The 252513-nt window shown below is 35.9% G+C and overlaps 2 protein-coding genes across 7 annotated transcripts; both read right to left on the reverse strand.

Annotated features, from left to right (window-relative positions):
- Positions 1 to 24406: 24406 nt before the first annotated feature.
- LOC137238899 (uncharacterized) lies at positions 24407 to 208325 on the reverse strand. 5 transcript variants are annotated; one of them, XM_067763924.1, is made up of 5 exons: positions 208158 to 208325; positions 29103 to 29445; positions 28712 to 28888; positions 28401 to 28515; positions 24407 to 24790 (listed from the first exon to the last, which is right to left on the reverse strand). In XM_067763924.1, exons 2-5 carry the CDS (start codon positions 29203 to 29205, stop codon positions 24631 to 24633), a joined length of 555 nt encoding a protein of 184 aa, XP_067620025.1. In that variant the 5' UTR covers positions 29206 to 29445; positions 208158 to 208325; the 3' UTR covers positions 24407 to 24630. The 5 variants fall into 5 exon arrangements, with proteins under 5 accessions (XP_067620025.1, XP_067620029.1, XP_067620028.1 ...); XM_067763928.1 differs by lacking the exon at positions 208158 to 208325 and adding an exon at positions 176944 to 177074; XM_067763927.1 differs by lacking the exon at positions 208158 to 208325 and adding an exon at positions 95254 to 95281.
- Positions 208326 to 212006: 3681 nt separating this feature from the next.
- On the reverse strand, positions 212007 to 228572 carry LOC137249810 (glucose dehydrogenase [FAD, quinone]). Of its 2 annotated transcripts, XM_067781752.1 has the most exons (6): positions 228436 to 228572; positions 219666 to 219974; positions 216860 to 217797; positions 216666 to 216799; positions 216458 to 216610; positions 212007 to 212718 (listed from the first exon to the last, which is right to left on the reverse strand). In XM_067781752.1, exons 2-6 carry the CDS (start codon positions 219932 to 219934, stop codon positions 212365 to 212367), a joined length of 1848 nt encoding a protein of 615 aa, XP_067637853.1. In that variant the 5' UTR covers positions 219935 to 219974; positions 228436 to 228572; the 3' UTR covers positions 212007 to 212364. The 2 variants fall into 2 exon arrangements, with proteins under 2 accessions (XP_067637853.1, XP_067637863.1); XM_067781762.1 differs by lacking the exon at positions 219666 to 219974 and having other exon boundaries at positions 228436 to 228521.
- Positions 228573 to 252513: the final 23941 nt, after the last annotated feature.

Genomic DNA, 252513 nt, shown 5'->3' on the forward strand with positions numbered 1-252513 from the left:
ATCATATTTGATAGCTGCCGTCAGCAAGGAATCGGAGTATGGCGCATAATTTGAAAATACGAACGCGTATGCGGAAATGATCCTTAATTTTGTTTAGTACTGAGTAAAATGCTCCCTTTCAAATCTGCAAAATAACTTCATATGAAACTCATTATTTGTTTGTCACTTAAAAATTGTCTTACTTGGTGCTTGGTGGTTCCAAGGGATTGGAATGATCACGCGAATGTTTTCCGTATTCGCGAAATGTCAATCACCAACATTTTTGTCATTATAAAATAGATTTCATATAATATTAATAAAAAAAAACACATTTGAAAATGCTTAAATTGCTGCCACAAATTGATCAGCTGTTTATTTATCTGTCAAATCATCACTTTCTGAAGTTGGCAACTCAATTCAATTTCAACTGAAATAAGTTGTAATTCGTAATACCAAACAGGAGTTGAGTTGTCTTAAAGTTGAGTTGTTTTAATTACAACCCAACTAAGTTGAGTTGTAAACGGTAATAGGGGCATTGGTTTTGAGACAAGGCGGGGATCCTCGATAGTATAGTGATTAGTATCCCCGCCTTGTCTCAAAGCCAAATTTGACAAGGGATGACGGAAAATCGTTCCAATATACATCACTATTTTGGAAACTTACAGTCGGCTAAAGATACAACAACAATACTTACAGTCTGCCTAGGCTCGACATTATAATTTTCTTGCATGACACCTCCAAATGTATGTTGCTTTTGTAGCAGTGCTTCGTGCGACCAATCACAAGTTGTCATCAATGTCCTCTAACGGAAGTCCAAGGAAACTTGCTGTTCCAACAGGGGTGTACCATAATGAGAGGGGTGTTAGAGGTGTTGGTTCCACATTACAATTGAAGAGATGGTTGGTGTCATTTGGGGACACATTACAAGCAGGACATACATTTTGTATATGGGGGTTGATTATGGATAGGTAAGAGTTTAACCTGTTACTGTATCCAGATCGAAGTTGAACTAGAGAGGCGCACGTTTCCCAAGGGAGAGGGCGTTCCTCCTCCGCTAGTTCTGGGTATTTTTCTTTGAGTACCGGATTTGGCGGGCAACTCCTGGCTTAGAGGCCCGACGCCTTCTTGTGGATATCATTGAGGACATGCTTGTGCTTTTGTGCTACATACGGCTGTGTTCTCAGGTGCCGTATTTCCTTAAATTGCTTACGGAGATGACCCCTTAAGCGCCAAATGTGTCTTTGCTTTCTCCGCAGATCAGCTCTTAAGGATTCGGTTGCTGTAAAAGATGAAGGCTTTGGAAAGTGTCGTCGACTGAACCCGACTCTCGCAGGCCCAATATGTATACGCATTCATTCATTGTCGCAACATATATCGCTGTAAAACAGCGATTATGGGAGAGTTACGGATGTTGCCAATCCTTCTATGGAAATGAAATTGGTATACTATGGTACTAGACCCACTGACGTGGTCGCACTGTGTTTGACTCCTAGATGCTTTGACGTATCTGGTTTAAAAAACACGATTGGAGTTTGAGACCATTTGCAATGAATCATTCAATTTTGAAATAAAGCTTTTCGTTCCAGAAGCTCACCATTAACCATACACTGAACTCAACTGTCAAAGCAATGGGCAGATTTCTTTTTACTGACATAATTGTAAATAGCATTGCCACCAAGGGAAGCATGCGAAGCAAGACAAATGATGTGCACCATATCCGACCAACTCACACTTCAAAATATTTTTCAGCGCATTCAACCTTGTCTCCTTGTTGTTGGCAACGAACAAAACTCGAGTAAATTAACCGCGACCATTCCGATGTACATATATTTATTCATAATAGCTATCAAGCCCTCTTGGACTGCGTCGTTGCAGTTGGAGCTTTCCACCTGAACTACCCGGATTCATGTTGTTGTTGTTGTAGCAATAAGGTTACTCCCCGAAGGCTTTGGGGAGTGTTCGATGTGATGGTCCTTTGCCGGATACACATCCGGTACGCTCCGGTAACACAGCGCACCATTAAGGTGCTAGCCCGATCATCTCGGGAACGATTTATATGGCCACATTAAACCTTCAGGCCATGTCTGATTAAGGAGTGTTTCACAGCACCTTTCCAAATTTTTGGAAAGGTTCTAGTATCGACGACAACAACATTCAGATGGTAAAGGAGGCTACAGCTTTTATTATAATAAGTACTGCTACAACAACATAATAGTAAGAGCCAAAATATACACACAGATACATACCTACCTCTATATTTCATTTCTAAACATGGAATATGCAACCAACCAGTATATACTCACAGCACTTAATCATACAAATTAAATAAATTAATCACTTTTAATTCGTAACGAATTATTCAAATTTTTCACAAGTTTTAGCACAAGGAAGCGGATGTTAAAGGAAAACTGTTAGTATTTAGTTATTCCCATAACGGAATACAAATATCAGGGTTGCATGTGCAATAAAATATAATAATAAAAAGCTCAGTACTCCAACATAGAGAACACCTGGGTTTGAATTTCAAAATAAAAATTTCAAACTTTACTTTAGATTTCCTGCATTTATTTTTGAAAATGTTTATTTGTCTGTTGCTGCTCTGTAAAAGGTTTCGCAGCATAACCATAGCGAGATGAATGACACCTTATTTTGACAGTACCTGTTAACGTACCCTTCAAAAAACGCGAGTACTCTATAAATAATGTAAGGAATACTCCTTTGGGAGTATAGGACTGCTCCAAATCTAATCTGTATTCATACAAAAAATGTGCTCCAATTAACATTGGGATGTCCTAGGAGAGGAGGAGTTGATCTCACTCTCGCTTTGTTTGTGAGTAATCCATAGAGTACATACGTTATAGTACTTTCCAAAGTACTTTCACTGTAGTACTCCATGGAGCACCCACAGAGGATCATATGCCAAAGTACTAAAGAGGAATTGTGTCGGAAAGAATTATCGAAGTGAATTCAATTTAAAATGAAAGTAAATGAAGAGGGGCAATACAACTTTTATACTTTATACTACGAATATTCTTATGTTATTTAGCATTTGCGTGAATAAAGAAACTAATATAATATGTATACATGAAACCAGTGCGCTGTTGCATTTTATCAGAGTTGTCAAAGTAAAATTCTATTATTAGTTATTTGCATGCAATATTTTACTTTTGGCAACTCTGTTCGATGGTCATCGTGTCGTGATCACTGTCGTTAAAAAACGAGCAATGATCGGCTGATGGTGGTCCGCAAACGCATTGCAAAGGAGTATTGTTAGAGTACTCCAACATGAAGAAAATGGAACACGTAACCCAACAATTTTTACAGGGTATGGTGTGATGGTAGCGTGCTCCGCCTACCACACCGAAGACCCTGGGTTCACACCCCGGGCAAAGCAACATAAAAATTTTAGAAACAAGCTTTTTCAATTAGAAGACATATTTTCTAAGCGGGGTCGCCCCTCGGCAGTGTCTGGCAAGCGCTCCGATTGTATTTGTGCCATGAAAAGCTCTCAGTGAAAACTCATCTGCCTTGCATATGCCGTTCGGAGTCGGCATAAAACATGTAGGTCCCGTCCGGCCAATTTGTAGGGAAAAATCAAGAGGAGCACGACGCAAATTGGAAGAGAAGCTCGGCCTTAGATCTCTTCGGAGGTTATCGCGCCTTACATTTATTTTTTTTTTATAAGACAAAAGCCATCACCCCGTCGCAAAGATCCTGAGCCAGATAAACGATTTTGCACGTAAATGCAACAACAACGATTTGAGCCAGATAAATCCAGAAAGTTCAATTTGTGAGCCAGATAATTTGTTAATTACTTGTCTTTAGTTTGGCAACGCTGCCTTTAATAAACCTATCTTTTCAAAAATAGATGTCGCTGCTTAGCTTTTCATCGCATGAGTTAAATGAAAAACAGCGGCGACATCTGCTTCTCAAGTCTCTTAATGATCCAGAGCATTCCCGTGAGAATTGAGCGTGAGTCAGAGCTGTAAAACTCACTGGAAGACGGCAAAAGAATAATTGAGAATTCTCATTCTTTTGCTTGCATACTACCATTTGGGTCTGAGCATCTGCATGAACTCGCACAATATGTGCTAACCGAGGTATCCTCTGGCTATTGATTCGTTGAACTATGCCAATGTCTGCGTAATGCCCATACAGCTTATCGTGCTTACTTCCTATTGACACGAATTCATGAGAAACGAATCTGCCCTTACCTACGAAATACAGATATCGACAAAGCAAGGGACAAATCTAATCCGCTTCTTGTTCATCCTTCCAGCTTCAGCAAAGGGAGCTTGCATATACTTACCCTTTTTTAATTCATTTGCAAAATGCCTGTTTATGATTCCTGTAATTACGCCTGGTTTTTGGGTTGGGCGAGCTTCAATTGACTGTCATTAGCCCTGAAATGCCGCGATACCACATCACAATTCGTGAATAAGCCAATGGCAATAACTTCAAATTAATGATAGGTAGGTTGAACTGGCCGGTCCATGAGGACCTTACATAGACTGATTGAGTCCGTAGTGTTACCAGAAATTTGTTTTAACGACCAAATTGAAAAACCCTATCAAAAACCAGGACCTATGTTATAAAATAACTCCGTCCTCTTGGCAAATACTAGAAGTTCCTAGGACTTAAGCCACTTGCTGCTTCTAGATCTGACAGCTGTATCACTCCTAATAGCTGGAGTCTTAGCCTGGCAAGTGCAGGGCACGAGCACAGAACGTGCTCGATCGTTTCCTCCTCCAACCCGCACTTCCTACACCTGCTATCACTGACCAAGCCTAATTTAAAGGCATGTGACGCCAGAAGGCAGTGTCCAGTCAGAATACCCGTCATGAGTCTACAGTCCTCTCTTTTTAATGATAGAAGCAACTGTGTTAGTCTAAGGTTGTAAGACCTACACATAATCTTCGACACTTTACAGCCCCGCGCTTGAACCCACGCCTTTTCTGCTTGGTGGATCATGTGCACCTCTCGCCTTCGCTTAATCTCGCCCAATCTAATTGGGACGTCTACGGAGCAAGCTTCAAGGGATGCGCCCTTTTTAGCTAATTCGTCCGCTTTTTCATTCCCATCTATTCCCATATGCCCTGGGACCCAATATAGATGTATGCTTCTCCCTGTCCCGATTCTCTCCAGAGACTGCTTACACTCTAACACGCATTTAGATGCTGTGCTATGCGAGATTATTGCCTTAATTGCTGCTTGACTGTCAATATAAAAGTTAACACGGTTGCAGCTTAAGCTATTCTCTTCCAGGGTTTCTACTGCTTTGGTTACGGCTAATATTTCCGCTTGGAAAACGCTACAGTAATCCGGCAGCCTGTAGGATCTGCTTAATTCCGGATCAGCGCAGTATACCGCAGACCCTACTCCTTCCACTATTTTGGAACCATCGGTGTACACATGTATCGCCTCGTCCGCCATTTGCGCACCCTTGCGCCAACCGTCCACCTCTATTGTGGCCTTGAGATCTCCCTCAAAGTGCAGGTAGGGAATCATGTAGTCTGTTCGTCTTGTGACTGAGGACGCTATACTACTATGGCCATATGGTCGGCGCTCAAGCTGCCCCGAAGCATCGAGCCTGGTTGCGGTCGTTAACGCTTTGTTCTTTGCTACCATGTCTACAGGTGGAATGTGCAGAATGGCATACAGTGCAGCCGTCGGGGTTGTTTTCAGGGCTCCCGTAATGCAAAGCATCGATAGTCTGCATACCCCCTCTAATTTTTTGAGGTATGTTGTTTTTTGTGTGGCTTTCCACCAAACAAGAACTCCATAGTATAGAATAGGGCTTACAATCGCTGTAAAAACCCAATGAGAAAGAGAGGGCGATAGGCCCCACGTACACCCCAGCATTCTTTTACATGCATAGAGTGCCGTTGAGGCCTTCTTGACCCTCTCCTCCACGTTGAGCTTCCATGACAGCTTACTGTCTAGGATGATTCCTAGATATTTTGTGCAAGGTTTCTCCTGTAAGGTCACCGCTCCTAACTTAGGCCTGGTCCAATTTGGGACCTTGTACCTCTTTGTAAACAAGACCATATCCGTCTTCTCCGCATTGACTTTCAGCCCGACATTAGATGCCCAGGTATGAATATCCCGAAGCGCCCGATCCATCAAAGAACTAATCGTTGGAAGGCATTTTCCACTTATGACAATTGCAACGTCATCTGCGTAAGCCGTAAGTTTTACGGGTCCCTCATCGAATTGCCTGAGCAGTTGGTTGATGACCAGTGTCCACAGCAGAGGTGATAGCACCCCTCCCTGCGGCGTGCCCCTGTCCACTAATTTCGTGGCCTCGTACAATCCCCATTGTGATGTAATCTTTCTGCAATTTAACATGCAGCCGATCCATCTGATTAAGGCAGGATGTACTTTAATGTAATTAAGACCATCCATAATCGCCCATTTTGCAACATTATTGAAAGCCCCGGCAATGTCCAAGAAGACTCCTAGAGCATACTCCTTATATTCCAAGGATTTCTCTATGCTTATTACCACCCTATGCAATGCGGTGTCTACCGACTTGCCTTTGGTGTACGCATGCTGTGTTGTGGAGAGCAGCTTTTCATCCACGTTGGACTTTATGTACACATCTATCAGCCTCTCAAAGGTTTTGAGCAGAAATGATGTTAAGCTAATGGGTCTATAGTCTTTGGGATACACGTGACCGATCTTCCCCGCCTTCGGTAGAAAATCTACACGAGCAGTTCTCCAAGAGTGCGGTACATGATTCAGTCTTATGCACCCATCGAATATTATTTTAAGCCATTCCACGACCGCCCTACTTGAGACTTGTAGCATGGCCGGGAATATACCATCTGGGCCCGGCGATTTAAACTTAGAAAACGTCTTCACTGCCCACTCGATCTTGGTATCGGTCACCAAGCCCGGCACCACTAGCTCCGTGATCGAAGTGTGAGTGATGTCTGCTGGTTCTTCTAAACCGTCTCCCGATGGGAAATGTGTATCGAGAAGCACCTCAAGGGATTCCTCACTATCACGTGACCATTCCCCGTTCTCTTTCTTTATTAGTCCCTGGACTATGTTTCCCTTTGCTAGGACTTTTTTCAACCGTGCTGTTTCACTGGAGCACTCTATGTCCGTACAGAAACTTTTCCATGAGTTTCTCTTCGCCCTGGTAATTTCACGCTTGTAGATCCTCAGTAGATCCCTGTACTCGTCCCGACACGCTTCGCTTTCCGCGGTCTTTGCGAGTTTAAACATTTCTTTTACCTGTCTTCTTAGAAGACTCAGCTCATTGCTCCACCATGGCGGCTTTGCTTTTCCTCTGAATCTTCTTAGAGGACAAGCTTTGTTATACGCAGCCATAAGCGTCCTTGTTAGGAATTCATTCGACTCCTCCAGTTCCTCTACATTAGCAACCTCTTTGGGTTGTCCCAGTTTCGTTTCTACATGTTTCTGGAATTTAGTCCAATTCGTTGCCCTAGGGTTTCTAAAGGTTCCTCCCTTCTCTACCCTCTTTAGTGGGATGCTGAAGCTTATATACGCATGGTCGGAGAAGGATGGTCTATCGAGAACCATCCAATCATACCTTGATATATCACGCTCGGAGCTCAATGTAATATCCAGAACATTGCTGGATGTTGGACCAATGTATGTAGGAACATTTCCCCTGTTGGCTATCTGCAAATTGGTTTGCAGGATGTAACAAAATAGAGATTCGCCTCTCTCGTTCGTATCTGCTCCTCCCCACGAATTGTGGTGCGCATTTGCATCTGCGCCTATGACCAACCGCCCTTTGCGCCCTTCCTCCTGTACTAGCCTTTTGCACTCTATCGGTGGAACCTCCGCAGCATGGGCCATGTAGCAGGACGCCAGGATAAATGCCTGCTTATTCTTTTGCTCAACGGCCACCGCTACGAGATCCTCGGTGGTGTAATTAGGCAGCATATATGAATGCAGCTGTTTCCTTACCATTACTACAGCTCGCACCCGTCCTTCCGTTTGTGCGTAGTAAACGCAAAACCCGCGCGCGCTAAGTCCAGAAACCATTCCTCCCGATGAGAGCCACGGCTCCTGGATCAGCGCCACGTCAAACGAACCCTCCTCAAGGGTTAGGAGGAGTTCGCTCGACGCCACTTTACTGTGTTGGAGGTTTATCTGTAGGACTCGCAGCACCATTGGGCTGTTTGTCCCCCTCCAGCACCTTCGTCTTGACGTCGTCGTCCTCCTCTTGCCCTTTTGGTTTAGAGTATTCGAGGCCCCCTTCAGCCCCTCGTGAATGTTGTGCCGTGTGTTCCTCTGTGCGAGTCACAGCACCATTTAGCGGTTGGTCCTCTTCTAGCACGTTCGTGGTGACGTCGGGGACCTCCACCTGTCTTTTTTCCCTTAGGCTTCTGAGGTCCTTTTCGACTTCGCCCACTTCCAGCGTGTTAGGATTTTTATCCTCGGGACTTCTTTTCCTGAGTCGCATGTAAATTTTGCCAGTGCCAAAGGACATTTTGCCAAGCTGCGTGTACAAAATATCCTCCGCCTGCTTGTTTATTTGGAAGATGTAGAACTGACCATCCTCGGTAGGCCGAGATACAGTAAGTACCTTCCAATCCTGTGTCGGTATGTTCGGATTCTGATTCTGCAGAAGTCGCAGTGTATCCTCCGACTTCATCACGCATGGTATCCATACCTTAACTTTTGGTACCGTGGGGATCTGCGCTTTATCCACCACCTCAAACCGCGCGTTCGTGCCTTGCCTTTGGAGGTTTGGAACGACTTCCTCCAGCCAACGCAAGCTCGCGATGTTGTCGCACGCTATCATCTTCACACCATTATACCATCCCCCCGAATCAAAGGTTGGAAGGGGCTTACTTGGTTGTTCCCGCATCATCTTAAGCATTAAGCTAATAAGCTCCCTTTCTACAGATCTCCACCTTTCAGTAGTCATTTGTCCGAACGGACTGCTACGATCAACCAGCGCCACAGTCAGTGACTGCTTTGCCACATCACTCATCTTCTCGGGAAAAGCAGGAGTCTTAGTGTTATCTCCCTTTGGAACCTCCGAGAACATCGGAGTCTTCGCGTTAACTCCCTTTAGCGCCTCCGAGAAAGCCGGAGTCTTAGCGTTATCTCCCTTTGGCTTATCTCCTACTTCCGTAGTTGGAACTTCCCTCTGACTGGCAGCTTTCAAGGTAGTTGCTACCTCGCTATTGGAACCCATCTGTCTTACAGCTTTGGGCCTACTTGTCTTGTCTATGCGACTGCCCTGCCTCGCGGCTCTAGGACTGGGTCCTTTCTGCCTCTTGAAAGCAGGCTTGTCGCCTTCTGCCGAACGTTGCCTCTTCATTCTGCCACTCGACGCTTCTTCCTCCTCGTACTGGTTGCAGAACCGAGGGTTTCTCGCAGCAAACCTTTTGAACTGCCTTCGACCTACTTCTACCGCTTCATGGGCCCATTCCAAGCGCTCGATCTCCACTTCTGTTGGGTCGACCACTGCTCCCAAGCGTTGTACAATTCTTAGTGCTGCACGGTACTGCGAGAGAGCTCTTTTACTTCCTCTGCTCCGTACCCTTCTCCACTCTTCTACTCCGTTTTCATTTGTGTGCTTCTCCAACATGGAGTTCATTGAATCAGCACTACTCTCGCTCCCCGAGTCCGACGCATCGCTTAATTCGTATTTGTCGTCCTTGGATTGCGACTCAGTCCTCCTCTTTACATCCTCCTTATTACATTCAGGTAATGAGTTGTTCATCTTGGTCGTACGACCACCTGCCCGACAAGGCGGGCTCAGGGGTCCAGTATTATATACGGGGAAAGAACCGTCCGCCACAGCAGCGCCCCTTACTGCGGTAAGGCCATAAATACTTCCCGAAATGGCCCGGTATCGGGAAGGCTCCGTTCGAATACAGCCGAATTTATCCCCTGGCTGCAAATCGTCCAATAGGCACGGTCCGCATAACACCCTGGATTAGGGGGTTAATGATAAATATTTAAAAGATAGCGAGTAAATCCCATCCCAGGGTTAATATACCTAAGTTCCAAGAGGATATCGTATTTTCTCATAAAAAGGCTACCGACTACTATTAACCATGTATGACTACAACATCTACCATTTAATATGATTCACCCCACAATATGAAGTCAACCCAGTGCTGAGGAAAACGTCCCGCAGAGACCAGAACCAACATTGCGACATCTAGAGTGAAAGATTAAAAGAATGAAAACTACGTTCGTTGCCCATTCCAATAATGCCTTACCAAACCCGATGTAACCGTTGCTAAACAGAGATCTTACGAGGGCTGCCCTCTTTTAATCTGACCTTTAAGCTTCACAGTCATTGCCGTTAGTCCGTAATCACTTGACTACCTTATCAGTACTCTCTTCAATTTTCCTCACGGGATTTCGCATATCTTATTCTGTGTTTAAGAAAAATGTGCCCTATTCCGAAGACATAAATTAAGAGCCGCTTTCTCATGCGAATCCCAAAATCTATAGTACAAATTTCGTTACCAAAAATTTTTTTATTGAACAAAAAGGCATTCAGGTTTACTTGAGAAAATGGCCGTTAGTTGAAAAACTGAACTGTATGAAAATGCTCAGTAACAGAACAGCACAGCACAGTACAAACAAAATTGTTCAGCTGTGTTGCGCTCTCATTGTTGACATTTCCGTAGTTTATAACAGCAACAAAATCAAAAATAAAATACTTAAATTTTCACAGCATTGTAACGGCTTATTTAACGTGCTATTGCTTGCTATGCTGGTGTCATCTTTGATGCTGGTAGTTTCTCGAACACTGAGAAAACAATGTAGTTTGAGCTTTTATATTATTATTGTATTTCTGCCATGAAAATCTTCTCAGCAAAAATTCATCTTCCTAGCGGATGCCGTTCGGAGTCGGCATTTAACAATTGATATATTGCGTCGCAGTGAAAATTTCAAAACACAGCAATTCGACGAAAGCGTCTATGCAAATCAGCCTAAACTTGTTTTTACGGCTAACTATTGAGCTTATACCATTTATTGAAAATTTTATTGAAAATGCATCCCTGAGATTTGCATTCCGTTATATATTATTCTTCGCATAATCCGCTTCCTTGGGCTAAGATTTGTGCATGGTTCAAGTATATACAGGTTGGCTCATCTGTAAAGCAACAAAATATGTCTGTTCAAATTGTCAAAATCTGTGTATTGGTGTTGGTGCGAATGGTATGGAATGGAAACATAAAACTTAGCAGTTTTTGTATGTGTAAGTAAAATGTTGCTAATGTGTTGGTTCCATTTTGAGTTTGCCATCTCCTTTTGACAATCCTTTCGACCATGCAATGACATAAATAAAATCAGCTAATGAGATGAGCCAACCTGTACATAATTGAACCATGGATTTGTGAATATTTTAAATATTTCAATGCGTATTCACAGGAAATCAATTAATTTAAAGAGTTGTGTTGGTGATTAATTGGGAATTTTGGTGAATTGGAAACGTGTGTTTGTATGTGTGCATAAGGTCCAGTTTTTCAGTGCGGGTGTAAATTACCATTTAAGTTGAATAGTTAAGTTTACAATGATAAGCTCTAGTCATTTTTAGTAGCAGTTTAAACTACCAAAGAAAAACTGTTCCTAAGTGATAGTTATAAGACTGTTATGGATATGACCAGTACTTTGACGGATTCAACTCGGCACCCTCCGGTGTTAGCACATCTGGTGCTAGGCTAGCTGCACCGGGAACGATTTTAGCGACTTCTCGAATCTGAGGGTCTTTGGATATTAGTTTTCTCCAACGAAAATCCGCAAATTAGGTATATACAGTGTACTCTCTCTGCACAAACCATTCGTAACACAATTTATCAATATTAAGGCCTTTGGGCAAAGAGGATAAATACAATAAGAGCCGTCACTCGTTATTTTGTGGCGAGTATCTCGCTAGAAATTGAAAAAATTGATGCCGAATGTTTTCTGAGAGGGACATTTTTAATTGTCTCGCATTTATCCATGCCGTGTAGGCCCCTTGTGCAAATGTGATCTTTGGAAAGAGAACTAAATAAATTAATTAAATACAGTCGACAAATAAACACAAATACCCCACGAAAATGTATAGAAGACATTTATAAACATCTCGCCAAGAAAAAAAAAGCGACTACTTCTCAGTATACATCGAATAAATGCCAAAAAAATAACGAGTGACGGCTCTTATTGTATTTATCATCTTTGCTTTGGGCTTCAGCAGACTCTTTTTTCTCCCCGGGTTGACGTCAGTGTCCCACAAACTTAAAATTTGATCTTTGTTTTTGATAATGCTGGCAGCTTGCGCTTTGCTGATCTTACATTTCTTTGCCAACTCTCGTACACTTAGTTTTTCTTACTTATGAATTTCAATGACATTAACTTTGTCTTTATTACTCAACCCTACTTTAGGCATTGCGATTCACGTACGTACACACACAATAAGATACTAACTACGTGAATGCAATAGGTACATACATTTTTGTTTTTTACTGTATTGAAAACAGGTTCTTCGTATTTAGGGGATTCCCCTACATCCATGCACGCATTAGTGAATAAGCAACAGCCAAGGCGAATCTATACCAGGTGGTGGCAAAGCGAATTAAATCAATTCGCCGTGCAGATGAATGTCAAGTCAAAAGAAAATTTTCATAGATTCCGATTAACTGACATTTTGTTGTACAGGGCTTTGTATGGAAAATTATCAAGAAGAAGCAATCAGCTGATGGGTTAACACCACCTGTAATGAATTCGCCTTGGCAACAGCTGTGCGAATATGGTAAAGAGTAAATGAATGAAAAGTGTTGTAAGCTGTCCGGTTATGGGAAATTAAAAAGCCCTTTGGGGTAAAAAGCAAGTGTCCGTGTCCCGTTATGGGAGGGTTGTCCGCTCAAAAGGGGAAAACTTAAAAAATGCTTAAGGCTTTTTTTGGTACTGAAAAAATTGTCCGTTTATGAGAGGTGTCCGCTTAAGAGAGGTGTCCTTTAGGAGAGAGTACACTGTAGTTGACTACTGTGAAGTAAAACAAAATTAAAGTGACACCGCCCTCATAAAGAGTTCGTGGTTTCCAGAAACGCTTGACCTACATAAATGAAAAATATGTGCGCTATATCGATGTTAGCTTCATTGAACCTTACCGCCTATGCGACTTCGGCTGTTGTATAAAAAGTCGCAGCAGCTATCCCTAACTCACGCCAAACGGGAAGCACCCGTCAAGTCGTAGAGGTCCCACTCTCCCTCTGCTTCCAAACACGGGTGCCTATAGAAAGCTTTAAACTTCGGATAATCTTACTTTATTCGAATAGCCTGACCTCGACTTGGTTTTTCATTCATTGCACTATGTTACTATATGCGTAAACCTCATCCAGCTCGTCATTAAACCTCTTTATATACTCGCCGTCGGTATCACAGATAGGATCGCATATTTTGCACAAAACTTCCCTCAGGACAATACATCTTGTGGAGAACTTTTCCCTCGAAAACTCTAAGGATCATCACATTGCCTCTAGACACCGTTGATAATATCGAGTCATACATCAGGATAGGTATTATGAGAGATTTATAGAGTGTGGTTGTTATATGTCAACTTTTCAATTGCCTACTAAGTCCAAAGTAACACTTGATGGCAGCAGTTTTTCTCCGTTTGATTTCTAAGCTGACATTGTTTTCGCTGTTACTGCTGGATCCCAAATAAACGAAGTCCTTCACAGTCTCGCAAGTGCGCCGATTCTTTCTTTGATAACAGCAATTACTTTGACTTGCACTCATTTACCGTATTTAATATGTTTATCTAATACAGAGAACTCAGGGCACGCTTTCCAAGGTCAATGTTATTAATATCATCAACATATGCCAGCAATTGTATTTTACAATAGACTAGAAGACCCGGCAGACGTTGTCCTGCCCTAAATTTGGCCTATCTGCATACATTTTAATAAGCTTTTCCGTCTGACTCTGCCCTCCCCCCCTCTTCACTTTTTCCTAATCCTTTTATTCACTCCTCCCTCCGTCTTTTTCGCTTCATCTATCTCCACCTTCGTCTCATTCTATCTCTTTCTCAATCTCATCCTCCTTCTCTCTTTTCTCTTCTCTCAATTTCTTCTCATTCTTCTGCATCCCTTATTGCCTGTCCTAGAGGGTGGTATGTATTTTATTCCAGTCCCAGTCCCAATCCCACTCCGAGTCTCAGTCCCAGTCCCACTCCGAGTCTCAGTCACAGTCCTAGTCCTAATCCCAGTCCCAGTCCGTCTCTGGATAATATATTACTCTGTACCAAAGTACTCATCAACAGCTTTCATTTGATATACATATTGTATAAACACTGTCTAGGCATTCACTGGCCAACGTTTTGGCCTATATCTCGAGACCTTGTACCTGTAGTAACCACCGCGTGAAATTTACGCAACTTGTGTGAAAGTTTGAACAAAATCGACTGACGCATCTCTTCAAACACCGGCGACCAACTAACACACATTTTAGCCTTTCTTTTTATATATATAGATTTTTTATTTTCACACTTCACTATAATAATAAAACGAAATGCAAATTTTCGTTGCTTTTGAAATTCGGCTTAAAAGTTGCACATGGAACAACTAAAGACTAAATCGTGGGCCCCCTCAGAAACACCACCTCAAACTACACAAGGGGTGCAAAACAAATTCAAAATCGGTTCAGTAGTTTAGGAGTCCATTGGCCTCAAACCTGTGACACGTATTTTTTATATATTAAGAAGAAGAAGGAGAAGATTCTACCATCACGGTTTAATTCTGTTGCTAGAATAATCTTCTCCAAAATTTGCTTCAAGTAATCACCAGAAGCTGGTGGTGTTGCTTAACGTAATTTGGTGGAGCCTTATTAACTTTGCCTGACGCTTAAATTCAGACAGCAGCATACAAGCATCTTCTTTCCACGCTGTCAAAGGCTGTTGGGTTATTTTCTGAGGAAAATCGATAAGAGCAACGGACTTGCTGTGCCAGGATGATTGCGAGGTCTTAAGGTCCTCATGGTCATATTTAAGTAGGAATGGAACTAGTGTCCTCCTCAACGTAAACAAATATGCAGTGAGAGCTCCTATGAGTAACATCACAGTTTTTTTAAGCTATTTAATCTTTGTTCCGCCACTGACCATACTAACAAACTCGCTCTTAAGAAGCTGTCAGTATGAGGAGGAAGAGGAGTGGATTTATTACTTTCTCTACCGATGTCCAGGACAGCAAACAAGATGGCTCGGATTTTTGGGGATATGGTTTTTCGACAGTCTGCCAGGGGTTGGGATGGTGGATCTTTCGCTCTTGCTTAAGTTCACCAGAGAAAGCAAGTGGTTCGTTGAGCACTACTGGTAAGTAATCGGTGTGGACGATTGTGCCGCCACCATGCCGTCAATGAAGGCATTCAAAATGAACGAAAATATGTTCGATTGGAAGTTTGGGCAGTTCGCATGCACGTCCTCTTCAGTAAAAAAAAGGTATTCAAAATGCGTTTTTAGATTAAGTTTAATATTTTTTGGTTGATTATAAATTTTATATCCACACAATTGCCAAGACTAAAAGAAAAACTATCACCTCACCCAGGTTCACTTCCTCATGGAACCTCCGACATATAGTCCTTTCATAAATACCTTAAATAAAAGATTTCCACACAAGTTTATTAAATATTTAATTGTAATTCAATTTAGGGTTTCTTTTATTTGATTTTATTAAAATTTTAAAGAGCTAACTTTTATTTTATTTTTGTTGTTGGCATGTTAGTAAAAGGTCATACAAATGTTTCTTTATTAATGCAAGTAATAATATTGTTGTTGTTCTTGTTATTTTCAGCATACCTAAGTTTTGTATATGTGTATATTTTTTTTTTATTTGATTGATAAATTTGATCATGAGCTTTGCACATTTGATGTGTGTGTTGTTGTTTTTTGTGTATAAATTTGTTAACGTTGATATATTCAGTTTTTTGGATGCATAAAATTTTTTATTAATATTAAAATTTGTTATTAGCCTATTTAAATAAATTTATGCTTCTTTTTGAATCTGTTGTATGAAATGAATTTAAAAGTGTTTATGTGCGGGGATATTAACGAAGGGTCGCTTCGTTGATGACTCTTACTCGTAAAAAATTTTGATTTAATAATCAAAAATACGAAATATTTTATAATTTTATTAGAGCAACTCAAACTTGCCTATAGTGGTCGAATTTAAATTTATAAAAAATAAAATTAGCTAAAAAAATGTATCATTCTCATGAAGAGCCGGGTTTCCACTATGAGCAATGTGATGGTTGGGGACCTGCAGAAAGAAACACTTACAATCTGGGGCTGAGTCTAGACAGTAGCTGACCCGCTAGAAACATATCTGAAAAGTCTGCAAAAGAGCTACGCATACTAGGACGAATCTGTGTAGATTAATGGCAAACACAGGAGGTCCGATTCCTTGTCCAAGCAAGCTGCTTGCGTTAGCCTCAGACTTTATACTCTTATACAATGGAATGAAACACAGGAAGCACCGAACCACAGAAGTACGCTACGAATCGCCTTAGCTTATCGCACGATCAGCAAGAAGTTGTCTTGGAGGTCGACATGGGCATGGTAACTTCGCTGAATACGGAAAACGACTAGATAGGAACGTAGACGAAAGTGTCCATCAAAACTAAGATTAGGAATCTTGGAGGGAACTCCCCATGTAGGAAATATAATCCTATAGTTTGTATCAAAGACTGTAATAGGACACATTTAGTTCGTTTTTGCTATGATATAGGACTCTTAAGCAATGAGCAGAATAGTGAGGGCGGCTAATTTACGCTGTTTACAGAGGTCCTACTTTTGTAGCAAAAGCATATCACGTTTAACGCCTGGGTAGAGCAGAACATAAGTTGCCCCTCAATCACATCGTTGAACTTTAGGCAGCATGTTATTAAGTAGTTAGCCTCGACCGCTTTCCACCTTGTACATCGTTAGCTCGTTTGACTCTATGCTCTGTGCTCCACAACATAGGAGTTTTTTTTTTTTAGATAAATTAAAGCAGTTTTTATTTGTAAATGGGTTAGAACATTTAGTTTGTGTATACTCAAAAAGGCTTCTTCTTTTTCCCCATTAGGAGCTTTAAATATGTAAAAAAGCTTAAATTTAAAATTTTGTAGTCCAAATTCAATGCAACCGTTATTTTACAAAATTAATATTCAAATAAGAAAGTTATGATTTTTTTGAATGGAGCTGGATGCACTGAGCTCAAGGCTAAAAAAACCCAAGTTTGCCACTTGTTGGTGTTTGGATGGTCTTGCAATTTGTCGATAGATGGTTTTGCAAAGGTATCGACGATATATACCGAATATGAGAGGTAAATAACTGATCGGTCGATAAGATAGAATGAAGGGTATATGAGCGGCGCACTCGCAATCAGTTTGATTTTAACACGTTGCGTGTATAATTAGTTGTGAAGTTTTACTATGTAGCATTGTAGTGATGAGCATCATTTTTTTTTTTTTCAGAATATCTTTAGTATTTATTTGACAATTCTATCAACGAAACGATAAAAGGAAATCGTCGAGGATTCTTAAAATTAGCTCTAAATTCAAAAAAGTTTTGTTCTGGTCTTAAGCGAACTTTTGGTAGTCCCCCTTTATTTATGAACGAAACCATAGTGTTGTTTTGTATATTTAAATAATTTTAGTTATTATGTATAATTAAACAAATAAATGCATGCAAGTATTAATAAAATTACAAAAAATCTGTAAATTTGAACGTGAATGAAATTTCTGAATGGGAATTTGCTTAAATATATATTTTTGTTGCTTTGCTGTTTCTGCGTGCCTTTATATTATTTTATATATTACAATTCGTTTTAAAATAGAAAATACTAATATTGCTATATATTTGAGTTGTAGCTAAGGCCGCTTAGCTTATTTTTATAAAATTATCCTTTTTGTGTGTGATTAGGAAACCATTAAAGCTCAATCGTTTGAAGCGCTTTTTTTCTATAATTACAAATTTGTTTTTTATAAAGCTGAATTATATTTAGTATGGCTGTATGTGTGTGCGAATGCGGTAAGTTTTTTTATTTGAGTTTAGCGTGAATTTGCAATAAATTTTTTCCCGTTTTCTTCATAGCATATCAAGCTTTTTATAGCGTTTCTTTATTTTACTTAAATCGGTATGTTTGGTTTTGTCAAAAAAGCTAAGCTTAATTTTTAATAACAGAATGTTTGAATTGATTTCTTGTATAGTCTACGACTTATGCTATTTTAATTGCTACACCTTCTATAAATTACGCAGCAAACCCTTGTATATTTTTTGTGGTGTGAATTTTTTCAAGTTTTTTTTTTTTTTTTTTAATTTGCACAGTTTTATGTTTTACAAAATCACTTGAAAAATATTTAGTGGTTAATTTACAGGAATTTTGGTTTAAACGAATGAGACTACATTTCGCTTAAATTTTAATATAATATTTGAAATTAGACATGCCTATTCCGATTCAAAACTAATTAAAAAAAGTTTTGAAAAAAAAATATCGCAATTTTTATTGTACACAGATGTAGTTCAAATTTTAAATTTGTTGGAAAAACGCAAACAAAGCTTTATTTTTCATACAGCTTCATTACAAAAATGAAATTCAAAGACCACAGGTCCCACCGTTTTTGCTCCTAGAAGTATTTTATGTATGTGAACAGAATATCACCAACCGTCCATTTTAGGGTATCAATAAAATTTCGAAAAAGGCAAATTTTGATTTACATCAGTTTACAATAAAACGTGCGATATCGTCTCTAGGCTTCTTTAAGGGCTATGGCCATAGTGGCACTAAAAAAAAGGATTCCAACATTTTTTAGGGTTTTTTAGCTTCACTTGTAAGTTTGTGTGTATGTAGCTCTCTTTTATATCAAATTAAAAAGAAAAATTACGTTTACGCTCCGGTATCCGTCTTTTCCGTAGTATCTTTGCATGTAATTGCTTGGTTTTCATAAAATAGGCGTGCTTATTTTCCTTAAGCTGAGTTTTCCTGTCATAAAAGTAAATTTGTTTAATTTCTTTTCCACGAAAATAGTTCAGGGCTCGTAAAATCATCAATAAACTCTTTTGCCCCGATGAACATATATTTAAAAAATTCATCATTTCAGAAACTGCTGGACATTAGCATTCTACAAGTTTGATTTGTAAACATTTCTGCTCACGATATGGGCGAGTTCAGATTGTAAGCGTTAGGTAAGTGCAAACGAAGTGTGTAGGATTGGTATGCTGTATGGGAGAATACAGAATATAATGAAAAAAAAAAAAAAAAAAAATTAACCTCATGTTACAGTCTTCAATTCTAAATTTTGAGCTTGGCTACCTGGCGCTATGCAAAATGCGTCTACGTATTTGTAGATCATGAGTTCCCATTTGGACTAAATATAGTGAAAAATACTTTGTGAAAGTGACCAACGAACTCACGAGCTGATAGAAACCAACAGGGCGATATCACTTTCTCAAAAGAAAAGGCCATAAACTACACTGTAGCGTAAAGTGAGAACAATACACCTGGTAGAGTGGACAGTACATAAAGGCAAGGCTAGGCAAAGAAAAAAGGAAACGGAAAGGGCAAAAAGAGAAAAGTTATAAATTTATTGTCGAAAAGCTATTGACTTTTAATCAAATAATGTGCGATATGCTATCGAAAAGTTCTCGCTTATTTATCGAAATTTCTTCGAAATATTATCGAAAATTTATCGATATGCTACAAAATTTTATCGACAGGTTGTAGATTTTTTATCGGAAAAAAATCTATTATATTTCGATAATTTATTGATTTTTTCTATTTAATAGTCATCAGTTTGATATCGGAAAGTAATCGATTTGTTATGAAAAACGTATCGATTTGATATCGAACAGAGAGAGAGCCATTGGGTTTCTAAAGCAAAGCTTTTAATTTTTCTATTTAATAGTCATCGGTTTGATATCGGAAAGTAATCGATATGTTATGAAAAAGTTATCGATTTGATATCAAATAGTTATCGATTCCTTATCGGAGAGTAAGCAATTCGTTTTGGGCGTGTTTTTAATTTGTTTTCGTTCGAGACGAAGAAATGCTTTGCTATGGTATAATGCCAATATGATCTCGAGAACAATCATGTTTTTAACTAGAATTAGTATCAAAATTATGCTGATAAAGTCGAAAATATATACTATTAACAACTGCGAAATGGTCGCTAAATGGCATTTAAATGATCCGCAAATTGATCTCGTGAACAATAATAAAATTGTTGCCAAAATAGTCCCGCGGTAATCCCAAAATTATTTTAAAACAATTTCGATTGAAAGGTTTCGGTAATAGACCAAACATCCTCCCGAAGCAAAAAAATCTTGAAATTATACCAAAAACGATCCGGGAGATAAAGTACCTATTAGCCTGATTGAATTGAACGGACCCTGAAAGCTATAAAAGTTCACAATTTATTCAAAAATGGCTCGTAAATATCCTGAATTATCGGAAGATAGTGCCAGAATGATATCGAATATATGTACCAAAGCAGGTATAAAGGAATTGGCAACGAAATGTCAAAAGTTAGAGACAAACTATGCAGCAAGCAGCGGGCATTTCAAATGACTGTTTCGATAGAAGTATCTGCTCTAACACTAGGGTGAACGCAGGTGGTCTCGTTTTCTAAGTTCAGCGCCCGAAAAGCTAGCTCAAGAAAACGTGAAATTCAGAAACATGCCCTTGTAACCCTCGCCATGTGCAATTTTTTATTTTTTTTTAATATCAATAACAAAAAAAGTTTGTTTGTTTTGATTCATACTAATTTTGAAATTTCGAAATTTCAAATAAAAACAAGAATTATGCAACAGTAAATTATAATATGGCTACCCTAACTAAAGACGGTTTTTCAAAGTCTTATCTAAAGAATTATTTTCAATATTACTAAGTATGTATGCACTGTGTTTATACGACAAGAAGTGAATAGTCTAAAGGATTTTCAATGAGAAAAATAGAAATTTTCGATTTATTCATTAAAAAAAATGCTCCTTTGGTTTTCTCAAATATATGCTTCTAAAAGCCAGATAATGAAAAAGACTTTAAACCGGAATAAACCTGAATAACCTGAATAAACAAAACTACACATTGCTTAAAACAAGCCAATAAGACATTGTATACTTTACGATCGTACCAATAGTAACTCACTATTAATTAGCTTTAAACAAGTTGGGTGTTAAACTAGTTGTAAAGTAGTCCCCTAAATTCTAGTTATCATGTCATGCAGGAGTAACCACTTCTTACTTTTTTCGACCTCCTCCAGTTAGTTATTTTCAAAGAAGATCAAATAATAATGCGCTTTTTTTAATTTTTTTTATTTGATTCTAGTTAATCGTAAAGTTGTAGCTAGCTTTTTTTCCTGCAGGGAATCAACTGATACTATACTTTGAATACACACTATTAAGGAGAATTAATGCTCGATATCACATGTTGTTGACGCCATCGTAAAATAAGTTATATCGAATAATAATTTAATAACGCTAACTAAACTAATTCGTTTATAAGCTTAATCTAATATTCGAATAATTTTTTTAGTATTTATGATATTCATTGTACAAGACTTGATAAATTTTTCAAATTTCAATTCATTAGCTTAAGATACTTATAAAATATGAGCAGAGCTGAATACGAGGAATTATATTACAATTTATTATATTACAATAGAAAATCACTACAAAACTTGTTAAGTAAAGAACAATAAAATGACAGTTTTGTTTCGCTTCGCAGAATGTACTTAAAAATTAAATAAATTAAATTTAAATTAAGTTAAAATTAAATTAAATATATTATATGTTTTCTCTTGGAAAACAATGTATTATTTAAAATAAACTACGTTATTATGAATAGAGCTGGGGGATAATTGCATTTGTTAACGAATTCAGCTAACATTATGTTTACTTTAATTGTATTTGGTTTTCTTTTTTTAATTAAAAATTATGCAATATTTAATTTAAGGTTTTGCAACTACATTTACGTTAATTGAAATTAGGTTTTTTTTTTTTAATTCTGAATACAGCATTTGTGGCTCAAAAGATCATAATTGCCGTAATCATAATTTAAGGAATGTCCAAATTACCATTACCGCACACGTAATCATCCTGTACTCTGTATCGCCGTGCTCAGTATGTAATGGAATTAAAATAGAAAAACTACAGCCTTTTCAAGTTTACTTCAGAAATCAACAAATGTTCTTCAAAATATTCAGTTGTACTTCAGAGGCTGTAAAATGCAGAAAGCTAACTGTAATTCAGAAAAGGTGGAATTGAATTTGAATTTGAAACAATCAAATGTAGTCCAGAAATCCGAAACTATTTTTCAAAATAAACAATTGTACTTCAGAAACGGCAAATTGTTCTTTAAAAATCGGGAATTGTGTTTCATAATGAATGTTGATCTGATCCTGAGGCACTATTTAATATTTTTGAAATTCCATTCAAGATTTTGAAGTACAATTAAGGGGTTTTGAATTAAAACTGAAATATTTGACTTTGTTTGAAGTACTTTTTTGCTCTATAGTGGTCTCATTTAAGCTTTATGAATGACGTCTGAATATTTAGAAATATATTTGTGTTTTTTAAAATACATTTGGCAACGCTCAACTTTCTCTGAAATAGATTTATGTTTTTCTGGAATACATTTGAGTAATATCATATCAATTTGCTTTTCTCTGAGATGAACTCAAATGTTTCTGAAATAAAATTATTCTGAATAAAATTTTTAATTGCCCCAAGATGTCTGAAATACTTCTGCAACATGTTTTTTCTGAAATTCTTTTGACATTCTTTCCAGCCAGCATTTTTTGAAAATTTTGATCAACAAATATTTAAATATCATACCCCAAGATGATTAAAAACGTTCAAATTTAAAAGCATTTTCTGTTCGAAAATGAACGTATCGTCGAGAGAAAAATGTACCATAAATGTGATTATTCTTGATTCCTATTTCGAATCGCTTTTTATTCATATTTGATATCATTGTAAAATTGAGCTTTAATAGTTTTAGAGTAATATTTGACTGCTTTTCACAGTCATTTGCTGATCATATTCGTGAATATATTTCAATCGTTTTGGTTGAGATTTTTGATTCATTTTTGAATGCCATTATAATGCATTTATTTTTCATATCTCACTCAAATACATAATAATATTTTTCATCAGGGGAAGAAAGCATGCGAAAGTGAGCTATTCGAACCACAGCTAACTCGCAAACAAACTTGACCGATATACACCTGTGACTAAAACATCCAACATCAACATTATCGTCTGCATCCTAAACTATGGACACGATACGCGATTTTGAAGCCGTATCCAGGTATGTCAAGATAGCTTCACTTACCTGGGGTTCAAATAGCTCACAACCTATGTATTGTCCAATCATTATGTGTTTTCTGGGAAGCGGAAGGGGAGAAATGGTTGGGGAAATCTTCGTTCACGAGCAGCATTACATTATTTTTGTCTTGCAGAATATCTTTTGCATAAATAATAAAATTTTTATATATTTTTTCTTAGCTTCATGATTGAAAAAATATGTGTATTTGAAAAAAATAAAATTTTTAGCGAAAAGTAAAATTTCAACAAGTATAAAATTCATTATTCAGTCAACAAATATATTCATAAAAGATTCATAAAGCTGAATGAAAAATGGTTATAAATTTTTGATCACCTAAAGTAAACACATTTGATTCAAATATGATTCCAAAATGTGATTGAAAAACTGTATTCAGTTTTTGATCATCATAGGTAAGCATATTTGATTATTCTTTTTGTTGGTTTTTATAAAATATTAAAATTTAGTCAATAAAGGACTCCAAAAATGATTCCAAAAAGTGATCGAAAAATGCTTTTTAGTTTTTCATCATCAAAAGTATTCATATTTGATTATTTCTTTTGTTCAATTGTATGATAGCTCATTGTTTAGTCAGAAAGAGTAATAAAATTGTATTGATATGTAGGGAAATTCAAAATTGAATCACCTAAATGCTGATTGGGTTTGAAATACATTTTGCATTTCCTTAAATAAACTTGAAGTTTTCTGACTTGAAATTGAGGCTTTCTGAACTAAAATATAGGTGTCCTTAAATTTCTGAAACAATTTTTCTCACTAAAAAGATTTTATGCTTTCTGAATTCCATATGGATCATCTGAAATTCATTTGACTTCTGAAATACATTTACCATTTTCTGAAAAGCATTTCTTCTTTTCTTAAAAACAGTTGAAGAGGTGTAGATTTGTTATCACTTAAAATACCGCATTGTTAAAAAACACTTATTTATAAAGTATTAATTAGGATTCAGCTCTTCATATGACTAATAGTAAGATTCGATGAAAATTTACGTTAGTTATGTGCCTGTGCTTATGTTTCCCAAAATATGCTTACAGTTATTCGACAATTAATGATAGTAGTATATAAGTACTTATTTACATAGATAATTTGTTTTGACGTTTGTAGTAGATACGTGTATTGTATAGTTGAACAATATCGCTTAAGCCCATTTTGTAAATTCATATTTTTTTTTGCCTTTGTTGCAAGCCAATATTCCGAAACGTTTGCTTACTTCCTTAGCTTACCACCCGCTGCTTAGTTGTCACTATCGCTACGCTGCATCAAAATGCTTATCCGTAACTTTAACTCGTTCACTTAATCACCTTTGCTGCTACTGCACTCAATCGCCACCCCACTGCTGCTGCTACCTAATCAAAACGAATAGCTGCTCTTGTAACGCAATGAATGTCAATAACGCTAAGCTGCAATGTAGCCATAATGTTTGTGTGCTCCTTTTATAGTTGGTCACCGCATGGTTGCATGCATCCGCATCGTTACAACTTTGTAGGCAGCCATGCACGTATCTGTAAAATTGAATAGAGGGGAGAAGTTATACATACACACGTAAAACAGTGTAAACATGTAAGAATGCATAGGTTAATAGCTTGCAACTCAATCAACATTTCTGATACTATCATCAACAATACTGCATAGTGTACAGTGGGCCATAGGGTATGAATGCGTTGCAAAATTTGTTAGCTCAAATGTAAATAGCAACAAAAGAGTTAATGACGATTATCTCCACTTCTACAGGAACGCATTTCTTTATTAGTTTCAAAAAAAAAAAAAAATGTTTTTTACATGGGTTAAAATTTAACTAAATTCTTTATTTTTCCTTACATTTTGTGATTTTTGTTATGTTTGCCCATAATAACTTTTGTATGCTTATTATTTTCGAATTTTGACGGTATCTGACATTTAAAATTTTTTGGTTGCTCAAAATTTTCTATTTTAATTTATTTTATTTTATTTTATTTGAATTTATTATATTTTATATTAAATTATATTATTTTATTTAGTTTAATTCAATTCAATTTTATTTTGTTTTATTTAAGTTTTTCTATTTAATTTAATTTATTTCATTTTATTTTATTTTTTAAATTTATCTTATTTTTTTTTATTGAATTTAATTAAGTTGTTTTTATACTTTATTTTATTTTATTTTATTTTATTTTATTTTTTTTTATTTTATTCTATATTATTTTATCTTATTTTATATAATTATATTATAATTTACTTTTTTTTTATGTTACCTTTTTATTTTTATTTAAGTTTATTTTATTTTATTTATTGCATTTTATTTTATTTTACTTTATCTTTATTTTATTTTATTTTATTTTATTTTATTTTATCTTATTTTATTTTATTTTATTTTACTTCATTTTATTTTATATTATTTTATTTTATTTTATTTCATCTAGTTTACATTTAATTTAATTAAATTTTGTTTAATTAAATTTAATTTAAATTTATATTATTTAATTTTTTATTTTATTTTATTCTATTTTATTGTATGTTTCTTATAATTATACTCAGCTGAGCAGAGCTCACAGAGTATATTAACTTTTTTCGCATAACGGTAATCCGTAACGGCATAAACTAATCGAGATAGATATAGACTTCTATATATCAAAATGATCTGGGTGAAAAAAGAAATTCATTTAGCCATGTCCGTCCGTCCGTCCGTCCGTCCTTCTGTAAACACGATAACTTGAGTAAATTTTGAGATATCTTGATGAAATTTGGTATGTACGTTCCTGGGCGCTCATCTCAGATCGCTATTTAAAATGAACGAATGAACGGACTACAACCACGCCCACTTTTTCGATATCGATAATTTCGAAAAACCGAAAAAGTGCGATAATTCATTACCAAAGACGGCTAAAGCGATGAAACTTGGTACGTGCGTTGACGTGATGACGCAAAACAAAAAATTAGTAAATTTTTGCACAATGGGCGTGGCACCGCCCACTTTTAAAAGAAGGTAATTTAAAAGTTTCGCAAGCTGTAATTTCGCAGTCGTTGAAGATATCATGATGAAATTTGGCAGGCACGTTGCTCCTATTACTATATGTGCGCTAAATAAAAATTAGAAAAAATCGGAGAAGGACCACGCCCACTTTTAAAAAAGATTTTTTTAAAGTCAAATTTTAACAAAAAATTTAAAATCTTTACAGTATGTAAGTAAATTATGCCAACATTCAACTCCAGTAAATATATGCTGCAACCAAATACAAAAATAAAACAAAATTTCAAAATGGGCGTGGCTCCGCCCTTTTTCATTAAATTCGTCTAGAATACTTTTAAGGCCATAAGTCGAACTAAAATTTACTAATCCTTGTGAAATTTGGTAGGGACATAGATTTTATGACGATAACTGTTTTCTGCGAAAATGGGCCAAATCGGTTGAAGCCACGCCCAGTTTTTATACACAGTCGGCCGTCTGTCCTTCCGCTCGGCCGTTAACACGATAACTTAAGCAAACATCGATATATCTTAACTAAACTTAGTTCACGCACTTATCTGAACTCACTTTATCTTGCTATAAAATATGGCCGAAATCTGACTATGACCACGCCCACTTTTGCGATATCGAAAATTACGAAAAATGAAAAAAATGACATAATTCTGACCATATATCAAAAAAGAGATGAAACATGGTAATCTGATTGGTTTATTGACACAAAATGTAACTTTAGAAAAAACTTTGTAAAATGGGTGTGACACCTACCATATCAAGTAGAAGAAAATGAAAAAGTTCTGCAGGGCGAAATCAAAAGCCCTTGGAATCTTGGCAGGAATACTGTTCGTGGTATTACATATATAAATAAATTAGCGATACCCGACAGATGATGTTCGGGGTAACCCTGATCCACATTTCGGTCGATATCTCGAAAACGCCTTCACATATACAACTAAGGGCTACTCCCTATTAAAACTCTCATTAATACCTTTAATTTGGTACCCATATCGTACAAACACATTATAAAGTCACCCCTAGTCCACCTTTATGGCATTATCTCGAAAAGTGTCCACCTATAGAACTAAGGTCCACTGCCTTTTAAATACGCAGTAACACCTTTCATTTTATACCCATATCGTCCGAACACATTCTAGGGTCACCCCTTGTCCACCCCTATTGCGATATCTCGCAAAGGCGTTCACATATAGAACTAAGGCTCACTCCCTTTTAAAATGCTCATTAACACCTTTCATTTCATTCCCATATCGTACAAACACATTCTAGAGTTATCCATGATCCACCTTTTTGGTGATATCCCGAAATGGCGTCCACCTATAGAACTCCCTTTTAAAATACTCTTTAATACCTTCCATTTGAAACCAATGTCATACAAACACATTCCAGGGTTACCCTAGGTTCATTTTTCTAAATGGTTATTTTCCCTTATTTTGTCTCCAAAGCTCTCAGCTGAGTATGTATTGTTCGATTACACCCGAACTTAGCCTTCCTTACTTGTTTTTTTTTTTTTAATATTAACCCTAAGAAATATTTTGTATGTTATTAATAATGTTTGGTGAGCTGTCACCATCCCTTATAAATTTTTCTTGTTACTTTATTACCAATTTTTAGACTTTTTTTAATATTTAACTTTTTTTTGAAATTTTTATAGTTAGTAAAACCTTCCCTGTCCCTGACTTCATTACCAATTTGAACTTTTTATTTTTAATTTGGGTTACATTACTAAAACTGTTTAATCTTTTTTATAATAACTGTGAAGTTTCGCGAACCCTTAGCATTTTTTTACTCAATTTAAAATTTTTTTTATTCTGTGCCTTATTGCTCTTCTATTTATTAATTATTAAAACTTATTAATTATTATTATTTAGATTGGGTTAATTTTTTCGCTCCTTGGAATTAATTTTGCGTTATAGCTCCACATCAGCATTTTTTATACATGCGCCCTCCAAATAATAATTTTAATTTATTTCACCCGTCAAAAGTAATTTTTTATAGCTTTACTACTTCAAAAAGCCCTTTCTTCAATTTTTTGTGCAAAGCGCTTCGGTTCCCGAAATATTGAATTTTTGTACAAATTTCTTTAAAATACCCCACCGTGCACCACATGATATTAAACTACTAAGCAAATGCTTCCAACACACATGCATACATACCTATTATCATAGTAGAATTTGCCACAATGTGACATCCGTATGATTTCCGTGTCCGTTGTAAGTGTACCGCTATCCAAAGCACAACCTCGCACTGTTATCGATTCACCAGTGTCATCTGCATAAGCAACCCATGTCACCAAGTGAGCAAGGACAAAGTTCATTCAGCACGTTTCAGTGCATATGTAAGTGCAGCCACAAAAAGGTAAAACATATCAAACTTGTATCAACTAAATGCTTAAGTCGTCTATCTAACATCATCTACATATCTGCATAAGTTACAACAAAACATATTTACAATTCAGCTGACCTACCATAAATCCCAGAAATTTTGATGCAGGCCGTTGCCGGAAATAGGCCATCACGTCCCTTCCGTCCACCCATACACGGTGATTCCATCATGGCTGTTGAAAAGTTGTTGTGAAAAGGATCGTCGCAAGCTTTGTTAGCTCCATTGAATGAGACGCATTTGAAGCAATCAATACAGTTAACTGTGCATAAGTGGAGAAAAGAGAAAGAGAGGTTGAAAGAACACAAAAAAGAACGTTAGACGATAAAAACGGGTAGATATAAAAGCGCAACAAACAACGGTCCATTAGTGCTGTTAGGACTTAGTAGAACCAGTTGTGCCGCTGATAGCCATATAGCATGCAAAGTTAAAGGCTTAGGCACTAGTTTGTTGTTGTATTTGGCGTTCCTTCTTACCTAGTTGTATGTTATGTGTTGAAAGCAGAAGGACGACGATGACATATGATATGATTTGCTTATTCCAGTTTACTCGTCGCAGTACTTCGCTTAAAGGCGGCATGTTTTGTTGTTCATCAGGTGCGGAAGCACCCCGCTCTGCTTTTCGGTTGTCAGCACTTTTTTTTTTTTTTTGCTTACTTAGGTCTTTCTATGAGTATGAGTACACTACTAAATGCAATTCAATCTGGCTTAAAGCTGCTTTCAATTTGTTTTTCATTGTCCTTGTTGTTTTTGTTGTTATTTAGAGTACTCTTTGGCCAATTTAAGAACGTTGTTGATGGTGTACACTGCTGTTGATGAACTGTAAAATCGAAGAATGCATATTTGAGTCAGCATTTTTGCTAATTTTTTTATTTTGAAATTAAGTAAATTGTTTTTTTTTTCGGCAAATAAATTAGCCACATCAAATGGCTTATAGTTTCCGCCCAACCCCTTCAAAGGTATGAGCACGGTAAAAGATGTTACATAAAATATTTTCATCTCGAATGGATTGGTTAAGTTAAAATGTGTTTAAATAGGGTTAGGCTAGTTTGAACTGCTCGAACCGTGAGGACCTCACATAAACTGAATGAGGTCATAGCGTTTCCAGAAGTTTGCTAAACGACCAAACTGAAAAATCCTATCAAAAATCAGGACGTATAAATCTTCCTACCTCGAATATTTCTAGGGATCGCTGACACTCTAACCAGGACTAACCTTTAGCCTCAATTTCTACATGTAAATAACCACTCCGCTAAAGAACACATCTACCGCCAATGACCATCCCCGAAAGAGCAGCCACTGCTTAAACCGTTCTCCATAACCCCTCCGTCATCATCGACAATTTCATTTCTCTAACACAGCTACTGGTACGCGCTCCGTCGCTTAACTGCCACTGCTGGTCGCCTCGTTGTTGTGGATGTTGTCATCCGTACTAATAAGCTAAGGCATCTTGCTCTTTCACTCTATACTCTCTTGATACGAAAAGATGCTGTCTTCTAGCACTTCAACCCGTGTCCGTGTGTTTATTCCATTTCACATATAAATAGCATATTTTTATTTAGTGATTAGTTGTGGGATGTACTTCACTTGATCCTGACTCAATATATTTGTATTAAGGAAGCTATAATTCACTCTAAAGTGTTGACTCTGAGGCTCACGGCCCACAAGACTTTGGCGAGTTCACCATTGCTCCGGTTTTGAGCTATAGAGAGGAGACCGATATCATGTGCAAATATCTCTGCTCACAGTATAGGGGAATCAGGAAGTGAAGTCAATTCTATTCAAGATAAGTCAAGTCAAGACAAAACAAGTCACGTCAAGTCAAGTCAAGTCATGTCAAGTCGAGTAAAGTCAAGTCAAATCAAGTCAAGTCAAGTCAAGCCAAGTCAAGTCAAGTCAAGTCCACTCAAATATTTTAATTAATTTTGAACGAAATCCGTCATTAAATACTTATACTGCGCGGAGTATAAGAAGCGTCTGAGTCGCATATGACTCTCCGTTTAAATACACGTATCTCACGACAATACTAGTCGAGTGGTGTACATATATGAATACACATCAAACTTCACGATATGAGGCTTTAATTTATTTATTACTTAGTTTTGCTTTACTGTCTGGCACCTGTTCACATAAGAAAGTTGCAAATCAGCTAAAATGTACCATTATCTTATATATATTCTCTGTTGCGATATTTCCATTCACAAAAAAAGAACTAATAATAAATTTTTTTTTTTTTTTTAATTCATTCTTTAAGAGCATCGGTAGCAACAAAATTAACTTAAAAAATTTGCATAGTGTTTAAATCCAGCATCTTCGTGGCCAATTATCTAAATAATTCAATGCCTTATAAGGACTCATACTCAAGAATGCATCTGCACAGATAAAATAACAAAATCCATATGCTGGTACTCAAGAAGCTATAAAGTATTTTTTTATTCACAGAACGTGCGCTTATTAAGTTTAATGTAGTAGACAATTTTTGGCAAATAAAATTAACAAAAGAATTGTGAAGTTGTTTGTTTGTAGGAATGCGAAAAATGCTTGAAATGAAAATGGAAAGTGTAGAAAGAAAACAGCACGAAGTAACTTAATGATAGCAGCCGCCGTGGTATGGTAGTAGCATACTCCGCTTGCCACACCGAAGGTCCCGGGTTCAAGTCAAAAGAAAAGCAATTCGGGACTATCTGCAGGCACTCTTCGGTAATAATTTTGATAGCCTTATTAATTCGGGGTCATTTCGTTGTTATATAATGATAAATACAAGATTCTCTCTGGAGAATATTACGAAATAATTTCGGTATTGCTTCGGAAATGTTTCGGAATAATTTCTTGACTACATATAACCGCATCATATCGTGTATGATATTTTGCAATAATTTCAGAAGCATTTTGAAGCTATTTCCGGATAATTTCGGAGTTATTTTCATGTTCATTTTAGGCGTTTTTTCGTATAATTTTAGACTCGAAACTATTTCCGGATAATTTCGGGACTATCTCAGGAACATCGATCCGCATCTATTTCAATTAGTTTTGAGATTATCTCAGGATAAAGTGGGGACTATCTTCGGAAGATTTCGTAAGCAATTTTGAATAATTTGTAGATTGTTTCCAGACAAAATCTTTTAAAGACTAGTTCGGGATAACTTCGAAATTTGGGCTCTCTTCGGTTAATTTCGAACCTGTATCGGGACAGATTTCGATTTGTTTCGGGATAGTTTTTGGATGGTTTAAGACTTAGTTGGAATCTTTTCCGTATCATTTCGGAAGAATTTAAGGAACATTTCGGGATTGCTTTCGAAATCAATACGCGCCTATTTCAGAAATTATCTTGGGTTGAATTTGAGACTTTTTTCAAAACATTTTATTAATCTTCTTGAAAATTTTAGCAATCCAGAATATTTTGGGATCTTTTCAAGTTTTTCATTACAGTCGGAATAACTTCGAATCACTTTGGGCTGTGTTTGGATCATATCGAGACTATTTCCGTATAGCTTCCGATTCATTTTGAGAGAATTTTTGTGCAATGAAAGACCCCGACGTAACTACTTCCGCATCATTTCGGAACCATTTAATGAACACTTCGGGGTTGCTTTCGAGATCGATTCAAGTCGATTTCAGTTAGTTTTGAGACTATCTGCTGTGTTTGGATTATATCGAGACTATTACGGAAGCGTTTCGAGATTGATTTATTGATTATTTCGATATTAATTATTGTTTGTGTTCGAGATCAGATTTGTCTTAGACCATTTCAAGAGTATTTCGAAATTATTTTGTGTCGCTTTGAAAGTTCGGTTAGGTTAAACTGGCCAGTTAATAAACACATAACATAGATTTAATGTGTAGATAGTGTTGCCTTGTATGTTGCTTAGTCCAATTATGTACCAGCACAAATTTTATATAATAACTATCTCCTTTTGCCAAATATTAAAACTTTCAAGGACCAAACATTTAAGCTATTTGTAGATCCGACCAAATTGTCGCTCTTAAAGGCCAGAACCATAATCACGCGAGTCCAGGACACGAGCACCAAACGTGCTCCTGTTTGATAGAAATTTGATGTTATTTCGAGAGGACTTGGATTGCTTTAAGAATCATTTCGGCACTGTATAAGTCAAAATTTTTCAATTCTTTCGGTACTGCTTTCATACTGTATCTGGATCATTTCAGTACTATCTCCGAAAAATTTTGTTTTCATTCACTCACTCAGAATCTTCAGTGTGGTAGGCGGAGCACGCTACCACCACGTCACGGTGGCTGCCTAGTAGTAATGGATGGAATAGCTCTGGTAAGCATAAAATATATTCTATCAAACTTGAGTGACTCCAGATTAGCAATGCAAAATATTTGAATTTAAATTCAATCTCTTTCCATCATCGACATATGTATATTTATTATGTTAATTTAAACAGACTGACAGTCGTTTATTTTGTCTATTATATAAGTACTCTAAAAGCAGCTCATGCATTTTACTTACATACATACTTATAAATATAAATATGTCCATTTTAATTGCAGATAAAATTTTTCAGATTAAATGCTTGAATCGAAAGCAATTACTTTTTATAAACAAAGCATGAAATATTGAAAAGCTTTAAAGTTCTTTATCATCCTGCTGCTATAATAATAAATCGTGAACTCAGCAAAAAGCAGAAGTGAAGTAAAAAATAAGCGCATAAAAGTTTGTGCTACATTTATCAGCGGATTTTTCGTAGCTGTGATTTTTTGTGATAAAATGAATCGACGGTTGCTAGATTAATGAGATTGCCTGTCACGTTATTATGTCCGCCATGCGCCATAAAATTAGTAGGCATTAATTATAATACCGCTGTAGCTCTTTTTGCTCAAGTTGTTTTAAATTGAAATATTTAGTTTGTAAGTACATAAAGCAGCGAACAAATAATTACACTGGATCACAAATTCCAACTTTTTTTTCTGCACCAGAGACGCCATTATGAAATTCATATGTAAAATCAACTCCTGATTCCGAAAATCAAGGTTATTTTTAATTCTATGGTAACGTTTTTGAAATATTTACGAATTACCGTTATTTAAAAAAAAAAAAAAAATTGGGTCCACTTAATCATATATATCTCAAGAACTAATTGAGCAATTCCAAAATGGTTTAAAGTTTTTAAAAGGTATTAAAATTTGCTATACATACTGCGCATACAACACTTTTTTCAGGGCCCTGCAGATTCAAAGATAACGAACAATAATTACGGATTTTTAAAATTTTTTTTTTGTAAAAATATAAAAAAATTTGTATTTTTCGAGGAAGCATCTCGAAACTTTTTATTTTTTGCAGATTTTTTTTGTTTTCTCTCTAAGCTCTGTTTTATTACAAAAAAATAAGCTTTCAATCAACAAAAGCGATGGACTAATAAAAAAGTTATAAGCATTCATGTAAATATTCCCATTTAATACCTAAGTACCCTACTGGTACATATATGTTAGTATTCGTATATCAGTGAGTTAGCGAATATTAGTATGTACCAGTTTTGGAATTGCTCAATTCGTTCTTGAGATATATATGATTAAGTGGACCCAATTCTTTATTTTTTTGAAGTAACGGTAATTCGTAAATATCTCAAAAACGTTACCATAGAATTAAAAATAACGTTGATTTTCAGAATCAGGGGTTGATTTTACATATGAATTTCATAATTGCGTCCCTGGTGCATTTCGGCTGTAAACCTGTGTTATTAGTCACATATTTTTTTGAAATTTCGTCACTGAATAATTCTTTTTTACTTTCAATATTTTAAGAAACATTTTAGTAATGTTTTAGAGGAAGTTCGAAAATTCGGGAAAATTGTACGAAAACTTCGAACTTTTTATTTGTATTTCTATGAACTTCTCTGGGTGCAGTTTTGTAGCCCAACCAATTATAGTCTCACGTATTACAAGTTAGAGATCTGCCAAAATTTTCACTGATTTTTGAGAATTTTTTTCCGTAGGCTGTTTCAGATTTTCCTCCATATAAAAACAGATGTTTCACACTTATTATGGAGGAAAATCTCAAAAACGCATTGGAAAAAAATATTCAAAATTCAATGCGAACTTCAAGAAAATTATAACTTTGTTGTACATAAGTTGATTTGGCTATAAAACTGCATATTCAAAAAAATTTAGAAAATTCAATATGTTCTAATAATATTCGAATATTTTCGAATATGTTTATGAGATTGGCTTGAACAGTTTCAGTTACAAAGTGCACAGGAGTTTTTTTCTAAAATATCGAAATTAAAAGTTATAAGAGCTAAAATGACGAAATTCCATAAAATTGCCATTAGTGTTTTTCTGTTCGCTACTGTACATAATTTTTTATGCAGGCATTTTTAAAAAACAAAAATAATAATAAAATCTTCGTCTTCACTATGGCCTTCTCCGGATTTAGCCTATAGCAGTATTTGTGTGCCAACCTACTTAGTTTTTTCATCGTTCTTTTCACGATTTAACCTTCATTCGAAAAGATCGAATATTCAGCTTTTTCAAGTTTCATTTGTTTTGAAAAAGCTTTATTTTACTCGAAGATTTGAGAAGGGTTTGATTTGCGAAAAGTTTCATTTAATAAAAAAATGTTTAATTTGATTTAAGAATAGTTTCATTTTATATGAAAAAGTTTCATTTGACTTGAAAATGCTATATGAAAATTGCCCGCGTTCGAGATAAACCGTAAGTGTCAATTCTAATCTTCAAAACTGGCAAATGGAAATTCATTAAAGCAGCTTTAAAAATTAAATCAAATGACGATATTGTGAGGAATATTAGGATATCTGTCCATCATTATGCTGCTACTAAATAAATGCACAACAACAATGAAAGCAAGCAGCCATACATATATACATATAAACATCAAAGCAAGCAGCCACACATACGTGTAAACAGCGAAGGTAACAGCAAAGGGAATACATGTATGCAGCAGATAAGAGCAGAATTTGTGCTCACATAAACACACGCATACAACTAGAAGATAAAGCGTGAATATCAGACACATACATACAGTAGAAATAAATAAGTAGCTGTTCGCTGAAAGACATTTGGACAAATATGCGAACGACAACAGAGAGTATAAAAGCGGCGCAAGCTAAGAAACAATCAATCAGTTTGATTTTAACACGCTTTTAATGAAGTAGGCGAGTATTGTAATTGAGAAGTACAGCTACAACAGTAGAACTGGAAATAAAAGACATATTGCTATTCTGAACATTTGAGTTTTTTATTCGAAAGTTCAGAATCAGGAATTTCACCAAAAACTCGTTACAATATTTTTATTTTAAACACTGTTATTTGGTTCATCAGTAAGAAGGAAAATAGTAAAGTCTGTACGCTTTTAAAACAAACTTCCCTTATGGCGGATGCTATAAAATCGAAAATAAATAACGCTGGGGTGTGTGTATTTCGGTTATATGTTGTCCCCATTATCACTGGCGTTATAATTTGTCGAATTTTTGTTTGCTTCAATGTCTGCGCTTTTTAAAGGAAATCGGGTGTAAGAATGAAGGAGTGTCTGATGACACGACAGTTTTGGTTACATTTATGACAAGAAGCAGGTGTCAGTTTGTAAAATGACAACTCGGTGAGGCCAAACCAATTTACACATACATACATACCTTCATAATTACTTCCATCTACTAAATAAGCTTTATTTGTAATTATCTAAAAAGAACTTAGCTTTAAATTTAATTAATAATCACTCGTTTTAATTAACACGCTTATGAACACATTGTACCGCAAGGCAGACAGGCATAAGGTCATGCGTAAGCACAAGCAACAGCTGTACGCAGTACATATGTATATATATGTATATGTGTGCGTTTCAGTACTACTACATAAATCATCCATCTATAAGAGATAAAGCTAGGATGGTTGATATGCTTGCAGTTGAAATGACACAATAAAAAACCGAAAGACTCATTAGTTAAAACGTTTTTCTCTATGAAAGGAGAATGGAAAGAATGTAATAAATGAGAAAATCCGGTGGAAATTTTAAAGTGAGTAAGAGCAAAGGAAAATGCATTCACGCATACTAGAGGCTCATGTATGTGCATGAATGTGTATCGGTGTGATATTTACAAATTAAATTAGTTATATGATGGCCATACGGCGCTTATGTATATTCATAATTCGCTCCCTCGTTAAGGTTCCGAATAACGTAAATTTAAAAAAAAATGTTTAAACTTCTGCGAAAACACGAGGAAAGGCCTTGCCCCCCAGCACATTTTCCTCTTTAACCGCAGTCACAGGGACGACAGGAGCTTTTATATATATTCAAATCACCGGGGATGTATAGCATTTATGCGATATTTTTATAGCAGGAACAAAAACATATCCCACATTTGACGAATATTATGAAGGACATTCTATGGCTACCCTAGCTGGAAACGAAAGACTATTAATTAAGGCCATTGTGGCTCATTTTAATACCACGAGAGAGCCCTCTTTTACTCACTATAGTAAATGGTTCATACACTCATGAAGCTAAACCAGCGCGTTTTCCTTATTTAGCGCAGAATTTCGTATATATTTTTCAGATTCTGTAACCGGTCTTCGTCAACAGGGTGGGACAATAGCATATACAATACTCTACACTTTGTATTTCCTCCTTATCCCTTCAGCTGTGGCAGAAGTCATTTGTTTTCAGGTCCATATGAGCACCATGGACGCCTATAACACAGTGATCTGTTAGAAGACCCACTAATGGGCTAATAGTGAGGCGATTTATAAATATAAAAGATTGTGATCCCTTTTCGTCCAACTTGGGGCAGATATGCCTGGACATCCGACATGTTGGTTCTATGGCCCACCTCATATTAGCTTGTTCCGTGAACTGGGATCGCAGCCAGTATTTGCAAGTATCAAAAGGAGGATTCTACTAGCCAACGGAGGTAATTAATTGCAAGCTGGTGCCCTCCCTTGCTAGCTCATCAGCTGAAAGAACTTGGCAAAGTTTTTCTTTCTTTTAGTTACTAAATTCATAGAAGTTTCTTCTTTAAATATAGAAGAAAAAAAATCTGCAACTTTTCTTATGTTTACCCATGTAAATTTATGGAGATACTCAAACTTAATTATCAATAAAATTGTCACTAAAAACTCTTGAAAAGTTATAACCCGAACCGCAACACATCAATGGATTTCCTGTTGTGAGGCAAACAAAATGTAGTAAAAGCTCATAGCTCGCTATTAAGGAGCAGCTCAATTATTTTTATTTTTACTCGAGCCGATTGCGTGTTTTCATTTCCTTTTCATTTTAATATTTTTCCTTTTAATTTCATTACGATTTTATAGCACATTCTTGTGTCCAATGAATTTTTCGTTGCTTGATGACTTGTTGCTTGTGTGCCAGCGCCACATAAAAAAGCTTTAGCTTATCGCCACCCATTTTAATGTTTGCTAACATATACACGAGTATGAATGTACGGACAAAATTATGTGAGTTGAACCTTTTCCTTTTTTTTTGCAATGCTTTCCATTTTTGTATGAATGTGCCTTAAATAATAGTTGGATTTCATTTAAACGTGCTTGAAGGTTTGAAAGTTTTGTTTGCTTTACAAACGGTGAGGAAACCGAGCAGGAATTAAAATTGAATTTTTAATGCAGTATGCTTTTAACTAGAATCCGATTGAGATTTTGCAGGATCTTAACTGCCATTACATTTTTTCGTTTTCCTTGTGAGTTCACTTTAAAGTTGTTATTAGAAAATCAATATTAGTCAAGGTAAAAAGGGAGGTACGATGATGGAAAGTAAGAAGGAGGGACTTTTCTAACAAAAGTCGCCATACGATGTATCAATTTGTATTCTGGAATTTTTTTCTTAAATGAAGCAGTACATAAAAAGATAATAATAACAAGAAAGAGGATATTTTTTTAAACAAAAACAAAGTCTTGATGATTTGAATAATAAGTCAATTTGAAAATTGAATGTCGTGGCAACACAATTTTTTAATTGGCGCCCGAGCAAACACATTCTTAAACAAACTTTTGTGCAACTTGATTATAATTTCAACCGATTAAGCTTCTATATATATAAAATTCAAATTATGTATGTATCTATGTATGTAGCTTTGAGTCCTAAACGGATCGACCAATGCCAACCAAATTTGTAACATCCAGTAGAGACCATCCATTCTAGGGGTATTCATGCTAGAACACTGATTTAAAAAAATATGGGATGGGGTAGAGGGGGGCGTGGCACGTCCGACACAAGTGGACTATTTCATATAGCGTATCTCTTGATAATAATGGTAGAATAATGAACCAGTAAAATGTGGAATTGAGGAAAATTAGATGTGACACCTTCCTTACAAATGGGGGTTTTTAGAACTATGACTGCCGTACAAACTGTGATTATTTTAACAATTAAAGTTTAAATGCAGAGTTGGGTTTGGCTGTTATGCCTTTTGGACGTTTAGTAATCCATTGGGCTTTGTAATCTTTAGGATCGGTATTTTTCGATGCCCCGAAAAAAAAATTTCTCTTATTTTAGCTGATGTAAGAGCAAAAAAGATACGCTTTTGTGCGGTGAACGTTCAGCTCACTCCGCATTTAAATTTCCACTGTCTCTGCAAACATCTGATATGCAATATAAGCAAACAGTCAAGCCAAAGTGAGGTTCTAAAGATATGTAAGATGATCATGTGGAATGAGAGCACCATGGCTCATAAACAGTAGCTGGAGGCCTTAGACCGAACCCTTAAGGACTTGAGGTGTAATTATCATCACATGCGTGGTACTTTCCCCTTTCTTGCTGGAGATTGCCAACAAATGCTGCAGTTATTGCGAAAGGAACGCACGCAAATGAAATGAATATGTGCTTACGTACAAAAATGAAATATTTTTACAAATATGAGAGCGCATTTGTGCGGAGACTTAACAGCACAAGAGTTTGCTAAACAACTTCCTGAAATCGATAATAGCAAAATTCCTATATATTTATAACCAGGTTTCATTTCTTTTCCTTCGAATGTTTGCTAATTTATGACATCCAACGAAGTTAGTGTATTTCCAAATATTGAATCCAATTATAAAAACTATAAATGGCTTCGAGAAAGGGCAATTTTGGCACCTAAAAATGAGTATGTTGATATCATTGATACCAAAGTCCAAGAAAGACTACCCGAGAACGAGACTAGGGTACCAAGCTGTCTTTGGAGCCATCACGAATTCCTCCTCATCGATTGATCCATAAAAAAGGATCCATAATAGTTATGCTTCGTAATTTGGGTCCTCTGCATTCACGTAGAAGTTTATTATCACAAAACTTTTTCGATTGCCATTGATGCTATTAAATTTTTCAGGACATTTCGAAAACACCAATGCTTAATGCCAAGGATTCCAGTGATATCGACAGATGTGCCTTTCCATTTTAAACGCTTCCAATTTCCCTTTCTTATCAATAAAGCTCAAGAACAGTTATTAGCTGTAGTAGGAGTCAATCTTACCAACATATGATTCATCCATTGCAAATTATATGTAGCCTACTCTAGAGTGCGCTCATTAAAAAATCTTTTTATTTATATTACAAATAATATTACAACAAATATCATATAAATTCTTTCTAATTGCTGTTTTTATGTACGGATCCTTTTTGCGCTCTTATTTCGAATACAAATCTATAAATAAAGTTTTGACTTTAAAGATGGAGATTCGGGCTATTAGCGGGCTTTGGGCAATTTCGGTTGTAGTGCTTTTGTTTAGCTATATTTTATTAAAATAATTTGTTAAAAATAAACGATTGTGAGCACACATAGAAATCTATTTGTACTATGGCACTATTGTGAATATTTGCACTGCATTACCGGCAGTTACTATTGTACGCTAGATGGAAGCGCAAGCTGTAAATTTTAGTTGATTGACGGCAGTTCCTATTATACGCTAGATGGCATAAGATAATAGAGCAGCTGATTTCTGTTGATATTTGATAAGAGACTTTTATATTGTTTGCGCAAGATGCGCACGGGTCGGCTCGTCGTACGTTATATGGTTTTCAGCAATACCTGAACTTTCGAATACACTACATTAAAAGAAGTTTAAACTTTGTTTTATTTATTTTGTGTAGTTTTATAGAAGCGGTGGCTAAAACCTACGGGCATAAGCTATATGTAATAGTCATGAGATATGACGCTGCATTTAGTAAGATAAGGTTGAACTAGCTGGTCAAGAAACCTCATTAGTGGCCAAGAAACTTGATATGCTCCAAGCATTATGTAATGACGCCGTGGGAAGTGTTTAGGTTAGAACCTAAATATGTATATCTATTATACACGCCCCCGACATAATTTTCGTGCTTTCTGTTCTATTTCAACCACTGAGAAAGAAAGTCGCTGCTGCTGCCACGTCACATCACATCACACATCAAAGGTAAAATATTGTACCATCTTTGCATACAAATAAACTAATTATTGTCATTATTATTAATATCCTATTTGCCTTTTAATTTATTTTTTATATATACATATATATTCCCCGTGCTACCACGCACCGTGCGAGAATATAAAGGAAGAATAAAGGAATGACTGACGAAAATGGGGCTGGAGATAGCTAGCAATAAGCAGAAATGGTTTTGGTGAGCTCAAAGTGGACTGTGGATGAGTTAGTCCTAGCCATAGGAGATTATCAAATAAATTCAAAGCCTTTCTTGAAATATCTTGTAGTAAATATTGACTCAAAAATAACTTTTAAGGAGCACTTCAGGGCGGTGGGAGAGAAAGTTTCTAGAGATAGTGGAACCCTAACGCGAATAATGCCCAACAGCGGGGGCTCAGTCGAAGCTACCCAACGTAACCAGCTCGATAGAATTATATACAGCACCAGTATGGCACAAATCTAAAATAGTCCACCTAAAAGAATATGACGACGCTATTCATGTTTTATCCAGGAAAATCCCAGTAGATCTACTCTCAGGTGAAATGGCCGATCTGTATGGCATTTGGAATCAGCCGACCATTTGAAGATGCTTAGAAAAGCGCAAGGTCATGGACAATAGTTAGGTGGCAAGAACGGTGGGAAGAATCGAGAAAAGGGCGCTGAAACTTCGTGCTAGCTCGGAATAGAGTGGAATGGTACGAACGAAAACTCGGCGAACTAAATTACCACCTTTCACATATATTGAGCGGGCACGGCGGCTTCAAGGTACATCTACGAATTGGAAAGCGCAAAACAAGCAATGTTTCACTGCCCTCGTTTTCACGGCGGTCAGACTCTCTGTACACAGAGTTTTTGGAGAGTAGCCATCCATAAGGAATTTGGCTATCAAACGAAAGGTGTTAATGGGTATTTTAAAAGGAAGTGATCCTTAGTTCCATAGGTGGACGACGATACGAGATATCGCCATAAAGGTGGACCAGGGGTGACCCTAGAATTTGTTTGTACGATATGGGTATCAAATGAAAGGGGTTAATGAGCATTTTAAAAGGGAGTGGGCCTTAGTTCTATAGGTGAACGCCTTTTCGAGATATCGCCATAAAGGTGGACCAGGGGTGACCCTAGAATGCGTTTGTACAATATGGGCATCAAAAGAAAGGTGTTAATGAGTATTTCAAAAGGGCGTGGGGTTTAGTTCTACAGGTTAACGCCTTTTCGAGATATCGCCATAAAGATGGACCAGGGGTGACTCTAGAATGTATTTGTACGATATGGGTATCAAATTAAAGGTATTAATGAGGGTTTTAAAAGGGAGTGGTGGTAGTTGTATAGGTGGTCGCCTTTTCGAGATATCGGCATAAAGGTGGACCAGGGTGACTCTAGAATGCGTTTGTGCAATATGGGTATCAAACGAAAAGTATTAATGAGTATTTTAAAAGGGAGTGGGCCTTAGATCTATAGGTGATCGCCTTTTCGAGATATCGGCATAAAGGTGGACCAGGGTGACTCCAGAATGTGTTTGTACGATATGGGTATCAAACGAAAGGTTTTAATGAGTATTTTAAAAGGGCGTTGTGGTAGTTGTGTATGTGAAGGCGTTTTCCAGATATCGACCAAAATGTGGACCAGGGTGACCCAGAACATCATCTGTTGGATACCGCTAATTTATTTATAGATATAATACCACGAACAGTATTCCTGTCAAGATTTCAAGGGTTTTTTATTTCTCCCTGCAGAACTTTTTCATTTCATTCTACTGGTAGGTGGCACACCTATTTTACAAAGTTTTTTTCTAAAGTTATATTTTGCGTCAATAAACTAATCCAAATAACATGTTTCATCCCTTTTTTCGTATTTGGTATAGAATTATGGCATTTTTTACGTTTTTCGCAATTTTCGATATCGAAAAAGTGGGCGTGGTCATAGTCCGATTTCGGCCATTTTTTATCCCAATACAAAGTGAGTTCAGGTAAGTTCGTGAACTGAGCTTAGTAAAGATATATCGATTTTTGCTTAAGTTATCGTGTTAACGGCCGAGCGGAAGGACAAACGATCGACTGTGTATAAAAACTGGGCGTGGCTTCAACCGATTTCGCCCTTTTTCACAGAAATAAGTTATCGTCCCAGAATCTAAGCCCCTACCAAATTTCACAAGGTTCATTGGTAAATTTTTGTTCGACTTATGGCATTAAAAGTATCCTAGACAAATATAATGAAAAAGGGCGGAGCCACGCCCATTTTGAAATTTTCTTTTATTTTTGCATTTTGCTGCACTTTATCATTACTGGAGTTGAATTTTGACATAATTTACTTATATACTGTAAAGATATTAAATTTTTTGTTAAAATTTGCCTTTAAAAACAATTTTTTTTTAAAAGTGGGTGTGGTCGTTCTCCGATTTTGCTATTTTTTTAATTCTATTTTTTTTCTATTCTGCGTCATAAGTTCAACTCACCTACCAAGTTTCATCGCTTTATTCGTCTTTGGTAATGAATTATCGCACTTTTTCGGTTTTTCGAAATTTTCGATATCGAAAAAGTGGGCGTGGTTATAGTCCGATATTGTTCATTTTAAACCGCGATCTGAGAGGTGTGCTCAGGAACCCACATACCAAATTTACTCAAGTTATCGTGTTAACGGACGGACGGACGGACATGGCTCAATCAAATTTTTTTTCGATCCTGATGATTTTGATATATGGAAGTCTATATCTATCTCGATTCCTTTATACCTGTACAACCAACCGTTTTCCAATCAAAGTTAATATACTCTGTGAGCTCTGCTCAACTGAGTATAAAAACGTGTTAAATATAATTTTTTTAATGCCATCATTCAATTTTATCTATTATAAAAAGCAAAAAATTACACATATACAAAAATACAAGTTCATCAAATGTATCTGTTTATAGTTGTTAACGAATTATTTTATTACTTTTTTTTATCACAGCACTGACAAAATTTGGTTTGCGTCAAAAGTAGCACATGCAATCTTCTACACACCACCTGAATAGTTTAAATAAGCTGCATTTACATACAAACAAATATTGCAGCAAAGAATGAGTACCATCAAAGTGACCTCCATGTATACACGTATATTTGCATGTATGTGTACGTGAATGTGTATGTGTATGCGTAATGACATTTTTAAGACCAGGTTTGCCACTTTGTTACAATTTAACCAAAAAATTGGTATGTTTTGATTTGTATGTTTTGGATGTCACAGGAGCGACATCGTCGGGGTCAGGTGATTTGAGTGGAAATATTTACCAGGAATCGCAAATAACAGTACCCGCAACTGATATTTTCAATTTAAACCATTATTTAATGACCACTATTTAAATAATGTTAAGTACAGTTGCTGCTGCTTTCAGTTTCTCACAGAGTACAACCGCGCTGCATGCAAAGTTAAGGGATTGGTCCGTGAAAGCGAATAACTCTTATCGACAAGTTATCGGTTTTTTATCCACTCGTTATCGGCGTGCTATAAATTTTCTATCGATAACAAACTTTACCGATGAGTTATCGATTCATTATCGAAAAGCATCGATTTCTCATCAAAAATTTATGGGTTCATTGCAGACCTCTTATCGACTCAAATAACAAAACGTTAACTTTTCAATAACAATCCAATAATTTTTCGATAGCAAATCTATTATTTTCGGTAAACCGACAACTTTTTTATAACAAAATGATAACTTTTGGATAACGAGTTGATATTTTTTTCGATACCTATCGGCGGTGTCTGGCAAGCGCTCCGATTGTATTTCTGCCATGAAAAGCTCTCAATGAAAACTTATCTGCCTTGCAGATGCCGTTCGGAGTCTGCATAAAACATGTGGGTCCTGTCCAGCCAATTTGTAGGGAAAACCAAGAGGAGCACGACGCAAATTGGAAGAGAAGCTCGGCCTTCTATCTTCGGAGGTTATCGCGTCTTACATTTATTTTTATTTATTTAATCGACAAAATTTCGACTACCAATCCATATCTTTTTCGTTTTTTTTTTGATAAGAATCGATAAATTTTCGGCAACATATCGATAGTTAAAAGATAGATTTTCGACAATAAATCGATAACAGTTTTTATCGATGATAAATCCGATAAGTTTGCGTATTCATTCATAAATTTTTCCGAGCGCTGCTAAAATGATTCCTAGGTAGTACCAAAAAAACTCCGAAATTATTTGGAAAAGGCTTCGAAATGATTCGAAGACACTTCCTTAATGATTCCGAAATGTTACCAATATTACCATAAAAAGTCGCTAAAATTTTCCAAGTGATCCATAAATGATCCACAAATGGCCCCAATGACCCGAAAAAAATTACGATTGGGACGTGGTGTGATTTTTCTTTTTAAATTTTTGAGAAATAACAATTATTTGCAAACCTTTATAAAAAAAAAAAAAATAAGTGCAAGGTGCATAAACTCCGCAGAGAGTTTAGGCCGAGCTTCTCTTCCAATTTGTGTCGTGCTCCTTTTAATTTTTCCAACAAATTGGCTGGACCGGGCCTACTTCCTTTATGCCGACTCCGAACAGCATCTGAAACTTATTACTTTTCACTGAAAAGCTTTTTATGGCAGAAATATACTTTGAACGTTTGCAAATCACTGCCGAGGCAAGAACCCGCTTATAAAAGCTTGTTTGTAATTGAACACACTTTTTTCTAAATTTTCGATGTTGCTTTGACCGGGAGTTGAACCGACGCCAGAGCACGCTACCACCACACCTCGGCGGCATAGCTTGATAGGAATACACTTTTTTTATATTTTTCGTTCCAAAAAAACTCGGCATGGCAACCGTATTTGATAGTGCTTGCTTTACCCTTATATGGTCTTAAGAGTGTGTGTATTGTAGCTTTATGTACATCTACATTTCATACTTCGACTGGGTTTTATTTTTAAAGCCAAACCGCCACAAATACAGTCGCTTTACGAAAAACTAAAAAATATGAAAGCTCTTCAGTTTGTAAACAACTTATTATACTCAGCTGAGCAGAGCTCAAAGAGTATATTAACTTTGTTCGCATAATGGTAATCCGTAACGGCATAAACTAATCGAGATATATATAGACTTCTATATATCAAAATGATCTGGGCGAAAAAAATAAATTTATTTAGCCATGTCCGTCCGTCCATCCGTCTGTAATCACGATAACTTGAGTAAATTTCGAGGTATCTTGATGAAATTTGGCATGTAGGTTCCTGGGCACTCATCTCAGATCGCTGTTTAAAAGAACGAAATCGGACTATAACCACGCCCACCTTTTCGAAATCGAAAATTTCGAAAAACACAAAAAGTGCGATAATTCATTACCAAAGACGGACGGACGGGCGATGAAACCTAGTAGGTGGGTTGACCTTATGACGTAGAATAGAAAATTAGTAAAATTTTGGACAATGGGCGTGGCACCGCCCACTTTTGAAAGAAGGTTATTTGAAAGTTTTGCAAACCGTAATTTAGCAGGCTTTGAAGATATCATGATGAAATTTGGCAAGAGCGTTGCCCCTATTTCTATATGTGTGCTAAACAAAAATTAGGAAAATCGGATGACGAACACGCCCACTTAAAAAATTTTTTTTACGTCAAATTATAACAAAAAATTGAATATCTTTACTGTATATAAGTAAATTATGTCAACATTCAACTACAGTAATGATATGGTGCAACAAAATCCAAAAATAAAATAAAATTTCAAAATGGGCGTAACTCCGCAATTTTTCATTTAATTTGTCTAGAATACTTTTAATGCCATAAGTGCAACAAAAATTTACCAATCCTTATGAAATTTGGTAGGGGCATAGATTCTATGACGGTAACTGTTTTCTGTGAAAATGGGCGAAATCGGTCGAAGCCACGCCCAGTTTTTATATACAGTCGACCGTCTGTTCTTCCGCTCGGCCGCTAACACGATAACTTGAGCAAAAATCGATATATGTTTACTGAAATTAGTTCACGTACTTACCTGAACTCACTTTATCTTGGCATAAAAAAGGGCCGAAATCCGACTATGACCACGCCCACATTTTCGATATCGAAAATTACGAAAAATGAAAAAAAAATGCCAAAATTCTATACCAAATATGAAAAAAGGGATGAAACATTGTAATTGGATTGGTTTATTGACGGAAAATATAACTTTAGAAAAAACTTTTTAAAATGGGTATGACACCTTCCATATTAAGTACAATAAAATGAAAAAGTTCTACAGGGCGAAATCAAAAGCCTTTGGAATCTTGGCAGGAATACTTTTCGTGGTATTACATATATAAATAAATTAGCGGTACCCGACAGATGATGTTCTGGGTCACCCTGGTCCACATTTTGGTCGATATCTCGAAAACGCCTTCACATATATAGCTATGGGCCACTCCCTTTTAAAACCCCCATTAATACCTTTAATTTGATAACCATATCGTACAAACACATTCTAGAGTCATCCATGGTCCACCTTTTTGGTGATATCCCGAAATGGCGTCCACCTATAGAACTATGGCCCACTCCTTTTTAAAATACTCTTTAATACCTTCTATTTGATACCCATGTCATACAAAAACATTCCAGGGCTACTCAAGGTTCATTTTCTTATATGGTGATTTTCCCTTATTTTGTCTCCAAAGCTCTCAGCTGAGTATGTAATGTTCGGTTACACCCGAACTTAGCCTTCCTTACTTGCTTTTCTTTCATAACTATGTAGGTACTGGTATCATAATTATTATACTTGCTGTCAGTCGGATATTCATAGAAAAAAATTTCAGCACACACTTCACTTACGTGTTGCAGTATATGTATGTATATATGTATGTGTACACACAAACGTGCACATGTGTATGTTACCCCTTTGTGGTTTGTTTTGTTTCTCTTCATATGTATAAATGTTCACTGAGCTGTGCTAAACTAATTATAGCATTGGTGCATGTTTTCCATTCGTTATTTTTATACTTTCATATCATACGCGTTTTTCATCAGAAGCAGCACGTGTGTGGAGAGTACGAAATGTTGCATCAACCTAAATTTTGCCACAGACAGTTTTACCCTGCAGTCAAGCCAACTAGATGTTTACTAGATGAATACTAGTTTGTCAAAAATCCCAACTAGTACGAATTCTGTAATTTTTTCATATTAGCAACTGGTATTTTTAACATGGCGATGTCATACGAAATATCAATTGCCCGTCTCTGCATCAGCATCATACCAATTGACAAACTAGTCATTATATACACCAACATCGTGCCAGATGCCATATTAGTCAGCATACTCATCAGGCTCATACCAATTAACATACTAGTCAGCCTTTGCGCCAGCATTATACGAGATGGCATACTAGTTATTATATACATCCATATCATACCAACTGACATACTAGTTAGTGTGTTCAACATCAACATAACAGTTGGCATACTACTCAGTCTGTGCATCATTGTAATAACAGTTGGCATACTATTTGATATTTGCATCAGCATCCTACTAGTTAATACACTAGTCCTAGTTGGGTTGAAAAATTATTTGAAAATTGATAAATTAGCTCAATTTCATTTTATTAATTATATTTCATATATATAAAAATTACGTATATTAGACTGGGTCGATTTATCAACCGATATCGCGCCATTGATTTTTAAAACAGTTTTTTGCAAAAAAAAAAATATATATTTTTTGGGTTTTGTGGAGTGTTTTGGTCGAAAAATTTACCCTTTCGCCATTATTTTTTTCGCAGGCTCGAAAATTATTTTTTTGGGTATGCGTAGTTGAACTTTTTTATCTTGAGCCTAAATCCTATCGAAAAATCGATGGCGCGACATTGGTTAACTTTCGTCCATACAAATCGACCCAAGTTAATATACATACATATATCACTTTAAAATTTATCACTTCAATACATTATACTTTGGAATAAATTTTGATAAAAATACGTACATATATATAAAACCTAAAAAGTAACGGAATAACACATGCCGATTTTGTGATCGATCAGCGGAGCCTTCGGACCATATCCTGTGACGCAATCTCAAGACACAGTGCTAAGTGATAAGTGATATGCACTTTACTTTACGGAAGTCATGCTGTTGGCTGAATACCGTAGAATTTCATTTAATTGAGGGAATCGCAACGGCTTCAAATGTTTTCGTTACTGACCAGAGGCATAATATCGTTAGGTACTGGCTGGGTTTCCGGTCTTTGGTAGTGGTTATATCCTTGCCATTCTCCGTTATTCTGGAATGGCAAAGGCTTTTAACGCCAAGTAGAAAAAATGTGCTAGGCTGCTGATGCCCTCATGGCCAAGGTGTTTTGGCATCGGCATAGGTTATCCGTCTGGGACTATTGATATGGAAGGCTTGGCGTTTTCGATATCTTCTTTAACCTCTGTTGAGGTAAAGGTGAGGGTCGACTCGTCATGCTTGTGTTTATGTGCCCGTTGATTTGGACGATACCTAGCATTGTCAATTGAATTATGGATTTTAAACTGGCACTCGCGCATTTCCTCGAGTCCGACAGACGAAATTCTAGTCGAATAAATTATTCAAATACTAACTACTATGAATAACACCACAAAATCATAGTCAATGAACCATTCTAAAACATACTAGTATGATGAACGCCACAAAATTCTAGTCAAATAACTACTCATACACTAACTAGTATGAATATCCCCACAAAATTCTAGTCAATGAACTAGAATGTTTGCTGACTACTTTGGCTTTAGACTGCAGGGTAGTTATGTTTGAATGTGTGTGTATACATGTGTGTGTATGCATTTTCATTCGTAGGATTTCTTTAAATCATTGCATAGCCAAAGGCAGTTGTTGGAGGTTACTCGGTTAGTTGCTTTTCGTGTTATTTATAAAAAAGTTGTAAATATCTTTAAATGAAGCTACTTCTTTCAATGATTTTGAATTTTTTTCTTATGTTAATGTTAACAGGGCTGTGCATTTTAGAAATTATTTAATTAAGTGAAAATAAACCAATTCAAAACAATAATGAACAAAAAATACTAGACGACGTTTTGCTATGTATAAGATTAAAGCATCTACGGTGACCGCCGTGGTGCTGTATTAACGTGTTCCGCACCGAGGGCCCTGGGTTAAACTCCCGGCAAAGTAACATCAAAAAAAAAAGTGTTTTCATATTATGTATGTTTGTTTAATGGTGTGTTCAAATTATACTTATATTTAAGAATTCATGAGCTTAACACCGGCTTATAATAATTGAATTTTCAATTATTATGTTTTCTAAGAGAAACTGAAAAGAAGAAACATTTACTGGCATATTGCGTTGGACCCATTTCGAAAACCGCCAACGTAATCATCATCAGGCAATTTTGTAATGTTATCAAAGGTTTCACCGGGATTCGAACCGTGAATCACATGGTGAAACTACAGCAGCCTTTAACCACTAGGCCATCCTGCTGGTATTTGTTTTCATGCTTAATTCAGTTTTTCTTATTTCTACACTAACAACACAATTGAGACATTTTGTCTCTATATTGATTTGTGTGCCGGTTCGAATCCCGGTGAAACCTTTGATAACATTACAAAATTGCTTGATGATGATTACGTTGGCGCTTTTCGAAATGGGTCCATCGCAATATGCCAGTAAATGTTTCTTTCTTTTCAGTTTCTCTTAGAAAACATAATAATTGAAAATTCAATTATTATATGCCGGTGTTAAGCTCATGAATTCTTAAATAAAAGTGTTTTCAATAGCAGTCGGCATAAAACATACAGGACCTGTTCCGCCAATTTAACGGGGAACATAAAAGAAGCACGACGGAATTGAAAGAGAAGCTCGGCCTAAATCTCCTCCGAGGTAAATCGCGCAAAGTATTTTTCTTTTTTCAGACAAAATCATCTGGAGTCTTTAGAGCAAACCGATCGACCTCCTGGTCCGATTTTCCGGTCTCAAGTCTCAAAGTAGCATATGTCTGCCATAGAATAACATGGGGGTTATTTCTTTGATAGCGATTCAAATAAAAAATATCTTTAATTTAATTATTAAATTTTTCTGGACTACTTATAAATATGACAGGTACTTTCTTAAAGATCGTACCAAATACACCCAAACACATGTGTACCACAAAAAAGACGGCTATCGCTAAGTAAACATAATATTTTTTTTATTATTTGGGAGACAAAAATTTACACATACATTCCCACAAACATACAAGTAAGGGACACTCTAATTTGCGCTATGCAAATTAACGAAATATACGGAAGTAAGGAATGATCGGCTCCTGTTTTAGTTGCCAAAAAAGTAGGGTTTGAAATAATGCAAAAGATCAGAAAAGTTAATCATGACTTAACTTTTTAGAGCGGTACGTGGACGATCGATAGACTTTCTCGAGAGTTGCTTTTCGCGCGATTCTACTGCATATATCAACACAAATCGTGATTTTGAGTTATGATGCCATTGATCTAAGTGAGTGGAATACATACTTTCATCTATAAGAAATGAGCACTTTTTACTTTCGGATCCGGGTGCTTTTAAGGATTGGTTATTATTTAGGATAGTAGTATATTTAAAGAACCGAGTACTTTTTTGAACCGGGTACTTTTTCAGAACCGAATACTTTTGTAGATCCTGTTAGGTAATTTTTATAAACAAGAACTATTTCAGAACCGGGGCGTTTTTCGGATCTGACCAATTTTTTTTTAGAAACGAGATTCTCTTCAAATCCGGGTACTTTTTCAAAGCACGCTCTTTTTCGGGACAGGATACGTTTTTATAACCGGGCACTTTTTGAGAAGCGGTCGCTTGTTCAGGTCCGGGTATTTTTTCGGGTGCATGTACTACTGTTAGGTAATTTTTGTAACCAAGTACGTTTTCAGAAACGGGGGGCCTTTTTTTGGATCTGGCAAATTTTTTTTAGAAATGGATACTTTTTCGGAAACGGGTGCTTTTTCACAAGCGGGTACTTTTTCGGAACCGGGTGCTTTGTGAGAACCGCACTTTTTAAAAACCAAGCCCTTTTTCAGATCTAAGTACCTACAAATGGGCACATTCTCAAAACCGGGTAGTTTTTAGAACATGGTACTTTTTGGTAGCTATGTTCGAGGGCACAAAGAAACATACTAACAAGGACCCAATTCACAAACATACAAGTCTTGCAATAGATAAGTTGACCTGTATTACAAGACTTGTAAGTCTTATGAAACGGACTCCAGTAATAAGCTTTTGTCCAAAGGGGAGCTACTACATATACACAAACAAACATACAAGTGAAGCTAACTAAAGCGTGTTAATCAAATAAAATGAAATGAAATATGATAGGTCTTTACTCGGAATCTTTGCAACGTTTCGTGCACAAGACTTATTTGTTGCTTCTGAGCTTTCCTTTATATTAGATTTGGTTGAATTTTACAAGCTAATTCAAACGTATGCGACGTCAAAAGGCATTGGCCAGGAAATGCGTTCATTATGGTATTTCTGTCACCCCTTCATGGTGATAAGAGTAACTCTAATGTCGTAAGACCAGCACATAATACTTTCGACAACCACGTCTATTAATACAGCTTCCCCCTGTCCCTATCTTTCCTTTCCACTACTTTGGTCACAACTACTACTTTTGCCTGAAATATACTACCGTTATCTGATGTCACCCTTTCTATAAGTCAGAGTCACAGGTTACGTATGCAACGCTTCGTCTGACCATTAAAACAATCTTGCACCAACCTTCCAGCTCAAGAGGGTCTCTTAGATTCTCATCAAATCGTAGCCGAGTGGCTTAGTAGTATTTTCGTCCAATATCAAAAGTAGATCACGTTATATTAATTTGGCCGCACGGTATGGCCTCTTGGTGTTTTGGGGGCACACACCTCACTCACGAACACAGAGCTGACACGAAAAATTGCTGTGTAGAATTATTCCTTCAACTGCATACTATGCTTTCTCCTAAGTCTTAGTTTGAAGCCCCAGTGAGATTTACCTGTCAACAACACAATAGACAAAATAAATAGACAAACAAAATAGACAAAATCCTTATAGACTATAGAATCTAAGAAAGTATTACATACAGCTTAATTTTAATTAAAATTTGCAGCTTAAAAAGCGGAATTCAAAATTATCAAAAAATCGGCTCTTGGAAGCGAAAAATCAAGAGAGACTTTTTTACTTAGTATATTGAACTCAGAAGTAGCGCGATTAACAGGAGCATAACTAGCATAATTAGTTCTGAAGTTATTTCCATAGAAACGAAAAAAATTCCAAAGAAGTCGTTGAGGAACATTAAAGCGAATCCTTTCCAACAGATCAGGACAGTCAACAACCCTTTTAATCACATTGTATACAAAAGTTAAACAGAGTATAGATCGCCGACTCTCAAGTGACTTGAGCCCTTAGAGCATAAGCCGAGAAGAATAGGAGGGCATGGGTTCTGAAAAGTTTAATGGACGAAGAGCATACTTTAGAAAAATTTTCTCTATCCTCTCGATTCTATTTATGGCTAACTGAGTACAAGGCCTCCAAATAAATACAGCATATTCAATTTGCGACCTAATAAACGAGGTGTATAAAAGTTTGTTTGTTAAGTATCAGAAAATTTGGAGGTATTACGCCTAACGACACCAAACATGGAGTAAGATTTAGAAGTTACATAATTAATATGACTATTAAACGAAAACTTACTATCAAAGAGGACACCAAAGCCTTTAATCTCGCTGGCGCACTGAAGTTCGCAAACAGAAATAGTATACCTTGTGCGCAAGACGGAAGTTGACTAAGGGTAGGTCATATGGAAATATTTAGATGGATTAAGAGAAAGACGTTAGCTCAGACCTCACTGATATAATTTTTTGATATATGCAACTTTAGAGCATCATCAGGTGTTTTGATTATTGAGAATATCTTTAAGTCATCTGCATATAACAAACACTTACAAAATGGAAAACAGCTACTAATGTCATTAATAAATAAAATGAAAAATAGTGGTCCTAATATACTTCCCTGAGGAACACCAGAGGTTGCCACAAAGGAACTAGAGGATACACCATCAAAAGTGACCACACACACTGTCGATTAGATAGATAAGAACTAATCCATAGGAGAAAAGAGGAATGGAATCCAAAACAACTTAACTTTTTAATTAAGGCACTATGAGAAACTCTGTCAAAAGCTTTAGAAAAATCTGTATAGATACAGTCTACCTAAAAACCACCACAAAATGGCGCAATGAGTATTCACTAAAACCGCAAGGTTGGAAATTGTAGATCTGTCAGCGACAAAGCCATGCTGGTACGGAGATATCAGGGATTTAACTGCAAAACTTAGGTTTGCCCTGACGGCATGCTCGAAAATTTTAGAAATGGTGAACAGCTGGTCTGTAGTTACGGACATCATTTTTATTGTCACTTTTAAAAACGGGCGTAACAGAAGTAACCTTCCAATCATCAATGAAAGTACCAGACGATAGGGACTTGTTGAATATCAATTTCAAAGGAAAAACTAAGGAAGGGCAATTGTTTATCAAGACCGGGGAAAATCCGTCAACATCTGTCTGATATGATGGTTTAAGCTCCGAAATCGCTGCACTAATATCCTCAGATGATAATAAAAGAGACCCGAAGTTTAGAGCAGAGTTTGGGCTGATCGAAGGATCAGGGTACTGACAACAATCATCCGGTGAAAAATTGGACTTAAAGAACTCAGCAAATAAGTTGGCTGAATCGCTTGGAGTTTGCGCTGTGGTACCATCAAGGTAAACGCCAGTGGGAATACTGGAGCAACGTTTTTTCGACTTTATATAATTCCAAAAAGTTTTGGCATTAGAAAAGTGAAAGCAGTGTGTAACTCTCAAAAAATCTTCGTGTGGTTATGAACAAGCTTATTACCATTCATTTAAGTAAAAATACACATTCATAATCATCAAACTTTTAACTTTTAACTTTATTTATATTCAAATTGGTAAGAATTGTATATCAACATAAATCTACATAGGTACATATATTTCAACAAAGAGCATCAACTAAATCACCTATTTTTATTTTCTATTTCATCATTTGCTTTCTTCATAAAAATATTGCTACCTCAGAATGTGGAAGTTGCAAGTAAACTGACGCTCTCAATTATAATATTGTTGCATATTCATATGAGATATCGCACATTCTTTCGAATGGAGTCATCAGCATTTTCTCAAACCCTTCAACTTTATAGATATGCACCAATTTCTTGCACTTGCCTCTCTTTAAGGAAAGTCCAAATTCAAGTGTCAATACGAATACAGTCTGAGACTCTTCACCCACTCTAGCCATCGTACGGAAGTGATATGCTCGCCCAACATAGCAAGGATGCTAAGCTCGTCTCCCATGTTAAACAACAAGAACATATTTTAGAAAACTTTCTTACTTACTAACCTAATTAACCATTAGCCGCTTAGCTTAAACGATTATGGCCGTCCAAAAGGCGCAAGAGTCGCTTCTTCGGTGGATTAACTGGCGACAATTGGTCACATCAAGGGAGTTCAAATATTTTTTCACCCGGGTTTTCCAGCCGAGTGGGGCCGCCTTCTTCCTCTGTTTCCATGGGCGGGCGATAAAAAAACTTCCTTGTGAATGAGGACAAAATGAGGTACCTGCTGTCATCGAGCAAAGAGTCAGCGCATATGCGCCTTGGCAACCACGCTACTGTTGGCAACCATAATTTCGAAATAGTAAAAGACTTCATTTATTTGGGAACCACCATCAACACTAGCAACAACATCAGCACTGAAATCCAGCGAAGAATCAATCTTGCCAATAAATGCTACTTTGGACTAGGTAGGCAATTTAAAAGTAAAGTCCTCTCTCGGCGAACGAAAATCATACTCTACAAGTCACTTATCGTACCCGTACTGCTATATGGGGCAGAAGCATGGACCATGACAACAGCAGATGAAGCGGCTTTGGGAGTGTTCGAGAGAAAAGTTCTTCGAAAGATTTATGGACCTCTACGCGTTGGCGATGGCGAGTACCGAAGAAGATTTAATGATGAGCTGTACGAGCTATACGCAGACATCAATATAGTTCAGCGAATTAAAACGCAGCGGTTGCGCTGGCTAGGCCATGTTATGCGAATGAAAGATGATGCTCCGGCCAAGAAAGTGTTTCTATCGGAACCCGCCTATGGAAGCAGAGGTAGAGGACGGCCCCCACTCCGTTGGAAGGACCAGTTGGAAAACGATTTAAACTCCCTTGGTGTGACCAATTGGCGCCGGTTGGGGGAGCGAAGGAGCGACTGGCGCGCCTTGTTGGACGGCCATAATTGTTTAGACGGTTAAGCGCCAATTAAGTAAGTAAGTAAGTAGGCGGAGCGTCATCTTTCATTAGTTATTATTATTATAACATAGCCTAGCCAGCGTATCCGCTGTCTTTTAATGCGCTGGACTATATTGATGTCTGTGCATAGCTCATACAGCTCATCATAAGAAGAAAGTCATTTCCCATTTCGAAATTGTGGCTGCCAACAGTGGCGCGCTCGCCAAGGCGCAAATGCACCGACTCCTTACTCGATGGCGTCAGGTACTTCGTTTTGTCCCATATCACCATTAAAGTAATCATCTTCGCTTCTTTTTTCAGTTTGAAGTAAACAGAGCTTACGGCGCGGCGCGTGTTTTCAGGCCGCTGATATCAATTTCGTCAGCTTACGCTAGTAACTGCACGCTTTTATAGAAAATTGTTTCAGAGTGGTTAGGTTCTATTTTAGAAAATAGTAGCATATTAGCTAAATAAATTTAAGAATTAATATTTTACTAAATATTGGCACGACCCGGCCCACAAGTTCTATGCCGACTTCACTCAGAGAAAAAACTCTTTCTAAAACGAACGAAACGCGTACAAAGCTAAGAACATTCGGTGCCAACGTCTGCTAAGTACTTTTTTTCCTTAACTCGTAACCAATGGGCTTGTTTTAAGAAGAGCATTTCCAAGCGCACCGTTCGTATATTGTGATCAGTGTGGTATTGATGTGTGGACCTGCTGTGCTCATTTCAAGCACTATATGTGACCCGGCCTATGAAAAGGTGGCTTATGACTCAAAAAAAAAAAAACCACTAAGAAACTGAAGAAATGCATTATTTATCTTTAACAGCTATTTCTCGCAATTTCTTTTTTGAGTCATAAGCCACGTTTTCATATGTCGGGTCACATATGTGCCTGATTTAAGATTCTTCGTCCTCACGCTTCGAGAACGATTTTTGGTCGATTTAAAATTTTCGTTCTCAAGAGAACGGTTTGTGCTTGATCATTGCTGGAAGTGGGTAGATAATTTTTTTTAGTAGGTATCTATTTTATTATTAAAACCTAAAATCCAAAAGTTTATGAAAAATGCACAATATGCATTTTTTTTTATATACATATCTCTCTTATTGAGAAATTATTCTGATTTGATGGTGTAATCTGCATATATACTTAAAACAATTCATAACATAGTGCAAACGAATTGTACCGTTAAGAACATTGTTCTCATTTGTAGCACATTTGTTCATATTTAAAAACCAGTCATTCTCTTTTCAAGAAAATTATGTTAGCTCAAGCACAATGTTGTTGTTTTAGGAACTGGTCGTTCGTTTTTAACGAACAAAAAAGTAAGAATATGAAAGCCTAAATTGAGTTCGGGTCCTGGATTTTAAAACAGCGTTTTTCTTTGAGTGTTTGAACAGCAGCTGCAAGGCAGATAAATTTCTGTTTTTCCTTTTAAAAATAAATACGGAGTATTTGCCAAATTACTCTCGCTTTGAAAAAATGTTTGTAAAGTATTTTTAAGTTACTTTTTCCGGTGTTGTATTGTAGATGTTGTCCTGCTAGGACGCCAGTAGTTATCGTGGTATAGAGGTGGTGCTATTCACCTTACGACTACGACTAATAACCTAGAGGTGACATAAAGAGTGAACATATCTGAGGCACGAGTATTTTTCAATATTCATAAAAAGTTGTGTGCGTGCTATAAATTCTTATTTAAAGATACTCAACTTTCCACAAAAAGAAAAAAAAGACATTTGCGCAATGTTCCAAAAATTGCAATTCGCCAAAGCGAAGTAAAAAGAGCTGTGATGCAAATTAAGCCTAATAATATTTACACGTATTACAACATTCATTTCAACTTTTTACAACCACAAAAACTAGCAGAGCGCCAAATTCTTCAACAAGTTTTCTTACAAAAACTTTTTTGCAATTGTAATTTTGTCAGTTTTTGTTTTTGTAACAATAAAATCCATTGTTAAGTTGGCGCCTATAATTTGGTTGGTTTCGTTGCTTTCTTTCTCTCTGCATTTACTCCGTTGTAACTGACAAACTTTATTAAACTGAAAACTATTTTTTTTGCTTTTTGTTTTGTTTTTGTTTTGCTGTGCTCATATTACCATTTCAATTCATTTATTTGAAGTTGTGGTAAAAAGTTTTTACGTGCTTGAAGACACAGAAGTTTCTTAAAAATTTTAGTAACATAAAAGCTCGCCATATTAATCACAAGCCACTTTTCAAAATATCCAATCTCATTTATGAAAGTTATAAGATTTTCAGTAAAGCCGAAGACAGTCATTTCCTTAATTCTTTTTTAGAGCTTTGGTAACTGTGAAATTCAAATTAGCATATTTAATGATGCTGTCCTTCATTTTCTAGTGATTTTGTTTATTTTTCTAATTTTTGCTTTATTTAAAGAAAAGTGAAAATTGCGCTGCAGCACTCCGAGTCATCTATATATATAAAAATCACGTATCACTATGTTTGTTCCCGATGGACTCCTAAACTACTGAACCGGGTTTGAATCTATTTTGCACCCCCTATGTGGTTCACCCTAACTTGGAATATAGGATAGGTTATATCTCAGTTTATATTCGTAATATTATTTTATTGCAATTTTTTTTAAATGTTTGTACGTAATAATAAAATGTTACGTATACGCAGCGGCACTCGTATTTTGAGGTGGTGCGGATATACTTCCGTGTAATTGCTTGGTGTTTAATTAAGCAACCTGCTTATCAATAAAAAATATTAGAGCGAATGATATCAAGTATAGCACATCACCAGGCCCGTCGAGAAAGGGGGGGGGGGGGGGGGGAGGGGATTACCGTCGGACCCGGGGTTCCTAAGGGGGCCCGCGATTTAGAAGTACTAAGACATTTTTTTTAATTCAGGAGAGTCTTTAGTTGTAGAGTAATATATTATACCGCTGGGTGACTAGGGTCTCGAGATATAGGCCAAAACGTGGACCCCGATACCCCTAGAATAAGTAATAAGGATATCAAATGAAAACTGTTGCTGAGAGCTCTAAAGTAATTTTCATTGTAATATTCGATTTAGTCGCATCAACGTGGCAAAACTGATAAATATGCATGCGAAGCCGAAATAGAGACATGAATTAATAATACCCACATACCTATTTACATACGTCCTATTCGATTTGCCTGAAACTTGGTATATAAGTTTAACTATATTAGTGTTTACCATCCTTTTTTCCAACCAGAGACGGACTGGGACTGGGATTAGGACTAGGACTGGGACTGGGACTCAGAGTGGCACTGGGACTGACACAAAAGAGATAGACTGAGAGAGAGATAGGATGAGACGAAGATGGAGATAGATGAAGCGAAGGAGGGAGGAGTGAATAAAAGGATTAGGAAAAAGTGAAGAGGGGATGGCAGAGTTAGACGGAAAACCCTTTTTATGTATGCAGGTAGGCCAAATTTAGGGCAGAACAACGTCTTCCGGGTCTGCTAGTTAACGATAAAATGAAGTGAAATGAAATGTTTACCTGTCAAATGTTAACAAAATGTAGCAAGTGAACATAATTTACTCGTTCGTATTTGGCATTAGCTGTGAGGCGAAACATTTGAACAAATGGCATGACGCACTGACATATTGATGTGGTTCTTGGAAATTTGTATGTTACTTAAATTGTGTGTAAACAATATAATACTAGGGAATTGTGATCACTGCAATTAAATTCGTTTCGGAATGGTGATGCGTTGATGCGGTTGGTGATACATGGCGTATACGTAACAAATACTAAACCTTATTTGACCCACATAGCAAATGTTATGAGTCTGGGTCGAATAGAAACAGAGTTATGAAGGTTTAAAATCATTTTCTTACGATAATTTTCCGACAGAGTGGATAATTGATGCATATTGAAAGGATTTGCTTTCATACTTTGTTAAAATTTCCTTCAAAAAATTGTCCCCTGATATGATCATTAGGACGATCCCGAACATGTAGCGAAGTCCAGAAATTATCGGAACATAATCCTCAAATATTCCAAAGATCACGAAATGCTACGAAATTCGCGAAACAATCTCGACATAATCCCGAAATAATAACCGCCCTCACATAGACTGAATGTGTGCATGATATTACCAGAATTTGTTTGACGACCAAACAAAGAATCCTAATCAGGTACGGGGACTTATGTTATAGAATACTTCCGTCCTCTTGCCAAATGCTAGATATTTTCGAGGACCTAGCTTTTTTTGCTGCCTAAAAATCTGGCAACTCTACCGCCACTTCTAGCTGGAGACTTGAGCTCGCGGGCGCAAGTCACGAGCGCAATATGTGCTTAACCGTTTTCCCCTGCCGACGGCATTTCCTACATCTCTAATTCGAAAACAAAGCAGAAAAATCACGTAATGTTCTGGATTTCGTATAAAAATTCAAAAATGACTCCGAAATATTTCGCAGTAAGTACTAAAAAAATCCGGGTATGTGTGGCTCCGAGACAGTGCCAAAATTGTTCCAAAAAACACCGAAATTAAATGAAGGTAATACTGAAACAGTTTCAAAATTATGCGCAATTAATTTTGAATGCTCCATTAAACAAACTTCTAAAATTTTAATAAAATGATCACCAAATAATCAAAATAGTGTTATACAGCTAAAACGATAGCAAGAAACTTGAAAATTATCCCTTTTAGTCCCGAAATGAACAAAAGTCCCAAAGTATTCTGAAATGAACCAAAAACAGCTCTCAAGCATTCCCAAAACAACGTCAAATGCGACTAAAATAGATGGCTTAAACAAACCAATCTGATTTTAAAACTGACGCATTCAGAAACTTGTTCGATTCTCTTTGAATTGCCGGGTCATATTTTGCGAAGCAAGTGTCTCACCTTTACCCTCCAGCAAGGTTGGTTAACCTATAAATGGCGTCATGAACCAACCATAGAAGATCTTATGTTATATGGCATCCATACTAATCGGTTTCGAAATCCAATAAAAACATTACTAAATGATCGCCAGATAATCCAAAAATGGTCCCGAAACTATACCAAAATGATCCAGACGTAGCCACGAAATGATAATAAAAAGTCTTCCAAAATGTAGCTGGTCTCGAAGTAATGCGGATATAGCTCTAAAACAATGCCAAAGTTGTCTAAAAATAGTTCCAAAATGAATCGCAGATAGTGTATAAGCTGTCCCATAACTCTGCGCAAAATATATTGGAATTGTGGTTAAAACAAACTGATTCTCAAAAAAAATTTCGAAATTATCTCCAAATTATTCAGAAAGTAAGAACGAAATTGTTTCAATATGTTCGCAAACAGTACCGAAATGACGCGAAAATAATCGTAAAATGATCCTGATAACCAATGATCAAAAAGTTTAGAAATTTTAAGTGGAAACCAGTGAGAAATAGTTCTACATGTTGGTTTCAAGTCAACGTAATGAAGACTTGGTTGCATTTTTTTAAATACGCAAATAGAAATCTGCAGTTAGAAGGTAAAATTTTGCAAAATATGTAAATGTTGCGTTTTGATGTGGACCTCCGCAAATGTACTGTGCCGATTTATTCTACCAGCATACACTGGCCATACAGGTTACGTATACGCCATGTACCAGAACACACATTCCTACCTCAAATATGCATTCCAGTGCCAACCAATGCGCAACGAAATAAATTGCCTTGATCATAATTCCCTTGTGCTATTGCATTAACCACAAAAATACGTAAATTTCGCAAACAATCCATTTGAACAAACCATTTCGCCTCTCTTCCCAATAAATGGCAAAACGTATGGGGCACATTGTCTTCACTCATAAAATGCTTTTGTTAATATTTGACATTTTACTTTATTTCGGGGTAAACGCTGATGACTGCAGGCGCTGTCATACAATTTACGCTTTTCAGAAAATATTTTCAAAAAATTAAAAATTAAATAATTGTGCAAGCGTAAAATGAATGGCTGTACCATGAAATATGTTAATTTTAATTTCACAGTGCAAATGAAAAAAAAAAGAAAAAACTGTAAAAGAAAACAAATTAACGTTTATTTGAGTTTGCAACAGAATTTGGGCTAAACTTGTTTTTCTGTGAGCGATGGCATGCTTTACTGCTGACCACAAAAAAGGGTTCGTAAAATTTTATGACATTACAAGGATTTTGATGACCAACTTTTTTGTGCCAAATTCAGTTTAGCCTTACCAATGACCGCAAAAGGAGCTGTTTTATTACAAATTAGAAATTGTGGTTAAAGTGGTACACTTTACAGAAAACTCTGTCTTCTGTGGCGCTCAACGCAAAGAAAACAAAAAATGGACTGCGCATTCAGTTGCGCAATATTTAAGTCGAGTAAATAGTGCGAATAAATATTTTACTTAGAATAATAAGCGCAAATACGCTTAACTGGGTAGAAATTTATATAATTGGGAGTGATTACATATACTAAGTAAAATGATTCCTTATAATTTTCAATAGACTGCCAATGATTCCCCTACTGGACTCTCACACGGCACTTTTCGACCACAGGAAAATAACTTGTACAATACAGAATGCTACGTTGCAACCGAAGGAAAATATGCTGCCGGCCTACGTTAAAATCAAAAGCAACAAGAAGAGTGTGTGCACGCAAACGAGAGCTAGAAAGAGAACCGAGACGCCAATAGAGGTAGATAGGCGGGAGTGCGAGGAGTGGAAAACGTAAACGGTGACCTTGTAAGCGATGCCCAAATAGCACTTTGATTATGGAACACTTCTCTGCTCTCCTAAATGGAGACAGCGCAGTACCGCACAGGGATGACGAACTGGATTCCGTGGTCAATCATGATGGAATTAATATTCCCAATCCAATTATGACGAAGTCAGAATAGCAAAAACCAGGTTAAAAAAGAACAGATTGATGGATTGCCTGCAGAGCCATTCAAGTACGATGGCGGGGAGTTGCTAAAGCGCATGCGTCATCTTCATTGCAAGATATGGTCGGACGAGTGCATGCCCCATGATTGGAATCTAAGTGCACGTTGCCGGATCCCCAACAACGGGTATCCTCCAAACTGCGTCAACTATCGTGTTATCAATTTATTGGTATAACACATATCGTCCTGTCAAGCGTATAATGCGAAAATTCAAAGCCCACCGTGAATGGGTTTATCAGACCTTATCAGTGCGGCTTCAGACCTGGTAAATCTACCATAGAAGAGATTTACATACTCCACGAAAAAAGAATTGACCGTCACCTATTCGCCAAAACCGCCATGGACAGCATGAAAAGGAGCAGCCATATGCGGCTATGTCTGAATTTGGTTTCGCCGCAAAACTTGTACGACTGTGCAAAATGATATTGAGCAACACCATCAGTTCAGTCGGAATTTTGAAGAACCTTCCGAGCCGTTCGGAATTAAACGAGGTTTTATACGTGGTGACCCCTATCATGCGTTTTTTTTTTTTTTTTAATTTGATGCAAGAGAAAATTATACTACTTTGCATATGCTGATGACATTGATATCATCAGCCTGGACAGCTGCGCCTTAAGATCTGCCGACTCGAAATTGGAAAAAGAAGCGGAAAAGATGGGTTTGATGTTGAAAGGGGCAAAACGAAATTCCTGCTGTCCTTGAACAACACAGCGCATTTGCGCCTCGGTAACAACGCCACTGTTGGCAGCCATGACTTCGAAAAAGGAAAAGAATTCGATTATTTGGGAACCAGCATTAACACTTGCAACAGCATCAGCTCTCAAATCCAGTGAAGAATCACTCTTTCCAATAAATGCTACTTTGGACTAGGTAGGCAATTAAAAAGTAAAGTCCTCTCTCGGCAAGCGAGAATCATGCTCTACAAGTCACTTATCGTACCCGTCCTGCTTAATGGTGCATCAGATGCAGCGGAGAGAAAGATGCTTCCAAAGAGATACGTACCTGTAGGAGCTTTACGTAGACATCAACATATTCCTGTGAATTAAAACGCAAGGGCTGCGCTGAGTAGGCCATACTACGCGAATGGAAGAAAATGCTACGGCTAAGAAAGTATTCTTATCGAAACCAACTATGAAAGTAGAGGAGGACCGACGGATGGATGGATGTACATGGCTTGATCAAAATCTTTTTCGGTGCTAATAATTTTGATATAAGGAAGTCTATACCTATCTCGCTTATTTTAGGTCATTGCGTACTACCGTTATCTAAATAAAGCCATACATAACACCCTTGTGTACAACCACACTGGGTATAAAAAAAATCTCGCATGCCATATCAATCTAGGCCTGACGTGGCGTATACGTGACATAAACATCCAATCCATACAAATGACATAGTTCAGCGCAGCTAGTTTTACAAAATGCAAATGTGTGCGTGTCGCACCCCACAGCATTTATATTAAGTTTGTTAAATTCCATTGTTGATGTTACCATTAAAGCACCGTCACATAAGCAGTTTTTTATATACATGCCTTCGACGCAAACTTATGCCTTATGAGTAGATTGCATGAATTTTTATGGAGAACGGCGCATCGAGCGACACTGACGCCATCTGACATGAAAAAGTAGCTACTTTCAACTTTTGTTGCAAGCAAAGCATAAGATGAAAAATTCGACATTTGCTTTGGCTAAGTGTGCTTTAACAATTTGCAAGTGAATTTATTCTTCCCACACGTTGGTAACTTTTCTAACATTTTTATACTCAGCGTGCTTTGCCGACAGAGTATATTAACTTTGATTGGATAACGGTTGTTTGTACAGATATAAAGAAATCGAGATAGATATAGACTTCCATATATCAATATCATCAGTGTCGACAAAAAAATTGATTGAGCCAAGTTGATATTGAGATATCTTCACCAAACAAGAGCTTATCTGGACCCAGAATAGATTGATATTGAAAATGAGCGAAACCGGATGATAACCACGCTCACTTTTTATATATATAACATTTTGGAAAACACAAAAAACCTGATTATTTAGTAAATAATACACCTAGAATGTTGAAATTTGACGTGTGAACTGATATTGGGACTTGATAAAAATTAAAAAAAAAATTTTTTAAATGAGCGTGGCACCGCCCACTGGTCATAAAATCAATTTCACAAATATTATTAATCATAAATCAAAAATCTTTAAACCTATCGTAACAAAATTCGGCAGAGAGGTTGCCCTTACTATAGGGAGTGCTTTGAAGAAAAATTAACGCAATCATTTAAGGACCACGCCCACTTTTATATAAAAGATTTTTAAAAGGGTCATGTACTGATGAAATAAGCATATCTTTGCAAAAAAGAGCTTTGTGTCAATGGTATTTCATTTCCCAAGTGGATTTATAACAGTAAATAGGAAAAACTTTAAATTTGAAAAAATGGACGTGACACCGCCCCTTTCATGAATGAGCAATTTTCTATGTCTCGGGTGCCATAACTCCAAGAAAAATTAACGGATCGTAATTGCATTGGGTACACATATTTTCCCTATAGCAGGAAATATTTCCAGAAAAAAGGGACGAGATCGTTAATGACCACGCCCACTTTTATACAAAAGATTTTTAAAAGGGTCGTAGACGAAAATAAGTAGCTATATCTTAGCGAAAAAGAGCTTTATGTCAATAGAATTTTACTTTCTAAATTGAAGGTATAATCGAAACAGCTGTCGCCTTGTCCGTCCTGATGTCACGTTATTTAAATTTTTCCCAAATTATTAAATAAATTATTGAATTATAACATTAAATTGGAAACACCAAAATTTTTGAAAATGGGTGTGACACCGCTCCTTTTATGAACACATTTACTTGTTCACAGTTAAAATCTGTAATTTAACAAATGAATAGGACACAAAATATGTAAGTAAGTGTTTTTCTTGTATAGCGAAATTTTGTATGTGAATGTGCAAGGCGAAATAAACTTCAATTGCCTAGTCTGTATTTCCTTTATATTTAAAAACGCAACAACTTGCTTGATTGTGGCGATGTTACTGGCATGCATAAGCTTGCGTATAAAGCATCTATGTGAAAAAGTTGATTGTGCCGCGGCCATTAGTTACACTATACAATACATAGAAGCACCATTTAAAGCTGTTTACTCGAGCATACTACTAAGCATACTACGAAATTTTAGATTGTGTTATATTTTTGCTTGACTAAATTTGATTTGATATCATTTTGATATGAAAATATCAAAGCTCACTAATATTTATGCTTAAAACATGCATGAAAATAAGCTTAATAACGCAATCTTCAAATAAGCTAATTTGCATAATTGTCGCTATGTCGCTATGTCGTATTATACCAGATGTGTTATCTTTGCTTAGGCAAGCGCTCGTTTTTATTTAATGTGAGCACCCATGTAACTAAAGCAATAAATATAATGACGTTAAATACCAAAATTTAATCAGCTTTTGGCATTTTTACACCTTTAGGAAAAGATAGATTGTGTAATGGTGTTCAAACTTTAATTGGCGGCTGAAAAATTTTAAGGGATCACAGTGAACATTTGCCCTTAAGCTTGATGGATTTATGTTTTGAATTCATTTGAGTAGGGACATTTACGCAAATAGGAATATTATGCTGTTCAATATTATTGTGCATCCCTTTAAAATGAAATTAAATAATTATTGAGCCAAGTTTAAAAAAATTAAAATAAAATAAAAAATAAATGTAAGGCGCGACCTCCGAACAGATTTTAGGCCGAGCTTCTCTTCCCATTAGCATCGTGCTCCTTTTTTATTTTTTACTACAAATTGGCGGGAGAGGACCTACTTGGTTTATGCCGACTCCAAACGGCATCTGCAAGGCAGATACGTTTTCACTGAGAGCTTTTCATGACAGAAATTCACTCGGAGTGCTTGCCAAACACTGCCTAGGGGCGGCCTCGCTTAGAAAAAATTTCTTCTAAATGAAAAAACTTGTTTCTAAAAACTTGATGATGCCTAGCACCATCACATGACGACGGCCGCAATTGAGCCAAGTTTACAATATTTAAATTGAGCTTGTAAGCAAGAACATTCCTACATAACATTATATACGTGGGGCACTTGCATGCCATGAATCTTAGGAGACTCGAATTGCATGTGACGTGCGTGAGTACGAAGTACTCGTTAAGTTCGATGTGGTCAATACACGCGTGTACGTCTGGAGAACCAATGTTTTAAGTCAACTACAGCGCAAAGGTTGATGTTAACCCACAGCAGATATAAAAATAATTTTGGGGTTTTGGGAGAAGAGCTTGTGGGCCTTTTATCGGTAACAACCAATACCGACAATTGTTTTCGGCTTGTTACCCATAGCGAAGGCTTGTTATCGCCGAGTTACCAGTTTCTTATTTGTTTCCTATCGGCTTGTTTCCGACACTCCGGTAAAATACTAATAAGTCGATAAGTCCAATAAAAAAAAAAACCATAAGAAAAACTCCAATAAGAAAATGATAACTTTCCAGTAACAAGTCGATAACATGCCGATAACAAATTGGCGATACTTTGATAAAAAATCAGTACATTATCGTACACTTTTTTATAGCTTATCGATAACTTTTCTTAATATAATCGTAAAACTGTCTACAATAATAATCGATTTATTTTCGATAAAATATCGATAGCTTTTCAAAATTAAATCGATAGTATACCCATAAACAAGTAAGGTCGTGACTGTGTTGAAATTTCAAAAATTCATAAAATCTGAACAATTAGTTGTAAGGAATATACTGTGGCGGATATTAACATGACTTTGATGTTAGTAAATAATGACAACAACAGAATAAGCAAACAGCCACACTTATGTACATGTACACATTAAAGCAAGCAGCCACAGTTATGTAGAAGGCAACGAAGAATATTCCACACACGTATTCAGTAACTCGAACCGAAGAGATTGTTTCACATACACATATGTAGTCATCAAGTAAGAGCAGAAGTTGTTACTCGCACATACTAAGGCATATAGCTAAATAACCAAGTATGAGATACAACTTTTCCAGAAGGCATCCCCGTGAAAAGTCTAGACCTTAGGAGAAATATGCGAACGAGGCAACAGAGAATATAAAAGCAGCGCACGCTGAGGAAAAACTTAATCAGTTTGATTTAAACGCGCTATTAGTGAAGTATAAATGTGATTGTGAAGTACTACTCTCAAAGTAGTCTAGTTCGAGACCTTTTTGCAATACTGAATATTGGAGTTATTTATTCGTTAGTTCAGCGAGTCAAAGGTTGGCAGAAGGTGTAGAATTATCAGGAATTTCCCAAAATTCGTTACAATATAATATAATAGCGGATCCGGCAGACATTACTCTGCCCTAGCTTTGATCTACCTGCATAACTTTTAAGCAGTTTATATCTTTTACTCTCCCTTTCCCTGCTCCCCCCAATTTCCTCATCTTTTTATTCACTCTTCCCCCTTCCTTTCTCTTTGTCTGCGTCTCTTTTCCCCTCTCCGTCTTTGCCCTCAATTCTCTTCCGCTGCACTCATCCATATCTCTCCGTCTTTACCTAACTCTATTTCTTTTGCCTTCTCTCTTTGGTCGTCTTTCTATTTTTTTCTCTTTTCCATCTTCAGTTTCAGTTCCAGTTCAAGGCCCAGTTCCAGCCGCAGTCTAATTCCCAGTCTCAGTGCCTCTCCCAGTCCCAGTCACAGTCCCAGTGATAGTCCTAGTTCCAGTCCCTGTCCCAGTCGATCCCTGCTCCATTTTCAGAAAAAATTGTCCTAAATTCTAATATAGGCAAAGGGCTACCTACATACCGAATTTCAGGCAAATCGAAAATTGAACAGAATTTGTTCAAATAGATCGGTCCACTTCTTTTAAGTTGCACATGGTGTGAAAATTTGATTGAAACCGGTTAAGTAGCTTAGAAGTCCATCGCGGACAAACAACGTGACAAGAAATTTATATACATTAAGATACGACCGATCTTACAGATTTTTCAGTGCCAATGGACTCCTAAACTACTGAACCGATTTTGAATTTGTTTTACACCCCGTGTGTAGTTTTATCTAACCTGAAATATAGGATAGGCTATATCTCAGTTTATAGTAGCAATATTATTTTATTGCAAATTTTTTTATTTGTTTGTACGTAATAATAAAATGTTACGTATACGAACGGGCACACACATTTTCAGGGGTGCGGATATACTTCCGTGTAATTGGTTGGTTTTTAATTAAACAACGTGCTTATAAATAAAAAATAATATAGCGAATGATATCAAGTATAGCACATCACCAGGCCCGCCGGGGGGTTTCTGAGGGGACCCGCGATTTTGAGGTACTATAACATTTTTTTTAATTCAGGAGAGTTGCGTAAACCTCACGCGGTGGTTACTACATAGGTTTGGTTGCGATCGACGTACAGGGTCTCGAGACATAGGCCAGCACGTGGGCCAGTGAATGCCAAGACAGTGTTTATACAATATGGATATCAAATGGAAGCTGTTGATGAGTGCTTTAGTACAGAGTAATATATTATCCAGATAAGGACTGGGCCTGGCATTAGGTCTAGGACTGGGGTCTCACTCGGAGTGAGACTGGGACTGGGACTGGAATAAAATACATACCACCCTCTGGGACAGGCACTAAGGGATGCAGAAGAATGAGAAGAAATTGAGAGAAGAGAAAAGAGAGAAGGAGAAGGAGATTGAGAAAGAGATAGAATGAGACGAAGATGGAGATAGATGAAGCGTAAAAGACGGAGGGCGGAGTGAACAAAAGGATTAGGAAAAAGTGAAGAGGGGGGGGGGGGGGGGGGGAAGGGCAGAGTCAGATGGAAAAAACTAATTAAAATGTATGCAGATAGGCCAAATTTAAGGCAGAACACCGTCTGTCGGGTCTTCTAGTATTATATATATGATCGATCTTAACGATTTTTTCAGGCCGTATTTGTGAGCACTGGAAAAATTTTAAGCTTCTAGTGGTCGAAATGAAGAAGAAATTACATTTAATCTCTTATCTGAATGAGATACATTTCATATATGTATCATATTTAAGGCCTATTTTGAGAATTTTATCAGACAAAAATGGGCATGGCTAAATCAACTCAGCTCGCCATTCTGATGATTCCGGTATACTTATTAAGGACTTACAATTTTGAGATTCGTGACAAACTTGATATACAATTTCGTTTTCATGGATGGTAAAAAAAAATAAATAACACTTTGGTAACAAATCTATAAATTTTCGATAATATATCGATAAATCTTTTATAACGTATCCTTAACTTTGCGATCAATAATCTACAACTTTTTGACAGTCAATCGATAGCTTTTCGAAAAGCATTCGACAAAAAATCAATAAGTTATGTTATGCAAATCCGATAACTTTCGATTAATACTAAAACGATAACTGTGTGATAAAAAAGCTATAACTTCTTGATTTAAGATCAATAACACGCCTATACAAAAATGGTACAATCCCATAATAAATTGATAACTTTCCTCCCTATAGCAGAAATATTGCTAAACCTACGCCTATGCTTACACTCTGGATCCTCCCTACCGTAAGCAAAGATGTTTAAACATCAATAGACTTGTCATAACATAGGTAATATTAACATCCAAAGTAGCACGTAAAGTTAAAATACTAACTTCACTCGAGGGAGAGCTTCATTCTATTGAAGTTCACTACATGAAAGTTTGACTGTAAATATATGTGCATACATACGTACGTTTCACATGGTACAAACTACTTCAATTTGTAAAGGAGTTAACAGTCTTTAGAAACTATTTCGACACATTTTGCGCAAAACAAAAGTAGTTATTATACTCAATTTTGTGTAAAATCTTGTTGATACCAAATATAGTTGGAATTTCAAAAATGTAAATTTCTCAAAACATTATTTTCCGTTAACTTGGTAAGAAAAAAGTATGTTGCATTAAGCAAGTTTGCGCACAAGTAAAAGTGTAAGAAATATGTGAAAATGTAAAAATGAGTTTGTAAAAAAAAATGCAGAAAGGAAATTCTTGTTTTCCTTAACAAAAGTATGCAGCTAAGACATAAAAAGTGTAAAGAGCTAAAGTATTTAGATACAAATGTGCATGATGTTCATTGTCAGCGCAAAATTCAAAATGCACTTTGTTTAAAAACACATAACAGACAGAAAACTTTCCTGGAGTTTCAGCATTGCAGAAGTAAAGAAGACCACAATCGCTTTGTTCTGTTGTATGAGAGAAGTTTGTCCCTGGAGGTAAAGCTCCGCTCAACGTATTGCACTGGATCTATGCATTCATTCAACTATATGGTGTTGTTGCTGTCGTTGAGCTACCAGTTCGTTAACTTCGCTCCATTCACAAATTGTCATCCAAGTCTTATAACAGATATCTAAGGAAATTAGCAGTTTCAACAAGAATGGACCATAGACACACAAATTAATTGACTTTAATAAAATCCAAAGATGGATAAATCAATGAAACTTGGTGGGTGGGTTGACCTCATGACGCGAAATAGAAAACTAGTAAAATTTTGGACAATTGGCGTGGCACCGCCCACTTTTAAAAGAAGGGAATTTAAAAGTTTTGCAAGCTGTAATTTGGCAGTCGTTGAAGATATCGTAACGAAATTTGGCAGGAACATTATTATAACTATATGTGTGCTAAATAAAAACAAGTAAGGAATATTACATACTCAGCTGAGAGCTTTGGAGACAAAATAAGGGAAAATCAAAAGGGCGGAGCCACGCACATTTGGAAATTTTCTTTTATTTTTGTATTTTGCTGCACCAGCGCAACCAGTTTGTACTTCGGTGCCTACTTTCTCTCAGTTAATATAGTCTACTACTGAGAACTTTCCTGGAATTTGATTTTGTAAAATTTTTCTAGTGGGAACACTTGATTAGAAAAGCCCGATAAATACGCCACTACTCACAATTAATTCTATCAGCCTGCGCCAGGTTTACGGAATTTTTATTGAAAAATCTTAGTTTAAACCAATACAAATACGCAATTCGTTGCTAACATTTTTGTTAGCTTGAACTGAACGGTCCATGGGGACCTCACATAGAAAAATGAGTCCACAGTGTACGATAAAAAATTGGTAATACGCCGATAATAAATGCATAACTTTTCAATAAGAAATCGATATTTCTTAAACAAAAAATCTATAGTTTTTCGATTGCAAATATGTATATAACTTTTCGATAACAAATCGATAAACTCGGCAAAAAAATGTATAACCCTTCGATAGAAAACTGCGTACTGTCCATAAATTTTCGATACCTCGCCGATAACATGCCCATAACAAACCGATAACAAAGGCTTAACAAACCGGTAACTCTTTGAGTAGAAATGGATAAAACGCCCATAACTCGTCGATTACAATCCGATACATTATGTTGCTCCACTTGCTGCATGACACTTCCAAAAATTATCCTTACACCAGATTATACGGTTTTTGAAGAAAATTTTTCATAAAAATTTATTGAAATTAAATGTACACAAAATAATGAACCTGAAGTATATGTGAGTCACTTATTTAGCATAAAACCATCATATTTATAATATTTTGCTTGTCAAGTGTAATCGTGACACAAAAAATAGGACAATGTCAACATATTTCTTTTCCCATAGTGCCATATGTGTTAACACGAATCCTGCGTTACAAATATAAAATTTACTCTACCTAAAGTTGTATGTAAATACGAAATATACGGCATATATAAATTCACATGCAAATAGTTATTAGTATTTTATTTGTTATGTTTTGTTGTCATGTAGTATTCAGGCAGTTGTTATGTGGGCGATGAAAAGAGGTTAACGACAACAAGGCAAATAGGACTGTTGGCATTTTAACGCATATTCGTGTACAGAGTACTCAGTTATGGTAGATATATATTCTTATACTCAGTTGAGCAGAGCTCACAGAGTATATTAAGTTTGATTGGATAACGGTTGGTTGTACAGGTATAAAGGAATCGAGATAGATATATATCAAAATCATCAGGATCGAAAAAAATTTGATTGAGCCATGTCCGTCCGTCTGTCCGTCCATTAACACGATAACTTGAGTAAATTTTGACGTATCTTGATAAAATTTGGTATGTAGGTTCCCGCGCACTTATCTCAGATCGCTATTTAAAATGAACGATATCGGACTATAACCACGCCCACTTTTTCGATATCGAAAATTTCGAAAAACCGTAAAAGTGCGATAATTATTATCAAAGACAGATAAAGCGATGAAACTTGGTAGGTGAGTTGAACTTATGACGCAGAAAAGAAAATTAGTAAAATTTTGGACAATGGGCGTGGACCCGCCCACTTTTAAAAGAAGGTAATTTAAAAATTTTGCAAGCTGTAATTTGGCAGTCGTTGAAGATATCATGATGAAATTTGGCAGCAACGTTACTCCTATTACTATATGTACGCTTAATAAAAAATAGTAAAATCAGAGTAGGACCACGCCCACTTTTAAAATTTTTTTTTTTTTAAGTCAAATTTTAACAAAAAATTCAATATCTTTACAGTATATAAGTAAATTATGTCAACATTCGACTCCAATAATGATATTGTGCCATAAAATACAAAAATAAAAGAAAATGTCAAAATGTGCGTGGCTACACCCTTTTTCATTTAATTTGTCTAGGATACTTTTAATGCCATAATTCGAACAAAAATATACCAATCCTTGTGAAATTTGGTAGGGTCTTAGATTCTAGGTCGGTAACTGTTTTCTGTCAAAAAGGGCGAAATCGATTGAAGCCACGCCCAGTTTTTTTACACAGTCGTCCGTCTGTCCTTCCGCTCGGCCGTTAATACGATAACTTGACCAAAAATCGATATATCTTAACTAAACTCAGTTCTCGTACTTATTTGAACTCACTTTGTATTGGTGTAAAAAATGGACGAAATCCGACTATGACCACGCCCACTTTTTCGATATCGAAAGTTACGAAAAATTTAAAAAATGCCATAATTCTATACCAAATACCAAAAAAGGGATGAAACATGGTAATTGGATTGGTTTATTGACGCAAAATATAACTTTAGAAAAAAACTTTGTAAAATGGGTGTGACACCTACCATATTAAGTAGATGTAAATGAAAAATGTCTGCAGGGCAAAATCAAGGGCTTTGAATCTTGGAAGGAATACCGTTCGTAGTATTACATATATAAATAAATTAGCGGTACCCGACAGATGATGTTCTGGGTCACCCTGGACCACATTTTGGTCGATATATCGAAAACGCCTTCACATATACAACTACCACTACTCCCTTTTAAAACCCTCATTAATACCTTTAATTTGATACCCATATCGTACAAACATATTTTAGGGTCAGCCCTGGTCCACCTTTATAGCGATATCCCTAAATGGCGTTCACCTATAGAACTATTACCCACTCCCTCTTGAAATACTCTTCAATACCTTCCATTTGATACACATGTCATACAAACACATTCCAGGGTTACGCTAGGTTCATTTTCCTACATGGTGATTTTCCCTTATTTTGTCTCCATAGCTCTCAACTGGTTATGTAATGTTCGGTTACACCTGAACTTAGCTTTCCTTACTTGTTACCTATAGTTTGTGTGAATAAATATTAAAGGAATGTACTATTACTAAAGGAAAGAACGTTTACTAGATCCAGACAGAAAAGTAGGCTTAAGAAATATTTAGGCTCTTTAAGTTAAACTAATATTTGATTGGCATATTTATACTAAACATGAGGTATGATACTCCCATTAATAACATGATAGAAGCACTTAACTGGTTGAGTATAAAACAGCTTTTATTCCACCAGACTATGAAATTTGTATTTAATATCAAGCACGATAGATTACCAACATATCTCAGCGCAAGGTGCTGAACTTCCTAATCACATAAAAGTAGTAATAACTTGAATACTTTTAAAACAAATTTATTGGAGCATTCTAAGTTAAATTTTTTCTCCTTTTATTTCTCCTTTTATTTTTTACATGATATATCCGATACTGGAGCGCGAAACGGGAATGGTGATATCGGAAGCAGCAAAATACAATGGATTTGGCCCTAATGGAGAGAAAATCGGTCGCCACCTGTAACTCCAGACAGTTCCAACATCTAATTTCGCTGGAATTCAATACTTTCAGCCGATATTTAATGTTGCTGATCGGAATCACTCGCATTCCGACAGCATTAATATATCAATAAAATTATATGATGTGTAACGCAAATAACGAAAATAAGGCCAAACAAAAGTTGGAGCAGGCGGAAACACGTCCATTTCAACCTCCCATTATATTGTAACGAATAAAGTGCAATTCCACTTATTTACAACCTTCTGCTAATGTTCGAGTCACTAAACGGTTGAATAAATAACTCCAATATCCAATAATGCAAAATGGCCTTTATTAGACTACTTTCACAATAACAATTCTACTTCTCAACAGATAGGGTTCTTAAATCAAACTGATTGCCATGCCTCAGCTGGCGCTGCTTTTGTACTCTCCGGTTTCCTCGTTTGCATATTTCTGGGCGTTTCTAGAATTTACTATTTGTTTACCAGCTATAAACTCACCAGAAATATTTTACAGATGCATTATTATAGCTTCTCGCATAGCCATATGCGCGTGTATAGGTGAGTGATACTTCCATCGATGATTGCCTACTTTTGGCAGTATCTCAGATATATGCAAGTGTTTGTGCGTTTCTCTCCGCTGCATGTATGGACATAATGATTGATTTGTTTATGTGCATACAAGTTACTGCTCAGAATCGGCTTAGAGATGATAGTATCCCTTAGTGTTGCTAACATTCGTCACAATATGTTGAGCTTTGCTGACCGGAATCGTCATGCACTCCGACAGCATCATTACTAAACAAAATAGAGAGGTGATTGGATACACGTTATTTCCAATTTCCAACATCCAAATGTTTAGCTGTGTTTATCGGAGACTAATACATTCCGACAGCTTAAAATATAAATATAATTGAAAAATATAAGTTCCAAATTTTGTTGCTTTAAGCTGGGAGCACTGGAGGATTGGAAGCGTGTCCTTTCCAACCTCCCTTAAACGAGTGGCTCCCAGACTTGTCTGTTTGTCACGCTAGTAAATATGCTGATCATTCCAGCAGCATAGTCAATAGAAATAAGTGACTATAATAATAAATTTTACTTAGCAGGTTAGGTTTAGGCCTAAACAGCCGTAATAATAAATACATTTTTTTGTAAATATAATGAAATGACAAATTTGAGAAAAATTAATAATTGCAGTCCCCTAAAGAAGGGTGCAAAAAAATCACAAATTTGTCTACAAAGCTCATTGGCATTTTAACTTTTTATTTTGAAAAAACGTTAATTATCTATATGTATCTGTCACTAAAAGATAGGATAAAGAATTCTCGGTTGGAAATGATATCATGACCCCAGAACCATTCAATACAGAGCTTACTTTCAACTGTAGAGCCAACAAACTATGCCATTAGTGCTCTGTCCGCACTACAATACAAAGCGAAACTACAAAGGTTAATATACCATTTCATTTTCATGAAAGGTATAAAAAGACATTATTCAAAATCTAAACAGGAAAGACTTGAATTCCAATGCACAACCCGTTAAAATATGAGGGCAAAATTTCTGAATTTTGTGGTGCCGTCTTATGAAATTTTTTTGTTCTGGAGGCATTGCCACTTGGTGGTGAACCATACTCGATTATGGGTGTGTTTTTTTTTTTTTTTCATTTTTATCAACAATTATTCGGGTTGTGTTATGGACGAGAATCCAGGAAGAATCTCTCTTGCCAATAAATACTACTTTGGACTAGGTCGGCAATTAAATTAAAAAGCAGCGGCTGCGTTGGCTAGGCCATGTTATGCGAATGGAAGATAACGCTCTGGCCAAGAAAGTGTTTCAATCGAAACCTGTCTATGGAAGCGGAGGTAGAAGGCGACCCCCACTCCGCTGGAAGGATCAGGTGGAAGACGATGTAAACTCACTTGGTGTGACCAATTGGCGCCGGTTGGCAGAGAGAAGAAGCGACTGGCACGACTTGTTGGACAGCCATAACCGTTTAAACGGTTAAGCGCCAATTAAGTAAGTAAGTTATCGACATGGCATATACGAATTACCGATTTATTATCGAAGTGTTATAAATTTGTTCAAAATTTCGATGACAATGTTTATCTTATAGTTATCAAGAGGTTATCAATTTGATATTGAACACGTATCGCCTTTTTATCGCAAATTTATCGATTATCTTTCAAAAGTTTTCGATTAAAAACCTGATTTATTTGTTATCCAAAACTTATATATCTATAATGAAAAAGTTATCGAAAATGCATCGAATTTTTATCGAAGGGCTTTCGATTTGTGATCAGAAAGTTCTCAGTTTGCTATTGAAAAGTTATAGATTTGTTATCAAAAAGCTATCGAAAAGTTGCCGATTTAAGTTATTGATTTGCTATAGAAAAGTATAGATTTATTGGAAAAAATCCATATTTTTGCTATCGTTAAATTAATGCTCATTTTCGGCGTATTATTAATTTGCTATCGGCGTGTTTTCGGTTTGTTATGTACAACTCATGGGTTTTTATGTAGCAGATACCGATAAAATTTCAATGTAAAACCGATGGCACATCTGTAAGCCGTCGACAAAAAGCATATAGGAGACAAAGCAAGCGAATGACTTAGCGATAACAAGCCGTTAATAAACCAAATATCGTAAACTTTATCAACTTTTTATCGGGTATTAATAATTTGTTATGGGCGTGTTATCGAAAAGCTATAGATTTTTTAGAAACAGTTATCGATTTTTTATCTTAATGTTATCGACTTATTATCGGAGTATTAGTATTTCTGTTACTGAAATGCTTTCGATATGTTATCGACAGGTCGTCGGTTTGTTACTTCAAAATAAATTCAGTGACACATCTGTAACGCGTCCATAACAAGCCGACAAGAAACCAAAAAAACGCTTATAACTCGGAGATAACAAGCCAATAACATACCGATAACTGAAAGATAATAATTCGCTATTGATAATAATTTTTAATAGCTGACGGCGCCCTTCTGAAGAAGCCAAAAATTATTTGTTTCTGGAAATTTTTCCTCTATTCTGGCTTAACGTCAACACTTGGGACGAGCTATAGTTAATTAAAAAACATAAATTTTCTTTATTTTTACGCATCGAACGTCATGAGTACACGACATGGCTCTCACGCCCCGTAACATTTTTTTATCTGCGAAACCAGCCGCAATTGTTTTTTGTTTTTTTTTTTTTGAAAGTTGGCTGGTTGGTATCCAATTTTTTAAATGCCATTATTTTTGACTTGGTAGCTCCATATAAATTCTTTATAGCTCTACAGTCGTTTCCACATACTTGTTTTTTTTTTTTTTCATTGTTTGGTGAAAAAAAATTCATACTTTAATGCATGATACAAAAAATGGAAGTAGTTCCATTTAGTGTGACGTTAGCCATTTGACGTTTGCGGGGACAATGACAATTTCACCAAAAACAAGCTACCAGATTGAAAAATGTTACGAATTTTTCTAAATTTGATGGATTTCATATTAAGGAATACATCTAATTACTTTCATAGTAATTTTAGATAAAAAAGAAAAAAAAAAATGAGCCACACGCCTTGGAAATATTTTAATACGAAATATCAGCCTAAAAAAGGTTTTTAAAAAGTTTTTCGAGCTCCCGAAAATTGTTTTGGTGAAAGAAACATGGTTCGAAATATGCAAAGCAGGGAATATAGCTTTCTTAAGTGTCCGTACGTTAGCTCAGAACATTTTGACAAAACATACACGTTTGTCAATTGATTGCACAAAGGCGGTCCTTATAAATCGACACCGCAATTTCTAAAGAGTTTAGCATACTTAAACGCAATTTTTATGAAATTGAATGGTGATAAATTGGCTACAATTCCACGTTTTTTGAATTGTTAAACCATTTTTTTGGGAGAATATTACCCTGTAGCTCTGCAGGTTAGCCACTAATTATGAGAGTGTTTTTGTCCGTTGTATAAGGGGTCATCTTGGTCAGCGCCGTCAATACACATGCTGCGCCCTTTTAGAATTGAAATAGATGTGCAGACTTTGAAGGTACGCTTTTTATCAACATGCCTTCAGAAATATTTACTGTAGGGGCATCATAATAGGGCCAATGCTAGAACAGCAGCATTTTTCGTGTATTTTTATTTTTTTTTTTCTTTCTAGGGGTCAAGCAGCCATAAAATATGAGTCATTAACCAATGTATGAGTCATTATCCACTATTTTTCAATAAAATTACGTGTTTTACTGTATTCTCAAACAATATATATGCGCATAAATCGTGCTAAAGCCTATTATTATTGTCTCAAATGACCATTGTGTTTTCATCCTAAAGGAAATTTCCATCTGCACAATTTCGTCTTAAACAATTTCGTCTTAAACAGTAACGGTATGGCAACGCTTCTGGCAAAACAACAAACACTATGAAACTTCAAAAATTCCCAAATACGTCAAAAATTTTGAGTGGAACTACCTTCTTTTTTGTATCATGCTTTAACACAAATCACCTAGCCAGATTGCGCATTCACGAGTTCAAAATTGCTTCGTTCTGCGCATCTACGTCAAATTTGACTCCTTGAGCGAATGAAAGAAAGAGAGAAAAAACAAGAGCTAAAGGAAAATGACGTGTGAATTGCCCATAAAAAACAGCTGATCTTTTGTTTACATGCGCAACGCGCAATCTTCTGTGTGTGATTTGTGATGCTTTAATGGATTAAACATTAGACTGGGTCGATTTATTAACTGATATCGCGCCATCGATTTTTCGATAGGATTTGGGCTCAGGAAAAAAAGTTCCACTACGTATACCCAAAAAAATAATTTTAGAGCCTGCGAAATTTCATTTTTTTTACTTTTTTTCATTTGATTGTAAATATTCATGTATGCCCTGTCCGACCCAAAAATGTCCGCTAAAAACGTTGACGATAACAGTTTTTTGAAAACAAAGAAATATTTTTTTCATACATAAAGTAAATTTTTTAGTACGTCATGAAAAAAACCTTAAAAATCAAAGTCGAAAAAAAGTAAAAAAAAAAATGAAATTTCGCAGTCCCGAAAATTATTTTTTGGGTATGCGTAGTGGATCTTTTTTTCCTGACCCCAAATCTTATTGAAAAATCGATGGCGCGATATCGGTTAGCTTTCGTCCATACAAATCGGCCCACCCTATTAAACATTGCTTTGGCAGTTTAAGCTTTTAGAAGGCGCCCTCAAAGCTTTTAAAGAAATTATAAAGATCTTAAGACGAAAATTATGACAGATCAATTTAAAAAACTATATGTCAAATAACCAAATTACATCAAAAAAACAATCTTAACTGTATTTGCAAGGCTAAACAAAATTTTTTTATATTAAAAAAAAAATTCCGAGCACCTCTCAAATTTGGTGGCAAACTTTGCGACTTCTTTTTGCGACCTAGTCTACTGTATGTGCATTTATTTACCTATATATCTGCAGGTAAACAAAATTTTCCTTTCACACATGATATTCTGTAAACATATTAATACTTGTTTTCATTTTCTGCTCACCTTTTTGACGCATCTGTGTGCTCTGAACTGTGCAAAACTAATTATAACGCTGACGTTCTCTGTAAACATTGCAATATTCTTGAATAGATTTAAAGTATCAACGTTGGTCATATACATACATATGTGTGTGTGTGTGTACCTATTAACATACAAGTTTTTCACGTATATGAATGCTTCTTTAACTTGTACATGAGTTTCCCCGTTTGTAGTTTCTATGTAGCGTTCCACTGATTTCTGTATCAAATATATTCTAAAAGGACGAAGCTTTCGGTTGGTTCGAGATATATCATTGATTATTAGCTTGTAGTTATAATTCTTTTGAAACGATTTTTCTTTACCTTATGAGGAGCAAATATAAACCATTAATTTGGCTCAAACAAAATAACCTCCGCCCACACAAAACACGATCAGCAATATAGCCAACACATCCCGAATTACAAATAAGTCTCAGAAACGTTACCAGCGCAACAAGCTGCTGCAATACCGCACAGCAACACCGTAACCATGGCAACGAAATACACCAAGGTAGCATGGTAAATTGGCAAACTTTTTTAAAAAATACAAAATTAACACAGCGTTCAAAACATGGAACAATCTATGGCGAAAACTAAGAACTAACACTAACTCAGAGGATCCGTTTAGCAGCCACGGCATATACAAGCTCACATGCGGATGCCAGCATAGTTACATAGAATAAACAGGACGGCGAATAAGGACGAGGTTCAGAGAACATATTAGAGATTACAGCAAAAAAATACGGAATCCAAACATTATACCCGAGTCTAACTTCGCGAATCACATGGTCGAAAATAAATGTTCCCCATCAAACATCAATAAAACAGTTCTTCACATACAAGGAAAAGGCCGACGTCTCAACGTACTCGAACACAAGGAAATCTACAAACAGAAAACATTCGACGGTAGAATAATAAACGAACAGATAAACACAATTTCTGTCACAATATTCGAGCCTTTAAAACGTGTTTACAAGAAACAAAGTAATCAAACAGGTACAGCAGACAAACACACAACAACAAACAAACACAAAACAATTAACACACCAAAACAACAAACCCACAAAGAAGGTCAAAAGACTAGAATTACTGAACTTTACCTGCTTCAGTCAGCCACACAAATCGATCAGTAAAAACCACCCTCTATTCTGAATGAACACACAGCACATATACATAAATATAAACAAACATCCCTTGTGACAATACCTGCTCATATACCTACGAACTATAAATACAAGAAAAACAACAACAGATCAAAACGAAAATCGACACAGATGATGGCACAACGCCGATACCGATTTGTCTCGAAACCAATATATAGTACTTTTATTATCTAGAAAATAAATTTTCTACGTATAGGACATATATCTCCCATGATAAACCCCTATTGGGACACATAAGTCCCGCACCGCAATGTAAACGTAAATTACCGCGATCGTCATGCTACCAGATACTTACTGACCCGTTTCAACATTAAATATTCAAAAATTATTTTTCTATATAAATTCTGCAAAAGTTGGATCGAAAGGGTTAAAAGGAGCTATTATTTACATAAAATTATCATAAAAAAATAACCATAAAAAAATATATAAAACAATGGCTAAAAATTAAGTCTTGCAGACTTTGAAATTATTTTAACTAAGAAATTTTTCCGGGTGTATAACTTAATCCCGACTTACAAAATCCCGAAACACTAAATCCCGAAACACATAATCCCGACACGACCAAATCCCAACATCTCATAATCCCGACACGACCAAATCCCAACAACTCATAATCCCGACACGACCAAATCCCGACAAAAAAATCCCGACAAAAATACTGACAACATGTAACATTTTTTACATATTTTGTCAGTATTTTTGATTAAGCTGGATTCAGTTTTCACTCAGTGATAAAACGATGCCATAAAAAATACACATCTTCGGTATTATTCTATTATTTTAGGCACCCCTTTTGCGTAGGCCACCTTCGGCAATAATCCTTAGCCGATCCAATCCGGCTGCGCCATGCACAGTAATTCTGCGTAGTACACCCTCCTGCGTAGGCGGCCTTCGGCAGATCCAACACCGGCTACGCGATCCACAATATATATGCGTAGAACACTTTACTGCGTAATAATAATTTTATAACTTTCTATTATTCTTCTAACAATTTTAACTAAAATTTGTTTAATACCAACATTTTAGTAAATTTGTCTGGATTATGTGCTGTCGGGATTTTGAGTTATCGGGATATTGTGTTGTCGGGATTCCGTTATGTTTTGTCGGGATATTTATTATGTCTGGATTGTGTCTTGTCGGGATTTCTGAAAATTGTCGGGACTATGAGTTGTCGGGATTTTGAAAGTCGGGATTATGAGTTGCACCCAATTTTTCCCCATGACGATATTCTCAATAATTCTCAAAAAATATTTTCCAACCAGTGTGCAACCATATAATATTTTTATACCCAGCTGCACTTGACCACAGGGTATTATAACTTTGATTAAATAACGGTTGGTTGTACAGGTATAAAGGAATCGAGATAGATATAGACTTCCTGAGCGAAATCGGATGATAACCGATATAAAACTTTTTATATATATAACATTTCGGAAAACACAAAAAACTTGATTATTTAGTAAATAATACACCTAGAATGTTAAAATTTGACGTATGGACTGATATTGAGACTCTTGATAAAAATTAAAAAAAAAAATTTAAAATGGGCTAGGCGCCGTCCACTTGTGAAAAAATTAATTTTACAAATATTATTAATCATAAATCAAAAATTGTTAAACCTATCGTAACAAATTTCGGCAGAGAGGTTGCCTTTACCCTAAGGAATGCTTCGAAGAAGAATTTACGACATCGGCTAAGGACCACGCCCACTTTTATATAAAAGATTTTTAAAAGGGTCGTGGGTGAATAAAATAAGATATATCTTTGCAAAAAGGAGCTTTATATCAATGGTAGGATATAGGAAAAACATCAAAATTTAAAAAATGGGCGTGGAACCGCCCCTTTTATGACTAAGAAATTTTTTATGTTTCGGGAGCCATAACTCGAAGAAAAATTTGTTCAGAATAGAACCATATGTATATGGGGTATTCCACCCCATTTCGACCAATTTTGAACCCGACCACTTTAGAATTGGCTGAAAGTTTTTCTTCTTTTTCTAGCTTACGAAAGACGTTTTTCAGAATTTTTTCAAAATTTTTCACCCAACTCAAAAAAAGTTATGAATTTTTAAAAAAAGCCCGTTTTTGTTTTCAAAATGCTATAGCTCTTTCAAATATTGACCGTTTGGGATCTTTTTTTTTAAATTTGTTTTTAAATGTACTTTTCGAAAAAAATTTTAAAGTTTTTTTTTTTAATTTTTCAGTTTTTTGAGATTTTTCGAATTTCGCCATTTTTTTTTTTTTTTTTTCTCATAAAAAACTTCAATCAATTCTGCAATCATCCCCACTAATCCCGGCGTGGGCCGATTTTGTTTTATATTTTTTTTTATTTAATTGAAAAAAAAATTTCAAAAATAAAAATTTTTTTTATCAATTTTATTTATATAACAAAAAAATGTAAGACAATGATTTTTAGGTATTCTTTTCTTTATATATTATGGTAATCTATATTTAAATATTTTAATCGTAGATTACCATAATATATAAAGAAAAGAATACTTAAAAATCATTTATTTATATATTTAAATATTTTAATCGTAGATTATCATAATATATAAAGAAAAGAATACTTAAAAATCATTTTCTTACATTTTTTTGTTATATAAATAAAATTGATAAAAAAATTTTTATTTTTGAAGTTTTTTTTTTTCAATTAAATAAAAAAAAATCGGCCCACTCCGGGATTAGTGGGGATGATTGCAGCATTGATTGAAGTTTTTTATGAGAAAAAAAAAAATGGCGAAATTCGAAAAATCTCGAAAAACTGAAAAATTAAAAAAAAACCTTTAAAATTTTTTTCGAAAAGTACATTTAAAAACAAATTAAAAAAAAAAACAAAGATCCCAAACGGTAAATTTTTGAAAAATGTATAGCATTTTGAAAACAAAAACGGGGCTATTTTTAAAAATTCATAACTTTTTTTGAGTTGGATGAAAAAATTTGAAAAAATTCTGAAAAACGTCTTTCGTAAGCTACAAAAAGAAGAAAAACCTTCAGCTAAAGAGGTCGGGTTCAAAATTGGTCGAAATGGGATGGAATACCCCATATGTATTATTACGCAGCCTTTTAACACTATTAAGCACACAAAACAATCACCAACAGCATTTCAAGTTTACAGCTGGGTATGTAATGTTCGGTTTCACTCGAACTTAGACTTTTTTATTTGTTATTCATAAATCTATTAACTTTTCTAAATAAATGAACAACAATTTTCATTGAATGTACTTTAAAGACTTCATTCATTGCGATTTCTTTAAGAAGCAAAAAAGATTATTTTCCCATTAACCACTGGATTTGAATGACTTTATATGGAAGCTGCGCGTGTTGTGTTTCATAAAAGCGAATGAGATTGTAAACAAACTTGCCAATTACTGATAAACAACCTTTAAATATTTGCTTAAGGATGTCATTTTATGTCTCTGGTCGTTAAGCCAGCGCGTAGAGTGAGGAAAATTGTTCAGCGAAAATATATCTTAATGGCATATTTGTTTTGTTAAGTTGTTGGTGCTTCGTAGCAACAGGCTGGCATTTGCTTGAATAAAAAAAAAGAAATTGATTTGTGTTTGGTTGTGTTGAGTAATAAAATACAAGTGGCAAGCTTGAGATATTTTTAAGAGATTTGCACTTATTTGCTCGTTAGTTTCTAACTTAGAAAAAAACAAAAATGGATATATTAATTTGTATAAAGATTTTGGTTAAGAGATATCTGTAGGGTCACGCTGCGTGCAGGTGCGGAAAGGTAGACCGCTATTTAGAAGGAAGAAAGGTGAGGCAGAGCGGCGTGAGTGAGAAGAATTCCAGATGCTGGCTGTTCCTAATGCTCGAAAATTCTACCAAAAGAGCTGCCTGATGATGGGAGGTTTCAAGGATGGAGCAGATTCCTGCAGGACTGATAATGGCGACCTTGTAATGGACATACAGAATGTGCTTAAGTTGTGGAGGGAACACCTTGCGTCATTGTTATATAGCAAGGGAGAATACAAACGTATTACCCACATCGCAGATTATGGAAACCACGTTCCGGCACCCGACTGTAATCAAAGGATAGTGGTAATATACCGGCTAAAAAATCACAAGGCGACAGGCTATGACGGAGTACGCGCCGAGTTGTTCAAACACGGAGGCGAATATATGGTAAAAAGGATGCATCAACTCCTTTTTAAAATATTGCTGGATGAACGTATGGCTCCAGGTTGGAATTTAAGTGTGCTCTGCCCAATCCACAAGAAACACAAACCCGCAAACCGCGCCAATTACTACACAATTAGCCTGCTTAATATCACGTATAGAGTTTTATCTAGCGTACTGTGGTAAGGACTGAAGCTCATAGGCAACAAAATAATTGAGCATTTTCAGTGCAACTACAGACCTGGTAAACCTATCATCGACCAGACCTTGCTGCTATGTCTGCATAAAAGTGCCCTACAAAGTTAATAAGGTTTATCGTTGAGCAACAGAACTAGCGCAGAAAGGATTGGTAAACATTTTTCCGAGTTATTGTAAACTCAGAAAAGCGACTCCCTTTCATACAGTATCTTTAACCTAATGCTGTGGCAGCAGAACTAAACCATAATGGTACAATCTGTTATAAGAGCTTACAATTATTGGCGGATTCTGATGATTTTGTTATTATTGGGCTTAGCAAACGCGTTGTGAGTTCTGCTTCTCTGGATAAGATAAAGAAGCAAAAAAAGCTAAGTCTTGCGATAAATGAGGGCAATACGAAGTACTTGTCAAATCGCGCCCTAACAGCCATGTCACTATTGACGGAATCAAATTTGAGACTGTGCAGGGTTTCGCGAAACCCGCATTAACAACAAAAACAATGTGAGCTTAGAAATCAACCGGCAAATAGCTCTTGCCAACAAGTGCTCCTTAAGACTGAGTAGGCAATTGAAGATTAAAGTCCTCTCAAGACGAACAAAAATCACGCTCTACAAGTGGCTTATCATACTCGTCCTGTTATATGGCTCGGAATCATGTACGGTGTCGAGAGAGGATGAGATGGCTCTTCAAGTGTTGGAGATAAAAGATCTCCAGAAGATTTATGGTCTTGTCAGTGTTGCTGACGGTAAGTATAGAAGGAGGTATGATGACGACCTATATGGGCTTTACGCAGATATGACGATAGTGCAGCGAATACAAACCCAAGACTAGGTCACGCTATGAGAATGCGCGAAGAAGCGCCGTCCAATAGAATGCTAAGCTCCAATTAATGATGATGATGATGAGATAATTGTTTCTGTAGTATAGTCTAACTCTATAAGCAGTAAGTATATTGATTACTAAAACCTATTTTCAAAAAGAAAGAAGTTTCAACAAGAGCCTGGAAATTTTGTAATATTATATATATCCCGTAAGACGGAATGGTTAGATCTTCTCTATTTCTTTCACGTTTAATAATTAGGGTTTTCGCGAACATGACAGTCAATATTTTCCTAAGGCTTCAAAAAGATGTACAATATTGTGGCGAATGTTGACATCACTAAATAAATAATCACAACAACAAAAGCGGCAAGCAGCCACACTTATGTACAAGGTAACGAAGAATATTCCACAAACATAACCAGCAGCTCGAAGTGAAGAGATATCTCACATGCACATATGTAGTCATCAGTTAAGAGAAGAAATTGCTACTCACACACACACGCACATAGCGAACTAACAAAGCAGGACATACAACTATTCTAGAAGGTGAAACGTCTAGACCTTATGCGAACGAGGCAACAGAGAGTATAAAAGCAGCGCAAGCTGAGGAATCAGGATCAGTTTGATTAAGCCTAACTTTTGCGAAGTACGTGATATTGTAGAATAATTGTACTAAATAAAGACCATTTTTCAATACTGAAGTTACTTATTCGACAGTTCAGCGGTTCGAACGTAAGCAAAAGCTTTAAAATAAGCGGCATTTTCCAAAATTCGTTACAATATTTACATATTCATATACAATACAGATAAAAGTCTTTTTTCAAAAACATTGCTCTCGAGATATTATTAACATTTGCCCAGCAATCGACATAACAAAATATACAACTTTTACAACTTACAGATTTTATAATTGGACTTTTGTTAAGTTTTGAGTGGGGAGGAATTGAGCTATGTGGCCACGAAAATCCACAGACCCGAGGCATTCGGGTTGGTTCCAGAAAGTGTTTTCACCGTAGCATACCGAATTCATTTTTGCCAAATGAGTGCTTACATCCACAACATTTATTTTGGCCTATGACTAGCGTTTTCGCAATTAAAGCAACAACATTCTTGAGGAGTAAAAAGGCTGGGTACAGCTGAAAATAGCTCCGTAGTTACTTGTTTCCAAATTTTAACATGGATATCCTCTTTTTAACTGACTATTCATTTTTCAGTGATGGTGACTATTTCGTTTTATATAGTGAAGAACGAAAGGAAAGTAGAAGGAAGAGGAAAGGAGAAAAGAAAAGGAGAAGAATGGAAAGGAGAGAAAAACAAACCGCAACCGGAGGCGTGTTTTCATTTCATTATCGAAATGTTAACCGTTTGTAATTCAGATTTGTTATCGAAGTGTTTGTAAACTTGCTATTGATAGCAAGGACTGTCGATGAGTTACCGATTTTTTATCGACGCGTTATTGGTTTTTATGGTAAAGTTTTCGATATTTTATCTAAATGTTACCAAGAAGCAATCAACGAATTATCGATTTGTTAACGAAAATCAATTTTTAATAGAAAAAATATCGATTTGAAATCGAAAAATTATTTGTTTTTAAAGAAAGTTTACCGATATGTTGACAATGTTATGGATTTGTTATCGAAAAAATATTTCACTCAATTGAAAAATTCACTCATTGCATCCAAAGTACTTACTTGCACAGATCAAAGGACGAAAATCAAAGTGCTACAAACATCAACCGCACAACAATATTTTACCATATTTTGAACGTTTCAGTTATCAATTTTTTCACTTGCAGCGCTATTGAACTATACAGATGTGAATCGTTTCCTACCATTTGCTATTCTGCTAAGCCTTTATTTCATATTCAGTTTTGCATATGCAATGACATACAAAATTGCGTATTGCTGTATTTATTCATATATGTGATGAAAATATCACTTCAAGTATTGAATAAATAAAATATTTTTGATGCAGTTTCCCTTTAGTGTGTGAAAGATATGCAAAGAGTTAGGAAAAAAAAATATGATTTTTATAAGACGAATATTGACTCCGTTGGTTTAAGGACGTATTGGCATGCAAGTTTAAAATAAAGATGACTTGCTTTCAAACTTAGTACCCCTAAAGAACTTAGTAAAAAATATTTTTTTTTTTTAATTATTTCTATGCTGCGGCTCATTTACAGTTGAATTGAAGTAAAATACGCATTTAGCTGTTTAGTAGACAGTAAAAAAAAAGTTAAATAAGTAAGGAATGATAAGTTCGGGTGTAACCGAATATTACATACTCTGAGAGCTGTGGAGGCAAAATAAGCGAAAATAACCATGTAGGAAAATGAACGTAGAGTAACACTGAGATGTGTTTGTATGATATGGACATCAAATGAAAAGTGTTAATGAGTATTTAAAAGGGAGAAGCCCCAAGTTGTATATGTGAAGGCGTTTACGATATACCGACCAAAATGTGAACCAGGGTGACCCAGAACATCATCTGTTGGGTACCGCTAATTTATTTATATATGTAATACCACGAAAAGTATTCCTGCCATGATTCCAAGGGCTTTTGATTTCGCCCTGCAGAACTTTTTCATTTTCTACTACTTAATACGGTAGGTGTCACACCCATTTTACAAAGTTTTTTCTAAAGTTATATTTTGTTTCATCGCTTTTTGCTATAGAATCATGGCATTTTTTTATTTTATCGTAATTTTCGGATTTCGGCCATTTTTTACATCAAGATAAGGTGAGTTAAGTGAACTAAGTTTAGAAAAGATATATCGATTTTTTCTCAAGTTATCGTGTTTAGGGCCAAGCTGAAGGACAGACGTTCGACTGTGTATAAAAACTGGGCGTGACTTCGACCGATTTCGCCCATTTTCACAGAAAAAGTTATCGTCATAGAATCTATGCCCCTACCAAATTTCACAAGGATTGGTTAATTTTTGTTCGACGTATGGCATTAAAAGTACTCTAGACAAATTAAATAAAAAGGGCGGCGCCACGCCCATACTGTAAAGATATTAAACTTTTTGTTGAAATTTGACTTTTAAAATTTTTATTTTTTGCGTCATCCGATTTTGCAAATTTTTATTTAACACACATACAGTAATAGGAGTAACATTCCTGTCAAATTTCAACATCATATCCTCAACGACTGCCAAATTACAGCTTGAAAACTTTTAAATTACCTTCTTTCAAAAGTGGTCGGTGCCACGCCATTGTCCAAGTTTCATCGCTTTGTCCGTCTATGGTAATGAATTATCGCACTTTTTCGGTTTTTCGAAAATTTCGATATCGAAAGAGTGGGCGTGGTTATAGTCCGATTTCGTTCATTTTAAATAGCGATCTGAGATGAGTGTCCAGGAACCTGTATACAAGTTATCGTGTTTACGGACAGACGGACGGACGGAGATTGCTAAATTAATTTCTTTTTTCGCCCTGATCATTTTTATATACAGAAGTCTGTATCTATCTCGATTAGTTTATGCCGTTACGGGGTACTGCTATGCGAATAAAGTTAATATACTCTGTGAGCTCTGCTCAGCTGAGTATAAAATTGTATTAAAATGAACTTGGAAGATCTCTATTCAAATTTTGGTTTAGTAATATATGTAACTCCAAAGGATGCGGTGCTCAAATAGCTGAAACGACTTAAAGTCAAACACATTTGACGCAGCTTATTTAGCTTGGAATGCAAAGTGTTGCTAAGGTAATACATTTCTTTGACGTTTTTATGTTTTTGCAGCACACGTTTACGTTTTGCATTTGTACGTAATAATACGTTAACTTATTATATTTAATTGAGCGACACAACAACAAGACGCGTATAGTAACTTAATTATGCATATGTTTTTCCCCGCCAATTAGTTAATTATACTTATGTGAATAAATTTGCTAAGTTAAAAGTGACTTTAAGTTGACGTTGGGAGTTGCTACGTATATAGACACCTGTTTGCTCTATTATATTTTTCTCTTCATATTTAAGCTCTACAGCCAAATTCTGAATAGTGACTACTGACTACAGTTCCACGAAACCCTATCCTATGATGTAATAAACCAGACAGGTGAGGTCAATATTACAAAACGAAGTGGCGTTTAATTTAAGTGTTGTAAAACCTTTCTGAAATATGAAGTAAGATGCAGGAAAATTACCTCTACGGTGTGTGTTTCCTTTTTTGGGAGGGTTTATTTCCTTTTCTTGAGAGAAAATGGAAAAGTTTTAGTCAACGGAACTTAATGACTTCAGAGCATCACATTATCCACAATTAAGGAATATTGAAACATATTGGTGAAGTCAATGAGATGATTGGCGATCTGAAACAGTATCATGAAGTTGCAGATGAGTATCTGGGATTGACAATATACGGCCACAAAACCCAACATCTGTCTATGTCAATTAAGCGTTGAGGTAGGCTTATTGAGCAGAAAGAGGCGGCTGGTATAAAAATATATAGCGGCAGAGATTTTACAGCAAGGGTGCTTCAACAAATCAGAACTTATTGTTTTATCTGATGGCAAAAAAAAACAAATAAAAATTGGTTTCTCAGAACTTTATTTTTATAAGCTTTGGCTAACCCACGAAACGTTTAGACAAACATGAAATACTCCCAGCCGACAGACATTGCTCTGACTTATTCTATCGATACATTATTTTTTCTCACATCTGCATTTTCTAGTTTAACTTAACAGGCTCATTCAATTTCCATCTCCCTTGCATTTTTCCGTAAATCTTTCGGCTATTGCTCTTATTCAAGTCTAACACTCACCTTTACTCTCAATCTTATTTTTATTCTTAACCTTCATGTTAGCAACTTTTCCTAGTTTGTGTCAAGCCATTACCCTTATCCCTACTTTTACTTTCCTCCAACTTCCTCTACTTTTTTTGCATTTCCTATGTTTTCTCTTTTCTTTCATAGCACTGTTTCTAATGTAAAGGTGTATCGAGTTGGGCTTTTTCCGCACATTACTTTACTTAGTAAAAACAAATAATGAAGGCTAAGTTCGGAACCGAACAATACAAACTCAGCTGCCAAATTATAGCTTGCAAAACTTTTAAATTACCTTCTTTTAAAAGTGGGCGGTGCCAGGCCCATTGTCCATAATTTTACTAATTTTTTATTCTGCATGTTAAAGTCAACCCACCTACCAAGTTTCATCGCTTTATCCGTATTTTAATTAAATGAAATATCGCAGTTTTTCAGTTTTTCGAAATTTTCGATCGAAAAAGTGGGCGTGGTTATAATACGATTTCCTTCTTTTTAAAAAGCAATCTGAGATGAGTTCCCAGGAATTAACATACTAAATTTCATTAAAATACCTCAGAATTTACAAAAGTTATCGTGTTTACGGACAGACGGACGGACGGACGGACATGGCTAAATAAATTTCTTTTTTGCCCAGATCATTTTGATATCTATCTCGATTAGTTTACGCCGTTACGGGATGCCGTTATGCGAACAAAATTAATATACTCTGTGAGGTCTTCTCAGGTTAGTATAAACAAGTAAGGAAGTCTAATTTCGGGTGAAACCGAACATTACATACCCAACTGTACACTTGAAATGCTGTTGTTGTTTGTTCTGTGTGCTTAATAGTGTTACAAGGCTGCGCAATAATACATATACATATGGTTCTATTCTGAACTAATTTTTCTTTGAGTTATGGCTCCCGAAACATAAAAAATTGCTTAGTCATAAAAGAGGCTGTGCCACGCCCATTTTTTTTTTATTTGAAATTTTTCCTATTTATTGTTATAAATCCATTTGGAAAATGAAATACCATTGATATAAAGCTCTTTTTGCAAAGATATAGCTTATTTTATTCGTCGACGATCCTTTTAAAAATCTGTTATATTTCGTTAATTTTTCTTCAAAGCATTCCTTATAGTAAAGGCAAACGCTCTGCCGAATTTTGTTACGATAGGTTTAACGATTTTTGATTTAGGATTAATAATATTGCAAAATTGATTATATCACAAGTGGGCGGTACCAAGAGCATTTTAAAAAAATTTTCAAAATTTTTATCAAGAGTCTGAATATCAGTCCACATGTCAAATTTCAATATTCTAGGTGCATTACTTAAATAAGTAATCAGGTTTTTGTGTTTTCCAAAATGTTATATATATAAAAAGTGGGCGTGGTTATCATCCGATTTCGCTCGTTTTCAATGCCAATCTATTATGCGTCCAGATAAGCTGGCGTACCAAATTTGGTGAATATATCTCAATATTTACTCAAGTTATCGTGTTAACGGGCAGACGGACCGACGGACGGACTGGGCTCAATAAAGTTTTTTTTTTCGATACTGATGTTTTTGATATATGGAATTCTATATCTACCTCGATTCCTTTATACATGTACAACCAACCGTTATAAAATCAAAGTTTTAATAGCCTGTGCACAAGTACAGCTGGGTATAGAAATAGCAAAATAGTAGCTCCCTACTACTTTAAAACTCATGATCGGATTATGAGGATCGTAAAATTTTTGTTGTTGTGCTAATGACTTCACCTGTCAGGTTTTATTGCGTCATGCACTTTCCAAGGCCAAAAATTGAAATGAAAAAAGTTCTATTTGATTTGAAAGAGTAATCATTTGAGTTCAAAAACATTTTAATTGACCTGAAAATACTGTAACAAAAAATTACTCATACGACATGGTCTTCGCAAGCAAAAAAATATTTGTTTTCTGCAATAATCAGGAAGTTTTAATAAAAAAATTAAAGGAACCGATACTTTGTGGATTAAACGATTATTATAATAACCACCGGTTTCTACTCTACTCAAAAGATCTACCAGAAATTAATTTGGTTCAACCGATTTCAACACTGTTTGGCAACATTTGTTGAAAGGTATTTTACCAAAAGTCATTTTTGATGTGGCGATGAAATAATCTACAGCTTTGATTTGAAAAAGGCTTTATTTGATTTGAAAAAAGTTTCATTTGACCTGAAAATGTTATAATAAAAAACTACTCATACGCCATGGGACTCCCAAATTAAAAATTAATATTTTCCTCAATATCCAGGAAGCTTTAGACAAAATTATAAAACAAACGCCAGTTATTTTACAAAAAGTGTATTTTGGCGTGTCAATAGGTTCTCACTAGCTTTAAAAGGAGTACTAGAAAATTATTGGGCATCTGTTTACATTACTATCTTCGAAGTACTTTTGGGTGACACATGTTATTCGCGGTTCGAATCTCGGTGAAACTTTTGATAACATTACGAAATTGCATGATGATGATTACGTGGCGGTTTGCGAAATGGTACCATCGCAATATGCCAGTAAACGTTCTTTCTTTATTTTCAGTTTCCCTTAGAAAACATAATAATTGAATATTCAATTATTATAAGCCGGTGTTAAGCGCATGAATTCTTAAAAAAAAAAAAAATTAATTAATCATTTACAATTTTTCTGAAAGTTTATTAGTTACTTATCTCTCAATAAAGTCCTGATAAAAGCAAAATGAAGTGAGATATCATTGCAACTTTCAATACTTGTTTAATATGTAGGTCTAATTAAAAGCAACTGACTCTAAATTTAGTACAAACAATTGTAATGTAATGAACAGAACTTCAAACCGCGGTCCTTCTTCTTAGAAAGACCTCCTATTGATATTTATAAAAATATTATGTTCTATAGGTTAGGTTAGGTTGAACTGGCCTAGGGCGAAAGACCTCACATAGACTGAATGTGTCCATAGTGTTACCAGAATTTGTTTGACGACCAAACGGAACGACCCCAATCAGGTGCCAGGACATATATTATAGAATAACTCCGTCCTCTTGACAAATACTAGCAATTTTCTAGAACCCAGCTTAATTGCTGCCTCAAGATTTGACAACTCTGCCGCACCTAATAGCTGGAGCATTGACTTCGCGAACGCAGGGCACGAACACAGAACGTGCTCAACCGTTTCTTCCTGCAGCTCACACTTCCTGCAATTGCTATTACTGACCATGCCTAACTTTTAAGCATGTGACTCCAGAAGGCAGTGTATAGTCAGTACGCCCATCGTGAGCCTTAAGGCTTCTCTCTTCAGAGCTATGGGTGGTTATATTTTTAATGTACGCCAAATTATTTAATTGATGCCGGAATTTCTGGAAAATACTTTTCTATGCAAAGCTTGCTCGTATTTTTCCTACAACGCATTTTTCTCATAATAAATATATTTTTAATAACTAAAACCACACAGTCACATCATAATTAATTCTTTATTCACATGTAAATATGTATGAATGTATGTGTGTTTCTTTTATTCACATAAAATATTTTCGAGTTTCACGCACACACGCTCGACTTTTCGTTCTACGTACACGTAACTTGACTTCCGTTCGTTTTGAGTGCCGCCAGGTGACTGAAGAGTGTTCTCATTTAATTTAAAAAAGCAGCTGTTTCCTTTCGATTTCTTTTACATGAATTAGTTTTTGTCAAACACTAACGTGTAAACAAGGCATGCGCACTTCTGAACGCAGATTTTTTGTTTTGCAGTTATTTTTTTGAATTTGAGAGAATTGTGTTTGTCTGCGTATGTATGTGTGTGTTATTCTCACCGGAAGTAGGTGGCGGCACTCGAACGCATATTTTATTAACAGCTGAGGTTTAAAGCTTAGTAGTAATGCGATAATCCAGGGTGACCGCAGTTAGGTGAATATTTAGTTAATTGAATTGGAAACCGAAACTTCGAGGATTGCATTTTAAACTAAATAATACCATCTCCCGAATTTATAAATGGTGATTTCAAATTTGAACATCATCCTTATATATAAATGTGAGACTCTGTACGAAGTTGGAGCATCACACCTAAACACATCACCGAATAACGCGAAAATGTAAACAGTTCTATATTTAGCCCTCAGTACCGTATTAGGCTTATTAGATTTCTTTCACAACAAATGTTGTGGCCGACCTATTCTAAATGAAAAGGTGAGCAGTGCGGTTTGCTGGAAATTCGACATGTGGGTACCTCCGTGAATAGCACATTAATTGAGATGTTTCCCTTTCCTGGAAGTGGACCAGAAACCGACCTATTCTAAAAAAGTCTAATTTCTAGTGCGATTCTCTTAAGATTCGGTATAGGGGTACCTCTTTGACCTCCTTATTTCGGAGTTTAAGCCTGAAAACGTGTTATCACATAAGACACTAATAAGAAAATATATAGAAATCCCACATTACAACTGCGTGACGTAATGTCCCCTAAGCTCAGAATTTCAAGGAACTTTGAATTGCCCGTTGTTGACAGGACCCACTGGGAAACAGATAATCCTTATAATGACCCTGATTCATTGCATTGAAATCCTTAATAACATGGGAGCCAAAAACAGTTTTTTGTTAGGATGGGTACCCGGACATCAGGGACATGAAGGTAATGCATATGCGGATTACCTGGCAAAGCAGGTTGCCATAGCAGCATTCTAGAGCCCTTTTGTGGACTCACAAAAGCACACACCAGGGAAACCATAAGTAATGGGAAACAAAACAATTCAGACGTCATTGAATTGACTGCCCATGGCAAAGACAGTCCAAACTGTTTATACTTCCGGCAACGAAAATTTCAGCAAAACTCATTAATATAAGCAGGGAGGGCTTAAGAACTCTCACTGTGTACTATACAGGACACTTTGGTATATAATATCACCTAAGTAAGTCAAATCTATCCGATACTCAAATGTCGTAGCTGTGTACTGGAGGATGAAGCGTGGGTTCAAATTCTTTGCGAATACGTCGCTCTGGCATGGCAGAGTCTCTTAATCCCTATGTGATATGGAGTAAGAAGCTTGAAGTGGTACTTAGATACATCAAAAGCCTTGACATAGAAAATTAGGCTGAAATGTCATGCACAATAGATCTGAACAAAGGTCGTAGTACTTCCAGGCCTAATAATAATAATAATAATAATAATAATAATAACCTCTTTGCACAAGACAAAATGTGAAAAATTGTTTATTCCAGAGACCTATCTAAAGTCTAGTACAGAGATTTCTCTTTGACAAGCGAAATAACTGGTCTTTTCTTTCCAGCAAGAGGTTAAGGTTCTAGAAATTTATTTGTGATTTGTTTGTAGTATATTATTTAGTCGGCATTTCGAATAGCATATGTTAACCGGTATCTTAGATATAGACCAAAATACGGACCATGGTTCTATTGTGTTCACAATATGAGTAGGAACTTGGATGTGTTCGTGAGGGCTTTAATAAGGGGCGGTGATCAAGAAGACAAGAGTGATAAAAAAGAGAGTATACGAAAAGCCTAAGGTAGAAAAAGAAAAAAGGAAAACAAGAGATAGAAGTTGGAATTGGAGAGGGGGGAGAGAGAAAGAAAAGAGAGGGTGAGGGTGAGGGAGAGGAAATTAATTGGGAGTTGAAAAGTAGGAAATGAGTTTAAGTACATAAAATTTTAAGAGGTTGAAGTTTTAGTAACACAAATATCCAGTTTCCTGCATCGTTTGTTTAATGAAAACGATTTGAGATTTAGGATAAAACACCCAGTATTGAAGATTCTTAGTTCTCACCCTGTGTTAAATATGACAAGAGTTGTTTATAGGCATGAAATAACATAAGATAATTAATAATACTCCCCTATGAAATGAAAGGGTTGTACAAGTTTGCAGGCGGTTTTGCATATAATCACAAAAACATAGATACATCAGCGAACAGAAAAGTAGCAATGGCAATTTAAATACAATTTTGTGGGTTAGATTGGGTTGATGTTGTCGGTCAATAAAGATCTCACATACACCGAAAGTGTCCAACTTTTGCTAGAATTTGATGTTCGACCAAGCGTTAGAGTCCCAATCAGCCGCCACGACTTATATAGATTTATTCTATTCCTCTTTGCGTATACTAGAGGTCTTCCACTGACGAGGCCTAATTTATAAGCAAGTGACGCCAACAGCCAGAGTCCAGTTAATATGCCCATTGTGAACTTTAAGTCTTATTTCTTTAGAGAAATAAGCAAGTTTGTAAATCTAACCTCGTAGGATTTGCACATGATCATAGAAATTTTGCAGCCCCGCGCTTCTTTCCACGCCTTTCCTGCTTAATGTATCATATGCAACTCCTGTTTAATTTTGAATTCTCTCAAACGGATTGGGACACAACCCATCGATTCAGCGAGTGCTGCATTCCATTTTTACCAACTCATCGGCCTTTTCGTTACCTTTCGCCCCTTTATGACCGGGAACCCACTACAGACGTGTGGTCCGGCTTGAGCGAAGTTTTTACAATGCTTTTTGCATTTCTTTCTTGTTAAATTACTGAGTTGAATCCTTCCCTGTTTTAGTTTTGATATTATGAGAAGAAATGTCAATACATTTTGCAACTAAATTTATAAAAACTTATCTCGAAAGCGTTTTCGATAAAATTCAAAAATTCAGGAAAATTTTACGAAAATTTCTAACTTATTCTTTCAAACTTTATGAATTGTTTGTGTAAACAATTTTGTAGCCAAATTAATGTTAGGCAAGGTGCACACGAGGCTACGCATAATAGACGCGTATTAGACACTGCAGGCGAAATCTGTTCGCTTTGATGTCGAACACATGTACTTGAATGGAGAGCTGCACACGAGGCGCAAGCTGCAAGAAAGCGACAAAGCATGAAAATCATGTAGCTAAGCGTACAGCAATGTTGATAGCTGTGCGTACGTACGCTTTAAAAAAAAGGAAGAACAAGATGTTTGTTTAAATTTTTTTGTATGCAAATTTGTGTAATTAGTTAGAAAATGGAAACTAGGAATCACCCTTTTCTCTAGTCCGCGGTGGTGTAAAGTTGCCTTTCATAATTTACAAAGGCACGGGGATGCAAAAAATTTTTAGTACCTATTTTCCATTAGTTTCGGGGACGGATATACCTGAAGAAATTTAATTTCTCATTTTTTCAATAATTGTTTGCTTTTTATAGCGACGCTCGAAGGTAGCTTCGTGTGCAGATCTTGAAGAGTAGAGAAATCGTAGCTACATGTCATACCTTGTACGCGTTTACGAAGCTACGCCTCGTGTTCATTTTGCCTTAGTCTTATAAAGTACAGTTTTAGTTCAAGGCAATTTTTTCCCGGAGGGTGTTTCAGATTGTACACCATATAAAAGTGTGTTTCATACTTTGTATGGAGAAAAACTGAAACATTCTACGCAAAAAAAACCTATCAAAAATCAAAACAAATTTGGAGAGATTTATAACTTTTTCAGACTTCAGTTGATTGGGCTGCATAACGGCATTCTCAAAAAATTCAGAGAACTCCAAATAAAAAGATCGAAATTTTCAAAAATTTTCTCGAATTTTCGATTTTTTTCCGAAATATTTTTCGTTGGTTTGCTTAGCCCAGTTATAAAATTTATAAAAGTTTTTACCAAAAATATAAAAAAAAAACAATTGTTATTGACAAAGAAAAAGTCCACTGCTATTTTTCTGTTTGCTACTGTATATATCATATACTCGTGTATATATACATACATACTTACTTTGAGCTTATCAACACGTCCTAAGTTTTCATATTTATCTTAGCTTTCGACTGCATATGATTGCTGTTTTAGATATTGAACAACATTCACATATTTATTTGCTTGAGTAGCTCAAACTGCCTCAAGAGGAATTAACAACATCAAGTGCTATAAATATTTTAAGCTTAATCCTTCCACACACAAACCACAAGTGCTAATCTGAGAATTTGGTGGCTAAGAAATTGGTTTGCAGCAGCAGTTTCAAAGTCAAAGTGAAATAAATAAGAAACTGCAAAAAGACGTTTTAAGTTAGCATAAACAAGAAAATCCTTATGATTCATATGGGTTTAAAAGGTAAGTTTGGATCATTTTGGTAAATCAAGTTAGGCAAAGGTAAATGCATAAGAAGGATGTATGAATTTAATTCGCTTGGATATTAATTGAAGCTGAATGCGTAAGTGGATCCAACTACTACCGTAAGTTGCTTAATTAAGTTTAATACTAACGCAGGTGTTGCAACTGAGGATATTTAAGACTCGGTGGGTTTTAATTAAGTGAAATAGCACCTCAATAATTAATTGTTATATAAAATATATTGTAACGAATTAAGGGAAACTCCACTTATTTTACACCTTCTACTAACGTTCGTATCGCTAAATTGTTGAATACATAACTCCAATATTCTACTATGCAAAATGGCCTTTATTAGACTACTTTGAAAGTACTTCACAATAACACTTATACTTCGCAACTAATAGCGTGCTTTAATCAAACTGAGCGCGGACTACTAAGCTTCTGCTGCTTTTATACTCTCTGCACAAATATCTAAACGTTTCTTCTTCTAGAATCCTCTACCTTACCAGCCATACGCGCATGTATATGTAGTGTTTGACCATATGCGTGTGTATATGTGAGCGAAGTAGTAGCTGATTATGACATGCTTTTGTGAGTATCTCTCTGCTGCTTGTATGTATGTGTGTGCATGATGATTAATTTGTATACGTACATAAAAGTATGGCAGATTGCTTTATTGTTGTTGTGGCTTTATTTACTTAGTATCTGATTGGTGATGTGAGTATCACTTAGTGTTACTGATATTCGTCACAATATTTTGAAAGATTAGCTACGGGAAAATTTCCTTTAAGGTATCGACGTGAATACATGCAAACATTGTAAGTTTAATGAACAGAGAAACACATGATTGACAGCTCCTTAACATCAAAGCTTGACCTTCAACTACGATAGCGATTTTACCATTTATGTATTTAGAAAGGTTGGCAACATACTTTCATCCTTTTCTGCGAAAGCATTGAAATCCACTAGGCTCAAAAAAAATCGCCCCAAAACCACACTTGTTCCTTGCATAAGGGAGTCAGCGTGGAATCAAGGATTTTCCTCCCTACTTCTGCCCTTTAAAACTTATTCAGCTCCCTACGTTACAGAATCGTAGGGACATAGTAGGTGTGTTATTTTTAGTAAAACTTATTAGAGGGATGGTAAATAGCCCGTTTCTGCTTGGTGACATTTTATTTAATGGTCCCTTTAGACCATCTAGACATTTTCAACCGATTCATATAAGCACATGCAGATCGAATTTTTAAATGCACGAAGCTCTTCGTTGTCTGCGTACTGGGCCCGTATCATGTTCTAAGATCACGTATCGAAAATCAGTTTCACTTTTTCAACGATAAATATGAATCTGTCAACCTTTTGTAAAAATGATAATACATTATAAATCTATTAATTACTTGTAGCCACTATTTTACGTATTACATTAACACCATTTCAGTACTATAGCGATTTATAAAATTGAATTCTATCACGAAACGAATAACACGATACGGGCCCTGAGTTTAATAAGCACTGGAATAACATTGATACGTATGACGCACTCCCCGTAATAAAAAAAAATATATTCTGACTACCTGCATGGAATCATGAAAGGGACCGAATATGCGAAAATACTGTTGTTAACTTTTTCAGTGATTCATATAGGAAGTTAACGCTCTTTCCAATGTAACAAAACGCAGTTTTCTATCTTTTTTAGCTTTTTCACAAAGCCAAATCGGACCGCAAATACGATTTTTTAATATTGCGATCCACGCGTCATCTATCGGTGTTTTTTTCTGATTATCATTGTCATCGGGTTCTGAAATATATTCCAAGTTTCAAGCTTCTAGCTTATCGGGAAGTTACTTAAATTTTAATTACAAAATTCAGTCAAGCTACACAAAAACTTTAAACGCGTTTTTCTCGGAAACTTGTTTTCGTACAATAGGTCCTTTCATGATTCGAGGTCACATATAGATATTAATTTTTGCATATGTCAATTGCCATACCACGTTTTTGCGTTTTCTTATAGCCTAGAATAGCGATAACTTCCACACTAAAACGATTTTACACGGATCTGAGTTTTTCGCATACTACATTCTAAAAAGTTGCCCTAATGTGCCGGCATTTTTTGATTACTTCACAACAGCTGACACTTTGCCTATTTCATTCGCTACTTCAGCCAAACAGCCCTATTCTGTGCACTTGACAAATTCACCATCTTGCTTATCTGTCAAGTTTGACAATTTATCAAGTAATTGCTATTCTATGTAAACAATAAAAAGCTTTTTCGCTGACAAATTGTCAATAAGTCAAACGCTCTTGATAATTTAATTTACACGGATAAATTTAAGTTAGAATTCTGTTATTGTGTGGGATTTTAATGGGGACTCCCTAGGGGTCATTTTGGGGGGTCATTGGGGGATGGTTTTGGGGACTCCCTTGGGGTTATTTGGGGGACATTCTGGGATGCTTTTGGGGACTCCCTCGGGGTCATTTGGGGGTCATTCCGGGATGGTTTTGGGGACTCTCTCGGGGTTATCTGGTGTACATTCTGGGAGGGTTTTGGGGACTACATCGGATCGTCCCGGCGTCATTTATTGGTAGTTCCGGTATGTTTTTGGGGACTCCCTCTGGGTCATTTGGAGGACAAGCCAGGATGGTTTTGGGAACTCCCTCGGGGTCATTTGGGGGTTATTCCGGTATGGTTTTTGAGACTCTCTCGGGGTCATTTGGGGACATTCTGGGATGGTTTTGGGGACTCCCTCGGGGTAATTTGGGGGACATTCTGGGACGGTTTAGGGGACTCCCTCGAGGGCATTTGGGGGTCATTCCGGGGTGGTTTTGGGGACTCCATCGGGTCGTCCCGGCGTTATTTATTGGTAGTTCCGGGATGTTTTTGGGGACTCCCTCGGGTTCAATTAGGGTCATTCCGGGATGGTTTTAGGAACACCCTCGCGGTCATTTGGGGGTTATTCCGGGATGGTTTTGGGGACTCTCGGGGTCATTTGGGGGACATTCCGGGATGGTTTTGGGGACTCCATCGGGGTCATTTGGGGGACATTCTGGGATGGTTTTGGGGACTCCCTCGGGGTAATTTGGGGGTCATTCCAGGATGGTTTTGGGCACTCCCTCGGGGTTATCTGGTGTATATTCTGTGAGGGTTTTGGGGACTACATCGGGTCGTCCCGGCGTCATTTATTGGTAGTTCCGGGATGTTTTTGGGTACACCCTCGGGGTCATTTGGAGGACATTCCGGGATGGTTTTGGAGACTCCCTGGGGGTAATTTGAGGGACATTCCGGGATGGTTTTGGGGACTCCATCGGGTCGTCCCGGCGTCATTTAGTGGTCATACCAACCATCCCACAATGTCCCCCAAATGACCCCGAGGGAGTCCCCAAAACCATCCCGGAATGTCCCCCAAATGACCCCGAGAGAGTCCCCAAAAAGATCCCGGAACGACCCCTAAATGACCCCGGGAGGACCCGATGGAGTCCCCAAAACTATCCAGGAGTGACCCCCAAATAACCCCGAGGGAGTCTCCAAAGCCATGCCGAAATGACCCGAAAAAAACCCTCGGATAATTTTTTTCTTTTCTCATTTCGGGGTTAGCAGCATAAAATGAGACATATCGCTCCAATTGCTTATGCGTAGCACGTTCCACTTTTGATTTCCTTGAAAAAACTATGATTTTAAAATATTTGTTACAAAAAATAATGAACAATGTTTAATTCTTACGTTTATTCCATTTCGCGATTGTTGCACTAAACAGCTGATTTCTGTTTACTTTATTTAGATCACCACATTATGGTGAAAAGCACAGGTCGTAGTTTTTTAGAGTTGACACGTTATGCACAGAATAGAAATATTTGTCAACTTGATAAAAATCTTGATTACTTGTCAACTTATTGACAATTTGTCAAGTGTACAGAATAGGGCCGAAAGTCTATCCTTATCCTTGGAATAGCATAATGTTATGGTTCTCTTTAGCACCAGGGGCCTCATTTTCGGTTCTGTAAATAAATCATGTTTGTATGCGGTTCCAAAGGTTTATTACAACTTCTTTTCTGCTCATTTCTAAACTACTTTCAGCAGAAAAATTCAAATGACCTTCTCAAGCTCAATTAACAGCCAACGCTTTCCGTTTGCAAACAATATAGTAAAGTTAATATTCCGTACAGTAATCAAACCGCAAAGTAATAAACCAACTTTTATGCAGCAAAACAACAAAAATGTTACTTATAAGTACGGAAAAAACAAACAAACAAAGTAGACTTTACAACAATATATTCAAATCGGGTTAAGCCTCCCACTACATAGCTTCCCTAGATTCCAGACAGCTGAAAAATTTACCAACTTACATAAATAAGCATGTGCATGTGCAGTACGTGTTTGTGTGTGTGTACGTGTGGTGTGTGAGTGGGTGTACTGTTTGCTAAAGTTGGCTACATTCTAGCTTTTTAACTCCCAATGTGTGCGCTTTATTTGCGTGCCACAAAATTTCATTTTATGTTAGTACAATGGTATTGGAAAATTAATGCAATAAGCCCCTATGAGAAAAAATTGTTTTCTGAAACATATACATATGTATATGAACGTATATATGAATGTTTGTTTCAATATACTGAAGTGCCAAATAAATACACGTTGTACGTCCATCACATCAAACAGAATCGATTTTGAAACGGTTTTTTTGCAATTGAAAGCTTAGCTACGTGAGATGGATACTTAATATTATTTGAAAGTTTATATTTTAGTGGCGTGGAAAATTGCGAAAATATAGTAAAAACTTATTAAATTTTTGTTTACACTGCTATAAATTCAAAACGCTATAAATGGAACGATTTCAATATATCTTCTTTGCAATAAAATTTTGAAATATTCACCTCCGTTCTGCATAAAAACGTAACATGTTTTCCAAAAAATGCAGTGCGTGTGTTTGTTCGTTTTGAATATTGCGTGCAAAGTTGCTTTGAGCGGGACAGCGTCACATACTTACATACATGTTGAATTAGATCCAACGGTAAAAAAAGCCAGTATTCGCTAGCGTTATTTAACTTCGGGAGTACATTTACAGGTATTTATGGGAGTACATTTACAGGTATTTATGGATATATGTATGTATTTTCATTTAGCATAAGCTTGATATATGTCAAGTTAATGCAACATAAGTGGTCAAAAATGCGTACATCTCTTGAAAAATACTATTTTTTTAAAATTCTTAAACAAAAGTTCTGTTTTTTTGGTGTGTTTGTATGTACATGCTTACGTTTGTGCTAAGGAGATTTAAGCGGGAGTAATTGGTGCCGTATGTCGTATCGCTGTAGTCGTATCCCTAACGTAATCAGCTGTTTATCGTTACGACGTTAAACCAAAAACCAATTGGTTGGCTACGATACGGTTACGACCTTAGCACACCAATAATCGATTGCATTGATTCCCATAATATTGGTCGAATCAGCTGTTATAAGGTTACCGATACGGTTACCGATAAAGCACCAATGTCTGCAGAGTTAATCTATCTATATCTATATATGTATACTAATCTGGGTCGATTTGTATGGACGAAAGTTAACCGATATCGCGCCATCGATTTTTCGATAGGATTTGGGCTCAGGGAAAAAAGTTCCACTACGCATACCCAAAAAAATAATTTTCGAGCCTGCGAAAAAAAAATGGCGAAAGGGTAAATTTTTCGACCAAAACACTCTCCAAAACCCAAAGAAATATATTTTTTTTTTTTTTCAAAAAACTGTTATCGCCAACGTTTTTACAACAGTTTTTGAAAAAAAAAAAGTATTTTTAGGGTTTTGGGGAGTGCTTTGGTCGAAAAATTGACCCTTTCGCCATTTTTTTTTTTTTTTTTCACCGGCTTGAAAATTATTTTTTTGGGTATGCGTAGTGGAACCTTTTTTCCTGAGCACAAATCCTATCGAAAAATCGATGGCGCGATATCGGTTAATAAATCGACCCAGTCTAATGTATACATATAAAGAAGGACTTATATTTGGATTCTGCTTATAGACTCTGAAAATACTGCGCCGGTTTTACACAAATTTGCAGGGCCGCTTTCTGTGAAGTTTCTTTCCTGGAAGGGGAGCAGAGACCGATCTATTCAAAAAAATTCTATATTGACTAACATAACTTGCTACACAACGGCCAAAGTTCCTCAATCTCTTATGACGATATTGAACTAAGTGGGTTTAGCAGTAGCAGGATGAGTTTCAAGTCAATCACTCTATTATATTTTCTTAAAACCAATTAAAAAATCTGTATTATTTAAAATACATACGCCACTTGGACGAACCTCTATTGATCCTTATCTACGCGTGATATTATTCCCAGCAATTCCTTTCTGAGAACTTCGAGTCAGCGTTTTTCTAAGCACTTTACGTCAGCCATTTGCTGGGCATACAATTTCGTTTCGAGCACTTCCCCTCAGCTGATTTCTGAGCATTATATGTCAGATCATTTGCAAGCACTTCACGTTAACGCCCTACTGGAGATACATCTCTTACTCAATTCATTTCCTTTCGCTAAGGTCCACCTTTTGCTTCAGCTTGCATCTGCCCCTTTTTCACATCAGCTCCTTTCTGAGTCCTTTTGGTGTCAGTTACTCTCTGAAAACTTTGAGTCAGCTTTCTAAACACTAACCGTCCTCATTGGGAATATAGCTCTTCTATGTGCACTTCGCGGCAGATCTTTTCTGAGCCTTTTAGCATAAGATCCTTTCTGAGCCTTTTCGAGTCAGTTCTTTTCTCAGCATTTCTAGTCAGTTTCCTTCTTCCCTTCAGCACTTTATTGGGCATATATGTGGCTATTTTCTGAGCACTTCATGACATCGCCTTTCTAAGCTTTTTCGATTCAGCTCCTCTTTGGGCTTTACTGCCCTTCGAGTAAGCTTTTAAGCACTGAATGTCCTTATTGGGAATGTATCTCTTCTCTGAGGAATTTTAACTACTGGGCTTACAAGTACCTTTTGGGCCATAAATAAATAAGCATTGCAAAGATTCTGAAACATTTTCGAAGTTTCTAAAGATGTTTGGCTCCAATTTCCTAAAGGTCATCACATCCCCACCCAAAAACAAAAATTTAAACTATTGTGTTTCACTTTTGAGCATACGTTGGCGAGCTTAGAAAATTGCTGCTTTACTATTCATGGCGTTCATAAAAAATGTATGAAACAAATCTACCGACGATTGTACGCCACAACACCTGAAAAATAGAACAAATATGCAAACGGAAATCAAATTTTAAAAGCAGCGTAGGAAAAACTATAAAATTTTGTAGTGAAATCTTAGTTAGATGTTATATGTATGTATGTAAGTTGCAGTGAATTTTAAAACCTATTTTTACATTCAAGGCTAATGGAAGTATTAAATATATTGCTTCAAATTATCCTGTGTACATAATGAATATTTTAAGGTGAGCCATTGTGTTTCTATAAAAAGGAATAAAAAACTTAGAAGCTGGACGATATTATAAGGGGTTGGAACTGTTTTGAAGCAGGTGTAAAAACGCATGCAACTAATGGGTTGCTCTGTCGACTTTACTCTGAGCTGCGGTAATAAAAGATCTGCTGGTGGAGCCATGTGTCAGGGGGTGCCTAGACCACATATATACAACTAAATAGAACATCGGAGGCTATGGAAAGTTCGCAATGAAATTGACCACATGCAGTCTGACTCTGTACATATGGACTTTGGATCAGATAAGCAAATGCGGGGAGTAGATTGTTGGCGATATGCCTAAACTCGTGGGTACAATAAGGCTCGTTCCTCAAAAAAGTACCCCGTTTCAAAAAAGGAAGCGGTTTCAAAAAAGTAATCGGTTTAAATAAAGTAATCGGTTTAAATAAAGTAATCGGTTTCAAATACATAACCCATCCCAAATGCATAACCGGTTTCAAAAAAGATACGGGTAACAATAAAATTATCGTTTTCAAATACATATGTATATTACCTGTTACAAAAAAGTAATCGGTTTGAAAAAGTAAGCGGTTTCATAAAAATAATCGGTCTCAAATATACAACCGATTTCAAAAAAGTGTCCGGTTTCAAAAAATCAATCGGTTTCAAATAACTAACCCGTTTCAAAAAAGTAAGCCGTTTCAAAAAATGTATCGGTTTCCAAAAAGGGTCCGTTTCAAAAAAGGAAGCAGTTTCAAAAAATTAATTGGTTTCAAAAAAGGACCGCCTTCAAAAAGTAACCCGTTTCAAAAAAGGACCCCTTAAAAAAATTAAGCAGTTTCAAAAAATTAATCGGTTTCAAAAAAAAATCGGTTACAATAAAGTAATCGGTACAAATACATTTCCGAACTCAAATGCATAGCTTGTTTCGAACAAGTTACCGGTTTCACAAAAGTGATCGGTTTAAATACATAACCGGTTTAAACAAGGAACCGATTTCAATAAAGTAACCGGTTTCAGACAAGGAACCAGTTCCAAAAAGGTAGCCGGTTTCTAAGAAGTAAACTATTTTCAAAATTGAACCAGTTTGAAACAAGTGGCCGGTTTCAAAAATGTTATCAGTTTCAAAAAAGAACCCGGGAACCAAAATATTTACTGTTGAAAAAAACCGGTTTGAAAAAGTAAACGGTTTCATAAAGTGAACGGTTTTTTAAAAGTAACCAGTTTGAATAAAGTAACCGGTTTGAAAAAAGTTACCACTTTTAATTTATTTATTCCAAAAAAAAAGCAACCACTTCCAATCATGCAACAATAGCCATATTGTATTGTTCACGTCTTCCCTTATCCTTGATGGGCGTTAGCATGCCCAGTAATAGTAAAACGATGCTAAATGACCGAAATTAAAAAAATTTATGACGCCACAGCGCTATTCAAGAGCTTTTCGTCATTAGTCATATACATATGTTGATGAACTGGCGTAAATAATTTACACCTGAGTCTTAATACCTAAAATAGTTCAGCTCATTAACAATGAAACTAAGGTGTGTACCCAATTAGCTTGTCAGAACTGTGATAAATGATGGACATATCTGTTGTTCTATAAGAGCAATTAATTTATTCTGATGTTGTGCTCTTTAGTATATATTTTTATTTATACACAGTAGCGAGCAGAAAAATAGCAGTGAAAATGTTTTATTTTTTTCAATATTCGTTAAAAAAATTCTTCCTTTTTTATTTTCGGTATTTTAAGAAGAAAAAAAGCAATCACAAAAACGTTTTCACAAAAATTCGAAAATTCGAAAAAAGCGAAATTTCGAACTTTATAATTAAAGTTCCCTGAATTTTTGCGAGTATGCAGTTTTGTACCTCCCGAAATTCGCAACGATTTTGGCACTTTTTCCGAAGGGTGTTTTATAATTTTTTCGAGTATGCAGTTCCGTACCTCCCGAAATTCGCATCAATTTTTGGCTCTTTTTTTCCGAAGCGTGTTCCAGATTTTCTCCAAATAAAAAAGCACAAGAAATTTCGAAAATCAAAATCAATTTTGAGAGACCTATTACTTTCACTTTGTTAAACTAAAATTGATTGGGCTACGAAACTGCATGCTCAAAAAATTCAGAAAATTCCAAATAAAAACTCAAAATTTTCTTGAATTTTAGAATTTTTTCGAAAACGTTTTTGAGATAGGTTTGCAACTTCAGTTAGAAAATCCATATACGTAAATATTTTCGTAAAATAACAAAAAATAAAATAAACAAGTAAGGAAGGCAAAGTTCGGGTGTAACCGAACATTACATACTCAGTTGAGAGATATGGAGACAAAATAAGAGAAAATCACCATGAAGGAAAATGAACCTAGGGTAACCCTGGAATGTGTTCGTATAACAAGTGTATCAAATGGAAGGTATTAAAGAGTATTTTAAGAGGGAGTGGGCCATAGTTCTATACGTGGACGCCATTTAGGGATATCGCCATAAAGGTGGACCAGGGCTGACTCTAGAATTTCTTTGTACGATATGGGTATCAAATGAAAGGTGTTAATGAGTATTTTAAAAGGGAGTGGGCCTTAGTTCTATATGTGGACGCCTTTTCGAGATATTGGCATAAAGGTGGACGAGGGGTGACTCTAGAATTTGTTTGTACGATATAAGTATCAAATGAAAGTTGTTAATGAGTATTTTGAGAGGGCGTGGGCCTTAGTTCTATATGTGGACGCCCTTTCGAGATATCGGCATAAAGGTGGACGAGGGGTGACTCTAGAATTTGTTTGTACGATATGGGTATCAAACGAAAGGTGTTAATGAGTATTTTAAAAGGGCGTGGACCTTAGTTCTATAGGTGGACGTCTTTTCGAGATATCTCCATAAAGGTGGACAAGGGGTGACTCTAGAATTCGTTTGTACAATATGGGTATCAAATTAAAGGTGTTAATGAGTATTTTAAAAGGGAGTGGGCCTTAGTTAAATGGGTGGACGCCTTTTCGAGATATCGCTATAAAGGTGGACCAGGGGTGACCGCTTCCCAAGGCAGTCGGTTCTATGTACCGGAGTGACTCGGGATTTTTCCCGACCAAGGACTGTCATTTCAGTGTGACCCCATTTAATTTGTTTCGTCCCTCCCACAAATTGTCATCCTCCCAGCAGCTCCTTGCAGCAGGACTGCTACATATTCTCTTACTCCGGGAAGGTATCGAACCCAATCCGGGTCCGTCTCCTGACCCCGGTCCTGAGAAATGGTTTTGCTGCATTTGCCAGAAAAGAATCTTTTTAGGACGGTCATACTCTCTTCAGTGTGTCTCGTGCAAGGGATGGTTGCATCGGACAGGTTGTTCTGGGCTTGATCCCAAAACCCGACGTCCACGTAACTTTTATAAATCTTTTGTGGCTCCTTGCTGCTCACGCCCAAGGGCGTCCCGTAGTCTACGCCTAAGCGTATCCCCACTACCTTCCAGCAGCTTCGCTGCTCAGCAAGCCACAACAAGTACCCGCTGCTGCTCGCGCCCCACGGCGCCAACAACTCAAACAGCTGATACCACTCATAACTACTACCTTCGTAGTAGAGCTGGTAGCAATGCTGAGCATCAGCCCCTGCCCCCGTCTTCTTCTCCTCCCCTCTTTTCTGGCAGCAATCGTGCAGGTCAGGGAAACAGACTCTTAGTCCCTGCCTCCGTTTGCACCGTCTGCCAGCACAGAATATATAGGTTTGCGACATCCGCTCAATGCAGCTCCTGCCTTGGGTGGTGCCACTTTCCTAGATGTTCTGGTCTCCGCGACGGCAACCCCTCGACGGGTTTCATCGCGCCATGTTGCCAGGTCACAAATCCAAATCATCCGGGTACCCCAATGCTTGCCCAAGGGCGCCCAGTCCCAAGGCCACAACAGCAATTGCGACCTGGCCTTCCACAACCTAGGCGTAGTCACCCGTCACTTACCCCTAGAGTGGCGGCGTCACCCCTCATGCACTTCAGAATTCTGCAGTTCAACTGTAATGGACTAACTGGGAAGATTACGGAGATAGTCGATTTCATGAAGCGGCACAACATCCGCATTGCTGCGATTCAAGAGACTAAACTCACAGCAAGATCTGCATTGCAGACCTGCTCTGGTTATAATGTCCACAGGAAAGACCGCGAGAGCGGAAATGGAGGCGGCCTCGCGTTTATTATACACCACTCTGTGCAATATCATATATTTGATCCTGGCATCGACCGCAGGGACAATGTCTTAGAACGTCAAGGCCTATCTGTCCGGTCAGGCGATGCAAATCTAGAAATCATCAACATCTACATCCCTCCTGTCACCTGTTGTCCCGGTGGATACCGCCCTAATATCGAGGCCTTACTCACTGGCAACAATCGCATTATCTTAGGCGATTTCAATGCCCATCACGACCTATGGCATTCAAACTTGCGGGCGGACAGTAGGGGTGAGATGTTGGTGGATCAAAGAGACGAAACGACGTTCTGCACAATAAACGGAGACGCCCCCACACGTATGGTAGGAAGCTGTCATAGCTCGCCAGATATCTCAATCGTGAGCGCAGAACTCGTAAACTGCGTCAACTGGCAGCCGATGGTAACATTGGCATCCGACCACCTGCCCATACTTATTTCGTTCGAGCGTACCGCCGACTTCATCGTCACCGAAAAACGCACTTTCATAAACTTCAAAAAAGGGAAGTGGGAAGAATATAAATCTGCAACAGACAGCAGCTTTGCTGCCCTCCCTATCCCGACTGATGCCAGCCAAGGGGAGCGTGCCTTCCGTAAGGTCATTGAATCCGCCTCGGCACATTTCATTCCCGCAGGGAGAATTCCCGAAATCCGGCCCCACTTCCCGGCGGAGGCCGCGAGCTTAGCGAGGGAACGCGACCTTATAAGACAGCTTGATCCAGGCGACCCCCAAATAAGGGATATAAACCAACGCATCAGATTGCTTGTGGACGAACACAAGCGGGCGAAATGGGAAGAGCACCTAAGAGGTTGTAACCTCTCTACCGGTGTAGGTAAACTTTGGTCCACCGTAAAGTCCCTATCGAATCCGACTAAGCACAAAGACAAAGTTTCCATCGCCTTTGGCGATAAGGTGCTGTCGGATGCGAAAAAATGCGCGAGCGCTTTCTGCCGACAATATATAATGCATCCTACGGTCGACAAAGATATACGGAGAGCCAATAGACACGCACATAAACACAAACTCAGCGCGTCACCAATTACCATCACCGCTAGAGAGGTTGAGGACGCCATTGGTCGCGCTAAACCATCCAAAGCAGTGGGCCCAGACGGCATAGCCATGCCGATGCTTAAAAACCTAGGGATAGAGGGTTTCAAATATTTAGCGCATGTCTTCAACCTGTCTCTTTCCACCTTTGTCATACCCGAGAAATGGAAAATGGCCAAGGTGGTCCCGCTACTAAAGCCTGGGAAACCAGCTAACGTAGGCGAGTCATATCGTCCGATATCTCTCCTATCGCCAGTGGCAAAGACGCTTGAAGCCATTTTGCTCCCTTATTTCCAAGCACATTTGCAGCTAGCCCCTCATCAGCATGGCTTCAGAAAACTCCATAGCACTACCTCCGCGCTAAATGTCATTAGTACCCAGATAAATTGCGGTTTGAATCAATATCCCCACCATAGAACAGTGCTCGTAGCGTTAGACCTATCAACAGCTTTTGATACGGTCAACCATGGCTCGTTACTGCAAGACCTGGAAGGGTCTACCCTTCCCCCATGTCTTAAAAGGTGGACCGCAAATTATCTGGGTGGTCGGCAGGCATCGGTGCAATTCAGAAACGAAACATCAAAACAAAGGAGAATTAAACAAGGGGTGCCACAGGGTGGTGTCTTATCCCCGCTTTTGTTTAATTTCTACATATCTAAGCTACCTTCACCACCGGAAGGAGTCACAATCGTTTCCTACGCCGATGACTGCACGATAATGGCCACAGGCCCAGGCCCAGAGATCGATGAGCTGTGCAATAAAATAAACGGCTATCTCCCTGATCTCTCCAGTTTTTTTGCCTCGCGAAACCTGGCATTGTCACCGACTAAATCTTCCGCGACCTTATTTACAACATGGACGCCCCAAATGTCGACCATATTGAACATCCACGTCGATGGCACTACGCTACCGACTGTCCTACACCCCAAAATCTTGGGTGTGACGTTTGATCAGGATCTACATTTTGGTGCGCACGCAACCGCAATTGTTCCAAGAATTCAGAGCCGTAATAAAATCCTCAAATCCCTTGCTGGCAGTACCTGGGGAAAAGATAAAGAAACGCTCTTGACCACATACAAAGCAATTAGCCAGCCGATTACGTGCTACGCGTCACCCATATGGTCGCCAAGCCTAAAAACCACCCACTGGAAGAAACTACAGGCCTGCCAAAATACTGCTCTCAGAATCGCCACGGGCTGTCTTCTTATGTCCCCAGAACACCATCTGCATAATGAGGCGAGAATACTCCCCATCAGGGAGAGAAATGAGATGCTGACCAAACAGTTTCTCTTGAATACCCAGAAACCTGGGCATCCCAACAGACATCTGATTGACGAACCAGCACCGCCTAGGGGCCTAAGAAGTCATCTCCGTAAGCATTTTGAGGAAATACGGCACCTGAGAACCCAGCCGTATGAAGCGGAAAAACACAAGCAGGTCCTTGGTGAACTCCATAGACAGGCGTCGGACCTTTATGTCGGGAATTGCCCGGTGAATCCAGTACTTGAAGAAAAATATCCAGAACTCGCAGAAGAGGAACGCATACTCCCCAGGGAAACGCGTGTCACTCTTGCTCAACTTCGTTCTGGATACTGTAACAGGTTAAACTCTTACCTATCCAGAATCAACCCCGACATACAAAATGTATGCCCTGCTTGCAATGTGTCCCCACATGACACCAACCATCTCTTTAATTGTAATGTGGAACCAACGCCTCTAACACCCCTTTCCTTATGGTCCACCCCTGTTGAAACGGCAAGTTTCCTTGGACTCCCGTTAGAGGATATTGATGACAATTTGTGATCGGTCGCGGCTATTAGGTGGGGCGAGCATTGCTACAACAACAACAACAACAACAACCAGGGGTGACTCTAGAATTTGTTTGTAAGGTGAAAGGTGTTAATGAGTATTTTAAAAGGGAGTGGGGCTTAGTTCTATAGGTGGACGCCTTTTCGAGATATCGCCATAAAGGTGGGCCAGGGGCGACTCTAGAATTTGTTTGTACGATATGGGTATCAAATGAAAGGTACTAATGAGAATTTTAAAAGGGAGTGGGAATCAGTTCTATAGGTGGACGCCTTTTCGAGATATCGTCATAAAGGTGGACCAGGGTTGACTCTATAATGTGCTTGTACGATATGGGTATCAAATTAAAGGTTAATGCGGGTTTTAAAAGGGAGTGGTGGTAATTGTATATGCTAAGGCGTTTTCGAGATATCGACCAAAATGAGGACCAGGGTGACCCAGAACATCATCTGTCGGGTACCGCTAATTTATTTATATATGTAATACCACGAACAGTATTCCTGCCAAGATTCCAAGGGCTTTAAATTTCGCCCTGCAGAACTTTTTCATTTTCTTCTACTTAATATGGTAGGTGTCACACCCATTTTACAAAGTTTTTTCTAAAGTTATATTTTGCGTCAATAAGCCAATACAAATACCATGTTTCATCCGTTTTTTTCGTATTTGGTATAGAATTATGGCATTTTTTCATTTTTCGTAATTTTCGATATCGAAAAAGGGGACGTGGTCATAGTCGGATTTCAGCCATTTTCAGATAAGTACGTGAACTGAGTTTAGTAAAGATATATCGATTTTTGGTCAAGTTATCTTGTTAACGGCCGAGCGGAAGGACAGACGGTCGACTGTGTATAAAAACTAGGCGTGGCTTCAACCGATTTCGCCCTTTTTCACAGAACACAGTTATCGTCCTGGAATCTGTGCCTCTACCAAATTTCACACGGATTGGTAAATTTTTGTTCGACTTATGGCATTAAAAGTATACTAGACAAATTAAATGAAAATGGGCGGAAAGGGCCCATTTTGAAATCTTCTTTTATTTTTGTATTTTGTCACACCATATATTTACTGGAGTTAGATGTTGACATAATTTACTTATATACTGTAAAGATATTACATTTTTTTTTTAAATTTGACTTTAAAAAAAATTTTTTTTACGTGGACGTGGTCGTTCTCCGATTTTGCTAATTTTTATTATGCATACATATAGTAATAGGAGTAACATTCCTGCTAAATTTCATCATGATATCTTCAACAACTGCCAAATTACATTCTTTTAAAAGTGGGCGGTGCCACGCCTATTGTCCAAAATTTTACTAATTTTGTATTCTGCGTCATAAGTTCAACTCACCTGTCAGTTTCATCGCTTTATCCGTCTTTGGTAATAAATTATCGCACTTTTTCGATTTTTCGAAATTTTCGATATCGAAAAAGTGGGCGTGGTTATAGTCCGATATCGTTCATTTTAAACACAGATCTGAGATGAGTGCCCAGAAACCTACATACCAAATTTCATCAAGATACCTTAAAATTTACTCAAGTTATCGTGTTAACGGACGGACGGACGGACATGGCTCAATCAAATTTTTCTTCGATACTGATGATTTTGATATATGGAAGTCTATCTCGATTCCTTTATACTCTGTGAGCTCTGCTCAACTGAGTATAAAAACAAAGGATGAAATTTCATAAAAATGGCCACTGCTATTTTTCTGTTCGCTGTGGTAAATACAGAGTATATATGAGCATATGAAACTTTTTTATCCTACATACATAGTTGGTTGTCGAAATCTATTTTCGGCCATTCTGTGCAGTGCAAAACAAAAAAGCAATATCCTGTCACACAAGATTAATTCAAAAACAAAAGCAACAACTCAAAAAACTAAACTTGCATAGAAATTCTTGCGCCAGGAGGAATAAATCATTTTATATGAGGTCAGCTACATTAATGAAAACTTTATCCTCAACATATGCCATTCAACAAATACATACTAGATTAGCAATAATAAATCATATCGCTAATTGAGTGACAGCTGCTAGTAATTTAAAATAATATAAATATAATTTTTTCGTAAACATTTCACAAATTTAAGACAAAGTATTTATAGTTTGCGGTGTAATTGCTGTTAGTTTTTTTCTACGTACGAATTTATAAACACTACGAGCAGCATCGGAGATGGGAGGAAGACGAAATATACTCGGAAAGCCTGTTGATTGCTATGCTATGACTGCCGAGATCATTTTTTTCACGCTGATATCATTTGCAATTGGTATTTCTGATATTTTTGCTTTCTGCTAACGTTCGAATCGCTAAACTGTTGAATAAATAACTCCAATATTCAGTATTGCAAACTGTTCCTTATTTAAATTACTTTGGGAGTAGTACTTCACAATTACACTTCACAACCAATAGCGTGTTTAAATCAGAACTGAATCATTCCTTGCGCTGCTTTTATACTCTCTGGTGCCTCGTCCGAATATTTCTCCAAAGGTCTAGACGTTTCATCTTCTAGAATTCTTCTGCTTGGTAATTTAGTTTTATGAGTGTGTGTGTTTGTGAGTAAGAACTGCGGCTGATGACTGCATCTGTGTGTGAGATATCTCTTCGTTGCCTTGTACATAAGTGTTGCTAGCTTTAATGTATACATGTTCATAAGAGTGGCTGTTTCATGTTGCTGTTGTTGCGTGATTATTTACTAACAGCCTAGTGATGTCAACATTCGCCACAATATTTTGTGAAAGAATAGTTTGAAACAGGTGCTGCTGGCACCATCGCGTAACGGTATTGAAAAAAAAGTGTATCAATGCCAGTGGCGCCAGTTTTCGCTATCAGCGCAATAACTCAACGCCGGACAGAATTATTCAGCCTTCGAAAGTCTTAAAAAAATGTTATCTAAAAATTAACTGAAGTAACTTGAACCAGGAATAGAGCACAGGGCTTGTGTCATGGATGGAAAGCCCACCAACCACAAAAAACTTACATAATTGTATATACATATAAATATTTATTGGGTGCAGATGTTGGTGATAAAATTCCTGTTTGCTGATATTGATAGGCTGCATGAATTCAAAATAAATACATTGGGCAAAACATTTTGATGTAATTAAGGAAGCGACTTTTTGATTGTTGATTGATTTGCTTATTTTACAAAAAACAACAAAAAGAATTGCTTTTATTCTTGTGATGCCATGAAGATGGTTTAAAAGAGAATGAGCAAAATTTTAATGATTGAAAAGCTTTCTGTAATGTTATCAATTTAAGGCCTTGCGGTTATTCATTACCTTTATAAGTAGGTCTTGCTAGAGAAATGTATTCGGAGAGAACATGAACCGGAGTTTTATCGCCCAGTTCATAGGAGAGGTTGCTTTGCGCCTCGGAGAGACTTAACTTATTTAAGCGCTAAGCTTAGCAATATACCGTTTAGCACCCATCGATAGTTCGTTGGTTCTCTATGTTCAAGCCTGCAGAATACTGCTATAGCACCTCACTTTGATAGAAGGTCTACATATATATTTTACCTTCGAGATGCTCATTTCTGGAAACTCAATTTAACAAAACATTGTTTTTTGTTCCCAAATCATTGAGGAGTCTTGTTTACACGCATCTAATAGCTTGAGTGTGGTTTTGTAAGACTGAAATATAACCTAGGCTACTCGTATGTATGGTTCGAAGATAAACCTTTTCGCATACAATATTCTGTAATGCAAATTATACTATGGCTTTATGTTAGAAAGATAGTGGGATACAATCCCATTATTCCTACTTCTTTACGGTGGGCTCATATATACTCAATCCAGTTTTACAATTATCAAATTTTCATCCATCCACAAAGCTAAACTATGAATCAGTGTCAGTACACAGATGCCGCATGTTGCCAAAAGAGCTGAGTCCATAATGGATGCCTCAACGTTTCGTGAGATTCTGAGCTGGACGCCTTTACATCCAACTGTTGTTATATACAGGGTGATCCAAAATGCGTTCGCATTACGCTCGTAAGTGTCATAGATTTTATATTGAAGTTGCTGTATATGTTTCATATCAAACCGATAAGTTGTCGATAACAAGTCGATAACACCCCGACAATAAACTGACTATATTCCAATAAATAATAGATACATTTTCGACATTAAATCGATCACTTTTCGTTATCGATAGTTTTGGGGTAAATAATCGATAGTTTTTCAATAATAAAATGATAATATATCGATAACCTTTTTTTAAAAAATCAACAACATTGTGATAGCACGTAGATAAAAAATTGGAAACACTTCAATAAAAAATGATAAATTTTCAATAGCAAATCGATAAAATATCGATAACCGTTTTTTTAAATCAACAACATTGTGATAACAAGTAGATACAAAATTGGAAACTCTGCAATAAAAATCGAGTAGTTCTCTATAGCAAATCGATAACATTTTGATAACCTGTCCATACATTGTGATAAATAACACGTAGATAAAAAACTGATAACACTTCAATAATAGAGCGAAAATTTTTCGATAACAAATCTATAAATTTTCTATAGCAAATGTTATATTTTCGATACCAACGCGAGTTCACATCGATACTTTCCGATAAAATAGCGAAAGCGGTTTGATAACATTTCGATAACTTTTCGAAAGTGAGTTGATAACTTTTTGATAACACATCAATAAATTTTCTATAAAAAATCTTTAACTTTCAAATTACCAATCGATAACTTTTTGATAGCACATCGAAAACGATTTCATAACACCCCGCTTAAAAATCGATTCAATAACTTTTTGAAGAGTAATCGACAACACTTCAGTAATAAATCCTAATCTCTCCTCGCAGTTTTTTCCTTTTCTTCAATTGCCCAGCCTGCGATTTGAGCGACAGTAAAGACTAATGATGACTATGAAATTGTTTACTTACAGCGTACTTAAGTTAATCAGCTTACAGATATAACAAAACAAAAAACAAAACAAACAAAGCTTCGAAATTGTCTGTTTATTTAAGTTCCCGGCACCTGCACACATTTCCTAACCTGTGTTACATATTTTGTTGTTCACTGAATAATTTAACTATTCAAAAGTACAATCTGCCATGAAAAGCTCTCAGTGAAAACTCATCTGCCTTGCAGATGCCGTTCGGGGTCGGCATAACACATGTAGGTCCCGTCCGACCAATTTGTAGGGAAAATCAAGAGGAGCACGACGCAAATTGGAAGAGAAGCTCGCCTTAGATCTCTTCGGAGGTTATCGCGTCTTACATTTATTTATTTTAAAAGGACAATGAACCTCAAAAAGCGCAACAGCAATTTTATTAGATATTAACTATAAGCTTAGTGAGCACATAATAAGGAACACTACTAAAGCAAGGACATTGATAAAATAACAAAGAATGTCTAAACAATAACGAACTGGTTAACAATGAATACGAATAGCAGTATAATAAAAGGAGAAACAAGAAAAAAGGCGAAATACCGGACCGGCATTACGAGAAGTAAGTACTACCACAGTAGCTTAGCATACAAAACTGGCACACAAATACGTACACAAACACATTCACCAGCGACGATGTAGTTGTACACTTTTAAACGCATACATACATAAACAGCAATAACCATTGTTGATACTGACTACCTTTTTGCTTGGAACGAGCGTTGGGCATTTTTATTGATTTTCGAAACAATAGCAAATGGAATGCGGCATGTTAAGTAGGACTAACGGCACTAATTGATTGAAGTTTATCAAACTGTCTCTAATGCACATTAGTGTAGGGGTGTTAATATTTAATTTTATTGAAAACAAGTAAGGAAGGCTAAGTTCGGGTGTAACCGAACATTACATACTCAGCTGAGAGCTTTGAAGACAAAATAAGGGAAAATAACCATGTAGGAAAATGAACCTAAGGTAACCCTGGAATGTGTTTGTATGATAAGTGTGAAAGGTGTTAATGAATACTTTATAAGGGAGTGGGCCTTAGTTCTATAGGTGGACGCCTTTTCGAGATATCGCCATAAAGGTGGACCAGGGCTGACTCTATAATGCGTTTGTATGATATGGGTATCAAGTGAAAGGTCTTAATGAGTATTTTAAAAGGGAGTGGGCCTTAGTTCTATAGGTGGACGCCTTTTCTAGATATCGCCATAAAGGTGGAGCAGGGGTGACTCTAGAATGCGTTTGTATGATATGGGTATCAAATGAAATGTGTTAATGATTATTTAAAAGACAGTGGGCCTTAGTTCTATAGGTGGACGCCTTTTCCATATAACGCCATAAAGGTGGACCAGGGGTGACTCTATAATGTGTTTGTACTATATGGGTATCAAACTAAAGGTATCAATGAGGGTTTTAAAAGGGAGTGGCCCTTAACATGTGAAGGCGTTTACGAGATATCGATCAAAATGTGGACCAGGGTGACCCAGAACATCATCTGTCGGGTACCGCTAATTTATTGATATATGCAATACCACGAACAGTATTCCTGCCAAGATTCCAAGGGCTTTTGATTTCACCCTGCAGAACTTTTTCATTTTCTTCTACTTACACCCATTTTACAAAGTTTTTTCTAAAGTTATATTTTGCGTCAATAAACCAATCCAATTACCATTTTTCATCTCTTTTTTCGTATTTGGTATAGAATTGTGGCATTTTTTTCATTTTTCGTAATTTTCGATGAAAAAGTGGGCGTGGTCATAGTCGGATTTCAGCCATTTTATATGCCAAGATAAACTGAGTTCAGATAAGTACGTGAACTGAGTTTAGTTAAGATATATCGATTTTTGCTCAAGTTATCGTATTAACGGCCGAGCGAAAGGACAGACGATCGCCTGTGTATAGAAACTGGGCGTGGCTTCAACCGATTTCGCCGAATTTCACAGTTATCGTCATAGAATCTATGCCCCTACGAAATTTCATAAGGATTGGTAAATTTTTGTTGCACTTATGCCATTAAAAGTATTCTAGACAAATTAAATGAAAAAGGGCGGAGGCACGCCCATTTTAAAATTTTCTTTTATTTTTATATTTTGTTGCACCATATCATTACTGGAGTTGATTGTTGACGTATTTTACTTATATACTGTAAAGATATTCAATTTTTTGCTAAAATTTGACTTTTAAAAAAAATTGTTTTTAAACATTCGATTTTGCTAATTTCATTTGGCACATATATAGTAATAGTAGTACCGTTCCTGCCAAATTTCATCATGATATTTTCAACGACTGCCAAATTACAGCTCGCAAAACTTTTAAATTATCTTCTTTTAAAAGTGAGCGGTGTCACGTCCATTGTCCAATTTTACTAATTTTCTATTCTGCGTCATAAGGTCAACCCACCTACCAAGTTTCATCGCTTTATCCATCTTTGGTAATGAATTATCGTACTTTTTCGGTTTTTCAAAATTTTCGATATCTAAAAAGTGGGCGTGGTTATAGTCCGATATCGTTCATTTTATATAGCGATCTGAGATGAGTGCCCAGGAATCCGCATACCAAATTTCATCAAGATACCTCAAAATCTACTGAAATTATCGTGTTAACGGACAGACGGACGCACGGGCGCACGGACATAGCTCTATCAAGTTTTTTTTTCGGTACTGATGATTTTGATATATGGAAGTCTATATCTATTTCGATTCCTTTATACCTGTACAACCAACCGTTATCCAAGCAATTTTAATATACTCTGTGTGCAAAGCACGCTGAGTATAAAACAAGCTACTTAGTTAGATAATAGCTTAGAATTCTGGATTCTTAGGATTCTGTCCTTGGTCACTTGGGCAAAGTTAGGTTTGCCCACCCCTGTGTGATTCTGGTACCTCTTCGGAAACTTTTCCAATATCTAAATAAATATAATATTATCGTGTCACAGTGCTTGTGGATGAGTAAAGTGAGTAAAGTTTGAAGTTGTACTACTTCGTTGCCAAAACAATGTAACAAACCCATAACATTAAATCAATAAATCTTTAAATTCGTCATAATATGTTTCTAGTGGAGTAAATTTAAACGAAGTGTATCAAAGTCAGTTGTGTTTACTAGCCATTTGAGATTTCAAGCAGACAATATTCCATCCAGCACGGAAATAAAAACATTAGAAATGTGCTAAACTGACAGATGTATAAATATGTCAATGGCAATCCACTTGCATGACAGTCTGTAACGTGTGTGAAATAATATGTATGTATGTATGCTTGTCGGCATAACTTTTGCTTAAGCAAATGAATGAAAATTTATATGAATAGTTCCATATGTGTATGAGAAATAGAGCATAGAGGAGATTGTTGTACAAACAAAGTAGTAAAGTTTGACATATTTTCATTTGAGAAAAACAAAAACTTTTCAGGTTGACTTTATTGCTATGATGACAATAGTGGCACAATGACTTACATTATTAATATTTTAATGTAAATATTTATGGATATAGTAAAGATAGCAATTTTGAACTTTAAGAAAGGGCTGTTAAGGTGTTTTGAGAGAAATTGGTATTGGGTATGATGACAAATCTCGAAAGTTACGAGATTTTGTTGCTGTTAAAGAAGGAAGAGGAAGATTGCTTGTAAGTAGATATATGTGTATACAAAATATACGTACAATGTACGTCGTACATGCATACAGATATTATCGTAATCTTAGAAAAAGATGCGATATAAAAAAAGGAACCGCTTTTTAAGAAGTGACCAGTTTTAAAAAAGTAACCGGTTTTTAAAAAGGAACTGGTTTTTTAAAAGGAACCGGTTTTTAAATAGGAACAGGTTTTTAAATATGAACCGGTTTTTAAAAAGTGACCTGTTTTTAAAAGTGACCCGATTTTCAAAGTGATCAGTTTTAAAAACGGAACCGGTTTTCAAAAAGTGAAACGGTTTTTAAAAAGTGACCAGATTTTAAAAAGTTACCCGTTTTATAAAATGATCAGTTTTAAAAAGTGACCAGTTTTATAAAGTGACCAGTTTTAAAAAGTTACCAGTTTTATAAAGTGACCAGTTTTAAAAAGTGGCAGTTTTAAAAAGTGGCCAGTTTTATAAAGCGACCAGTTTTAATAGTGACCAGTTTTAAAATGTGACAGTTTTATAAAGTGACCAGTTTTAAAAAGTGACCAGTTTTAAAAAGTGGCCAGTTTTATAAAGGGACCAGTTTTAATAGTGACCAGTTTTAAAATGTGACAGTTTTAAAAATTGACTAGTTTTAAAAAGTGACCAGTTTTAAAAAGTGGCCAGTTTTATAAAGGGACCAGTTTTAATAGTGACCAGTTTTAAAATGTGACAGTTTTAAAAATTGACCAGTTTTAAAAAGTGACCAGTTTTAAAAAAATAAAGAAGTGACTGGTTTTAAAAAAGTAACCTGTTTAAAAGCAGTAATCGGTTTTAAAAAACCAACTAGTAGTAAAAAAGGAGCCGATTTTAAAGTTATCGCTTTGAAAAGTTACCGGTTTTAAAGTTACCGTTTTTAAAAAAGTAGCAATTTTTAAAGGTAACCGAGTTTAAACAAGTAACCGGTCTCAAAAATGAAAGGGGTTTTGAGACTTTAAAAGCTATGGTTTCAAAGACATAACCGGTTTTAAAAACTACCGTTTCCAAAACGTAACCGGTTTTAAAAAAGTAACCTGTTTTAAAGCAGTAATCGGTTTTAAAAAACCAACTAGTTGTAAAAAAGGAGCTGGTTTTAAAGTTATCGCTTTGAAAAGTTACCGGTTTTAAAGTTACCGATTTTAAAAAAATAACCGGTTTTAAAAGGTAACCGGTTTTAAAAAGTAACTGGTTTTTTAAAAGTAACAGGCTTTAAAAAAGTAACGGGTTTTTTAAAAGTAACAGGTTTTTGAAAGGTAACCGGTTTATAAAAAGTAACCGGTTTTTAAAAGGTAACAGGTTTATAAAAAGTAACCGTTTTAAAACAAGTAGCCGGTTTTATAAAACAACTAGTTAAAAAAGGAAATCGGCTTCAAAAAAATTACCGGTTTTAAAAACTAACCGGTTTTAGAATGGAACCAGTAAAAGTGACCACTTTTAAAATGCAACTACTTTTAGACACTGAACAGTTTTAAAAATTGACCGATTTTATTAAGTGATCAGTTTAAAAAAACAAAAAAGTCATCGGTTTTAAAAAAGTACTTAAATTGAAAAAATTTAATAAATTTGTAAAAACGTATTATATTTAAAAAAAATCAATTTTAAAATAGTATTAAATTTCAACAAGTAAGGAAGGCTAAGTTCGGGTGTAACCGAACATTACATACTCAGCTTGCAAAACTTTTAAATTACGTTCTTTTAAAAGTGGGCGGTGCCACGCCCATTGTCTCCAAAATGTTACTAATTTTGCATTCTGAGTCATAAGGTCAACCCACCTACCTAGTTTCATTGCCTTATCTGTCTTTGGTAATGAAATATCGCACTTTTTCGGTTTTTCCAAAAAAAAAGTGTGGGCGTGGTTATAGTCCGATTTCGTTCATTTTAAATAGCGATCTGAGATGAGTGCCCAGGAACTTACATACCAAAATTTTATTAAGATACCTCAAAATTTACTCAAGTTATCGTGTTTACGGACAGACGAACGACGTACGGACCTGGCTAAATGAATTTCTTTTTTCGCCCTGATCATTTTGATATATAGACGTCTATATCTATCCCGATTAGTTTATGCCGTTACGGGGTACCGTTATGCGAACAAAATTAGTATACTCTGTGAGCTCTGCTCAGCTGAGTATTAAAAACTAACCGGTTTTGAAGAAGTGGCCGTTTTTATAAATGGATCCGGTTTCACATAAGTAAAATACTTGGAAAAAATTCCTGGTGCATCATAATTTTGTAACAAAAGAACTTAGTCTAAAACAACATTTTCTTAATTTCTAAATACTAAATTTATTACTTTAAATACGCCGTCCATGAGAGAATTCTTATGACTTATTGGGCTTCTGTGAGAAATATCCAACAAAGCTCCAGTCTTTAGTTTTGTTTTACAAGTTCGCATCTTAAATTTATTGCTAAATGTGACTAGAATTTGCACTTAAAAATATGTATGTAAATAACTTAAGAAAATTTCTAAACATTAAATTCTAATAATAGCAAAAAATATAAAGCAAAACTTCAATTTCAATAACGGAAGCGGAAGTATTTAGCCAACTGCTTTATATTACAAATTCACTACTTCCAATTTTATATTTCCGTTTGGTCCTTATTACACTAGCTGTGCTAGCCTTTAGCCACCAACAACAGCAGCAAGTGAATTGAACAGGGTTCGTAATTGTTGTTGCGTTAAAATTAGTTTTCAATCGCTCAATCGATAGTCTTTCCACGTTCAAAGTAAAATTGGAAATAAACTTAAATATAATTGAAATGAAATGCGAAGTGTCTATTGATAACATTCTACAACGTTCCTTTGGCGCGCTCACTGCTTTACGCTTGTTAGCGAGAAAATTTGCTGCATTGCTATTTAGCACAAAAACTACGGGGCATTAAACTTAATGTCTTTTATTCTATTGAAAAGAATGTGTCAAGTAAAATTGTGTGGGATTTCGTAGAAAAAGGAACCGTCAGTTGGTTTAGTTTTATTCTATTGAGTCAATTGAGTTTAAATATGATTCAATAACAAAAAAGCACATATTTTCATATTAAAATATTTCTCTGATTTACTTCAAGTTTTTTTCTTCTTCGGTCTCCCGTTTCAACGCCCACTCTCTATCCCTTTCGGCCAACTCATATTCCTTCTTCGCTATCTCTTTCTTTATCTCTACCTACCACTTCTTTCTCCACTCCATTGCCCTCCCATTGGATACTCATTAAAAAGAATAGGACATTATTGGAAAGTTCGGTAAGGTAAGATAAGGTTGAGTATTTACCACCCCAGCAGGGGAAGCTCACTTGGACAACATCTGATTCCGATTTGATACCACATAAGATATCAGTGACGTTAGCTTTAGCTACTTAGAGAACCGCTGGGTGGCAGCAATTTAGTTTCAAATAAGACATATCTTGAACCTGCATAACTCATGTGATGATCCTAGATAGATAGCCGAGAGGGAAATATTTGCGCTATGTTCTGGACATTGAAGCATGAAGTAATTTTCCGCCTCTTTCTCCATGCAGCTGAAGCAAGAGTAGTTTTCCAGTGCGTTGAGTACCACATGGACAAAAGCATCTCGCCCCTCGGCAGTGTTTGGTGTGGACGTGTTATCCCTTTGTTATCCTCGAGTTATCTATTTATTATTGGTGTATTATCGACGAATTATCGGCTTGCTATCGAAAATATATCGCGTTGTTATTGAAAAAATGTCGATTGGTTATCGAAAACCTATCAATTTTTATTTGCGTGTTCTGGACTTGTTTGCGAAAAAATATCGACTACTTTTTGAAAATGTATCAATTTATTACCGTAAAGATATCGATTTACAAACGAACAGATATCTATTTTTAATCAAAAATTATCGAGATATAATCAAAAACTAACCGTTTTGCTATCAAAAAATTATTGATTTGCAATCGCACGGTTAACAATTTTTTAATATCGTGTTAACATTTTTTTTATCGAAAAACTATCGATTTGTTATCAAACAGTTACCAATCTGTTATGAGAAAGTTAATGATTTGTTACTAAAGCGTTATACATTTGTTATCCGAGGGCTACCAATTTATAATGGGCGTGTTATCGATTTTTTTATCGACAGTTCATCGGCTTGTAATGACACATGCGTAACCCGTCGATACAAGCCAATAAGAAACCAATGACTCGACGATAAATCCGTTTTCGATTATAAGCCGATAACAATACAATATGTTTTCGGTATCGGTTGTTATCAATAGGAAGTCGACGAAGCTCCTCTCAAATAGTATTTAATTAATTATTTCTGATAAGACTACCTCTGTTGCAGATTAACTTAAACCCCTGACCGGCAGCTAGTTATTTTAAAAGTTTTCTAGATGTACACCTGTATAATTACGCATCGAGCTTCACGAGTACTTGGTTCTCATGCCTGTTCTGCACAGCAAATGACTTCGTTCCTAATTGGGTTTGTCCGTTTGGTCGTCAGATAAATTGAGGACGCATTGTGTACGTACACATTGAAATTCTTCAAAATTGTTTCATTCATGCACATATTCGTAATATCCTTGTGGTTTGCACAGAATTATGCATTGCAAAAATTTTCCCATAAAAAACATAAAGCACAGATTTAAGAAAAAAATCAAGAGGTAATAAAACCAGAGGCAGCGTAAGAAAATGCATCAAAATAATCAACGTTAATGCAATAAAAAATTTTAACTGCAACAATGCAAGACATTTATACACTTGTTGGTGTATTTGTTGTTGGAGATCTAACGGAATGACCAATGCTTGTCATTGTTGCGGTTGTGCTGTCGGAAGCATTAGTGCGTAATTCCGTCTACTATAAATGCTTCTGCTGGCTGTTGCGCTTATTGCGATTTTACTTCAACCGTCAACGCTATAAGCTGCTGAAAATCCTTTTAACGTACAAAATGTGCAATAATTCACAATGTGACAGATCGTAAATTAAAACAGCTTTTAGATACACATAAGTAAGTATCTAAGAGGTATAAAGTGTGAAGAAATGTGTCTCAAAAGAATGATACAAATGTAATAAAATGGATTTTCAGTACATTTGAAAAAGTTCATCCCTAAAAAAATATATTTGTTAAGGTTATATTAGATATACTACAAAATCCATCGCCGCGGTGGCAGTTTTACAAAACCATGCTCGTATTTTTCTAAGCACTTACCCACTTACGTTGATATGTACAGTACAGTCGGAAAGTATAAGAACAAGATAAACAAGTAGGGACAGGACTGCCTTCGGATGTGCCGAAGACTTCATACCTTTCATGAATGGGGCTGAACAATAATCTTTTGCCGTTCATAATCTCCAAATAATCGGATGTATAAGATAACAAATATATAGTGAAGAGATGTACATATCTAAACGATTTTAATATAAATATAAAAAAATGGCGCAAAACCCCCTTATCTGAACGATCGGTTGTATGGGATATATATTACATATAGCTCCGATCGAAATGATTTTTACAGGAAATCTTCTATGATATATTAGAATAAATATCACCAAGTTTAACGTTTTTAAATTGGAAATTAAGGAAGAAATTGCCAAAAATCTGTCTATCTGAACAATCGATTGTATGGGATATATACTATATATAGTTCCGAACAAAGTGATTTTTCAGAAAATCTTCTATGATATATTAAAATATATATCACCGAGTTTCACGTTATACTTTCTAAATTAAGGGGAAATGGCCAAAAATCTTTCTATCTGAACGATCGTTTGTATGGGATATAACTATATATAGCTCCGATTAAAGTGATTTTTTCAGGATATCTTCTATGATATATTAGAATATATATCACCGAGTTTCACGTTTATACTTTCTAAATTGCGGCAGGAATGACCAAAATCGTCTTATCTGAATGATCGGTTGTATGGGAGATATATGTTATAGTGGTCCGATCCTACCGGATCCGACAAATGTCTAATATAATACAAAAATACATCCTTGTGCCAAATGTCATTGAGATATCTCAAAATTTAAGGGACTAGCTTGCGTTCAAACTGACAGACGGACGGACAGACGGATGGACAGAGGGACGGACAGGCGGACATGGCTATACGAACTCAGTTCGTCGCCCTGATCAATTCGGTATACTCTATCTTCTATAGTTCTCAACGTTACAAACATCGGACCAAATTTAATATACCATTTCATGTTCATGAAAGGTATAAAGAGATGTTGATGTTGAAATAGAATTTTATTTTTTCCGAGCGAAAGGTAATATCCATTGAAATACGAGCCCAAATCATTATTTTGTAAAAAACAGGGGAAAACTATCGGGAAGTAGCCAACCTTTTTGAAAATATCTCTGTGTTCAGTTCATACGGCCATTTGAAGATATCGGGAAACTGGACAAAATACTAACAGAAAATTATCTGGTCGACCAAGAAAGACAAATCAAATAATCGGCAACAAAATATATGCAATAAGTAAGGCATATCGACGGAAATCTGCATCTTAAATTCGTGCTTAAATCAATGATGACTTAGATTCACCAATATCGCTCACGACAGTCAAAGGCCGTCTTAAAGAAAAAGGTATGCTTGCACGCAATGCTGTCAGAAAGCCACATCCACTTCCAGTAAATAAACAGAAAAGACTGAAGTTCACTCAAGAACATATTGACTGGACGATTGATTAGTGAAAATCCGTTTTATGGTCAGACGAATCAAAATTCAAATATTTTGGTAGGCATATGCGTCAATATTTTCGCAGAAACGTCAACGAAAGATTCAAAACAGATTGTTTTGTGCCACCTGTTAAATATGGCGGTGGTTCAGTGATGGTTTGGGGCAGTTTCAGCTATGCTAGCGTTGGTCAACTAAAAAAAGTTGAAGGAATTATGAATAAAGAGCAGTATCTCAGTATACTGCAACGCCATGCAATACAATCTGGCATTAATTTGATTGGTCATGGATTCATTTACGTACAATATAACGATCCTAAATATACACCAACACATTGTACTTCTTATTTAGAACAAAAAAAAAACGCAGTGGTACAAAGGAGTGGCCACCAGAATCCCACGATTTAAATCGCATCGTGCTATTGTGGGAAGAATCGGAACGACGTGTGCGAGATCTAAAGCCAACAAGCCTTCCTAACCTCTAGAATTGTTTGAACAAAGCGTGGAATAAAATTCCACATCAAACGCTTAAAAACTCATCGAAAAATGTCGACATTGTGCGCTCGCTTAAAGTAACATAATCACTGTTTTCTTATAAATTTTGATGAAACTTTACGGACCATAGAACTAAGTTAAATGTACAAAACTACTGCGACTATTTGAATAATATTTGACTAAATAATACGACAAACTGACAAAATAACTTTTTTAATCTTGTTCTAATACTTTCCGACTGTACTGTATATGCGCTTGCATTTATACGATTATCTCTTTGCACTTTTATCTGCTCCATTATGGCTTAATAGCTGCTTGAGCGACAGTGTAAGTGCTTACATTCGCTCTTGTAGTTGACCTTAGTCATGTATTGTTTATGCGCAAGTTTATGACGGGTTCAACATTCATTGTGTCTTCAATTTTTTCGTTTTTCTTTTTTAACTAGACCGCATTTAAATTCAAGAGAGAAAAATTTGGCTTTCTTTGGTCTTTAACAGTTCTACTCTAGTGTAAGTGAAACATCTATATGAATAACTTATTTCTTTTAATGCTTCATATCCGCAGGAGACAAACATGCAAATAACACTGGGCAACAACATTTTTGTACATGGGTCGTGCGTATATTTTTTTTATTGCTTTTGCACCCAGAAATTAGAATATGTACATAAAAAAGTTTTTGATTTGGTTTTGTTCGAAAAAAATGAGAAAAACGAAAAATATGAAAGTTCATCAAAAGTTGACATAGATTTGATTTATTCTATTATAGTAAAAATCAATTTAAGATTTATTCTTATAAATTTAGTTCTAGAATACAATTTAAATGTTTAAAAATGCTTTTTCCTGCCATATTCGGTAACATTTTCTCTTATTAACGTCCAAATATAGTCCCCCATCATGCTTTCCGTATACTGGCCTTGGTAGCGTTTCTCAAACTCCATTATATCTTGATGGTATCGCTCCCCGTGTTCTTCTGAATAAGCTCCCATATTATCTTTGAATTTATCCAGATGTGAATCTTTAGCGACATTCTACATCCGACGGCGAAAAAATTCGTATTCATGCCAGTTATCAGCTCACCATAATCCATAATTTTCACCCCTATGATTTCCAAGAAGGCCATGCCGTAAAACTGTTCCACGCTAGTTTCTCCTCACTGCTAAGTAGGTCTGGGAAAATATCCCAGTTCATAATTTTTTTTATTTGAGGGCCAACAAAGATTCCAGCTTTAATTTTCGCCTCTGACAGCTTTGGAAAAAATGTCTGCAAATATTTGAAAGCTTTAGACTCAATTCACAAATTGTTTAATAAGGCCCAATTTAATATGCAATGGCGGCATCAATATATTTTTAGTATCGAGAATTGCTTCATGTTTAATAGTAAATCTTCCCACTCCATACTCAGTACGTTCAGGCTAATGTTTTTGGCGATAGTGGGCGGCATCATTTCTGCTATCCCATAGGCAAAGATAACAGAAGTGTTTAGTATATCCACCTTGCATTCCAGTAAAAAAACAAACCATCTTGAAGTCTCCAATAACTTCCCACTTGTATTCCGTATATTTGATTGCAGTTAATAGCATTTTAATACTGTCATAATTTTCTTCGAGATGTATGGAATGTGCCAGTGGAACAGATAGAAATTTGTTCCCATTGTGTAGTAGAACTGCTTTTAGACTTTTTTTTGAGCTGTCGATAAAGAGGCGCCATTCATTTGTATTACAAGGAATACCAATTGTTTCAAATAAATATTTAACGTCACAGCAAAAACATAGTCCATTTTCCTTACTGTAGAAACAAGAAAATTCTTCATGACGCTTTTTTTGCCGAGATATTCGAACATCAGAAGTAAGTAAATTTCGTTATTTAAGTCGCGCTGCTAATAACTCTGCTTTGTCTTTTGATATATTTAAATATCTTATTAAGTCATTGAGATCTTCAGAGTTGATGAGATGTGGTATTCCTGGTTCAAATTTTGGAACAAATTCGGAATGTACGGATGCAGATGAACTCGATGTTTGAAAGCTGCCTTGAAGGAATAGTTGCTTTTCCAACACAGGTGGATCAGGTACAGGATTTTGTTCCGAATGTGGTACTGAAGCGGATGTCGATGGTAATTCCGGATATATTGTTTTCTTCCAACGTTTCCCTGTCAGTGGTTTCACTACACACAAAATAGCAATCAATGTCATGATTACTCGGTTCCCTCCAAATCTTCGGCACTGCGAACTTCATGGCCCTTTTCTCACCCTGGTACCAAACTATAATAAAACGTAAAGCATTTCATAACAATTTCAGTTATTATGCAATTATATATATGTAGATATATGTATATATACATGAAACAATTAGTACAATAAAAAGAGAAAATAAACTTACGCTCCAGAATGCTTCTGCAAGAGTTACATGAAACATGTGGAGCCCATTTTTTGTCCTGGTTTTTAACAGGTAGACCGAAGTAGGCTAGGTAGGTCTCGCAAATCCTTGTGTTTTTAGTTAAATCAAACTTTTTTGTCTTCTTTTAATACATTCGACACATATATAGTAAAACGAATTAGCCGCTCGTTTACAACTTCTCGAAGACATCATTCCTCTGTGATATGCAAAAACATAGTGTCGCCCACAACGAGTGACCCAAGAAACTACAGCTTCTTAAAAAAAATTTTACTAACAAAAACGCTATCAGGTAGCTGGCATGCTCTATTGTTAGGCCTGCCAATCCGTCAGTAAAAGTTTCGATGAGTTTATTAATATGTACTTAACGAATTGCCAAATCTACCTAAAATCATGTGTATCTGGGACCTTTTATCTCCTTTTTACAGTTTCTCAGCCACATTTTTTTTTAGTTTTTTTTTAAGATGAGTATGTTGTGCTTTAAGTAGATCTTTTTTCGATGCATCGCTGCATCAGGTAGCTACCCGCCGCCCTCTATCGATCGAAATAGCGCGAAAGGACCTACATTAGCCTGGTGAAAAAATGCAAAATTTTCAAATCTCTATAACTTCTAAAAAACAAATATTTTTGATTCGTAATTGCATTTTTTTTTATAGAATTGAACATAGAATCCGAATATATAGGGCAAAACCCATGTACAAAAAATTTTTTTTTTGTTGACCTGTGTAATATTTCATAAAGTTTTTGAAGGAATGTTATACTAATTTCACACAGACGGCTTATTGAATAATGAAGGCAATTTTCTACATTAAGACGCTTATTGAGCTCAATCTTCCCTACAAAATTCGAATCTATTATTATTTCATTAGTAGCTAATCGAATGCCTAATGAAGTCAAAAGCACTATGCAACTCTGTTGGCAGCGTTCCGCTTCCGTTTCCGTTTCTTAGTTTTCAAAGCAAATGTCATTGTCTGCATGGCGGAACGATACAAGCTGGCCGCATCGAACAGCTGATTATAACCTTTTTTATTTGATTTGATACATCAACTACCGGCGCAGTACGATTTTGACATTTGTCCATCGAATTTACAAGTACATGGAATTTTTTTTGTTTGTAGGTATGTCACCATGCTCCCACTTTGTATCGTTCCGCCATGATTGTCTGTCTCATCCCTCTCACTAATCGAGCAGTTACTTCTGTGTGAAAGCAAAAAATTTACGATTTCATTAGCAGGTGAAATGAGATCATTAAGTTTCTGTGTGAAAACAGTATTACTCTAATCTGTGAGGCTTTCAATGTTGCGTATACGCACTGGCGCACAACAGTCGATTCATCACCGCTAGCATAGCAAAATTTTATATATTATTTCGAAGTGCTGTTTTTATGTGATGCCCCCTTTTTGCTCTAATTTGGAATCCAAATCTATAAATAAAGTTTTGGTTGCGAAAGTTGTAGATTCGTGCTATTAGCGAGCTTTGAGCAATACTAGTCATAGTGCTTTTCCTTAGGTATATCTTATTAAAATAATTTGTTAAAAATAAACGATTATGAGCACACAAAGAAATTTATTTGTGCTATGGCACTATTGTGAGTATTTGATTAGAACTAACACTGCATTACCGGTAGTTGCTAACATTCGCCAGATGGCAGCGCAAGTGCATGTAAGTTTGTATTGATAGATGACTGATTGATAGAACAGCTGAGTTCTGTTGATATTCTATATGAGAATTTTATATTTGTTGCGCAAGATGCGCACGGGTGCGGCTAGTTACTAATAATTAAAAAAAAAAATTAGATAATAAAAATTTCTTTATTTAGAAATTCCGTAAAATTTTAATAATTAATAAAAAAAAAATTTAATAAATAAAAAAATGTCATGAACTGTTTTTCTTATATAAAATATTCTTTAGAAAGAAAATTTTTTGTAAAACAAAACTATTTTAAGAAATCAATTTGAACACTCTTGTGGTTTTTTATGAGTTTAGCAAAACCCGAAAGTTTAAGAAGATGAACTTAAATAAAATGCTTATTTTGCAATTTTTTGAGTTAGTAACAACAAAATTTTTGCTGTTTCAAGAAAAAGAAATTTATTAAAAAAACTTTTTGTTGTTATTTTTTTTTATTTTCGGCCTTGCAAAAGTTATATGAAGAAGAATAACCGAGCTCTAGGCCACACTCATATACTCATATATATGTGTGCCCTAGAGCTCGGAAATTCTTCTTTTATGGAAAATTTTACTTTATTTTTTTTTTTATAATATATTGAAAATATACAGGCCTGTTCTGAATTCCGACTCGGAATGAAAAGTAAAACGACATTGATTTCGACTCGGTTTCTATTTGGTGTTCTCAATTCCGATTGTAAAAAATCGATTCGAAGTCGATTTCGAATCGTTTTCATTCCGATTCGGTAACCAGTTTAATCAGCTGTTTTTGTTTATGTGTTTTGGTTTAAGTATCATAAAATTTTATTTTAATTAAAAAATGCCTGCAGATATGGTTTTTGATGCGCAGACGCAAGAATACGTGCTATTGTGCGTGCGAATCGTAAAAATGCGCTGGATCGGAATTCAGAACAGGTCGACTTCATTTCGATCAGCATCGATTTGTTTGCCTAATAGATTTCTTGATAGAAGTTTTTAAAGAAAGATTTATTATGCCAATTTAACTCAAATTTAAACAAAAAATGCACACAACTCTTCCAAATAAAATGAAGAATTTAAAAAAAAATTATTTGAAAGACAAATATCGCAACATTTGTGTATAATCTGCCAATTAATTTTCATTCCGACTGCTCAGAGGCAATACTTTTCAAACCGATAATTTTTGGTCGGAATCGAAATTGAGAACACCAATCCATTTCGATTCCGAAAAAATTGATCGGAATCGGAATCCAGAACAGGCCTGATAATTTTATTTTAATGGAAAAAGTTTCATGGACAAACAAAACCGCAATATATTTTTTTACGAAAATCAAATAAAACATTTTTTGCTGTTTCAGAAAAATTGTGAATAATTTTTTCTTGACCCAATATGAGCATGTCTCGCTAATTAAATACAGAGAATGGTTTTCTTGAAAACATAAAGAAAATTTGTTTAAAATATTAAAAAGGTACTCGTGTAAAAAGATACAAAAATTGTTTTAATTTTTTAAAAATTTTACTGATTCCTATTTTCTTTGTAAGAAAAGTTTTGCTTCAAAAAAAGCTAGTTTTGGAAAAAATTTCATTGAAAAAAAACCAAAAAATGTGTAAAATTATTTAAGAAAGTTTTTCTTAATTCAAATTGCGGAAAAAATAATTGCAAAAATAAAACTAAAGTATTAATTATTATTATTATTAAAAATTTTTTCGCTATTAGATATATAACAAAAAATTAAAAAATTGTGTTCATGATTTCGATCTTTTTTAAATAAAGTAAATTTTAAATTCATAAGTTGTTGCTTTACTTTTTTTATTTATTAAGAAAACATTGCTAATTCGAATTCGAAATAAATTTTTTTTTAATAAAAATATGTTTTATTTTTTAAGATACCCTGGTCATTGATGACCTCCTTCAATTAATGAAAACCATGGGACTTGACACACAAGGATATGCAGATGACCTAGTTATTTGCAAAACCAGGGATGCACGAAGATACAATATTAGATCGCATGCCACAAGCCCTTTGCATTATAGAGACGTGGTGCGATACCAAAGGATTGTCTATAAATCCTAACAAAACCGTTATAGTGCCTTTCACCCGGAGAAGGAAAGTATCCATTCCAGAACCATTCCTGGGTGCTAAAAAATACAATTTTCAATGGAGGCTAAATAACTAGGGGTCACACTGGATAGAACCCTCACGTGGAATGCTCATTTGGATGATATCCTAAACAAGGCAACAAGAGCTTTCTTCGCCTGTACTCGTCTCTACTGCAAAACATGGGGATTTGTCCAAAAATTGTATATTGGACATTTAATACTGTCGTAACGCCAATAGTCACCTGTGCTTCTCTAGTTTGGTGGCAGAAGGCCACGCAAAGAAAGGCAACGGTAAACTAAGCAAACTGCATCGATTAGTTTGCGTTGGCATAACGGGTGCGATGAGAACCGCCCCTACTGATGCGCTTAGTGCTTTAAGGGGAATACCTTCCTTCCCTATTCTGATAGAGAAATAGGCAACATTAGATGCACTAAGACTTCCAAATATTTCTGAGTTGAAGGAAGGAAATATGATAGGGCATATGAAAGTAATAAGAATATTCATAGGAAATCCCTAATTACAACTGCGTGACGTAATGTCCCCTAAGCTCAGAATCCCACGGAACTTTGAAGTGTCCATTGTGGACAAGACCCACGGGGAATGGGGGAATTCTTATAACGACCCTGACTCAGGGGTCTGGTACACGGATGGATCGAAATTCGATGACGGAAGAACGGGAGCTGGTATTAATGGGCCAAACTTCAAAAAATCGATACCAATGGGATGTTACCCCGCCATATTTCAGGCAGAAATTCATGCAATAGAGATCTGTGGTAGAGAATGCCTGCGGAGAGGCTCAACATAGAAAAGCATCTACATTATGTCTGACAGCCAGGCGGCACTGCGTGCCTTGCAATCCTACATAGTTACATCTAAGCTGGTGGATGAATGCACTGAAATCCTTAATTCCCTGGGAGCCAAAAAGAAGGTTTTGTTGGGATGGGTTCCCGGATATCAGGGACATGAAAGTAATGAACATATAGATTACCTATCAAGGCAGGGTGCTACATCAGCATTATATGGTCCAGAGCCCTTGTGTGGACTCACAAAAGCACACACCAGGGAAACTATAAGTAACTGGTAAACTAAACAATTCAGACGTCACTGTATTGATTGCCCAGGACAAAGGCAGGCCAAACTGTTTATACTTGCGGCAACGAAAGTGTCAGCCAAGCTCATTAGCCTAAGCAGGGAGGACCTAAGAACTCTTACTGGGTACTACACGGGACACTGCGGTCTACGATATCACCTAAGTAAATTAAATCTATCTGATACCCAAATTTGTCGTTTCTGTGAGCTGGATGAAGAAACGCCGGTTCACATTCTCTGCGCATGCGTCGCTCTAGCTAGGCAGTGAATATTCCATCTAGGTGGTGGGACTCTTAATCTCTGTGTGATATGGAGTAAAAAGCCTGAAGAGGTACTTAGATACATCAAGAGCCTCCAGATACAAAATTAGGTTGAAAGGTCTTGCACAATAGATATGCAAAAAGGTCGCAGTGCTTCCATACCTATTAATAATAATAATAATAATAATAATATTTTTTAAGATACTAATTCCTAATACATAAAAAAATAAGGATTCTTAAACAAATTTATTTTAATCTTTTTAACAAAATTCTACTTATTAGATGACTTTGAAATTCAAACTACAAAATTTTTTTTTCTTTTTTTTTTTTTTGTTTTAATAAAAAAATCATATAATGAGTACCAAAAACTCTTGCAAAAAAAAATTAATTAAAAAAAATAGTTATGGTTTAAAAATATATTTTGGAAAACAAATTCTTTAAATAAACCGTAATTTGTGAAATTTTTTTAGGAAAACTTTAATTTATATTGCTTTTTACAATTGTTTTGGTTATTTGTATTAGAAATCTTAAGAGAAAAGATTTATGTTTAAAAAAATTTAAAAAATTTTAATTAATTTAGTTTTTTTAGGACAAAAAAGAGTAAATACTAGTCAAAAGAACAAACACCAATATCTTTAATTATTTAAGATAATTTTACTTGTTCCTAATTTTTTTATTTATAACATATAAATTAAAAAAAAACAGATATTTTATTGCAAACATCTTTTGACACTTCACTTTTTCAAATTTTGTTAAAAAAAGGCTTGAATACCAAGAATTCTGTAAATTTGACGTGAATAATTAAAATTAACGAGAGCTCTCTCAGTGGTTGAAGCTAAAGCACAACAGAAGCATCTTCATCAAAAACAAACAGCATTTGCTACGTCGGATTCTTACCGTTAACAACCGATATCGATAAATATCTTTTTCATAATAGACGGCCAAGTTGTCGATAGAAAATCGATAAAATGCCTATAACGTATTGATAACATTTCGATAACAAATCAATAACGTTACGAAACCTAATCGATAACTTTTCCAAAACAAATCGATTAGAATTCGATAGCTTTAACATCGATATTTAGCCGACAATCGTTCGATACCAGAGCGATAAAAACAACAAATTGCAAATATCCAATATGCTTGCTAAGCCACTCGGCCACTGTGCCACTTCTCAAAGTTTTATAAAGTTTGACATAATGATCTCTGAAAACAAAAATTTTTTTGTTTTTGCTACACATATAACTTTCTTAAATTTCACTAAAAAAAATGTCACCCATAATGAAGTCTTATTTTGTAAATGCAATATATCAAATGAAGAAATTTTGTTGTTGTCAATTAGGCCAAGGTTTGCTGTCATTCAAATTACACTCAATTTTTGTCTCTTTGTTGTAATCATCGCGATTTCCCTTGCATTCGTACGCTTGAGGCACACATAATTTATTATATATCTTCATACAAAATGTAATGAAAGCCAAAAGATCAAATTACTTACATTTTGCCCATTAGGAGTCAAGTTAAACTTAAAGTCGTAAATGGAGGTGAAACAGGAAACAAATTTTGATTGCTGGCAAAGTTTTATTACTGTTACTTTTACCTTAACTTACGTGAAACATTTTTCGGAATGCGATTTCTTTAAAAAAAAGCGTTTAGTTATTTTTGGGCAGATTCTATGGCCTTTAAATTGTGTTTAATAGTAAAGTGAGAATGAGAATGAGAAAAGGAAGTATATGAGCAGGCAGGAGAGGGATAATATAACCAAGAGGCGAAAGGATAAAGGGAGCGAGTAGAGTGAGAAAAAGAAATAACGATATCCGCTGGTAAAACTTTTTTTTTTACTGCCAGAAGTCATATTTCATAAAAATATATAGCACATGTAAAACAGAATTTGTAGAAAAAGCTTACTTTTCTTAAGTCAAAGCATGTAATAAAATAAACATACAAAGCGAACTTATTTAAGGTCATTGAATCTTTGTCACTGCGCATATTTTAAATCCTTGTTAGTATTTGAATACGGCAGCGAACAAAAAAAGAGCAATGCCAATACTTTAACCAATTTCGTCAATTAATTTCTTATATTTTCAATAATTTTAGAAAATATGTCTGCGCATGTTTGTAACTGTAATGATGCAAACCAAACTCCAAAAAGTTTTGAAAAAATTCGAAAATATGTAAAAATTTTACGAAAATTTCCAAATTTAGTTTAGAGTTTTCAGATTTTATTTCAGTATGCAGTTTTTAGCCGAGTCAGTTTTGGTTTGTCAAAGTGCAAATACCAAGTCTCCTTAAATGCGCATTAATTTTTGATAATTTTTTTTCCGAAGGGAGTTCAGGAATTCTGCCATACGAAACATTAAATTATGGGCACTTTATGTGAAAGAAAATCTAAACCACTTTTCGGAAAAAAAGTCGTCAAAAATCAAAGCGAGTTTTGATAAAGCTGTAACTTATACTTTGTAAGGCTAAAATTTATTAGATCATAAAACGGCATACTCGAAAAAAAATTTACTAAAATTTTCGAATTTTTTGAAAACGCTTTTGAAATTTGTTCACTATAGTTTCACTTAAATTTCTAGCAGTTCTTTACTAAGTTTTCAAATTTAAAAATGAAAGGATATAATATAATAGAAATTTAAGAAAATAACTACCACTGCTATTGTATTGCATGCGGATGTATAAGCACAACGTCAAAGCTACCAATACACATACAACAATACACAAACAAATATCCCAATTATTCAGTCATCTATCCCGCCTAAGTAATCTAATTCAGGCATAAAAAGGACTTTAAATTTATCAAATTGTCATGCGAGTGACCTTTTTTTGTTTGCATAGTAAAATCAAAAAAATGTTTATGCTACGTGCGTGTGTTTGCATTTCGTAAGCTCCAATAAGCAAGGAATCAATATAAAAGTGCTTCTGCGTCAGATCCTTTTATAATACGGTAAATACATAATAATAGATTTACATGTGAGTAAGCTATTATACTGCGGAACAAATATCAAATTTTTAAAATTTTCCAAAGAAATTTTTATCGCATTAGAGTAAATTTTGTGTGCTGATTTCATAAATCATTTTACTTTTTTTGTAACAGCTCTAGTTTTCGAGATATTTTCGACTACACGAAAACTTATCTCACAAGAATAGAAAAGTGCAAAAACAAACAAGTAAGGAAGGCTAATTTCGGGGGTAACCGTACATTACATACTAAGCTGAGAGCTTTGGAGACAAAATAAGGGAAAATCACCATTTAGCAAAATGAACCTAGGGTAACCCTGAAATGTGTTTGTATGACATGTGTATCAAGTGAAAGGTGTTAATGATTATTTAAAACGTAGTGGGCCTTAGTTCTATAGGTGGACGCGTTTTCGAGATATCGCAATAAGGGTGGAGCAGGGGTGACTCTAGAATGTGTTTGTACGATATGAATATCAAATTAAAAGTATCAATGAGGGTTTTAAAAGGGAGTAGCCCTTAGTTGTATATGTGAAGGCGTTTTCGAGATATCGACCAAAATGTGGACCAGGGTGACCCAGAATATCTTCTGTCGGGTATCGCTAATTTATTTATATATGTCAATACCACGAACAGTATTCCTGCTAAGATTCCAAGGGCTTTTGATTTCGCCCTGCAGAAATTTTTCATTTTCTTCTACTTAATATGGTAGGTGTCACACCCATTTGACAAATTTTTTTCTAAAGTTATATTTTGCGTCAATAAACCAATCCAATTACCATGTTTCATCTCTTTTTTCATATTTGGTACAGAATTATGGCATTTTTTTTTTTCATTTTTCGTAATTTTCGATATCGGAAAAGTGGGCGTGGTCATAGTCGGATTTCGGCTATATTTTTACCAAGATAAAGTGACTTCAGATAAGAACGTGAACTAAGTTTAGTAAAGATATATCGATTTTTGCTCAAGTTGTCGTGTTAACGGCCGAGCGGAAAGACAGACGGTCGACTGTGTATAAAAACTGGGCGTGGCTTCAACCGATTTCGCCCTTTTTCACAGAAATAAGTTACCATCCCAGAATCTAAGCCCATACCAAATTTCACAAGTATTGGTAAATGTTTGTTCGACTTATGGCATTAAAAGCATTCTAAACGAATTAAATGAAAAAGGGCGGAGTTACGCCCATTTTGAAATTTTCTTTTATCTTTGTATTTTGTTGCATCATATCATTATTGGAGTTGAACGTTGATATAATTTATTTATATACTGTAAAGATATTAAATAATTTTTTAAAAAGAGGGTGTGATCGTCATCCGATTTTGCTAATTTTTATTTAGCACACAAATAGTGATAGGAGTAACGTGCGTACCAAATTTCATCATGATATCTTCAACGACTGCCAAATTACAGCTTGCAAAACTTTTAAATTACCTTCTTTTAAAAGTGGGCGGTGCCACACCCATTGTCCAAAATTTTTCTAATTTTCTATTTTGCGTCATAAGGTCAACGCGCCTACCAAGTTTCATCTCTTTATCCGTCTTTGGTAAAGAATTATCGCACTTTTCTGTTTTTCGAAATTTTCGATATCGAAAAAGTGGGCGTGGTTGTAGTCCGATTTCGTTCATTTTAAATAGCCATCTGAGATGAGTGCTCAGGAACCTACATACCAAATTTCATCAAGATACCTCAAAATTTACTCAAGTTATCGTGTTAACAGACAGACGGACGGACGGACATGGCTTAATCAAATTTGTTTTCGATCCTGATGATTTTGATATGTGAAAGTCTATATCTATCTCGATTCCTTTATACCTGGACAACCAACCGTTATCCAATCAAAGTAAATATACTCTGCGAGCTCTGCTCAACTGAGTATAAAAAATAAATCAAAGGATACAATTAACGAAATTTGATAAAAATTGTTACTGCTATTTTATTGCACGCGGCTGTATAAGCACAATTTCAAAGCTACCAATACACACAACCATTGACAAATATCCAAATTTATTCAGCCATCTATCCCACCTAAGTAATCCAATTCAGGCATAAAAAGGACTTTAAACTTATCTAATTTTCATGCGAGTGACCGTTTTTTGTTTGCATAGTAAAATCAAAAAAATAAAAATAAACAAGCAATGAATAGAAAAATTTTGCTGTGTCAGAGGGTTTGAGCTTTTATGCGTATACAGTAAATGCATAATAATAGATTTAAATGTGAGTAAGCTAATATTTATCAAAATAAATTTATCAAACTCAGCTGATAAGCTTATAAGCTGTACAACAAATGCTCATATCATCTGAAATCTATTTGTTGTTGTTACTTTTAAAATTTCTTTGGGTTTCGTTTTCCATACACTTGAGCTCGACGAGTTTGTATAAACTAGTTGTTTGCATTCGATTAGTGGACAGAATCGATCACTCGCCAAATTTTTCACTTTTTCATGGCTTCTGCAATCGGCAGACTTTTCGATGTGTGAGCATCTCTGCTCATGGTGGTGTTTAGAATATAAGCGTATAGTTGATATGAGGTAAACCGCCTGATAAGGGGTTTGTTATCAGTGAACCATAGGTTTCTATCGACGGTTTAAGATAAAGAAAACGCCGATGAATTAGAAAAATAGGGTACTGCACTCGAATCGAAGGGTAAACAGGTGTTGCTTAAGATCTAACAAGCAGCAAATTTGTAGATGCATCCTACGATACAAAACCTACAAAGCTGCTTGCATCTCTAAAGAGAGAATACTTAAGGCTCACGATGAACATATTAACTGAGCATTGCTTTCTGGCGTCCCATGCATTTAAATTAGTAAGAGCAGATGTGGGTAATGCGGCCTACAGAGAGAAACAACTGAGCACGTATTGTGTTCATGTCCTGCGCTCGCGAGGTCAAGGCTCTAGCAACTAAGGGCGGCAGAGTTGCGAGATCTCGAGGCAGCTACTATGTAAGATGCTAGGGTGCTACTAGTTCCAAGAGGACGAAAGTGTTTTTAACATAAGTCGTGGTTCCTCACGTACCAGCCAGTTCAACGTAACCTATGTGAGATCTTTACAGACCGGTTACTTCAACTTAACGTATCGACAGTTTATGGGCGTGCATTCCATTTTTTATTGACGAATTATCGGTTTGTTAGAGGTAAGTTTTTAACGAGGTTTTGATGAGCTGTTGATTTCTTATCGAAGTGTTCCAATTTTGATATCGCTAGACATTGTTATCGACGAGCTATTGATTATTCATTGACGAATAACCAGTTTGTTATAGAAAACTTAACGTATATTTATCGAGAAGTTATCGGGTTTCTATCAGATTTTTGTCAACGTGTTATCGATTTGCTAGCGAATATTCATCGATTTACTATCGAAAATTTATCGATTTGTTTTCAAAAATGTATCGTTTTAATATCGCAAGGCTATCGGTTTTTCTCGGAGTGTTGCCAATTTGTTATCGATGATTATTCGATTCGTTATGAAACAGATACCGATAAGACTACAAAACAAAATCAAGCCTATACTTAAGACACCAATAAGAAGCCAATGACTCACCGATAATAAACGGAAAAAAATTGTCTAAAATAAATGACAATTTTCAGCGACCTTTCATTTGTATTCAAATAAATTCAAAGAACTTTAAATAAGAAGTTCGAAATTTTCGTAAAACTTTCTCGAATTTTTTCGAAAACACTTTGAGATTAGTTTGCATGGTTTTAGTTAAAAAATCTTACATTTTTTTTTTTTTAATATTGAACATAAGAAAGAAGAATGTATTTGAAAATTTTAATATTCGCTGCTCTTTATAACAAAAAACAACAAATCTATTAATGATTTCTAATACGAAAGTTATAGCTGTAGGCTGCCACCTGATTTGAATGAATTATTCACATTAATATGTATGCAAGACACAACTTTCCAGATGACGACATACAAATGTGTTGTTGTTTTAGTAAGAAGCAAAAAGTCAAGTTTGTTATGGCAAAGTGTAAATGTTGTTAGCGTAACCACAACGAGCTGCAAAGATATATATATTATTTACGTTAGTGTGTGTCACACAGCTGTTACGATAACACATCCTTAAACATGTCAGGCAGAGATATATGTACATAAATGAATTGATGCGTTTAGAATAGGTATGTATGTATATATGGAATTGCTTATATAAATAATTGCAGGAAGCGTTCATTAAATTTGTAAGTGCTCTATTAATATGAATGTATGGAAAAAGTTGGTATTCGAAATATAAAGTTATGTAACGAATTCGAATCGCTAAATTGTTGAATAAATCACTCCAATATTCAGTATTACAAACAGGTCTTTATTTAGATTACTTTGGGAGTAGTACTTCGCAATTATACCTCGCAACCAATAGCGTGTTTAAATCAAAACTGCTTCGTTATTACTAAGCTTGCGCTGCTTTTATACTCTCGGTTTCCTCGTTCACCCATTTCTCCTAAGGTCTAGTACCTCGTGCTTGGCTACCAGCTATATACATGTGTATGTGTGAGTAACAACTTCGGCTGATGACCACATCTGTGTGTGTGTGAGATACCTCCTCATCGCCTTCTATGTATGGGTATAAACGATGGTTGATGTGTTCATGTATACAAGTGTAGCTTGCTTTAATGTTTTTTTGTTTTTGTGCCTTCATTTACTAACAGTGTAGTGATGCCAACATTTGCCACAGTTATTAAGTCTGATATTTATTTCATCGAAAATTTTACTTGCTCAAGAAGTTCATGTGTTTTGCCTCGGAACGATTGGAAAACTATTAAAAGCTTTCTCATTATTTTTATTTTTTTATTTTTTAGCGAAGTTCAAATAGAGCTACATAGTGGGTAAGAAAAAGATCTAACTCTTTTCAGCATTTTTTTCTTTCATTCTCTATGGACTTGTGTATGAACGCTATCAATAAATTTAAGATACGCTTAATTGGTTCTCTCAGGGGGAACCTCCATATGCCAAACTGCAAGTCCTACAACTATGCTGCTTTTTTAGACAACAGGCAACGATATGCAATGAACTCATCAAATTTTCTTATGACTAGAGCTTCTTATATAACTTATTCTGGAAATTATCTAATAATTAAGTAAAGAAATAATTCAAAAATAATCTTAACCTTTCTGTAATATAGCTTTATACAGATTTCAATATATAATAATAATACCCAACGGACTGATAGCCCCCAAAGCCCACCCGACCGGCGCGAGGGGCGCATCCGCATGAGGCACGGATTTGTTTTTTTGCCGAGTTGTTGATAGGCGGAGTTTTGTTAAGCGTCGAGATCTAAAATTGTCCAGCTACAGACTTAGTACTAGATATAACAGTTAGAAATTATATAACAGTTAGAAATTATACATATACATACTACATTGTTAAATAAGTGAACATTTTTAGTTTATTTGATTTTTTTATTACGAGTTAAGATAGGATAAGACAGTTTTCTTTATGGTAAAAAGTGAATCCGTTATATCAAGTGAATCAGAATGGGTGTTAAAATCATGACACAAACACCGAAAGGATTCATTCAATTCGAAATTAGTTCTACACTGCCTCAAAAGGAGAGGTTTGTAATATCTTGACACTCGTGATGGGACGTTGAAATTTACTTCGTTCAAACGAATTGAACCAAAAAGCAATCCATTCAGGAGTTTAGCCATAAATATAACGCCTAGCATTTCTCTACCACTTGCAGGAGTTGGAAGATTGATAAGCTTCAACCGGCTAGTATAAGGTGGAAGATTATAAGCAGATTCCCACTGAAAATTCCTTGAAGAGAAAAGTAGAAATTGCTTTTGTATTGATTCAAGTCTATCTGCTTGAAATTAATATTAAGGATTCCAGACTATTGATCCGTATTCTAGTATCGGTCTAACTAAAGTGATGAAAAGAGATTTTGTTACATAAGGGTCACAGAATTCTTTGGACCACCGTTTCACGAATGCAAGAACACCTCTAATATTATTGACAGCAGCATTAATATGAAGGTTGAAACTAAGTTTAGCATCTATCATGACTCCCAAGTCCACAAAATAGTTCACTGATGGAAGGCAAAAATTATTAATTACGTAAGAGGCTGCTGGCAAAGATCTTCGAGAGAGGCACATACATTTGCATTTATTGAGGTTCAGCGGCATTGAATTTACGTTGCACCAAGTAACTAGGCAGTTTAAATCCGCTTGAAGCAAGACCTAAAACGTTTTACATCATCAGCATACATTAAGATTTTGGAATATTTTATAGTGGCACAGATATCATTAATAAATAGCAAGAACAGAATTGCACCAATGTGACGGCCTTGTGGGACGCCAGAGGGAACATCGATACATTTGAAAAATGATTTTTAAAAATAACTTTTTGCGTTCGACCGCAGAGATACGATGAGATCCACTGGGTGAGACCAGGTTGGAAGCCAAGCCGATCCAGCTTGTAGATAAGTAAGGAGTGGCATACTTTGTCAAATGCTTTACTGAAATCAGTATTAATATCACCGATGTGAAGATTTTCTCTAAATCCATTAGAAACATGAGTTTTTAAATTCAAGTAGATTAGTAATGGTAGATTTGGCTTTACAGAATCCGTGTTGCGATTCTGCGATCAAAATAGAAATGGCAAATGTTAGCTGATTGGTAACGATAGCTTCAATTATCCGCCTATTAATTTTCTGTTAAACTTTAACTGCCCTTATACTCACTACTCTTTGCTGTTTTTTCTTCCTCTATCTCTTTTTTAGCATACCTTTCTGTCCTCCGCTCTTTCCGTTCTCCCCCAGCTTTTTTATCTTTTCTTCTATAATCCTTCTACTTCTCCATTTTTTTATATCTCCAACAGCATCCTAAATTTATCTCTTCTCTCCTGGTCGTTCCACTTCTGCTTTCTTACTCCCTCTCATGCTTTTTTCTCCTCTGTTGTCGCTGTTGTTGTTATAGCGATCAAGACACTTCCCTTAGGTTTTGGAGAGTGTTATCGATGATGATGGTCCATTGCCGGATATATGTAGGTCCGGTACGTTCCGGTTACAAACATTGTTACTTTGATCATCTCCGGAATGATTTAATATGACCACATTGAACCTTCTAGGGTATCCCGACTTCCTCCCCCTAGTCCAATGAGGAGCTTGGGGTCGCGATGACCTCGGCTGCCGAAGAATAGAACTCGCCACGGGAAGGTGAGGTTGACAATTGGTTTGGATAAGCTATAAATTGCGCTGGCAACAAATTGAAAGGGTTGAGCTGCACAACCCTTTGCATCACTTGGATGTTTTTGTCGGCTCGTGCGACGGGCATACCTACAGCGAGTGTATTTTAAGCGCCCTAGCCAGCTGGGGATATTTCTCTTCTGCTTATTTTCAGCTTTTCTCTTCGAATGAACTCTCTCGTTCCGGCCACATAGCCCGTTCCTTGTACCATTTTCACTCTCCATCCTTGATCTTTACCACACTACCTATCTCTTCTTTTCTTCTTGCTCATCGTCTTCCCCTCCCTCTCATTCACTTTCGCTCTCACTCCATTGATTTCTCAAAATTGCATGCTGTTTTATCTTAAGTCCTCAATAATGTACAAGCACGTGTTTCTTTTTGCAAGATTCCCTTTTATTTCTGTACTTCTTCTGGCCTTCCTCTTTACTCCCCTCCCTTCCCAGCCCTTTTCCTGTTCTTCCCTCTTAACACTGACAGTAACCCCTAGCAATTGGTAAAACTTCCATAAGAAATTGACAAGTTTTCGATATGAAAAAGGTAGCCTTTTGATAGCAAGTCGATGACAAATCGATAGCTTTTCGATAAGAACAAGATAAATGTTCGATAACTTTTTAACAACAAATCGATATATTTTCTTTAACAAACCGATAACTTTGCGATGACAAATTGATATATTTTCTATAACAAATCGATAACTATGCGATAACATATCGATAACTTTTCGATAAATAATTGATGTTTTTCGATAATAAAGCGCAAAATTTTCCACAAATTGATAGAAACCTTTGTTGTCGATAGCAAATTTATAACACCTCGATAACAAATCGATAACTCGTCTATACCGCGTCGATAATACACCTATGATAAACCGATAACTTGTCGATAACAACCCGTTAACGAACCGTTTCTTGCGCATCAGCTGTACCACTTAAATTCTGCATTCTCCAATACCTCCTGTATTCCCAGTCCTTGGAGGTGGACTACGCGTACGACTTTACTATTTTAGGCTTACATTTTGATTCCCCTATACTGAGATGTTTACGTATCCAAAAATTGTGTAACCAGACTTGCAGAGATTGTCGTAGTTTAAAATTTTCGTAGTAAGCGAAGAACGCGATAGCTCCTACGGGCGTAAATTTTATGTTTGCGACTTTAGACCTTGCTTGCCTAAGACTTATCCCACAAGCCAAATTAGCATATATGACTACCTTATGAGCAATACCCGTTGTTAGTAAGAATATTAGTAACGTCTAGCAGCTCCAGGTACACGACTTTTACAGCAACACTCCTCACGTGTCACAATCAATGAATATATGTGATCAAGGAACAGTTTTCACTTAAAAATGTTGAATCATTTTCAGATCCACTTTTGAAAATTCTTCATCGAGTTTATTTTTGAATTGATATTAAAATAAGCAAAAATTTGTTTAATAATTTATAATTAACAAAATAACATACTAAATTAAAAGCAACAAAGCTATTTATATAGTCGATACACACATTTCTAGAAATCAAATACCTGATTGGAAGCACGATTCTTTGTATAAATACAAATCTCGAAATATACATACCTTCACATGAACTCATTGTACGCCAAAAGCTCATATAAACACACTTGTTTACTTACGCTCATATAATAAATGTGTAAACAATACCAAATATATAAACAAAAGCCGCCGAAATATAAACAGAAATACTTGGAAAATGCGAAAATCATTTGCGCCCATGCTCTCACGTCGCCGCCTGTTTTGTGCCTATGCTCGTATTAGCGCCATACTAATGTAGTAAGGCCCTGAACGGAATTGGATTTGAAAATACTAGGAATATATATTTGTTGGTATTTAACGAATAAGCATTTGGCACCATTTGGCATTGCTTTAATTTTATCTTATTGTATTTGCTTCGATTTTGTAAATATATATAATAACTGTGTCTATTCTCGATGGTACGGAGAAAGGTATATTCATCCCATATGTTAAGCTTGAGCAGTGAGTATATTCGCAACCATATTAACTACTGCCTAAATGTACTTATTCTATTGAGTAGATAACTATTTTAATTAACTAAGCCAAATTCGAAACCTCTATGCCAAAATAAATGCTAAAAGAAGTTATAAATTTTGTTGCAGATAGGTAAGAATTTATTGGAAAATTGTATACAATGGTGACAGCTCAGTTAAAATACTGTGGTGAATATTAGCAGTTCCGGTACGTCACTAGTAGATAAATGCTAGTTAATAAATGCACAACACAGCAAAGCAAGCAGCCACTCATACATGTAAACATCAAAGCTAAGAGCGAAGAACAGTCACACATACGACTATATTTAATCATCAGCTAAGAGCGAAAATGGCATTCACACATATGCATATACATACTTATAGCTAAATAGCCAACTATATATGTATGTACCATACAGAAGTGAGAAATATATAAGCAACTATTCGAGAGGGTTGTTCGTGAAAAGTCCAGATCCTAGGAGAATTAGGCGAACGAGGAAACTGAGAGCATAAAAGCAGCGCAAGCTAAGGGATAGTCATTCAGTTTGTTTTTAAATGTTGTAACTGAAGTGCGCGAGTAATCTAATTGTGACGTACTACTACCATAATTAGGTTAGGTTAGCTTGAACTGGCCGGTCCGTGAGGACCTCACATAGATTGAATGAGTCCGTAGCGTTACCAGAAGTTTGTTTTAACGACAAAACTGAAAAAACCTATCAAAAACCAGGACCTGTGTTATAAGATAACTTCTTCCTCTTGGAAAATACTAGAAGCTTTCTAGGAATTAAGCCACTTGCTGCTTCTAGATCTGACAGCTGTATCACTCCTAATAGCTGGAGTATTAGCCCGGCAAGCGCAGGGCATGAGCACAAAACGTGCTTGATCATATCCTCCTCCAAGCCTAATTTAAAGACAGGTGACGCCAGGAGGCAGTATCCAGTCAATATACCCATCGTGAGTCTACAGTCATCTCTTTTTTAATGACAGAAACAACTTTATCAGTCTAAGGTTGTAAGACTTACTCATAATTTTCGACACTTTACAGACCCGGGCTAGAACCCACTCCTTTCCCGCTTGGTGGATCATGTGCACCTCTCGCCCTCTCTTAATCTCGCCCAATCTAATTGGGACGTCTACTGACCAAGCCTCAGGGGATGCGCCCTTTTTAGCTAGTTCATCTGCTTTTTCATTCTCATCTATTCCCATATGCCCTGGGACCCAATATAGATGTTTGCTTGTCCCTGTCCCGATTCTCTCCAGAGACTGCTTACACTCTAACACAATTTTAGATGGTATTCTATGCGATATTATTGCCTTAATTGCTGCTTGGCTTGCAATATAAAAGTTAACACGGTTGCAGTTTAAGCTATTCTCTTCCAGTGTTTCTACCGCTTTGGGTACGGCTAATATTTCCGTTTGGAATACGTTACAGTAATCTGGCAACTTGTAGGATCTGTATATTTCCGGATCAGTACAGTATACCGCAGATCCTACTCCTTCCACTACTTTGGAACCATCTGTGTACACATGTATCGCCTCTTTCGCCACTTGAACACCCTTGCGCCTACCATCCCTACCATAGTAGTGTGTACAAAGTACATTTTGCTATACTGAATATTGGAGTTATATATTTAACAGTTCAGCTATTTGAACGATATCACAGTGTTCATAATAATCAAAAATTTTTGGGGAATCGGCTACAATACTCTGATTGATTGATTCGATACTTCTTGAACGAATAAAAATTGTAATTTGAAACTTAAATTTCAAAGTGAGAACAAAAATGCTAAACTTTACAGCAAAGTAAAAATAAATATAATTTTTTTTTAGTACGAAAATGTCAAAGGATCATAGGGTACTGGGATGCAAACCTCAGTACCTAGAGTAATTTTGGTGGGGCTTTTCAATTCACTCAGCCATGTGATCGTCCCAATAACTATATATATTCTTTAAACAGAATAATTTTTAAGACCAAAGGTACGTTCGAACATATTCCAAAGTCAAAACAGATGTAAAAATGCCGAACTTCAATTAGGTATCGAGAAATATTTGTTTTAAAAAAAGCTCTCAAAAGTAATTGAGCTATATGCGTGTGTACGTGTGAGTAACAACTTCGGCTGATGACTACATTTGTGTGTGCGAAATATCTCTTTACTTCGAACTGCTGTTTATGTGTGTACATGTATATAAGTTTGGCTGCTTACTGTATTTTTTGTTGTGATTATTTACTAATAGCATAGTGGTGCTAATATTCGTCACAATATGAATAGCATTAAATTGTGGCAGAGTGGCAACGTTACTCAAAACAATTTTTGTTCTTAATTTTTCTGTGTGGCAACGCCTATGTAAGAGGACTGCAAATATAGCACTTGACGCATGAAAAATTTAATCTCCCAGTATTTTCTTCGTTTCGTTTCTCATGTTACATTTAATTGTTTTTGGAACTTTTCCGTTCCGTTGTTGTGATTAACTTGAGTTTTGTTAGTCTTTCTCGCTATGTAATATTGCGCTCATATCCACTCAAACATATCGTTACTTGTAAAAAATTACGCAACGTGTTACGCGTAATTGTCCTGATTCATTGTAACTACACACTTACTTATTGTTTCAATATAATTTTCATCATAGAAACCGCTTTACTTTCGTTTTACTTTTCTTTTACTGCAGTATTACCGCAGGCAGCCACGCTACACTTGTCAAACGACGAGGCAGCCGCAACTTTTATCTCATTGCTAAGATGCGAAGAAATGTCAACACGCAAGTTTGCGGCAGGCATTTGTCGCCGTCATGTGCTGTATTGTTGTTACGTTTTTAGTAAGGACAACAACATACAGCTGAAAACATTTAATTGTAAATATGTACCAAAAATACAGACAGCACTTTAATTATTTTCGCATTTCTTCCCACTCTCTACTTGCAAATTCGAATTAATGAGTATTCATTGCATTGCAGATTTTCACAGATTTTCTTTTCGCATCATTTCCGCATTTCACACATCTATCGATTGCAATTTTGTCAGTTAAAAGCTGCAATCATCATTGCACACCCTCAGTGCGTATCCAGAACGGAAGTATGCGGTTTGATACGCAGATCCACGAATTGCGGATGTGAAGCAATGAGCCATGACGAAATCCTTTTAAGGAATGTGATTTTCCTGTATTTTTTTTTTCATACTGTAATGATGGTTGCATTGATTGGAAAGGAAATGAATTCATTTTATTATTATATATGTAAGTGCATTAAAGCACTGCGTGTACTCTGTGAAGATTTTTTCCTTGAGTTTACGTGTTTTTCGAATCTTGCCGTTCACAAGAAATACCAAGCGTAGATATCACACATTGGATCAATTGGATTTATTTCGCTTATTAATGCAATTAGCAGTTTTGTAAGAGTCGGAGTTAATGAAATTGTTGTGTATTTAGGATGGAAGATAACGTAAAAAACTAAGTAGCTCACTTACTTACTTAATTGGCGCATAGCCATTGAAACGAATATGGCACAAGTCGCTCCTTGGCACTGCTAAACTAGCGCTAATGGGTCACACGAAGGGAATTTAAATCGTTTTCCACATGGTCCTTCCAGCGGAGTGAGGGTCGCCCTCTCTCGGAGCATCATCCTTCACTCCAACCAAATGGCGTAGCCGCTGCGTTTTAGTTCGCTGGGATATGTTGATGTCTGCGTAAAGCTCGTACAGCTCATCACTGAATCTTCTTCGGTACTCGTCGTTGCCAACGCGTATAGGTCCGTAAATTTTTCGAGGAACTTTTTTATCGAACACTCCCAGAATCGCTTCATCTGGTATTGTCTTGGTCCATGTTTCTGCACCATACAGCAGGAGGTGTACCATAAGTGACTTGTAGAGCATGATTTTCGTTTGCCGAGAGAGGACTTAACTTCTCAATTACCTACCTAGTCCAAAGTAGCATTTATTGGCAAGAGAGGTGAAACTAAGTACATAGGTGGCAGATAAATAAAACGAAATACAACATTCAAAACAACGATCAGTTTAGGTCAACAACAAGAATCGACAATAACTTTTGTACACGGAAAAAATCTTAATATTTTTACGAATATTAGCAACATTAAGGGGTACTATCATCTCTAAGCCGATGCTAAGCAGTGACTTGTACGCGCATAACCAAATTAATCATACACATATGTACGTACACGCAACGCGCAACAATATGCATATATCTGAGATACTCCTGAAAGTATGCAATAATTGTGCAGGTATTACTCACAAACACACGCGCATAAGCTGTGAGCTCCTAGAAGATGCGAACGAGAAATCATAGAGATAAAAAGACAGCAACAGTAGAGGCGCGACAATGAGTTTGATTTAAGAAGCCACCTGGCGAGCAATAGCAGTGTTATTGTGAAGTACGTCATTGTGAAGTACTTTAATAAAGGCCATTTTGCATTATTGAAAAGTTGAGTTATTTATTCAACAGTTTAGCGATACGATCGTTAGCAAATTTTCGAAGCTCAACGTGGAGAAGAGACTGAAGATGGCCTCAAGGGCACTTTATGCATGTAAAAGAATGCTGCGGTGTACGTTGGGTTTATCGCCCTCTCTTTCTCATTGGGTATTTATAGTGTTTGTAAAGCCTATACTATACTATGTAGTCTTTATTTGGTAGACGGCCACACAAAAAAGAACCTATCTCAAAAATTTTGAGGGGGTATGCAGGCTGTCAATGCTTACCAATATGGGAACCCTGACAACAACCCCGACGGTTCCATTGTATGCTTTTCTGCACATTCCACATGTAAACCTGGTGGTATAGAACATAGCGTTAACAACTGTAACGACGCTCAGTGCATCGGGACAGCTTGAGCGCAGACCATATGCCCAAAGTAGTATAGTGTCATTAATTACAAGATGAACAGGCTACCTGATCCCGTGTCTGCGCTTTGAATGGGCTCTTAGAGACACAAAAAAGGTGGAAGGGCTGACGATATTTCCAAAGTAGTGGAAGGTGTAGGGTCTGCTGTATACTGTGCTGACCCGGAAATAAACATATTCTACAAGCTGCCAGATTACTGAAGTGTTTTTCACGCACAAGGCGTAGGTGTAATCAAAGCTGTAAAAAGCAGGGGTTGAAATTGTTATTCCTTTTATTATATAAGTCCTTGCAAAATAATTAATTTTGGACTTTAAATATATTTGGATAAAGATAGAAATTATTTTCGGATTTTTTGAGTCCGATAGAACTAGTTAGACTCGGACTTTTAAAAATAAAAGTCCCGAAATAAAAGTTAAATCAAGACTTTTATTTTTTAAGGCCGAAATAAAAGTCCCGCTTGATAACAAAGAAACGGCTTATCCGAATTAAAAAAATTTGGTACCAATCGATTCTCCTGGATTCCTAAAATTGAAAACCTTATGGACTTTTGAAAATTTCTGTTAATAATACTAGCAATTTATCATAAACAAACTAGATCGAAAATCTCGTAGTATAAATGGCGAACTTGCAGGGGATTTTTGCAATAAATTTCGTTCCAATACAACTATTAGAGTGAAAATTGGTAAACCGCATTCTGCTATGATAGGAAAGCTTTCCAAAAAAAGAAATGATCGTAATCGATCAGTAGCCACGCCTCTTTCTGTATATAGAAATTTCCGCAAAGAACATGCATTATTTGAGTATCTAAAGAAGCCGCGTTATTTATATTTGGCACGTAAATTACTGACATTACATGTAGTTGATCCACATAATTTTTTTGGACAATGGGCAAAAGTGGCACCAAATACTTTCCAAATAAAATTTTTTGGATTTTCAAGTGCGATAGCTCGTACATACTTTGAGCAATATTTTTGCAAATTGGTAACCGAACTTCATATTTCTATTTGTACATACCGACGGAAAAAGTTTTAAAATCGAATTAAAGTCACACCCACTTGTATATAAAAATATCAAAACTGGCTACTTGAATTCATTGCTAAGTACGTGAATATGTCGGAGTTATTTCGGGACTATTGCGGGATCTTTTGGGGATCCTTCCGGTATTATTCCTGGATGACTTTCGAGATCCGTCCGGGATCCCGTGAGGATTATTCCGGTACTTTTTCGGGAGTATTCCGGGATCGTTTATGGATGGTTTTCGGGATCGCATCTTGTTTATTTCGGTATCATTTGGGGACTCTTCCTGTATAATTTCTGGATGGTTTTCGGGATCCCGTTAGGGTAATTTCGGGACTTTTCCGGGACTATTTCGGGATGATTTTGGAGCCCTTCTGGCATAATTTCTGGATAGTTTTCGGGATTTGTCCGGGATTCCGTCGGGATCATTTCGGGACTATTTTGGTATCATTTGGGGACCCTTCCGGGATCATTTAAATACTCTTCGAAACCGATAGTTCAGCTAACATGATTTTTTAAATTTTGAGCTTTTATGACCATGGATTTGCTGCAAATGCCTAATGTTTGTTATTCGTAATTTTGTGTTTTTCTAGTCCTGAGGATGGTTTCAGATTGAAACCGAAATATCGAATAATTTTATAAATTATAATACCACAAAATATATGGTGTTTTATTTATCTTTGCGGCCTTGAGCTCAATAATTAACCAAGAAGTTAGAATTTTGTTTTTAAGTTAAATTATTGATATGACAGGGGTGAAGGAATTACTATTCATAGAACAAAGGAGTAAAACTACAATTAGCTAAACCCAAAGAGAATTTTTTAGATGAAAATAGTGTTGCTTTTTCGTGTGTTTAGCTGTTTAAAATATTACAAAAGGTGTAGTTATAGCTATAATAATTCGTTACAGGATTCATTTAAAATAATCAAAAATAGAACGAAAAAGCTGTGTTAGATATTAAAAATAAAACATACCGAACTTTAATTACGAATAATTAGCAGCAGATCCATGGCCATAAAAGCTCATGGTTTAAAAAGGCATGTGTGCTGAGTCCATAAATGATCCCGGAAGGGTCCCCAAATGATACCAAAATAGTTCCGAAACGATTCCGACGGAATCCCGGACAAATCCCGAAAACTATCCAGAAATTATGCCGGAAGGGCTCCAAAATCATCCCGAAATAGTCTCGGAAAAGTCCCAAAATTACCCTAACGGGATCCCGAAAACCATCCAGAAATTATACAGGAAGAGTCCCCAAATGATACCGAAATAAACAAGATGCGATCCCGAAAACCATCCATAAACGATCCCGGAATACTCCCGAAAAAGTACCGGAATAATCCTCACGGGACCCCGGACGGGAATGATGACCAGGAATGATACCGGAAGGATCCCCAAAAGATCCCGAGATAGTCCCGAAATAACTCCGACATATTCACGTACTTAGCAATGAATTCAAGTAGCCAGTTTTGATATTTTTATATACAAGTGGGTGTGACTTTAATTCGATTTTAAAACTTTTCCGTCGGTATGTACAAATAGAAATATGAAGTTCGGTTACCAATTTGCAAAAATATTGCTCAAAGTATGTACGAGCTATCGCACTTGAAAATCCAAAAAATTTTATTTGGAAAGTATTTGGTGCCACTTTTGCCCATTGTCCAAAAAAATTATGTGGATCAACTACATGTAATGTCAGTAATTTACGTGCCAAATATAAATAACGCGGCTTCTTTAGATGCTCAAATAATGCATGTTCTGTGTGGAAATTTCTATATACAGAAAGAGGCGTGGCTACTGACCGATTACGATCATTTCTTTTTTTGGAAAGCTTTCCTATCATAGCAGAATGCGGTTTACCAATTTTCACTCCAATAGTTGTATTGGAACGAAATTTATTGCAAAAATCCCCTGCAAGTTCGCCATTTATACTACGAGATTTTACAGATTTTATTTTTATATGTGGACTTTTTGGAAAAAGTTCGAAAAATAAAAAGGATGCATGATTCGACATGATCTTGCTATAGGGATACCTGGGAACTCAAACATTTTCACCTAGGACAATTTTTTGACCAGGACTTTTTCGACTCCGAAAAAAAAATTATTATTTTCCGTCCCTGGTAGAAACACTGGAAGAAAATAGCTTAAACTGCAAGCGCGTTAACTCTCATATTGGCAGCCTAGCAGCAACTAAGGCAATAACCGCATATGGCGCAGCATTTCAAAGTGTGTTAGAGTGTAAGCAATCCCCGGAAAGAATTGGCATAAGGAGACGCATACATCTTAATAAGGTCCCAGAGCATATGGGAAGATATGGGAAGAGATGGGAATGAAAAAGCGAAAGAACTACCTAAAAAGTGCGCATTATTTGAAGTTTTCTCCATAGACGTCCTTATTAGATTTGCCGAGATTAAGAGAAAGCCAGGTTTTCACATGACTGAGCAAGCGAAAAAGGCGTGGACCCAAGCGCGGTGCTGTAAAGTTTCGAAGATCAGGTGTAGGTCTTACAATTTTAGACCAAAAAACTTACACCTATCATTAAATAAAATTTAAAAAATATTAATAATAATTAAAAAAAAAAAATTTAGTTAAACGGTTTTATTGAAAACAATACTTACATGAAGTAATAATAATACTAAAAGCTAGGAAATAATTAGGTAGGTCCTAGGTACTAGTCATCACACTCCTTATCAATCTAGGGCGTTGATCAGACAATTAAATAAAAGCGTTGGGCGCGTGAAATTTCTGAAAATGTTAGGCGTGGCCCTGATTAAGTTTCAGTTGGTCTCATATATGACTATCAATAGAAAATTGACGCGTCCAAAGCTTTTATTTAATTGCATAATCAATGCCCTAGATTGATGAGGAGTGTGATGACAAGTACCTAAGACCTACTTAATTATTTTCTAGCGTTCTTTATTACTACTACTTCATGTAAGTATTGTTTTCAATAAAACCGTTTAATAGAAAATTTTTTTATATAATTATTTTATTTTCAAGTTTTTAGTCTTTATTTAATTGCCTATTATTTCTCATTCTATTTATTTCATTTAGTGTCTCATTATTACAAGGACTCTTTCCTGACAATTTGTTACAATCTAAGTCCTCAATACACAATCCTTCCAAGGACTTTACGCGACTCTGCACCACGTATGCTTGTTCCTACTCGAATTCCAAAGTATTTTGATGTCACTTCTACCGGACTGTATGCAATATTTGTTCCAAATATTAACCAAATCGGACCACAAATACGATTTTTTGAAATATTTCGATCTATGCGCCACCTATCCGATTTTTTTTCTTATTATTGCATTGTCATCGGGTTCTGAACTATATTCCAAGTTTCAAGCTTGTAGCTTATCGGGAAGTTGCTTAAATTTCTATTACAACATTCGTGCCAGCCAGCCAGCCAGTCAAGTCAAGCTCAATAAAACCATTTAAAAAGGAGGACTCTAGACTCGCCATGGGTACTATAACTGGACGTTGCCTTCTGGCGTCACATGCCTTTAAATTAGGCTTCGTCAGTGATAGCAGATGTAGGAAGTGCGGGTTAAAGTAGGAAACAATCGAGCATGTGCGTGACATACCTGTCAGATCTGGAAGCAGCAAGTGGCTTAGGTCCTAGAAAGCTTCTAGTATTTGGCAAGAGAATGGAGTTATTTTATAACATAGAACCTGGTTTTTGATAGGGTATTTCAGTTTGGTCATTAAACAACCTTCTAGTAACACTACGGACTAGTTCAGTCTATCTGCGATCGTCGCTGATCGGTCAGTTCATCCCAACCCAACCTTCACAAAAAAATATGTCAAAAATCAATGCTAATTTTGAGAAACCTAAATATAGTTTGTACATTATTAGCCTGAAATTGATTGAGATACAAAACTGCATAATTGCTCAGAAACTCAGTATACTGCAAATAAAAAGTCAAACAGTTTTTGTAAACCTTTCTCTAACTTTCAAATATTTACGAGAACGCTTTTGAGATTTTTTTGCATAGTTTTAATTAAAAGGTTCATAAAAGTATTTTCGTGAAATATCATCAAAAATTCGCCATCTTTCGCAGTCGCGCATTCCGTATGTATGTGTTCGTTGGCGCCCGAGCAGGTTGCAAGAAATTACAACTTTTTTTGTTAAACATTTTCGCTTTATTAGTATTTTCTTTAAACATTTTTACAAAACACAAGCATCATGAGAAAACGAGAAAGAGGATACCACATTCCCATTAGAGCCATTTACATGCGCTCAAAATGACTAGTGTTTCACGCGGTAGGGCAGACGTATTAGCATAGCTATGCACATTTCGCCATGCTCTAGCCATGAATGGACCATAACAACAACCAAAAAGAAGAGAATACAAGATAAAAATCACGCCCCTCTCCCTTCCCTTTTACTCCAATGGATTAGCCTGTTACTACAAATGAACTTAGCAGACGTTAAGATTAAATGGAAGATTAAGATCTTATGTTTCTCTATCGTCATTCATACAAATGTGCCCTCACAACAAATAAAGCAAACTGACCGAAAGTACAATCATTAATAAAGTTACGAAAGTGCAAAGGACGATTACCAACATAGAAATAGTTAAAATTTACGAACAACCGAAGTAAGAATAAACCAAATTTAAACGAATTACTATTTAACAAAGTTTTTAAATATAAAACGTCACTTCACGACAAAATACAAGGAAATTAGTTCGGCATTTAAAATGAAAAATGAGTATCACAAACCGACGTAGAATAAATCACAAAGAATAAATACGAATGAAGTCTTTAAGCAGGTAATTAGTGTAGTTGATAAAAAGTTAGTATATTGAGTGTGGGTTTGTTGCAAAATTATATTCAACACAGAAGATCAAATAGCAAAGTTACTGAATTTATTCGTGCGTAAGAAACAGATTGGGAGAAAAAGTAGCAGCAGTGATGATTCAATGTATTCATTCGTTGTGGTGGAATAACTTCCAGATAAAGTTACTGTAATTTCATTACGACTTCAGAATTGTAATGAAATTGTTAACTCACTATGACAAGTTGAGAATAAGTGAATTGGTAGTGGTATAAATGTTGCTATTGCAATATGTATACTAGGGTGGTCCTTGTATATCTAATTTTTTCAGTTTCACTCCTTAAGATGGTCATACCTAGGGTTTCTTTATGGAGGCTTAAAAAATTAAAATTGAATTTTCTTTTGAATTTTAATATCCAAAAATGATAATAGTATTGTTATTTATGTTAGCTCAGAGTCAATTTGAAAAATTTGTCAAAATTTTATAAGTTTAATTCCTGATGTCAAATTAAATCTGAGTTAAAAAGTTAACTTGCCGTTCTGCAAGAGAGCATTGTGGCGAATTTTGACATCACTATGCCGTTAGTAAATAATCACAGCAACAAAAAAACAGAAAGTAGCAGAACTTACAGAGACGGCGACGAAGAATATCTCACATATATGTAGATATTTACTGATCAGCTAAGAGCAGAAGTTGATACTCACACATACACACGCATATGGCTAGTAGAAACGCATACACTACAAATATACATGTATATAGCTGGTAACCAAGCATGAGATAGAACTGTTCGCGAAATGACTAGACCTTAGGAGAAATGGCTGAACGAGAAAACCGAGAGTAAAAAAGCAGCGCAAGCTGAGGGATCAGTAATCAGTTTGATTTATACACGCTATTAGTTGTGAAGTATAATTGTGAAGTACTCCCAAATTAATCTAAATAAAGACCAGTTTGCAATACTGAATATTGGAGTTATTTATTCGACAGTTTAGGATTTCCCTAAATTAGTTACAATATAAATTTTTGGTTATGATAACAAAGAGTTAACTGATTCAAGATCATCAAAGTTATCGAAGTAGTGTACGTTTGTTATCGATAACAAAGGTTATCAATGAGATTTTTTATCGACGGTTTATCAGTTTACTATTTAAAAGTTATAGATTTATTATTGAAAAGTTTGTATATATTACTAATGGAAAATTATTGAACCGTAGATATTAATCCGAAACGAAACGAATAAGAAACTCGGCGAAACTTACCGGCTTACTAACTTAAATGGCGCTTAACCGCTTAAATGATTATGGTCTTTCAACAAGGCGCATCAGTCCCTTAGTCGTTAGGATAACTGGCGCCAATTGGTTACAACAAGGGATTTTGAATCATTTTCTACCTGATCCTTCCAGTGAAGTGGGGGCTGCCCTCTTCCTCTGCTAAGAATATTTCTTTGGCCGGAGGTTATTATTCATTCGCATAATATGACGAAGTCAGCGTAGCCGCTGTGTTTTAATTTAGTTGGCTATGTTGGTATCTGCATACATCTCATCATTAAATCTTCCTTAGTAATCACCGTTAGTTAAGTTTCGAACGGCTCAGCTGGGTACTTCCCAATTTTGATTGAAATGGTGCTGTTACTAAACGTCATTTTGCACGGCCATATAAGTTTTTCGATAAAATCAAATTCAAGCATAGGGGCATATAGGCAGTTCCTTTTCATGATGTCGAAGGCAGCGAAGGATTGATGTGTGTGAATTCTTTTTTCGTGGGTTTTTTTCCATTATTTACGCATTGTGTAAATCTGGTGGATGGTAGATTTACCAGGTCTGAAGCCGCACTGATAAGATGCAATCAGCCGACTCACGGTTGTATTCAATCTTTCGCACACTACACTCGCCAGGACCTTATATGCGATAATAAGAAGGCTGATTCTGCGATAGTTTGCGCAGTTTGCATGATCGTCCTTCTTGTTGACTGCGCAAAGAAGACTTATATAGATTCCATTGGTCGAGTATGTACTCGTTCCATCAAACTTTGCATAGACGTTGATGCCTGCGCCTTACTAAAACTTTGCCGCATTATTTGAATAGCTACACTGGCAATCTATCAGCGCCCGTGGCCTTGTTGTTTTTAATCTGAGTATCGCTATTCCTACTTCGTGATGGTCAAGTGGGGGAACATATATTGAATGATCATCTATTGTGGGTTCGGGCTCATCATTTTTCCTGGACGGGCACTAACGCCTTTTTGCCTCTGCGTTTTTGTTTCTTTTCAACTCGCGGTAACGTTCCCTCATTCTTATTGTTGAACGGACAGCTGTTTCGATTACAATGTGTAAATCTCTTCAAAGCTTTTTTCATCGGTATTGGGATTTGAACCCACATTGCTGCGATGATCAGACTGTTTATAAACTCATCCGACCATCACCACGCCTTGCTGTAATGAAATTTTTTCTTCGGCAGCGATAGGAAATGCTTTAGAGATATGCTCCCGCTGCTTCTGCACTCCGTCTGGTTGACTTGTGCTCTCAGCGAGCAGGTGTGACAGTCGAATTGCGTAATCATTTGCACTCTTTTGCTATTGCAGCTCACCGACGTCTAACTTTTCTGGTATTTTTGTTAGTTGTTTTTAGCCGCGCAGAGCCGGACGCGTATTTTGGCTGCAGCGAAATAGTGATTCGAATGGTCCGATGACTCGGCGATAAAAGGTTAATAACAAACCGGCAACTTCTTAGCATTTCGCATCTATCTTAAGCAAAATTAAGTTAACCTGAAGCAGAGTAACCTGACCAAATTTCATCGAAACCATAAAGTTTTAAGGAGGCTATATTTGTCGTGTTTTGCCTCTTATACGGCCCAGATACCAAATATTATTAGTCGAAATTTATTCTCAAATAATGTCCGAACTGATTTCAAAATCAGTCGCATGGTTGGCAAGTCATCCCGAATACAATCCAAAATTGTGTAGAGCAGAGGAAGTGGGCGGTTGCACTGCTAACATTTCCGCAAAACCTTAGATCTTGGTCTCTATGGCCGCAGTACCAAACTTTATTGTGGTTAATTAAGCGCAGAGCTACAACGATTTAAAAAAATGTTTCCCAGGTGGCTTTGCCCAATTATGAAAAGTCCTTTTTATCGCCTTTTAAGACGTTCCTATACTTAATACGAGCTCCAAGTCTACCATATCGCAATAATTCTTCAATTTCTAATTCATCAGAATGGTATGCTACATCTTAAGTTTTCAAACGCCCACAAACCGTTCGCGTTGACTTAAAATAAGGAAGCATAAAAGAGCTCTACGGCGTTGGTCCATTTTACAACTACAATGCTGTTTCTTTTTTTTTTTCTTTGCTGCCCTTAAGATCAAACACTTAATCCTATTAACACCAATTGAGCACTTAAAATTCGTTTAATTTTATTTATATTGCAAGAAAAAGGCAAAACACAAAGGTAATAATTTTTACGAGACGCCAAATTTATAGCAACAAAATTGTTTCATTCCTACTTGGCGGTGACCCTTCAATGACCACACTTAAAACTTAAAAATAAATTTTAACTTTGACCAATTAAATAGCCAACAGGTCAAGCTGTTAGAAATAAATACGCCCAGACAAGCGTTCAGCTTGAAATTTCAGGTTTTCTTTTTTTTTCTTGTTTTCTTTTTTTTTTTTTTTCTTACGATTTCTCTTATTTCTTTTTTGTTTCTTTGTATTTACACTAAAACGCAGGAAAATTTCCCACACAGAAAAAAATATATAACTAAAGCCAACGAAAATGTAAAACAAGGAAAATTAAAAGTGAGAAATGGCTGCCAAAAGCCATCATCAACATTTTGGGTTTGGTTTGTTATTTTGAAACTAGTGTGCATGTATGTGTGTGCCGTGTATGTTGTTTGCAGAAATGTTTAGGAAACAACCAAGCGGAAAAGTTTAACGAGCAAACCAGCGCATACAAGCATACACAAACACATACATACATACACATGTACAAATTTATATTAATCCTTCTGTTTTGTATGCACAATTTCACTATACAACTTAAACAGCCATAATTTATTATATTTCTGGCGTGCATGTATATATGCATATGTGTGTGTGTGTGTGTATGCTGCATCAAAGTGCATAAAGCTTGACTGCAAAATATGTGCAATTTTGTTTGTTCTTCGTTTGTTCTTGTTTTTAAATGAACAAGAAGCCATCGGTCAAGTAAGAAAAGCAACAACATGTAATACATACATATGTACATAAATGTATAAATATGTTTACACAAACTGTTTTCATCGTTCAATGAGTTCAGCTTTGGGCAAGATTGATGATCTCTTGTGCTTGTTTCACACACACACATACCTTGGAAATTTTCACATTAAGTTGTGCACGATAAAAAGTCGCTGAAAGACTTAAAATTCTTAAGTTTATGCCCAAAAACTTGTTTTTAAAAAGGAAATAAGATAAAAAGGACAACTAAATTGATGCCGACGAGAAAAGTATATTGAAATCGAATATATAGCTTTCAGCTACTTATCCTACAAAAATTAGCAATTGAAATTCTCAATTTAAAGTAAAATAGCAATTTAAGGCGGGTAGGCCAGCATTCTTATGCGCTAGTGCGCTGTTACGATTGCGTTAATCCGCTGTTAAATAAACGCTAGTACACTATTACGCCTACGCTAATAAGCTATTGAGCTAATTCACTTTTACGCTTTCGGTTGTACGATGTTACGCTTACGCTAATACGCTGTTAAAATAGATATTGCACACTTTCACGCTCACGCTGATAAGCCTTTACTCTATAACGCTGTTACGCTTACGCCATTTCGCTGTTAAACTAACGCTAGTACACTATTACGCTCACATTTTTACGCTTTTACGCTAATACATGGTTATGCTTGCGGTGATATGTTCCGTTCATAATACGCTGCCACGTATACACTGATAGATTATTACGCTTACGCTTAAGCTAAAACACTGTTTTGCTTACGCTAATGCGCTCTTACGCTTACACAAATACACTGTTTCACTTACACTTATACACGTTTACGCTTATGCTTATAAGCCGTTACGTATACGCCAATACGCTTACATCATACGCTATCACGATTGCGCTAATACGTTGCAACATTAACGCTACTACGTTATCACTATTACGGCAGTAAGGTTTTTCGTTTATTTGCTGTAATGCTTACGCCTATACGCTACTACACTTACGGTATGACGATGTTACGCTTATAGCACGACATGGTTATGCCCATATATGTAAGTATGACTAAGACTTCAAATTTAACTGTGCCATTAAAAGCGTATACGGTTTTGTGCTTATGCATTTACGCTGACGCTTATATTCAAATGGTTTTACGCCGACACGCGTTATAATGTTGCACTTGAGATTTAACACGTTTACGCTGTTAGGTTTAGAATACTATACGTCATGATTTGATTTGCGCTAAATTTCACGCTCGTTAAATTACGCACTTTGCATTTAAGTCCGCATAAAAGCAATTTTCTAAATGAATTTGTAAACAAATTTTTCTAAACCCCAAACATTCTTTCTTTCACTGAAGCTAAATACATGTATTGAATATTCAATTGCCCCGCTGGGTATGAAACCAATACTCATTTGAATAGCTTTGGTTTCCTGCAGAAGAAATGCCACAACACACATATCGATTAAACTGTTGCAGCAAGCATAAGACACAAAAACTATTGGATGTCGGAGAAATGTTTCAACGCTTAGAGAAGACTTGTTGCATAACACATGTGAAATAATCAAAATGAAAAAGGAAAATGTAAAAACAACAAAGTAATGAGCAAATAAAAAAACATTAGGAATGGGAAAACTGTAGAATGGACTTGATAAAAGACATCACAGTAGACAGCCAAAGATTGGTCCCATGGTAATAAGATACCTACATATGTATGTACATACACTGAAAGAAAAAACCTGGTAAAATCAACCGAAATACGGATCAATTCAACCGAAATTTCTGTAAATTTTTATCCATCGCAACAAAATATAGAATCAATTGGGCACAAATCGTTGATTCGTAATTGACCGTTTTAGTAGTCAAATGAACAAAAAAAGTTGTTGCGACAGCTTTGTACGAAAGTACCTATGTTGCCATATACATCCATACGTAAATATGTGAATACATAAATACGCATGCTTGCTAGATATACATATGTACATATGGACGCACTTACTAAACGAACTTCAATTGGGAGTACATCAAATATGCTGGCACACATTAAACATTATACACTTTATTATTTTGTTTCATTAAACACACTTTCACCAAATTTTATATTTTATAATTTATTTAATTTATAGTTTTGAACTTCGCTTTGCAAATAGAAATGAAAATAGTAGTTACACAACTGATTCTCAATTCTTTTGCAGCTCATCTCATTCTCAATTTCTTCTGTCGCATGTAGTTGCCACACTTGATTGTTTCTAACAAAACTTGTAGTATAAATGTTTGACATAACATTTTAAACAGAGAACTTGTAAGTTATAGAAAAGTATATAATCAAATCGCAGGAAGGTAATTCACCACTGGAGAAACTTTACATGTAATTCGACAAGTTTAATTTTCGTAAGTTGAAACGATTCCAAAACAACTCAAACTTTTATGCTGTCGGAAACATCAACATTAAAAAAGATGTTTTTTATTATCTTATTAGATTCGTTCGCGTGAGCGAAAGTTCATAAAAACTTGAACAAAATGTTACTAGCTTTGGAAAATCCTGTTCGTTCAAACAAAACTTTTGAAACAAGAGTGCGCAATTTTGCATTTCGCTTGGAGGAGAAGTTGCAAAATTGTACCCGATAAGTAGGTGTCCCGATATCTCATAATTTTTTGCACAGTAACTTCAAAAAAGGGTTTTTCGTTTTCCCATTTTTTGTGTTTTTTCGATTTTGTGGTTTTCTTATTTTGGTGTTTTTTTTAACAAGTGACACCATCGTCATAAGTACAAAGTAGAGAGCGCAGTGAGCGTAAAATTCTCTTTGAAATTTGCTCATGCATTGATTGTTGATCGCTGTTTAAATGAGCAGTGAGATCAGTTGTGTTAACAGAAAAATCAGTTAGATTGATTAGGAATCTGTCAATTTTACGGAATTTTGTTAACTTAACACCGACAATTTCTCTTCTGTTGAAATAACTAAACTAATTTGTTCGCTTGACAAAGAACTCTGTTGACTTAACCATAATTCGATCAATTTCACCGAATCTCCGTTAAGTCAAGAACAACAGAGCCGATTTGTAGATTTTACTAGCACCATTTCTTTCAGTGTAGGTGTATGCATGTACCTACCTAGAGGATCGAATGTGTGAATAGTCGAATGATGAAAACAAAAAAAACTGTTTGCCAAATGCTTATATATGCATGTATGTGTATTATGTATGTTGATACAAAACCCCCGGGACAAGGAATGTAGATATGTTTTTACTTTTATCTGTAAGTGATAAATTCCTTAGTATTTCAACCTCAGCTGCTGTGTCGTCCATTTATCTTGGTTTTACTGGCATTGATAGCGTTGAGCCAACGTCACGTTTGACAGCTGTGGATTGGCAGCCGTGTTTTACTGTTGCATATATATTTATTGAAAACAAAAATAGGAAGAAAATTAATACACATTGTGCAAGTCTTTATGCATATGAATGTAAGCATAAAAAATGATTGATGAATGATGGCGCTTAACTTATTTGCCAATTAATATATAATGATGTGAACGGCTCATCTGCAATATTTAAAACGTGACATCAATAAAAAAGTATTTAATTGCTGTAGCAATATTTTTCAAATAAATTGGGCAATTATTTTGCATTTATAACTTAAATTCAATTGACTTAAATATGTTGATGAAAATTGAATGGGGTCTTTCCCCATACGAATATAAAAGTATGCGAAGGGCCTCCCTAAGTTAGAAGCTGAGTTGAAAGAGTCTCATTTTTTTGTTGTTGGTCTTTCAAAAAACGATAGACATTTTGGTGTGTAAACCTCTCTGCTCACGGTATGGGTAAATGAGGAATTTAACCGTTAGTGTAGCAAACTATACCATAAATTGGGACGAATGTATGCGGTGCAGTTGATCTGAGCGATAGCAGACAACAAATCAAGGCCAAAGAAAGGAAAGGTATAGACCAGCTATCGATTTGTTATTTAATCTGCTATTATCTTTGAGTTTTTAATTTTTAGTCGAGAATTTATCGATATCGACTTCTTTATTAGACCGATGTGTTATAGTAAAAATTTCTATAACTTTCAAAAAATTATTGCTGAGCTATGAAGTGTTACCTATTTGTAATCGACGTGCTACCGATTTCTTATCGAAAATGTATCCATTTATAATGGAAATGTTAACAATTATATATTGAAAGGTTATCGGTTCGTTTACCAAAAGCTATCGATTTGTTATCAGAGAGTTGCTAATATGTTATCTGCATGTTGTCAATGTTTCACCAAGAAGCTATCGATTATTTGTCGAAAAGTTTGTCATCGAAAAGCTATTCACTTGTTATTGAGAAGTTATCGTTAATCTATCGAAAGATTGTCGATATGTTGCAAAAAAAGTGTTTGATGTTTTATCTGAATGTTACCAGCCAACCAAAAGGTATCGCTTTGTTGTCAATATGTTATCAAAAAGTTATCAATTTGTTATCGGAGTCGTAGTAATTATTCATCAGCGAAAACTTATTGATTTGTTATCGGCGTGCTGCTGATTTTTTAAAGGCAACTCAACGGTTTGTTATGATACCTCAGTATCAAATCGATCGGCTTGTTATCGTCATCGGTTCCTATTTGGTTTCTTTTCGGCTCGTTATCAACGGGTTACAGATGTGTCATACATTTTTTGCTGAGGTTTTGTCGGTATCTTTTGAATAATGAACCGATGAGTTGCCGTTGAAAAATCAGCAGCACGCCGATAAAAAAAGGATAAGATGATAATAGAATGGAGTTCAGGGGGTTGATGAGTGCAATTCATAGGGTTCAATGTAGCCGTATTAATAGTTCCCGCGATGGTAGTACCTTACTGGTGCTTGTTACCGGTCAACGTCGATACAACTCTACAAAACCTTTGGGGTGTCTTCATTGCTACAACAACAACAACAACGATAGTCGGTATGTGCTGTTACCAAAAACAAGCCGGCGAAGCTATTTTTAAAATCCTGGTCTTCTGATAAAGTTTCCTCTGATGTGGTCCTATTTAAACCTCTGGGCGAGGTGTAGTTATTTTAAAAATACGTTTTCCAGACGTACTTCTTCATATTTACACATCGAACTTTACGAGTACTTGGTACTAACGCCATTTTTCATGTTTTTAAAGCAGAAGATATGCTTTACTTTTGTACCGAAGAACCCCATATTTCCTGCTAATGTTCTTTCAAGCTTTAACGTCGGTTTCAAAAATTCGCTTTTCATGTTGTTGTTGTTGTTGTAGCAATGCTTCGCCCCACCTAATAGCCGTGACCGATCACAAATTGTCATCAATATCCTCTAACGGGAGTCCAAGGAAACTTGCCGTTTCAACAGGGGTGGACCATAAGGAAAGGGGTGTTAGAGGCGTTGGTTCCACATTACAATTAAAGAGATGGTTGGTGTCATGTGGGGACACACTGCAAGCGGGTCATACATTTTGTATGTCGGGGTTGATTCTGGATAGGTAAGGGTTTAACCTGTTACAGTATCCAGAACGAAGTTGAGCAAGAGTGACACGCGTTTCCCTGGGGAGTATGCGTTCCTCTTCCGCGAGCCTTGGATACTTTTTTTAAGTACTGGATTCACCAGGCAATTCCCGGCATAAAGTTCCGACGCCTGTTTATGGAATTCACAAAGGACCTGCTTGTGTTTTTTTGCTTCATACGGCTGGGTTCTCAGGTGTCGTATTTCCTCAAAATGCTTACGGAGATGACTCCTTAAGCCCCTAGGCGGTGCTGGTTCATCAATCATATGTCTGTTGGGATGCTCAGGTTTCTGGGTATTCAACAGGAACTGTTTGGTCAGCATCTCATTTCTCTCCCTGATGGGGAGTATTCTCGCCTCATTATGCAGATGGTGTTCTGGGGACATAAGAAGACAGCTCGTGGAAATTCTGAGAGCAGTATTTTCTTCCAGTGGATAATTTTTTGGCTTGGCGACCATATGGATGACGCGTAGCACGTAATCGGCTGGCTAATTGCTTTTTATGTAATCATAAGCGTTTCTTTATCTTTTCGCCAGGTACTGCCAGCGAGGGATTTGGGGATTTTGTTACGGCTCTGAATTCTCGGAACAATTGCGGCTACGTGCTCACAAAAATGTAGAGCCTATCAAACGTCACACCCAAGATTTTGGGGTGTAGGACAGTCGGTAGCGTAGTGCTATCGACGTGGATGTTCAAAATGGTCGACATTTGGGACGTCCATGTTGTAAATAAGGTCGCGGAAGATTTAGTTGGTGATAATGCCAGGCTTCGCGAGGCGAAAAAACTGGAGAGATCAGGGAGGTAGCCGTTTATTTTATTGCATAGTGCTATGGAGTTTTCTGAAGCCATGCTGATGAGAGGCTAGCTGCAAATTTGCTTGGAAATAAGGGAACAAATTGGCTTCAAGCGTCTTTGCTACTGGCGATAGGAGAGATATCGGACGATACGACTCTCCTATGTTAGCTGGTTTCCCAGGCTTCAGTAGCGGGACCACCTTGGCCATTTTCCATTTCTCGGTTATGACAAAGGTGGAAAGAGACAGGTTGAAGACATGCGCTAAATATTTGCAACCCTCTTTCCCTAGGCTTTTAAGCATCGGCGTGGCTATGCCGTCTGGGCCCACTGCTTTGGATGGTTTAGCGCGACCAATGGCGTCCTCAACCTCTTTAGCGGTGATGGTGATTGGTGACGCGCTGAATTTGTGTTTATGTGCGTGTCTATTGACTCTCCGTCTATCTTTGTCAACCGTAGGATGCATTATATATTGTCGGCAGAGAGCGCTCGCGCATTTTTTCGCATCCGACAGCACTTTGTCGCCAAAGGCGATGGAAACTTTGTCTTTGTGCTTAGTCGGATTCGATAGGGAATTTACGGTGGACCAAAGTTTACCCACACCGGTAGAGAGGTTACAACCTCTTAGGTGCTCCTCCCATTTCGCCCGCTTGTGTTCGTCCACGTGGACGATTCGCTTTTCATGGTTTGGTATGGTATATGACAAGCATAATTTTAGGCTCGCTTAGCAGACAAAACTATGTACAACGCTCTCAAAGTTCTAGGGGACTTTTGGAGGATTATCTGCGTCTCAAGACCAAGGGATAAATGATTTTGTGTTAAAGTTATCGATAATTTACATCTAGTCATCAACGCAGTAGCTTTTCGAATGCAAAATAATCAAAAATTTATAAACATATTTTTCTACTGCCGAAACTGGTAATTGCAAAATTCTTTTGAATAAAATTTAAAAAAAAATTTCGGAATAACTTTGTACACATTTCGGAACTATTACGCGATCTCTTGCGGGATTTCAAGATAATTTTCGGTATCAACTCAGAACTATTTCAGAGTCATATGGAGACTAATTTTGGGATCAGTTCGAAACTAAATCAGAAAAATCAGAATAACCATTTCGGAATTATTTTCAGTAGTATGTAAATGGCGGTTCTAGACCAAATGGTGAAAGGAAAAATGTGAAAGGAAAGTATATACACACCGACACACATATATATACAGCAAAACAATTCCACTAGGTGGCGCATCCGTTCTTACGGTTTGTGTTCTGGCTGATCTTCCGCTAGGTGGCGCATCCGTTCTTCCGGTTTGCGTTCTAGCTAATCTTCCGCTAGGTGGCGTAACCATGTATGTGTGTGTGTGTGTGTGTGTGCAAAAAATCGAGCGAATGATCAGTATCAGATCCGTATGTGATCAGACTGATCTGATACTGATCAGAAACTGGTCTGATACTGATCAGATACTGAACTGATACTGATCAGATACTGATCAGATCAGTATCAGAACAGTACCTGATCAGTATCAGTCGCTCGATTATTTGCTGGGTTCACAAAGTTCACACACACACATGGATGCGCCACCTAGCGGAAGCTCAGCCAGAACACAAACCGGAAGAACGGATGCGCCACCTAGCGGAATTGTTTTGCTGCATATATATGTGTGTCGGTTCGTATATACTTTTCCTTTCACATTTTTCCTTTCACCATTTGGTCTAGAACCGCCATTTATATACTACTTTTTTCAAACATCGATTATACACCTTCCATCGTTTTATTATTTCGAGACCATTTTCATACTTCACACTGTAATGCTGCTTTCAGAAGCATTTCAAGTAATTACATCCCCACTATCTCTACACAGCGTCAATAGTATAGAAAGTAGTGATGTCTGTAACTATCACTAAAACGCAGCCTCTATCTAAGCGATCAGCATGTGTGTGAAAGACACAGTGGTAAAGCAAGTCAACACTTGCAAGCATTTCATTTGCGCACAACCGCTTACCGCAAGTGCGTAAACATCTCAAAAAGTTTATCTTGTTTCGTACTTGCATAAGGAGATATACTTGCAATAAACAAGGGTATGAAAAGCGCGATTTTCGACAACAACTTCGATAAGTAGCTTTAGTCACCAACTCTTTTTATTTTGCCTAGGGACTGGGAATTAAGATAAGCAACGGTTGTTACTTCCATTCTGTTTAATACAACGGCGCATATACTGAAACCATTCCTACGGAACCATACCTTGAAACAAATTAAGATTCTCTTTCACCATCCGTTGGCTCACCATGCTCACGATCCATCATGTATTAGGAAATCGGCACATTAGGCACCACATTGCCTCTATGGGTAATATTGACTCCATTCATTGATCATTCACTTCCACTGTTCACCCTCCTTTATCCATCAGTCATATTGAGACATACACAAATTCATCCTTTATCAGTTTCGTCATTCTAAGTCAACTGGTAGCTTTGGCAATGGTTGACCCCTTCCCATTTTACTAGCCACCATCCACCTTTAATCACTTTCCATCCACCATTTCATCGAGTACGATTTCCGAAATACGCTTTTAATTTTGTCAACGATCCATCACACGTCTTTTTATAAACCGCCGGCCAACCGTTCAAATTTAGTCTCATATTAAAGAACAGTACATCACCTAGCACCCAGTATCCGAACAGTTATCATCACCTAACTGTACCAACTCTCTTTAACTAACTTTTTTCCAACCTATCTATATGGAAAGTGTAAATATATATCATAGCAACGTATAATAATTTCAGACAAAATGCATCAGAGCAAATTCTTTTGGTAGTCGTTGCACTTATACAAATTCGATTAAACTTTTTATTAGTTATCCATCTAGGAGGGCACTCAAATGACTTTTTATGAGGTGCTTTACTCGCAGACCATAAAAATTGTAAATTGCTTAAATTTATTTTACTGAAATAATAATCGTATTTATCAGCAAACTGTTGCAAAGAACTCAAAAGAAATGTATGCGTTTCCCGCTCCATCGCTTTCCATCTATATATCTACATCTACATCTATTTTGGCAATCGGCCAAGCAAACAATTTAATTCCCATAATTTGTTTTTCTCTATGAAGAAATACCAAGTGCGCTTGTGTGTATTTGGGTTGAACAAATATGCAATTTTTTTGGCAATTTATTTTATATGAAAAATTTGTGAAGTGCTTCTGCTATGGCATTCAATTTTCAAATAACGAGGCACATTGACTACAGCATTTCCAAGTATATCATCGTTTGGCAACAATAAATGTATTTTTCAGTATAATTCAAATAGATGGGCTTTGAGGTATAGACCTGAGTAACAATCAAGATTGATTTAGGTTTCTAATATGTTGAATAATAGGTTTTTAAATATACTTTACTGTGTACATATATGCCATCTTTTAAAAAACTATTTTTTGCACACCTCATCTCTCTTTTACTCAGTTTCATGAAGCTCACGTCACCTCTATTCACTCAGACTGTCTCTTGAGATACGCTTGAGGCCCTCGGTATAGCCGTCAGAACGTTGGAAATGGCCAAAACCAAACTGTAGCCCTCCAAATTGTTCAATATAAATTTTAAAAATATTTTAAGAGTGCTTCTGACTTATTGGCCATCTGGTTTAAAGTAAAGATTATGTTTTTCCAAAAAAAAAAAATAACTTCATGTAGCCCTGGTATTGAAGTTAAACCACAACAGACGCAGCTTTACCAGAAAACAATGATATGGGGCTTATTAAGAAGCAAATGAGTAAAAGTTAAAAGCAATCGATAACTTTTCGATATCAAATCGTTCACTACTTCATAACAAAACTATTACTTTCGCTAATTTTTCGATAAAAAATCTTTAACACGCCGTTAACATATTGATAACAGTGCACAAACAAAACGGTACTTTCCGTTAACTACCGATAACATCTCGATGGCATATCCATATATTTTTGATAGCAAACAGATAACATTTTGTTAAAAAACACCGATAGCTTTTTGACAACATACCGATAAATTTTCGTTAAATGGTCGATAAGTTTTAAATAACAAATCGATAAAAAACAGACAACTCGTCGACTAAAATTCTGTTAATCATTGAAAAGCCTTGTTTTCGATAGAAAAATTATAATACTTCGATAACAAGTCGATAATTTGTCTAAACCTCATCGATAACCCTCCTATAACAAACCAATAAATCCTGGAAAGGAAATGGATGACACGCCCATTGCATGTCCATTACAAAACGATAGCTCGTCGATTACAAAACAGTTACACTTCGGTAACAAATTTATTAAGCCCCGTCCGATTTCGGATTCCAATTTTATTGCTAAGCTGATTAATTTTTTGCATGGTTTCCGGGACTATTAGGCTGGTTCGCTACCGATCTATTTGTAGACTCTTTCAGGATTATTTCGCAGCTGTGTCGTCTGTTATTTTAATATTTTTTATTTAGGACTATTTCTGGGCCGTTTATTTGTTGGTTGTTTTCTAATAATAAGTATCTCCTAGAGCATTTCGGGATTATCTTCCTATGGTTTCGGGATTCTTTTCGAGATTACATCGGCACTGTTTTCGGAGCCATCACAAGCCGGTTTGAGAATAATATCGGAAGGTTTGTTACCGGATATTTTATCCTCTCGGATTATATCGAGATTGTTTTCGGAACTATTTCAGGACCGTTGAGGGATAATTTGATAAAAATGTGTTCTCAAAGGACAATAGGGTGCCATCTTCTTTAAAAATCTAGTATATTATTTTAGACAAATTTAAATTAACTCATAAAATTAAACATCCAGACATCCCGATATCGAAGAAACTTTCATATTAACTAATAGGTAAGGCTTCATGTTGATTTCTATCTAAACAATTTTGGAAACGGAGGCAGTTTTCAGACCAACTACATACAGCACCATTCCAGGAATATATCGGAATCATTTCAGGACTTTCATTGAATTATCTAGGACCATTAGGAGGCTTTTTCCGATAAATTCAAGACTTTTTTGGTATTATATCGAAAATTTTTCAAAATATCTCATCATTGTTTTTTATACAATTTCGGGCCCGTTTCCGTACACTTAATGGCACTATTTCAGGACGATTCCAATACTGTCACCAAATCAGTTCTAAAATATTTTCTTACCTATTTCGGACTATTTTGAGATCATTTTGGAAACACCCATGAATCATTGGGGTATTATCTCCGGACTGTTTAGTGATGGTGTGCGTTATTATTTCAGAAGCTTTATTGTAGAATATTTTATATTGTATTTGCTTAATGCGTGCTAGGCTGCGGGTAAAGACTAGTTTCTAATGAAAGTGTAAAAAATCAGATAAATAACATGACACATTGTAACAAAAACTTGGTGCAAAACAAGTAAAGGTGTTTAATTTCGGGTGTAACCGAACATTATATATTCAGCGTGAACTTTAATTTTACATTTCATTTCAGATAAATTACTTTTCTACATAACACGTGGCACCAACCGTTTAAAAAAAAAATGTCTCCCCATTTCCTCTTACAATAAAACTTAATAAGTGAAAAATTATTGATTCAAAACTATTTTTTGCTAAGTTATAGCTTATTATTCTAGTCTACGACACTTTTAATTTGTTTTATATCTAAGTTGCCGTGGTCTTTAACCGATCCAGTTTTCGTCTACGACCCTTTTAAAAAATTTTTATATTAAAGTGGGCGTGGTCCTTAACGGATTTCGTTAGTTTTTCTTCAAAGCATTCCTTAGAGTAAAGGCAACCTCTCTGCCGAATTTTGTTACGATAGGTTTAATGATTTTTGATTTATGATTAATAATATTTGTAAAATTTATTTTTCACAACTGGGCGGTGCCAAGCCCATGTTAAAAAATTTTTGCAAATTTTTATCAGGAGTCTCAATATCAGTCCACACGTCAAATTTCAACATTCTAGGTGTATTAGTTACTAAATAATGAAGTTTTTTTGTTTTCCAAAATGTTATATATATACAAAATGGGCGAGGTTATCATCCGATTTCGCTCATTTTCAATACCAATCTATTCTGGGTCCAGATAAGCTCTTGTTTGGTGAAGATATCTCGTGTTAACGGACAGACGGGCGGACATGGCACAATCAAATTGTTTTCGATACTGATGATTTTGACATATGTAAGTCTATATATAGCTCGATTCCTTCACATCTGTACAAACAACCGTTATCCATTCAAAGTTAATATACTCTGTGTGCAAAGCCCGCTGAGTATAATAGAAGCTCACAACCGAGTACATAATGTTTCGTGCCATTCGAACCTGTACACCCTTACTTCTTAACTGCTCATTTTGTACAATACCGATTTCTGTAACAGGATTCTTCATAAACTTTAAACAGTTGCCTTCCCAACAACAATTAACTTATGTAAATTAAGTGTCATACTTACTTTACGCATAAACTATTTGTGCTGATAGCGCAGAGTGGATGTATTTACATTTTCCTTATATCACCGTTGTCTAAGTAACCGCACTTCGAACCGAGCGCGCAATATTAGCATTTCCTTTATGTGTCTCAGTTGGCCGGAAAATCGACAATGTAAGTACACTTGCCAACATACTTAAGTATGCGAATTACTTATGCTTAAGTGCTTAGGGGTGAGTTACACTAAATGCGTCAAGCAAATGATCCTACAGGTCGCAAATAATTCGTGTACACATATGCGAATAAATGTATGGATGAAAGTCGTTATGCCTGCTCCCATTGCATTTCAAAAGGCATCGCTGGTGTTATTGTATTTCATTATTCAAATTGCCCTGCAAAAATGCGATTAGTCTAGAAAGAATCTGGGAAGAGTCGCAAAGGAGTATGCGACTAATGCCAGTGTTGACATCTTTATACGCGCTGAATTGTTCCCTTTTGTTCGAGCATGTCCTATGAAGAGACTAATTGTACCCGTTTATAGCCGAACGCAATTCTTAGAGATTTCATTAATTTTGCTTATTTCTTTCGTACTCGCGTTGTAAAAAAATATAATACAAATCAAACGCTACGCTAATAGAATATATGGTCCTTGTATTTTTAAACAATTCGATTAAAAAACATTTAGTCTTTTTTATTTCCCTCATTTTGTTGCCGCTTTTTGTTTTATTGTTTCTGAGAATGAGCTACATAGATTTCAAACTGTCTAATCCCAACTGTACCCAAAAGAGCGATCAATTTTACCCAAATGTAGACAGAAGAGAACGATCGGGGACCACTCTCTTAAGGGATTAATCGCACGTTTTTTTGCAAGGTGGTTTATTGAGAAAATTGCATACATGAGCTACTCATACACAGCGAGCTGTTTCACCTTTATTAGTTACTTCTGAAGTTTCAGGTACATATCTCTTGCGTTATTAACTTCAGGTAAAGGCAAACTATTGCGAAATATTTGTCCTTCTAAAAATTTTAATAATGGGTGGAAGTCATCATTTCTTGTGAATTTCAATTTACTCATAATCTGATTGAAGTTTTCCATCTTCACTGTGCCTGCTTGCCAATTGACATCTTATCGAATTTTCCGCGGACCGAATTAGGACTCATCTAAGTACATAAACGATTTTACCTTTTATTTAATAATTTGGGAAAAATTTAAACAACGTGACATCAGGACGGACAAGGCAACAGCTGTTTCGATTATACCTTGTAAATCTCTTCAAAGCCTTTTCTCCCGGGAGTGGGAGTCGAACTCGCACTCGTACGATAGTTGAAATGGTTAGAAACATATTCAGCTACAACATGCCTTAGTTGTTGTAAATTTTTCCCAATTGCCTTCTTTCGCATATTCTTCGACTCATCACATACTTCGTATGTAGTTATGTGTTGAAGTTATGCATGTTTGTAAGACGGTTTTCAGAGAAGCCCAAATTATTAAATAAATTATAAAATTAAAAATTGCTTGAAATAAATGTTTTCATACATTTAAAAGCGATACGGGCAATCCCCATTTAACTCATATAAGATTTTACCTTTGTTGATTGATTAAAAATTGAACAAAAAATGTTTCCTTGTCTTTTGTTTCTGCCTTTATATCACAATCGAACAGTTTGTTGCAAAGAAAGCGCTTCTTTGAAATTTGTGTGAGTAACCTATCGACATCTTATAAAAAAGCAAATCACTAACCTCGAGGCAAATATGGCTTAGTATGACGAAGTAAGTAAGGGATATAACAATAAAATTTGGTAGAGATTGCACGCCACTTCGTACGATTATGCCAACTAATGAAGCGTGTGGCAATAGATTTACAGTTCTCCATTTACTATCGAAAAGACGTTGATTATTTTATCGATTTGTTATCAAAAAGTAATCAATTTCCCATGAAAGTTATCGCTATGTTGTTGAAAATATATCGACATAATATCTCAAATCTATCGATTTGTTAAAAAAATTATCGATTAGACATAGAGAAGTTATCAATTTCTTATCGCAGTGGAACCAACTTTATATCAGCAGTTTGTCGTTAAGAAAAAATCAGCGGTTTATTATGAAACAAACACCAATAAACTTCAATATTAAACCGATAACATATCTGTAACCTGCCGATAACAATCCCATAGAAAATCAATGGGCAGGGAAAATAAGCCCATAATAAACAGTTATTTCGACGATAATAATTCACCATCGACTATAAGCCAATAATAGCTGTGTTTTTTTAAACGGATTTATTTAGCTTGACTCTGTGCAGCGGCCGGCCGAACAGAATTTTGTAATTAAAATTTAAATAACTTCCCGATAAGCTACAAGCTTGAAACTAGAATTATAGTTCAGAATCCGATTTCACGTGCTCAACGCTTTTATTTCATTGTCTGATTAACGCCATAAATTGATGAGAAGTGTGATGACTAGTACCTAGGACCTACCCAATTATTTTCCAGCTTTTAGTATTATTATTACTTCATGTAAGTGTTGTTTTCAATAAAACCGTTTAACTTAAAATTTTTTTAATTATTTTTTATATGTATTTGCATATGCACTTAAACTTTATATGGACTGCCAAGTGCATATTTTTATCTAAACTCATGAAAATTTTTCGCAGAAAATTAGTACTGCTAAACTTCAGTATGCATTATACTCACTTGCAATTGAAATGTGTCACTCCATTTTATCTCTACATTATTATCCACTTCTATGACCGAAAGGTGTGCGTGACCACGATTCAGCGCCCCCGATTCACTTATACGTTATACACCATGACCAACAGAGGTGCACGTCTCCGCTATGAAGTACAATCCGTTTTGTAGCGAGTTATTTAACCGCTGCCGCGAGTCTTCAATAAAAGCCGCTAGATGGGTTTTCGAAACATTATCTAAATGATTATAAACGTTTTTTTACCGGCAGATGTAGATGTATATACATGTAAAAAACACGGCTTATTAATCAATACTATGTCGCTTTCGTATGCTACCGAAAAAAAAGCCGACGAAGTTCTTCCCAAAAAGCCCGAAATATGTCGAGATATTTGATGTCCATATAGTTATTTAAATGGATATTGAGTAGGCATCCTTCAGTGTCGCAATTTACAGTGATGCCCTTTGCACTATGGAAATCAGTAGCTACCTTTCAGGACTACATTGAAAGACATGCTAAGTGCGCCTGAACGATACCAATGTACCAGCAAAGATCTTTGAGGAACATCTTAAGAAATTGGCAGAAATTGTTTAGCAAATAGCTGGCGTTGGACCGAAATCAAGTCCCAAAAATTATTCGCTGCTTAAAAGGAATGAAGTCCAAATAAGGAAAATAAAGAAGCAGTAAAAGATTGTTCAGGACCACAAAATTTGCGAACTACAGCCGTCTTGCACCAAATTTCACCAGCGTAGTCAATAACCTTCATGAACTTACGAGGAAAAAGAAGTAAGGAAGGCTATGTTCGGGTATAACCGTACATTACATACTCAGCTGCCAAATTACAGCTTGCAAAACTTTTTTTTTCTTTTTAAATTAATATACTCTGTGAACTCTTCTCAGATGAGTATAAAAAGCATTTGAGTGGAAGAAGGAGCAAGAAGAGGCTTTCCAAACATTGAAGGACCATTTGTACACATCCCCAAAGTTGGTATATCCGATTCCAGGTGTTTCATAGGAGGCATTTCGTCACAAGTGGTCGAAGGACAGGAGAAGATAGTTGTTTATTTCAACCTGTCAGTGATTCTGACAGACCATGCAACGTTGGAATTGCTCCTGCTGAACCATAATTCAGATGATGAGTTGTCAGGGTGGATCGAAATGTAGCATGGAAATGCTTATGCAACGTCACGAAACCAATGTTGTTTGAAGAGCAAACGCTGTTCAAAATCTGAGACCAAGGAGGACATTATAGATGTCCGACTGTTGGCATCAAAAGTCGATTAACCAACTAGAGAAGATATTTCAGCAGAGAGTAATCTTGCCAAGCCGCAGTGAGCACAGTGGAACAGTTTACAATTGATATCTGGCTGCTTACATCGAACATGGGAGAGTGAGGATGGTCAATATTTGAGAAGAACTAAAGTTATCACTAGTGAATCAGTAAGACTTTGGAGAAAAAAAGCAGAAATTCAGGATTGATCGCTTGCAGTCAGTAACAGACAGCATTGCCAGCTGTGATGTATAATTTTTGGCAATGGCCTTCAAGTGTGAGCTGCCTTGAAGTTTGGGATGTAAATGCGGGTACGGGAAGAAACGTCAGGAAACGCCTAAGTATCTTGGGTGAAGATTTGAGAGAAATACACAAGCTTGTAAGACAGTGCACCCGGGTTATGAGTGTCGAGTACGTCAAAGCTGGGGACGTTAAAGCAAAAAAGTTTACTGGGGTCATGTAAATCGTTTCCGAGATAGTCGGGCCAGAATCTCAATGGTGCTTTGTTACCGGAACGTACCAGACCATCCACATCGATTTCACTCCCCAACACCCGCGGGGAGTATCTTTTTCTTAAATACAACAACAACAAGGTACCATATAAAACACAAATATTTAAACTTTCAACACATGCCCTGAGAGAGCTATAAATCACCGCAAAACAAACATCTCAATATCATATTGGTATTAAGCGAACCCGATATAAATATCTGTAAAGTTTCTGATAAATATTTTTTTGCTGCTATCAAATTTTGTAAACTCATAAAAGAAAGTTTCAGTTAAACATATTACCTATCCACGGCGGCCACCGTGGTGTGATGGTAGCGTGATCCGCCTACCACACCGTATGCCCTGGGTTCACACCTCGGGAAAAGCAACATCAAAATTTTAGAAATAAGATTTTTAAATTAGAAGAAAATTTTTCTAAGCGGGGTCGCCCCTCGGCAGTTTTTGGCAAGCGCTCCGATTGTATTTCTGCCATGAAAAGCTCTCAGTGAAAACTCATCTGCCTTGCAGATGCCGTTCGGAGTCGGCATAAAAACATGTAGGTCCCGTCCGGCCAATTTGTAGGGAAAAATCAAGAGGAGCACGACGCAAATTGGAAGAGGAGCTCGGCCTTAGATCTCTTCCGAGGTTATCGCGCCTTACATTTATTTTTTTTATTTTATCCACGCGCGTGTAGTAAATTTACCACAAAAACTTTGTAAAAGCAAAATTTAGAAGTTACTGGAAGACCACAACAATTCAGTGCAGCTAAACAAACAATAACCGACAGTCCAAAGGGAAATCAGTAATAATGCTAAATGAAATGAGACCAGCAGTAGGAGACGCTTGCAACAATAACGGTATTACACCCTATGTACACATTGCAAACACCAACAATGAGAAACACTTTGAAATTAATGGCAAATTGAATTGGCACACAAAACCAATCATCGGTTTCCCTCGAGCCAAATGGCGGCTGACAAGGAACAGCACTTTGCTTGTCACATTAATAATATAAAGAACATGAACACCAATATATGTATGTATGAATGTAGGGGATACTCAAAACCGCTTCACGTAAGTTTTCCATTGCAACATCGTGCGCTGACAGATGAGTAGATTGATGAAAAGCATCAAAGAGCGCATCACCAGCACCATATGAGATGAAAAATTAGCGAACTTCCATCTTTTTTTGCAAGCAAAGCATAAGAAGAAGAGTTTGGCTCACATAGACTACATGTGAACATAGTGTTACCAGAATTTGTTTGACGAGCAAACGGAAGAAACGCAATCAGGTGCCAGGGCTTACATATGTTTAGAATAACTTCGTCCTCTTGGCAAAAGTAGAAGTTTTCTTGGACCTAGCTTTAGTGCTGCCTAGATATTTGGCAACTCTGCCATCGCTAATAGCTGGAGTCTTGACCTGGTTCTGACTGTAGGATTTACTTACTTTTGGATCGACACAGTAAACAGCAGACCTGACCTCTTCCATTATCGGTACACACATGTATAGTATTTTCTGCCATTACTGAACAATTCGGCTCCATTGTTGCCCCAGAACTCTTTCAAAGCTCAAGCAGGGGACTAGATTTTCTGTTTGCCCGATATTAGATGGCTATATACTACGAAATGAATAAAATAAAAAGATTGAATATTATTGATTAGCATTATTTAAGAAAAATTCTGAGCTCTATAGAGAACCTAAAATACTAGGACCATATGTTCCATTATCGTAATATTTGTTTTGTTTTTATTATTGTACACCAGCAATACGAAAAAAATTAAGGAATATTGTATTATATTGTGAGTTTAAAAAATTATAAAATCCGTAAGAAATGCCGTACAGGTAGAACGAGAACTTGTCTCACAGTACCCAGAAACGAACAAAATAGGTTTGTGTTACTCTGGCTGTAAGGGCACGAGGAGAGTATGTCCGACACTACTCGTATGGATACAAAAAGGACCTGCCGGGCACTTCCCATTGGGGTAAACAGAGGAAGCGTCGAACATTGCAAAAAAGATCTGTTCCACAGTACCCGTAGTGGTATAAAGAGGACCTGTCCGCCACTACCAGTTCAGGCATAAACAGGTACAATTGGTCTCTTCATAGGACATGCTCAAACAAAAGGGACCACTTCAACCCATGAAAGAGTTGAGAACTGGCCATAGTCGCATAATCCTTTGCGACTCAACCCGGATTCATCCTAGACTAGTCGCATTTTTTGCATGGTAAGTGCAATAGTTGTTACTCACATATACACATGCATATAGCGAAATTACCAAGCAGGAGATACAACAGTTCGGAAAGGTGAACGTCTAGACCTTAGGCGAAATATGCGGACGAGGCAACAGAGAGTATAAAAGCAGCGCAAGCTGAGGAATGACTAATCAGTTTGATTAAAACGCGCTATTAGTTGTGAAGTAAAGTATAATTGTGAAGTACCCCCAAAGTAATCCAAACAAAGACCAGTTTGCAATACTGAATATTGGAGTTATTTATTCGACAGTTCAGCGATTCGAACGTTAGCGGAAGGTGCATAATAACCAGGATTTCCCAAAACTCGGTACAATATGTTTATAACAGTGCTTTCAACTGCTAAGTCTAACTCTAAGTTCTTTTATACTAACAAACGCAACATCTTGCGCGATTGTCACGATGTTTGCATTTGCATCTAAACTCATGCACATTTTTATTGTAACGCGGCCATTAGCAAACATAAGTTTTCGTACTAAGGCCGCATTCATAAGCCAGACAAACGTTAAGGTCGCTATATTTGTATGTATGTGTGCGTACTTTGATAGTCTCTTTGATTGCTGTTACAGGTGGGCGTAATCTTTAATTTCGATTTCTATTCAATTGTTGATGCATTGTGACGCACTTGTCGGGCTACAATCATTCTTGAAATGTTCAAATCTTCAAGTAAAAATTATGAACAGAGAGACTTGAAAATGAATACGCAAAGTGATTGGGAATGTAAGTATGTATGTATGTGTTGGCTTAAACCCTATAATATACATCTGCACTGAATTGATTATGAACTCTGTTAGGATAGGATCATCCTTAAATTGTCTGCTGAGTTCTTTAAGTGGCTATGACAAGAATATCAAAGATTTCTAAGTTTTTGATTTTGGCAAGGAATAAAAGGTTCTGTATAGCATTTGAATATCAGCAACTTTTTTCTTAAGCTTTTGTATGATTTGTAGTCAGAAAACATTTCCTATCCTCCTTAATAACACGCAAGTATTCAAAAAGTATTACTTCACTCTTTGACATTTGGCTTTTATTCACTTTTATTATTGTTCGCTTTTGTTAATTTCTTATTGAATCGATTTGTATAGCAGCATATGTGAAATCTTTTATATGCACAGAATTAATTTTTACTTTAACTTTGCCTTCTCAATGGCTTTTGCACTCTCATTTTATTGAATGAATGGGAGATTTTATAATTCAAAATATATGTATGTATGTATGTCCAAATGGGGTTGGCTACACGATAAAAAAAATCAGTGAGCGCTACTTTATAAAAACCAGGGCAGTAATATCATAAAAGAAATTTGTCTAAGAATATTCAGAGAAGAAGCAAAGCCGCCATGTTAGAACAAGGAGCTGAGTCTTCTTAGAAGATAGGCAAACGATATTGTGACGAATATTAGTGACACTACGTGATACTCACACCACTTATCTAATACTAAGTAAATAAAGCCACAACAACAATAAAGCAAGCTGCTACACTTGTATGCACGTAAACAAATTAATCATTATGTCTGCACAGCGCGGGGCAACAGAGAGAGATACTCACACGCGCATTTCATCATCAGCTGCTCACATATACACACGCATATGGATACAAATTGCAAATATACGTGTATATAGCTGGTAAACAAGCATCAGGTTCACGAAAGTACTAGACCTTAGGAGAAATGGGTGAACGAGCAAACCGACGAGTATAAAAGCGGCACAGGCTGAGGCATCAGGAATCAGTTTGATTTAAGCAAGCTATTGGTTGTGAAGTATCAGTGTTATTGTGAAGTACTTTAATAAAGGCCATTTTGCATTATTGAAGAGTGGAGTTATTTATTCAGCAGTTTAGTGATTCGAACTTCGCAGAAAGTTGCAAAAAAAAGGGGAATTGCAGTAAATTTGTTACAATATGTTTAAGCTTGCGAAGGTCGTGGAAAGCGAAGCGTGCAGAGCGAGTATAGTGGTCTGTTGAGGAAGAACCAAGGGGAAATTCAAGGGGCAATATCACGTTGTAGTGAGGAGTTCCTTGAAACTCTTCTCGACACACATTTCCTATCGATAGATGAGCTCGAATGGGCAGTGAAAAGTTTTCTCAAAAGTAAATCGCCCAAACTAAATGGTATATTTCCAGCCATACTACAAATGATGAGCAGGTCGATCGTGGAATAGCTTACAGTAATACCCAACGAGTTGATAAGGGTATCACAATATAACATACCCCTAGCAGGTATGCCTGCATAAGAGGCGACGAAAACACCCAAATATTTCAAAGGGTACGCAACCCTTTCAAGGAGTTGCCAGCGGAATTTATAGCTTCTCCAACCCAATTGTCAACCTCGCCCATCATAGAACTAGGGGTGGAGTGCGAGAGTTGGTCTAGAAGATTCAATGTGGTCACCGTTTCCATGATGCTCGGGCTTATACTTTATCGCTACAACAACAACCACGGGCTAAAACTGAATCAAGTACCCAACCTTTGGAGAACCGATCGTGTCGTTTTCCTTCCAGGCGGTATAGGTCAGTCATGTTTAGCCCAAACACTACAATCGCATTAGTTTAGCGTCACTTCAGCCAAAAGCCTTTAATAGGCTTATAAATGTGCATAAGAAGTTCAACATGGAGGAAAAACTTACTGCAAGTCTGTAGACATGGTACTTCATAGATTGGCGACAAACATAGAGACAAACTTAGAATATAAGAAGTATTCCTAAGGAGTGTTGCTAGACCTTAAGGAGCTTTCAGCCATGTCCCTGAACGAGCAACCATGGATGGTCTCAATTACAATAAAGTAAATCCTGCTCTAACGAGATGGATCGACTGCATGCTAAATACCTAGGCATGATTGTAAGCAGTAATTAGGCACCACTCTCGCATGGCACAACATCTTAAAGTGTATTAATGTGTACGCAGTCTCTAGACGGAATCAGAATAGGGAGAAATATCCATAGATATTGTGTCCACGGGAATAGAGGGAAATGAAAAAGTGGATGAGCTAACTGAAAGGAGCGCATCCAAGGTCACCAAGTAGGAAAGGCGCGAATTAAAACGCGAGGCTGCAAAGTGTAGGATATCATATGCAGGTCTTACGACTTTAACAAATTTATTTTTAGCACTAAATAGAGAATGTAGAACCGTGATGGGTATTCTGAATAAACATTGCGTTTTTATAACAGCTGTACGAAGTTGTAGTTGAGGGAGGAAACTATTGGGCGGTTGCTGTACACCTATTCTGTGTTCGCTAGACTAAGAACTCCAGTTATTCAGAGTGACTTAGCTCTCAGAGGTAGGTTTTTGGAGCAGCAAGTAGCGTAGGAATCTGAAATAAATCTTCAACGAATCCTTATAACAGCGAATGGAGAAGCAGGTGATGAAGTGGGAGAAGGAGTTTCTCGAAATACCGGCTATCTGACGAGCTGTTTAAACATGAAGACGAAGATTAGGTAAAAGCCTGCTCTCCGAAAAGTCTAAACTAGCGAATTTAATAACGATGAGAGTTTGTTGCACATCTTCACGAATGGTTGAGGCTGGATGGAAGGATTTAGGGTAGATTATCATGCGCTGAGCTTATGTTAGTCAGAAATTTTGGATGCCTGAATACTACAGCATCTTCCAGGCGGAGGTCGCCGCTAAAAAGGATACGCAGCTACAACTGCTAGGAAATCTTACATCTAGTGAAATAGTCCGGCGGCTATCAAAACGATAAGCGCTGCCACTATAAGGTCGAGGCTGTGAGGGATTGCTAAACCTCGTTTGCGGTGACATCTATTTACTTTTTGATCAAACTTATCTGGCTGCCATCACATAAAGGTGTACTGAGCAACTAGCTTATAAAACGCTGGGCTCCAAGCCCTCGGCGGAGCTATTAGGGCTTACAAAATCTCATCTGTCCATGGCTATTGGAGTGTAACGATGGCACTTCCCAGTGGGATTCTATGCGATACGTCTTAATATACTTGAGAGCCCCAGCTTTTTTAGCTATATTTGGAACGACTAGAGATCAGCTATTCTACTCTGGAAGAGCAAGGGGAAAACATCTAGGGCAGGACATATTCGACTCTGCGCAAAAAGTTTCAGAGTTCGATGTGTGCCTTATTCCTAGTTTTATTCTTGCCACGCAGCGATTGGCGAAACAACTGGAAGTTATTTTCACCGTTAGAGATTTTGATTCCTTAGCTGGGCAGCTGCTACCCAACCTAGACTAACATAACCTAACTCTTCCACTTTTGTTTTGCTTTGTTCAAGTAAACATTTCAAATACCATAACAGCAATAAAAGTGCGCCACCTTGTTGTTAGACAACGCTTATCTTTGCAGCAACTAGAGCTTTGCCAGGTCAGCTCGCTTTTATCTAGACAACATTTTTGTAACTAAATACTTAACTAATTAAACTTTTAAAAGTTTAAGCGATTATCAATTTTTAAAAGAAATTGAGTGCATTATTCTCAACTATAATTAAGCTCAAACTAACTGCAAAGCAAAATCGATGTAACTTTGAAAGCTGCTACAAAATTTTTTGTACGAATAATTTAAATACTTTTACTTGTAATTAATCTTCTTCGCAATGCAGCAGAATCAATTCAACATCAATTGGCCGATTTACGAAGTGAGCAAGTCAAATATACTTAAATCGAAGTGGGGCATATAAACAGAACAAAAAAAGTAGAACTTTGCTTTATTTGTTTTTACTTTCCCTTCGTACAGTTTAAGCGCCGCTGAATTAAACTGAAAGGCAGGATCTAAAACAAAAACAAACAAGTAAGAACGGGACTGTCTTCGGCTGTGCCGAAGACTTCATACCTTTCATGAATGGGGCTGAACAATAATCTTATCCCGTTCGTAATCTCCGAATAATCGGATGTATAAGATAAGAAATATCTAGTGAACAGATCTACATACCTTAACGATTTTTAAGATAAATATAAAATAAAAAACAGGTAGGTAATTCGTGTGAGGATGCAAAGTTTCAGGTTTTTTGTGGTCTGCGTGTAAAAAATATGACTACGAATCACGTATTTCAAAAATATATGACGAAAACGTAACTATTTGATGAAATTTGATGAATTTTGAAGATTCTAGCCGTAAAAAAGGGGTCAAAATGACAGTTTATATGAAGTATATAATATATATACGACCGATCTCTATGATTTTTTCAGACAACAATATATGCTATATACGTAAGCATTTTGTGAAATTTGAAGCTTCTAACTGTTAAAACGGGGCAGAAATTGCGTAAAGTTTCTTATCTGAACGATCGGTTGTATGAGATATATACTATGTGTACCACCGATCTCAATGATTTTTTCAGACATCAATATATGCTATACACGTAAGCAGTTGGTGAAATTTGAAGCTTCTAGCTGTTAATATGGGGCCGAAATCGTAAAAAAATATATATATACTATATATATATACTATATATACCATCATATATATATTATATATATCACCGATCTCCATGATTTTTTCACACAACAATACATGCTATATACGTAAGCAATCGGTGAAATTTGAAGCTTATAACTGTTAAAATGGGGAAGAAATTGCGCAAAGTTTCTTATCTGAACAATCGGTTGTATGGGATATATACTATATATACCACCGGTATCTATGATTTTCTCAGACAACAATATATGCTATACACGTAAGCATTTGGTCAAATTTGAACATATCTAAACGATTTTTAAGATAAATATAAAATAAAAAATAGGTAGGTAATCTGTGTGAGGATGCAAAGCTTCACGTTTTTTGTGGTCTGCATGTAAAAACTATGGCTACGAATCACGTATTCCAAAAATATATGACGTAAACGTAACTATTTGATGAAATTTGATGAATCTTGAAGCTTCTAGCCGTAAAAAAGGATCCAATATGACAGTTTATATGAGGTATATAATATATATACCACCGATCTCTATGATTTTTTCAGACAACAATATATGCTATATACGAAAGCATTTTGTGAAATTTGAAGCTTCTAACTGTTAAAACGGGGCAGAAATTGCGCAAAGTTTCTTATCTGAACAATCGGTTGTATGAGATATATACTATGTATACCACCGATCTCAACGATTTTTTCAGACATCAATGTATGCTATACACGTAAGCAGTTGGTGAAGCTTCTAGCTGTTAATATGGGGCCGAAATCGTAAAAAAATATATATATACTATATATATATACTATATATACCATCATATATATATTATATATATCACCGATCTCCATGATTTTTTCACACAACAATATATACTATATACGTAAGCAATCGGTGAAATTTGAAGCTTATAACTGTTAAAATGGGGAAGAAATTGCGCAAAGTTTCTTATCTGAACAATCGGTTGTATGGGATATATACTATATATACCACCGGTATCTATGATTTTCTCAGACAACAATATATGCTATACACGTAAGCATTTGGTCAAATTTGAACATATCTAAACGATTTTTAAGATAAATATAAAATAAAAAATAGGTAGGTAATCTGTGTGAGGATGCAAAGCTTCACGTTTTTTGTGGTCGGCATGTAAAAACTATGGCTACGAATCACGTATTCCAAAAATATATGACGTAAACGTAACTATTTGATGAAATTTAATGAATCTTGAAGCTTCTAGCCGTAAAAAAGGGTCCAATATGACAGTTTATATGAAGTATATAATATATATACCACCGATCTCTATGATTTTTTCAGACAACAATATATGCTATATACGAAAGCATTTTGTGAAATTTGAAGCTTCTAACTGTTAAAATGGGGTAGAAATTGCGAAAAGTTTCTTATCTGAACAATCGGTTGTATGAGATATATACTATATATACAACCGATCTCTATGATTTTTTCAGACGACAATATATGTTATGTACGTAAGCAATCAGTGAAATTTGAAGCTTATAGCTGTTAAAATGGGGTAGAAATTGCGAAAAGTTTCTTATCTGAACAATCGGTTGTATGAGATATATACTATATATACAACCGATCTCTATGATTTTTTCAGACAACAATATATGCTATATACATAACCAATCGGTGAAATTTGAAGCTTATAGCTGTTAAAATGGGGTAGAAATTGCGAAAAGTTTCTTATCTGAACAATCGGTTGTATGAGATATATACTATATATACAACCGATCTCTATAATTTTTTCAGACAACAATATATGCTATATAAGTAAATATTCGGTGAAATTTGAAACTTCTAGCTGTTAAAATGGGGCTAAAATTTGCGAAATTATATATATATATACTATATATACCACCATATATATACTATATATACCACCGATCTTTATGATTTTTTCAGACAACAATATATGCTATATACGTAAGCATTCGCTGAAATTTGAAGCCTCTAGCTCTTAAAATAGGGCAGTAATTACGAAAAGTTCCTTATCTGAACAATCGGTTGTGGGGGATATATACTATATATACGACCGATCTCATAAATTTTTTCAGGCAACAATATGTGCAATATACGAAAGTATATGGTGAAGTTTGAAGCTTCAATCTGTTAAATTGGGTAAGATATTACAAAAATCCTCTTTTTCTGAAAAATCGGTTGTATGGAGGATATATGCTATAGTGGTCCGATCCGGTCGGTTCCGACAAATGTCTAATCGGACACCCAAATACACATGCTCACCAAATTTTATCAAGATATCTCAAAAATTGAGGGACTAGTTTGCATACAAACAGACAGACGGACAGACGGACAGACGGACATGGCTAAATCAACTCAGCTCTTCAACCTGATTATTTCGGTATACTTAATGGTGGGTCTATCTATTTTCCTTTAAGGACTTACAATTTTCGGTTTCGTGACGAAATTAATATACCATTTCATTTTCATGAAAGGTATAAAAACACTTAAGGACGGGAATGTCTTCGGCTGTGCCGAAGGCTTCATATCTTTCATGAATGGGGCTGAATAATAATCTTATCCTGTCCGTAATCTCCAAATAATCGGATGTATAAGATAAGAAATATATAGTGAACAGATGTACATACCTAAACGATTTTTAAGATAAACATAAAACAAAAAATGGCAAAAAACCCCTTATCTGAACGATCGGTTGTATGGGATATATATTATATATAGCTCCGATCGAAATGATTTTTTCACAAAATTTTCTATGATATATTAGAATAAATATCACCAAGTTTAACGTTTTTATATTGGAAATTAAGGGAGAAATTGCCAAAAATCTTTCTATCTGAACGATCGGTTGTATGGGATATATACTATATATAGCTCCGATCAAAGTGATTTTTTCAGGAAACCTTCTATGATATATTAAAATATATATCACCGAGTTTCAGGTTTATACTTTCTAAATTAAGGGAGAAATGGCCAAAAATCTTTCTATCGGAAGGATCGGTTGTATGGGATATAACTATATATAGCTCCGATCAAAGTGATTTTTGCAGGATATTTTCTATAATGTATTGGAATATGATATATATTCTAGTTTCACGTTTATACTTTCTTAATTGCGGCAGGAATGACCAAAATCTGAACGATCGGTTGTATGGGAGATATATGTTATAGTGGTACGATCCTACCGGAGCCGACAAATGTGTAATATAATACAAAAATACATCCCTGTGTCAAATTTCATTGAGATATCTCAAAATTTGAGGGACTAGTTTGCGTTCAAACAAACAGACGGACGGACAGACGGACGGACGGACAAACGGACGAACGGACACACGGACATGGCTATATCAACTCAGTTCGTCGCCCTGATCTATTCGGTTTACTTAATGGCGAGTCTCTCTTCTATATTTCTCAACGTTACAAACATCGGACGAAAGTTAATATACGATTTGATGTTCATGAAAGGTATAACAACAAACGCAAAAAAGAAACGAAAAACGGAAACAAATACAAACTAAATAAGATAAAGAAATAAAAGTTTGCTTAGGTCGCAATTTACAGCAATTTAATTAACTTCTTTGTTTGCCCAAGACACCTTTAGGGCTTTTTTAAGCAATGAAGGTAGCACAACAATGGTTAATTCGAAATACCGGTGCAAAGTGTATATGTAGCATATGTTTGTGTGTAAAATATATTGCGAGTCTGCATGAATAAATTACTCTAATGACCTTGATGTGGAAAAAAGCGAAAATTGCCACTTCTGGGGCTTTGCTGGCTACAGAGATTATTATTATTTTTTATATTTCTTTTTCTTTTTTATCGTTTTTTATACCTTTCATGAAAATGAAATGGTATGTTAACTTTGTCACGAATCTCAAAACTGTAAGTTCTTGAAGGAAAATAAATAGACCCACCAATAAGTATACCGAAATGATCAGAACGAAGAGCTGAGTTGATTTAGCCATGTCGGGAATGTCCGTCAGTCCGTCTGTCTGTTGGTTTGCAAACTAGTCCCTCAATTTTTGAGATATCTTGATAAAATTTGGTGAGCAGATGTAATTAGGTGTCCGATTAGACAATTGTCGGAACCGGCCGGATCAGACCACTACAGCATATATCCCCCGCAACCGATTTTACAGAAAAAAAAGCTTTTCGTAATTACTGTCCTATTTTAACATCTAGAGGCTTCGAGTTTCACCGAATGCTTACGTAAAGAGCATGAAATATTGTCTGAAAAAATTTTATAAATCGGTGGTATATATAACATATGTCCCCTACAACCGGTTATTCAGATAAGAATCTTTTTGCAATTTCTACACGATTTTAACAGCTAGAACCTTGAACTTTCACCATAACCTTTCGTATATAATAAATATTGTTGTCTGAAAATTTCGAAGAGATCGGTTGTATATTAGGGCGAGTCGATTTAAAAATCGCTCATTGCTCTGTAAAAGTCGTATTCTAGGGATCAAAATTAGAAACTTTGCCGAAGGAACCATACCTCTAAAACGAATTCTGAAAAAGAAAAAAACATAGGCATTTCAATTTGGGATTTTTCAAAATTTGCCCCTACGACCCAAAGGGGGGGGGGGACATCAGAATTCGTTTTAGAGGTATGGTTCCTTCGGCAAAGTTTCTTATTTTAATACCTAGAATATGACTTTCACAGAGCAATGGGCGATTTTTTTGCCTCCCCTCAAATCGACCCGGCCTATCGTATATATAGCATATGTCCCCTACAACCGGTTGTTCAGATAAGAATCTTTTCTCAATTTCTACACCATTTTAACAGACAGTAGCTTCAAATTTCACCAAATGCTTACGTTTACGCCATATATTTTTGAGATAAGTGATTCATGGTCATAGCCATTTCATGCAGACCACAAAAAAAACTTTGCATCCCCACACAATGTACCTATCAATTTTTTATTTTATATGTATCTTGAAAATTGCTTAGGTATATACATATGTTCACTATATATTTCATATCTTATACAGCCGATTATTTGAACATTAAGAATGGGATATGATTATTGTTCAGCACCATTCATGAAAGGTATGATGTCTTCGACACAGCCGACGACAGTCCCGTCCTTACTTCTTTGTTTTTAGCTTATTTCTTAACACGTCCTGTTGACTGGAATTAATTTAAATAATATTTATTTGCTAAATTGTTTAACTTTGACCCCCAGCAGCATAGTAGAATTAAATTAATTCCTCTGCAAATTTTTTATCTGAAGAGAATTGTGTTTTCTGCATATAATTGTTTTTCTGATCTTGACAGTAAATAAATGAAGAAAAAAAAACAAATTTTTCAACGTAAAAAGCGGCGGCGGCCTTTTCTTGCCTTTGCAATCAAAATATTTACCTATTTAGCATTTTCAAAAAAAAATTCAAGTCAAATTAAAATCTTTTAAAAATAAATTAAACTTTTTTCAAGTCAAACTAAACTTTTATCAAATCAATTGAAACTCTTTTCATTTCAAATGAAACTTTTTTCATTTCAAATGAAACTTTCGAAAATGTCTCGAATATTTGTGTAATAGTACACTACGAACAGCGGTGATAGGGGGACCAACAGCAGAATCAGAGCGATGGGATCGTGGTGATAACGTTTTGTGTACATCTCAAATCACTGGTATATCAGCTTCTCTCTATCTGAGTCACCCCCTGGTCCTAGGTGTATACAAACAAACTGTATATACTGTAGAAAATTTATTTACAAGATTTTAATGGGTAGGGTGATGCGCCAACCCAGTAATGAAGATGTCCTGGATGAGCTCGTCAGCACCTTAAACCAGCAGTGCAAGTCTGTTTGAGAAAGGGTTTGCTAGATTATTAATACAAAGAAAGCACATTAGCCACCTTGGTGGTGATCTGGCGACGATCTAGATTTCTATAAACAAGCCGTCTTCTTGGACAAACTGTTGCAGTAATACTGAATCCACATCTGCTGCCTGCCAATTGAAGAGAATGCTTCCTTGATCGAAAACGCTCGAAAACCGTTTGCTGCACGGGCACTTAAAACCTACTTTTATATACACACTTTCCATGATGCGTGTACGTGCCTGCTGCCAAAATCAGTGAATTCGCACCCCCGTCACAGCCGGTGAAAGGGATCACAGATGAGAGAAAACTTTAAGGCCTTATTAGTCACCAGGTCCATATGGTATCTTTGTACCCCAACTGCAGCACACTGCCGAACTTATCAAGCTAATATTAAAAGTTATATTTATAACCTGGCTAAGATTTAATTACCTACGCGCATTATAGAGGAGGTTAAGGTAGTTTCTTTAGAAAAGGAGGGGAAAGCCTCCCATACAAAATCGCACGGTTTCAGGTCTATATCTTTCTTATATCTATATTTTTACAACTTTATAAAAGAAACTCTGCAAAACCAACAAGCGTATATTAAAGACAGATCAATCCAAACTGCTATACCCTCCTTGGTATCTTTATTTAATAGGTCACTTCACCTTAAGGAACACACACTGGTGGCATTATTGGATGTAGCAGGTGCTTTCAATAAGCTTGCGCATCGACGAATGCCTAGAGACTTGCAAAGTGGAAATAAGCTCTATAGTTTGGTAAATGGTGGCACTCCGCAAGGAGTTGTTCTCTCTACACTACGTTTGGCTGGTGAGCGTTGATTGACAAGGTAGTGGAGGGGTGTTCCATAAGATGATTGCTTACGCGGACGATAGTTGCGTTACTATGCGGAGAAACTTACCTCAAACTCTTTTCAATAGAGTGGATATTGCATTATCAAAATATGTAACTTGACAAGAAATTAGGGACTCGTGGTCAGCCCGGAACGAACTGAACAAGTCCTCTTCAAAAAAAGGGGCAAAACGCCGAATCTTACACTCGAATCTTAAGATTGGCGGCGAAAGCCTGGTTTTCTGCGTCAAAGTTAAGTATCTGGGAATCATTCTTAAGAGGAAACTAATTTGAAGAGAAGCTGGTGCAAAGTGGAGGTTTTTTCCCAAAGTAGTACATTGGATCTAAACAACCATTGCACGCCTCATTTTACTGTGTGGCGTTGTGGTTTGGTGGCATGCGCTTACAAAGCCTACGAATCTTAAACCCTAATAAAAAAACCATATGAGCTCGGAGTTTTGCATTAGCAGCGCTTTTGTCTTCACTTTCCACAAACCTGCACCTGCCACCGCTGGACTTCGTAGCGAAGAAAATTGGCATTATTGCCGCCCTGCGTATTGAAGAAAATGTCATGTGGAAGTGGTAGTCATGCTACCATCTTGAGCATCAAAGCCGTAGTTTTATTACCAGTACTCTCGCTGGTTATTGCACTCCCAGGAACATTTTCAGTGGGAATTTCACAATGTGCATTCCGACACGATAAGGTTAAACAAATGTGCAACATGATCTTCCTCATTTGGCGCTTGTGCCCAAAAACGGGAAACGCGTGATAACTTTCTCGTACAGCCAGGCCTTGGACAAATGTTTCGGCAACGCAAAGTCCACCACTCAATTCCGCAGATCTTTAAATGACACTCCCTCCAGCAAATCAGTATCAGCCTTATATGGGTACCTGGAAACAGGGATATTGGAAGCAACTGATAAGCTGGCCAATAGGAGTAGGAGCGCCCACATCCTTACCGAAAATCATAAGATAGGTATACCTCTCTGCCTCTTTAAAATTCCGTACGAGCACGAACACTATATGCAAGGTAAATATGCTCTGGCAGACAGCACATCCTACATGCGAGTACTCCAGGTTGCTTTGATCTTCCTTTGGTAAAGGAACCTCTAACACTATTTTGAGCCTGAATAAAGGCTTTCACCCTTGGTAAGGATTCTCACTGGTCACTGATAGGCATCGAACCTTGCGATTATTGTCGCAGCTGCATATGTATTGAGGAGGAGGAATGTGGGCAGCATATTTTGTGTCACTGTCTAGCGCTTAGTAGAATGGGGAAGTTTCTATGCTCGATATACGGGCGATGTTGTTGTTGTTGTATTAACGACAAAGAAACTACCCGAAGGTTTTGGGGGTGTTATAGATATTGATGGTCATTTGCCGGTAATATATCCGGTACGTTCCGGTAACAAAGCATAATTAAGATACTAGCCCTTATATGACCACATTAAACCTTCTAAGCCATCCCGTCCCCCACCCCCTAGTTCCGTGAGGAACTTGAGGTCACCAGAGCCTCACCTGCTGGGCATGTGTATGATATATTCATATTTGTAACAGAACTCCACTCGCGTAGGTGAGGTTGAGAATTAGGTTGCGGAAGCTCTGAAGCTATAACGCTTTGTATTGGGCTTATCAACCCCTTGAATCCCAAATAAGGGCGATAGTTGACTTAACTGACTCCACAAAGTGTTTCGATACATGGTTGCCTGTACAGTAAGTACTTACCGTTTAGGGAATCACAACTTTTCGGCCCAGTCCTTTTAACCTAACCAAACCAACACCAGAAAAACAGACCATATATCAATTTGGCAATGTCTTAAGCGTGTTTGTACGTAAAGCATGTTTGGTTAAAGCAGAAACATACCGTTACGTTTCAACAAATACGACCGATGGGGAACAAAACATCACAGTGATAGTAATAACAGAGCAAATATACCAAATCAAAAAAGTAGTTTGAAGACATTTGCAAAAAAAAATTAAGACGGATGTGTGAAAGCATTTGTCAAGTGATAACAAATGATGTGCGAAAGCTTGCGGAGAGGAAAACGACCAAAAAATTCCTAAAACTGATTGATGAAATAAAAAATTTAGTTTGAAACAAATTTTTTAGAATCCACACAGAAGCGCTTCACAAACCCAAAGGAAGAGAGTAAAAAATTAAAAATGTTATGATGAAAATAAATGATGTAGATTTGTACGAAATAATAATCAGAGCGCTATTGTTGTGTGATGAAATATACAAATAGCCAAAAAAAAAACAAGTAAGGAAGGTTAAGTTCGGGTGTAACCGAACATTACATACTCAGTTGAGAGCTATGGTGACAATATAAGGGAAAAAAAAAATAAAAAAAAAATAAATGTAAGGCGCGATAACCTCCGAAGAGATCTAAGGCCGAGCTTCTCTTCCAATTTGCGTCGTGCTCCTCTTGATTTTCCCTACAAATCGGCCGGACGGGACCTACATGTTTTATGCCGACTCCGAACGGCATCTGCAAGGCAGATGAGTTTTCACTGAGAGCTTTTCATGGCAGAAATACACCCGGATTGCTTGCCAAACACTGCCGAGGGGCGACCCCGCTTAGAAAAATTTTCTTCTAATTGAAAAATCTTATTTCTAAAATTTTGATGTTGCTTTGCCCGGGAGTTGAACCCAGGGCATACGGTGTGATAGGCGGAGCACGCTACCATCACACCACGGTGGCCGCCGTAGGAAAATGAACCGAGGGAAACCCTGGAATGTTTTTGTATGACATGTGTATGAAATGAAAGGCATTAAAGAGTATTTTATGAGGGAGTGGACCATAGTTCTATATGTGGACGCCATTTAGGGATATCGCCATAAAGGTGAATCAGGATTGACTCTAGAATGCGTTTATACGATATGGGTATCAAATGAAAGATGTTAATGAGTATTTTAAAAGGGAGTATTCCTTATTTCCATAGGTGGACGCCGTTTCGAGATATCGCCACAAAGGTGGACCAGGGGTGACCGTAGAATTTGTTTGTACAATATAGGCATCAAACGAATGGTGTTAATGAGTATTTTAAAAGGGAGTGGGCCTTAGTTCTATAGGTGGATGCCGTTTCGAAATATCGCCATAAAGGTAGACCAGAGGTGACTCTAGAATGCGTTTGTACGATATGGGTATCAAATGAAAGGTGTTAATGAGTATTTTAAAAGAGAGTAATCCATAGTTCCATAGGTGGACGCCTTTTCGAGATATCGCCATAAAGTTGGACCAGGGGTGACTTTAGAATATGTTTGTACGATATGGGTATCAAATGAAAGGTGTTAATGAGTATTTTAAAAGGGCGTGGGGCTTAGTTCTGTAGCTGGACGCCTTTTCAAGATATCGCCATAAAGGTGGACCAGGGGTGACTCTAGAATGATTTTGTACGATATGGATATCAAATTAAAGGTATTAATGGGAATTTTAAAAGGGAGTGGTGGTAGTTGTATATGTGAAGGCGTTTTCCAGATATCGACCAAAATGTGAACCAGGGTGACCCAGAACATCATCTGTTGGATTCTGCTAATTTATTTATATATGTAGTACCTGCCAAGATTTTAAGGGTTTTTTATTTCGCCCTGCAGAACTTTTTTAATTTTCTTCTACTTAATATGGTAGGTGTCACAACCATTTTATAAAGTTTTTTCTAAAGTTATATTTCGCGTCAATAAAACAATCCAATTACCTTACCATGTTTCATCCCTTTTTTCGTATTTGGTATAGAATTATGGCATTTTTTCATTTTTCGTAATTTTCGATATCGAAAAAGTGGGCGTGATCATGGTCGGATTTAGTTCATTTTTCATACCAACATAAAGTGAGTTCAAGTAAGCACGTGAACTAAGTTCATTAAAGATATGTCGATTTTTGCTCAAGTTATCGTGTTAACGGCCGTGCGGAAGGACAGACGGACGACTGTGTATAAAACCTGAGCGTGGCATGAACCGATTCCGCCCATTTTCACAGAAAACAGTTAACGTCATAAAATCTATGCCCCTACCAAATTTCAAAAGGATTGGTTAATTTTTGTTCGTCTTATGGCGTTAAAAGTATCCTAGAGAAATTAAATGAAAAAGGGCGGAGCCACGCCCATTTTAAAATTTTCTTTTATTTTTGTATTTTGTTGCACCACATCATTACTGGAGTTGAATGTTGACATAATTTACTTATATACTGTAAAGATATTAAATTTTTTGTTAAAATTTTACTTTAAAAAAATTTTTTTTAAAGAGTGGGCGTGGTCCCCCTCCGATTTTGCTAATTTTTATTAAGCGTACATATAGTAATAGGAGTAACGTTCCTGCCAAATTTCATCATGATATCTTCAACGACTGCCAAATTACAGCTTGCAAAAGTTTTAAATTACCTTCTTTTAAAAGTGGGCGGTGCCACGCCCATTGTCCAAAATTTTACTAATTTTCTATTCTGCGTCATATGTTCAAATCATCTACCAAGTTTCGTCGCTTTATCTGTCTTTCGTGATGAATTATCGCACTTTTTCGGTTTTTCGAAATTTTCGATATCGAAAAAGTGGGCGTGGTTATAGTCCAATATCGTTCATTTTAAATAGCGATCTGAGATGAGTGCTCAGGAACCTACATACCAAATTTCATCAAGATACCTCAAAATTTACTCAAGTTATCGTGTTAACGGACGGACGGACGGACGGACGGACATGGCTCAATCAAATTTTTTTTCGATCCTGATTATTTTGATATATGGAAGTCTATATCTATCTCGATTCCTTTATATATGTACAACCAACCGTTATCCAATCAAAGTTATTATACTCTGTGAGCTCTGCTCAACTGAGTATAAAAATACAATAAAACCAAATGAGGTTGCAAAATTCAAACATCTGTCCTTTATGATAATGTCATTCATAAAGTGGTTTCTAAAAAATTGGGAACGCGTCTAAGTAACGCTAGACCATTTAGGTGGGGTATTGGAGAAAGTATTGTGAAAAGGAAAAAAAGTATGGTTGTATGTTGACTTTGCAATTTTATAGCGTCGTGTTAAGCAAATAAGCAACAAATGAGCTTTCATTTACATATACATATAAGCGCTATATACTTCAACACATACTTATAAACAAATGCTACTAGTTTTTACCTCCACTCACCAATGAGGCCATGAACTTTGCACGAACACAACGACCAACAGCTGGCAAGCGATACAATTATTATGAGTATTACGGAAATGCGAGCAATACGCGCCATACAAAATCAGGAAACTAAAAAAAAAAAAACAACAAATTTCTAGGAGCACAAAAAACTTACGACATGTACTTATTTGTACGTGCGTGCTTGTGCTGTTATTACGTGACTCTCAGTTAATGACTATGAAGTCAATAACGGATATTTCGTGTACTTTCGTCTGTATTTAAATGCACATAAAGCGTAAACGAATTGAAACGTGTAGCAAATTGAAGAACTTTATTATTCGGTTTCGAGCTACCGTTAGTTAGATAACATAGGTTCTTTACCGAATTTGGTTTATTTTCGAAAAGTTGTCGATTATTTATCGAATATGCTGCCGAAAAGCTATCGATTTGTTACCGAAAAGTAATTGGTTTGCTAGCGGAGTGCTACCAATAAGCTGTTGGCGTGATATTGATTTGTAATCAAAAAATTAACGATTTCTTATCAAACAAGTAAGGAAAGCTTATGTCGGGTGTAACCGAACATTACATACTCAGCTGCCAAATTACAACTTGCAAAACTTTTAAATTACCTTCTTTTAAAAGTGGACGGTGCCACGCCAGTTGTCCAAAATTTTACTAATTTTCCATTCTGCATCATAAGGTCAACACACCTACCAAGTGGCATCGCTTTATCCGTCTTTGGTATTGAATTATCGCACTTTTTCGGGTTTTCAAAATTTTCGATATCGAAAAAGTGGTCGTGGTTATAATCCGATTTTGTTCATTTTAAATAGCGATCTGAGACGAGTTCCCAGGAACTTACGTACCAAATTTCAGTACGATACCTCAAAATTATGGCTCAAGACGGACGGACAGGGCTGAATGAATTTCCTTTTTCGCCCAGATCATTTTGATATATAGAAGTCTATATCTATCTCGATCAGTTTATGCAGTTACGGGGTACCGTTATGCGAACAAAGTTAATATACTCAGTGAGCTTTGCTCAGCTGAGTATAAAAATTTTTCGACTAGCTATCGATTATTTATCGATACATTTTGGACGTGTTATCACAAAAACTATAGGCTTGCTATCGACAAGTGTTTGTTTACGTTATCACCGTGTTATCGATTTGTTATCGACTTGCTTTAAAAAAGTTATCAATTTGCTATCAAAAAGTTTACGATTTGTTATTTTCGTATTATCGTATTATTATCGAAATTTCGTCGAATTCATTATGATTTTTAAGAAAAGATTTATCGATTTTTTATTGAGAAACTATCGACTAACTATCGATAAGTTACTTATGTATTATCAGACGTTATTGGCGGCTAATTATAGAAAAGCCATTTATTATTTATCGCAAAGTTTCCGATGTGTTATCAAAAAACTATAGATTTGTTATAAAATGTTTATTAATGCTGAACTGGTCGGTCAATAAAGAACTCACAAAGACTGAATGTGTCACAGTGAAGATTTCAATCACATTTTTTCCATTTTTCATCGAAAAGTTACCGATTTGTTATCGGAGGACATCCAATTTGTTATCGGCGTGTTATCGGTTTGTTTTGAAACCGATACCAATAAAACTTCAATATAAAATCAATGACATATCTGCGTTACAGATATACTTGCCGATAATAAACCAATAAGAAGACGACGATGACTCGGCGATAACAAGCCGATAACAAACCAATAACTTGATTATCACACTTTGCTGTTGATACTATAATAGCAACTTTTTGGTATCGATTGTTATGGATAAGAAGCTGGCAAAGCTTGAAGCAATTGGCTTCTGGTAAAGCTTTCTTGCTCACCCTATCATTAAGATGGCGCAGCATGATTTTAATATCATGGCTAGGTCAGCCATCGTATGTGTTTTCTAGTTTCTTATAGAGTGAATCCTTACTTGTCCTTGTCGTCTGCATCGTATAAAGACGTGTAAGCGCATACAAACGATATATAGAAAAAGTTATATAGGGATCGCGGCATGACGCTCATTCTCAGCCATATACGACAGTACTTGGGAGTGAGGTTTCGTACCCTCTTGAACAATATCTCGGTTCCAAACTGCACATTTGTTCATATGGCCAATGTAGTGGACGTTGCAAGGCGCTATTGTCCTTTTGCTTCCCCCCCCCCCCCCCCCCCCCCCCTCTATCGTGCTTTCAGTAGGGCGATGATATTGGCCTTTGTCTTGGTGAGCACAACAACCAACTGAAAAAGCAGGGAATCGGTATGTTCTTCTAAAAGAGTTCGGGCATTCCAGGTGAATCCCGCCTAGTATTGTTTCCGCTTGCATGGTTGATTTTTTTCTAACATGAGTAGGAGTTCACTTTTGGGGTTGTGGACAACAAAGCATGCTAAACGAAGCTATGCAATCTCTTCTCCGCTGATTTTTGCAATAAAGCATTTACTTTAGAGTAAAGCGATCTCTTCATCTTTCTAAGTAGAGGACACAGTATTACCTTCGGAGTTATTCGGTTTTCTTCGTTGGAAAGTTGGCAATAAAATTTTCCCTTGGCTGTCCACAAGGGTAAAGCAGCCTCTTTACCTATTCTAACCTAAACATACATTTTTCAAAGATTCTTATGCGGAAGGTCTAACAAAAGGTTGAGATGCGAATCCTTAAGTTGTACTGTTGGTAATTGATAAAAGTTTTCTGGGTTAATGGAGATAACCAAATGCCTTTCGTTTGAAGATAGCAATTGGTAATTGAAAGAGTGGGGTAAGTGCTCACTCTTCTTTTTGATATGTTATTGGCGTCGGATCTAGAGTAAATGTGATTAGTAGCTGGGGGATGCCCCTACCCTACAAGGTTGTAATCACGACGAGTTTTTGTTATACAGCTATGGAATCGTAACATACGATCACGGGTCGAAAACGCTTTTCACACAAGCGATTAAAATAAGGCTATCCAACTATTAAAAAAATAATAATATATTATGAATTTAGTGAGTACGCGTTGTCCCTAGTTCACATATTTCATTAATCCAATGCACCATTTCCGATCTATAGTAATTTAAAAAACGGCATTCGATCACGGATCGTTTGTAACGATTCGGTCCCAGGATATCCTGGTAATCAGAAAAGCTTGTTCACATCCCTTGTTACTTGCATTAGATTTGTAAAATTGTATCATGTACATGGTGATGTCCCAAAGATTAAGCTACGAAGTGTTTTGGTCAGGAAACATGGAGCCGATATTTGGGCAAATGATCATGCATTTACATCAGTGTGTTTGATACGTGAGCCTAAAGTGGCAGGGACTCACGTTAAAAGTATACATACGTGGCAGGTCCTAGGCCTACCTCACAAACCAGAAAGGGACTTTGGATTTAACTCGCTTTTTGCGACAGGGGGCTGCCATGGTGTGGTTCTGACGTGTTCCGCCTACCACACCAAAGATCCTGGCTTCAATCCACGGACAAAACAATAACCAAAAATTTGGAATAAAGTTTTTTTAATAATAATAAAGTTTTCTAAGCTAGGTTCGCCTTCGGCAGTGATTTAGCAAGTACTCCGAGTGTGTTTCTTCGATGAAAAGCTTCTCAGTGAAAACTCATCTACCTTGCAGATGCCGTTTGGAGTGGACGTAAAACATGTGTGACCTACATCCCACCAATAGAAATCAGCACGACGCAAATTGGTTCAAGCGGTTGATAAGCGCAATACAAAGCTTTATAGCTTCAAAGCTTCCACAACCCAATTGTCAACCTCACCTACGCGAGGGGAATCCTGTTACAAATATGAATGCATCATACACATATTTAGCTCGATAGGCTCTGGCGACTCCAATTTCTTCATGGAACTAGGGGGGCGGAATGGCCTAGAAGGTTTAATGTGGTCATATAAATCGCTCCCGAGATGGTCGGGCTGGTGCCTTAATGGTGCTTTGTTACCGTTACGTACCGCATCTATTTCCGGCAAAGGACCATCAACATCGATAACACTTCCCAAAACCTTCGGGGAATGTCTTTGCCGTTAATACAACAACTACAACAACACGCAAATTTAAAGAGAAGCTCGGCTTAAAATCTTTTATACCCACCTTGGGAATATTCTAACATGCAGTGGGTACTTGCTATATATAAGTTTGTTAACTTCTTTACCTTATTTTAGGTCTAATAAAAATAGCCTTCATCTAACAGGTAAGTTTAGCCGTTCAATAACCAGTAAACTTACCAGTAGAAACCATTAAACTATCTAATAAAATAACAAGAGAGTTTAAACTTTTATTATACCTTTCATGAAAGATGAGGATGTATTTTTGTATTATAATAGACATTTGTCGTATCCGGTAGGATCGGACCACTATAACATATATCTCCCATACAACCGATCGTTCAGATAAGACGACTTTGGTCAGTCCTGCTGCAATTTAGAAAGTATAAACGTGAAACTCGGTGATATATATTCCAATATATCATAAAATATATCCTGAAAAACTTACTTTGATCGGAGCTATATATAGTTATATCCCACACAGCCGATCATTCAGATAGAAAGGTTTTTGGCCATTTCTTCCTTAATTTAGAAAGTATATACTTGAAACTCGGTTATATATATTTTAATATATCGTAGAATAAATTTTGAAAAAATTACTTTGATCGGAGCTATATATAGTATATATCCCATACAACCGATCGTTCAGATAGAAAGATTTTTGGCAATTTCTCCCTTAATTTTCAATATAAAAACGTTAAATGGTGATATTTATTCTAATATATCATAGAAGATTTCCTGAAAAAATCACTTTGATCGGAGCTATATGTATATAGTATATACCTATCCCATACAACCGATCGTTCAGATTGAAATATTTTTGGCCATTTCTCTCTTAGTTTCCAATATAAAAACGTGAAACTTCGTGATATATATTCAAATATATCATAGAAGATTTCCTGTAAAAATCATTTTGATCGGAGCTATATATAATATATATCCCATACAAACGATCTTTCAGATAAGGGGGTTTTTTGCCATTTTTTATTTTATGTTTATCTTAAAAATCGTTTAGGTATGTTCATCTGTTCACTATATATTTCTGATCTTATACAACCGATTATTTGGAGATTACGAACGGGATAAGATTATTGTTCAGCTCCATTCATGAAAGGTATGAAGTCTTCGGCACAGCCTAAGACAGTCCCGTCCTTACTTGTTTTTGCTTAACTTTTGTAATTTAAAATAATTAGCTTTCGAATGTCGTATCAAATTTCACGAGTACTTGGTGCCCATGCCTCATTTTATCATAGCCAGTGCAATTAGGCTTTTGCTATATATTAAATTAATCCACTATTAGCACACATACATTTACATATTCAAAGATACCACTACCTATTTGCCTTCATATGTACTTATTATAATGACTGCTTGATGATGACAATGCAACAACCAACAACACAAATTATACAAATTACCAGAGTTCCTGCTGTGGCCACCGTTGGTGCAATGCAGTCTTGCGGTCATCAAGCAGATGGTTCGCCTGCTTAGGCACTTGCTTGGCACTCAAAATGAACGACACAATAACAACTCTAAATGAAAAGAAATTAAAAGGTAAAAGTAACAAAAGGCAGCAGTGGCGAACAACAACAAAAACAAAAAAAAAACTAGTAAGGACGGGACTGTCTTCGGCACAGCTGAAAAATAATCTTATCCCGTTCGTAATCTCCAAATAATCGGATGTATAAGATAAGAAATATATAGTGAACAGATGTACATACCTAAACGATTTTTAAGATAAATATAAAATAAAAAATGGCAAAAAACCCCCTTATCTGAACGATGGGTTGTATAGGATATATATTATATATAGATCCGATCGAAATGATTTTTACAGGAAATCTTCTATGATATATTAGAATAAATATTACCAAGTTTAACGTTTTTATATTGGAAATTAAGGGAGAAATTGCCAAAAATCTTTCTATCTGAACGATCGGTTGTATGGGAGATATATGTTATAGTGGTCCGATCCTACCGGATCCGACAAATGTCTAATATCATACAAAAATACATCCTTGTGTAAAATTTCATTGAGACATCTCAAAATTTGAGGGACTAGTTTGCGTTCAAACAAACAGACGGACGGACAGACGAACATGGCTATATCAACTCATTACGTCACCCTGATCAATTCGGTATACTTAATGATGAGTCTATCTTCTATATTTCTCAACGTTACAAACATCGGACCAAAGTTAATATACCATTTCATGTTCATGAAAGGTATAAAAACAATGACTAGCAAATATACTAAATAACAAGTAAGGAAGTCTAAGTTCGGGTGAAACAAAAAATGACATACCCAGCTGTACATTTGGAATGCTGTTGTTGTTTGTTTTGTGTGCTTAATAGTGTTACAAGGCTGCGCAATAATACATATGCATATGTTTCTATTCTCAGCTAATTTTTCTTCGAGTTATGGCTTCCGAAACATAGAAAATTGCTTAGTCATGAACAGGGCGGTGCCACGCCCATTTTTTGAAATTTGAAGTTTTTCCTATTTATTGTTATAAATCCACTTGGAATAAGATATAGCTAATTTTATTCGACCACGACCCTTTTAAACATTTTTATATAAAATTGGGCGTGGTCCTTAACCGATTTCGTTAATTTTTCTTCAAAGCATTCCTTATAGTAAAGGCAACCTCTGTGCCGAATTTTGTTACGATAGGTTTAACGATTTCTGATTTGGGATTAATAATATTTGAAAAATTGATTTTATCGCAAGTGGGCGATGCCACGCCCATTTTAAATTTTTTTTTTCCAATTTTTATCAAAAGTCTCAATATCCACATGTCCATGTCCACACTTTAAATATCAACATTCTAGGTGTATTATTTACTAAATAATCAGGTTTTTTGTGTTTTCCAAAATGTTATATATGATTATAAAATTGGGCGTGGTTATCATCCGATTTCACTCATTTTCAATACCAATCTATTCTGGATCCAGATAAGCTTGTGTACCAAATTTGGTGAATATATCTCAATATTTACTCAAGTTATCGTGTTAACGGACAGACGGACGGACGGACGGGCGGACGGACATGGCTCAATCAAATTTTATTGCGATACTGATGATTTTGATATATGGAAGTCTATATCTATCTTGATTCCTGTATACCTGTACAACCAACCGTTATCCAATCAAAGTTATAATACCCTATGTACAAGTACAGCTGGGTATAAAAATATAAAAAGTCAGTAAGGGTAAGAAATAGCAGGAAAAAATATGATAAATCAGCGCCATGCTGAAATGACAAGTTGACATGTTTACCAGCTCTTCAATTTCCTACTGCAGTAAGGACAATGAGTCGGATTTATGTGTTTAACATAATCCTTTTTAAACCTACATTACCCACCTGCTTTAGAAAAAATGTCCAGCAAAACGCATTTGAAGCGGAATTTTAATCTGCAGCTGAAGATTTTGCGCTGAAATAAAAATTTAAAATTTCCAACGAAATCTCTTTTTTTCTACCACTTTATTGGTAAGCTTGCTTTTCTTTTTTTTTTTTTTATAATTTAAAACACATTTTTATATACACAAATATATTATATCTTTATTATGAACTTTTTTATTTCACTCACTCTCGTCACCGGCCGGCGGAAGCATTGTAACCACAGAACGACAACTTCTATTCGCTTTGATTACCGCAATTGAACTGAATTCTCTTCGTGAAATTGGGTGTTGTTTTAATATTTGCTAAAACTGTTTTGTTTTATTTGTTAACACGTTTTATAATATTTATCTATGAAATTGTAAACAATACATGCGCGCTAGCGTTGACGAGAGTTTCCGTTAATATGCCCATTTCCGGTGGCAGCAAAAGCGCTTTTGAAAAGCTTTAGTAAAGTTGTATACCAATGGAGCACAGGGTGTTTCATAGAACAGAGTTAATTTTATTTACCCGCATTTAAATTCAACGACATACGCTGTGGGCGTTAGCGGTTTGCGTATAAGCTTAAAGTTTCCGTTACACTTAAACAGCAATAAAAATGTTTAAACTATGTTTAACTTTTCTTCTAATTATACATGGCTTTTCAGTGCGAGTTTAAAGTCTTGTTAAGGTTAACTAGAGTTTAACCTTGCCACTTTATTCGATAACATAAAATTTTACTGCTCATCTCGGCTTAAGCGCCTGAAGTGGCAGGGTTGACTCTACTCAACTTTAACTGTAGTTTAAGCTCGCACTGATAAACGCGGCATTAGTGACGACAGCTGACTTAATGGCTGCAGACGGTTTGATGTACAATTCCCCCACCCTAAGGCACTCATTTTCTATGTAAACTCGTTAAATTTGTCTTTTATCGAACAAAATGTATTATTTGCAGACGACTCATCATTTTTTTACTGCGTGAAGACGTTAAACCCAACCCCGTACCTAGAGACTGGTACTGCTGCGTCTAAAGGAAAAAGATATAAATAAGACGCTTACACCTTTGTTTTTTTTTAGGCAAGCTACAGTTCGAACACGAGCAGCGAAGAACAATACAACTTTCCTCTCACGCTAGCAATATTCCTCGTGCTCCAATGAAACGTGATCCATATACGGATAGAGATTTAACATGCAAATGCAACAATAATGTGACCTATCCTTACAGAAGGAGAGGATGGTATGACCAGGAAGTTTCAATGTGGTCATATCTAAATTGCGTCTAATGAATATGACATCGTTTTCTCGACGGTTGTTGTAGTACCAGAATTTTGCTCTTTACCGGAGCGTATCGGATCAATATCCGGCAAAAGCCAATAGCATCGATAAAACTGGCCAACACTTTTGGGGGGTCTCCTTATAGCTACAAGAACTCAAAAAGGCGACGATGTCATCATCTGCTCCTACCTCGCAGAGTATATAGTGTATACGACTACGACTATATCGTCCGCACAATATATTTCATGCCTGGGTTAATGCCACTTTACTGCAGAATTTGGACTTGGAGACTTAGTAAACAAAACCACTCTGATAGTTATTTTTGTTGCGCCGTGCTATTCAGTGTGACAACTCCGTACTGCGACGGCACACGCGTCCAAGCTCGTATCAAAGTCACACCCATCCCTCTCTGATCCCAAAAGTGAAGACATCCTCCGCATCGTACTTCAAAAACGCAAAGGCTTTACTGGGAACATACAGAGCAATAAAGAAGACAATCTATCTTTCATCATCCTTCACCGAAAAAGTTAAATGCAAGGTACGAAAACGTCCGAAGATATTTTAGGTCCAGCTTCTCTTTCAATTTGCGTCGTCTCCTTTTTTAATTTCTCCTACAAATACCTACATACTTTTTGCCGACTCCGGCAGATGAATTTTCACTGAGAAGCTTTTTATGGCAAAAATACACTTGGAGTGTTTACCAAATCACTGCCGAGAGGCGACCCCGCTTAGGAAAAATTATTTTAATTTTTCAAAATTTTCGATGTTGCTTTGCCCAGGTATTCGGAGCACGCTACCACCACACCACGGCGACCTCCATCCTACACAGGCTGTAAAAACTATTTGAGCCCAACTGCGGCCCTAAGGATAATACCTTAGAGTGACCACGTATACCAATTCAGTCAGGCGATGTCGATCAAGTATCCATAAGCAACTGCGCGCCTCCTCTCTAAGTGCAGTACATCAGATTTAACAGTCGTCAAGTTGGAAGGGGATAGCAACCATATATTACTCCTAGTGTCGGCTTACATAGTCCCTGATAGCAAACTCAAACGTTTCGCAAACAATAAGCTGGAAAACAAAACTTTCATTTATTGTGATCCCAGTTAAGACCGAGTCTGGGAAATATTTCTGCTTTTCGCTTAGCAACTGCCTTTAGTCGTCAAGGCTCAGCAAGATTCTGGCCAAACAACATCACAGCTATCACTTCGTGAGAGGAGAAGATAAAGTGTGAACATGCTTAGCCGAGGAATCTCTTGAACTTTAGTTTCCATGATTAAAGTAGTCCCGCACCTAACCGAGCTATGTAGAGCCCGCCGATTTCCCCGGATGGACTGCTGCACGTGGCCATTGACACGGAAAAAATTAGATTTGCTGTCAACAGCTTCTACTCCTTTATATCTTCGGGCCCTGACGATATCACACCGGTGATGCTCCATTAACTTGAAGAGCCTATAATTATCTCGCTGGGAAGGGTGTTTAGAACTGACATTACTGAAGCCTATATTCTTCAAAGCTGATGAGGGGTTAGAGGCATGTTTGTTCCAAAGCAGACAGAAAAAAATTATTAATTTGACTGCAAGCTTTCTATGGTACAACATGCATGCATGAAGGCCAGGTCTAGAAACATTGCCCTCCATAAATTCATTGACACCATAGAGAGGTACACTACAAATAATATACGTTTGCAGCCTACCTAAATACAGAGGGCACACATGCATTCTCAATTTGTCTTTCTCATGCTTTCAAAGTGCAGAGTCCCAAGCAGTAGCAGCAGAACAGTGATGTCCAGCGAGACGGCCAACATTCAAAAGCATCACACACGGCCATCCCGAAATAAACTTCCTCCGTAGTAGACAATCATCCATTCTCCTTAACTCATTTTAAGTCAACGGCCACTCTAAAACCGCCCTTGCCCCACCAGTGGTGTTGTCTCCATTGTCTGGCGTTGTTGGACTGAAACACCTTGCCGCTAAACAGTTGCTGCTCGTTAGTTTGGCCACATTCACCGCCCCCGTAAGATTGTTCCCTTGAAATATTGTATGTTATTATACATTTTTTATACGTCCTATCCACTTAGAAGAAATCAAAAGTAGACAGGTGTTGCATAAGATCCATCAAGCAGGAAAGGCGTGGGCAAAAGTGCGGGGCTACAAAATTTCTAAGATCATGTGCAAAGCCGACGATATTAGACTCACAAAGTGGCTCATATCTCTAAAGAGAGAAGGCTAAAGGCTCACGATGGGCATACTGACTGGACACTGCCTTCTGGCGTCACATGCGTATAAGTTAGGCCTCGTCAGTAACCGCAAGTGCAGGAAGTGTGAGCTGCAGGAAGAAACGGTTGAGCACGTTCTCTGTTCGTGTCCCGCCCTCGCCAGGTCAAGACTCCAGCTATTAGGGGAGGCAGAGTTGCCAGATCTCGAGGCAGCAATTAATCTGGGTCCTAAAAACTGCTAGTATTTGCCAAGAGGACGTAGTTATTCTATAACGTATAGCCCTGCACCTGATTTGGGTTCTTCCGTTTGGTCTCCAAGCAAATTCTGGTAACATTATGGATACATTCAGTCTATATGAGATCTTTATTGACCAGCCAGTTCAACCTAACCTAAAATTTTTTTTAGTAGACCAGTAATAACAACAATGTACACTGGTTGAACTGAAGAGTACCATCATATGTACGTACATGTATGAAGAAGAGAATTATTTTCTAAATGTAAGTTAAATCTATTTCAAATGGCAGAATTTATGGTTATACAGATCACATTTATGGTACGAAAATCATTATTTTTAACGCTATATAAATATCCTAACTCAAAGCCAAAACTTAACTATTTATTATATATAACCTAAGCGTAATGACTTGAATTGTTTTCGAAATAAATTAATAGAACTTAATAATATCAACTTCACTCCACTAACTACGCATGCGCCACGAGCTCTTAATCATATCCGCTGCCTTCTCTGCAATCATTATCACAATAGCATTTGTATGTCCAGCTGGTATGGTTGGCATAATCGATGCGTCAACGACACGCAAATGCTTAATGCCATGCACTCTTAATTCTGGATCGACCACGGCGTCTGAATCGGTTGAGGGTCCCATCTTACAGGTGCCAACTTGATGTTGTAAACTGGAGCCATAACGACGTAGGCAGCACTGCCAATAAGGTTTACTGCGAAAGATGAGATGTTCACAGCCCAAAAAGGAGTTGGTGTTGAATTTAGTACCCAGCTGACGCATAGACTTTGTTGCAGTTATTTGAAAAATCTGTAGTGGAAATTTATAAAATCGAGATATGAATGCATGTAAGTCCGATGGTCCTTAAACTTCAAATGAACTATCCCGAAATATTTTCGATATTATCCTGATCTTTATCCTAATCATAATATTGTAATTATGCGGATTGTCTTGAAACGATCCCGAAAACAATGACTAAATGATCCGTAGATAGTACAGAAGAATATCTTAAGCAATCCCCAAACTATCCTGAGCCTCAAATGTTCTGTTTTATTTTATTTTTTATATTATTTCGTTTTATTTGATTTGATTTGATTTTATTTTATTTTATTGGCTCATTCCATTTCAGTCACCCGGTTCGCGCAGGACATGATTTTTGATTTCTATGAAATTTTAATATGTAGTTCTTTGGTCAAAATAATGAACCACTTGTTTTTTTTTTTTGTTTTTTTTTTTTTGTGCCTGAAAAAAATTTTTTTTTCGGATTTATCGGCAATTGAATTCGATAAAATGCAATCGATATTTTATTCACCAATTTTTTCAACTGTCAATAACTTTGTCAAAAAATAACCGATTCTCATGATTTTTTCTTTGAAAGGTTCGTAAAGTAAATATAATACTTTTATAGAACTTTATAAACAATAGCATATACTTTAAAAAAAAATTTGTTCACTTAGTATTTAGTAAAAATTTATGACTTTTTTCAAAAATTAATTTCTCAAAAAAGGTTATTTTTTGTTGTTTAAACTTTTTCTATATCGAGTGCACAGTTCATGTTTCAACTTGGCTAAATGCCTATTAGCCAAAACTCGTTGTTTTCGAGATATGAATTTTTGAATATTAAACATTTTTCCCCCCCATTTATTGATGCAATACATATCAGCATACAAGGCGATCAATGTCAAGTGCTTAAAATTAATGTTTAATATTCAAAAATTCATATCTCGATAACAACGAGTTTTGGCTAATGAATATTTACCCATGTTCAAAAATAAACTGCTCACTCTAAATAGAAGAAGTTTAAACAAAAAACAATAACCGTTATTTGAAATATTAATTTTTGAAAAAAAGTCATACATTTTTACTAAATACTAAAAAAAAATTTTTTTTTTGTAACTCTATGCAATTGTTTATAAATTTATATAAAACTAAAATTAAAACGAACATTTCAAAGAAAATCTCATGAGAATCGGTTAATTTTTGACAAAGTCATTGAATGCTGTAATGCATGATGCAATGATCAATAAATGGGGGGAAAATGTTTAATATTCAAAAATTCATATCTCGAAAATAACGAGCTTTGGCTAATAGGCATTTGGCTAAGTTGAAATATGAAATGTTAACTCAATATAGAAAAAGCTTAAACAAAAAAAATAAACTTTTTTGAGAAATACATTTTTTAAAAAAGTCATAAATTTTTACTAAATACTAAACAAATTTTTTTTTAACTAAGTATATGCTATTGTTTATAAATGTATTTAAAATAACGAACATTTCAAAGAAAAAATCATGAGAAGCGGTTAATTTTTGACAAAGTTATTGACAGTTGAAGAAATAGGTGAATAAAATATCGATTTGAGGCAAAAAAAAAAACACGTGTTTCATTATTTTGACCAAAGAACAACATATTAAAATTTCATCGAAATCAAAAATCATGTCCTGCGCGGACCGGGTGTCTTGAAATGGACTGCACCTATTTAAATTTATTTTATTTTTTTATTTTATTTCATTTCATTTTATTTCATTTTATTTTATTTTAATTTATGTTCTTTTATTTTATTTTATTTTATTTTGTTTTATGTTATTTTATTTTATTTTATTATTTTATTTTATTTTGCTATAGGTTATTTTTTTTTATTTATTTTTATTTTTTTTATTTTATTCCATTGCATTTATTTTATTTTATTTCACTTCATTTTGTTTTATGTTATTTTATTTAAATTTTTTTATTTATTTTTTATTCATTTCTTTTATATTGTTTTATTGTATTTTACTTTGTTTTATGTAATTTTATTTTATTCTATTTTTAGTTTGTTTTATTTTATTTTATTTTTATTTTTTTATTTTCTTTTATATTGTTTTATTGTATTTTACTTTATTTTATGTTATTTTATTTTATTTTATGTTATTATATGTGATATTGGTTTGTTGTATTTTACTTTATTTTATTTTATTCTTTTTTATTTTATTTTTATTTTTTTATTTTATTTCATTTTTTTATTTTATTTTATTTTATTTTATTTTATTTTATTTTATTTTATGTTATTTTATTTTATTTTACTTTATTTTATTTCGTTTTATTCCAGGTTATTTTATTTTATTATATTTTATATTATTTTTTAAATTTTATTTCAATTTATTTTATTTTATTTTATGTTATTATATTTGATATTATTTTTAATTTTATTTTGTATTGTTTTATTTTATTTTATTTTATTTTATTTTGTTTTATTTTATTTTATTTTACTTTATTTTATTTCGTTTTATTCCAGGTTATTTTATTTTATTATATTTTATATTATTTTTTAAATTTTATTTCAATTTATTTCATTTTATTTTATGTTATTATATTTGATATTATTTTTAATTTAATTTTATTTTATTTTGTTTTATTTTATTTTGTTTTATTTTATTTTATTTTTTTTTTTTTGTTTTATTTAATTTAATTTTATTTTATTTTGTTTTATTTTATTTTATTTTTTTTTTTGTTTTATTTTATTTTATTTTATTTTATTTTATTTTATTTTATTTTATTTTGTTTTATTTTATTTTATTTTATTTTATTTTATTTTATTTTATTTATTATATTGGTGGTTGATAATAAGCGCGGCAAAGTTCCGGAAGGATTCTAAAACTAAAACAAAATACAATCCGCAAAAGATCCCATAATATCCCGCAATTGTTCTGAACAGGCCCGAACTAATCCCGACATTATCTCAAAATAGTTCAGAAAGAGCATCTTAAAACCAATCCCGAAATATTCCCGAAACTCATTCCGAAATATTCTCAAAATTATTTGGAAATGATACAGAAAACCATCCAGGTATAATCCGGATATAACTCCAAAATATTTCAGAAATCGTTTCGAAATAATCCCGAAATAGTCCTGATACTACCCGGAAAACAATCTTAGAAACCATTCCGAAATGGTTCAAACCAAAATTATCCTGAAAACAATACTGATAAAATCCGAAAATAGTGCCAAACTCGTAACTAGAAGGTCCCGAACTAAAATGAAATATACTCGATATAATTCTGATAACAATCCCGAAATAATTCCGAAACAATGCTAACAAAATCTGACTATCTGACATGATCTGGAAATAGAAAAGAAATAGTCCACAAATAATAACAATTTGATGACGAAACTACCGAAGTTATTTTCATATGACCCGACGTAGTCCCGAAATCATCAGAAAACTTATTCCGAAATATCCACGAAAATCCCTGAAAACAACCCGGAAATGATTCAAAGGCAACTCCCACATTGTGATATGGCCCCGAAATAACACTCAAGTAATTTTAAAAAAAATTCTGAAAGCTTTAGCATGCGTCCTGAATGCTCTCTTCCGGTTGGGGGTCATAGTTCGACTCACTTTTCTAAAATTTCTTAGACCTGCACCTATGAAACCATACACCTCAATATCATCATCTACACCAGATAAACACAGAGTTAGAACAATAATTACACAAATTGAGGAAGACTTCATTTGATCTTTAAGGACCACCCTCATGTATATATTCTAGTATATATTCTACATAATCTCACCAGTTGTACACCCTCCAGCATGGCACGTATATCATCTAGATTCTGCATATAGTTCGGTTCCATACGCGGCCAGTGGAAGGGATTCGTGCTACGCAAAGAAATGCGACCACGACTTCGAGGTCGCAAAAGCACTGGCACGAGACCAAAGCTTTCCTAAAGACAAAGATTCTAGTTTAACAAGCAAAATCGGGTTCACTATATCATTCACCTTGTCATGCAAACCCTCATATACACGCTGATAAAATTCATCTGGTATACCAAGCAAATCACGCAACGAACCCATATGATCACCGCTTAGCGAGCCCGCACCCAAAACGATTTCCATATCGGCATAACCTTTATCTGTTGTATAAAAAAAATAATAACAACTAAATAATTTTTACTCGTATTTTGGAACCCTACCAACTGTTGAGTTTGGCGTACGTACAAAAGCAATACCCTCTGCACCACCTGGTATCGTATAAGGTCCTCTTCCTTCCAATACATAATGCAATATATCCGCTGGATTCATTAAAAGCTTATCATTTATTGTTGTTGTAGTATTCACTAAAAATACCAAGCCATTCAGCGTCACATGGTCCTGTAAATTATAGCCCACCTTCAAATCACGCACAACTGTTATATTCAGCTTCTCCAAGTGCTGGCGCGGTCCAATGCCAGACAACATCAGCAGCTGTGGTGAAGCAATCGCACCAGCTGATAATATCACCTCCTTTCTAGCCTTCACTCGATAAAGTTTGTGTTGCTTCACAAACTCGACACCTGTTGCCAATTTATTCGACGCATCCATAAGGAGGCGTGTAACCCATGATTTCATTGAAATATGCAAGTTCGCGCGCCTTGTTATAGGTCTGATGAAAGCTTTGCTTGCACTACAACGCCGGCCATTGCGCAGATTTGCTTGCGCGCGTCCAAAACCCAACAAATTTTCGCCATTTGGATCGGTGATTTTATAGCCCATTTCATGACTTGATTTGAGAAATGCTTTTAATATTGGCGATTTATAATCTGTGTAATTAACATCGAGTGGTCCTTTACGTCCATGATATGGTGATTTGCGCAGTCCTTTGATGTGCATATTTTCGGATTTTTTGAAGTAGGGTAACACTTCATCATAGCTCCAGCCTTTGTTGCCACTCGCAGCCCATTGATCGTAATCTTTGCGATGTCCACGTGTGTAGAGCATGAAATTTATGAGACTAGTGCCTCCAATACCGCGTCCTTTGGGCCAATTGCAGACACCTCCCTTAAGACCTTGGCATGCATTCGGTGTTGGGTCAGATTTGTAGCCCCAATTGTAGCGCGTCATTTGTGTAAGTGCAGCTGTAAGTGGAACATCGCTGTAAAAAAGAGATGTGTATGTTTATTTTATTAAATAACTAGCATTTCAAGATAGGTAGATTAAGACTAAGTAAAACCACTACTGCGTGCTGAAAAGCGCTTTGGGAGAAAGTAGATCGAGACCTCTGGTGACAAGGATATAAAATAATTATGATGAAGTTCCGTCCGTACATGGTGTACTGTGCATGCAAATAGATTGAGAGTCTCCTGAAGCAACGTTTCACGAAGGCATTGGAGAACGGAGGGGACTGTCAAGCCGGCAGCATGGTTTCCGTAGAGGGCACTCCTCAATAGATGCCTTAGCATAAGAGATAGAAGGAGTCAAGAAAGTAGGGACAGTGTACTATATAGCAAGACTGATAGTCTCCCTGCTCACGCTTGATGTCAAAAACGCGCTCAACTCAGCCAGAGGGGATGACATGTATGAGGCACTAGACAGCAAATTCAAGGTAACGCAAAACCTTAAGGAACTACCTGAACGACAGGTATCTAATGTATGAGATCACTTAGGGTCAAAGAAGGCTATATATAAAAGGCGGAGCGGCCCAGGGTTCGGTACTAGGTCCCGCTCTCTGGGAAATTACTTACGGCAGTCTTCTTCGATTGGATATGCCAAAAAGCACCGTTCTTGTCGCATTCGTAGATGACTTGCAAACTGTGATAACAGCACAAAGCTGCAAGCTGGTGCAGCTTAAACCAAACCAGGACAGCTGCAGTGAAAATATATGGATGGCAAATGGAGAACGTAATCCTAACAAGGAGGCGGATTCCCACTATGAAGAAAAGGTGGTTGGCGACCTGGAAATAGAAACACAAACTTTTACGAAATATCTGTGTTGAGGCTAAACAATAAACTCACCTTCTCGGTGCGCATCCAAGGAGCGCTCGAAAGGGCTGCGTACACTATAGTGAATATAAGTAAATTAATGGCTAACACATGCGGTTCAAAGCCATGTACAAGGAAGCTGCTTGTATCAACTTCGGATTGTATGCTCTAGTACGATGCAGAAATCTAGGTGGACGCAATGAAACACCGGCAGCATCGAACTACCCTCATCTCGGTCCAACGAAAATGAGCACAGCGAATGGCTACAGCTTACCGAACGGTCTGGGCAGAAGTTGTCCTGATCGTATTGGGTAACAAACCGATACATCTTCTTGCTGAGGAAAGAAAAGCTATATACAACAACGGAACCGAAGCAAGAAGGGAGTCCAATGCTGACAACAACAGTGGAGCAGCGGCATTGCGGTATAGTGGACCAGGGAAGTAACTCTTGAACTGAATCTTTGGCTGAAGCGACTACACGGATAGGTCGTCTTTCTAACCAGACACGGTTAATTACGCAAATATCTTCACAAAACAGGTAAGGCTGAAGCCCAGTCGTCTATGCTGCAGAAATTTAGACAGTGAATGCCACATGTCTTTCGAATGCAAGCACTTTGGCCTGCAGTGGTAAAGGATAGTAGAGATAGATAGGATGCGGTCGGCAGATATGTGAGGCATATACTTCTCAGCAAACGAGAAAATGAATGTATAGTCCATTAGCGTGGGAGTAGCCATGAAGCTCACGTAGAGTGTACCCGAGGTAATGTTAAATGCGGTCCCAGGTAGCCCGTTAAGGCAGAAAGGAGTCCTACACCCGGAGGGTCTTGCAATGAGACTTGAAAAAAATCACTACTTAAAAAGGCTTGGTATGGTTTTGGATATCAACCTATCTCAGCTAGTAGTTAAAAACCTCGCTATCTCAAAACTTGTTTCATAAATGCCCTGAGGAGGGCCTTTTTTCAAAAATTGTCTGAATTTGAATTACAAAGCTTTCTTCGATAGGGTTATATTCCAAAAATATTCAACCAGTTTTTTTCTTACCTTAAAAACGTTTCTTGATCACCCGCTTCTAAGAGCAACACTGTCGCATTCGCACTCTCACTTAGACGATTCGCAATCACACAACCACCCGAACCTGCGCCGACAATTATAAAATCATAAGTTTCTTCAAATATTTGCGTGTCGGGCAAGCGTGTGTTCAATAATGAAGTTTCCAAATTACGCGCAAATTCAACGAGTGGCTGAGCGGTTATGAGCAAAGGTAGAGCGGCAAGCCAAAGGCTGGTGGAACAATAGCAAATTGTCGACATATTCGTAATTGCGTGCAAACAAAGTGAAGATGGATAATGACTGTAGATGACAGAAAATTAAAGAATTTAATAGAATTGATTTAAGCTGTGTGAAAATGATGCACTAATTTTAAACAAATTATTTTTAAAATTTAGGACATATTTAGATATTTTTATATGCGGCTTGCGAAATTTTGTTTACATACCTAGATAAGTATGTACATTAGGGTTGGTCGATTTATATGGACGAAAGTAAGCCGATATCGCGCCATCGACTTTTGGTTAGGACTTGGGCTAAGGAAAAAAATGTCCACTACGCATACCCAATAAAATAATTTTCGAGCCTGCGAAATTTAATTTTTTTTTTTTTTTGCCTTTTTTCGACTTTGATTTTTAAGGTGGTTTTCATGACCTACTAAAAAAAATTTCATATGTATAGCCTGTCCGACCCAAAAATGTCCGCTAAAAACGTTTTCGATAACTGTTTTTTGAAAAAAAATATTTTTTAGCGGGAATTTTTGGGTCGGACAGGGTTTACATGAAAGTTTTTAAGTAGGTCATGAAAAAAACCTTAATAATCAAAGTCGAAAAAAAGTAAAAAAAATTAAATTTCGCAGGCTCTCGAATTATTTTTTTGGGTATGCGTAGTGGAACTGTTTTTTCTCAGCCCAAATCTTATCGAAAAATCGATGGCATATCGGTTAATAAAACGACCCAGTCTAATGTACATATGTGTTTGCTAAAATTACTTAGCATTAAAGCGCTAATTGTGCGTGCTGCTTCTAAATTAAGTTCTAATTCGCAATTTCAATTGTACTAGTATGTGTTAAATCAGGCAACATATGTAATGACCTTGCTTATCAGCTTGTTCAGCTCTCATATGACGAAACAAAAATTTTTTTAAACACGAAACTAGCAGCGGTGGCAATTTTTATCAAATTTTATCAACTAAATTCCCGTCCGGCCAATTTTTAGGGAAAATCCATAGCACGACGCAAATTGGAAGAGAAGCTCGGCCTTATATCTCTTCGGAGGTTATCGCACCTTGCATTTATTTTTATTTTTAATATAAGAAAAACCTTCTATGAATTTTGTAACTGAAGATGAGCTGGCTGGTCTGTGACTACCTCACATAGACTGAATGAATCCATAGTATTTCCAGAAGTTTGCTCAATAACCAAACTGAAAACTTCTTCCTTCTCACAAATACTAGAAGCTTTCCAGGACCTATGACACGGGTCAACACATAATTTGACTTTGACTTAAAATCATTAAATTTCAATTCTTTATTGCGTAATTTGACGAAAAAAAATATGTGGCATGAAAAAGTTTGCTTTCCTATTTAGGAAACCGTTTGAACGAAATTTTTCAAAATCTGTGGTTTTAAATTTTACTTGAAAATGAAGCAATTCAAATAAATATTTTTATGAAGTTTTAATATCGAAATAACTTACAAAAAAGTGGAAAATGATTTAAAAGTTTACACTTTTACTATCCCTCAATAAACCCCAAAAATTGTATACATCATATTGTAACGAATGTTAGCAGCACTGAGCGATGCTATAGTCTCTAAGCCGATGCTAAGCAGTGACGTGAATTCACATCCATAGATCAATCATTATGTATCTACATAAACGAAACAATAATTGCGTCTACACATATGTACCATGTACGTATACGAGCAGCGGAGAGTCAATGCACAAACACATGCATATATCTGAGATACTTCTGAAAGTATGCAATGAGAAAAACTATAAAATCATGCAATTGTAGTTACAGCTGAGAAGTTTGAGAGCTGCTGGACTAGTAGATTCTGAAGCGCCTAGAAGATGCGAACATTGAAATCCGAGAGTATAAAAGGCGGCAATTGTAGAGGCGCTGGAATTCAGTTTGATTTGAGGTTTCGATTAAGACGCTATCTAGCGAGCAAGAGCAGTATTATTTTGAATAGTAGAGTTTCATTTGAGCTATCAATCAGTTTGGTTATTAAGCAAGCTATTCGTTGCAAAGTTTGAGTGTTATTTTGAAGTACTTTAATAAAGACCATTTTGCATTATTAAATATTGGAGTTATTTATTCAACAGTTTAGTGATTCGAACTCAGCAGGAGATTGCAAATAAGGGGAATTGCAAGTAAAATCGTTACAATATTTTCATTATATTGGCCTTGATAACGTTGTTCGAAGAAGAGCCTAAAAGCTCTGCTTTATTTTTTGGTAAATTTAAATCTCTAATCAAATCATTAAAATCTTCAGTAGTGTTGAAATGATGGTTTGGTTGTTCTGGTGTCGGTAAAAACTCCTTACCGGCATTGCTCTTATAAGAACTAAGAGATGATCCTAGCTATAATTTTTTTGGTGGCTCTGGTACTGGTTGTATCAGATCGTGTGCGACTGAAGCAGAAGAAGATTCAAGATCAGGATACTCGATAGGTTTTGCATTTTTACCTCTACGCCTTTTACTCGGATTCACAATGCAAAAGTAGTAGTCTTTAACGTGGTCTTTTGGTTCCCGCCAGATTCTTGGTGTTGCAAATTTCATAGATATTTTCTCACCTCGATAGCAAGCTCAAATATAGCAAGACTAATAAGTATGTCTACTATATTTAATTTACTATCTAAATATAATTTGTTTACCTTACAATAACTACAAGCGACATGTGGAGCCCATGTCTTGTATTGATTCAAAACAGGAGAGCTAAAATATGCTTCGTAGTATTTAATTTTATATCTCGAAATTTAATAAATTGCCCACCACATATATAACAAAAAGCATCAGTTTCATATTTACACTTTTGCGACGGCATTTTAGGTTATTCTAGATTTGTAAAAAACACCAGATCTGTTGTTTAGTTATCAATCTAGCGCTATGAGTATTGTTACTATAATCATTACGAAAGCAAACTTTATACCGAACAAGTAAGGAAGGCTAAGTTCGGATGTAACCGAACATTACGTACTCAGCTGAGAGCTTTGGAGACAAAATAAGGGAAAATCACCATTTAGCAAAATGAACCTAGAGTAACCCTGGAATGTGTTTGTATGACATGGGTTTCAAATGGTTGGTATTAAATAGTATTTTAAAAGGGAGTGGGCCATAGTTCTATAGGTGAACGCCATTTCGGGATATCGCCATAAAGGTGGACCAGGGGTGTCTCTAGAATCTCTTTGTACGATATGGGTATCAACTGAAAGGTTTTAATGAGTATTTTAAAAGGGAGTGGACCTTAGTTATATATGTGAAGGCGTTCTCGAGATATCTACCCAAATGTGGACCAGGGTGACCCAGAACATCATCTGTCGGGTACCGCTAATTTATTTATATATGTAATACGACGAACAGTATTCCTGCCAAAATTCCAAGGCCTTTTGATTTCGCCCTGCAGAACTTTTTCATTTTCTTCTACTTAATATGGTAGGTGTCACACCCATTTTACAAAGTTTTTTTCTAAAGTTATATTTCGCGTCAATAAACCAATTCAATTACCATGTTTCATCTCTTTTTTCCTATTTGGTATAGAATTATGGCATTTTTTTTGATTGTTCGCAATTTACAATATCGAAACATTGGGCGTGGTCGTAGTCGGATTTCGGCCATTTTTTATACCTAGATAAAGAGAGTTTAGATGAGTACGTGAACTAATTTCAGTAAACATATATCGATTTTTGCTCAATTTATCGTGTTAACGGTCGAGCGGAAGGACAGACGGTCGACTGTTTATAAAAACTGGGCGTGGCTTCAACCGATTTCGCCCATTTTCACAGAAAACAGTTATCGTCATAGAATCTATGCCCCTACCAAATTTCACAACGATTGATAAATTTTTGTTCGACTTATGGCATTAAAAGTATTCTAGACGAATTAAATGAAAAAGGGCGGAGCCACGCCCATTTTGAAATTTTCCTTAGTTTTTGTATTTTGTTGCACCATATCATTACTGGAGTTGAATGTTGACATAATTTACTTATATACTGTAAAAATATTAAATTTTTTGTTAAAATTTGACTTTAAAAAAAGTTTTTTTTTTAAAGTGAGCGTGTTCGTCATCCGATTTTGCTAATTTTTATTTAGCACACATATAGTAATAGGAGAAACCTGCCTGCCAAATTTCATCATGATATCTTCAACGACTGCCAAATTACAGCTTACAAAAATTTTAAATTACCTTCTTTTAAAAGTGGGCGGTGCCACGCCCATTGTCCAAAATTTTACCAATTTTCTATTTTACGTCATAAGGTCAACGCACCTACCAATTTTCATCGCTTTATCCGTCTTTGGTAATGAATTATCACACTTTTTCGGTTTTTCGAAATTTTCGATATCGAAAAAGTGGGCGTGGTTGTAGTCCGATTTCGTTCATTTTAAATAGAGATCTGAGATGAACGCCCAGAAACCTACACACCAAATTTCATCAAGATACCTCAAAATTTACTCAAGTTATCGTGTTGACGGACGGACGGACGGCCGGACATGCCTAAATGAGTTTCTTTTTTCGCTCAGTCATTTTGATATATAGAAGTCTATATCTATCTCGATTAGTTTATGCCACTACGGATTACCGTTATGCCAACAAAGTTAATATACTAGGTAAGCTCTGCTCAGCTGAGTATAAAAAAGGTATTTTCGTTTCGTTTTTGTTTATAATAAAACAGAAAATCATGAAATAAACTTTAGGGCAAAGAACAAATTTTTTTTGTAGAGTCGTGTGCTGCTTATAAATCCGATAGCTGTGGCACTCACAAAACATGCTCGATCGTTTTCTCCTCCAATTCGCACTTTCTACATCTGCCATCATTGTCAAGGCCTAATTTAAAAGCATGTGTCGCCAGAAGGCTGTCTACAGTCGGAATACTCATCATTAGCCTACAGTCCCCACTTTTTTATGATAACACTAACTTTGTTATTGTAAGGTTGTAAGACTTGCACATGTACCGCAGACCCTACTCATTTCTGTGGAACCATCGGTATACATGTGTCGCATTTTATGCCATTTGAATCGCAGGTAGGGAATTAGGTAGTCTATCCGTCCAATATTTGATGACGCTACACCACTATGGCCGTATTATCTGCGCTGAATCTTCCCAGACGCAAAGAGTTCCGTTGCAGTTGTTAATGCTATGTTCTACGCCACCAGCTCTATGGGTAGAATGTGTAGAATGGCATACAGTGCAGCCGTCGGGGTTGTTTTCAGGGCTCCCGTCACACCATGCATTCATAGCTTATATAAAAATTCTAAATATTGTGGGTAGGTTTTTTTTGTGGCCGCTCACTAAACAAGAACACCATAGTATAGGAAAGGCTTTTACAATCGCCATAAATATCGAATGAGGGTGAGGGCGCTAGACCACGCGTATACCCCAGCATTTTTTACATGCATAAAGTGCCGTCGAGGCCTTCTTTAATCTCTCCTCCACGTTGAGCTTCCACGACAACTACTATCTAGAATGATTCCTTGCTATGTTTTACAGACTTTTTCTTTTAGGGCCACTCCTCCTAGCTTAGGCCTGTTCAAATTTGGGACCTTTTACCTCTTAGTAAAAAAGATCATATACGTATTCTCTGCGTTGGCGGTCAATCCGACATAAGATGCACAGGTATGTATATGCCGCAGTGCCCGATTCATCAAAGAGCTTACTATATTCCCCAATACCGTGAGTAAATATGTTCACACATCAAAAATGATATTTATGTTTTACCAGGCCCTCCAAGCTACATTTATTTCATGTCGTTATCGCTGAAACATGTACCTCATCACCTTGTTAAATATTTATTGGTTCTATCAACGTTTTTGTCTCTTTTGACTTATTGTACATTTACATTCTTATTGCTAGAGCAAGACCCGAACCGGTTAGAATATTTCCAAATACAATGACAAGTAGCTGCATAAACTTGAGATTGAAGCCTTAACAACAACTTAACTTGACCACAAATGAACCACCATACCATTATAATCAACTAAAGCGGCGTAGACTTGTTTGACTGCACTATTTATGTACTAAAAAAAAGATACATTATCCAATATAAAGATAAGGCAAGAAGTCTTTTTGGCGTGCGAATGAAGCGATCAATGAGGTGCTTCTTTATGGTTAATTGTTTTGAATATTTTTAGGCTATGCATATTTCACTTTTGCAAGTTCGGAAGGTGCGTGAATGCAAAACACTCTCTTTGCAAATTTTCATGTATTTGTAAAGTTTTATTGTTCATAAATATTTCGGTTTGATAGCGATTCGCATTCGAAGCATCAGAGATGTAAAATATTAACTAAGCACATTGATTAAGTTGACCTCGCTACAAGTGTTTTATTAATGAGACAAGAATGCTTCATATTTTTTATGATATTAATGGATGTTTTTAATGCGAAATTTTGTATTTTATTAATGTTTAAAAAACATTTTTTTTAATTAAAAGAAGTACTATGGGCGGTTGATAAACACGTCAGATAATTACTAAAATATGTAACACAAAAAAGAAAATATAAATGTACATATGAATACAATAAGTAGTCTATAACATTTCGATAGTAAATCGATTGCAAAGTTTTACAACAAATAGATAATTATCGATTTTTATCGAGTTAGCTTTGTTATCAAAAAGTATCATTATGGAGAAAATATCTTTTATTTATCCAAATGTTATCGATATGTTACCAAAATGTATGAATTTGACATCAACGAGTTATCGCTTTGTTGCCGAAGGAGTCGACATGTTAGCAAAAAGTTATCGATTTGTGACCGAGAGGTTGGCGAGTTGTGGCAATTTGTTGTCGGCGTTTTTGTTGTTATTGTTGTTATTTTTGTTATTGTTATTGTTGTTGTTCTTGAGTATATCTTTTTGTTACTCTAGGTTCATCAAATCCATTGTTGTTGTTGTTGTTCTTGTAGCGATAAGGTTGCTCCCCGAAGGTTATGGGAGTGTTATGAATGTTGATAGTCCTTTGCCGGATATAGATCGTGTACGTTCCGGTAACAAAGCACTATTAAGGTACTGGCTCGAACATTTCGGAGACGTTGCAATTGGCGTGTTATCGATGGCTGCCGATTTGTTATCAATAGGTTATCAATTTGCAATAGAAAAATTGCTGATTCGTTATAGATAAATTACTGTTTAGTTATCAAAAATTTATCGATAGTTTATCGAAAATGTACCGATTTCTTATTCGAGTACTAGCAATTTGTTATCGACGTCTTATCGAACACTAATCGGTTTGTTGTGAAACAGATATCGATTAAGCCTTAATATAAAATCGACGACACATCTATAACTCGTCGATAACAAGCCGAAAACAAACCGAAGAATAAAAAATACACACAAGACGCGATATAGCTCCGAATTCTCTTCCAATTTTCGTCGTGCTCCTTTTTAATTTTTTTCTTAAAATTGTCGGATCGGAAGCAAATTTTTTTTCGCCAACTCCGAACAGCATCTGCAAGCGAGATGGGTTTTTTTTAGATGTTTTTCATACCAAAATAAGTTTCATTTGAGATAAAAAAAGTTTCATTTGATATGAAAAAAGTTTCATTTGATATGAAAAAAGTTTCATTTGATATGAAAAAAGTTTCATCTGAAGCGGAAAAATTTATTTTGATTTCAAAAACAGTTTCATTTGAAATGAAAAAAGTTTATATAAAATGAAAAAAGTTTTATTTGAAATGAAAAAAGTTTCATTTGATTTGAAAAAAGCTTAAATGAAATGAAAACAGTTTTATTTGAAATGAAAAAAGTTTCAACTGAAATGGTTTCATTTGTTTTGAAAAAAAGTTTTATCTAAAATGGAAAACGTTTCATTGTTTTTGAAAAAAGTTCCATTTGATATAAAAGAAGTTTTATTTGACTTGTAAAACTTTTCATTTGATTTGAAAAAGTTTCGTATGAAATGGAACGGGCTTCAATTGATTTGAAACAAATTTTCCTAAAAATATAGAAAATTATAGTTTTGTAAAGTAAACTGTGAAACACATTTCATCCAAGAGAGTTGTTTTTTTGTTTTTCTTTCAAAAAACTTTAAGTTTCGGTGAAATTTCACTTCAATCACTGAACTTAAGACCACAGTGTATTGTAACTGTCCAGTACATACTCATACATTCTTACTTTGGATTTTGCACACACATATATGAAAATTTCAAAAGCAAGTTTCTTTTTTTGTTTGAAAAAAAAAATCACTAAATATTGTATTTATTTAAACTTAGACCAAAAACTCTTAAAAAAATGTGAGATTTGTCACGCACCAACCATGAAGTGGTTAGCAGATACTGTTATTCTAGTTTCTTATTTAAACATTGTAAATAAAACTTTATTGTATTTAATATGATTTGACAAACTTTAATCTCTTATTTTTATTCAATTATTATTTTGTTTGCTTCTATAATGTTGCACATAGATTACACTTTTTCAAAGCTTTTTATTGCGTTAATTTCTTTTCTAAAGAAATAGATCACAACGTAGCATCCAATAGTTAAATTTTAATTCTTCATAAAATTGTATGTTACTTTTTCTTAAATCACAAAATTTGTAATCACACTCACATTTCGTTTTATTCGCTCCGCTTCGTTGCGCTGCGCATGCGCCAACGTTACACCTTCAACCGTTCGATTGCTATTGAATGCGCTGGTCATCTACGGCACGGCTCGTTAGCTCGTTTACGCAAAATCGGTCAGTGGTGCTAAAGCAACAAATGACAACATTATAATGTAAACAAATGTAAAATAATGCAGGTAGCGCCTACAAAAAATACTTAAGCCAATATAATAAATAAATACAAAGGTCTTTGTTCATCATTAGTAATTTAAGATGACAATTAATTTAATTTGTATACCTTTATACTCAGTTGAGCAGAGCTCACAGAGTATATTAATTTTGTTCGCATAACGGTAATCCGTAACGGCATAAACTAATCGAGATAGATATAGACTTCTATATATCAAAATTAAAGAAATTCATTTATCCATGTCCGTCCGTCCGTCCGTAAATACCATAACTTGAGTAAATTTAGTGGTATGTAAGTTCCTGGGTACTCATCTCAGATCCCTATTTAAAATTAACGATATCGGACTATAACCACGCCTACTTTTTCGATATCGAAAATTTCGAGAAACCGAAAAAGTGCGATAAGTCATTACCAAATACGGCTAAAGCGATGAAACTCGGTAGGTGGTTTCACCTTATGGCGCAGAATAGAAAATTAGTAAAATTTTGGACAATGGGCGTGGCACCTCCCACTTTTAAAAGAAGGTAATTTAAAAGTTATGCAAGGTGTAATTTGGCAGTCATTGAAGATATCATGATGAAATTTGGCAGGCAGGTTACTCCTATTACTATATGTGTGCCAAATAAAAATTAGCAAAATCGGATGGCGCGCACGCCCACTTTGAATCCAACAATTTTAAAAGTCAAATTTTTACAAAAAATTTAATGCCCGTAATCATAGTCGAAATAAAATAGAGTTTTATTGGTTTAAATATGGTTATAAATTAAATATCATTTTAAGTCTGTTATAGTCCACTTAAACACTATTTTATCTCTAAAAAGTATTTTAAATTTAAAATGACATGAGTGCGATTTAAATTTTTTAAAATAGATTTTAGGTTGTCGATCTGCTGTCAAAAATTGCGAGAAATTAAACAATTTGCTACTTAAACGCGATGAACTTAAAGGGAAGTGAAAAAAGGATTCCCCGACAAGCAAATATATGTACGTCAGGAACTAATTTATTATCGCTTGAATTCGTATTATTATATTTCTGACGAAAATTACACAATTTGTGCGATGGTTACTTGGCTCCACATATGCGATATATTTAATTAAGATTATTCCGCATTCATAGCTATTTGTGAGTTTTGATATTTTAGTATCTTTTGAGGAAAAAGTAGCATCCTATATTGATTTTGGCATTAAATATAGAGTATTCAATGGAAGGAATTATTTACCACAGGCGTCGATTTTTAATATATGTCCAAAAATTTCAGATGACGCGTTTTAATTTCGGAATCAATAATCCGAAGGCGACAAAGTAATGCTTTTACTCTGTCAAGAGATTTTTACAAAAAAAAAAAGAGTTTAAAATTTTCATGTGGTTGGTGTAATTTTGGTGATATTGTTGTACACAGAAAGGACTTAACTAAAAAGGTGTTTTGCGCGGATACAATTTTCACCAGTACTAATAAAAGAACAATTTCTTATTTTCGACTTCTGATGATTGAATTATTATTACAGAATTCTTGAATTCTGCTGGGATTTCCTTTTGTGTCTTACATTTCCCTTTAAATTTGCCAATTCCCCTTAAAAGGAAGCGTGAAATAAAACAGGGAATACAACAAGAACTAACAACAAAAAATTTTAAGATCTGCTTGGTAGGGGCGCTGTTGTACTACTTCCCTCCTTTTTCACCCCTTCTATGTCATGACCGACTTGAGTTCAATTATTTTCTAATAAAAGGAACTTACACTTTGCAGGTCCATGTACAATGGCTACACTATACTAAACTCGCTTTATTTTTGCTGATTTTGCGAAAACAAACCTAAATTTGATTTAACTTGATTATCATTGAATGTCCTGCATACTTATTAGTATCGAGGTTAGAGATATCCCTATTCGGTTTCGGGTCTATTAAATTAAACGGCTTTAAGGGTTAGGACCACCTAACATTTAAGATTTGCATCATTTTGGCCGTCACATCTGTCTTAATGAAAACAACTTTTCTTTACAACATTCTTACAAACTATATTAACTATTCAACATGAGGTATTAGTGTATGAGTGGATAGCCTTGTTGCTTCCTTTGCTTTAAAGAGCCCAAATCCGCTTTAACTACTTATTCGTTTATGGTGCGTTATTTAAATATTTTTTTAAGAACAATATTAAATAAATTTTCTTTAAATAAGTATTTTCATGTTCAATTAAAAGACAGCGAATTTTTACAAAACGTTTGCTAATAACTTTTAAATACATTTGAATGATAATTATCCGCCACCAGATTATGATCAAAACGCATTTTCAGATACTCCTTTGACAATTTTTGTGGTATTGTAAGAGTGTTTGTCACGTAAAAAATTATAATATTTTATACGTGGAGTCAAGTAACCACGGTTGTAAGGAACAGGGTGAAATTTTAAAATTTCTAAAAAAATTCTTCATAGCGCCAATCAATACCCTGTCCATGCTTATTTTAGCTGAAACTGTGTTTAATATGTCTATGACAAACCGAAATTTCAAATCCCATTTTTAATTTAGGCAAGATTTTAACTAAAGAGCATTTAAGTCAGCGACTATGATTACGGGCCAATAAATTTATAGCATATAAGTAAATTATGTCAACATTTAACTTCAGTAATGATATGGTGCAACAAAATACAAAAATAAAAGAAATTTTCAAAATGGGCGTGGCTCCGCCCTTTTTCATTTAATTTGTCTAGGATACTTTTAATGCCATAAGTCGCACAAAAATTTACTAATCCTTTTGAAATTTGGTAGGGGCATAGATTTTATGACGCTAACTGTTTTCTGTGAAAATAGGCGAAATCGGTTGAAGCCACGCCCAGTTTTTATACACAGTCGTCCGTCTGTCCTTCCGCTCGGCCGTTAACACGATAACTTGAGCAAAAATCGATATATCTTTACTAAACTCAGTTCACGTACTTATCTGAACTCACTTTGTATTGGTATACAAAATGGCCGAAATCCGACTATGATCACGCCCACTTTTTCGATATCGAAAATTACAAAAAATTAAAAAAATGCCATAATTCTATACCAAATATGAAGAAAGGGATGAAACATGGTAATTGGATTGGTTTATTGACGCGAAATATAACTTTAGAAAAAACTTTGTAAAATGGTTGTGACACCTACCATATTAAGTAAAAGAAAATGAAAAAGTTCTGCAGGGCGAAATAAAAAACCCTTGAAACCTTGGCAGGTATTACATATATAAATAAATTAGCGGTATCCAACAGATGATGTTCTGGGTCACCCTGGTCCACATTTTGGTCGATGTCTGGAAAACGCCTTCACATATAGAACTACCACCACTCCTTTTAAAACTCTCATTAATACCTTTAATTTGATACCCATATCGTACAAACAAATTCTAGGGTCACCCCTGGTCGACCTTTATGGCGATATGTCGAAACGGCGTCCACCTATAGAACTATGGCCCACTCCCTCATAAAATTCTCTTTAATGCCTTTCATTTGATACACATGTTATACAAACACATTCCAGGGTGTCCCTCGGTTCATTTTCCTACATGGTTAGTTTCCCTTATGTTGTCACCATAGCTCTCAACTGAGTATGTAATGTTCGGTTACACCCGAACTTAACCTTCCTTTCTTGTTATGTTTATTTTCCTCCATGTTAACTATGACATTGCAGTATTCTCAAGTTCAAATTAAAAGAAAATTTATTAGATTGATTTTTGTGTTTTTATAACTGTAACGAAATGCTGCGCGTATCGCTTTTGCTTTAAGTATGTTCAATGTGCGTGTGCGCATGCGCATGTTTACCTTTTTTAAGGTAGTTTGTATTCAGTGCAAGCTCATTGCAAGTTTTAATATGCAAAACATTTAGATATGTGCATATAATTTTATATTAATTTTTGTATTTTTATGACTGATTTATACAAATATGTATTAATAATTTTTTTATTGTTATCAAATGTTTCGTATTGGTATGAATGCGATTTTCTAATTATATTCCAAAGCCTACGTGATTAAGATGGCCAAAAAAGCTGCACAAAAAAACTTATCTGTAATGACAGGTACAGATCAGATGCCAAACTAATGGGTATGTAGTATTTCGGGTGCAAATGACTGCTTCTTTACGATTTCGGTAGAATACTCGAGTCATTCTCCAAGAATACTAGACATGATTGAGTTTTATTAAAGATTGTTCTAAGCCATTCTAGAATCGTTCTGCCTGTCATCTGCAATATAGCAGGGCATATCCCATCTGCACCCGACTATGTAAACTTTGCAAACGCCCATTCAATTTTTGTATTTGCCACCGAACCTGGTACTGTTTTCTCTCTATTGGGAGTTGATACGTGGATACAGGGACTTTCCTCAGTCTCACTGTTTGTCTGGAGCACCCTATATCAGCACATACATCAATCGACTTGTTTCTCTATACTTGTTCCAAAATTAGGCACTTTCCATAAGCTTTTGCCAGCTTAAAAATTTTCCTTACTTACCCTTCTAAAGAAGACTCAGCTCCTTAATACACCATAGTACCTATGTTTTTCTCATGAATCATTTTATAGAACAAGCACTGCTCCTCACAGTTGCCAGCGTCTTTGATAGAAGGTTGTTGGATTCCTCCATCTCCTTTACGGTGGTAACATCTTTGGGTTGCCAAAATGTGGCTTCAATATATCTCTGGAGTTTGCACCAGCCCTTTGTCCTGGAGTTTCTTAAGGTTTTCCTCTTTTCTATCCTCTTTAGGGAAATGCTGAAATTAATGTGTATCGAAGTTTAGATTTATCTTCATTGATGCGAACCAAAATATTACAATATGTGAGCTTTGATCAGTTGAGTATAAAAATAGCGAAGGCTTGGATATCCACAGTCAAAATCTACGAGCTGTTTAAAACAATTTTATTGTGCTGACTAATAATAGCTGTTTATTTGGCTTAATAAACATTCTCAATATTTGCGGCAACATTGTTTATTTGAATTTGTAATTCTCTTCGGTTGATCCGCGTTCAACTAGAATGGGTATGACAAGTTCAGTTTTTTAATAAATAAACTTTGTTCCACAGTAAATAAATTTTAAATACGGTTTTGAAATAAACTAAATTTGTGATACGCTCAACATCTTTTTAAGTCATTGTTGCCTTTTTATACCTTTAATGAACATGAAATAGTATATTAACTTTGGTCCGATTTTGTAACGTTGAGAAATATAGAATAGAGACTCACCATTGAGTATACCGAATTGATCAGGGCGACGAACTGAGTTGATATAGCCATGTCCGTCTGTCCGACCGGCCGTCTGTTAGTCCGTCTGTCTGTTTGAGCGCAAACTAGTCCTTCAAATTTTGAGATTTCTCAATGAAATTTGGCACAAGGATGTATTTTTGTATTACATTAGATATTTGTCGGACCCGTTAGGATCGGACCGCTATAACATATATCTCCCATACAATCGATCGTTCAGATAAGACGATTTGGTCATTCCTGCCGCAATTTAGAAAGTATAAACTTGAAACTCGGTGATACATGTTCTAATATATCATAGAAGATATCCTGAAAAAATCACTTTGATCGGAGGTATATATAGTTATATCCCATACAACCGATCGTTCAGATAGAGCGATTTTTGGCCATTTCTCCCTTAATTTCCAATATAAACACGTTAAACTTGGTGATATTTATTCTAATATATCATAGAAAATTCCCTGTAAAAGACATTTCGATCCGAGCTTTATATAATATACTAGCTTTACCAGGCGCACGTTTTAACGCCCGAGATCGAATGGATGTTGCGTTATTTTTTCTGTTTTGTTTGTTGATAATTTAATTTATTGTTCTGTAAATTGAATTAAATTTTGTACACATATTTGGTGAAATTTTCTGTTAAAACTTTTATTCTTGTATCTTATTGTATCTTATTTTATATTATTGTATTGCTTTTACCGCTGATGATTGTTGCTTTGATTACATTCCGAAGAAGCATGACTGGTGAGCCAATTTTCAAAGTTGATATATGCGCAGGCATTCCTTTTGGTTCTAAGGAGTATAGAAATTCATTTGAATAATTCACAATTTTATCTTCATCTGTAACTGTGTCGATCGATTTATATTTCGTCACTTCACCAGGAAATTGATTTTGAAAGCGATCATTGATTTTGTTAACATGATCATTTTTGGGAGCTAAAATAGTTCTTTCGAATAGCCAAAAAGCAAAAACTATAAATTTAAAATTCTTAATTCTGAAATATGAAAAACTTTCGGCTTGATCGAAGGAACCTCGAGCCAAAATTTGGTGATGATCGAAGTATAGCAAACACGTTTTCATAGGGAACACACACACAGAATTTGATTTTTATAGAAGATGTAGATAGACTGAATCTAAACACTTTTTTTAACAGCGGCAGATTACTAAACGTCCAAAAGGCATAACAGCTAAACTCAACAATGCAGTCAAACTTTAGGTGTTAAAATAACTTAAGTTTGTACGGCAGCCATAGTTTTCCCCATTCCACATTTTACTGCAGGTTTTAGGACTTAACGTCACATAGCTCCATACCAATTTTAATTATCCTACCATTACGACGTCCAGATATATGCAGTATAATATATTCCATTTGTATGGGAGGTGCCACGCACCCTTTTTCCCAATTCCGCCTTTTCTTGGTGGTGTTGGGGATTTACCTCATATAACTCCTTACTGAATTTCAATGTTCTGCCATGTATACCTTCAGAGGTATGCAGTACCAAAGATTCCATTTGTATGGGAGGTGCCACGCCCCTTTTATATATCGAATTTTTAGCCTAAAAACTTCCCGTTGATCGAAGGAACCCATAACCACAATTTGGTGATGATTGATGTATGGGAAATACGTTTCCATAGCGAACACACAAAGAATTTGATTTATATATATATATGGCTAAACCGATTTGGGATTTCAAAATCAACTAACCATCATCTCTCCTTCCTGTATCTTTCCTAAAAATTTCATGGCAATCTGCGAGCCGTTCTCGAGTTATGGAGTGACAATCAAAATGTACACTCCTTTTTATATATGGGGTATTCCATCCCATTTCGACCAATTTTGAACCCGACCCCTTTAGAATTGGCTGAAAGTTTTTTTTCTTTTTCTAGCTTACGAAAGACGTTTTTCAGAATTTTTTCAAATTTTTCATCCAACTCAAAAAAAGTTATGAATTTTAAAAAAAACACCGTTTTTGTTTTTAAAATGCTATAACTTTTCAAAAATTGACCGTTTGGGATCTTTTTTTTTTTTAATTTGTTTTTAAATGTACTTTTCGGAAAAAAAAAAAACAAAAAAAAATGTTTAAAGTTTTTTTTTTTAATTTTTTAGTTTTTCGAGATTTTTCGAATTTCGCCATCTTTTTTTTTTTTTTTTTTGTCATAAAAAACTTCAATCAATTCTGCAATCATCCTCACTAATCCCGGAGTGGGCCGATTTTTTTTTATATTTTTTTTTTATTTAATTGAAAAAAAAATTTTCAAAAATAAAAATTCTTTTTTATCAATTTTATTTATATAACAAAAAAATGTAAGCAAATGATTTTTAAGTATTCTTTTCTTTATATATTATGGTAATCTACGATTTTTTTATTTTATATATCTTAAAATCGTTTAGGTATGTACATCTGTTCACTATATATTTCTTATCTTATACAGCGCATTTTTTGGAGAATAAGAATGGGATAAGATTATTGCTCAGCCCCATTCATGAATATGAAGTCTTCGGCACAGCCGAATACAGTCCCATCCTTACTTGTTTCTATTACGATTCCCTTTGCTCTGCAAGGAGTTCGAAATAATCTGGAAATGATTCCGAAGTGATCCTGTAACAATCCTAAAATGTTTTCGAAATAGTTTCGAAATTACTCCTCAAATATAATAGAAGTAATCCTAAAATTGCACAGCAATAGTTTCGAAATGATCGCTACAATGATTATGAAGTGCTCCTGAAGTCATTCCGAAATGTTCACGAAATAATCGGAAGTAATCTTAAAATGTTCCAAGAATATACGATACAATTTCATTCCCTTCAATATTTGATCGATCTTTGTTAATCGGTTACGCATGGACAAAGGTGGTAATTAGCTCCATATTAGTTCATGTGCATGCTCATATCCCCTCTTCAATAAAAAAATGATGTGTACCAGTTTTATTGTATGAATCGATGGGTCTTTATTTTAATGAAAAAAAAACAATAAGTCTGGTTATAACTGCACTTTTTTTTATTTTAGCTCACTTTTACTGGTATGTTAAAAAGTTTGGCTTCTGGCGACCGCCGTTCTGTGGTAGTAACGTGTTCCGCCTATCACACCGAAGGTCCTCGGTTGAGGTCCGGGCAAAGCAAACATTTTTGATGAAACATTAGAAAAAAGTTGTTCTAAGCGGCATGGTCCCTTGGCAGTGATTTGGCAAACACTCCGAGTGTATTCCTGCCATGACAAGCTTATCATTGAAAGCCGTTTGTACTCGGCGTAAAACATGTAAAACCTGTTTCGCCAATTTATAGAAAAAATTAAAAGAACACGACGCAAATTAGAATCGAATCTCGGTATAAATTCTCTTCGAAGATTATCGCGTGTTGGATAAAATGTTTTTTATTTTATTCTCATTTCCAATACTAACAAAAATCTTATTTTAAAGAGAAGCAAAAAGGCCACCACTGGACTTATTTAAAAAAACAAAACAGAAGTTTTGAGGATTTGTGGATGAAAGATGTCCTTGCCTGCCACTGGTTGATATGCACTTTTACGGATATGATAAGAAGTTTCGCTTTTATTCATTCTTAACATAAATCCCTTTTTCACCGCTTTTGCTGCTTTTGTATCAATAAATATTCGTGCCATTTCTCTCTAAATATATCCTTAATACATTTGTCAGAGCACACAACTGGATATATGGCACGAGATCAGTAGTGTGCTTACTCAAAAATCTGATTTTTCGAAGCTATGAGTAACTCCGGACTTCATAGTTCAATACCTACCGAACTGGAGGCTCAATTTACTAATACCCATAATAATCATCGAAAAAAGACTTTGTAAAAATTTATAATTGTATTGGCCCATTCGGTAGAGGCAGTCAGTTTTTCGCGATTTCTGAACATTGCTATTTTATAAGTTGATCGCTGTTTTGATCTAGATGTGCGATATAAAGATCAGTTTCGTCCGAACTTACACTTCCTTACTTGTTTTTTGTTTTCTTCTCTATGGGGCTTGAGTAGAAGAAAAATTTGAAATTTATTTTCGAATTTTATAGATCAGGGTCGTTTTTGGCGGGGAGGTGGGGGAGGTCCAGGGGGTTCGGATGATTATCACAGCTGAGTTCTCCGAAATTTGCAATAGACGCACAAAATTTGTGAATATTGCCATTCAGTGTTCTTGTAGGGTTGGCAGTAATGCGCTAGCAAAACTAACTGTTTAAGTGATGATATAAATGAAAATACCAAGTTACGGAAAAATTCATTTATGTACCTAGATTCACTCTTCGTTTACTTACTTCTCTAAAAGTAAGTTAAAAAACAGTAACAATTGATTTAAGTAAGCTATCCGTTGCGAAGTATAGGTAAGTGTTATTTTGAAGTACTTTAATAAAGGCCATTTTGCATTATTGAATAGTTGAGTTATTTATTCAACAGTTTAGTGATTCGAACGTTAGTAGAAGATTGCAAATAAGAGGAATTGCACTGAATTCGTTACAGTATGTTCGTGTAGAAACATGAGTTGGTCCATTGCTGCATTACAATGGAGTCTAATGGTAAGTACACCAGTATGACCCAACTGGACACACACATGATCCAAAGATTTTTACAGGGAAGTAGCGTTAGTGCAATACAATTAGCAAATTTAATGTCAGATACCGAAATAAAACCGTATATGCTGTTTTGTCGCCTATATTCTTAAAATTATAAATACCTTAAATAAAGGGTTCCAATTAGAAAAGATTCCTCTGTCATTCCTATACCATCAAAATGAAAAACATTTCAAACTTATCTTGAGCAACTTCATGCATAATGAGTACATAAAAAATATATACGTTTAAACGGTTAAGCGCCTATTAAGTAAGTAAGTAAGTAGTAGTGAACAGCGGAGGCGTTGTTAAATAAAGCGATGCCAAAAATCTAATGTAACTAGGCTCTGTTGATGCGCGCCTGTAAATATACTACACAATTTGGATCGAAAAACATGCTTTGTTGATTGCATTCCAAAAGCAATAGATATTTAGCATTGCATTTTCCAAAAAATTATATACGGCTTTGCATTTACTACGTCATGGCAAATACGCAACCTCAAAAACCGTATTTTATTTTTGCTGATGCGTTGCAAACATGTGATATAAGTTATATATATGACCGATCTCTATGATTTTTTAGACAACATTTTTTGTAATATATATGTAAGCATTGCTTGAAATTCAAAGCTTAAATCTGTTAAAATGGGGCAGAAATTACGAAAAGTACCAAAAAGTACCCTTATACTCCCGATCAGGTGCAGTTGGTCTTGCATCGTTGCATAGCATATTTCCATTGCACACCATTATAATACCTAAACAAAGCACACGCATATGCACCTGTCAAGCATTACAAAATTTGCATTGGAAATGCAATAAGCAAAGCAATTTTCGAACAAGAACACTTTCGTCAGATCACCAGTAATCTCAACGAAAGTTGCATGGGTTTTTTAAGCGTGAATTGATAATTATATGCATATGTGCACAGATGCGCATGTTAATGTTATTTATTATATTGTTACGAAAATTAGCTACACTAAGGGGTACTGTCATCTCTAAGCGACGCTAAGCAGTGACTTTTATGCACATCAATAGATCAATCATTATGTCTACACAGATGTACGTACACGCAGCGGAGAAGAGACGCACAAACAAACAAACAAAAATGCAGGTATCTTATCTGAGATGCTCCCAAAAGTATGCAATTATAATTGTGTTCACACATACACGCGCATATGAGAAGCTATAAACGTAGTAATTTTATAGCTGATAACCAACTAGTTAATTCTAGAAATGGAAGCGCCTAGAAGATGCGAACGAGAAATCACAGAGTATAAAAGGCGGCAACAGTAGAGGCACGACAATCAGTTTCATTTAAGCAAGCTATTGGTTGTGAAGTATCAGTGTTATTGTGAAGTATTTTAATAAAGGTCATTTTGCATTATTAAATATTGGAGTTATTTATTCAACAGTTTAGCGATACTAACTTTAGTAGAAGATTTTGAATAAGAGGATTTGCAGTAAATTCGTTACAATATTATATATTTGATATTAGTGGAACCGAGCAATTCACAATTGGAGTTCGATATGTCGAATCTACTATGAAAAGCACGTTCTTTGCGACAACCCTTTATGTTTTGTCCCTGTTGTTGACGTAACCGGTGCGGCCTCGAAAATGCTTTGCTGACAACATTAAGTATTATTATTATTATCTTTCCATTTTTGTTGTGAATGTTCTAATGCAGATTTCAAATCTGAACCCCAGTTCCTGCCCGACCCCTTCCCGCCCTCACAGAAATAATTCAGGATCCGCCGCTGTTATGGATTCATACATGGATCGAAAAATCGATATTTGATTGAATCGACTTGAAAATGATATCTCTAATGGAATTAGTGCATTTGATTAATGCTTATATATTTTTATGCATATCTTAATGTTAGTTCAATAAACTACACAAAAAATGTATTTATGCAGAATATAAGATAATAATTAAATCGAAACAATCATTCGCCATTTAAAAAAGATAAAATTTCCATATTATCTTGTTTTGCATAATTCAAAAATATTTTTTTTTTTTCAAAAGCAGACCAACTAAGCTTAAGCTATTTAAAATAGCGTATTAATCTTGTTTTACAAATATCAACACACTTTGGGATGAAAAAACCTCATTAGCGCTCAAATGTGAATAAATTATGAAAATTATATAAAGAAAAGGAAAACGAAGCAGAAGTAACTGCGTACTTCCGTCTGATATATGTATAATAAAAATGGAGATTAAACAACTAATTTATATACTAAATGCCATTAAAAAGTTTCACGGTCATGGTTAACTGTCACTTCTGTTTACGTTTTTGTTTATACTTTCATATGCTGGTCAATATCATCAACACTGGGCGTACATTTACATAAACTTTACATTTTTATATACAATTGTTAGGGTCAAGGTCGCGTAGGTGATTATGAAGACATGTAAATGTGTATATGTTTGTAAATAAATGTAACTAAATTAATAATAAACAAGTAAGGACGGGACTGTCTTCGGCTATGCCGAAGACTTCATACCTTTCATGAATGGGGCTGCACAATAATCTTATCCCGTTCGTAATCTCCGAATTATCGGATGTATAAAATAAGAAATATCTAGTGAACAGATCTACATACCTAAACGATTTTTAAGATAAATATAAAATAAAAAATAGGTAGGTACTTTGTGTGAGGATGCAAAGTTTCGGTTTTTTGTGGTCTCCGTGTAAAAACTATGACTACGAATCACGTATTTCAACAATATATGACGTAAACGTAACTATTTGATGAAATTTGATGAATTTTGAAGCTTCTAGCCGTAAAAAAGGGGCAAAAATGACAGTTTATATGAAGTATATAATATATATACCACCGATCTCTATGATTTTTTCAGACAACAATATATGCTATATACGTTAGCATTTTGTAAAATTTGAAGCTTCTAGCTGTTAAAACGGGGCAGAAATTGAGCAAAGTTTCTTATCTGAACAATCGGTTGTATGAGATATATACCATGTATACCACCGATCTCAATGATTTTTCAGACACCAATATATGCTTATACGTAAGCAATCGGTGAAATTTGAAGCTTATAGCTGTTAAAATGGGGTAGAAATTGCTAAAAGTTTCTTATCTGAACAATCGGTTGTATGAGATATATACTATATATACAACCGAACTCTATGATTTTTTCAGACAACAATATATGCTATATACGTAAGCAATCGGTGAAATTTGAAGCTTATATCTGTTAAAATGGGGTAGAAATTGCGAAAAGTTTCTTATCTGAACAATCGGTTGTATGAAATATATATACTATATATACAACCGATCTCTATGATTTTTTCAGACAACAATATATGCTTATACGTAAGTAATCGGTGAAATTTTAAGCTTATAGCTGTTCAAATGGGGTAGAAATTGCGGAAAGTTTCTTATCTGAACAATCGGTTGTATGAGATATATACTATATATACAACCGATCTCTATGATTTTTTCAGAAAACAATATATGCTATATACGTAAGTATTCGGTGAAATTTGAAGCTTCTAGCTGTTAAAATGGGGCTAAAATTTGCGAAAATATATATATATATATATATATATATATATATACTATATATACCACCATATATATACTATATATACCACCGCTCTTTATGATTTTTTCAGACAACAATATATGCTATATACGTAAGCATTAGTTGAAATTTGAAGCCTCTAGCTCTTAAAATAGGGCAGTAATTACGAAAAGTTCCTTATCTGAACAATCGGTTGTGGGGGATATATACTATATATACGACCGATCTCATCAATTTTTTCAGGCAACAATATGTGCAATATACGAAAGTATATGGTGAAGTTTGAAGCTTCAATCTGTTAAATTGGGTAAGATATTACAAAAATCCTTTTTTTCTGAAAAAGCGGTTGTATGGAGGATATATGCTATAGTGCTCCGATCCGGTCGGTTCCGACAAATGTCTAATCGGACACCCAAATACACCTGCTCATCAAATTTTATCAAGATATCTCAAAAATTGAGGGACTAGTTTGCATACAAACAGACAGACGGACATGGCTAAATCAACTCAGCTCTTCAACCTGATTATTTCGGTATACCTAATGGTGGGTCTATCTATTTTCCTTTAAGGACTTACAATTTTCAGTTTCGTGACGAAATTAATATACCATTTCATTTTCATGAAAGTTATAATTACAGGTCTTCCCTGTATTTATATCTTGATGTTATCTATGGAATGTTCCATGCCATCAAATGACGTGACCGTCTTTCAACCAAACGGCGCCATGTCATGTCTTTGCTGACGGCATGAAATTAACTAAATTAATTAATTAATTATAATATTTCACATACATTCACACGTACATAGTTGCACGCTAATAGACAAAGGCTTGATATTAAGCTCTAAGTCTTTGGTCATTAGAAAAATGGAACAGCTTTCGCAATCATCCCAACCGACCATGTAATATTGATAAAAGATTTTTAGACAAAGAGCAAATTGCCAAAGTTTCTTGTAAGGTCAGCATGCTGTTTTCTTTTTTAAATAAAAACAACGCATTCAATGCAAGCCCTCAAATTGGGCATAAAAAGTGTGCAAATTACCACAACGCCTCCATTGTTTTGTTTTTTTTTTTTTGTTGATAAATTGTTTTCATTTCTAAGGGGTATTCGTTTAAACGATTAATTTCAGTCACCAGATATTACTTGTGTGATTAAATCAATAACAGGTAAGAGTGATTACGAACTTAACGCTGTTGCCAATCTTTATATTACGGCGCTTCCTACAAAGCTGTTTCTTTGGTTAACTGTGATTTGTAAGTGGCTGTGTGAAATCACAAGTACCTGTCCATTAGCTTACTGCGCTTTTCTGATATGCAGATAAATTTGGCTTTTTTATGACCTATTCAAATCACTAAATGGTGCTTAACCACCGGGGCGATCTCGGCAGTTTCGTTGTAGGTCACGTCCTCCACTACACGTTGGAACAACTGAAGCCAATGGGGAGCACGAAGCGTGATCAAGTCTGCTATCATAAGTACCTCTTAAACATCAGAGCAAGTTTTTTGTGAAACCTTTGGAACGTAATTTTTATTAATCGTGATAGAATTTTACTTTTTCTTATAATGAGCCGATCTAAAGTAGCGCAAAGGCCCCCTTTCCTTTGCTAATGAAATCAATATAATTTTTTATGGTTTCAGTCAGACAATTTCTGTGAATGATATGGAGATGAGCAGTTTATGACTTGATCGCTGGTTAAACCAGATCAAATGACTTCAATGATGCAACATTTGGCGGTAGAATCGAAGAGTCGGTGCACAAAACTACCGGCAGATCGTGAGCAATTTGCTGGTGTTTTAGACGACCGGTAAATGATGAAATGATGCGAGCTTAATTGAAGGCAGATCATTCATTGATAGCCGATGACCTAAATAAGAGGTAGATAGGTGAGGCGTTGTTCAATATGACCGCTGGGAGAGGTGAATGATAAGGTTTTTTATAAAGTTAAAATTATTGATGGGACTCAAATTTATTCGATGGTCTGACCCCTTATGTTTGGTAGTGGCGAACGCCTTCAGTGTCTTGGATATGAGAGAGGTACCGCCCTTTTGTTAAGTGTAAATTTCAACATAAGCATAATGCTTGATAAACTATTTGACGGATTCAAGTGGTTGATAAGCCCATTTCATAGCTTCCGCAACGCAATTGTTAACCTCACCTACGCGAAGCGAATATTTTTACAAATATGCATGTAACATACACATATTTAGCAGGTGAGGCTCTGGCGACCCCAATTTCCTCATGGAACTAGGGGTAGGGGGATGGATTAGAAGTTTCAATGTCGTCATATTAAATCGTTCCTTAGTGATGTTTTTTTTGTTTTCGTTCATAGAGTTATAAACTAGAGGTTCAGTCCGTTTTTATCAAAACTTAAACACGTTTTTTTCCAGTATATCAGCGATAATCACAGTCAAAAATAAAATCGGTGCTTACAGAAAAAAAACACACATTCCAGGAGCCAATGTATTAACGTTTTTACATGAGTAAATTTTCTATTTATCTCTATACTGGCGCTCTAGTTATAATTTTAATTCTTTACCAGTGTTGCTTATAGCTTACCTAATCCAAACATATGTATGTCGACATCACTAATATTTCTGGCATTTGGGTGTAGTAATGGCATATACCCAGCGGGTCAAGTTTAATAATTTTGCGAGACTTTCGCAAAATGCTCAGAATTGTGCTCATATGTGAACAAAAGAAGATAGAAACTTTATTTTTATCGCAAAAAACCTGGAAACAAGCTCCTACGCGAACAAAGAGCGATAGAAAATTTATTTATCGCATATCACTCGCTTAATGTTTACAGGAATTCTCGCAAGTGAGCAAAGAACGATGCTCATCTTTGTCGCGCAAAACACTTTCTTATGAGCTTTGCAACATGTGTTTTGTGACAAAAACCAAAATGCAGACAAAATAGCGGTTCATAATTTCGGGTATAGCGTTATTTCTTCTATAGATGCGCATCGCAAATAAGAAATAAAACAATTTTTTAGTTGTATGATATCAGTGAAAGTGAATACTTGAGAGCTGTGTTTGAAAAATTATTTAATATTTATTATACGCAAACAAATACTGTGCAAAGTAAGTATAAATGCCTCAAGTGCGCTTCAATGTATTTAATAAAGGGGAACACAACGGGAAACGGAACAACTGAAAAATTCGCTCATCCTATTTCTTATGATCATTTTGCAATATCCTTTTTGATACTTATATAATATTGTTTCTGTCTCGGGAAAAAGATTCTAATTTGAGTCGAAAATGTATCAAATCAAATATTTTGTCCGACTAAGCAGAAGTATCAAAAAGCCTATAAAAAATATTGCTTAATATTCGCTTTATTTGTTGCGATTATTGTAAACAATACTTTCACTGCCACAAACTGAACGACATATGAATCATATTGCTATCGTTTTCAGATGCGTTTGCGAGAGTTTTATCTGGTTAAATATCGCAAATCGCTCAAATGTGGTATCATTTGTGAGCATTTGGTCTGCTGGGTACCTGCGAAACGAATTTTTTGTAATAACCAGCAATACAGTAGCGATCAACTTGTGAATAACACTTTTTAAAGCTCTCTCAAATATGACGATAATATTCACAATTTAAACAAATTTAAATTTCATTCTTTTTGTACGAATCAAGATATTTATAAACGTCTGAAATATTTGCTAATCATTTTGTTATTTTACATATTCTTACAATCTACATATGTACGTACAGCAGCAAACAAAAAAGTACCAGTCAAAATTTTTAGCAAATTTCTTCAATAAAATTCTTTATTTTTTTGATATTTTAAGATAAAATTTATATTTGTGTTTAATTAGCGAGACTTGCTTTATACTTAGCTTTTATACTCAGAGTGATTTGCACACAGAGTATATTAACATTGATTGGGATAAAGGAATCGAGATAGATATAGACTTCCATACATCAAAATCATCAGTATCGAAAAAAAATTTGATTGAGCCATGTCCGTCCGTCTGTCCGTTAACACGATAACTTGAGTAAATATTGAGATATCTTCACCAAATTTGGTACACGAGCTTATTTTTACCCAGAACAGATAGGTATTGAAAATGAGTGTATAAGGAATGCTTTGAAGAAAAATTAACGAAATCGGTTAAGGACCACTCCCACTTTTATATAAAAGATTTTTAAAAGGGTCGTGGACGAATAAAATAAGCTATATCTTTGCAAAAAAAGAACTTTATATCAATGGTATTTCATTTCTCAAGTGAATTTATAATTTTAAAAGGGTCGTAGACGAAAATAATAAGCTATAACCTAGCAAAAAATAGTTTTAAATCAATAATTTTTCACTTATTAAGTTTTATTGTAAGAGGAAATGGGGAGACATTTTTTAAACGGACGGTTCCACGTGTTATGTAGAAAATTAATTTATCTGAAATGAAATGCACAATTGAAACTCACGCTGAGTATATAATGTTTGGTTGCACACGAACTTAGACACCTTTACTTGTTGTTATTGATATTAGATAAAATTGCATTAAAAACACTACTAAGCTCTTAAGCGCGCCTAAATATATTGAACACAATTAGAAATAAATAGCATGTAGAATTAGTATGTACGTAAATGGTGAATAAAAGGAATAGCAACAAAAAGGCAACATTTAGAGACCAATTGCCAAGCGAGCAGCGGGGTATTCATATTGCTGAGTGGATAAAGGCATCTGCCTTTACACTAGTGTAAATTATGAATGTTGGAGATCGCCGTTAGTAAGCTTTGCAATTTTCTCTAATATCAATGATACAATTTCTATTTTGTAACTGAAACTACGCAAGTCAGTTTAAAAAATGTTTTCGACAAAAATCGATAAAATTATAAGAAACTGTGGAAATTTTTTTTTAGTTTCAATTTTAATCGAATAAAGCACAAAATATAAATTTTCATTTCATTTTCCGAAAGGTGTTTCAGATATTCTGCATTATAAAAAAGAAGTTTACATATTGCATAGGGGCAAATAAAAAGATAGAAATTTTCGTAAAACTTTCTCCAATTTTCAAATTTTTCCAAATAAAAATTTTTGAGATTTGTTTAGTTTATTTTAGATATTTTAGACGTTTTTTCATAAAATATCGAAAAAATTTAATTAAGTGATGAAAGTCGCTAAAAATTTCATTTGCAATTTTTCCATTCGCTGCTGTATATACCTAATTGCGATCGTTTTTTTTTTTTTTTTTTCTTATGCACTAAAAGAAATATGTGGCTAATAATCAATAACGGTTACTTAACTAGCTATCATTTGTGATAACCAGCTACACAACAAAAACATGCTCAAAGAATATACCAATTTACACCTTTTGCGGCAATTCAAATAGAGCAATGGCCCCAATGCAACTATGTATACATGCCGATATTTTATAGGAGCATAGCTTAACATAATTTAAGCACTTCCTATATATAAATGGACAAAAATCAGCGAAAAATGTTTCATTATATAAAGACATATTCTTGCTAAACTTTGATTTTTAAATTTGGACATAGAATTTGCAAAAATATTTATGAGAAATAAAAATATAAAAATGGAGCATTACTTGGATTGGAAAGTTGGTAGGAAAGGAGATATTATTAGTAAATCAATTGCGCTCCACCTTTATATTTTTACTTCTCATAAATATTTTTGCAATTTCTATGTCAAAATTTAAAAATCAAAGTTTAGCAAGAATATGTCTTTATATAATGAAACACTTTTCGCTGATTTTTATCCATTTATATAAAGGAAGTGCTTAAAACTTTTTTATTTTATTTTTATTTCCTCCTTTTCAAACATTTTCTCGGTGTCTATCTGTTAAGTTTTACGCTTGTAGCTCAATGAGAACTTACATAAAAATCAATCCCAAAATTCCTTCCGTTCCGTTTGATTTTTCTAAATATCTCAGCCCGTGCGCCCCCAAGCGAAACATTTTGTATTGTGTCATCGGCTGTCATCGACCTCTGAATTAAGTTTGAAATTTCAAGTCTCTAGCTCATCGAGAAATTATTTAAAAGCTGGTTTGAAAATTTTCAAATTCTTATCTAATTATTTCGATCTGTGCGCCACCTGACCGATTTGTTTCCTTTGTTGCATTGTCACGGTGTTCTAACCAATGTGTAAAGTTTCACGTTTGTAGCTCAATGAGAAGTTACTTAAAAATCGATTGCAAGATTTGTATGAAAAGCGGACAAACATTGAACCGACCTAATATTTATAAAACTCGTACGAACTATAAATTTGCTATGCTATAAATTTTCTATCGATAACAAAAGTTATCGATGAGTTGTCGGTTTGTTATCGAAAGGTTAGAGATTATTTGTAGAAAATTTACCGTCAACAGAAAGTTGAGAATGTGCAAAGGTTAACATTCTTAGGTCTACTTGCTGCCTCTGCAATTGTTCGTGCAGGGTTTGGTCGCATTATTGGCTATTCGACTGACAGATTATAAATACGTATTATATGGCGGCCACCGTGGTGTGATGGTAGCGTGCTCCGCCTACTACACCGTATGCCCTGGGTTCACACCTCGGGCAAAGCAACATCAAAATTTTAGAAATAAGGTTTTTAAATTAGAAGAAAATTTTTCTAAGCGGGGTCGCCCCTCGGCAGTGTTTGACAAGCGCTCCGGGTGTATTTCTGCCATGAAAAGCTCTCAGTGAAAACTCATCTGCCTTGCAAATGCCGTTCGGAGTCGGCATAAAACATGTAGGTCCCGTTCGGCCAATTTGTAGGGAAAATCAAGGAGCACGACCCAAATTGGAAGAGAAGCTCGGCCTTAGATCTCTTCGGAGATTATCGCGCCTTACATTTATTTTTTTTTTTTTTATTATATGATATGGTGGTAATATGTCATTTGAACTGACCTTGTGTATGACTATGACTACTATACTCTTCCAGCTACAAAACACATAACATCCTACGAGGGAGGAATGGAAGGAGGACGTAGACTATGATATGGCCAACAGAGTCTACACAGACGACTCGCAATTCCCGTTGTAGTGTCAGCTCCGTTCGTAGCATAATCCTGGTCCTAGTCATGGTCCTAGTCATGGTACGCTGCTATTTTTCATGTGCCTTGTGCATATTTACTTTTAATTAGGAACAAAAACCCCAAATTTTTAAATATTTACGTATGTATTTATTTATCTCTTTACTTTTGTGAAAGTTTGCGAATAAAACTACGCTACGCTAAGTATATAAGTATGTAGGTAAATATTAATAAGTATTTATATATATGTAACATACTAACAGTATATATAGATAAGGATATATTATGTAACTTAGTTCAATATTATGTAATAATGTTAAAATTTATTTATTTATTTATTTATTGGTGTGAAATTGCTTTTCGTAAATGTTGAAATTTTCATAGTTATATGTATGTATGTATATATGTATGCATTTCCTTAAACTTGTAAAGAACAATGCAAAAATGCATTTTGTTGCAAGATCAATTAATCTCTGCTGTTTTATATGTGCAGCTCTTATAATTATTATTATTTTTTTTTTTCATATTAGTATTTTTTATGTAAATACAAATTCCATGATACAAAAATTTCTTATTAACGAAATATACATATACGTATAACACGGTTATTATGTTAATTTATCAAAAGATTTATGTCTATATATTATATATAGTACTGTGGTTCACACAAATGTACTTGCAAAAAGAGATACATATTTTTTATTTTGTAAAAAAAGTGATTTTAGAGCTCACGCTCGTCGTTTTTATAAAAAATATAGATGCTCTCAATTTTCATGTTGTTGTTGTTTGTTGTTGTTGTTGTTGTTGTTGTTGTATTAAAGATAAAAACACTCCCCGAAGGTTTTGGGGAGTGTTATCGACGTTGCTGGTCCTTTTCCGGATACATACCCGTAAAAGAACAAAGCACCAAAAAAGCCTCCCCGCCCACCCCCTAGTGCCATGAGGAACTTGGGTTCGGAAGAGCCTCCCCTGCTAAACATGTGTATAATACATTCATATTTGTAACAGCATACCCCTCGCGTTGGTGAGGTTGACAATTGGGATGCGGAGCTTTGAAGCTATAAAGCTTTGTATTGCGCTTATCAAAACCTTGAATCTCAATTTTCATATTTTCTTTAAATGTCAAAGTAGATGTAAAAAAATTTTTTGTTTTGCATATTAAAATTTGTGTTTCATTGGGAAATATTCCTATAAGTTCACAGCTTTCTTGGGTGGGAGGTGCCTAAAAATATGTTGCGAAATTGAAACCGGTGAAACTAAAACGGAAATTCTGACTATATTTTGAATTTTGAAAAACCTACATCGAATTAGTCATCAGCGGTATAATGCACCCCATAATGATGATTTTGAACCCCAAACAATACGTAGTATAGTCAGAATTATCGTTTTAGTTTCACTAATTTCATTATCGCTACATATTTTCAGGCGCTACGCTTTTCTACCCGTCCAAGGTAGCTTTCAATTAATAGCAATATTTCGCAATGAATTTTTTATTTATTTTTTTCATAAAAATGGGCGCAACTTCTAATTTCATTTTTTTATAAATTAAAAAATACGTGCCTCTTCATTTGCGAATTTCCAAAAAATGTTTGTTAACCACTCTAATGTAGAGTTATGAAAACATGTAAATAATGGAGCAACTCATTCAAATACATTTCTGTACCGCTTCCCAAGGCAGCCGGTTCTATGTACCGGAGTGACTCGGGCTTTTTCCCCGATCAAGGGTTGTCATTTCAGTGTAACCCCATTTCATTTGTTGCGTCCCTCTAACATTTCTGTAATTTGCGTCAACTACCTGGTTATAAAGTTCATTGCAGTGGTTGTTGTTGTTAGTAACTCGTCGCTTTTAACACACAGATATAGTAAGAATAATTTTGCAATTGCATTTCCAATAATTTTTTCTTTTTGTTAGCAAAACAAAATTTTTGGAGAACATTTTTATTCCTTATTAATACAAATGATTGTTTCGCGAACGCTTTTTAAAGCTCATAAATTTAAAAAAATTTAATTTTGATAAAATTTTTTAATTATTTTGATTATAAATGTAAAGGACTGATTTATAAATTTAATATATAAATTTAACGCCAACATTTTAACGAAAATTCATGCAAAGACATACAACAAATGCGCTTGCCACTACTCAAACTATCAAATGGGGGAGTTCCAACATTAAGCGTTTTGGAAAAAATTACTTTATGATTCATTTCAAGAACAAAACTACAAAAGCTTTGAAAAAAATTTATTATTATGTAGCTTAGCCAGTTTTGATTAGGTTGAGGGGTATAAAAAGCTAGTTTCAATATATATATACCTTAAAAAAAAAATGTTTGTTATTAATTTTTTTTGTTTTTTTTTTTTTTTGTTCAAATGTGTTATTTTTTTTTTTTTTTTTTTTTTTTTTTTGTTGTAGTTTATTTTAAAAGCCAATAAATGTGATATGTATACACAGGCTGAGAAAATTTCAAAAAAAAATCTAAACCCAAAAATGGGTATATATTTTTCGGCTCTCTTAATCTGAATTCGTAATGTGGTTTTCGAAATATTCTAACATAAAGGCTCCGGCTGCATTAGCTACGTTATTTTACCAAGAAAACTAATTTGCATTATATTACCTACATCATTTGAAAGCACATTAATTTCCCTTGCAAACGGCGTTTAAGTTTTCCTTTTTTGAACAAAAGCAATATTTAAATAATAATCTTATCTCAACATTGGACTTGAGTACATTCACGACGGCAGCTACAAAGCGACATTTGTCAAGTGAGTTTTACATGTGTTCTTATGAGAGACGTTATTTTGGCCCTACAAATCAGTACGATAGTCAATCACGAATGCCGCTGTAGCTAAATTATATCTAAGTAACTCAGCATAGTAAGAAATGAAAGAATTGCAAACTCATTTATAGTGTTTCGAAAAAGTGTCAACGGGCAATTCTAGGTATAGAGGTCCGACGACTTCTTCATAATACTCGCGGAAATTACTTTTTAAGTGGTGGAAGGCGCGGCCTCTTCAGTCAGATGTCTGTTGGGATGCCCGGATTTCAGGGTATTCAACAGAAACTGTTTCTTTAGCATTTCATGTACCTCCTTTATGTGTTGTACTCTCGTCTGACTGAGCAGACGGTGTTCTGGAGACATAAGAAGACAGCCCGTAGCAGTACTGAGAGCGGTGTTGCGGCAGGCCTGTGATTTACTCCAGTGTGTATCACTTTGGCTTGGCGAACTTATTGGGGACGCGTACCATGCAAACAGTCGGACAACTGCTTTGTAAGTGGTAATGAGCGTTTATTTATTTTTACCCTAGGGCTCTGGATTGTAGGTACAATTGCGGTTTCGTGCGCCACATCTTGTATTTTTGGATGTAAAACAATCGGTAGCGTAATGGATGTCCAATATGGTCGACACTTGTCTTGTCCAATTTTAAATAAAATAGCCGAGGATTTGGTCGGTGACAGTTTCAGCTGTCGAAGGGCCAAGAAACTGGTGAGATAGTCGTTTATTTTATTGCATAGCTCATCAATGGGTGAGCCGGTAGCTGTTGCCATTATCGTGCAATCAACGGCATAGGATACGATACAATGGTAA

The sequence above is a fragment of the Eurosta solidaginis genome, chromosome 1 (genome assembly GCF_040869045.1).
Source record: "Eurosta solidaginis isolate ZX-2024a chromosome 1, ASM4086904v1, whole genome shotgun sequence".
In the NCBI taxonomy this organism is placed as follows: Eukaryota; Metazoa; Arthropoda; class Insecta; order Diptera; family Tephritidae; genus Eurosta; species Eurosta solidaginis.

Excerpts from the sequence above, each read along its gene's own strand:
- LOC137238899 (XM_067763924.1), bottom strand. The coding sequence starts at position 29,205 with ATGCCGCCTTTAAGCGAAGTACTGCGACGAGTAAACTGGAATAAGCAA. Across the intron at positions 28,516-28,711 it reads CAAAATTTCTGGGATTTATG|ATGACACTGGTGAATCGATA; the intron begins GTAGGTCAGCTG and ends TTGCTTATGCAG. Across the intron at positions 24,791-28,400 it reads AAATTCTACTATGATAATAG|ATACGTGCATGGCTGCCTAC; the intron begins GTATGTATGCAT and ends TCAATTTTACAG.
- LOC137249810 (XM_067781752.1), bottom strand. The coding sequence starts at position 219,934 with ATGTCGACAATTTGCTATTGTTCCACCAGCCTTTGGCTTGCCGCTCTA. Across the intron at positions 216,611-216,665 it reads ATGAGGGTTTGCATGACAAG|GAAAGCTTTGGTCTCGTGCC; the intron begins GTGAATGATATA and ends CTTTGTCTTTAG. Across the intron at positions 212,719-216,457 it reads TGCTGGAGGGTGTACAACTG|ATTTTTCAAATAACTGCAAC; the intron begins GTGAGATTATGT and ends TTTCCACTACAG.